General features: G+C 41.1%; 9 protein-coding genes and 1 long non-coding RNA gene across 15 annotated transcripts; 5 read left to right on the top strand and 5 right to left on the bottom strand.

The window, feature by feature from the left end:
- Positions 1-49,681: 49,681 nt before the first annotated feature.
- Positions 49,682-68,150, bottom strand: LOC115356969 (uncharacterized). The gene is made up of 4 exons (XR_003928058.1): positions 68,139-68,150; positions 65,898-65,901; positions 57,369-57,374; positions 49,682-49,805 (listed from the first exon to the last, which is right to left on the bottom strand). It is a non-coding gene; the product is annotated as an uncharacterized LOC115356969 (long non-coding RNA).
- A 36,440-nt stretch (positions 68,151-104,590) lies between these two features.
- Positions 104,591-115,006, bottom strand: LOC115355240 (calcium and integrin-binding family member 2-like). Its single transcript, XM_030045960.1, has 6 exons — positions 114,733-115,006; positions 114,250-114,284; positions 112,521-112,632; positions 111,195-111,342; positions 109,475-109,670; positions 104,591-105,594 (listed from the first exon to the last, which is right to left on the bottom strand). The coding sequence occupies exons 1-6, from the start codon at positions 114,856-114,858 to the stop codon at positions 105,573-105,575; spliced, it is 639 nt and encodes a 212-aa protein (XP_029901820.1). The 5' UTR covers positions 114,859-115,006; the 3' UTR covers positions 104,591-105,572.
- A 1,384-nt stretch (positions 115,007-116,390) lies between these two features.
- Positions 116,391-129,537, top strand: LOC115357087 (isocitrate dehydrogenase [NAD] subunit alpha, mitochondrial). Its single transcript, XM_030048445.1, has 11 exons — positions 116,391-116,417; positions 119,655-119,717; positions 120,337-120,420; positions 122,778-122,892; positions 123,171-123,358; positions 124,478-124,611; positions 125,420-125,522; positions 126,684-126,748; positions 127,145-127,229; positions 127,945-128,097; positions 128,778-129,537. The coding sequence occupies exons 1-11, from the start codon at positions 116,391-116,393 to the stop codon at positions 128,859-128,861; spliced, it is 1,101 nt and encodes a 366-aa protein (XP_029904305.1). The 3' UTR covers positions 128,862-129,537.
- A 3,861-nt stretch (positions 129,538-133,398) lies between these two features.
- rab8b (RAB8B, member RAS oncogene family) lies at positions 133,399-171,964 on the top strand. Of its 2 annotated transcripts, XR_003927767.1 has the most exons (9): positions 133,399-133,627; positions 145,618-145,678; positions 146,011-146,071; positions 148,655-148,732; positions 151,229-151,318; positions 151,921-152,037; positions 152,888-153,340; positions 153,547-153,549; positions 171,953-171,964. XR_003927767.1 is itself a non-coding variant. In XM_030044484.1 (7 exons), exons 1-7 carry the CDS (start codon positions 133,504-133,506, stop codon positions 152,978-152,980), a joined length of 624 nt encoding a protein of 207 aa, XP_029900344.1. In that variant the 5' UTR covers positions 133,399-133,503; the 3' UTR covers positions 152,981-158,550. The 2 variants fall into 2 exon arrangements, 1 of the variants encoding a protein (XP_029900344.1); XM_030044484.1 differs by lacking the exon at positions 171,953-171,964 and having other exon boundaries at positions 152,888-158,550.
- Positions 163,051-165,570, top strand: LOC115380623 (troponin I, slow skeletal muscle-like). Its single transcript, XM_030081743.1, has 6 exons — positions 163,051-163,064; positions 163,383-163,443; positions 163,557-163,688; positions 163,836-163,925; positions 164,838-165,014; positions 165,282-165,570. The coding sequence occupies exons 1-6, from the start codon at positions 163,051-163,053 to the stop codon at positions 165,384-165,386; spliced, it is 579 nt and encodes a 192-aa protein (XP_029937603.1). The 3' UTR covers positions 165,387-165,570.
- LOC115380615 (WD repeat-containing protein 88-like) lies at positions 166,318-177,458 on the bottom strand (the record flags this gene model as incomplete). Its single annotated transcript, XM_030081731.1, has 11 exons — positions 166,318-166,416; positions 166,978-167,076; positions 168,397-168,465; positions 169,333-169,415; positions 170,791-170,975; positions 171,586-171,715; positions 172,710-172,848; positions 173,794-173,857; positions 175,131-175,219; positions 175,813-175,923; positions 177,420-177,458. Coding segments are annotated over 11 exons (1,107 nt in total), but the record flags the coding sequence as incomplete, so codon positions are not given.
- A 1,546-nt stretch (positions 177,459-179,004) lies between these two features.
- On the bottom strand, positions 179,005-205,320 carry wdr59 (WD repeat domain 59). Of its 4 annotated transcripts, none has more exons than XM_030048189.1 (27): positions 205,225-205,320; positions 204,866-204,915; positions 202,805-202,940; positions 201,700-201,785; positions 201,520-201,600; positions 201,356-201,393; positions 201,160-201,248; positions 200,527-200,643; positions 199,406-199,483; positions 198,942-199,098; positions 198,277-198,356; positions 198,044-198,173; positions 197,144-197,274; positions 196,137-196,301; positions 194,870-194,965; positions 194,569-194,673; positions 193,349-193,470; positions 191,800-191,953; positions 190,301-190,357; positions 189,022-189,155; positions 188,179-188,260; positions 186,482-186,594; positions 185,719-185,869; positions 184,313-184,394; positions 184,016-184,136; positions 183,725-183,867; positions 179,005-182,437 (listed from the first exon to the last, which is right to left on the bottom strand). In XM_030048189.1, the coding sequence occupies exons 1-27, from the start codon at positions 205,276-205,278 to the stop codon at positions 182,202-182,204; spliced, it is 2,988 nt and encodes a 995-aa protein (XP_029904049.1). In that variant the 5' UTR covers positions 205,279-205,320; the 3' UTR covers positions 179,005-182,201. The 4 variants fall into 4 exon arrangements, with proteins under 4 accessions (XP_029904049.1, XP_029904050.1, XP_029904052.1 ...); XM_030048190.1 differs by having other exon boundaries at positions 197,144-197,271; XM_030048192.1 differs by lacking the exon at positions 190,301-190,357.
- A 758-nt stretch (positions 205,321-206,078) lies between these two features.
- On the top strand, positions 206,079-212,318 carry nob1 (NIN1 (RPN12) binding protein 1 homolog). The gene is made up of 9 exons (XM_030048209.1): positions 206,079-206,340; positions 207,415-207,547; positions 208,287-208,420; positions 208,979-209,050; positions 209,883-210,026; positions 210,316-210,582; positions 210,884-210,981; positions 211,065-211,209; positions 211,803-212,318. Exons 1-9 carry the CDS (start codon positions 206,272-206,274, stop codon positions 212,070-212,072), a joined length of 1,332 nt encoding a protein of 443 aa, XP_029904069.1. The 5' UTR covers positions 206,079-206,271; the 3' UTR covers positions 212,073-212,318.
- A 70-nt stretch (positions 212,319-212,388) lies between these two features.
- On the bottom strand, positions 212,389-217,416 carry cog8 (component of oligomeric golgi complex 8). The gene is made up of 5 exons (XM_030048208.1): positions 216,858-217,416; positions 215,227-215,434; positions 213,946-214,764; positions 213,305-213,473; positions 212,389-213,046 (listed from the first exon to the last, which is right to left on the bottom strand). Exons 1-5 carry the CDS (start codon positions 217,184-217,186, stop codon positions 212,700-212,702), a joined length of 1,872 nt encoding a protein of 623 aa, XP_029904068.1. The 5' UTR covers positions 217,187-217,416; the 3' UTR covers positions 212,389-212,699.
- Positions 217,417-219,163: 1,747 nt separating this feature from the next.
- On the top strand, positions 219,164-234,784 carry katnb1 (katanin p80 (WD repeat containing) subunit B 1). 2 transcript variants are annotated; one of them, XM_030077024.1, is made up of 20 exons: positions 219,164-219,316; positions 220,922-221,011; positions 221,111-221,241; positions 222,413-222,530; positions 222,778-222,878; positions 222,998-223,039; positions 223,697-223,780; positions 225,981-226,096; positions 226,735-226,806; positions 226,902-227,052; positions 228,923-229,110; positions 229,663-229,814; positions 230,645-230,695; positions 231,045-231,109; positions 231,250-231,513; positions 231,629-231,778; positions 232,262-232,338; positions 232,458-232,532; positions 233,484-233,600; positions 234,015-234,784. In XM_030077024.1, the coding sequence occupies exons 2-20, from the start codon at positions 220,972-220,974 to the stop codon at positions 234,148-234,150; spliced, it is 2,130 nt and encodes a 709-aa protein (XP_029932884.1). In that variant the 5' UTR covers positions 219,164-219,316; positions 220,922-220,971; the 3' UTR covers positions 234,151-234,784. The 2 variants fall into 2 exon arrangements, with proteins under 2 accessions (XP_029932884.1, XP_029932877.1); XM_030077017.1 differs by having other exon boundaries at positions 219,166-219,316; positions 220,844-221,011.
- Positions 234,785-236,103: the final 1,319 nt, after the last annotated feature.

Genomic DNA, 236,103 nt, shown 5'->3' with positions numbered 1-236,103 from the left:
TCTACTTCATCTACTTCATTCATTTTGATGCAGTACACTCCAGATGAAGTTCTGGTTCTTGCAACAGGGAAGGATTTAATAGACTAAACTTGTGAGGTGAATGTACTACTGTATGGCTAACACTACTGTATGGGTAAGAATCTGAGCTACCACTTTAACGTCAGATCTGGTTTAAAGTGGGAGCAAGTGAGGGGAGGTTGCAATGGGTGCAGTGCTGGACAGGATTATTAACTAGGAACATGGGGCACAGGCACTGGATCACCAGGGGCCCCTAGCCACCCGAAACCCCCCATTGTTCATTGTCTGTCAAAGGCATTTGACACTGTTGACCCTAACATTCCACTAAGTAAGCTATCCAGCACTGTTTGTGTGATCTGTCCATTAAGTGGTCTCAACTACCTCACAGGAAGAGCTCAACTATTGTTGCTAATGGGACATCTAACTCACTTGAAGAGGGTCCCATAAGGGTCCATTTTAGGGCCTTTACTATTGGCTTTATAAATAAAGTATGTCACATTATTTTGTCAGAGCTGGCTCAGATCTCTGACAAAACAGACGCAAGAGGGAATATTACCAAACAAGAATATTTATTACTCAGACGCGGACAATACGAATAACCAACAAACGACAATCTATATCTGTAATGAGGGAGGTCAGTGGTGTGTGTGGGTGCATGGCTGTGTGTGTATGTGTGTTGGGTGCAATCTAAGCGACAAGAGACAACACGTGAGCTGCAGGGCCAGGCCGGGAATGGGAAGAAGCGGGAGAACGGGCGGACTCCGCAGGTGCTTTTTAAAGACGCGGCCCCACCCCCTTGGAGACACACACCGGAGGCCCATTGATAATCATGCCCTGTGAAAAGAGAGGGGAGAGAGGGTGAGCAGGACAACAAACACAACCCCACCCACTTGGGGTTGTCATGGCTCTGTAATGTACATTTTCATTCAAAAAAGTGTCTTTTGTTTCATGGCCATCACTAAATTTACAGTTTATTTTTGGTGTTTTCAGATATAGCTTATTGAATTCTGATAAAAAATAAATTGCATTTTACTTTCAAGATTGCAAGGGTGCAATGCTCCAGCTGTTGGTATTTTTGCACACATAATGATGTCATCATACAACACAATACAAACATCATACAATATATGCATTTTAAAATTGCCTATATGAATAGCCAATTAAATAAAATGAAATGAATTCAAAAGTAATCTAATTGAACTTGGCTATGAATATTATGTACAATGTAATCTTTACAATAACCTAACTATGTACTACTGAATAAGTATTCCTTTATGATGTGCAAGTCAAAAGCAAGTCTCAAGGCTAAACCTTGAAGTCTCAAGACTGTGTTATAAGTCAAGCAAGATGAATCAAGTCATTGCTCAGGTCCAGCAAGTCACAAGTCAGGTCATAAAAAAAAGCAAAGATCAAGGAAAAAGCAGCAGGGGCACAGCAGAAGGCCAAGATGCAGACAGGTGACGCAGCAGCAGTACACAGATGATGATAAGCCACAAAGGAGTAGAGGTAGCCTGGATGAGAGCGAGGAGAGATCCACTTGGGAAGGGGTAGACTCTTACACAAGTCCGTTATACAAGACACTCAAACCCACTTACTCACACAGGACACCCAAACATGCAGGGGAAAAGGAAGAGGCAAACCATTAAAGAAGGAAGAGAGCAAGAGAAAATCAATAGGAAAATCACCGTATAATTTGCACCCTGTTTACACGTTAATAGGACAACTGTGAAATGGATAGGGAGCCAGTGAAAGGAGTAAATTTTGATAGCGGGATCCTGGACAATCTGGGAGCTTTTAATAGTAGATGCAGGCAGACCTGGGTACTGAAAATTTACAACAGTCAACCTGAGATGTGACTGAATTGCATTTAAATGGTTTGCTGCATTAACCATAGATAACATGGGATGAATTTCTGCAAAATTGCAGAGGTGGAAGAATGGCATTTTGCTGATATTTTTAATATTACATTAAATTCAATTTTATTTGTTTAACATCAAATCATAACAAAAGTTATCTCGAGGCGCTTACAGAAATCCCACAGATATTGGCCAAATCCATGGACCAAAATCTCCCCCAAGAGCAAGCACAGGGCGACAGTGGTGAAGAAAAAAAAACAAACAAAAAAAAACGATTTAACAGGGTCAAAAGCCTCAAGCAGAACCTGGCTCTGGGTGGGCGGCCATCTGCCTCGACCGGAGGGGTTGAGAGAGAGATATGAAAATGAAAGGAGTGACTAGAGTTAACATGGTTTTGACAGACAAGCTCTGTGGAATGCTGTAATTTCAAATTTTAAATAATATTGTTACATAGATGTCAGTTTTTCATAGGCCCAATAACCACATTTCAGTCTTGCCTGCATTACGCAGTGGGATGTTGAAGGATATCCAGACTTTAATTGCAGAAATACATGTCTCAAGGTTACATAAGGCAAGCAGTCATTGTGTTTAATAGGTAGACCTGGGTATCATCAGCAAAACAGTGAAAGCTGATGTTACAGCTATTGATAATATCACCCAGAGGAAGACTATAAATGGAGCAGCCCGGTCTCACAGCAGTTTGTGATATAGTTATGAAAATTTAATCTATAGATTTGTGTCCCTGGACACAAACTGTAAATTTTTGGCGACAGTCACCATGACTTTAAAAGTATTTCAACTATATTTGAAATATATATTGTATATTGTATAATGGACCATGTACCATGGGGTAGAATGGAGACCCACAGTTTCCATGTTGGGGCGTACATGGTGTAGTGGATGGGTCAATCCACACGACTTTCATTCAAGTTACCTGGGTTTGAATCCGGGGCAAGACCAGTGTTTGTTTTCATAACTCTCCCCTAATCTTTATGGAGGACTAAAAGGGACAGAATGAAATAAATTAATACATCTTTAAATAAATACTTAAAAGTGTCATTAATTAATTAAAATGGGAATTAAATAAATAAATGCGTGATTAAATGTGTCATTAATTCATTAAAATACCAACTCATTTAATGTAAAAACATATAGAATTATGTCACTTTTTTTTTTTTTTTTTAATTTTAATTTTTAATTTTTTAATTTTGCCCCCTATGGAAGTGGTTTTAGCCACTTCTGGTAAAGGAAACATTTGTGTTCATGGACACAAATTAAGTTTGAGTCCATGAACACAGGGCTGTGGGATGGATGTGTAGGCAGGGGCAGGCTGGAAGCAAACCAGGGGTTGAGACTGGTAGCAGGTTGGATGGCTTGATAGGATGAAGCAGGCATGGGCGAGCAGGACAGGAGCCAAACTGAGGCAACAATCTTGCAGAGTGGTGAAGCAGCAGCAGAGCTTAAGAGGAGTCTTGATTGCAGACTGGATGCAGCTGCTGCCTCACGTGAGAATCTCCAGCCTCCTCCGACACACAGGACAGGACAGGTAGAGTGAGGGAGAGAGAGGTAGCAGGGGAATGCAGAAAGGAGTGAGAGCAGCAAGGGCAAAACAGAAGGGGAGAGTGAGACACACACAAACACCCACACAAATCACAACCCTTACCACATAGAACTCCCATACAACAGAATCCAAACAAACAACTCCCACGGACACAGGACACAAAACAGGAACAAAGCAATCACAGAACAGTCTCAGACAGGGACTGAAAATAGGCAGGTGGCCTTCAGCTTAAGGCAGAGGAGGGCATGACAGTTTTCTGTCTGAGATAGGACATGACAGTGTGACCCTATGAATATCAATTAAGCTGTCAAGTTGCTCTCAAAGAATGGTGTGATCAATAGTATCAAAATCTGCATTTAAATACAGTATTAGTAAAAGTAGTGCCGTAATCCATGGTTGGCAGATAATAGATCACCTTAGTAAGAGCGGTTTTAATGGAGTGGAAACGTCTCAAATGAGACAAAAGCACTTGAAGAACATTATTGGCTGACATACAGTATGGTCTAGGACCTAGATATGTACACCCTTTTCCCTATTTAAAGAAATTTAATATAGTAGGAATAATATATATAATATAATATAATAGAAATCTACTATTCCAGAATGGAGTATCAACCAAGACATATACGCCTCAGCATGGGCGTTTCTTGGACCTCAGGACATTGGGGGCTGAGCCCATTGCCTTGTAGGGGGGTCCGGGGGTATTCTCCCCCGGAAAAAAATTGATAAACAAGCTCTATTTTTATGCTTTCTCATGCATTTTGGCACCTTTTTTTTACTTGCAAAAAAACTGCAACATGTACTTTAAAAACACCCATTTATTTTCAGAATTAACAATGAACAATATACAAATGTCTCTCCAAACTTCTGCTCTCTCTCAATCTCACTCTCCATCTCCTCCTCTCCATCTTCTGTGCTCTCTCTCTCTCTCTCTCTCTCTCTCTCTCTCTCTCTCTCAATCTTACACGCTAGCTGTAATGATCTGCTTAAATGCAATAATTAAGCGTTATAAAATGGGTGCTTCCCATGTGATTGGCTGAGCCGCGTTCCATGCTGTTGTAAAATCAGTGTAACCCACTGGCAGACCGCAGCACAAAATATCCCTGCGCCACTGTAAACGGACATGGCGTTGCCTAGCAACCAACTACTCTGCGCTCAACTTCCTCGTTAGGTTACATTTGTTTCAAGACTTTGTAAACAAAATGTCAGACTTTGTGGTGAATTTTGATTTGCTGGGTGGCCTGAGCCTGGATCAGTGTTTGGAGGAGCTGCTTGGTGTCTGTTAAAAGACGCTGAATTCACCACCAGCAACAATGTTTTCGCCGGTGTGGTAAAGAAACTCCGCCGAGAAGGACGTGACAAATCTTCCCACCACCAAGCCATAACCGAGGCAGACTGCCAGAAGATGAAGCACTTTCAGGCACGAAGCTCAAACACACCTTGGGGACTTGTCTGTAAAGTCTGGTTTGACGTGCAGCTTCATATGGGACGTAGGGCGAACGAGGGCAACCGCAAATTAAAGCCTGACTCCTTCAGCATTCGCCACAACGAAAATGACCTAAAATATGTCACCCTGTCTTTCTACGAATGCACAAAAAATCACAAAGATGCTGCCGAAAAAAAACATAGAAAGCCTGCGGGGATTCATATTTGAGCAGCCGGGTAACCCACTGTGTCCGGTGGCCTCCCTGGAGAAATAGCCTACCTGTCCCTGCTCCCTCCTGATCCACCTGCCTTTTATCTCCACCCAAAGCGGACACAGTGTGACAGCGCCGATGTATGGTAAATAAAGTATAACTTTATTAATGTTGTTATTGTTACATCCGACGTTAGGCATACGTCTGCGCAAAAACGCACCTGTCGCGAATGCCGCTTGAATAGCGCACGGTGATATTATATTCCTACTCCGTAATAAACCGCAGAGAGGAGGAAAAATTATCCGGGGCTAAAGAAAAAACATTCGGGGCTAGAGCCCCGGATGCCCAGGCCAGGCGACTACACTGCGCCTCAGTAAATTTTCCTATTGTGGTGTTTACCCCAAGTCCCTACACTAGAAACGCTCTACAAGCTTACAAAAGTTTTCAAGCCTACAACTTGTGTGCCCAGGTGGTACAGGCAACCCAAGGTAGCTATTTATCAGTTATCTGTTCAGTTCAAGTTGTTCATAGCTTTCATCATTTTGCGGACATTTTAATCGCAAATGGTATCATACATGCCGGTTGGTTTTACCTGGAGGTGTGCCTTAAAATACTGCCATAATAAACAGGCGGTATTTTATTTTTCTTATCAGTTTAGTTTTATGCTCATTTAATTATTCTATGATATTTTTTCTATAGGTGAACAAATAGAATGGTTCTTATTTTGCTTTTCACATTTGTTTTATGCCAAAAACAAAAACAAAACAAAACAAAAAAAAAAAAAATGGACAGGAGCTTTCAGGGGACCTTTGTGTGTGACAATCCACCTCCCATTACTAACCCTAATTAACTGTGTTTTCAATATGAATGCAAATGAAAATTTCACTAATTTTAAAGTCTACGTCTATGTAAAAAATAAATGAATACAATTCTAAATCTCCCGAACTCTAGCAGAACACAAAAGAAATAAAGAATGGTGCTTTGCACCTATGACATGGTGTGTCCTTTTTATTAGAGGAAATTGAAAAATAATCAAACCAAGCATGACTGTTTTAAATGGGGGTAACTGTAAAGTCAGGTTCAGTTGGGTTGGATTTCGAACTTGGCAGTACTGGTATTTGGCAGTACCAGTGGGGTCTGATTAATTCATGATTATGGGGTGGTCCCAGGCTTCAGTTTTATGCAAATCTAAACCTACCCATCAACTCTTTTCTGTTGGCTCCTTGTGATGGGAACATAAGCTTATTCTACTGTGGGAAACTTCATAATTTACCCTAGATAAGTGTCTGCTAAAAAGCATTCAGAATTATTCAGGCCGTAATGAGTCAGTCAACGGGAAGAGACATGAAAATGAAAATGGAGACAACAGTACAATGGTACAAGCCCAGAAAGGATGTCATGCAGAGTAAAATATTAAGTTCAATCTCTTGGCACATAACATGTACATTGCACTGTGTAACTCCAGCCAAACATAGTGCTGAGCACAGCTTGAGAGTGTTCATTTAAAACTGCCATCAGTTTCCCATTAGCCCACCATGCATATTTCTCTGTGAGCTGAACCCCTGTGAATTAAGAGATGTTGGGTTGAGTAAGAGGCTGTGAACTTCAACCTGTTCCAAATGTCTAAAGCTTACAATATTTCTTTATACTCTTGCCAAATGAGCAACCCCCTCAGTATAAGAGGCAAAGTGAGCAATTTTACCCATGATAGTTTATTGGTCTCTGAAGGAGAAACTGTGCTTTTTCTTGTTCAGAGGTCAGATTCAGCTACACACCACCTGGTAATAGACTTTAAGGAGTGGGGGGGTTGAATAGCTTTCAATTTCTAGGTTATCAACTTTACAGCAGAACAGCCTTCAATTTCTAGGTCATCAGCTTTACAAACAACTGATAGAAAGGAGGTCAGTAGTTAAAGTCACAGCACCTAGACAGCAGACAGAGCAAAGGTTCATGTGTCCTAAGTACCCTTGTGTTCTCTTAGAGTCATTTGATTGATGGACAGCTGAGTGAGATATAAACACATTAATCTTGATTTAACACACTGCACAATTCAGATGCAGACTAATAGCTAGTGTATCGATGAATGTCTGCTGAGCCACCATGTCTTAGTTCATGAATATGCTACTTTTCTTCAATTGCCCGTGGTGAATCTCAGCAACCCATTATCCCTCCAAGGCAGACAGAGGATATCATGCTACAGCCACATGACAGTGACACAGGCTCACTGGAATCCTGAAGGGGGCAGGCGATTAATTTTCCTCTTAATTCACTTTATCTTTAAACAGACAAAAAAGCTGACTTGGTGATCTCAAAAATTCATTGCTGTAATTAAAACATACAAAAGGAAATTTGTTAGAGTATTTGTCACAATGATTAGCTACAGTTGGCATGCATTAAAAAATATACATCATGGGACTTATTCCATGTTATTGCAGTCAGTTAGCAAGTTTTGAATCAGAATAATGTCATACCTATAGGGGAGAAATGGTTTTATGTTTGGAGGATTTTCTGCGTCAGGACCATTAACTTGTCTTTTCAGTTCCATTCCTGTAGGTTGGTATTTCATTTCTGCTATTCAGGTCAGATGTGGCATATGCTGTTGTTTGAGTTTCTTTATTGTTATTATCATCATCATCGTTGTCGTCGGCATTGTCGTTATTATTATTATTATTATTATTATTATACACATATATTCATATATTTTTTAAAAGCTTTCCTGCAACTTTTTAGTTTATTTTATATTATTTTTTTACTTTTATTTTTATTTATTTTTACTTTTTAGACGAGACTCTACACTTTTCAACAAAAAATTTTGATGGAAAAAAAGAAATGAAAAATGAAAAGAAATGGAATTTTGTGCAGAGGGTTAACAGGAATGTGTCAAAATAAAAGACCACCCACTGGCTTTTGTGTTTCAAAGAGTTAAGCCATGCCTCATTTTGCTGAGGACCCCTTAAAAGCTCCCCATGCCCCCTTGGGACATCCAGGACCTCACTTTGAAAACCATTGTACCAATTCATCAACACATTATCTGACAGAAAATCTTTCCACAGTTTAGAATTGCCGAGCTCTAAATGCGGGCGCCGTGCATAATTGTGCACAGAACTGCCCAGAATGGTTTCAAGCTTTAATGGAACTATCCAGATGAAAACAGGGCTTTAACTGTGTTTGCATTGGTACACATGTGAAGGCTGTATTGAAACCCATTTCTGCTCATGTGAAGCCAATTATCCCAAATAATTTTCTATGCAATAAGTAGGACATGAATGAGATTCTGTCAAGCAGCAAGATCTCTTAATTGCTTAAATAATGCTTACAGTTATCATAGTCACACACAAACATTTACTATTTAAAATAGAATATTTTTATGCTTAGTTGTTGCCATGACCTTTGGTGCCTGTAGGTGTACCAACATGCACTGGCCACTTATGAAAGTGTACCGTCTAAGTGCTTTACCCCAAATAAAAGTGTCCCCCAGCATGTTGCAGTTCTAAAATATCCTTATGCATTTCATCCATCTGTCAGTGGCTCCAGTATCGCCCTCTTGGTTATAATCTCTTTTTATTATGCATGCAGTTCAACTAATGACTGCTGTTATGTTTGCATCAACACAGCTGCTCCCTCTTACCTTTCTGTTAGGATTTATTTAAAAATCCACTGCACTTTGCCGTTTGTTAGTGCTGTGCACGTTCACAAACTGATTGTGCATACCTGGCTTGAATTAGCCTTACCAACTGAGCAGTGATTGCCAGTTTTAAATCTGGAATAGCTTCATTTAAAGGGTCATACTCAAGTCACACTCTGTTGGGGAGGTCTGGATTTTTTAAGCTCCCTTCATAAAATTTACACCCTTGATCAACTAGTACTGACATGTTACAAGGGTTTTGACCAGTCACAACTTTTGTAAACTTTCAACTTTGTTATCCCCTTCTTGAAATTCTTATTAGGCTACATTTTCAGACATCAGACAAAGAAAGGGTTCCCACACATACAACTTCCCACTGCTTTTTTTAATCAGCAGTGGAACAGAAAACACAGATGTTATGTTATCAGCACACTGATAACAAAATAAAACTTGCAGACTATATGGGGGGGCACGCCCATCATAGCTGCAGGCACTTTACGCTACCTAGGTCATATTTGTAGGCTGCTTACGTCACGGCGGCGCGACAAGTGCTGTCCCAATTCAGTTTTACCGCGCAGGGTCCTGCAAATGCAGCCGACAGATCCAGCCTATTTTTGACTAATTTGCAGGAAACACCTCCACGATGCTTCGCGGCCGACATCACAGCCTAGTTTCCATGGTACCTTTCGGTCCAGTTGAATTTCTGGATCAGCCATCATTGCTGGAATTATTAAGCATGTTTTAGACCGTCTTAATGTTTATATCATGACGTTTTGATAAGTTTTCATGCCTGTAATTACCACCATAGATTCGGTTTAGCTGTTATACTGTAAATTTGCACATTGCCCTCAGCTATGCACATTGTATACATCGATGCACACTGGTTTTATTGGTTTTTTGCACATTGTTTTTTGCACATTGGTACTTAGATCTTTAGATCTCGAGGGTCATCTTTTATTCTTTATTTTTGATTTACTTATTCTTTTATTTTTGATTTACTTAATCTTGTACTCTGTGGATACTGCTGAAAACTGTGAATTTCCTTCGGGATGAATAAAGTATCTATCTATCTATCTATCTATCTATCTATCTATCTATCTGTATCCCAACAACGCCTGTGAATGCAAGTTTAGTTAGATGAGTTAGATAGGCATTTTGCATGATGTTTCCATAGCAACCATCAGCGCATCAGGTACAATGTAGCCATGTGTACAATTACTTTAATTGGGGTGAGGTGTAACAATTATCTTAATTTTCTGCATCTTCACGAAGACAAAATAAAATAAAATACATAAAACAACAGAATCAATGTTGTCCATCTTGAGAGCGTTGAAGCTGCTTATCGTTTTGTTTCATGCACAGGTGTTCACTGACACACCTCTGAAACCTACTTCGGCATTTTACGCTGCATCACTCGAATGCGCTTCGGGAAGCCTCGATAATAATGACGTAGGAATCCTCCGCAGGCTACACCGTCCCAATTCACTGAACTTTTAGTTCTGGTAAACTTGATATCGGCACCTATGTCGGACGCCTCCTATGTGGGCACCGTAGGCTGCGACCTAGAAGTCATCTAGCCCTTCGATTGAGACAGACCCATAGACAAAGAACTCAAGCTTCGAAATGAAACAACAAATACATCTGTATGAATCCAGTTCTACTCGTCACATCAGCCTGTGCTTTTCATCGATGTAGACCAATCATACAGCGCAACAAAGTCAAATCTACAGCACATTTAAGCCATTATTTGTTTATACTCAGATCTGCAAACATGTCACCTACTGATTCAGATTCACTGGCATGTACAGATGTTACAACACAGGGCCGGAGTGGGACTCATTTTCAGCCCTGGAGATTCATGCCTCAGACTGGCCCACTTTAGATCACGACCTATTATTATTAAAATCAAAAAATATAATGGGTCACCACCTACTATCGTTTGAGCATAGAAAGTGGTTGTATTGGAACTAATGCTTGCTTGTTCACACACTTTGTTACAACAGCTCACCTGTTCCTTCCATACTGACAGGAGCAATCCCCCCATCACTACTGGCTGCTGGCTCTGCTTCTGACACCAAATCACATTTTAAAAATTGTCATAATTCTCAGCACAAATCTCCCCTTTTTACAAAGCCTTCTGATCAATTCAGGTCAGTTTCATTAATGTAGTGCTGAATCATCTAGCATCTTGAGACACTTTTCATACAGAGCGGGTCTACACCATACTCTTCATTATATTAATTCTAATAATATTCACTCAATGAGCAATCCTACCTGCCCACTCTGGACTTGTGGGCTCATGGGTGGTGCTTGGTGCTGGATCTTGCTTCTGACTCTGAGGGGCTACAAGACAAAGTTTCCAAGTTATGTGGCGTTGCATCATACTATTATTTAAATTATATAAGGTTATGTTATGTCACAACGCCACACAATTCATTGACTTGATAATTAATTAACTTGAACGGTGGTTTGCAGGCAAAGTTCAACATCTTGCCTTACCCGTTTCATTGTCCTCATTTGTCGTTTCAAACGAGCTCGTTTTAGTGAAAAAGTCGCCAATTTTAGCACATTTGGCCGCGTCTGTTTCCAGAGTTTTCCTCTTTTTAATTCTTGCCTTCTCCGCGCTACCCTTGCTCTTTCTACTTTCCATCTTTGAAACACCACTGACCGGGTGCACGGACGTGTTACGTCAGGGTGCGTCTGCAAAAAACAAACAAACAAACAAACAAACAAACAAACAAAAAGAGCTGCCAGTGGAGGCGGAGGCGGCCCAGGCACAGCGGTAAGCAGCATAGGTGATCAACCCACTGCCATGACTGGACTGAACACCGGCCCCAAAAAAATAAAAAAAAAGTGAACACCGGCCCTCGCGGCCCAAACATCAGACCGGCCCACCGGGAATTGTCCCGGTCCTCCCGATTAGCCACTCCGGGCTTGTTACAACATCAAGCCGCAAAGTCTTTATACAGAGATGTTGTCCTTGCAGAGGATATCCAGCATGGGTATCTTGTTCTATGCAAAAGATGTAGAGGTCCACAAACTGGACATGAATATAACATTTCATGCTGTATAGCTTATTCAATGTCATTTACAATTTACAATGTCCCTGTTCCAAGATTTTTGTTAGAAAAACAACTCACCAGTTCAAACTACAGATTCAAGAACATAAATCAGCAATTAGATGGCAAGAAATAATGGCTCCAGTGGCCAGAAATTTCAGTAAACTAAATCACAACAGGTGTTGCATTTTAATGTGTCAGTATCTTTTGAAGTGAAACTCAGCTACCTTTAAAGTGTTTGCTGTGGTCAGCCATAGTCCAGGATGTAAAAGGAAGTCCCTTCTCACAGTGGATCATGTAATTCTTTTAGATAGGTTCCATACTTGGGTTGGTCTATCTGTTACTGTTTTAAACTGGTTCAGATCCTACCTTACCTGGTGTGAGTTTTTTGTCTTCTGGGGGACCATTTTTCTCAAAAGTTCCTCATTCCAAATTCAAAAATGACTTGTGGTGTTCCTCAAGGCTCAATTTTAGATCACTTTCTTTTTGTAGAACTTGCATTGTCCTATGTTCTCTTTCCTTCCTCTCTCATTCTTTTCCTTTTCCCTCCTTGTCTTACTCTTTACCTAAATGGTCAAGGCAGATGGCCCCTAGCCATAGCCCGGTTCAACTTGAGTTTTTTTTCCCCTGTTAAAAAGTTTTTTTCTCCTCACCTCTGTCTCCAAGTGCTGACTGATTACTGACTGACCAGTATCGCAGGTTTTCACACTAAGAAACCAGATATTTACTTATTAAAAAATAATGATTAACACACAGCCCCAACACTACCACCACCACAGAATACACTAAATAACCAACCAGAAAATGACCAAATTTTTTGGCTTTCAGTAATGTAATACACTATACAACGCTATAAACATCAGTTAGAAATACAATTTCAGTCTTGTCATAAAACACCAAATACACAAGTTTTCAAAGTTTTCGAACCCAAATAATTGCGTGTGATTTTACAGTGTAATGCCAGCTGTTTTCTTTTGACAGTAGATGTCGCTGTAGCACCAGGTCAGTGCTAATTTTTTTGACAAAACCTGTGATGAAAATTATTTGTCAACAATAATTTGAAAAAAAAAAAAAAATGAAATAAAAATGTATCTATGGTGACAAGGCGAAAGTGCAACAATGGGACGAGTTGGGAAGAGATCCAACCAGAGGTCCTCTCTGTGGTGGTGCTGAGTATGTAGTTGCACACTAGTGGATAGTGCTGGTCTAACCAAGAAGTCACGTAGTTTCAAGCTGATAAGCAAACAAAAACAAAATCTGTCAAGGAAAATAAGACCAGATGCCTGTACCATAAAGCTGGATTAACATAGCCGGGCTTTCTCTTACTTATCTGGCTTCACTTAACCAGACATCCGCACTCCGGATTTTCGGTAGCATAAAGCCGGCTATCAACTCACTAATTCAACCCAGGCTTTTCCAATCTAGATCTGTGCGCGCTTACATAAAAAGGGTGGTGTTTGCTACATCTGACCAATCGCAGACATAGAAAAATCTACCCGAGCCGCATATTTTATCAGCTAAACCTAGTTATGGTTGTGTTTTTACTAAAACTTGAAATACAACTAAAGAAAAAAAAACAAACACAAACACAAAAAACACAGCCGTCCATCTACTGATTAGAGACTGAATACTGTTGCTATGCTTAGATTGTAAATTAAGATAATGCTTGATAAGAGTAAACTGTTTGACTCTCCTCAGAGTTGCAATATGTAGCAAAGAAGAAATGAGGAAATATTTACTTTGGGCTTTCATTACTGCACTGACTTGTTGTGTAAACTTAATGATAAGATAGAAAGATAATAACAGCAGCAGTAAATGAGTGTTGAGCTAGGTTGGCAGTGTGTGTATGTGAGACAGACAGATGGCAACAGAGAGACTGCTTGCTCCAAATTAAATACAATGTCATAATAACAGTTTAATAGCTGTTTCCACCAGGAATATGTAGAAAATTGAAGATTACGCATTAGATTATCACTAAACCTGTTAGTTTTCATTGAAGAAATCCACAGTAGATTTTGTCTAATTTGGTAAGATTTAGTCTAAAATCCCAGAATATCCGTCGACTAAAAAGACAGTAAAACTCAAAAAGTGAGATGACTAAAATATGATTAAAACTAAATGGTAATTTAAAAGTCTAGAGTCTAAGACTAAAACTAAATCAAAATGTGCTGTCAAATATAACGCTGCACCAGATTCTGAGGAGACCTCAAATTAACTTTCACCTCAAGCCCTTAAGTTTCTAGTGGAGTGATTGGGGGCATATTTTGAATTGTTTGTGTTAAATTCTAGTGTTGATTGGTTTATCAATATATTTTACTTGACACAAAGGAGAAGTGATATGGAGAATGGCCTAATTCATTTGCTTTTTACTTTGGAGGAAATTAAAGGAGCCATATGTAAATCAGGAAACACATTTTCAGGGAAATATCAGATATGTAATATATGCTGACACATCTTAAAAATGGGTCATTAAGGAAACTGTTGGCTCTTTTTAATATGTATGGTAAGAAGGATTGCTTCTGATGCCTTAGTAATTCCTATAAGGAAGGCCTGGAAAGAGCCATCAAATTCATCAACTATAGGCCAGTAGCACTTACTTCACATGTAAGATCATGTCAGATTCATGGAAGAGAGGATAGCTTTCTAGTGAAGTGATTGCTGGCCATTAATCTGTGCTTTTTTATCTCATGCTGTAAGCACACCACCAGGTCGATTATTCCCCTTTCGTTTCTAAACCCTCTTTGGTAATTCAATCAGCCCCCTCTTCTCTAAAAAGCAGGTTTCCATACGGGATTTGGGCAGGGACTGGGACACAAAAAGGCATGTGCTTTTAAGAGCAAAGAGATTTGACTGACTGCCTGATAAAGCGCACAGACTGAATGCAGTAGTTGACAAACCACCAGGCAAGCAGTGGTAGTGTAACAATGCTCTTTTGAATTGACAGACACTAAGCTCTTTGGGATCAGAGGCACCTGCAACGTATGCTTTTATTTTCAAGTGGCCAAGAGGAGCCACACTTGGGTCCCTTGTCAGTGTGTCTCTTCTTAGGAGAAGACAGCTTTGTATAGGTGTCACTCCTCCCACAGATCAGGACTAATGTCATGTGGTCAGGAGCCAAAAGCCCCGAACATCCTCTGACCAGGTGGCAGTCATCCTGACCCTGTGGGAGAAATGGGCCAGAAACTAATATAACCTTGTATATATAGAATATTTCTACAATTGAAATGACTTTGTATATTTTTAATACAAATTAATCTGCATGAGTGTCAGTGATACACATTGTCAACCATAATCATATACAGGGAAGTTGCAAATCCAGAGCGTACGGTAGAGAACATCCACTTGACGTCAGAGTAGGTGGAAGTCACTGGGGTTACACCCGCTGAGTGGCAATGTTAGCATTAGTTTCAGTACACAAAAAAACTCAACCTAAAATAGGATTATATACAGACTATACAGACTGATTCAGCAAGAAATCAGAGCTATCTTTTTATGGATTACTAAAAGCCAAAGAAGAGAGACACAAATGGATTGCTGCTATTTTGCAGCATCAAAAGCAGAAGACAGACAGGAAAGACATGCACACATCCACATCCAAACCAAGGCCGCTGAAGCTAAGCCTTCGTGTTACGTGGTATGTGCGCTACACGGTGAGCCACTGGGGTGCCCCTGGGCCATTGATTCTTTAGTAATCTGTGGAGATCACTGTTGATTCTGACTGCCTTTAATTTAAGGAGATAATCATACGTTTTACTCCCTGATTCACAGCCTTCCCCAGCTTTCCGGCCAGGGCAGGTGTTCCAGTGGGAAAGTGACATCAATGCATACCCACTTTATACAGGAATTTATAGACTTATATAAAACCATACTAAATGAGGTTGGAACCGATAAAACAAACTAGGAAGTGTGCTAAGCAGAGCACAGACCTGATGCATAGTAACCATTCGCCTCCATTCATTTTATTCTATATCATGAAAACCACCATGATTAAATGCATTTGAATTACAGGGTGTAGTCTCTTTACAATTTAAAAAATCTATTACAAAAGCTATTGATGAGATATGTTAATCAGATTTGTTCCATGTACTCAGTGGTTATCAAAGTTTTTAATCACATTGGACATCAATGACCTGAAGCAAAAGATCACTGATACCATTGCCGCCATTGATGAGGCTCTGCTACAGCCAGCATGGCAAGAAATCGAGTACCGTCTTGATGTGCTTCATGCAACTAATGGTGCCCATACAGAGGTGTATAAAATGAGGCAAAAAAAAAAAACTTCAGTATCTACTCCTCATTTTGTAATCATTTCCACATATTTGTCAATTCATTTGCTTTTGTAATAAATTTGTTAAATTGTAAAGAGACTTTATGGACACCCTGTATTTTAATAAGGGCTTTGAAATAATGGAAGTGTTACCTGTATGTCGTTTCATTCAGTACTATTGAAATGGTATTTTTGCATGTACACTTTCAGTATGATGCAAATGACACAAATGCTAAAATATCACATCAGGAATCCAAACTGATGCAACGATACTCTGAAGGAGCCAAGGCGCACATCTCTTTGACCACAAATTAGTTTTGGCCTATGCCATAAATGAACTATGAACCAATGGATAAAATTTAAAACATCTGATCGCAAACACAATTAAACACACATCATATGACGCATTCAGTGTCAACCACAGTCATGTAATCAAGCCATTAGGCAAGAAACACACAGCAGCAGGTTAAAAAAGCTGCTGCCTATGTTCCAGTGCAGACTTGGGTCCATATAAAATTGACATGTTTTTTTTTTTGTTGTTGTTGTTTTTGTTTGTTTGTTTGTTTTTTGTTTTGTGGGTCTTGAGTTTGAGTCCAGCTAAATATGACATTTCATCAGCGTTTTAACCCCTTATGAATGTGCTTACAGCCTGAGATCCTCAGACAGGAACCTCCAGACTATTCAGCAGGCAGGTTAAGCTGCCTTTTATGTCAGTGCTTGCTATTTTAATATGTTTGACTTTAGTTTATTAAGTTTATTATTATTACTATACTGATCAAGGGGAAAGTTCAGTTATTTACTACAATATGATGGAAGATGTGACTTATGTGAGAGATGAGCCAATACTCAAACTAATGAAAACATACAATTTTTACCTTTTGATAGGAATAAGACTTAATAGCAAAAATTACTAGTAACAAACGTAGAAGTAGTTGCTGTGGTGCGGAGAGATGCCGTTGGGCAGGACAAAGCATACAGGTATTTACAGTTCAGCCTGTCCAGACAGTGTATTTATTAGTAGTTTGCTGATGAAGCGTTGGAGCTCTGTATAAATCTAGTTGTAATTCAAAAATGGTTTATGCCATATTTTGTTCAACCCATTAAATTAAAGTTGAAAGTCTGCACTTCAATTACATCTGGATTACTCCATTTCAAATCCACTGTGGTGGTGCACAAGTGCAAAATTATGAATGTTGTGTCACCATCCAAATACTTATGGGCCTGACTGTATACATATTTAGCGGTCCACTGCTAAATATATCCAGTTTAAAGGCAACAGAGGCAACAGAAAAGTCATTGTTTGCACATGTCACTGCTCTTCAAACATAATGACTTGGGCAATAACTTGTAAGATGAAAGGGTCTTTTTGCAACATTTGTCCTTTATAAGTGACAGTGTCTCCTACAGATTAAATACATAACAGAGCAGTGGTTTTCTTTGTGTCATTTTTGTTCTCTTTTAGTTTGTATACATACACAGAAATGCATTAGCCAAACCACATTAAAACAACCACACTGAACTAGCATAAAAACTAAAAAATACATACATAAAAAATACATTCACAACAGAATTATGGTGATAAAATTTTAGGGGTTGAATGCGAAACTTGATTCCTCAAACAGGGAGCACTGACATCACTTAGCTCTTGTCTCAGTGAGGACCTCCTTGCTCTTCTTGCTCTTTCTTCCTGCCAGCACCCTCCTGCTGTCCTCTGTGTCCATGTGCATGTGACACTGCATGGAGCGGGATGTAAGACAAACTGCTTTAGCATGTCCACTTCGACTAGTGAGCTTTCTGCTGTAAGTGACCCGGTGGTTGCCAGCTCTGAAACTTGCTTCTGGCAGCAGAGGTAGGTCTGTTGGCATCTGTGTTGGGAGACAGAGAAAGTGTTCATTCTTCTTCATCCTCATTGGCTTCATCATAGTACATACTGCTGGACAACATAAAGTATGTATATGTATATGAGCCCTTATGGTATGTTGGAGGTTGCTATCCATGTAGATTATTAATTACTGCTAGGATATAGGACACACATGATGTAGATGCCTTTTCCAATTGACAGCTGTGGGACTGATAAGTAATTTTAGGCTTTGTTGTGTTAGGTCTACACAATGGCAATACCCCCCACTGCCAACCCATCAACAATTATAAATTTGATCTTCCACTTTAAAAATGATCTATATTTGATTTCATGGACTCTTTCCCAGACTCTGTTTATGGACTTTTTGTAGTTTAAGTTCTGAGGGCTGTACTACAAAGTGAGATTAACAGGTATGTTGAGTCTAAAGCCAGAGTTTGCTGTGTCAGCAGCATGCTTCTTTTGACCAGCTTGATCACCATGTCAACAGATGCTGCAAACATAACCTGCTCCAGACCAGGTTATGTTCAGAGTTTCTGCTTAAAATCAGTTTTTTCCCCCTTTTCTTCAGGTAATATGTCAATTAACCCTTTAAATTTTACATTGAATATCATCCACAAAATACAAGAATAATAAGCCACAGCAACTGCATGCCACTTTAAATGATATTTTTATGCTTGCTCCTTGTTTGCTGCCAAGTTTGTTTGATGCTGCCGGTACCGCATCTAATAACACACCAGCTAAAAATCAAAGTCAATTTCACTGATAATATTATATCAGTGAAATTTGTTTCACATGATAATGACAAAAATTACAGTGATTTACATCCTTCATTAGGCAATGGTGAGAGTCCTAAATAATTGAGATGTAGACAGCATAATGTGGAGCATAATGTGCTTTGTGTGTGCCATCTATGCAAGTGTGCATTAGACAGAAGGAGGTGGAGGGTGTAGGAGTACAAAGACATCAGGTGATGACATCTCCTGTTAATAGTTCTGTGTTGATGTGTCACCATAGATCCACTGTAGGGCCTACGCCAGTGTATTTTTAATCCCCTGTAGGAGAATATGTGCACACACTGAGCCAATCGCTGAATCACTGTACGGCAGCGTCAAGATTTTATCAATTCTGTGATAACGAAGAATAGATAAACAGAGAAGCAATATTGTTCACATAACGGAGAGTTCACTGTAAGACAAGTTGTTCAAAGCAATGTTTTGGTATTTCTCACCATGAGTTGGAAACATCTGCGCATATTTTCAAACCTCCTCACCTCTACCTCTGAAGAAAGACAAGATCCGGCATCATGTTGTCCTCACTACGTGGAAATCAGCACGCAAAGCATGGAAGCACAAAGTAGTTTTGCACATCAGTGACAGACCTTGCAGTCTTGTGTTGCCCTTAGCTTAAACTTTTTGAAGGCAAAAGCTGTGGTGTTGTAGCCAACTCCAGTGGTTTACACAAGAAACAAAAAGCATCAACTGTCAGCTGCATTCAAATATTTTCTCTTTAATGCATTTTAGGGAATTTTAAAGCATCGACATTACACAGGACTAAGTCATTTTAACTGATAATGTTGGTACATTTTAATCATGGTCTTAGCAAAAGGCACCTATAAATTGGCTGGCCAACTTATGTTGCTTGCTATTTTGCCAGCAATTGCCGTTAGTTAAATAAACATTCTCTTATTTATGACACGACCAGTGCTGGCAAGTGGACACAATGCACACTCAAAGGCAGGCTGAGATCAAATTTCTTTACCGGTGGAGTAGTGTGCAGGTGTACAGGAAATGATGAGCTGAGCAGGCACAGAGGTGGTAGATTTCCAGGCTGACTGACAGAAGATTGGGGAATTACACAAGCAGGGAAGGCAGGTTGAAGCTAGGAACTAAAATACAGTGGCGTGCACAGGATTTTTGAAGGGCAGGGGCAAAAATGAAAATCTGGTGCCTTTTGAAAGCAAAATCAAGCTAGATAGAATAACAGTGGTGCTCCGACCTATAGGTCTAGGGCTATGTGAAAATACAGGTGCAAAAAAAACTCATGAATTACAACTCTACTGTGACCAAATACACAGCAGCAGCGGCATTTTCAACCACGATGGCACTTTAGCGTGGCATTTTCAAGCAAGATGGCACTAGGGGTACAGCATTTTTAACCAAGAGGGCACTTTAGCGCGGCATTTTCAACCAAGAGGGCACTAGGGGTACAGGGTTTTCAACCCATAGGGCACTTTAGCGCAGCTTTTTCAACCAAGAGGGCACTAGGGGTACAGCGTTTTAAAGCAAGAGGACACTTTAGCGCAGCATTTTCAACTAGGAGGGCATTTTAGCATGGCGTTTTCAACCAAAAAAAAAGGGCACTTTAACGCATGATTTTCAACCAGGAGGGCTGAAAAGTTTGAGTTTGTTTTTGCCCACCACTGTTGGCAATCAGTGAATAATGATGTTCAGTGATGTGAGGCTACTCACCCTACAAATGAAAGGATATGTTCAGACCGCCAGTAGAAATTTTATTTTTCCTGTTTTTGCTGTTGTTACTGGCATAAAAAAATCAGATCTGTGGCACATTTGAGGAAAAAAATCACATCCAAGCCACTTTTTACTGGCTGTCTGAACATAGTTTAAGTGAGGACAAACCAACAAACCATTTGATGAGGCAACAGGAATGTAGCAAGTTGAGTATTGTTCAACCTGCAAGCCCTAATCTGTTTTTTGGCATATCCAGACAGTATCCAGAGTTTGGACAGCCAAAAACTACATGATATGCGATTTTTGAAAATTGGATCCAGGCCACATTTGGAGGTGGTTGGAAATGCGATTCCTATCATATTTTGACAGATGTGTCTCAGTCCGGACATTCTGGCCACTCACATTGGATTTCAAGTTTTCAAAAACACCGATGAGATGAAAGTGCCACTCTGGACTACGTGAGCTTGAGACTGCAAGCCAGTGCAGACATGATCAGATGCTTAACTAGATGAGGGCTTCCCAGCAGTCCTTGGACAACATAATGAAAATGACCTAGAGAAGAATTTGTTTCACTTTTGATGGCTGTGTAGTTCATGTTGCTGTAAGTTGCATGTAAGCTGGTGGTTTACAGTAAAGGAGAAAGAGAATAAAAGCCTGTATGCTCAGGGAATAAGCTGTTTTTTTGTGATACCTGTACGCAGTTTTTTTTAATCGCTTTTTAGCAGTCAGTCAGCCTGAGACCACATTTATGCTTTGTTTGTCAATGAAATATTGTTATGTTTATTAAATAAAATATTCTCATATTATAATAATAGTGGAACTCAAAGTATGATTCTATTATTGAAAATAGTATATGTTGACAATACAATCATATTAACAGTTCATAATCCCGTCTGCATTACCTTTGAAGTTTTATTTGTAAATGACAAGCCTGTTCCTCTCCTGTCAGGGCTCGACTGACATGTTTTGATGTCAACAAAGAGGTAGGCATGGCCATTGCCCCTGCAGGAGAGGACAGTTGCTGAGAGTCATCGCCTCTGATGACGGGCCTTTGGATCTTGATGTTGCAGCCAACAGTTGTACCTATGATGCCGTTAACGCCACAGACAAAAGCTGCAGTAGATGCTTTCTTCTGATAAAAATTGGGTGTGCCAAGCACCTTCAGGATGGCTTAGTAAGCTGTAGATGGAGATACATACAAAGTTATGTCAGCCATATATAAAAAAACATCATCAGCTTCTTACGGAGAAGAATATATGTTGACCTCCAACATGAAGGCCCTGGTTTAGCCCCTGCTTCTCCAAAGTAATGACCAGTGAGTCACACTGAGTCTGTGTCATGCCATGATGGTGACGGAATGTGTGCTCATCCATTTCATGTAGCACTACACATTCCTTGTCAATCTTCAGAATAGGGTTCTTAGACAGTGTCAGCGGGAGAGAAATGAATGTCCTGTAAGAACACAGAAAATGTGAGACTGAAGTTGCATGTCACATTCGGAAGATGACTTCCAACCTCACTGGTTGGTTTTACCTACTTATAGGAATAGTATATCAAGGGAAGGACATAGGGATACACAGAAGTGCACAGTGGTACTGTCGGATCTGTGTGTGTGTGTGTGTGTGTGTGTGTGTGTGTGTGTGTGTGTGTGTGTGTAAGAGAGAGACAGAGAGAGAGATAAAGAGATAGAGAGACCGAGATGGCTATTCAGTCTGACCTTGCCATTAAAACAAGTCCTACAACTTTAAGCTATTAGCTGTGGCTCACACTACTGAGCACACTCAGCTTACACACTGTTGACCTGTTGTACATTATTTGAGTGAGCAAAGATGAGCCATTTCTCTTGGCACTCTGCTAATTGATTTAAGTCCCTCATAGATGCTTTTAGAGCTCAGAGACTTGATAACAAACAAATCAACAAATGATCAGTTTGCTGCAAATGTCCATGTTTTCCTAAGCAGGTGCACTGGGACACATTTAGATTGGAAGCTGAAAATAGCTACTTGGAACAATCTTCTTCCTGCAATGGATTGCAGGAATAGAAGCCAAGGAAGGCAGAGATAATGAAGACTGCTTAATGTTTGGGGTTGTCCCCAAACTAGAGAACTAACCACCTGCAAGCTAGGGAACTAATTGTGATTAGTTCCAGGACAGCAGGAGGATTGTGATGGACACTTCGCAGAGATTTAACCTCTCTTTCACCTTGAACTGGGTCTTGATGTGCCATAGGGAAAAATACATTTTTGTGCATCAAAGCAAACTCATCTCCGAGTACAGCATCAGCAATGGGATTTCTGTTCACCTAAATAAATAGACACTTTCTCTGGAAGGCAATTTTTGAATTCCTCCAGTAACATGAACTTGCGTGAATTGTCAAAAGTTTTAAGCTTACTGGTCTGGCACCATTTATCAAAAAGCACAGCTTTCTCCATCACAAAGTCTACATATGTCTGGGTGGAAGTCTTTAATATTTCCTAACTTTTTGTAGATGTCAGGTACTGATTCATAAGCACAGAGGACAGTGGTGTTCACAATATCATAATCTTAACTGTCCTCAGGGATGATCATACCTCCTGGCAGATACAGGTACGGTATCTTTCTGTCTGATCTAAATGACTGCCGCCCTGTGGCATTCACCCCCATCCTGATGAAGTGCTTTTGAGAAACTGGTTCTCCAGCACATCAAGAACAACATCCCTGCCAGTCTGGACCCTCAGCAGTTTGCATTCAGAACCAACAGATCCACAGAGGATGCCATCTCCACTGCTCTCCACTCAGTGTGCTGTTTGTTGATTTCAGCTCAGCTTTCAACACAATCTCCCCCATGAAGCTGATTGGAAAACTGAACACTCTGGGCATCAGTACCACCCTCTGCAACAGGATACTGGACTTCCTCACAAACAGACCCCAGTCAGTTCGGATTGGCAGTCTCTCCTCCTCCACTCTAGTGCTCAACACCGGAGCACCCCAGGGCTGTGTGCTCAGCCCCCTCCTGTTCACGCTGTAGACCCATGACTGCAACCCCCGACATGGAGAGAACTCTATTGTGAAGTCCGCAGATGAAACCACCATCGTTGGCCAGATCTCCAACAATGATGAGTTTTCATATCGGGAGGAAATCAACCATCTTGCAGAATGGTGCACAGAAAACAACTTACTGCTCAATGTCAGCAAAACCAAAGAGCTGATAGTTGATTTTAGAAAAAAGGAGGCAAAGACACAACCCTGTCTACATCAATGGAGCTGAGGTGGAGCAAGTGAGCAGTTTCAAGTTCCTGGGAATCAACATAACAGAGAACCTGACATGGACTACACATATCTCTGCCCTGGTTAAAAAAGCTCAGAAAAGGCTGCTTTCTTAAGGAAACTCAAGAAAGCAAAATTCCCATGCCAAGTTCGTGTCAGCTTCTACAAAAGGAGCGATTGAAAGCATCCTGACTGGAAACATCACAAACTGGCATGGGATGTGCACAGCCCAGGATAGGAAGACTCTGCAACGAGTGATTAAAACTGCCTAAAACATCATTGGCACCCATCTACCAAGCATCAGTGATATCAGGGAGGTGAGGTGCCTGCGCAGAGCCAAAAGGATCCTAAAAGACAACACCCACCCCAGCCACAGCCTGTTCACCCTGCTGCCGTCAGGAAAAAGATACAGAAGTATTCGCAGCCGTACCACCAGACTACAGAGCAGCTTCTTTCCTCAGGCTGTGAGACTACTAAATGCACCATCTGCACTCCTCCATGTTTAATAATCAATTAATCAATCAAGAGGGAACCACATTTTAATTTCATTATACAACCTGTTGTATAATGACCAATAAACATCCTTATATCCTTGTATCCTTGTATTCTGTAGGAAACACTGATCACCATAACCTTGGTCCCCAGTTTTGCACCCACAATAACCGAGTGAAGTTAGTGAAAAACATGAATTGAACTCAACATGTGTAGGGGCTGGTGCTCTGTAATCCTTTCCACAACCTCTTGTGCAGGGCTGGCCCTGATACAGGACCCCTGGTTAGTCTTAGTCTTTGGTCGTATACATCCATGGCTGAATCAGCTGTTGACTTCCCCAAAGGACCCTTTGCTGCTTCATAGAGAATTCTCACTGCAAAAGACAGCGAGACCTGTTGCAAAAAAGACTACACCAAATTTCCCCAAAACAAACAGGTGTCTGTAAATGCCTTGCTTGCCTACTTTCACCATGCTGATGGGCACTAGCTACACCTCCTATGTAAAAAATAAACTTTAAAATGTGGTTTAAAGACAGGTATACCACAATTTTCTATTAACATTATCAATTCTTCATTGGTGCTGTACTTCAAATTATGAAGTCAGAGTCACCTTGTGTGTTTCATAAGCATTTTTCTTCAATATAAGTCAGTACTAAGTGTATATATAATGTATGTAGCATTACACAAGCTGTCACACAGAATTTGCCTGGATTTTTTAGCATAATGTCCCATTTTGGAACACCTTCTGCAAATCAACTACACCATTTAACATGTTTATCACGGTAAGTATTCCATGTCATCTTCTGTCCTGAAAAGGACTGAAAAGGCAGGGACTTCAAAATAGGGTTGAACCTATTTTGCATGATCATATTGGTGCCTGGCCACATTCTCCTTTTATGAGTGAAACCACTTCCAGTCCCCAGCCAGTCTCCAGGATTTCTTCATCCATAGTGTTCACAGGTAAATTCAGAAAGGGAACTAAGGTTTCAGTGCACCATCCATGAGCATCCCTATAGTTTGTATTACAGTTTGCAGATGCTACAGCAGCTGACCACTCTACCACACTCCTTTCTTCCTGCTTGGAGGGAGGTCATTACTGTGGCCTCTTTGCCAACATCTTCACAGGACATCTCAAGCTCCACAGTCAAACTCTTCCACCCCTCCACAGCCAGCCTCGCTTTGCCATCACACCACTCTCCCTCACCTCCACCCTAATCCTTCTCTCCCACTAGCTCATCCAGCCTTCCAGCCTTCCTCATCCCAAGCAAACTATCCTTTTGCATGCTTCTTTACCATGCTTGGCAACATTCATTTGCGCAGTTACTCGAATTTTTTTTTAAAGGTTAAAAACCAACGTCAAACTAACAGAAATAACAGAAATACTAACCCTAACCCCAACCTAACCCACAAACAGCAAAGTTACGCAGGAATAAACTGAGAAGGTACAATTCACAACTAAACTTAGACCACTGGCAATAAATTTTAACAAAAAACTCAACTCGACAAACAAACAATCCTCACTTTATCTACAGTCATACTTTTGTTGGTGTAGCTTCCAAAGAGTGCAGCTATCCTGTTCATGATGTTCTTGTGTGGTCCCATGACCACTTGTCCCTCAGTGGACAACATCCAAGCCCCAGGCTTCATCATATCAGCTGAAATAAACAAGAGTCATGTGCTTTTGTAAAGAAGTGGAATCCTAAATGAGCAAGAGAAGACTGCAAAAGCATTCAGTGTGTCACACAGCAGGAGACGACCCAGAAGCAGACATAGAGACTAATACTTGGTATGCACTTGGCAGTTTTGTCTCGTGTCAGCATGGGGGAACTAGTTAGCTAATAATATTGACTAGTTGTGCAGATTAAGCATGATGTTTTCTTTTTTTTTTTTTTTTTTTTCTTATTTTTTTTCTTTTGGTATGTATGGTGTTTGTATGTATGCAATTTTGAAATGGGCTCAAGCCATGCTGGTGCGCAACCAATGGGACCCACCTCCAGAGGTAGGGCCATGATCCATCTCAGAATGAGGATGAGGTTTTGGCATTAATTTGACCCGATTTCACCATAAGCCCTGACCTCCTAATAAAGAAAATGTCAATTACATGTGTGTACAAGAATGAAAAATCAAACCATGCTGGCATGATACACTATATTGCCAACAGTATTCACTCAGCTCTCCAAATCATTGAATTCAGGTGTTCCAATCACTTCCATGGCCACAGGTGTACAAAATCAAGCACCTAGGCATGCAGACTACTTCTACAAACATTTGTGAAAGAATGGGTTGCTCTCAGGAGCTCAGTGTATTTCAGCATGGTACCGTGATAGGATGCCACCTGTGCAATAAGTCCAGTCGTGAAATTTCCTCGCTACTAAATATTCCACAATCAACTGTTAGTGGTACATAGATAGATAGATTTACTTAATTGATCCCAAACTAGGAAATTCCCATGTTACAGCAGCATCACAATTTCACATTTCACAGTGAAATGTGAAATATACAGATGTAATAAATATGAAATATACAGATGGTATGGCACAGAGCTAGCATGAAACCAAGAAACCAAGTGGCAGAACCCGACGCCCGGTACTGGGATTCAGGAACTGTCAGACTTGATTCGGCCCCTTATGGAATCACCACTTCCCCTCCAGTCAGTATGAAAAACAGTATGAATGTATATTAATCTAGGATATAATATATAGATAACAAATGCGATTGGGAACGACAGCAACTCAGCCACAAAGTGGTAGGCCACGTAAAATCACAGAGCAGGGTCAGCGGATGCTGAGGCGCATAGTGCGCAGAGGTCGCCAACTTTCTGCAGAGTCAATAGCTACAGACCTCCAAACTTCTTGTGATCTTCAGAGTAGCTCAAGTACAGTACGCAGAGAGCTTCATGGAAGGGTTTCCATGGCCGAGCAGGTGTATCCAAGCCTTACATCACCAAGCGCAATGCAAAGCATCGGATGCAGTGGTGTAAAGCACATCGCCACTGGAATCTAGCGCAGTGGAGACATGTTCTCTGGAGTGACGAATCACACTTTTCCATCTGGCAATCTGATGGACGAGTCTGGGTTTGGAGGTTGCCAGGAGAACGTTCCCTGCCTGACTGCACTGTGCCAAGTGTAAAGTTTGGTGGAGGGGGGATTATGGTGTGTTGTTGTTTTTTGGGAGATGGGCTTGGCCCCTTAGTTCCAGTGAAAGGAACTCTTAATGCTTCAGCATACCAAAACATTTTGGACAATTTCATGCTCCCAACTTTGTGGGAACAGTTTGGAGATGGCCCCTTCCTCTTCCAACATGACTGCATACCAGTGCACAAAGCAAGGTTCATAAAGACATGGATGAGTGAGTTTGATGTGGAAGAACTTGACTGGCCTGCACAGAGTCCTGACCTCAACGCGACAGAACACCTTTGGGATGAATTACAGCGGAGACTGCGAGCCAGGCCTTCTCGTCCAACATCAGTGTCTGACCTCACAAATGCACTTCTGGAAGAATGGTCAAAAATTCCCATAAACGCTCTCCTAAACCTTGTGGAAAGCCTTCCTAGAAGAGTTGAAGTTGTTATAGCTGAAAAGGGTGGTCCGACATCATATTAGATCCTATGGTTTGAGAATGGGATGTCACTCACGTTCATATGCATATGAAGGCAGATGAGCGAATACTTTTGGCAATATAGTGTATGTCATAACCCCTGTGCTGAAAACTACTAGCTGGCCATTAAGTTGTAGAACCATGCAGTACAAGGTCTATGGGTAGATTTTAAAACACACTTGACAGAATGACTTGCAGATTAAGACAAGAGCAGAAAATTGTAGGCAACTGTAGTTGTAGGCACCGGGGAGACAGTTTCCAGGCGGGCACAGAAGCACAGACACACCACGGCAGACACACTCCAGCCAAAGGCCAAAGACATGGATGACAGACAACTAACTTGGGACTGTGACACAGTCGCTAGCAGATTCTAACACCAGGGTCTAAGAATATGGCCATGCTGCTGTATTATTGAGGCATTCATCATTACGCTAGTTTGTTTTGATCAAGGCTATAGTTGTGAGTTTCAGTCATGGCAAAGAAATTCTTCATATTGTTCAATTGTGGAATAGAACTGCAGGCAGGGGCAAACAACAGTGTTTTCTATGCTATATGTAATGTCATGTCCAATAAGTGTTTCTCACATATGGGTGGCTTAACTAACAGAGCTTGGTCACCCAGTAAGAATTTCTCTTATCTTGATCAAATGTACAGTATATGTCTGGCAGTGTATGTACATGTGGGGACTTACCCAAGGTATTACACACACACACATGCACGCACGCACGCACTCTCTCTCACACACACACACACACACACACACACACACACACACACACACACACACATTGCTGAACACTGAAATTAAACTGTGACCCACTCAGTGATAGTCATCACTTATCATTGTTACCAATAAGTCGAAATTGAATTACATACATTAAGTGTCAGAGTGGAAATCCTCCAGAGGAAAGAAGTCTGGGCGGTAACACAGACTGTAATTACCACTGAGTGCAAAATATCCTTAAAATTACTCCAATTTACAATGTACATTGTTTGATGATGATATAGAATGATTTCACCCAAAAGTTAACTCCATATGCTGACACTGACTTATTTAGGATTTTTACACAATGTGTGATTACCAGAGAACTCCCATTTGTCCCCGGTAAGTATCACGTGATGTAACAGAAATTTTTTTATCACAGGTACTTTACTTTAAATGAAATGTTGAGATGTGTCTTGGCTTCGAACACTCCAAAGTAAGCAAACTAAGACTGCCAGCTGAGAACTGGAGTCTGTGAAAGAGAAAGGGAAACATGTATGAAAATGTGTTAGTTGTAACGAACCGTCAGCTTTTTTCATTTTTGAAGTAACCACTCAACCAACTGACAGTGAAAAATTTGCTTGTTGCTGCTAAAAATATCAATATGAATCCCAGATGTCAACAGTACATTCAATACCAATCTTTTATGGCAGCATGGATTTAACTTGGTGCATAAGAGACAGCCTCTTACTCCCATTAACTCAGAAGTGTAGGTTTAGCAGTGTATTTTATGCAGTTATTAAAGGGTATTATCAGAAAAAAAATTGTTTACGTGAATGAGTGTAACTATCTATCTGTGTATTCAGGTGTGAAAATAAATATACTGTCAGTCACAGCCTGCTTTGTTATCTTCAAAACAACTGTACCTGCAAGTGTGTCACATGCAATTTTATGAAAATGGATATTTTTACAGTTCTCAGTGATTGTTTACAAGGTACTTGTTGGTAACAAGAATTTAGCTTGTAATTTTAAATAGAGAGCTTCAGTGTTAAAGGAGTTCCATCCTCATCAGAAATATCAGAAAATGATCCCCCATATGTCTCTGTTTACTGGAAATATGTGAAGCTAAATTGGATGAAACTATAAAGTTGCAGTCAACCTTTGAATGGGCATTTAGTTTCCAATTTATGATTTATGATGGAGGTTTAAATGTCACACTTAAATGCACAAGACTGGGTCACGCACTGTAAGCGTGTTTCTGATTGCATGCAGTGCTGCAGGGAAGATTGTGGACCTTTATGATCTCAAAGCAAAAAAGATAACCAGTGCAAATGAGACTATGTAGGCAAGCTATGCAGAATATATGCATATTAACAACCACCACAGTGAAAGGCAATTTCTATTCCACCGACCATCACTGGTGCAGAAAAGTTTATTCTCCCACCCTATAGTAGTAGCTGCTGACTAATGCCACCTTGACCAATAGAAGTACCCCAACAAACAACCTATAAATAGCCTACATTTAAAAGCACACAAAAATCACTACCAGCCCTGTTTAACCCAAAGCATTCACATAACCAGAGTTGGCAAGACTTGACCAATAGTACTGTTATCCAAGTTAGCCAAATGCTGCACAATCCTGCCCGCTGCCTTTCGCTATGGAATTTTCCAACAGCTGCAAAATGGAACAAAGCTCCATCTTGTACCATGCTTGTTCTCTCTTTACATAAAGATCAAGTTTAAGTACACTTGTATCTTTTTGATTAATGTCTCACATGTGCATTTCTTTCTTTTTTTTTAAGATGCAGTACAGTACACTTCACCATGCTCCAGCACAGCAAGCAATGCCTCAAATTACCCGCCCCCTCAACAATCTCCATGACACTGACTGTACTAGTGACCATAGGTTTTTTCATCACATAATAATCAGCCTGATGAACATTGCCCCCCAAAACAAAACAAAAACGCTTGTAAGATTGACAAGTCAATTGAAACAGATCAGGAAAATTTACCGTATCAAAACCACTACCCAGCAAGCTTGCTAACCAACATGACAGTTGTGACAAAAAGTCCCAGAAGGCAGGGACCTATCCAGTTGCCTCTCTGTTACCTCCACTAAATTTATGCTTATTTTTACAATATTAGTTGTACTCTTTGTGAATAATTTTGGACAATGTTAACATATGACTGCGATATACTCACCAAGATAGGGAAATGGTCAACTGACCACTTCGTAAAGTCTCCCGCTGACTTTGCTACCTTGCTGGACAAGGTTTTCAAATGTAAGCACTGAAGTAAAGATCGAGGAAAAGTTGGAGGGGATAAACACCAGCTACGATCCCAGCCACATAGACAAGAAGGACCATCTCTACATCCTCCTTGGCATCGGAGGGGGGCACCTAGGTAGGCGTGGAGGGACTGAAGATCAGCTGCAATCCCAGCCGCATGGATCTTCTCTGCTGAGCATTCTGCTGGCCAGTGTACAGGCGCTGGACAGTGAACTGGACGACCTCCCTGCCCGCATTGGTTTCCAGCAGGATATTGGGAACTGTGGTGTCTTTTGTTTTGCCAAGACTTGGCTGTTTATAGGAATACCAGAGAGTGCGATTTGGCAACTTCAAGAACAGAAGGCTATGAGAATCACTAAAGATCTCAGCCATCCAGATAACACCCTTTTCCCTGCTGCTCATCAGTAAGAAGGTGCCAGGTACACCAGGCCAATACTGAGAGGTTCAGGAAGAGCCTCTATACTCACTCCATTAGGATCCTAAATGTGGCCACCCTCCCTTCCAATCATACACGTATATTAATTGCTATTACTATTCCTATCCCATTTAAAATCTCTAATGCATAAACTAAAGGAACTTACAGAGTATATTTCACTGTGATTGTACTTTTAATGATCAGTGGCAACAATGAAAATAAAAATTACACTGCTGTATTCCAAAAGATCAGCTATTCATTCATTCACGACTCACCCACTCACTTGTCCCTTGAACACATGATCAGTGGTCTAATTGTGTGACTTCTTTGCAAGCAGCTTAAAGTTTGGTGTGCATCCTTCTTGTTGTGCTGCTGTTATTATGTGTTTTGTCCCACCATCTATGTCCTTTGTATTTCTTAGCCACACTTATTTCTTTCACCACCTTGCTGGTAGTACAGCAGCTACTTCTGATTACAGCAGCTGTGGAGGGAAAAAAATTACATTAACAGTTCATCCAAGTGGGGTAGATCTCAGTACAAAAATGTCTTTTGTTAATGTTTTAATCATTAACTGCACAAATCATACAATTCCAGTCCTAATATATTAACTGACATTTTACTAAACAACTGGGAAATAAATAAATGACAAACAGCATTACAACAACCTTACAACAGTAAAGTATGCAAAACCTCTAAGTTGCACACATGTTGAGCTGAGAGATGTGGAATAAGTGAATGATTATTGAGTCTACAGGGTCCTCACTTTAATTAACCCTCAACAATTTTGCACAATGCACCTTTAAAAGAATGTACATTGAATCTGAATGTACATTGAATCTGAAAAGTAACTCAAACTTTTACTTAAATGAGCTGCTTTTCACTTTTACTCAGGTAATTTTTACAGCAAAACGTCTACTTCTACTGTGACAAAAACATTAGTATCAGTCCTTTTACTTGAGAAGCAATTTGTAGTACTCTTTCCACCACTGCCTAATAGTAGTTTTCCAGACTGAACTAACTTGAGTTAATGTCACACAAGAGTGTGAGGTTCTTTTTTTTCTATACCAGCAGTAAGTAGTTTCCACTGTTAAAAAATGACAAGGTGCCTTATGGAGATTAAATAATTTAATGAAGCTACTAATAGTACAAGGTAAAAATTACTAAAACAGCACCAGGAATAACATAAATAGGGGTTAAAAAAATGCTACAATTCCAGGGTACACTTGTTAACAACAAAACAGCTCAAAAGATATTACAAAAGGCTCCACAATTCAGTGTCCCGAGTCCGAGGGAGCAATATCAGTACACAAAGTCGAAAAAGAGATGGCTACTCAAGTGTTGAGGAGGGGAAGGTAAGGCAGAGCTCCTGAGTCAAGTAAGCCCTGTCTGCAGTCCGCAGATCAAGGAGTGGCTCAACATGGGTGGAGCTAAACGTTTGACTGGGTCCACTTGCTCAATAGCAACCGGAAGAGGTTGCTAACCCTAACCCTAATCCTAACCCTAAACCTAACCCTTCACCTACCCCTAACCCTAATCTTTCACCTAGCCCTAACCCTAACCAGATGACGCCTGGGTGGAGTCAAACGTTTAGCTCCGCCCACATTTAGCCCAACCCCGATCTGCGGACTGCAGTCAGGTGCAGTTGCCTGAGTCCACCTGGTCTAGGCTCCGGTGTTATGCCAAGGTACGTATCCCCGAAAAAAAATTGTGTCGTCTGTCCGGTTTTCATGGGTTTTCAATCAAAGCAACTGCTTAAATTTGCTAACCCTAACCCTAAACCTAATCCTAACCCCAACCTTAACCCTCTGCAAAAGCTTGTGGATAAAACTTGAGCACTAAAACATCGAAGTTCCGCCCTCGTTGAATGTATGCGCGCTCATGTCGGCTCCCACGGACAGGGGACACAATTCTTATCGGGGATACCTTGGCACAACACCTCTCCCGGCGCGTCCTCCGCCGCTCATCGGATGTCGTCCTGACCACCCTCTAACTCGGCCAACTTGCACGCCGTCACCGTGCAGCTTCCCTTCTCCGATGCAGTCTGGCCGTTCGTTCTCGTAGTGTGTGTTGCGCTCCTCCGTGCCCTTGCCGCCTGCCTTCCCTCGGCGTCCTCCTGTTCCATCGCACCTGTCCGTGATCCCCAATTAACCTGCTCGCACAGTCCCATGCGCCAATCATGTGTCCAGGGGTGTGTCTCTTAATCAGTCTCAGCTGTATTCACTTGATCCTCCATAAATCAAAACCAGTAAAAACAATATAAAACCATAACCCATGCAAAAACATGCAAGATAAAATCAAGATAAAATCTATAAAATGATAAAACCACACAAAATGCAAAAATGCAACTGATAAGGGTCTCTGTGTCATTAACTCAACCATCATGTTGGTTTGTCCTTTACATATTTCCAAAACTGCACATATAATCGCACATATCATTATAATAGCAGCTGCAGCAATTAATCAACTGCTTCATAATGAATAACCATATATTAATGTGCATCCTGAGCACTCATGTGGAATCTCTTTTAGGAGAGTAAAAGGTTAGTAAAGGTTAATAACTTTCCCATAACTCCTCCATGTAAAAGAGATCTCTATGACCAACATGTACAATTTTTCATGGGACTGCTTCTTTTTGAAACAGATATTACAGTTGTTACATCACATTGTGTTACTTCAGCCGGTGTTGATGGTCCCAAGAAGATTGCCCTACTTCAGTGAAAGAGCATAACATGCAGAACTGGCAGCCAACAATGAAAGCCATAATGGAACATTCAGTGTGATAGGAATAGCAAAACACAAATTTACGTCCATAAATGTTCCAAGGGATTGTATTTCTGTATGTATAAATAGTTTCTATACAAAGAATGTATAGAAACTGAAATTGTTTGACACTGCGACCCCACCATCTATTCACTTATAGATGTAAATGCCTTACAAATAACCACCACTCTGCATTTTGTTGGTGGTATTATGAATACTTGTAGTTCAAATCAGTTTTTGCATCAACATAGTTGACATTATAATGGGCAAACTAAGAACATCCACACAATAACATCACATTTTGTTGCAAGTTCAAGATCGTAGATATCTATTGGTGACCTGGATCACTGTTGGTTTTGAAATCGCACCAATGAGCATTTCTGTCCCACAGCACAGTGACTGTAGCAGTAGAAATAGTTTATTCAGTCTGTTTTGACAATAAAAAAAACTGTAATTAGCTGACCGTTAATGTTGTTCACATGTATTATGTTTGTATAATGTATCACACAATTTAGGAGCATATATGTTGTGGATTTGTGCTGTATGCAATAGCTGTGTTAACAGATTTCCTCAGTGGAGAAAAAAAAATCTAACATGTAGCATCAGGTAACAACAGGTAACAATACTATGTGCAAGTCATCATCCTTACATTTCAGTTCACAACATTCCAAACCCCAGTTGCACAGTAAAACCTCTCTCTTGTAAGAGGTAGGTTAACAGGATTCCACTGAGGCTTAGAGGGATGAAGTTCGCCTTGAATTACATCTTTAAGTTAAAGGGGCAGGATTCACACCAGCATGCAATGATCTTGTTAAGGGAGGCACTGGAATTCACAGGCAGTGGATAGAAAGCTAACTTTATACTCAAGGTCAAGCGGAGGACTGGAGCTATGAGGGAAGAGGGGGAGGTAGCCAGGGTCCCAATGTTACCCCCATCACTTTTCCCAGTGGGTGAAGTTCTGCTAGAGAAGGCAAAAGATATGGGCAATTACAAGAGAGAAGTAAAGGGCTGCTTACAGAAAGCATGGGGTATGTGTGTGTGTGTGTCACTAATGAGTCTAAAGACCCAATGACCCTGTTTCCAGTTGGTATTAGTATCCGTCCTGCACGATCTGATCACAAGCTGACACCTCTAATTACAGGTGTGAACAGCACCAATGTGTCCTCGTTGTGTCTTGAGATCCGATCACTCAGGACACATTTGGAGGTGGTTGTCCGCATCGCATTAGAAGTGTGAACACATATGTTCCAGGACGCATTGAAGGACCGCCTACTCACCTAACATCTTCCATCTTAATCTCTGGTCCAGCCCAACACCCTGACACCAGCCAGACCATCACTTTTTCAATAGAAAAAAAATCTCCTGCCTGACTCTGCCCAGCAACTGCACTGTCAGCTGATGGATCAAATGCACACTGAAGTGCAGGTCAGCTATAAAGCTGGTTAGTGAATAAAAACATAAACTGTCTACCTGCAGGGTGAGAACTACCAGGGAGCCAGGGAGAATCCAGCTCCTCTAAGTAAAACATGAGCTCCCTGAAAAAACATTTGTGAAATTTTGGAGGGTCTCTAAAATACGTATTGACAACATGCAGGGTTTTTCTCCCATATAAAATTTGGAGGCTGCCCCCTCTTAAATTTTGTGCCCTGGCATGATCAAACACATTCATTCAAGTTACTAGGAATACTACAGAAATATTACTACAGAAATATTACATTAATATTGATTTATCCACCGGTGGTCACCACAGGATTGTATCCCTGCTTTTTGCTGATGATATGGTCCTGCTGGCCTCATCAGGCTGCAACCTTCAGCATGTACTGGAGTGGTTTGCAGCCAAGAGCAAAACAGTCGGATGAAGATCAGCACCTCTAAGTCCAAAGCCATGGCTTCATGCCAGGAAAAAAGGTGGTTTGCCCTCTCTGAGTGGGGAGTGAGTTACTGCCTCAAGCAGAAGAGTTCAAGTATCTTGGTCTTGTTCATGAGGAGTAGAATCAAAGGTGGAATGGAGCAGGAGATCAATAGGTGGATCAGGGCAGCGGTAGCAGTTATGCGATACCCAACAATCGTGGTGAAGAAGGAGCTAAGCAAGAAGGCAAGGCTCTCAATTTACGGGTCAATCCTTGTTCCAACCCTCACCTATGGTCACAAGCTCTGGGTAGTGACCGAAAGAATGAGATTGCAAGTGGCGGAAATGAGTTTCCTCCACAGGGTAGCCAAGTGTGTCCTTAGGGATAGAGTGAGGAGCTCAGACAGTTTCGTTTTGTTTTGGCACCATCAGGGTTTCCTTTGTTTTCAGTATGAATCTCCTACTTCTTCTGTAGCTTTGGTCATTTTCTGTTTGTACTATGTAGGATCTTGACTGTTCATGTTTCCTTAGTATGACAGCAGGTTGCCATTTGTTACACTGTCTTATTCGTATTGTTTCTCCTTCCCTCACCTCAGGTAGTTGCCTTGTTCCATGGTCAAAGTAGATTTTCTGCCTGTTTTGTCTGTGCATCAATCTGCTCCATATTTTTACATAACCATGGCATTAGCAGGCTCTTTGACACAGGTATCTTTGTCTTCAGCCTCCTACACACAAGAAGCTGTGCAGGGGAGTAGCCTACTCCATCCAGTGGTGTGTTTCTGTATTCCAACAGGGCAATGTATGGGTCTCTGTTACTGTCCCATGCCTTTTTCAGAAGATTCTTGATAGTTGCTAATACTATCACTTAATTTTGAAATCCCTGGACAGTTGAAATAATTGTCCACACACAGAAGATATTCTGCATTATTGAAATGGAATAGGTCATTTCCAATTTTTGACCACACTCTCTCAGGAATGATGAGATATCAAGGCCTCTCATAGATTGTTGTTTTTATGTTTCTTGCACACTTCACATTTCCATACTATATCCTCAACTTGTTTTGTCATTCCCTGCCAAAGACAGGATATCTCTGGCTCGTTCTTTACTCTTTACTATTCCCATATGTGCCTCATGAATTTTCACTAGCATTTCTTCCTTCCTTCACCTTAGAGTTTTTGAGTAACAGTCCTTCAGTGTATGACAACTCCTCTCTTAAAGTCGAGTACTTTTGATATAGACTTATGATTCTGAGTCATCCTGGCACCATGACTCAGACCATCCATTCTGAAGTGCTTCTCTGATGAGTCTCAGTTCCTCATCCTGCTCAGTTGCATTTTTGAATTGCTGATGCTTCTCTTCTGAAACAAGTAACTGTTGAACTATAGCTCACATCCAACTCCTCCTCATGTCTGCCATCCATGTAGTCCTTCAGGCCGGCTCTGCTCAATGCATCTGCTATGTGCATTTCTTTACCAGACTTGTACTTCACTTGTAGGCTGTATTTTTGTAGTCTCATTAACATCTTCTGCAGCCTAGCAGGAGCTTTATGGAGTGAATTTTTGAAAAAGTCTCCAATGGTTTGTGATCAGATTCAACCTCAACATGTCTTCCAACTAATAGTGGTGAAAATTTTAACAGTCATATACAATTGTTAGCAGTTCTTTTTCAATCTGAGCATATCTTCACAGTTCACAGTCTGTTAGCAGTTTGAGGCATATGCCACAGGTTGTCCTTCTTGCAGGATCACAGCTTCCAATCCACCCGAGCTATTGTCTACTGACAGTAGGTTGGTTTCCATCCAAATATAGCAAAATTTTTGAGCCAATTTTGTCAAAATGCACAAAAGAAAATGCGAATTTATGCCTGTTTCCATTAGTTTTGTTTTGCGATTATTGAGAGGAGAGTGCGCCGTGAGATGATGCCATAAGATAGCGTCTGTGTCCACTGAACAACAACAAACACTCAGGTGACACTCAACAGCTGATCATGGACAGATTCCTGCTGAACTTGTCGGCTCTTGGGAGAAGTCTGGTTACTATTTTGGCAGCACTAACTTCGTACCGAACCATCCTAAATAAGGAATAAGAGACTAATAATAATAATAATAATAATAACTAATAATAAGACTGTAGCGTAGAAGTGTGACGTGGTATCCAGTCCAGTCATTTATTCGCAAAATGTGTGACAACTCCTCTCTTAAAGTCGAGTACTTTTGATATAGACTTATGACTCTGAGTCATCCTGGCACCATGACTCAGACCATCCATTCTGAAGTGCTTCTCTGATGAGTCTCAGTTCTCTTGGGAGAAGTCTGGTTACTATTTTGGCAGCACTAACTTCGTACCGAACCATCCTAAATAAGGAATAAGAGACTAATAATAATAATAATAATAATAATAATAATAATAACTAATAATAAGACTGTAGCGTAGAAGTGTGACGTGGTATCCAGTCCAGTCATTTATTCGCAAATCTGTTTCCACAGCAAAAAGTCGCATTTTCTTTTATCGATACGCTGAGAAATCCACCCCCTCCAAGCATAAAAACTTTTTGCGAATTTTCGGCCGTTTTTCGAATTCCTGGCGTTTCCATCCAAGTTTTTTTTTTTTTTTTTTTTTTTTTTTTTTTTCGCAATTTCTGAAAATGCGAATAGAAATAGGTGGGTGGATACCCAGCTAGTGTGACAGAGCTTTCAGCATAATAGTACTTTAACACTGGTGTGTTGGGATGAATTTAGCTAGGTACTGCACTATCCCCATAAACCTCTGTAGTGCTGATTTGTCCTCTGGTTCTGGCATTTCTACCATTGTTTGCACTTTATCCATGTTTCAATTTCAGGTTTCAATCCATCCTTGGTTTCAATCCATCCTTGCTCAGCACACGCCCTATGTAGCTGATTTCACTAAATCTGATTTTACATTTGTTTAGTTTCACGTTTATGCTTCTCAGTTGATCCAACAGCCTCCTCAACCTGTTGTCATGTGACTCTCCACACACTAGGATGTCATTGATCACATTTACCATTCCTTCCAGATGCTGGGACAGGCATCTGTGAAACACCTCTGGTGCTGATGAAATTCCAAAAGGCAGTCTCTTAAACTTCTACCTGCCTAATGGTGGTAGGTAGAAGAAAGTATCCACATCCACAACTGAGAACACCTTTGCTTTGGCATCTCTGCAAGAACTTCCTCCACTGTTTTCAGAGGATAGTGCTCTCTTTTTATTGCTTTGTGTAACTCCTGTTGATCAAGGCAGCTAATCCACAGGTGTCAAACTCATGCCATGGAGGGCCAAGAGGCTGCAGGTTTTCATTCCAACCAACAACTCCACCAGGTGATTTCACTGATTAGTCCTGCCTCTCTGTTTGGAGGTGGGGTGATCAGTGAAATCACCTGGTGGAGTTGTTGGTTGGAATGAAAACCTGCAGCCTCAAGTATACCTTCTTGGTATACTTGAATATGGTGAAGGTGTCTGTCTCTGTTTTTTCTTCCACCCCATATGTCCTCTTAACCATCCCTAGTTCAACACTAGACACACTTCCAAGTACTGCACTTGTATCTTGCTTGACAAAAAAAACCATCATACTCTTTGTCCTTGAATTGGCATTTAACAGTCATCTGCAGTTTCTTTTCCTTCACTTTCCCCCACTCATGCAATTCTCTCTTCAAAATGATATTACACCCAGCCTCTGTATCTATCAACACTGTGAGTGTCTGGTTGTTTATTTTCACCTTTTTTCCATTCATTTCTCTCTGTTTGCACATCCACTTAGTCTACCTTGGTAACATTTCTCGTTTATGTTTCTCTCATTTCATTTGTTCCTATGAACAGGTCATCATCACTTGCTGTATCATGTTCTATTCCATTTTCCATCGGTCCTTGGTCTGTCCATGGTGTGTGCACATTTTTGCATAGCAGTTAGGTAAGACACTTTCTTGGCTCATGTTTATACCCACATCTTTCACAGTCTGCCTGTTATTTTCCTTACCTTGACTGTACTTGCAGTCCCTTCTTTTTCTCATTTGTTTTTTGCTTGTGTATTTTCTAAATTGACACTTCATTTTCTTCATGAAGCTTTTTAAGATGGTTTTGGCTCACTTCCCTATCATGGCAAATGCCTCTCATAGTAGAGTTAAATCTAGCTCTTTTAGTAGTCTGCATCGGATCTGATCATTAGTTATGCCACATACAACTCTGTTTCTGATCAGTTACTCAGTTAAGTCTCCAAACTCCCAGTCTTTAGCTTTGTTTTTTCAGATCAGTTACATATGCATCTCTGCATTCCTTTGCACTCACATAAAAATCAGATGCCTCTGGTAAGTCAGTTTTTTGGGGGTTCAAAGTAGTTCCTGAACAGTTCTTTTAATACTTCAAGGTCATCAACATCATCGCCAAACTGAAAAGTGTTGAATACCTTAATCGCGTCGACTCTGGCTGCCTGGAGAAAAGTGGCACATTTTACTTTGTCCGACTTCTCCGCAATCCTACTCACAACAATTGGGCAGTGGGCAGATTCAAACTTTTGAATCTGCCCACTGGCGTTTTTTACTGCTCCATGATTCCATTTCATGGCTTCCTTATTTCTCAGACAGAGTTGTTAACTGCTGACACTATGTGTTGTGTGGTACTCAAGGAGGAGACATCTTGTAGCAAAATGAATGTCTACTTGTTGCTTTATAACAGCACAGGCAATGTTACAGCTCCACCTATTGGTAACAACACATGACAATACATGACAGAAACGTAATATGTCTATTTGCATATTGAGTGGGAACGTGAGATCCAATCACAAGTGGGCAGACATGTGGAGACACATTCTAATGCCAGGTATGAACGGACGCACTGGCAGCTGTCCACTTGTGATCACATTACACACGATGGATGTTAATACCAGGTGGGAATATCCTCAATCAGTGCAAAGGCAGGGTTTGGGGTTGTTATAGATCAGCGGTCTTGTTGGGTGGAAGAAGTGAGGCCTTGTGAGGTAATAATTCTGCTCCTTCTCTGATGGCTTTACAGAGTAGGGACTCTAGTGCATGTGTTGCACACTTGGATGTAATAAATGGACTTCCAGGCGTGCATGGAATTTTTTGACGTTTCTTTACTTTCAACACACTGGAAAACACACAGACACACGCACATCAGCAACTTTGCTGCTAGCCGCAGGCTCTCTATACACTGAATATGGCGCACTTGCACTCAACATTCACCCCGCAAGATACAAACATATTCCCCATATTCTGCACATTCACTCGTATTTTAGTCGGACAGCTACATTTCCTTAAACACATTATACACACATTATACATCTGTGTCGCTATTTTCATACACTTTTATGCCACTTTAGCTTACCTGGAAAACACACAGACACACGCACATCAGCAACTTTGCTGCTAGCCGCAGGCTCTCTATACACTGAATAGGGAGCAGCCGCCCGCACCTTCTTAAAGGACCCCTAAGGACACCTGGCTGCCCAAAGTGCCTGTGTGAGCTTTGCTCATTGTAACCGTGCATTAATCAACTAAAATACTACTTTGACATGGCAGATGACAGAATAGCAATCCCACAAAATAATAAACTCAAATAATAAAAATAATGAAAAATAATACAGGGTGATGGGGGGGTGCTCAGTCTCTCTTAACATGTCATGTGTCCCACACTCTCCCCTCCAAAATGAATGTCGTCCCGACATTATAGATTTCCCAAAGTCTGATGTCTTTAACTGGTGAGTTGTTGAGGTAGGTTATACGGGAGTCAGTCTTTAGAGATACTCTGTACAGCAACAGTCTTTGACATGACACGTATCTCCCTCTTCACGTCATGTGTCAGCAATAGACACCACTGGCCAGGTGATATCTGAAGTGCTACTCCGCTACTTATGCGGGCTATGTATCTCATACTGAAGGGTTTTGATCCTGCTTCTACCCCACAACCCATTACACAGACCCACATGTACTACTGTATGCCTCACACATATTCCAGTATCTTTCTATGTGTTAGTAGTCTGAACTCTGGTACTTTACTTTTTAACAAAGATAAATCACTGCATGAATTTTCCAGTTTAACTGTAACATTAAATACTACTATGAACTCTCTTTTAGCTTGTCACAACAATAAATTCAACATGTGACTATGAACTTGTGTCTTTAGCTTTGAACTGTAGCTATCACTTGTGTCTGTGTGTGACTGATGGCTGACCTAATATGTCATAGGTGAGTGTCTCTGGTGGATTTCTTTTTCTAAAAGGATACTTTCTCATGGGAGGTGACAGCGGCTCAGGGTCCCCCTCATCTGGTTCATCAGATGACGACTCCTGTTCAGAGTTTGGCTCGCCTGCTTCATCAGATGACGCCTCGGGCTCTGCCTCTGCCGTGTCTCTGCTCTCCACCTCTGGCTCCATCCTGCCTTCATCATCCTCCTCTGGACACTCCTCTTTGTCACCATCTTGCTCCACTTCTTTAACAGCTGCTTGTGGCTGGAATTCCTCCGCCTCCACTCTCAGCTGGCTCCTTGCCTGGTCGAATGGCTCTGCTGGTTGCGTGGCAATGGCCCTCCAGTTACTTTCATCCTCCGAACTACTCTCCAGGTCTCTCTCCTTCTGTTTTGGATGTCTTTTCTTTTTCATATCTGTAACTGGGTTTCTCTTTCTCAGTTTCTTTTTCTCCTGCTTGTCTTCTTCAATAGGCAAGAAGTCGCATGGCAGTAGCAGGTTTCTGTGCAGAACTCGGGTCCTTCCTGGGCCTGTCTCAGGTTGTACTTCATAAACAGGGCTGTCCTGGTGCTTCCTCTTGGTCACCACATGGACTTGCTCCTCCCAGTAAGATCTGAGCTTTCCTGGTCCTCCTTTGTCTCTGAAGTTCCGCACCAATACTCTGCACCCTGGCTGTAGTTCTGCTCCGTATGTTTTCCGGTCATACTGTTTCTTGGCTCTATTTTGCCCCTTTTGTACGGTCTCTGATGCCAGCCTGTATGCCTCCTGCATCCTCTTTCTCCACTTGCTTGCATAGTCCTTCTGAGATGCGCTCTGGTCACATGGAGTCAGCCCAAACATTATGTCGACAGGGAGCCGGGGGTTTCTACCATAGAGAAGGTAATATGGGGCATAACCTGTCGCCTCACTGCGCGTACAGTTATATGCGTGTACAACCTTGGCCAACGAGCTCTTCCAATCTGATTTCGCTTCTGCAGTCAGGTTTCTAAGCATGGAAAGGAGTGTTCGATTGAACCTCTCTGCTTGACCATTTCCAGCTGCATGGTAGGGTGTTGTGCGTGAGCCTCGGATTCCACTGTATTCTTCCAGCTTTGAAAACAGCCTGTTTTCAAACTCTTTGCCCTGATCGTGATGCAACTTGGCTGGAAATCCAAACTTGAGCACAAAGTCTCCAAAGATCTTTTCAGCGGCAGTTTTTGCTGACTTGTTGGTACATGCGTAGGCCTGGGCGAAGCGCGTGAAGTGGTCTATCACAACCAAGATGTACTCATATCCTCCTTTACAGCTTTCCAGATGCAGGAAATCTATTGAGACCATCTCAAAGGGGTATGTGGTCACTATATTAACCAGTGGTGCTCTAGTCGGCTTGTTTGGACGCTTCCGTTTCAGGCAGCTACACACCTTGGTCACATAATGGTCGACATTTCTCTGCATATGAGGCCAATAGAATCGATCACGGATCAAGCTGAGTGTCCGCTCCACTCCGAGGTGCCCCATTTCCTCATGCAGCTCCCGGTAGATCAGCTGGTGGAATGTTTTAGGTAGCACCAACTGAGCTCGAGCCACTGACTTTCTATACAGGATACCATCCTCGTTGACAAACAGCTTGTTTCTCTCCCTTACAAGAACAGAGATGTCATCACGCCGGTCTCTTCCTCCCAGACGAGGCCACTGTCCTGTCATGACGTACTCTCTCACCTTGCCAATGACTGGATCATCAACTTGTGCTTTCTTAAGGGTCTCCATGGAGATTTCTGCCACTGGGGGTGCTACTCGTTCCTGCGCTACATCAGTACATGCTGCAGTGATAGTGGCTGGACACATCCAGGGCTCATGTTCGAGGGACTCAAGTTGGAGTGCCTGTGTGACAGTTGTTATCACTTCTGGCTCCATTCCATCTGAGCATGTGCGCATGTACTGCTCCATATCAAGCGGCATTCGTGACAAGCCATCTGCATCTCCATTCACTTTCCCGGGCCGATACTTGATTGAGAACTTAAAGTCTGCAAGCTCAGCAATCCACCGGTGTGTTGTGGCATTCAGCTTCGCTGTAGTCAAGACGTAAGTCAGAGGGTTATTGTCGGTGTACACCGTGAATGAAGGTGCATAGTACAAGTACTCACGAAACCTTTCACAGATTGCCCACTTCATTGCTAAAAACTCTAACTTGCCAGAATGGAGGTGGTAATTCTTTTCGGGAGCAGTTAGTGTTCTCGACCCATAACCGATGACAACCAGCTTGCCTTGTTGTCTCTGGTACAGAACTGCACCCAGCCCCTCCTGAGAGGCATCACAGTGCAACACAAACGGCTTCTCAAAGTCAGGGTAACCTAGGAGTGGTGGACGCAGCAGGTACTCTAGAAGCTGGCAGAGCACTTCCTGGTGTTGTCCTGTCCAGGTGATCGGCTGGCTAGAGGATAGCTGATCTGACCTTTTGTGTTTCCCCTTGCTCTTCCTTGCACTTGATACTTGGGCCTTGCTCCCTGGCGTTTTCTCAGTGGTTAACAGACTGTACAGTGGCTTGGCAGTGCGTGAGAAGTTTGGAATGTATGGGCGGTAGTATGACAGGAACCCTAACATTTTCCTCAAGTCTCCCACAGTCTCAGGTTTGCGGTCTTTGAGTGCTTGTACTGGTGCTATCTCAGCAGGATCCATGCAGTAGCCGTCTTTGGATACAATCTTCCCCAGGAATTTCACCTTGTCTTTAAACACTTCACATTTTTTTGCTGTCAGTTTTACTCCATGTGCTTGATAGCGACGTAACACCTCTCTCATATCACGTAGATGATCCTCAAACGTCCTGCTGTGGACAAGATTGTCATCCAGATAAGGCTGAGATGTCTCATCTCGCAACCCTGCAAGGCACTCCTCCATACTGCGCTGAAATTCTGCTGGAGCCGAGGACAGGCCGAAAGGGATCCGCACCCACTCATATAAACCCCAAGGTGTTATGAAGGCTGTGAGTGGTCTGCTACTCTCCTCCAGGAAACCCTGGTGATACGCCTTGCCCTGGTCCAGTACAGAAAACCACACACTTCCACTCAGGCTGTTCAGCATATCCTGCACTCGGGGGATGGGGTGGCGGTCCGGAATGGATTTTTGATTCAGTTCACGATAATCCACACATAGACGCAAACTCCCATCCTTCTTGCGCACGCAGACTATTGGTGATGAGTATGGGGACCGGGATTTCTGAATCCATCCTCTGTTCAGCAGGTCCTCCAAATACTCCTTCACCTCCTTGTGGAGCGGCTTGGGTACTGAGGTGTAGGTGCGTCTCACTGGAGTTGTGTCACTTAGCCTGATTTTCAACTGTAAAGATGGAATGCATCCCACATCATTCTCATCTTTTGAAAATGCTGTACATTCTTCTCTGAGCATCTGCCTCACCTTTTGCTGCTGGTCTGGAGTCAGGTGATCAACTGACACTGGAGGGTCCCATGAATCATGTGTGCACGTGTCCAACTGTCTGTGTTCCTCTTTGTGCTTTTCAGGGGTGCTGGCTATATCGGCTGTGGGTTCACCCTCAGTGGATGTTTTGGTGGTGTTTTCACTAATACTAGCTGGTCTTACATCCACTGGATAAATAGCCTTCACTTGCTGGAGCTGTCCCAGCACTGTGCGAGGGGTGAGAGTAATGTCATGGTTGCTATCATTAGTGACCGGAATAGTCACCCGAGACCAGTTTCCCTTCTGCAGGCATATGGCGGTTTCCTGAATATTCAATCCCTCTGGCCATTTTGGAACGTCCTCCGGTTCAAAAAGGACTTCCTGTTTTGTGGAAAGGGGACCTGTCCTCACACTGCACTTAACCTCCTTGGTCTGCCCTGCAGGGATTATTGTCTTTAATCTTCCCACTTTTACCACACCCTCTTTGTCATTCTGGTCACAGCTCTGCACTATGTGAATCAGCACATTTGCTTTTTTACAGTCAATAGAGAAAGCGTCTCTTACCACAGCAGGTGTAACTTCTGGGTGCTGTTCCATTCCATTCATCACCAGATGCTCAATCACATTGTAGCCAATAATTGGTGGCTCTGCTACACCGGGCTCATTGGAGACCAGCACTGGTACTGTTAGCTCTGGCTGTGGGCTTCTTTTTGATCCAAGCTTGAACTTCAGCTCGACCCAGCCAGCAAAAGGTATTACTGTCTGGTTTGCTGCTTGGCCAACAAGTGTCTCATCCTCACTCAGGAGTTCATCCAAGCTCCGTAACCGGATGTGTGGGAAACAAGACTTTCTCCAGCTTTCATTAATAATTGTGACCTGTGAACCTGTATCCCACAATGCTTGTGTTGCTACTCCCTCAAAAAAACAATCCACCATGCACTTCTTACCGATGAGGGCTTTCAGCTTGGCTTGGCGACGTAAAGAGAGATGACTGGCATAGGTAACACCCACAATCTGTTCAGCCTTCTCACTTTTCTCTAACTCCGCCTCCAGCTGCCTGATTCTCTCACACAGAAGCTCATGCACCTTGTCATCTGGTTCAGCTTGGCTTGAGGCTGATGATTTTGGGGGTGCAACAGCCTGAATTGTCACCTTCATGCCCTCAGGTTTCCCAGCCAGCTTCCTTTGTCCTCTGCAGCCCCTTGAGAAGTGCCCAGACAGTCCACATTTAAAACAATGTTCACACTGGTCACCTGTTCCCTGCTCCTGGCACACTTTGCATCCTCTCTTAACACTCGTTCTCACCTGGTGGGTGGGGCCTGGAGAGTTAGCAATGCTTTTCCTTATCTCAGCCATTTCTTCTCTCAACAACCTGACTGTTTCATAAAGGTCGGAGTCTCTTGAACTGGTGACAGCAGGTGTTTTGCGATTCTTAGGCTTCACAACGTCAGCTGACTGTTCTTGAACACCCACCCTGGCTTCGGCTGTACACTGATTCTGCTGACTGGTCTGCATTTCTGTCTGCATTTCATTTACTTTAGGGATTCTGCTGCTTGCATTTTTTCTTTGTTTGGATTGTCTTTCTGATTCAACACTAGCTGCTTCATTCATTCTGTCGATGAGTACTTCATCTGTCACTCTCTGATCATCAAGGTAAGGCTTTAGCTGAAACTTAATATGATCACTTAACAGCCCAGTACCCACTGACCTCAAGAATTTCTTCTGGATGAGCTCGGGACTGTACTGCTCATCGGATCCCACTTCTCTTGAAGCAAGCAACAGCCTCTCTTTTAACTCAATTGCTCTGAAGAGGAAGTTTTGAGGGGACTCACGACTGTCTTGTGTTATGTTTACTAGTTTGTGTTTATGTTTGTTAGATTAAATACTTCCCTGTTGTATTGCCTGTAATTTTTAACTACACACTGTTGATTTATGCCTCCTCCGCACTCCAAGGACTACCTATTGTACTGCCCGTACTTTTAAACTACGCACTGTTATTTACGCCTTTTATTTTTCTTACTTTGTTTCTTATCCTGACTGTTTTATTTGGGTTTATTGTTAAATCAGCAGCAAATGTCAGAGATTCCAGGGCTGAGGACTGAGTCCGGGCTGAAATCTCTAATAGGAGAGGTTTCAGAGTCTAAGGAATTAAGAGGTTGGGCTGTCGGCATCCCTGCGGGGGGTGACCGGGAAGTCTGAGTCAGCTACTGCTGTGACTCGACACTGGGGAGCAGGCTGTGAATTCAGATCTAGAAGGGAGACGTCCTGTGATGGATCTTTAGAGTTCATCACGATCTGAATAAGACCAGAGTGTGGAACCTGTGTCCGGCGGGACTGTAAGACTCTGAGTGAAGGACTCAAGAGCAAATAGTGTGATGTATTATTAAGGGCGACGTCCCTTACAAAAAAAAAAAAAAAAAAAAAAAAAACAGACCCGACCAACCAAATTCCTGATGGTTCAGAGCCAGGGACAAGAGATACTAGCTGAAATCTCTGACAGAGCTGGTTTTGAATTTAAACTCAAATTTTGTCTAGTCTGGTGGCAAGGAGTCGCGGGCGTGATATGGGCTATCACGGCCTGGACCCTTGGCCCATTGCCTTTTGGTGGCAAGGAGCCGCAGGGGTGATAAGGCCTATCACGCCCTGGGCCCTTGGCCGTCTAGCTCAGGCAGTGTACTGAGCCTGTTGTTATTTTATGTTATTTTATATTTTATGTTACTGTATTTTATTATTGCTATCATTCTAAATTTTATTTCCCTTTTTATTGACTGTTTTTATTGTTTTAATTTGTGTCTTGTTGCTTTTAATGTTTCTGTAAAGCACTTTGAATTACCTTGTGTTGAATTGTGCTATATAAATAAACTTGCCTTGCCTTGCCTTACAGGTCTGTAGAGCTGTCCTCTTTGAAATGCCCCTTTAATATGGTCTTTAACTGGGAAAGGGTCAGGTCACTTTTTATCTCCAGCATATCACGAATACTCAAACCTGGACTGATTGACTTGATCACAGCTTCCACCACTTCAGCCTCACTGTGTCCTTTATTTAGGCCTCTCTCAATCTGATGCATCAAGTTTGTATAGGAGAGTCTGTCTTTTTGTCCCTTCTCCCCAATTTGACCACAGATCTTGAATTCTCTCCTTATTGTTACTTCCGGGAGTCAATTCACTGCTGTAGGCATTACATTCTGTGGGGCTGAGGCCTGGCTTAACGATGCATTGTTCACTTTTTCACTCAGCCGCCTCACTTCATCCTGCAGAGCTTGGCTATTTAGCTGGAGCTGTGAATATTTTTCTGCTAAGCTACTTTCTTCAGCTGTGTTTTCGCTGGTTGGTGCTGTGCTTTCTGTATTTACTTCATTGTCCTTATTTTCTGTAATTTGCTCAACTCGTTTCAATACTGTCATCAGATGATGCATTGCAACATCCTGTTCCTCATCATTAATCACACTGTCCATAGATTCTGTGATTTTTCTGATTAACGCTCGCCTTGTGATGACATTTCCACTCGGGATTTTAGCTTCAGCACATAACACTTTGAGCTGGTCCAGTTGCAACAGCCATAGTCTCTCGGACACAGTCTCTGCCAACTCCTCCAGATCCATTGTGTTTGATGCGCCCGCGCCTCCGATGCTGCGCGCACTCGCTGTCAATCAAAGGTAATCCCGATTTACGTCTTTCTCACACTGACCGCGACGTTAATCATCCCAGCGGTGCCTCCAATTTTTGTTGCACACTTGGATGTAATAAATGGACTTCCAGGTGTGCATGGAATTTTTTGACGTTTCTTTACTTTCAACACACTGGAAAACACACAGACACACGCACATCAGCAACTTTGCTGCTAGCCGCAGGCTCTCTATACACTGAATATGGCGCACTTGCACTCAACATTCACCCCGCAAGATACAAACATATTCCCCATATTCTGCACATTCACTCGTATTTTAGTCGGACAGCTACATTTCCTTAAACACATTATACACACATTACACATCTGTGTCGCTATTTTCATACACTTTTATGCCACTTTAGCTTACCTGGAAAACACACAGACACACGCACATCAGCAACTTTGCTGCTAGCCGCAGGCTCTCTATACACTGAATAGGGAGCAGCCGCCCGCACCTTCTTAAAGGACCCCTAAGGACACCTGGCTGCCCAAAGTGCCTGTGTGAGCTTTGCTCATTGTAACCGTGCATTAATCAACTAAAATACTACTTTGACATGGCAGATGACAGAATAGCAATCCCACAAAATAATAAACTCAAATAATAAAAATAATGAAAAATAATACAGGGTGATGGGGGGGTGCTCAGTCTCTCTTAACATGTCATGTGTCCCACACATGCCTAGATCTGTTGTGTGAAATTTTCTAAAGGACCATACCAGTAATTTTGAATGTTTGATCCATTTAATACAATTGACCCACATTTTACTCTGCAGCAAACCATGTTGCAAATTATGCAGAGGTACTAAGGATTTCACAACATATAATCAAAACCACTCGATGAATGGATCCAGTGGCTGGATAAAAGTAGGAAAAATGATATTGGTGTTCTAAAATCCCACTGCTCGCTTTGGGAAAAGATTAGCAGAAACGTCAAGTATGTACATTTTATACATATTGCACTTAACATGCAAAATCACTGGTCTTTTAACTGAATACTGCCTAAAAATACAAAATGCATATGCTTTTGAAAGAGAAACTTTTGTAATGTCTGTGTATTGACTCATCCTTGAATTACTGCCTCTGCTGGGCCCTGACCTTTCAAAACACAATTGGTAAATCAGAAGGAGGAAACATGGGACTTTAGCAGCATTGTGAATGAGAAGGCTTTCCAGGGTTTTGGGTCGAACAGGTATTAGTTTCTGACTTAACTGTTGAGTAATCTGAAAAAGGTCAAATAATTTTACAAGATTATTCCAATAATTCTGTCCTGCATTTACCATTGACAACTAGCAACTCCAGTATACCCAGTTGTTTTGGCTGTAGTTACGTCATGACCATGAGTTTTCCATTCTGCATGAAGCATGAACTATCCTGGGGTGAGAGTAAGAAAGGGAACATGGAAACCCTATGTTCCAGTTATGATCACAGGAAATGTGAGGTTGCTGGTGAACAAGACAGATGACTTGTCTTCCTTAGTCAGGAAAGATATCGGTAATGCAGCCTAATTTGCTTCACTGAGACAATAGTCTGAACACCTGCAATTGCAAAGGAGATCCAGCTGGCGTGGGCTGACTGAGGGAAAGAAAGTGCCAAGATAAAGGGTGGTCTTGCTGTGTTTGTCAACTCTTGACTGTGTTATACTGTGAGATAACACTGATGTCTCTCATCTGGATATTGAATTAGTGGTTGAAGTCTTGAGACCATACAACCTATTGCAGGTGTTTTCACAGGCCATTGGAAGTGTGGAGTTGAGGGAGGGAGATTATTGGAAATGCTGTCTGGGAAAAGAAAATATTTAACTCTACTACTTGGCAGAGATTTCCTTTGCAATGCAAAATACAGAGTGGATTCCATTTGTCTATTCCTCTTAGTTGCAGCTGCCTCAGTCATCCCCCACCCGTGATTTACTCCACAGGCACTGACTAACTAGATACTTCATCAAAGGAAGATTCAACACATAAAACACATTAACACTATTTTACAATATGCCTGTTTCATTTTGCAGTCCTGGTGCTCTTTTGTTCTTTTCCAGTTTAATTATACAAACTATGAGACTACAGAGCTAGCCCAATACATGCCTTTCTGGCCACCAGCTGGTGGAGGGTCTCAAGAAATTGTGTTTTTGCTTTCTGAAAATAGAATTCCTATCAAAGACTTAAGCCCAACACACACCGGCGGTGCAGCGTCGCAGTGCGTCAGGTGACGCGCGTCACGTGACGCACCCAACACAAACTGGAAGCGTCGTGCTTTAGAACGTCAATAACCTTCCTCATGTGATAACTCCCCTGCTGACCTACTGTGCCAGTTGTGGATGTCTATAATTAAGGATATATAAGGAGCCAACTCCCAGTTTTCATTGTATCACCTTGAGTTCAACACGTTTTATCTTTAAAAAAATTATATGACCAAGATAATTCGTTACATTTCATTTATTTATTATACATGAAAATAATTAAACATTTTAGTTATATGTAAAGCTGCCATGACTCATTTAAAAACTGATTTACAGCAAAGTGAAGATAGTAACATTTTAAAATCATGTGTTGACACCCAGTAACGTTACTGACATTGGATTTCTCACCTGAAGAGCCAATCTCCAGAGCTATAGCTCGCTATAGCTTGAAAATACAGGAAAGTGCCACAGAAGCAGAGAAGAAGAGCAGCTACAGAAGCTGGGATGGACATCCAGAAGGGAGAAAATACGCTTTTTCAGGTGCGTTGACGCTGGAAATAGGACAGTGGCGTGAAAGGTAGCGGCACGTCAACCGCCGCTGGTGTGTGGACATACATAGAAAATAATAGGGGCGGCTGTTTGACGCACGTCGTACGCTGCCGGTGTGTGTTGGGCTTTAGATGATGCATTTTTTGCATTCGCTGGATGCTAACTGTAATCAGTATATATGGTTACATCTACCTAAGCTTGCAAAGTTATGAGGGTTGAAATTTCTGTCCTTGGTAGCAGCTAGCTCATCAATGAAAATAAAATGGATAAACCACAAGAGGATCTCAGAGGGAGGTATTATTCATTCAATCTCTTCATTTGAAGTGCTTCACAGAGATAACAACAGCCAAATAACAGTAAAACAATACTAGGCCAATACTAAAATACAATAAAATATATTAATGAAAACACCTTATGGGGGGGCATAATAGTGTGAATCACTTGTACAAGGCTGAGTCCTGACTGCAGCCTCCTGGGTTCATATCTGAGCCTAGGCCCTTTATTGCATGTCATCCCCCCTCTCTCCCCTGCCTTTCCCATCTCTCTCTACTGTGACTGTCAAATCAAGCAGAAATGCCAAAAAAGGCCTTACAGTAAATGTATGTTTTAAACATGTGCCCAGGGGCCTCACTGGACCATGATCTTAGCCAGATCAAGGCTATGATAGGCTATGTGCAGTTTCATAAGGAGTTAACTGTTCAGACAAGTAACTTGGACCATGTGTGTTAAGAGCTAAAATGAGCAATAAAATCTTAAAATCAACCCTAAAACAGCATGATTGTACAGTCTTTTTAATATGTTGCTCAAAGTTGAGGCTTGGGTCAAACAAGACTCCCAGGTTGCTCAACACTGGTTTAGTATTCGATACATAAGTTTTATTGGATGAATAGCTAACTATGTATACATCTGTATGTTCCGAACACATATCTGTACATATTGTACCTCCACTAAAATATGACATGTCAAAGATGTATTTATGCATATGTTCCTGAGTTTTTATTCCTGGCAATGTGAAGTGTGACGTACACATCCACTCTGGATGCACATTCTGCACACCTAACGATATGTAGCAGTGACTTAGGCCTGGAAAGCCTTGAGTAGCAAAATGAACCAGGGCCAATCTGCTGTTTGGACAGGATTATATTCAGCTATTTCTTAACTGGTGTGTACACCAGAGAAAGTAAATTATGTCAAAGAGCACTGACAGGTCCAGGTAGTTAATGTTCCAGTGACTAAAATAGGATTAGTTCTGACCCAATTGCTCCCCAACTGCCAAAATCTCTAATCTTGTGTGACAAGTTGCCAAAACTTTGTTCAATAAACAAGCTACTCGTGAGTCCATTTGAGTGTTGTTTACAAGACTTGGTATGTTGTAATTTGGCAGTGTGAACCTAAGTGTGAATCTAAAAGGACCACATGCAAAAATTTAAAAAAGCAAAAACTAGTCCATGTCCCTCTGCTGCCTCCTGACATTGCACGGCCTGCCTTGATGACTTCATCCATCTCAGTGCTCGCTTCAATATATATGCTGTGTACACCCTCAGTCAGCTGGCTGCATTCCCCTCATCATGTCTCTGAAGACAGTCATCCATTCATCCACAGCTGTATTGACTAAGAAAGGGTGAACCTGACAAAAAAACAATATGTAATCAAATTACACAGGCAGATGTATTTGTAAATACAACCTCACAATATGAACTGAATTGCCTATTTTGACTCTCATCTTACACTCATGAGTTTAGAGATTAAAATACCCATCATATTGTAACACTTTACTTAGGAAAGTAACTTTTAATGCCAGCAGAACCACTTGTTTGAGTCAAGATAAATCAACTGATAGGCCTACCTCTGCATAGAAAGGACTTCAGATTCTAGCAGTTTTATGATAATTTCTACACCCAAAGATTGCCACCCCTTTAGCATTTAACTTGACTACAGCTGTAGCAAACCAAACTCAAAAGCACCCTGGACCCTGGCACCCACCACCCATCCTAACCCTGTCTCCATCTGGGCACATGTTTGATCACATGGCTTGCAGTGACAATGTGTTCACCATCCATAAGGAAACACCAAGGGTGTTTTCAGAGTTACGCACTTTGAAGACTGTTTTTGAAAAGCTTTGTATTTTTTGGGCAGAAAACATCATCTTAGTGTTGCTAGAAGGCTAAAACCGAAGGGAAAAAAAGATGCTTTTTCAAATTTAGCAGGCGTAGTGTGGACATGGCTTAAGAGAGAGTGGTTCAGCCATTTATCTTCTCTTGGCTAATCTGCTGTAATGCTCTCATCCTCAAGAACAAAAGTCGGAGTCTCCAGAAGCACCAGCATGTAAAGAAAAGTTAGTCTGGGAACCAGACAAATCTGCGAGCTTGTGTTTTATTTGCTCTGGCAGATGCGCCTGGCCTCCCTCCTGTTCAGACAGATTTCCAGCCAACCTGACCTGGGTCAGGACAGTAACAACCCAGGGCTGCCCCTCCCTAAATGCAGAACACATGCTGTGCATGGGGCTTCATGTTGTGCTGGGAGCATCATGCGAAAATGTGGAGCATATATGCGCGCAGCAGTGTCCTCGGTGTGAGCGGTTCTCAAGGCCCCCAAGCCTTCGCTTACAAGGCCTGCACCTGCTAAGTCAAGTCAGTTGAAGTCTGTCATCTACCACGCACATCACTGTGATGACTGACAGTCAACATCTGACCAATCACTGCTCAGGGCCGGGCAGCAGTGCAGGTGAAGAGATGGAAGGAGACAATTTGTATCCGGCACAAGCAAGAGGGAAAAAAACAAAAAGAAGCTTGTGCTTCACTGGAAGATAGGCATGTTGATTAAGTAAAAATGTAAAGCTTTTAACTATTAATTGATGAATAAATTTTTTGTTTCAGATACTGTTTGTTCTTATTAATAAAGATTGTTACATTAAACAGGTCCATCCAGTTGTGTCCAGATCGAGGCCTATTGGTCTGCGGCCGTTGGTGCTGCCCTTGGAAACTGAAAATGAACGTTCCAGACTTACTCGCATCTGTGAACTGGTCTGGTGATGCCAGGCTAGAGAAAAGTGCTGTCAGTGTCTAAATGAGAGCTGCACACAGCAACACAGCTCCCCTCCTGGCTTTGCTGCACTGGCCCCTCATCTCTGTCACTTACATGCACTCAAGAAATCACATTAGTGTGAGCATGCAGGTCATGGCAGGAAATGAGCTAATGTGTTTACATGTGTTACCTTACACTGATTACTTAAAAGCCCGTTATACATGCACTCCCCTAATAATCAGTTTGCCCCCAGCCCCTGACATGCTGTGCTGACTACAGCAGTGCTTCACCTGATCCACAGCCAACAGAGAGCAGCTGTCAGCTGGCCTCCCGTGGGCATTGTCCTGACACGGCGATCGATGTGTTTTTCATTTGCTTGTATTTTCATCATGGTTCATTTTTATTTGATAGTTAGCTAGCATGTGCTAATTACTCATAATTATTATGGTGATGTGCTGTCAGGCCTATCACGCCCTGGGCCCTTGGCCGTATAGCTCAGGCAGTGTACTGAGCCTGTTGTTATTTTATCTTACTGTATTTTATTATCGCTATCATTCTCAATTTCTATTTCCCTTTTTTATTGACTGTTTTTATTGTTTTAAATTGGGTCTTGTTGCTTTTAATGTCTCTGTAAAGCACTTTGAATTACCTTGTGTTGAATTGTGTGTAGATCCGTGTGTAGATCCATTGGCTCACTTTTGTTTACAAAGACCTCCGATTGTTGGTATCGTTTAAGATGTTTAAGTTCCCAAGACCTTTGACTGAGGAGGATGCTGTCACTGTATTTCATTTTTGTTACTTATTTTGTGGAACCATGTCATATTTGTTGTTTTTTTTATCAGAACCTGCTGCTCTGCTGCTTTCTTGGTCAGGCCACACTTGGAAATGGGAATTTGAATCTCAGTGTGTTTTTTTTTACCTGGTTAAATAAAGGAAAAATAAAATAAACGTGCCCATTAAATGCCAGACAACACATACATCAATGAAAATTACATCGGTAGGGAAACAATGAATCATGGTTACATGACTGACTATTCACTCAACAACTTGCTTATGGCCAACTTTTCCGTGCCGACAAGCTTGTTGACCTTTCACACAGTGGCTGAGTCTCCCTGGCTGTTTGGCTCTCGAGGAAATTAATGGAACTGTGATGAATGCATAGTAAGCCTGAATTCAAAGCTCACTGCCAGTGCCTAAGTTTGCAAAGACTTCTGCCTGAATCTTGGCAGATTGCACTGCAGCAGTCTGACAAAAGGTTCTTCCAGACGCTATCACACACTCTGTCTTGCTTGGCTTTGGTTGTCTTTTGTTTCACAACATGTAACACTCCCAGACAACACACTAAAGATAATACACTAAAGCCTTTTGAGGAGGACAATGCAGCACCAAGCTTAGAGGAAACAGGAAATAGGAATAAGCACCCCACTGGCACACTAAGTCATCACGCTTTGCTGTGCCGATGAATTTAATTGTTTTGATTGCTTTGTTTAGCTTAATTTAGTTTATGTTGAGAGACATACCAAGCATTGGTCATGCACAGTTGCTCCTGTTTCTGCTTTGTTAATGTGTTCACCATTCATTTATATGTGAAAATCCTGGATTAGCCATTCAAAAAAAAAAAAAAAAAAAAAAATGCTGTTTATGTTGTTCATGGCTTGGCCCTAAGGGCTAATTGTTAAATTAACCGTGAAGGACTTGGCATTGTTTATGTTCCTGTTTACTGTACAAATGCCGTGTTTTGACGGCATCCAAACTGGATACAGTGCCATGCAAGAGGTCCTAGTATCACGCTATTCCCTAATGAGGTTTTCAGAGCAGGCTAAGCTGCAGCTCCTCTCTCAGCATTTTGATGCATAAGTAGCACAGGCTTCACATGTTGGTCAGTGACCTACCAATCAGCAACAATGACAGCATTCTTCTATTTAGCTGTTGGAGAGGAGTGGGAAGTTGACTTTGCATTGTGACTCAGTGCTGATTTGTGCAACCAAACCACACTGTTTGTACTCACATGCTGCTCCATATTATCTCTGAGCGCATGCTGCTCCACATCATTACTGAGGCTCTTTACAGCCTGGGGCTCCTGAATCACCACAGTGTTTCACCCATGATGGATGAGTTACACCATATTCTTTTACAATTTAATTTCTAAATTTACTTTTCAGCTGGACCACAATTTTAAGAGATTCATCCAGGGAAGTGAGTCCCATTACTACAGCAAAGTGATGGGAATTCTGTTTTTTTTTTTTTTTTTAGTGACTCAGATAATTTAGCTTAGCTCACCAATAAAAGCTGGCTCCCCCTGCTAACAAATCGCTCTTTGTTCAGTAGCATTTCAGGTTTAAATCTGCAAAAGTTATTGATATTTGTTGTTTCTATGATTGGTGTTTCTGCACATCTATCACTAAATTACTTAATTCATTACTTAATATTACTAAGGGTATAAAAAAAAAACTGCTCGGCACTATGGTGCGGCATGGGACAATTTTTTTTTTTTTATCTTGGAAAACATGCACAAAATGTGCAAGTTGGAGCAGGAGAATAGAATGACTCATGGGAATTTGTCAGAAACAATAATAATAATTAAATAATTACTACTCAAATTGGTTCCACCGACTTTAGTGGTTGGCAAGTAAATTTGGTGGAAGGACACCTTTTTCTAGGCTATTTAGTGGTGTTAAAGAACAAAATTCCAAACATGGTTCCAAAAATAAAAATAAAAAAAAATCTTTGTCTGACTATTAGAAACTCCTGGAGCTAATAAATACACAAGAGACAGAGGTTTTTATATATTCTAATGTGTTACAACACACATAAACATCCATGGATTGTAATATTATGAATAATAAAACATATCATATCGTATAGCAGACAAATTCTCTTTTACATGTAGCCCAGCCTACCAATGATACTCAGGCAAGTTGATCCAATAATCTAAACCATAATCTTGATCCAAATTATCTACTGTTGCACAGTTAACCTGGCCAAGTTCATTCTTTTGTCACTTGAGGTTTGTCACGTTTGGTTCACAACTATAGAGACAGCCGTTTTTGATTTAATTTGATTTGATTTATTTTTCCATACCACAAGGCATCACATGGCAAAAAGCTTTTTCAACACAAGGTGCTCTCCACATTCACACAGATGTGAGGGGGGTGTGGGCGGGACCGGGGCAAAAAAAAAAAAAAAAAAAAAAAATTAATGTATATGGGAGCAGGACAAAATATAACATATATTTTTGTCGGAGTGGGATTTAAAAATCTGTCCCAAGCAGAGTTCTGCTCTGCAGGGCACTACAAGAAGTCAACAAGATGCTTTATCAGCAACACATTGGCGAAATTGGTAGTTAAAGGGCCAGATATGGCAAGGATATACCCATCCCAGGTGTAAAACCTATTTTGTGCCATTATTTGTAATGTGTTAAAGAAGTGTATACACCAGTTAAGTCTGTCTTGACTGTTTATTTTGTGAAAAAAGGTTACAAAGATGCCTTTTACTGTCCATAAACTACAGAACTCAGGTTGTGTCAGTAATGACAAAATTAAGTATTGTCATTATCAATCCTAAAACAGTGGAAATATGTTTGGAATATGCTTTATAAAGTAATGTATCAAGTGAAAAAAATAACACTGATACTTTATGTCCCCTGCAGGTTAAGTGCCTTGGCAGGAAGACCAAAGTAATCCCTCAGCAGGTTTCTTTCCCCTTTTGCACCATAAGTAGGGTTGCGTGCTCTTCCATGTTCCGGTGGCTGTAGGATTCCCACTCCATGTCTCCTCCAGGTTTCAGTGTTGCCCCAGTTGGCAAATGCTGGTGGAGTGTATGCCTCAGACCTGCGCTCCTTGAAAAAAGTTGTGGACGCAGTGGGATGCCATGGTGATCTTTACTACTTTCTCTGGCTGAAGGCAGATGGACACTGAACACTCTCAGTCTGTTGGCAAGGATGTCAAAAGCGTTCTCTACCACTCTCTGTGCCCTTGAGAGATGGACCCTCTGATCTGCCTGTGTGGATACAGCTTTATTAGGTCATTCCTTAGAGGATATGCCTAATGTCCCACTAACATATATGACATTACCACACTACCACCTGTGGCTGGTGGCTGCCGTGAAAAAAAGGACAGTGTGTCTGACTCAGCCAACAAACTGTAAGAGAGTGTTTACTTTGAGAGCTACTTGCTTGCCTAAGTTTACAACGGTGCAGATCAAGCAGCATATTTTTGTCTGAGCCTTAGAGCATAGTAACCGAGCCCCACATGAACCTGACAGCCATTCTTTTTTGTGTCCAAACCCGACCCGAGCCCCAGATTTTGCTATCCATAAATGTTACCATCGCTAGGTGACATTTACCTCCTGAAATAGCCTATGTGTTGCCTTCAGCATTGTCATGTTAACTTCATCACTGTATAGGAAGGTGCCCAGAACAGACAGGAAGTCCATCATTTTTCACGAAAATAACACTGACATGACTGAACCTGACCCAAACCCGAACATAATTTACATATTTGTCCAAACCTGGCCCAAGCCATCAGGTCCCATTGAGTATCCACACTCAGTGTACAACAGTCAATGTGAAGTAGCTATATCAGGCTCAAAGCTTAATCTCTCTCTAAAAGGGGTCAAAACTGAGCAAGTGAAAGAAACAAAACTGCTTGGTGTCACATTCAAGAGTCACCTGTCATGGTCTATTCATATTGATAATGTAGCTAAGAAAGCTATATTAACAAAGCTATAGTAACATTATCATCAGCAGCCCTCTATGGGAGGGACTGTTGATGATTAGAGGATGGGCTTAACATCAGCCTCTGCTGTCCAGGTTATCCCGGCACATGTGTTATCCCATCTTGACTACTGTCCCACTGTCTAGACTAGTGCAGCTAAGAAGGATTTAGGGAAACTACATGTAGCCCAAAATAGAGCGGCACACCTTGCCCTTCAATGTGAAAGTAGCACAAACATTTTATATGTGCTTAAGTGCCTATCCTGGCTGATGGTAGAAAAGAGATCAACAGCTAGTGTTTCTATATATTTTAGGTGAATAAAAACTGTGAATGTTTGTGAAACTGATTTTACAACCATTTATCTAATAAATACCAGTAACAGACATAATTACACTACACAGTATGTCATTTTACAGTATACAAACTCTGATGTTTTGAGATTTTACTCTATATTTGTCTATTCTTGTTTTTTTCCTGGTATGACTATATGGATTCTTATTTTTGTTGTTTAAGACACTGACGCTTTTCTTTTTAATGTAACTGTATATATTGACCCCAGGACGAGTGGCTGTTACCACTGTAACTGCTCATGGGGATCTTAATAAACTAGACTAAATGAAACTAAACCTGTTCCATTGGTCAACACTCATTGTGCCTCTCCACCTGGATTCAGCCTCTGTGACCAACTTGGCTCACAGCAGCTACTACCTGCATTCTCCAGCTCTCTCTGTTAACTACATTGCTCCTTTCAGGAAAGCTTGTTTTAAATTCATCCTCTTGCCTCTGTGTCTGTTTTTGGATTCCATCCTGCTGTGTGACACTTGCTTTCCACCAAACCACAAGGGTGAGTCTATAAATACTTTTTGGTCTGTCTGAAATAACATATGACAAGACTGACAGTAATAGTCTGTGTGTAACAATACAACAGTAACAGTGCTGTGCATTAGATAATAACATATGTTCAGGTTGTGCTTAGAGTATGTAGATTAGATTCACAGCTATTTTCATTTCATCGCTTTTATAAGTACATCAGTCATGTTAACACATGTATTTTCCAACCACAGGCAAAATATGGATTATTGTGACAGCTACATCCAGCGTGGGAACCAGAGAGCTGCAGAGACCATGGCACAAACCTCTGGATGATGCCTGCTGCGTCGGCCCAGCAGGCAGCCCCAGATGTACAACTATACTAAAACACTGAGGGACCTGGGAGAGGTCAACAAACTGGCTGGCCAACAAACTCGAAGTTTATTTAGTTAAATGTAATAAATGTTTGATTTTTAACATCTGAATTATTGGATTTATTTCATTACCACTGATCATTGTGAGGATTATCACAAATCAGCATAAAGTAGTGGTGGGAATCATCATTCATTTCAATTCAATTCAAGATTCAGTTCATTTCACACAGAGCCACTGTGATCCAAGGCTGAGCATGATGAGAACAAAACAGAAATTTTAGGTTAATTCTGTGTCGTCACCTATAATGTCTAGTTACTTTAGGTCCACATTAGAAATTACACATTTTGGTGTGATTTTGCCACTCGGTGCTACGATAAGTTGTTTCTCGCTTGACAGTGCTGTTATGCCATGAGGTTTGGCGCTGGTCAGCCTATCTCATTCAGAGAGACAGTTTTGGATGATGAACTGAATAGATTCAGCCTACAAGGTAACATTCAGTCAGTGAACAAGTGACTTTGTGCGCTGACTGTCGTGAGTTGATTAATCTTTCCCTTTCATGAGAACAAGAGCTTCACTGGGACTGTACTGTCCCTATATGAATGAAGTAGTTACAGACTGGAAAACACAATTATGAGGGGAGGTGACACAAAAGTGAAAATTTGTTTTGAAGGATATACAACAACACAGGTTTGTTAATGCATTAATGCATTGCTCAAATGTTATGTTTCACTGACGCTGGTCTCATAGAGATACATGAAATGGATACCGACTTCCTTCACAATGCTTCACAGAGCCACTAGAAGCAATACAAGTTAAGGAGAAAGGATTTGACTGATCACCAATGCAAATTTCTTCAGGCTGACAAAGAACCTGTAACACCTCAACGCTTTTGCTGCACACAAAAACCCACAGGGAAGATGCTTACATCTCAAGAGGATGAAGCCCAAAAAAGGAGAGAGGACTGCTCTCCATGTATGAGTAGTGGAAAATCCAAGCTTGTGAAGAAAGACATCAGCTGAAATCAGACTTTTCTGAGAGCCAGCTGGGACTTCTCATTGACTCTATCCATAAAGTTAAGGATGATGTTTTGAAAATCCATCTTGAAATTCACAATCGCATCACATCATCAACTGAGGCGATGGGTGGATGCCTGTGAAACAGCCACAGAGGATATTGTTAATATAGCCAATGAAAGAACAGCAGGGATCAAGGAGTTTAATGCTGAACAAAAAAATGATTGTCTTCATGAGTTGTGATGGTGCACATTCCATTTATGGATTCATTGCCTCAAAGAGAACTTCTTGGAAGGTCAACAACATGAATTGGAGCAGTTAAAGGCAGAAAGGAAAGTAAAGGCAGCGAGAGCCAGACCGCCGAATGGGAAGCATCACAGACTGCTCATCACAGTAGCACTGAGAGTGACACAGAACAAGGTAACCCATGTCCAGCTGCATCTAATCAACTCATGACAGAACATCTCCTCACATGGATGTTTCTACTCTCGCTCAAGCCTTTTAAAACAGCATGACCCTGAATAGACTGCCTGTTCCAGAACCATTTGAGTTTAATTAATGGTGACTTTGCATACCGTATTGACAAAAGGGCATCCCCTCATGTGAACAACACTTATCTGAACAAGTACATGGGAGGCCCAGCATGCAGAGCTCTAAATGGTACCGTTAACAGGAATGATGACAAAGCTTATAGAGATGCCTGGTCCAAGCTAAATGAACATTATGATCAGCCATTTTTTGTTTAGAAATTTTCAAACTATTCAAAAACTCAACCAGTTGATGTTGTGAGACTGAAAGGACCATCTGACTTCTTGCATCCTTATAGAAACACAAGTGCCTCATATCAAAGGTCTTCAGACATTAAATGAGACAGAAAATAAACATTATTTCAACAAGTTAAACAATCGAAATTAGTAACAAGCCATGGCACGAAATAAAAAAAAAAAAAAAACACCTAGGATAAGAGCTGATAAAACTGACCACATCATCCTCAGGAAGGTAGGACAGTTGTGCATCTAATTCAGAAAACTCAGCAACCCACCACACTGCTTACCATCAGTCTGCACCTCAAAGCATCATCAGGCAAGAATCTCAGGCAAACCACTGAAGTAGATACCTCACTAGGGATGGCAGTCTCTGGAGTGTTTTCCTGAGCTCTTCTGGAATAAAAAGGGCTTGGGCACGTTAATGCGACAAAGACACATTTTGTTTTTAGTAATGTGTCTTAGTAAACAAACCTGTCTATAGAAAGCTAATGTTTAAGTTGTGTTTCCTTTGGTGAAATCTCCAAAGTGGTGTTGTCGGGAATTGAATTGTCATGTCCTTACCACACTGCCAAATTAGTTTTACCAAGAAAGGAAATGTTCACAAAAAGTTTGATCAGGCTTTAAAAAAAAGAACATTTACTACAATGAAACAATGAAAATTCAGTGGGCAAGCCTGGGATGTTGGAATTCAACGTATCTGCCCATTGCCTCAAACTAACCCCCCCTCCCCAACCCCAACCCCCTGACCTCTGCTGCACTTCAGTGTCCAACTACTGCCTGTTTCTAGTTTGTGGTGATGAAATGCATTTCTCACTTTTTCCTCACAGTGAGCACATTTTTGCTTTTTAAAACATTGTGCTCATTTCATGAAATTTCAGGGGACCAGCCTTGTTGGTAGGTTACTGTTTGTTACTGCAGACATTTTGCAAAAACTTAACAGTCTAGCATTTCTAGAAGTATATCAGCTTGGAGCTTTTTATTTTATTAACTAATATTTGACAGCAGCTTTGCAAGCTGACAGTGTATCCCTAGTTGAACAACAGGTGTTTGGTCCCGGCCAGGGCTCTGTGCTGGGATCTTGGCGAGGAGAAGAGTGGTAATCCCTCCCTCTGCAGTCTGCACATGGACAAAGGCCGGATTTGTTCAGCTCTGCCCTGTGCTCATCCCAGACACAGCCGTGAGGGGGCTGTGGAGGAACGGGGGGGGTCTCTTCTCTCAGTACACGATGTTCTTCGAATGTGTGTCAGATACTTTGCTACAGTGTAAATAATGGAAAGCTGCCAATACCGCTCACACCTACTACCAACAGGAAAAAACACTGAAACACGTGTATTTAACTCTGCTCTGGCTGTGTAGTACTATACCTATTTATATTCTGGAACCCAAAGGCACTCTATAGACCTTTATATGTTTTTATGTATTTTTTCCTTCTATCGCTGGATTCCATAGCTTCCCATGAACGGAAACAGTCAGGTTCCAACAGCAAACCATGCACATGCTATATATGCTATATATGCTATTTCTCTTGTTTCTATATTCTATAGTGTTTAGTTATACTTTCTCTTAAAAATGTTCTAAACCTAACCTTACACATTCACAGTTAACCACTTTAACCTTTCTTTGTTTACCCCTTTCTCTCTAAAATCCAACATCAAACTGTAACATGGTGACATAAATCCCTCGTCAAATTCATACAAACCTCAGTGCACTCATACAATGAGGTTTGTACTAAGTACTAATACTTTAATACTAATACTTTAACCATGACCGCTTTCTTTTTTTCCCTCTACCACACCATTCCACCTTCACTACATCAACACCCCACCACCACCACCACACACACACACACACACACACACACACAAACAAACTGAAGAGGGAGAGAGAACACACACAGTGACAGAAACTTGGCATGGCCGACCCAGGAAGCGATTGTGAACTGAGTGTTCTCCAGCTCTACAGATTTGGCTAATGCAGCAGAATCCTCTCCCTCACCTACCACATGCTTTCTGACAGTCAGCACAGAAATAAAGGGGAACTATCACAGAGGCCTGTTGTCCATACACATCCTGACATGACAGCAATTAAACACATCAGTCGTTTAACAGCTGCGAATTGAGATACAAACTTGTAATTTATATTTTAGGGCCTAACATATGGATTTATTTAAACATTGTATTTGAGATAAATTTACAAACATTATGATGGCTGCAAGTTGTGCTTCTATCTGTTGCACATTTACACTGTTGTAGATGTTGTCTCTAATGTTAAATGTACTTAAAAATGTATACATTTTACTCCAAATGTAGCTTTCAGCAGTAATTACTAAGTTAATGTCAGCATAACGATGTTAAGTCTTCAAAACCTAAAAATTCAAAAACTATAGGTGTATCTATACTATATTTGCAGTAGGTGATATATTTTTTAACAGGGGGGATGGCCCAATGGGAGCACCCTCACTCCCACAAAACCAATCAACACACACACCCATGTACACTCTGTAAAAGGACACTGCTGCACGACCTCTTAACCTTAACTGTTAAAAAATGGCTAACCATAATTTAGCCATAACTGTTAAAAAATAGTTTGGTATTCAAAGGCACTTTTGCTCCAAGCATTGTTAATTTCTGGCAAGGCTTCTGTGGTGCTGCTGCCGCACTCTCTCTCCCCCCCATCTGCTGTTGTACTCCTCTACACAAGAGAGAGAAAGAGAGACCAGCATCCACCCGAACCCACTGCTGTATGATTACTTTATATTAGGACTGTGGGATTATTTCATAGGCCTCACCTAATTCTTGATATTTTAATTGTGATTATAATTTGGATTTAATAGAACTGCTATTATGCCAGTTATATATTTTGTGTATGCCTATTCTTTCACAGGATTTGGACATTAAGCATTTTAATCATGTTTATTTTTCAGTATAAATTTTACCTCGAGCTATGTAAGTATAGCAGTTGTGCATGGTGCGGTCAGTGAAGGATAATTTCCTCAGTCACATGACCTGTCAACTCCCAGGTTACACCAAACATTATAGTAAAACGATATCTGTGGTCATGTTGCCCCTAAAATATTTTGTTATAGTGTATTTTCAGCAGCACAGATGCTACTGAAAGATCATAGCAATATTAAAGGAATCTTACAGGAATACTACAGGCAGCAGTGTGTCTCTATGATCCTCTTGCTCCTCCACAGCTACATGTTTCCACTTGTGACTTTGATCATGAAGGTGACACTACTCTAAAGAATATATAGGCTACAATATCATGTAGGACTGAGTATTTACAGTATATTGTTTAGAGTATATTATTAGATCCAGTACAAAACTGACAGAAGGGCAGGCCTGAGAGAAAAAGGCACTATTACAAATCTGTCTGCCACTTCAGCACCATGGACAGTGCAGTGGATTTATCAACACTCAGCACAGTTAGGCTGCTGATATTTCAGGGCTGTGGTTGGAGCCAGAGATTCTAATGCCCCTTTTCCACTAGTACCTACTCAGCTCGACTCGGCTCGACTTTACTCGGCTTTTCCATTAGGTCGTAGTACCTGCTAGCAGGTCCCATTTTAGCACCTACTCAGCCGGGGTTCCAAGCGAGCTGAGTCGAGCTGAGTCGAGCTGAAAATGTGACGTAAACGCTGTTCAGGCCACTGATTGGACAGGGAGTGACGAGAGCGACTCCTGCACGAAAACAAAACCCGACATTTAAAAAAAAAAAAAAACAACAACAACAGCAACAGCAGCCATGCGCATTGATCGTCAGTGAAGTTGTCAAAGTCGGAAAATGGCAAGCAAACCGCTACCGCGGTCAAATAAAGACGTGGAGACTTTTCTGAGCTTGGTGGCGGCCCAAAGAATCCAGAGGGAGCTGGACGGTGCGCCCCCTTGCTATGACGACTCCACCCACGGCGAGGTGCTACTCAATTGTAATGGAAAACCACCTAAACCGCGTCGAGGTTCATCCATCTCAGGCCTTAAAATACAGGAGAATACCTGTTGGCAGGTATGCTCCTGCACTTTCTTTATGTGCTACAATGAGGGATGGAGAGGGGGATGTCAAGTTAACAAGAGGAATGCATTTTGGTTATTTTGCTCACAAGGAGGATGGCATCCCCCCTCGTGCCTCTTCAATTCTACTGTGTATGTAGGTATGTATGTATGTATGTGTTAAATAAGGAGGTTTTAGTCTGTACAGACATTAAGTTACTCTAGTACCTTATAGGCACCCATCTTTTGGGGGGAATTTCACAAATGAAATTGCTAAAGTAAATTGTTTGTTTTTGTATTGTATTTTGTATTTTGTATTGCCTGTTCATCATCAGCATCAGAGTGCTTTTAACACATTCATGTGTAATCCACTAGTTGTTAATAGTATTTAACACACTTCTATTGTTGTCTTTCCATTCATTTTTATCACAAATAAATAAAATTAAACCAAACTAACTGAACACTTGCAATGCCTCTATTGAGTCTTTGTATTTAATCTCTTGTGATTACATGAAATTCAAAGTAGAGGTCTTAATGTGCAGGGATTGTAGAATCTCCCTGGGTTAGTCATGACGTCAGTCATTGTTGCCTCACTTGGACCAGACTTGATGCCATGTATTGAGTAACACCAAGATTAAATTCAATGACATTTGGTCTAGAAAATTTTAATTTATCAGGGAAGGTTTTTGTACTTAATGTGAGAAGCTGTCATTATATAAGTCATTGAGCCATCATATGCATTATTTAGGAAGGACTGTAACCCTAAATAACTCTTTGAGGTCTTTAGCATCTTTCTTGTTTAAAATGTTCCGTATGATTCAATTGAAAGTCAAACTAAGGCATTCCGGAGTTTTCCCCCATGATTAACAACCTTTTAAAACAACGTTACAATTGCTTTTATTTTAAGATGTAAAAATTCTATAAGCTGTGATTAAATACAGAGTTACATAAGACAGAAGCTGAAAATGAACTGTTTTCCAGCTTCAAGTTTTAGTGCATCGAATGCATAAGCACCACATTCAGAAACACTCCAAAGTAACAGTTTCTGAGTCAACATGTGGTTCATACTGTAGGGCAAAATTAAACCCCAGCTGAATGTTCTGCCACAGTGTGGTAGCCCCCTGAGATGAGAACATCCACTTAATGTAAGACATGTGATTTTAAAAGTCTTAGAACTACAGACACATGAGGTGTCCCCAGTGTTTGGTTTGGTGTGTGTGTATGTGTGTGTGTGTGTGTGTGTGTGTGTGTGTGTGTGTGGGAGGAGGGGTCACGAGGGCAGAGCTGGATGAGGAGGCCTCCAATGAACCCCACAGCTCCCAATCAGCTAAATCTGCTCCCTGCTGATTAGTTGGGTCAGGGTCAGGAGGACACAGTGTTCTGTACACACAATGAGAAGGAGCTGACTGAAATCACCCACCCACACACCCACCCACACACACACACACACACACACACACACACACACACACACACACACACACACACACACACACTGTAATCCTGAGCCATCCCTGGCAGCCCAAACCAAAGATTTTTGCCACATTCACAGAGCATTGAGTAATTAGTAAGAGAAAAGCAGTGCATTACTGGCTTAAGGCAGCAGTGGTTGTGGGTGGGATTCCTGTAAGAGGAAGGCTCCAATGATATTTTTTCACATTTCGGCAATGTTTTTGTTTTATTTATTTATTTTTTTTTTTTTTTTACAGAAACTACAAAAGATTCATTAGGAACACCAGTCAAGCATTTACATTTGAAGTTTTAGACATTTGGCCAATCCTCTTATTTAGCCTGTCTTATTATTGCAACATTACAACCAACCATTGGTAAGCAGTACAGCACCTATCCAGTATTTTTAGTTTTGAAGAAATTAACCTATAGAAATATAAAATACAGCATCAAGGTGCAAAAAACAAAACAAAAATGTTCCATGTTAACTCGATAGCATCACTAACACTATATAAAAATGATCATTTAAACGTGAAAATGAAAATGAAACTCCACAAATGCAACAGTAATTTTCCACATATGTATGTATCATTTGAGTAAAATTTAAAACTATGTCGCATTAATGGTATTTATGGGATTGTTTATAATTCATGATGATATACTTTGTCTATAATGTGCTGTTACATAATATTGAGTGCTATTATATGAGTGTGTTGATTCTGTGTTTTTTCATTTTAATATAACTGCTTGATGGCATAAAATGACTTTTTCCATGGGGATAATAAAGCCGCCACCACCACCATAATCATGATCATCATCATTATCATCATAACATAGTTCTGGCAGATTTTGGTCTACTCATACACTCCTGATCAAAATTTTAAGACCTGTTGAGAAGAGTGCACTCTGTAGAGTGCAGATATGTGCCGGCTGTATTCCCCCTTCCCCCTGGAAGCCATGGACTATAGGCTACCCTATATGCTGAGCAAAACTTTGAGAGACAGAGCAGCCGATTGTATTGTCAAATGATTTTCAAATGGCAAATGAAATAATTATATGATTCAAATATAATTAAGTACAGAAAAGAAAATATACTGTAAAACTCCAAAAGCCTCTAAAGTTCAGCTGTTTCTCATTCTCTCTGTATCTGTTTCACTGTATCACACACATTGTACACTATATGGGCAAAAGTATTGGGGCACACTTCTTAATCACTGAATTCAGGTGTTTCATTCAGTCCCTTTGCCATAAGTGTATAAACTCTAGCAGCTAACCATGCAGTCTGCCTTTACAAACATTTGTGAAAGACGGCTTGTTCTAAAGAGCTCACTGAAGTCCAGCGTGGTGCTATAATAGTAATGTAATAGGAAGCCACCGCTGCAACAAGTCAGCTGGTGAAGTTTCTTCCCTCCTAGATATTCCACCATCAGCTGGAAGTGGGATTATGGCAAAGTGGAAGCGTTTAGGAACCATAGCAACTGCGTAAAAGTGGTCAACACTCTGCTGACTCAATAACTGTAGAGCTCCAAACCTCCTCTGGCATTAACATCAGCACAAAAACTGTGTGCTGGGAGCTTCATGGCATGGGTTTCCATGGCAGAGCAGCCACATGCAAGCCTTACATCACCAAGCCAAGCGTCGGATGGAGCCACTGGTGGCGGCGTGCTTTACACCGACTCTGGAGCCCACCTGGAGCAGTGGAAACATGTTCTATGGAGCAACCAATCACACTTCTCTATCTGGTGGCCTGATGGACGAGTCTGGGTTTGGTGAGTGCCAGGAGAATGTTCCCTGCCTGACTGCATTGTGCCGACTGTAAAGTTTGCTGGAGGACGGATAACGCTATGGGCTGGTTTTTCTGGGGTTGGCCTCAGCCCCTTAGTTCCAGTGAAGGGAAATCTTCATCTTACCAAGAAATTTTGGACAATTCTCTGCTTCCAACTTTATGGGAACAGTTTGGGGAAGGCCCTTTTCTGTTCCAGCATGACCATAGCTGGAACAGAAGCAGCTCCATAAAGGCATGGCTGGCTGAGTTTGGTGTGGAAAAACTTGACTGGCCTGCACAGAGTCCTGACCTCAACCCCATCCAACACCTTTGGGATGAACTAGAATGGTGATTGCGTCAGTGTCTGACCTCACAAATGCTCTTCTGTATGAACAGGCAAAATTTCCCACAGACACACGCCAAAATCTTGCAGAAAGCCTTCCCAGAAGAGTGGAAGCTGTTCTAGCTGCAAAGGGACCAACTCCATATTAATGCCTATAGATTTAGAATGAGAGGTCATAAAAGCTCCTGTAGGTGTAACGTGGAGGTGATCCAATACTTTTGCCCATATAGTGTACCAGTGGTTGGGAACCTATGGCTAGTCAGCCATCTCTTGCCAGAAGTTATATGGCTTTCAACAGAAACCATGTTTCAAAAAGAGATTGGATTAAAATAGCAACATTCAAAATTACTACTAAGGTATCTGTTTCTCTCTCTGTCTGTCTTTCTCTCTCTCTCTCTCTCTCTCTCTCTCTCTCTCGCACACACACACACACACACACACACGCACGCACGCACGCACGCACACGCACACGCACACGCACACACACACACACACACACACACACACACACACACACACACACACACACCCTGCGTGGCACCCAATACGAGGTTTATCAGCCTCGTACTGGGTGACCAGATGTCCCGGTTTGTCTGGGATTGTCCCGGTTTCAAGCTGGTGGTCCTGGGTCTCTGAAAAATCTCAGCCTTCACCAAATTATCCCAGTTTTTCACTCCAGGTTGAAGCAATCTGACCTCTATTTTTGACCCTACAACTCTCAGAAACTGGTGACGTCATGTTCAACACATATTTTGCTAGCAGGTCCTCATAGAAACATCTTGCTTTACAAATACTTTGTAAAGCAAGATAGACATGTTATACATCAGAAATGTTCAGTGTTTTCTGCTGATTCTAATGATACCAGGGACAAAACAGAGGCAAAGAGAATGTGTCAGTCAGCCATTTCGCCAGAAGCCTGTGCTTCTGCACACTCACAAGTACCTTGTGTTTTAATTTAAAAGGTATCTGACAATCAATACATGTGTTATATTACACCAATGCAATCATTGTGTTTGTGTTCTGTATTTACTAGTCTTAAGATACATTTATATTTTTGGATAAATATATATTAAGAATTTTTTTGTCAGCTGAGTAGCTGTCCATGGTGTTGAAAGGTGCTGAAATAACTGTACCCCATCCTGATAAAAACACCCATGATATGTGCATAAGCGCATTCATGTGCACGTGCATAAATGTGAAGTGAGGATTAAGGGTCCAAGTTTCAGGCTTTGAAAATATGGTCACCCTAGCCCAGTAGTAGGGGAGACCGGGGTTGGTTGTCACATGGGTTGGTTGTCACACTGCTTATTACAGCCACACTTGAGGGCGCTGTGACATGCTGTTGATATGAAAGAGTTGGCCTGACTTCTTGTTCATTTGCACTGGTCATTTTGTGTAGCACACAGAAAACATTCAGGTCAGGAGATATTTTGTAATTTTTATGGGTCAGCGTAATTTTTCAAGTTGGTGTTGTTTTTGTATTAAAAGCTTGTAGGTTATTAGTCATTTAAAAATCAAACACTTACTAAAAAGTCAAAGGTAGTTGCTTTGATTTGAGTCAACTTTTAGCTAGCAAGCTTAAGCTATGTGGTAGCTAGCTTAAAACGTTTGTCAAGATGCCAGTTGGGGATGGTTGTCTCACTGCTCAGGGGGTTGGTTGTCACATGTTCAGATCATCAGTATATGATATTGATGTGGTAGTCCATTTTGTTCATGAATGTTTGCTGCACATAAAACATCGATTTACTCATGGTTGTTCAAGTTACTTTATTAAAAAAAAATGTTGGGCATGTAGGCTCAGTTAAGGCCATCATTTCTTGTGCTTTTTTTGTTTTTGTTTTTGTTTTGTTTTTTTTACTTCTTGTGGTACTTTTAATGGAGTTGAATGAGCTCAGAAGGATAGCTAGCATGGCAAACATTACAGTTCATAACGTCTCATGTGATTTTGATTTTACACACACATACACAATAGATTCAATAAAGGTTAGTTTTTTCAGCTCTGTAAATTGTTTCATTTTACTTCTCATTTCAGAGGATCATTCAAACAAACAGTCACCTGGTTCCAACTTGTGTTTTAAATACAAGGGGTACTGATGAGCACTATTATACAGGCAGGATTTTTTTAAACTTATTTGGTGATTCTATCTTTAAAAAAAAAAAAAAAACATTAAATCTTTTTTTTTTTTTTTTTTTTTGAATCACATTTTTTTCACTGAAACCCCATTGATAGCTACAGTATATGGACAACCAATCCCATACCTTGTGACGTGATGGGGATGGTTGTCACAATGTGTCACAGTGTCTTTGATGGTTAATTACTTCTTATTACAATAACTTGTAAAAATGAAAGGGATACCCCATAAAAGCCAAGATCTTAGGCTTTCATTTAATGTAGGAATGGCTATTGAAAGATGTTTTGATGATGAGCATTTCACAGAAGTGTAAAAAGTGTGACAACCAACCCCAGTCTCCCCTATGCGAGATTAGCCGTGGATAGACGGACACATATTTAAAAAACATTATGTCCACCAGACGACGACTTCATTTTGCACTACCTCAGTTAATGAACTGAAAAACCTATTACAACCACCCATGAGCCCCCACTCAAATTCTATTAACAGATCAGATCAGAATCACCATGAAAATAACTGTCAGATCTCTGTCTCCTTCTGTTTGGAGTTCAATGATGAAAATACAGAATCTGCAATTAAAGGAGAAAAAATGAAGAAATGAAAAGCTAAATGTGTGCCAAGAAAGTATTTCCCTCACCAGCTGTTCTGTTAAAACCAGGCAGGATAGATCCACAAACTCAAATAGATTCCAAATATCTTTGTCGGGTTTTTCAGAGATGCTGAACCTGGTGCATCTGACATCATTGCGGATAACATGGGCATCTTGTCCATGCAAACATTTGGAACATTTAAAATGACTTAAATTGTATCTTGCCTTTGCTAACATTCAGATGATAAGATTTAAGGACCCTTCTCAACCTTGTTGATATGCCTTATACACATGCTGTGTTTACATGTGACTTGTTGGCTGTAGGAGTGAGCTGTGTGCTTAAATGGACAGGTGTACCTAATGATATGACCAGTGAGTGTAGAACGTGTTGGCTGGTGGTCTTGTTTTCCACAGTGTGTTTATCCATTCTTAACAGCAGTGAGGTTTAGGTCAACCTGTCTTTTGGACTGCCCCTGTTAAATCCTGCTAAAGCTGTCTACCCTCTTGGTACACTCCATCTCCATTTGGATTGCTGTTGTAATTCGCTACGAACGTAAATCTTCTTAACGGCTTGCTCATTACCTCCTCATCAAGAACATTACGTTTGGAAGAGTAACCACAACAAGTAGTATTTCCACCCCCATCCAAAACAACATATCAGAACAACAAGTTGTTCTCCACACCTCTGTATGAACCGTAATGCAGGTTTTTATGTAACTCCTCAAGTTGTCCTTGGCTTTTAATCCAGTCTAATTTTGTTTTCATAGCAGCTTATTCAAATCGGTTTTCTAGAAGTAAACAGAAACATCATGAACACCAACTAATTTATTTTGTATTTACTTACTGTATCTCTAATAACCATAGTAAAACATATTGGGTTTACAAAACAGTTTCAAATTGATTGTGAAATGAGAAAAGTATGAAATGCAGATTGTCCTGTGGTTACAAATAATGCAAAGATCACATCCCCCTATCATGAAAACATTATGCAATGATAGAAGGAATTTCGCAAACCAATTTCACATATCATTAAAAATGTTAGGCACCTTACAGAGAGGTTTAACGTAATGTTAAACAGATGGTTTTACTTAAAGTGTATAGTAACCCTGTGGCTTTGTAACCTCAGGACACATTTAATTTTTGTGACATTACAATACATGTCACAAAGTTGGGTAAAAAAATCATAGCTTATTAGTTGGTGAGAGCTAGGGTCACAGCATTGTCATAATAACCATAATGCCTTGCAATACACACCTCTGGCAATTCCAACCATCTCTGCCCTCTGCCCTGCTTAAGGCCAACCAATGAATGGGAATTCGTTTTCCTAAAAAGTACAAGACACCGCATCACCCACAAACACTTCCTGGAATTTGCCCAACTCAATTCCAACTCCATAGATTCTGTGCTTTTCACCTGAGCTTTGATTGTTAAAAACTATTTGGGTGACCTACATTATTAGGATCAAGATGATTAATGGGTCAAATATTGTTTTAGGGTTAACTGTCACTAAAAAGCTGCAGTAAATGATTTATGACCATTAGAGGGTGTCGTGAGTAGGGGTGTAAATCACCAGTTTCATCACAATATGATATGATATCAATTCTTTGGAGAACGACACAATATTTGCTGATATCACAAAGTTTGCCGCGATAGATTCAATTCGATTTAGGGGCCTGCGATTGATATGAGACGATATAATGTGCCGATTTAACAAAATCAGTTACATTTATATCAACACACAAAAAGCAACTAAAATATGTTTTAACAATTTTATTTCTGAGCTCTTCCAGACATCAGACATTTGAATCACAAAAACAGTCTACTCTTTTTTTTTTTTTTTTTTAATAAAAACTAAAATAAAAAATAGAGTGAATAAAGAGCTACATTATAAATGCAAATGCTTTTCCAGTTAACTTAAAGTACCATTAATTACCTTCCAATTAGGAACATAAATCATGAAAACAGTTTGAAAATATGAATGCAGTACAGTCTTCCTGCATCATAGATATCCACTACACTTTGGGATATACTGTAACGATTCTGAACTGAACAGAGACTCAGATGCAGAGAAACAAACAGTTAGTAAAGATATACACTTTACTTTTCCAGTCCAGGGTCATACACAGGAATGCAAAGTCCAAAACCAGAAAAGTAGACACGAAGAAATAAACGCTGGAAAGCATGAACTCACAGGGAAGACAATGACAATCTGGCAGAGGACACAATGACACACAGGGAATAAATAGGGCAAGACTAATTACAACAGGACACAGGTGTGTGGGAAAAACAAGCGGGAAACCAAAAGGAAGTAACTACACAACATACACAAGGGCAATACTACAAAATAAAACAGGAAGTGCCAACAGACACATAACCCAAACAAGACAGAACATTACAGTATCCCCACCCCCCCCCCACCACCCCACCCTCAAGGGATGGCTCCAGACGTCCCCGGCACGTCAGGGTGACGCTGATGAAAGTCATTAATTAAAGTCTTGTCCACAGTGTTCCTAGAAGGAACCCAGGACCTCTCCTCGGGTCCATAACCCTCCCAGTCCACGAGGTGCTGAAGTCCACGGCCCCTGCGGCGGACTGCCAGCAGGCGCCCCACAGTATGCACCAGCCCCCCGTCAATGACCCGGGGGGGGCGGAGGGGGTCTGGAGGAGGCAACCAATGGACTGGTCTTGACAGGTTTGATCTTAGAAACATGGAATGTGGGATGAACTCTCATGGTCTTAGGAAGCTTGTGCTGGACTGCTACTGGGTTAACCACCTTGGAGATGTGGAATGGGCCAACGAATCTTGGCCCCAACTTGTGTGACTCCAGGCGGAGAGGAAGGTCTTGGGTGGACAGCCAAACTCTCTGGCCCACCCTGTAGTGAGGAGCTTGAGATCGGTGCTGGTCAGCCATGCGCTTGTAGTGGCTGGAGGTGCGGAGGAGAGCTGCTCAGGCTCTTCTCCAAGTGAGATGGCAGCGGCATACAAGAGCGCGAGCACATTGCACCACAACCTCATCCTCCTGCTCAGGAAACAAGGATGCTGATAACCATATACACACTGCAATGGAGAAAATCCTGTGGCTGAGACAGGGAGAGAGTTATGGGCATACTCAATCCACATTAAATTTTTACTCCAAAGAGAAGGATTTTGGAATACCACACAGCGGAGTCCCGTTTCCAGCTCCTGGTTGTAACGTTCTGTCTGTCCATTGGACTGTGGGTGAAAACCAGAGGAGAGGCTTGCAGTAGCACCCATGAGCCTACAGAACTCCTTCCAAAAACGGGATGCAAACTGGGGGCCTCGGTCAGACACTACATCCTGAGGAAGTCCATGTAATCGAAAAATATGAGACAACATGCCCTCTGTTGTCTCTTTGGCAGAGGGGAGTTTAAGCAGAGAGACAAAATGAGCCATTTTAGAAAATCTGTCAACAATAGTGAGTATGACTGTGTTACCATCAGAGGGAGGCAGTCTGGTAATAAAGTCTATGGAGATGTGTGACCAGGGTCGCCGAGGAATGGGTAAAGGGTGGAGCAAACCAGGAGGCTGCTGGTGGGAGGTCTTATTCTGGGCGCAGACGGGGCATGCAGCAATAAATTCCTGGACATCCTCCTTCAGCGTGGGTCACCAGAAACGCTGCTGTAGGAGGCTGATGGAGCGGGCAACCCCCGGGTGACAACTGAGGTTGGAGGAATGTCCCCACTGCAGGACCTGTGGACAGAGAGTGGGCAGGACAAAGAGACGATTTGCCAGGCAGCCTTCAGGGATCTCCACCCCCTCCAGGGCCCGTCTGACATCATCAGCAATGCCCCAAGTCACTGCTCCAATGACACAGGGAGGTGGCAGAATCGTAGCCGGGGTCCCGGGGGTGTCTTCTCGCTCAAACTGGCGGGACAGGGCATCAGGCTTGACGTTTCTGGAGCCAGGGCGATAAGACAGGGTGAAATCAAAACGGTTAAAGAAAAGTGCCCACCTGGCTTGACGAGAGTTGAGTCTTTTAGCAGTGCTTATGTATTCCAGGTTCTTATGGTCAGTCCACACCAAAAATGGCTGCTCAGCCTCCTCCAACCAGTGCCTCCATTACTCTAAGGCCAACTTGACAGCCAGCAGCTCCCGGTTGCCCACATCATAGTTCCTCTCAGCAGGAGAAAGTGTTCTGGAAAAGAAAGCACATCCGTAAGGGAGCGCTGAGAGAGGACCGCCTCCACCCACATGTCAGAAGCGTCGACCTCGACGATAAACTGCAGCTTAGGGTCAGGCAAGGTGATGATCGGTGCAAAGGTGAACCGTCGCTTGAGAGACTGGAAAGCCTCCTTCGCCAGAGGACTCCACAAAAACCTGGTTCCTGGGGACATGAGTACATGGAGAGGGGCTGCAACAGAGCTATAGTTCCTGATAAAACGTCTATAGAAATTGGCAAAGCCCAAAAATCTCTGAAGCTGCTTCCTGTCCGTGGGAACAGGCCAATCCATAACTGCACTAACCTTTTCTGGATCCATCTGGATGCTGCCGGGTGCCACAATGAACCCCAGGAAGGAAACAGACTGCTGGTGAAAATCACACTTTTCAGCCTTCACAAACAACTGATTCTCAAGCAGCCGCTGAAGAACCTACTGGACATGGTGCACATGCTCCTGCTCAGATTTAGAAAAAATCAGAATGTCATCCAGGTAGACAAAAACAAACTTGTTCAGCATGTCCCTCAGAACATCATTAACCAGGGCCTGAAAAACTGCCGGGGCATTGGTGAGACCAAATGACATGACCAAATATTCATAGTGGCCACTGGGGGTGTTAAAGGCAGTTTTCCATTCATCCCGATCCCGTATGCGAAAAAGATGATAAGCATTTCTCAAGCCAAGTTTTGTGAAAATGGATGCCCCTTGTAGCAGTTCAAAAGTAAAGGAAATGAGTGGGAGAGCCCGGCGATGGACTGGCGACCTGTCCAGGGTGTTTCCTTGCCTTCGCCCTATGAGCGCTGGGATTGGCTCCAGCACTATTTGTTCATTGCCTCCATCTCGGGTGTAGATGGGGAGTAGAGATGGCCTTTAGGAGGTGAGGCCCCTGGGAGAGTCTCAGAGTGCTTACCTGACATGATGAGTCACAAGGGTGGAGTGCAGTGGGTGATGTGGCAAAGCAGGTGGCCATTCAGGGCATTGGCCTCCCGGGGAACAGGGAGAGGTTATGTGACCAGTTGCAGTTGCTTAGCTAGTCCCCGGTCCATGAAACTTTCGTCAGCTCCAGAATCCACGAACACAGCCAACTCCAGAGAAGTCTCAGATGAAGTCAGGCGAGCGTGGATTAAAAGTCTAGAGGGATTTGATGAAGTGGAGGTTCGGTTCACCAATAGCCCTCTTCTTATTGATGAGCCTGATCTTTAAAAGGACACGAAGCCAGGAAATGACCCATCCGCCCGCAGTAGATGCACCTCCCCTCCTTAAGGCGGCACTGTCGTTCCTCTGTCCCAGCTGCATGGGTTCCTCCCGTCCACCGGTACTGTTTTCCGAGGAAGCTGGAGAAGACAAGCGAGCAGGGGGATGTCACAAGGTTGTACTAGTTTTGGTAAAAATCCCCGGGCCACACCACACAGACACAAAAGGCAAAGATGGACTTGGTTTACAATAATTTATTAAATAGATAATGCAATTTAAAAAGTTGAATAAAAATAAAACACAGCTGCTAGCTTAAAACAACAATAAAACATTGGCTTAAATAACCAACTCAGCCTCTAACAGTGTGAGCAATACTCAGTCTTTCGTGGCAATGTCCCGCGTCAGTCCTCCGGTCGGCTGCCGCAGTCTAACCGTGAACGTAGCGTAGCTCCGTCCGGGGAACCAGGCAGTCCCGTAGCCGCGAGCGTGGCGTGGCTCCATCCGGGCAGTCGGCAGTCTAGCAGTTCTGAATTCACATGCGTGGCGTGGCTCCGTCGGGCGGCCGCAGTCCCGCAGTCCGCAATCACATGCGTGGCGTGGCTCTGTCGGGCGGCCGCAGTTCCGCAGTCCGCAATCACATGCGTGGCGTGGCTCCGTCGGCGGTTCACAGTCACTGTGCTCACCCTCCTGGCCAGAGCGGGCCGCTAAGAACACAACGGAAAAAAACAATCACCGGCAGGCTCTCCCCTTACCAGAGCTGCGCTCTCACAAACTCACAACCTGCAACAGATGCACCTTCGGTTGCAGCCAAGGGGAGAGTCCTGGTCCGTCCGGGAAAGACTGCCACCGTCCTCCCTCACGTTTGGATGCCGCACGCGTCTCCCGGCACACCTGCACGCTGCTTGGGTTGATTCGGCCCCCTTGCTGAAGCCCCGCACCTGTCTTAAAATGAAGCAGACTAGCTGTGGGCCAATAGGGTGCAAACAATTAGGGCAGAGGGGAGGTGTAGTGGGGGAAAGGTGACGTGTGCAGTTTGTCCATACAAGTCTCTAGAACTTAATAAATAGAAATAAATAGAAACAATCCACAGCAACCCAAATCCAAATCCATGCAAATAAACACAACACGCAATAACCAAAATAATTCACAGCATCTGAAAACACAACACACAAAAAAACACAACACACAATAACCCATAATAAGTAATAGCACATTATGGACACTTCCCACTGTCCTTGTCACCCCGTGACACCTACCCACTGCCCTTTTGGGTTGTCGTCCCGACAGCCAATTCTACTCACTGCCTATACCTGAAGGGGGTCCTCCCTCTTGTCTCCCTAGTAGACCTTCTCACAATGGGCTCGTTGCTTGCTGCCTAACCGCTGGCGCTAACGCTGGGGCTACAGGCACAAGGCAGAGAGGTGCATCAGAAAGTCTCTCTGTAGCATCAGGCTCCCTGGATGTCTGGGCCGCAACTGGTTGATGGGGTGGCAGAGGCTCGAATGGGCATGGTCGAATGTTGTTGCGATGAATTGTCCTTTCAGGTCCCTCTTTCCCCTCCGGACGAATTTTATAAACTGGCTGGTGGGGTCTCATTTGGCAGACAATCACATAGGGAGTTGATTGCCAGCGTGGAGCAAGCTTTCCTTGGTTATGCCTGCGAAAATTTCGCAAGAGAACCCTTTCTCCTGGGAGCAGGGGGACATGTTTAACTTTTGAGTCATACCTGGCTTTATCCTGTTGTTGCCGTTGCCGTGTCTGTGCCGCGACATGCTGGTAGGCTCTCAGCAGTGTCTGGTGGTGTGATTGTACCCAGCCTTCCAGGCTATGCCGGGTTCTGTTGTGGGGAGCTCCAGTGGCCATCTCGACAGGCAGCCTAGCATGGCGGCCATGCAAAACAAAGTGAGGGGTTAATCCAGTACAACTATGCTCAGTATTGTTGTAGGCTTGCAATAAAGCAGGCAACTTGGCTGGCCACTGTTGCTGGTCCGTCTCATCCAGGGACCTAAGGAGAGAGAGAAGGGTTTGGTTAAAACGCTCACATGCTCCATTACCCTGGGGATGGTAGGATGTTGTGCGAATTTTGCTGCAACCATACAGCTGGCAGAGTTCAGCCATGACTGCTGACTCGAATGCAGCTCCTCTGTCAGACAATATCCTTTCAGGACAGCCCCAGGTCTGGATAAGATTGTGCCACAGAGCCTTAGCTGTGGTTACTGCTGTCTGGTCCCGGGTGGGCACTGCCCAGCTGTACCGAGAAAACAAGTCAGTCATCACCAATATGTACTGATAATGGTCGCCTGCCCTCCCCAGTGACAAATAGTCCATGGCAACAGTTTCTAGGGGGTATGAGCTTTCAATAGGGAGGAGTGGGGCTCTTACCTCCGGCCGGCCTTTCCTTTGGATACACTGGGGGCAGTCAGATGACCAATTTCTGACATCCTGTCCCAGTCTTGGCCAGAAGAATGCTCTTCTCAAGGCAGCCTCTGCCCGTGCGGCACTCATGTGCCCCATGGCTTGGTGATACTGCTTCCAAACAGTATGTGTCCATGTTGCTGGGAGCACAATCTGCCGTAAGAGGTTCCCAGTGTGACGGTCTTTCACCTCCCTCTGCAGAACTCCTGCCTCCATCCGAAGGCGACCCCAATCTCTCAAGAGTCGCCTTGACACCGGCAATGCTTGCTCCCTTTCTTCAGCACTTGGTGGCTTACCCCTCTGAAGCCACTCGCTCACCTCCCGCAATGCAGAATCCTCCTGTTGTCTGTCAACCCATTCGCTGGGTGAGGACTGTGCCACCTGGGGACTCCCTGCAGCAACTTGATGGGCCTCTACCTCCCGCTGTGGGAATCTGGACAGTACATCTGCATTTTTGTTAGCAACACCAGGTCTGTATTTGATATCAAAATCAAAATTTGCCAACTGTGCCACCCACCTTTGCTCCACAGCACCGAGAGTTGCTGTATGGAGGTGAACCAGGGGATTGTTGTCGGTGAAGGCTGTGAATTTGGCTCCCCAGAGGTAATCCTTGAACTTCTCTGTAACTGCCCATTTAAGAGCAAGCAGCTCAAGTTTGAAGGAGCTATAGTTCTGGTCATTCCGCTCTGTTGGCAGCAAACTCCTGCTGGCATAGGCGACAACCCGTTCTCTCCCCTCTTGCACTTGTGACAAGACCGCTCCCAAGCCATCTAGGCTTGCATCAGTGTAGAGGTGGAAGGGCTTGGAGAAGTCAGCATAAGCTAGGATGGGGGCACTGACAAGGGCCTGTTTCAGCTTATCAAAAGCAGTCTGGCAGTCGGCTGTCCACTGTATTGGTCGGTCTTTCTGAGTTGCTGTGCCTGCTAAGAGTGCATTCAAGGGGGCTGCTACGCGGGAGAACCCAGGGATGAACCGCCTGTAGTACCCAGTAAACCCCAGGAATGACCTGACTTCCCGGACTGTGGCTGGGGGTTTCCATTGCTGCACGGCTCTTGTCTTCTCGGGGTCGGTAGCCACTCCTTCCTTGCTGACCACATGGCCAAGGTAGTTCACCTTGGATTGGAAGAGCCTGCATTTGTGGGGCTGCAACTTAAGGCCATGCCTCCAGAGTCTCTCAAACACCTCTTCCAGATGTTGGATGTGGCTGTGAAAGTCAGGTGAAAAGATGATGATATCATCCAGATAGATGAGCAAAGTGTCATTCACCAGGCTCCCCAGACACCGTTGCATCAACCTCTGGAAGGTTGCCGGAGCGTTACACAACCCAAAAGGCATCCGGTGAAATTCATACAGACCTAGCGGTGTTGTGAAGGCTGTCTTTTGGCGGTCTTTGGGGTCAACCTCCACCTGCCAATATCCACTGGCCAGATCTAGCGTGGAGAACCATCTGGACTGTTTAAGGCAGGTAAGGGACTCCTCAATCCTAGGGAGTGGAAAAGCATCTTTGTGAGTCAAGGCATTCAACTTTCGGTAATCAACACAAAACCTCCAAGTATTGTCCTTCTTTTTCACCAGGACAATGGGGGCTGCCCATGGGCTTGAACTCTCACTAACCACTCCGCTATCAAGCATACCTTGGAGAAGCTTCCTCAACTCTGAAAAGAGTGCAGGTGGAATTGGCCTATACCTCTCCCGACATCAGGTGTTTGATGCGCCAGCTCATCGAGGTCGTATCATTAGGGAACGGCTGCTGGAGACTGGGGTACCTCAAATGGAGTGGCCTGCACTTTCTCAGACCTGAATCCCATAGAAAACCTATGGGATCAGCTGAGTCGCCGTGTAGAGGCTCGGAGCTCTGTACCCCAAAACCTCAATGTCCTGAGGGCCGCCCTTCAAGAAGAGTGGGATGCCATGCCTCAGCAGACAATAAGTCGACTTGTGAACAGCATGAGACGTTGTTGTCAAGCTGTAATTGATGCTCAAGGGCACATGACAAGTTATTGACACAGACATTTTTTGTTGTGGTATACCCACCACTGTTGTTGGCTTTTGTTTCAAGAAATTGTTTGAGATGAGGAAATCACCAGTGCATGCTTCTACTTAAATGCCCTACTTTCATGATATAATATCACTGTAGCGTGAACTTTTTACATTTTCCGTAAATTTCACCCGAAAGCCAAATATCCCTAACTTTTTGTGAGTAGTGTATATATATATGCTTATATAGGTATGTATGTGTGTATGTATATATGTATTCATTCATTCATTGATCTTCTAAACCTCACTAGGGTCGCGGGGGGTGCTGGAGCCAATCCCAGCGCTCATAGGGCGAAGGCAAGGAAACACCCTGGACAGGTCGCCAGTCCATCGCAGGGCAGACAGACAAACACTGACATCCACACACACACACACACACACTCACATCTAGGGGCAATTTAGCTTCTCCAATTCACCTAACCTGCATGTCTTTGGACGGTGGTGTATTGAAACTGTAAATGTTGACCAAATAAACTACCACTACTACTACTAAAAAAAACTTGAAAATGTAGTGAAACAACAGACTTCCAGCTGCAAGGCAAGCTGCTTTGTATGAACATTTACTCATGTGATTGATCTGAAGTTGGATATATTTATCTTCAGAATGTGTGATTTCAGAGAAGCTTTTAATGAAGTTTATAGAAGCAAGGGGTTGAAAACGGCAGAGGACGAGCTTATAGATGTAGACATTTGGAAAGCTAAAACCAGTAATAAATAACTGGCTGGCTATACAACTGTATGGCGGAAAGAGACCTACAATGACAACTCTCACATTGCAAGGGTTTACCATAAAAAAATGCACTTGATATTGTTTAACATGGCTTTAAATAAGAAGAAGGTTTTCTGAAAATTAAAACTACAATCCAAGTATAAATACTGAGTTGGGAATTGCATTAAGGTCATCGTAGTTGTAACGTTTGTAATGATGTATGTAACGCTTCTTGTTCCCCCCCAACCACTACATCATTACTACTTCCATGGCTGGGTTTCAGTGTTTCTGTTACTGCCTGATTCTGCCATAAAAACCACATAAGAACTGGAGGGCCTGTTCATCTCTATGGCCAAACAATTTTTTGAATAAATCCAATATGGTTCCAGGTCATTTCATGGACACTCTGCTGGAAACAAGTATCGACCAAAATATAGAGTTATAACAAGACTAGGAGCTTTGCGTAAGCCATGTCGTTCAGAATTTCATATAAATAGTTATGATGAATTTGCCTGTACCTGAGATCATGTACCCACAGAAACCTTCCGATAACTCCCAGCCATTAGCTCCACCCATTTAGGCCCTTTTTACTTCAGGTTTGTGTCCTTGTCATTTATGTGATGATGTTTGGTGGACCACCCTGCGTTCTTTAACTCATCCTCACCTGCATTACATTAAACAATGGGAGCCTGGGAGCTTGTAGGAGTTAAATGCCCCTTGTCCATCATAAAAAAACACATTTTTCTTCACTTTTGGTTTTCCACTGGTGGCTGATAACTAACACTTGCTCGGTAGAACATGCTGTGTGTGTGCGTGTGTGTGTGCGTGCACGCTTTGTGTGTTCACAGTTTGTGCTGATGACACCATCTAGTGGTCAAAATGGCATACTGCGTCTTTTTCAACAAGGTAGAGCCAGCCAGTCACTGTATTACATCGCCAGATCTAGAACTGGGGCTCTTACACAGCATGGCTTAAAAAATGAAAAAGAAAAAAGAAAGAAAGAAATGTTGACAATTATTGTGAAAGCTCAAAAACAGCTCTGGCTTCTCAGACCATTTTCTCCGGAATGTGGGGGCATGGTAAGATCATACTTGATTGACATCTACCTGTCCCATTCTCTGGGTCAGATCACTCAAATGTTCTCTTGTTGCCAGTAACAAGATCGACAAGATGGCCCAAGAGGGCAGAATCGACACAGTTCAGCCATATCTTTATGAGCCTACAGACACTGAGGTTTTGGTTACTGAGCCAGTGTCATGTGATGCTGAACAGGAGGAACCAAGTGCGGGGGACAGAGGCACTGTTGGCTGAGGTGAAGTTTGAGGTTGGCTGAGGTGAAGTTTGTTTACTGGAACAGAAGGCAAACAGGCATTCAGAGCACAGACCATGGCAAACACAATGATCGGACAAAGAACTGGACTGAAAGAGAGACTAACTGAACTAACTGAGAGACAAGACATGGGTGACAAGACTAGAGAACATGAGGGGGGCTGATTGGCTAGGAAACAGGACTGGGCAGGACTAATGAGACTAAACTCAGGACAGGTGTGGAGAAGCAAACGTGCAGGTCAGGGCGAGTGAAACACGGGGGACACACAGAAGAGGCAAAATACTAGAAACACAGACACATGACAGAAAATGTACAAGGCAAAACCAAAGTCCACCACAGCCACCACACCAGAGTCCAAGACGGAGATTTTTATATTTAATTCAGTGTGTCATCAGGATTAGAAAGTTACTCACTCACAGCTGCAACCTGTTGTCTAATTACTCTAAGTAACTCCACACCTGGGTGGAGGCAAACCAGTCCAGTCAGGGGAAAGTCAGAGCTGCAAGGTTTGGGCTACGTTTACACGTACACGGGTATTTTTAAAAACTGAGACATTTCCCTTCGTTTGTGCCCTTCGTTTACACGCAAACGACGAATTCGCCTCTGAAAACGATTCTTTCTAAAAACTCCGGCCAAAGTGGAGATTTAGGAAAACTCTTGTTTCGCGTTTGCATGTAAACTGAGAAAAACGGAGAAATACAGAGTTTCAGGCAGCCGACGTCACGTTATGCGCCAAAAGTGCGCGCAATGTTTACATTTGGCTATGGTGATCATAGACATGATAAACGTATATTATGTCTATGATGGTGATGATCATGGATGCATTCACAGTAGCAGTCGCATTTCTGTCCATATGTTTGCATTTTCAAACAGGCCTACAGCAGCTTTTTTATATAGAGGAGCAGAGATGAATGAGGGCTCGGAGGTCAGTCTCCTCCCTCCAACACAAAGAGCCAGTCCGCAGCACCGCCAGCATCGCTTGGGTCCGACCTGGGCAGACTACTGTCGGGTTTGGCTTCTGATTGGCTTGAATGGCTTTCTCCTTCTTCCTACACCACCGCCCATAGGCTTGGGGTAGTTATGATGGTGCTGACGGCGTATTTATGCGGGTTGATGTAAACGGAAACTTTTTTGAAAACGATGCCGTGTGCACGATGTTATTTTGGAAAACGGAGGGAGGGAAATATTCGTTTCTCAAAATACCCGACTACGTGTAAACGTAGCCTTAGACATGCATCACTATAGCCATATAATATTTTTAGGAGCAGGAAAGAAACAGCATGGTGTGACAAGGAAAGGAAGGGTCTCAGATGATGTCTTAAAAGGGCTGTGGATATAAGCCTTAGGCAACCAGAGAGATCAAGATTGCTACTAAACAAGAAAATTAGGATCTGATCAAACTCACACATAAAGAACTAAAACATGTTATTCGACAGGGGAAGCAGATGTACAAAAATAATGTTGAGGGCAAAAAACAACAGTGTGACACCAGAGCTTGAAGCAAATCACAGGCCATGGTCCTACAGTAGCTAGGTTACAGGAAGGGACCTTCTGTGCTGATGAAGCTAACCACTTCTTTGCAAGGTTTGAGGGACTGGATTTCTCTGCGGAGCTTGAATCAGTCTACTCCACCCTTTCCATAGTGCCCAGGCCACACTGACCACCTGAGCAGTGTGTGTGCGCTACTGAACCTCTTCATTTCAGCGCCTAGCGCTCTCTCATAAAACATCCTCTCATAAAACATCCTCAGCAGCTGTTGAAGGACCTCAGCCTCCTCAGAAAGCAGAGATGGCTCTGGCCCTTCTTGTAAAGGGCTTCAGTGTTCTTTGCCCCGTCCAGTTTATTGTCTATTTACACCCCCAGGTACTAGTAGTCCTCCACAATGTCCACACTGGTGACTTGGCCCTCCTCAGATCCACAAGCGCCTCCTTACTCTTTGCCACGTTGAGCTGCAGATGGCTCTGTTCACACCATGTGACAAAGTCTCCTGTACTCAGCCTCATCACTGTGCCTTATTCCATCATTACGACCTCGTTGTTGCCATGTTTGTTGTTGTCTGAAACTTTTTACTTTATTGCTTAGCATCCATGCTAACATAAAGGGTGAACAACAGTATGTGGGCAGTGACAGTTACAGCATTTGAAAGGGATGTATTTATTTTCATACGTAAAGGGAGTGCAAATGGGCCTTTAAGAGGTTGGTATGTTGGCAGATGGCTCAATCAGCACAACTTGCACTCGGGTTGCCCGGGTTCAAACCCAGTCCAAGGTGAGACCTGTGTGTTTGTTTGTTATTTACAACATTAGCTGGCTAATGTTAGGTTGTTCATTTCCTGTGTTCATTCCCCATGGCAATGTTAGCTTGCTAATGTCAACCATGACCATTTCCCTAACCTTATCCAAGTAGTTTTGGTGCCCAAACCTAGCTCTGTTAACTTGCTTGCTGGTGGTGGCAGGTGGCAGACATTGTTTTCATGGTACCAGCACATAATTTTAACATGTGGTGGTGTCACTTAGTTTGTCCTAGCTGGCTTTGCATTGGCATTGTTTTTGTGGCTCTAGCATGTAATTTTAACCCATTTCATGTTTGAAGGATAAATTCCCGCACACTGGCCAACTTCCAGAATAAAGAGTTGCGACGTTTCGGTCATAGGCCTTTTTCAAGCAAATGTTTGTGCCAACAAAAGAAGCCATCGTAAATAGGAGTGGCTGTGGGACTCCAACCAATCACTTTTTGCACACGTCTGATATAAACATTTACATACTCAATATCAATATACAATCACGGGAGTATCAGTACACATAGAGAGAGTAGGATACAGTCAAGCAAAAAACACACAAAACATTTTTTATATATAAAGTTGTGACTGAATACATTAGGTAATGACTAATGGAGCTTAGCGTAAGTTCAATCAAGAAGACCATCTTTTGCCTGCTTTCATCAATAATTCTATTCCTCTGTTATTATGCCATTCACTCTTCTCTCACATGCGCACTCATAATTTCCCGGCTGTCACTGTGGGGCTGTCAACTGAGCTCAATCAGCTGTTCTCGTCAGCTGTTCTCATCTTCCAATAGCCTAGCGCCTCACCTTCCTCGTTAGCCTATCAGCTTACCGCGGCTTTTTTTAAATACGCCTCTCTCTGTGCCTCTAGATTCATGCTGCTGTCGTGTGCCCCTCCACCTCCCCATCGCCTCCTGGTCTTCACAGATTCATCAGTTCAGCTCATCTTCAGCCCCATCAGTCACCACCCCACCACCACCACCAGTGTCTGGACTCCATGGGGGGATTTATTTAGATGCCGCTCAGGGCTGTCGCCCTTCGATTAAATCTCCCTGTAGAGTCTAAGCGCCAAAGTCTTGTCATTTAATAATTGCTCATCCGTTATAATAAACCACTTCCATTCTTGATTCGTCTATGTGTCTCTTGATTGAAATGATTGCAGTCAGAAAAATTACAACAGATGCAATACATAGTTAAAATATAGACAAAAAAGAAGCAAAAAAGAGGAACTTATAATAAGAATGCACAAATCCTCTAATAATGCCACTTACCTGCCGCCGTGTAAACTGGCAATACAAAATTCTTGTGAAAACGATGACGACACGGCCCAACGAGACTATGACGTTTTCAGCCATGCGTGAACAGGAAAACAACAACAACGCAGCACTGCCAAAGCGTTTGTACGCAGGCGCGCGGTGCTACTCTGTGGTGTTATATTGCAAAGTTACACCACCACCCACTGGCCTGGCATGCACACTACAGCGTTTTCAGTTGTTTTTGCGGATCCGTGTGTACGAGGATCGTTCCCACAGCGTTATTGTATAAACATGGAAGTTTTCTGTTTTCATCAGAACTGTTGTCGTGTAAACAGGGCCTCAGTTAACAAGTCTCGCTTTTGTCTAACGTTAAAGCTCCTGCTGTCCTCTGTCAGTCATATTATGCAGCTACATCCATAATATCAAGGATTGTTTTCAGACTCCATCCCTTCACACACTGATTGTCAAGGTAACCCAGACAGGTAGACACACACAGATACAACGCAGAGACTCACATGCACACAGGCACATCAGTATTACTCATAATCCACCCCTTATGGATATCCTGAAGAAGCATAACTATGATATTCCTGTAATATTCCCCAGATAGTCTTAAAAGGAATCTAGTTGTAGTTTTTCAAACAATGATCTGCAAGGTACCCAGTCTTTGGAAAATCATCTCATCTGTGACTAAAAACTCAGTGACTTAGGACACATTGGCTTCAGGTTTCAAGAGTGTCAGACTTTAGTCTTTTTAAAATGTTGTAGTGTATGGTAGGCAGATATTGCTCTCATGGGATGTCCAGTAGCAGGATATCCCTATTGTAAATTTCTCACCACAGCAATAACATGGTGTTCACAGTGTAACCTCCAGACACAAATGAAAGCTTTCAAGCAGAAGAAACTCTTAACTTCCTAAGAAGAGAGCATCAATTTTCCTGAGCTGACACAGTAACCGCTGTGTTAGTGAAATTTTATAGATAATACTCTGACGTCCCATTCCTGTGAAGGCAGCATGGAGTTGTCATATAAACTATTCACCTGCAGAACGCTGACAGAAACACTCAGTTGTTGCTAGGGAAACGATACACTCTCTCATATAGTCTCATTGGTGTGCATTGGTAGTTTTTCAAATGTTGCAGACCTCATTCATTTGCAAGTAAGGTGCAAGTTTCAACTCATCTTGTCATGAATCTTTGGTGTAAATTTGCCTTAAGAGAGAAAGAGAGATCCCTTTATTGTCACTGTACAGCAATATAATGTTCAGAGCAGGCTTGTAGATGCCTAATCAAGAAAACGGGAGCAATAAGCATATAAATCTAGATAGATAATATAACAAACAAAAACTACACAGAATAGAAGAATTAAGTGTCCTGTACTGGGATCAAGTGGAGCCAGTAGTGCAGTATGGTTAGAGAATGATTGCACATAGCAGATTATTGCACTTGAGGGAAAAGGGGGGTGGTTCAGAGTAAAATAAACAACAGTCACAGTGTTGCGAATAACTGCAATATTGCACTTGGGCATACAGGGCTCTGTAGGGCTGGTCCGACGGCGGAGAGGTGAAGACGCTGTGGTCGGGGGTGGGTCGGGTCTCTGCAGATGTTCTTGGCTTTGCGACTGCAGCGGGCTCTGCAGATCTCCATGAGCCAGTGATCCTCTGAGCCGTTTTGATGAAGCACTGGAGGGATTTCCAGTACCATGCTGTGATACAAAATGTAATGATGGACGCACCTGTAGACACTGACCAGCTGCTGCTGTGGACGTTTTGCTTTTTTCAGGCTCCTCAGGAAGTGAAGTCCCCGAAGACCTCTCTTGGCCGCTGCTGTCGTCTTGATGGACCATGACAAGTCATGGCTGACGTGAACTGATGTGATGTGGACTCCAAGGAATCTGAAGCTGATGATTTTCATACGGCGCGCTGACAGCCACACATCACCATGCAGCTGCGCGGTCAGCATGACGAAGCAAGTAATTAAAGAAGACGGCTGCACTGCAGTCAGTGACCTTTTCAACTCCAAGTCAAGCTGGTCAGCTCGCTGGCAGCAATGGAATATCAAACGACAGAATTAGAGGCTGCAGAGAGCAATCCGTGGCCACACTTAGATCCAACAGTTGACAGTTGAGGAATAGTTTGAACACCAAATGAAAATGATGTTGAATTGCTTCTTTGTGAATCACAGCTCTTTATTTTATTACATGGTGTGAAAGTAAAACAAACTAGTACTCACTACTGAAGTAGTTTTTTTGTTTGTTTGTTTACTGAACACTCTTATTTTTACTTGAGTATTTTTTTTTTACTCATATTCAAGTACTTTTTTTTTTTTTTTTTATAAATAACTCCTCTTAGTCAAGAACTCTTAGTCAAGAACAGTAATTGTGTACTCTACCCATCTTTTTTCCTAGAAAGGCTCTTGTCCAAAGCTCATGAACAAACTCACAAATTTTTGTGAGTTTGATTTTTGTTTGTATTTTTTTTTTGTTTGTTTGTTTGCTTGTTTGTGTGTGTGTGTGTGTGTGTGTGTGTGTGTGTGTGTGTGTGTGTGTTCCAGTTGCCAGTCATTTCAAAACCCATTGACCAGCAAACACAACTTATGAACCAAGCAAATTGGGCCACTGCCAATTGGCCTCCAAGCCCAAGGGACCTTGCGCTGTAGCGTTTGTTTGTTTGTTTGTTTGTTTGTTTGTTTGTTTGTTTTGTGTATTAATGTTGTTGTTGTTCTGTTAATATGCATTTGAAATAACAATAGCAGGAAGGTGGCAGGTCCCCATTGATAAAACAGAATCAGATCTGCATGAACAGCTCACTACAATTCACCATTATATGACAGCACATTAGCCAATCAGCATACCAATAGTGTAACAGTTGTATAGGAATTCTTAAACACAGTCTTAATGGCTCTCATTTTCCCAGAGATGGTATAACCAATCAAGCAATTCCTACTTATTATACATCACGAACTCCTGCATTAGGCTAATAAAGACTACTGCTAGCTCAGGATAGTGATTTTACCAATGGTTAGCCTGTGACATGAGAAAATGGAACATACAGTTACAGTAGGGTAGATTAGCCAGCAACAACAAGCAAAAGAGAAAAAGAATTGCATTCAGATAATTACTTTTACATGAGTTTTTACATGAATTAACTTGAACTTTCGGCGTTGAATGAATTTTGTTGCTTTTATTGTGTCTTGTGTTATAATGAATCTGCCACACAAAATGACGGTAATTATTAATGACAACAACCACATGCAGACACTGTAGTACCGCGCAAATACTGGGGAGTTGCTTTCAGTAGTAGCAACAGAGTGATGTGAGGAAAGCAAGACTCTTGCAAATGTATTAAGGAATACGACTGATTAAGTCCAGACTCCAGCTGAGTATTCACTTTAATGTTTACAAAACAGTTTATCTTCATATTATAGGTTATAAATCAAAGAGTAACTAAACATCAGAAACACTTTTGTAACCAATCAGATGATTTGTATAGTAATTTAACCAGAGACAGGAGGAGACCCTGTCCCTAACAATGCTCAGTTGTCACCACTATGAGGCTTCAGTAGGTTACCTCTGCACCATCCACAGCAATGTTTAACGTTGCCACTAGGAGGCTTTACTATCTCATTTCTAAAACAAAAAAACAAAAACAAAAAAACCCATCAGCCAGCAATTTAGCAAGTCGGTAAATCGGTGAGTGACATACCAGTTTCTTCCCTCCTTGCAGGGGTCCAGCAATAATGTCTGCAGTAGATCCTTGTCCCAAATGAGACAGTTCTTTGCAAAAGCACGGATTTCTTAATTTCCTGCTCAAGTCACAGTTTGTGCTGCCATCCTGAGGTTGGCCGTGGTAGCTACCTCAAGGCCTGCTGACTGCCCACCCGCTGTTTCCCCCCTGGATCAAATGTGTTTTTCAATCTGTGAATGAGGTATGTCCCAGCTGAAACAGAGGGATTAGGTACTCTGTAACTCCAAATGACCTTTGAAAAAAACTTTAAAACTTATGGATTGATTTTGGCAAAGTTCTATGCAGAGCTCATTTTCTATATCCAGCGCGGCCAAAATTTTGTCTTCAACTGGGATCAGTTGGATTCCTGTTGCTGCTTTGTAACATATTCTTTTCTTAGTGCTAGCATCTGTAGACCTGTGGTAATACAGAGGGATCATAGCAGGGCAGCCAGAGAACACGGCATCTGCTTTCAATTACCTCTGTCTGTGTGTGAGAGTGTGTGTGCATGCACATGCTTGCGTGTAGATTTAGGTTAAGGGGCAGCATTGTAGATTATGAATGAGTGTACAGTCAAGTGTGACTTGATGTGCAATCAAGTGTGACTTCTGGAACATTGTGCTTTTTGAAAACAGCACATGCTCCTTGTGAGTGACACTGTGTACACACACCTCTGCAGATTTCTGGCAGCGAGTAACTGCATGTGTGTACGAGTGTTGGAGAGTCTGAACTTGTGCTATGTATGAAAGTATGCACATGGAGCACTGGGAGTTAACAGTTCAAGTCAGTTCCTGCCAGTGGGTGGGAAAATGAATCCAACTTGTCACATGATGAATGTGTTATGGTGATGAGAGTGTAGTAGTTTTGTACATGTCTTTATCTATCTACCAGAGCCATATGTATTTTGCCTAATGTCGCATGGCTTGTGACCACAGGACCACAGCGACATTTCACCAGAGGGACAGTTAAGTTTGTATGTCAGTTCCTGACTGTGATGTCATCGACATCAAATGAGTTATACACCTTAACAGAAAAACCCACACTAAAACAATATAACTATTAAAGAAACTGCTGCTGGAGATGTATTGTGTTGTTAGGTGGTGACCACCAAACAGTAAGCTTGAGTCACTATGAGTACATTTCCAGCGAAGCTCAAATGAAGTATGATAACAGAAAATGCGTCCAAAAGATGTTTCGAAATACAGTCACCCAGAATCAAAGATCCACTTCTTTCTAAAGATGCCATTGAACAGAAGCTACAGAGCAATAGAAGAGGCAGAGATAACATTTTCTTCACAGAAAGTGGCCTCTAAAATACAGAGGCAACGAGATAAGTTGCATCTTCAATAAGAAGCAGGATGTAGTTGGTTAGTTAGCTATATTTATATGGCCATAATTGTAAATATGCAACTAGTGCAGAGAGGGAGGTAAACAGCATAGTTATCAATTGTACAGGGGTCACTGTTCCACCCCTAAACTCGCAGCTATCGCCTCAGCTCCTGTGCTGTAGATTCGAATGCTACATTCCACGGTGGCACTCAGCATGCAAAGTAAAGCACTAACACTGCCAGGGTTACGGGTGAGGCTCTCACCAGTGCCACCCACACTGAAATGATGTGCAGTCATGGCACTACAAGGCAGTTTGGAAAAAAGCCTCCCCCTCTTGTAGAGATGGGGGACAGGCATCTTGTTTTTCTTATGACCGAAAAAATCTACCTGCATGAGGAGAAAGATATGCCTGTTTTCACCTGCTGTCCTCACCTGCTCTGTCATCCGTGGCAGGAGATAAATGGAGATTTTGAGCTGGGATGATGGCAGCTTAAAATAGAACACATTTTTCCAATCTCTTATCTTGCGCTGATTTCTAAGGCTGTAGTGGGTTGCAAAACAGCTGCTGACCAGCAGTTAGCAACAACTGTTGATGTGTTTGTTAGCAGAAAACACACAGTCTGTTACGCCCCCAGTTTCCATTACTTTATTGCAATGACTATTAAACAAACAAAAAAAAGGTTTCAGGCTCATGTGGGCCTGTGTACTTTGGCACTTTGTGTCTTATGGCTATATTGGTTTAAATCAGGTGGGGAACCTCGGGCCTCAGTTAACACGTTCCTCTGTCCAACTGTATGCCTGTCAGGGTCAAGGTCAGGGTAAACACACACGTTCGAGTCATCACTCACATGCATCATGGTGACTGTCTAGAAAAGAAAAGTAAATGCGGAATGTTTCACTTTCCAAGAGACAAATGATTTTTGTTGAATTAAAAGGCAAGCCAGTGTACCTTGTTTGTGAGAATGCACTTACAGTGATAAAACAAGCCAATCTCAAGCACCATTACAACTCGACACATGTTAAACTGGATGAGTTGCAAGGATAAATGTGATTGGATAAAGTTAACGCTCTTTGGCAGAGGTTGGGTGCCCAACAAGCAACTTTACAAGACTGCACCCTGACAGGCAATGTTATTAAAGCAAGTTTTGTGGTGAGTCAGCTATTAACTAAGAAGCTGAAACCCCATTCAGAAGGAGAATATGTGAAGGAGTGCATCATTACTTCGAGCAACATACCACTGTGACCAGAACTCAAGACTGCTCAACACTGAAGACTGACTGAGTCAAACCTGGAAAACCAGCTGTGAATAGCATCATCATCACTACCATGTGACATCAGACACCTCACCAAGAGGAAGCAGTTCCAGGCATCACATTAAGGGTCGTGTGAAGTTTGTAAGCATATTAATCTAACAAATAATTTTCTTGTCCCTCTTTAAATAGACTTCGAAATGAGTAGCTATGGCTTTATTGGTTACTTCTATGACTTGTTTTTGTTGATTTGACTTTTCCTGTTTTGTTGCCACAGGAGCTGGCATGCTGCAGCTATTTGGTATTCACTTTGACTATGAATGACAAACATCATATGATGACCCCAAAAGACAAAAAATGCACTTAGTAAAGGGACTATCTAATGTAAGCTAGTACAGGCAGGGCAGGGCTTGTCAGACCCCCTCCACAGAAATGCATAGTTGTCACCACTTGTCATTTGTTGTCACCACTATTTCACTAAAAATGTACATTTGTGTTTTATAGCATTGACTTTAGGCTATATAGCTGTCTTTCAGCTCAGTAGACCTATTTCTTTACCCACACTCTTCAAGTTATGGCTTTTTTTGTATTCAGACTTGATCAAAAATGGATTGTGCATCTTTCTGAATTGAAACATACTTGCTCTGATAAATAGTATTGTAAATGGTAATACTAATAATAAAAAGCCCACAAATGTGTGAAATAAATGACTTTCTGTGAGGATACGATTGATCACTACGCCATTTGCTGTCCTGAGGGAGAACTGACTTCTTCACTTCTTGGAATTTTAGTTTACTATACACATTTTAATGTTAATGTAAATATAATGTAAAACAAACAAACAAAAAAAAATCACAATATGCTTTCAATATGATGCAAATTACACAAAAGCCAAAATAGCGAATCGAACTTTACACAGCTCTATACAGCAGAAGCACACAGCTGTCTGACTGCAAGTCAGTCCTGTGATTGCGCTCAGCTTCAACCACAGTCCTGCACCCATGATGCACTAGCAATTAGATTACGCACTGTGCAGCAGCAACTTACAGAAACAAAACGGGAAAAAAATGTGTCTTTCCAACCAACCATGGCCCAGCCATGCACACTTGAGATTTTACACACTGAACTGCGGGAACTTCAGCCAAGTAAGCCATTACGCAACAAACACAAGGCATCAGCTTAAAAAAAACTTGCTCTTACCTTATGTTCCAGTTGAGAGAGTAAACTTATTACCATAAATCCTTTTATAATCTTTAGCTGTTTTCAGTCCAAATTTCAGTCCTTTCATTTTTATCACTATCACTTAAGTTTATTGCTGTTTAAGTCAATTTATCCTTGTCTTTAAGTGATTTGTCTTTTTTTTTTTTTTGTTTTGCCTGTGAAGCACTTTGTAACCCTTTGTCATCCAGTGTGGCTCTGGAGGTAGAATATTATTCCAGTTATTATTCCAATTATTCCAATTGTTTATTCCCCATACTACAATAAATAAAGTTTTAAAACACTTATTTTTCCATAGAAATGGGTTTTATTTACATATCCATGAGCAACAGTGAGTAAGGTAGTGAGACACTGAAAATGAGTCAACAGGACCAGAGAACCTGTCGACACTTCTCACAGGGGGTAAGTACGTAGGGTGCACGCAGGCACATCAGCTGGTCTTCAGGATGTGAAGATGATCTGCAGCAGTGGTTACGCTGCAGACGGAGAGAGAAAAAAAAGATGATTAGTGGCAGCATTTCAAAGCCCTCATGTAAAAACAAACTCGGTAACTCCCACTAATTCAGATAGCAGTGGAATAACCCAGGACTGCAGCCAATAATGCCATCAATCAAAACCAGCCTTTGTTTGTGCAATTTACATTTTATTTTACATTTACACTACATCCCTCTGGGATTTTTTCATCAATCATAATTTTGATTTAGTATAAATTTAAGACTCCTAAATCAGCTAACAAGAACTAACACAGTGCAGTCATCCTTAAATCCCCTTAGCATTAGTAAATCATAGAAACTTCATTATATGATAAACAGAGCTGCATGTCTAACCCCAGGCTGGCCTGAGTTTACATTTGCTTCATTTTACTCAGCAGACATTGACAAAGAGCTGTAGCAACTTCACAGAGGTTGGAATTGCACTGTGGTCTTTTATGCCCAATACAAAATGTTCAAGAAAACTAGGAGTTTTAAATAGTTCTTTGTTTTGGGTATTGCGGTTCAAATACAAAACAGATTACCATTAAGGCGCTCATGGCGTAGGGCAGGTCCAGGCTGCTGTCCTCACTTAGGACTTGTAGCTCCTCAGGATAGAGTGTTATCCTTGTTGCTTTGAGTGGATTTCCCTCCTCCCTGTTCTGCAGTCTAATGGTTGAGTTTGGCACTTTTGGCTCCTATTCAGCATCATAAAGATAATGTCACTTTAGTCAGAATTCAATTGATGATGACTGATGATTGGCTTGATCAAACCGATCTAGCCAGACAGTCCAGAAATTTGCATGTGGCACTTGGATTGAATTCAGCACCAAGTGACAAAGTACAAGTTCTTGGCAACACAGCAAAACCATTTCAGTGGTAATAATATAAATGGCAACCAGTTACAGATAACTCAATCAAAGCTAATGCATATATAACTATATACAAGGAAATTATGTGTAAAGTCATTCATGGGGATGATGTTTATTGGCTCATAAAACACTTATGCGGATAAATCACTTTTAAGTCACAGACAAAAACATAATAAAAGTTATGAAATTAGGTGGCAGGTACCCAGTCATTTCTACATATCCGATCTTTCTCATTGGTAGCATATCTGATACAAATAATGCAGGACTTAATTATTTTAAATAGCTTTTTTTGTGTGGCGTGTTTGATAAAATACACAATGAGGCTTCATGAAAAACGTATTAATACCTTGTCTCTGAGTCACACAGGGAGTCACAGATGGCGCTCTCATCTCATTTGGCAGCCATCGAATTTAACCGTGTTACCATTCAGCAGTCACTGTGTTCATGAAATAGTTCTTTCATCTCCCACTCACTATTTTTGGAAACCTAACAGCTGGAAACTTTTTCAGGATATCTTCAAACTGGTTATCTGCCATGAAGGTTCCTCTGTATGCATGAGTCCAGCTCAGTACCTTTCAAACTTTTTATGACTATGTGTACTTCTGTATATATATAGCCCTGAATGCTCATTTCATCCTCTGTATCCACTGTATCTTTATCAATCTGTGACAATAGTACATTTAACAACAACTACCTATGTTAACTGTAACTGTATAGAACATGCACATACAGTTGGCCTGTATATTTGTAGAAGCTGACTTGGGTGATCTGCCTGATCTGGAGAGTGGCATATCCTTCCATCTTCCATCCTTTCAATAAAAATTTTTGCTCTCATTTGTTTGAGGGGTCACCTCTCCATTTTTTTTTTTTTTTTTTTTTTTTTTTTAGAAGCGTACATAAAGCATCCTACCACAAAAAGAGGAGAATTTATCACATTACTAATGATTTCAGGTAGGAGGATGCTGTCAAAATATGTTACCATTTCAAGCCATCATTTTCTAGACACACAAGCACACATGGTCTTTGTAATGCAGCAATTACATGCCAGTGTTTGTTTTATTTGTTCAGGTGCTGTACAGACATGAGTACTTAAGACATTTTTGAATGACAAGGAAGTCAGTATGTGTAGATATGCCTACACAGGGGTAAACATCTCTCAGCATCAGTTCCCTCCTTGTAGCTCCCCACTGGCATATGATGATAAACTGGTTATCATTCTCATCTGCAAATCAACACTGTGAGCATGAAGGTGTTCCTCAAAATGTCATTGATCTTGAAAGTTTAAAATATGTAGGACTTTAACAAAAAGTGGGATCTCCTCTCCATGGACAACACCAAGAATGAAGAAATCTCCAGCCTTGTATGAGGTTCTGTCAATGACAATCCCATTACTCTTCCAAAGAGATTCATCTGGGATATTCTCAGAAGCGATGACATTTTTCAGTTCTTGCAGGTTGGATCGAGTTACCTCTGAACATGCATTAACCTCCATCCCTATGCCTATAGGGTATTTCACACTGCTCTTAGACCTAAAAAAGCACTAAGAAAGCTTTCACACTCAATCCTGGAACATTCATGGATTGACATCTGGTCACACTCATCCTCGTTAACATGTACACTCACAAACACACAGATCAGTCTACCTCATAATGAACTGCTTAGCCTTGATGTTGAACTGAGACGCAAAATGTCCATGACATCTCATATTTTGGAAAATTGTCTAAATTAAATTAATTCAGTCTTTTTCTTAACATGACTGTAATGAAAGAGAGAATGTGTTGAGTCACTTAAATTTTCATTCATTCAATTATTTTTCAGTTTATCCAGGTTACCCACTTAATATGATCCTCAAAAAATGTAGTACATGACACAAATACTAAACATGGACAGCAATTAACCAATCTGACTAACAGACAAAAAAAGACAAGAAAACAACACAAATACAGATCATCATCCTCCATATTATAACTACAATAACAATGAAATGTTCGTGAACATGTGGACTTTGAGGATCACTTGGATCCCACAGTTGCAAAACCTGTGGATATGATTTCAGCATAGTCGTCTCCAGTGAGATCTAGAACAGGGCTCCACAAAGAGAAAAAACCCATTTGTGTCTCCTTGGAGAATGTGTGTGAGCCTTTCCAGTGGAAGAACTTGCAGAACATTATACAGCCAACTTGAAACAGATGGTTTGACATTGTCTAGCCTTCACTGTAAGATTAATAACTGTACATGGAACCACAGAAGACTAAGGATTCTCTTACATCTCTTGAATTCAAGTGAGGCAGCATGTAGGACTAAGATGTAGTGCAGGGAATTAAGCTCAACAGGACAGTGCATTGTGGATAAGACTTGGTTGCCTAGCCCAAACTACATACAGCAGTCACTGTTATATTTGCTCCTACTATATAGGGTAGTTTGCAATTGATGTATAATCTTAAACTGCGTTTCCTGGGATTTGTAATTGCTACACATTCTGTTACTATTTAACATGACTGTTTTCCATTGGTGGTCCTGTTTCCATGATTGCCTGCTGGTAAGAGTGCCGATACTTCCTAAAGAAGGAAGTTTATGGGAAATGTAGCTAATTTTTTTTCCTCTTCAGCACACAGATGTGGTGAATGAGTGCTTCAGTCTGCTCTGTTCCATGGCCCTCCTTAAGCTGGGGCTCAAAGTTTAAAACACTTTGAATCTGAAAAAAGTATATCTGTGGTAGCCTGTACTCTTCCTGAGGGTGGTTAAATGATTTCATAGAAGTGACTTTATAAAGATAATTTATCACCTGGATTCCAAATGTTCCACTCTTTAAAGCCAGAATCAATGCAAGAATAAACTTGGGATTAGCAACAACTGGTGCATAAAAACATCATGTTCTGGTATGCCTCCTTTATATTGTTCTTTTTACTGAGAATGTTACCTACAGTAAAATTGTCCCTAATACATAGTAACTAACCATAATCTAACTATACTGAATTGGCTCTTGAGCCATCCATTCTGATAGATTTTACAGTTGTGCTGACTACTGATAAACGTTTTGAAGTATAAGACCTCCATTGATCACTGGCCGATGGAGTTTCTCCAATCTCAATTTAACGATGTCTATTTTTCCAAATAAACTTAGACTTGATCCTATGTAGATTAAAAAAAAAAAAAAAATACTTTGGATGCATTAGGTATCATTTGCTCAGGATACAAAATTCCAGGGAGTATATCTATTTTAATAATGGCTATCCATCCCAGCCAGGAAATTAGAAGTGACAAACCTCTAAGTAAATGTAATTTAACCAATTTATCCACTTGAATTTTATTCAGAATGCACTGAGCAAATGAAAATTCACTTCATCTTCAGGATATTAATCTATAAATCAAATTTACATTAAAATATAAATGAAAAAGCCCTTGCCTGACTGATACAAACTCACCATTGACCATATAAAAGAACTAGTGTTGTTGTTTTCAACTTAGTGGGCCAGCCAGTGGTTAAATGTTTGGTAGAGGTACGGTAATTGCAGGGATAGGCTGTTTCACAATGTTTAGGATGACACCTTGTGGCTTCTTTCAGGTACTACATAGAAAACTCATACAGCTTGTGTAGATGTATTGCCTCACATACCTGCTGGAACTATAAAGATATGTGTGTGTGTGTGTGTGTGTGTGTGTGTGTGTGTGTGTGTGTGTGTGTGTGTGTGTGTGTAAGTGTGTGTGTATACATATAGACATAGATAGATAGATAGATAGATAGATAGATAGATAGATACATAGATAGATATTCAAAACTCATATCAATAAGAAATTATTTGGCCTTTTGTGTATTTGTATAACAAGAAACAAAAAACAACAACAACAATTTAGTAATTATTTAGTTAATATGTTAGTTAATATGTATTATTATCTGGGATACTAGGATACTATCACATCCTTATTAGGATTTTTGGGTAATCCCACTTGTGAGGTCTGTACCTCACGCTCTGGAAGGCCCCTTGTGGACTTAATGAACTGTAGAATTGCACAGCCTTTGCAGCCTTGGACTTCACCCGAACGCGCCTGTCAACTCTGCAAGTCTGCAATTGCGGGCAAGTTCCAACATTTGGATCCAGTCACAGTCTTTTCCTCTCATCGTGCTAGTGGTGGTAATTATCTTTCATTTCGGTCACTTCACCAAAATGATTCGTTCACTCATTTGTTCACTAATTTGTTCAGTGGTCCTGTATGAGTGCTATGTCCTTCCTGAACACCAAGCCATTCCACTGTCACCCAATTAAACACGAAGACAATACAACCTGAAGCTCAGCATAATAAGGGAAAAAACAGAAACGCTGACTAGACTAATTCTGTGCTGTCAGCTATAATTAAGGTCTGCATCATAAAATTACTTTTGTTGCTGTGACTTTGGCACTTGCCGCTGTGAAAAGTTGTTTTTCAATCCACAGCATTGTTATGCCATGAGGTTTGGGGAGGATAAGTTTTGTTCATGAACAGTTCATTCAAAGAGTTAATTTGATTCACAAAAACAGTGGAATCAGCCGAATGAACATCTGACTAATGCCTCCTTAGTCACTTGGGGGACGCTCCCTTTGGTCCCATTTAAGAAACCTCCTGTATACTTCTGTGAATAAATCAGTGAAGGAGGTTAATTCAAACCAGAGCTGACTCAATACTCAAAGGAATCAATAGCCTATTGAGTCCTTTTGTTGGGTCTGTATCCACACAATGATCTTCTGGGTGTTAAATTTGACAGAAGAGTTGGCTCTGGTCTGGTCTCTCATGGAGCAACACTGCTGTAACCCCAGTCTCTGTCTTCTCTAGTCTGCACTCCAATACTTCTGAACAAAAGTGGTTGTTGTTACTGGCACTCTTAAAATTTGGTCTCGGTTCACGATTCATTTCAAAATTTGAACAAGCCTTACCCACTGCTCCCGTCCCTGCCGCTGCTCTTTTCCCTCCTTCATTTGTAGATTCAGCGTTTCAAATATGGAGTGAAGTGTGTAAAATACCTCTTTAAAGATGGCATCTTGATTTCATTTAATAGTTATAGTCAGCGTTATGTAGCTTTATTACAACACATTTCTCCTCAGCCTGTGGCAATCTAAAGGATAGCTGGTTAGACAAATGCTTAAACACAGAACTATTAAATGGGTATAGTGTGTAGTGTCAAATAAAGAGACACAGGAGGAGGAATTGGAAATAAGAATGTCCGATGGACTATCAGTCAGTAATAAAATTAATGCCCTCATCATCTGCAGTTTAAAGTTCCCCACAGGCTTCTCTTGTCCAAGAGCCAATTGGCCAGACTATATCCTGGGCTGGACCCAAAATGTCCTAGGTGGCATAAATATGCAGTATCAGTATCAAGCCTAAATCTTTGGCCTTCTAAATTGTTTCTGGTGGATCTTAAGGAAGGTGGGTTGCAGGTATTGTGAGTTGACAGCAGTGATGATGCAGCAAAGGGGCAATGGGCTACGGTAGTGGGAATACAATGTCATGACCACACTTGGCTGACCAGTATAATAAGAATCAATGATCTGATGGTCTTCTAGTGCTGCAGCTGTATCCCCCTCTCAGCATGAGCTCTGCAGCAGCCCGTGTGCTGGATCAGAAACCAGAGACCAACAGAGGCTTGCAGAGGGAGAAAAGAGGCAATTCACAGCAGCAACACAATCAGAGTGATTTCCAGTCCGTGCCTGCACAATGGGTGCTCATAAGCATGTGTCAAAGCACATGGCATTTCAGAGTTTGATTGTAGAAAATGTTTCAGCGATCTAATACATAAATGGCAAACATCAGGTTTCAATGTCATTCTCTCAGAATCAAAGGGCAATGACTTCTTTCCAGAGCTGTCATTTTGAACAGGGTGAAATCTATTGTAATATGGGTAGAGAGACAATTTTTTCCATCCCTAAATAGAAAGCATTCACAGGACATACTGGAGGGCAACATTTGCTTTTTGCAACTGAAAGCTGTCTCTTGTGATTACCATCACCTGCCATTATTACTCTACTTACACAAAAAACCAACAGGCAAAATGGAGCAAGTTCACATCTTTTTCTAGGGTGGTAAAAGGCATACTGGGAATTGTAAAAAATCACTATTTGAAGTAGAAGTAGATGAAGCAGGTTGAGGAAAAGTAGGTACAAAAAAAATAATAATTGCAAAATACACTTTTTCACAAATAAGTCCTGGTATGCAGGGGATATTACAGATGAAGGAGATCTAAAAGTACAGGAGTATCCAAAGAGTTTTCCTTTGAAGGTGGTCCAAGTTGAAAATCGCTTACCATCCATATTTAAACCACAGTAATATTTCAATTTGATGCTTACAGGAAATCTAGGCATTGTACGGCTACATCATGCCTCTCTGCTTTTTATATACAGGAGAGGTTTCTGCAGAGGGAGCTTTAGCAGTGTGTTGTTCTCAACCATAACTTTAATGCTCACAAAGCATCAAGTGCTCAAGTAATTCATACCAGATGTACTTAGAGTGTGTAGCAGTTGTATGACTCCTCATGGCACTAACACTAACAGCACATCCCAGAAATAAGGCACTTTTTATAATTCATGATTCAAAATGTGGTACATCTAAACACACGAGCATTACATAGGTCCTTCAAAAGTAATTCAGACAAAGCAAAGACAAAGAAATGAATAAAATGAGAACAAACATTCTCTTACTCAGAGACAGCTAATGGTACATGAGATGAATGGAGTAAATGTTAAGTTTTTTCACGCAACTTACTAGCATTTCTTTGGTCATGTTGGAAATAGAAATGTTTGGTAATGATGGAAAAAAGAGGAGGTCTGTCTCAGTGAAGCTGGTTTGCTAACCAAGAAACTGGCAGCTCTTTCCATTTCTTTTATCATGAGTTAGATCCTGTACACCTGAGGTAAGACCTATACTGACATCTGTTAGTTAAAATGGGAACCAATGTGAACGTGTATCAGAATGAAACAGCAGGGCAAATCTGCCGATGAAATGTAATTTTTTCTTTCCCCATGATTGATTGGTTGCAAAAAGAACTGCGGGCGAGAATAGCCAGCTAACTAGCTAGGAAGCTAACAAAACTGCCCAGTAAGGCCGCCACCGATACATAGAAGACTAATTAACTAACCTTTAACCTTCAACATATTCAGTAACACAAATTTCCTTGTTCAAGTTCCATGTCGGCAGCAGAAGTCTTTCAATTGTGGTATATACTCTGAAAGCCCACCAAAACTGTCAGAACAACAGGTTGGAACCAAACCACAGAGTGATGGAACATAAAACTCTGCTCTGATTGGTTGTTACATGAAAATTGTTGCAAAAAATTCAAACAGTTTCAACGTGGTGCAGTTAAATTTCATGCAACTTATCAGTTAATTGCATGGACTGATCCGCAGTGCCACTGCCCTGAAAATGAGTTGCAGACAACCAAGTTGCATGAAAAAGCTTCACGCTTGACGTCAGCCTCATGCTATTGTGATGGATTTGATTAAGTTTCAGTCTGGACTTTAACATACAATGAGGTAATGTTGCAGGACAAAGCTATTACCCCAAGCTGAAAAATGTAAGGAGAACCAATTAGTTTGGTAAGAATCTTCATGGGACATTGAACAACAGAACAATTGTTTATTTCAAACCAAGCCAAATGCTCTATTATTCATAAAATATTGTTCTTAATGAGTGGAAACCATTACATGAAGTTTTAGAAGCAGGAAACAGTATCAAAGTGTAACACGGTGAAGATGTGAGAGCCCTTCCATAAACTGAACAACAGTTAACTATGATTGTCTTAATTCACTAGCACTTTTCTCAATACCAATGATAAAATAATAATAATAAAAAAAATAACGACAGCTAGAAGCAATTTACATTGCACCCATGCACCTCACAAAGAAAGATTGCATAGTTCTTAACTGTTTTGCCCTTTGTACTAAAACTGTACTAAAACTCGCTTCGAAATATTGTCAACAGGTCTACTTTCCTTTTCTACAAAGCACTTCAAACAGAGATGTCTGTTCCATTACATTGTGTCCTTCCCAGGATCCGTCTAATTTCTGCTCTGACAGACATGTCAGAGGAACAGAAAATCTGCAAAGACGTTCCAGCTCCGCCAGAGAAGACATCACATATGGTGCAGATAAGCTCTCTTGGTATCAAAAATAGCCCGTCTTGGTTTATCACTTCCATCCCTTACACTCCTGGACAGAGTTCCTAACTGTCTGTCCCCAAATGGTTAGACTTGAGTATAGAGAAAAGGATCATGCAGCAATGTCTTTCTCTTGCGAAATGTCTTAGTTGTTTCTATGTCTTACTGAGAAGATGTAAATTGGCCAGAAACGCCTGTCCTTCCATGATAATCAGACCACATAGTACAGACACGACTGCTGCATCCAGAGCACATGGCCAATTCAATCAGCTCCCAGGCTCTGCTGTAGGGATGCCACTAAGGATACAGCCTGCCTGCAGAGACCTCTCCACTTGTGTTGGAAAGGACAGGTACTGTGTTGAAGTGAGATATGTGTCGGAGGCTCTGTCTGATTCTGCTCTGTCTAAATTCAGACCGCCGAGCCAACAGATCTGGAAAATGACCACCAGCTGCACCATGGAACTGGACAGAGCGTGACATCTTTCCCTTTGAGGACCTCAGCTGCTTGGTGACTTCTCAGATTCGTATATGGAAGTTGCTGGAGGCAGGAGACATGGTGAGAAAAAACATGGATTACATAATTATTAAAGTATTACCAATAACACATTCCTTCCCATTAACTACTGCCAAGGTGCCCTTGAGCAAGGTAATACTGCCAATATGTAATGTAAACACAAAATCATTTGAACAAACACAATGCATACAGTAGGTGACCTAGATACAACTTCTCTCAGACGTGAACACTGCCCTGTTTCACAGCTACAGTCACACATACATTTCAAAACTTGGAGCTGCCCAGTACAACCATGGGCGTTGATTGATCATGGATTTGTGGGGCTTTCTCATGCGCTAATGAAACCTTGTCCTTAATTTACCAAGATGCCAAAGTGAAGGTTTGTGCTGGTGAACTCAAAGAAAAGTGGCACCTCTTAACTGTCAGGTTAGGATCTTGGTTACATCGTATCTTTGTTGTGTGTGGACATACCTTTGGCCCCAATCTGGATATTGAAGGCAACATCCTTAATGTACAGCATAAAATTCCACAGCCAGCCTTTTACACATGCTGGGGGTCCATGTGTAAAAGGTGAGTGTTTTGCCTGTTCTGGAAACTGGAGGCAAACAAATTTTGAATTTTTTTTTCCTCAACAGCTATTTCAGGGTATATGCAGGAATCTTGAAGTTAATTTTAATACCTTTTTAAGACTTTTTCAAGACCTTCTCAATATTTTTTAATACCTCATGGCCACTTCAAGCTGTAACCATTTACATCAGTGATATTTTTAACTTAACAGTTTTACTTTGTGATAAAGACTACAGACCACTATGATACAACAAAATTCAGTTAGTTAATTCCCATTGACACAATGCTTATCTTCTTCTTGCATAATGTACAATGATTCCCTGACATTCCCCTCGACTGGCTGCAACCAGTCTTTGAAGTCCGTTATTTCCAACCACGACGCTGAAAATTTGCACTTTCCCATTGTACCGTTGATGCATTCACCAGCCTTCTCTTCCATTTTCGCGGGGCTTCATGTAACATTTCGGTGCTTTTGTAATATGCACTGGGAGCGCCAGAGCGTACTTTGTGCTTCTGAATTTCCACCCGCCCGCTCGCTCTGGCGCTCTCAGAGACAATTTCCGAACGGACCCACAATAGCCTAGTTTTTTATGTATCTGTTCACCTTTGTTTTTGAATAAAAATGAATAAATTCACACACTTTTACGATGTTTTTGGGACTCAAAGTCTTGGACAGCTAATTCAGAAAAAATACTTTCAAAATTTAAGACTTTATAAAGTCGTGATAAGACTTTTTGATACTTTTTAAGGGTCTTAATTTTCCCAAAATTGATTTATCACCTTTTAATACTTTTCAAGACCCCGCGGATACCCTGTATTTATCCACAGTGACTGAAGAGCTTAGAGCCGATGTGTTCCTACCAGTACTGGCTGCATTCTCAAGCAGTTTCCCTCTCTACTGGCACCATCAGAGCGGACCAACAGCAAGTGATTTGTGGATTGTCTAAAATCCATGTCTACAATCCACAGAACTGTCAATTCTAAGGCTAAAAATGTGACAACACAAGAACAAAAGCATGTGCAAACACGCTTATAGTAGTATTTCTTTTTCAATGCAGCTGTCTCTGGTTCTAAAAGTGCTGCTGCTTTTCAGATAAACGCCAGGCAGCTCTCCCAGCCGCAGATATTAATGGCAGTGCATTCAATTGAAGTCAGCTGTGGCTATGCTCATCAACAGTATCAGTCTTAGTAAATCACCTGCTAAATTGAGAAACTGTGGAGATGCAAAATTTTGCACCGCAGGTACTAAATTATGACATGCTTGATAAATCAACCCCATAGTCTGCTACTGTCCTTCTTGTCTGAAATTGCGCATTAACCATCTCTCAGAGCTAGAATTGTGCTAAAAGAATTCAGTGGTGCTGAATGGAAGGAAAGCTTTAGGACGTTGCCCAGGATGTTTGTTACCTTATGCCATATGGAGACAGTGCTGAGTCGCGACGCAGCAAACATGTGTGCACCATTGCCACTGAAAATGTGCGTGGCAATTGCGCTTTACAAACTGAGTAGCAAAAGAGAGCACAGAGTTGTCACTAATTATTTACTGTCAATTAGTTTGTCCACCTGTTCTGCAAAGGCATGATCTGCTCCATCATCAATGATTTGACGAAGGTGGAAGCAACAATGAAGGAAGCATTTGTTATTGTCCAAAGATTTGAGAAACCCCGTTACATTCATCAAACTATTGACTGCATCGACGGTACATATATCTCCATCTTGCCACCCACTGAGGGATTCCATTTTTTTTTTTTTTTTTTTTTTTTTTGTTAAGATTATTATTTTTTGTCATTTCTGCTTTATTTGATAGAGACAGTAGAGAGAGACAGGAAAGGCAGGGGAGAGAGAGGGGATGCAGCAAAGGGCTTGGACTTGGATTCAAACCCAGGTTGCTGTGGTAAGGACTCAGCCTTGACACGAGGTACGCGCTCTACCAAGTCAGCAACTGGGACACAGCAGATTTCAGGGATTTTATGAACAGAAAAGGTTGGGCCTCTTTTTCTTCAAGGGCTCCTTGGTGGCACATATTGGTAAGATTTACTATGTTTCATAAATGCTTTATACAAGTGTCTGCAGCCTTGCAGAGTTTCTCTATTTCTCAGGCCATGTAGAGTACACAGACCTGTCATACTAAGTAATTATCATGAAATAGGATATACATTAGGAGGGTTATAATATTGCATTCTATCAACCAATATGCCTAATTACTATAGGAATACATGGGAGTGTGGGATACAGTATAGCCATTTACCTTACCCTGTGCCACACATCTAATGTTACCACATCTGTTACAGATTTTGGGACATCAACTGCAAGATGCCAGGGAGTGCACATGATGCAAATGTACTGAGGCCTTCAATTCTGTTTGAGAAGGCTCACCAAGTCCCAAAGGTATGTGTCAAGCCCACTCTCAAAAAGCCCTGCACACAAGAAATGGAAAACAGAACCAGCTGCAAGCATTTCCCTCAAAAGCAATACTAGTTAATCTTTGTTGAAGTACACTGTGGTAAACTGTATCAAATGCTTTGAATAAATCAATTAACATTCCAGCAAAATGTTTCTTGGAAGCTAAACCAGTAAGAGTAACAGCAGAAATTGTATTGTGATTTGCTCCAAACCAGACGAAAATGGGCTTGGAATAGATCTGAATGCTTGATTCTGCCAAGAGTGCTGCTGCTCATTGAGCTCTCCATCCTGCCTGTAGTGCGGAGGCAAAGCCCACCCCGAGAGGCGGAACTGGTGCGTTCCAGCTGCTCCAAGGCAGCTACAGCGCTGTGGTCAGCATCGGTAATAGTCCAGGGTATGCTGGGGCTAGAGACAGGGATCTGATTACTGACACACCGCATGTAAGCTGGGGTTTTTGAGTAATCGCAGTAACACAACACAATACACCAATAAAATAGTAACACAAACATATAAATCTGATTTTCTGCTTTCTTGTGTGCATGTAATTGTAGTCATTGTCTGTCTTCTTCCACGCAACTACTGCAGCCTGACAGGATTTGATCTTTAACCTAACGAGTTGAAGTTATGATTAAGGCTGAGGTTATGGTTAAAGGTGAGGGGGTGTCCCGGTAACTCCAGACTCACTGGACTAATGTGGTTGCCATGTAGCCTTGACCTCCTGACTTTGAATCTGGTCATTGTCTTTTTCGTTCCAGGCTTTCTTCACTATAAAAACAAATGCCAAAAATTATCCTAAAAAATAAGAGATGAAAGCTAAGGTTAAATTTTGCTTCACTGTCAGCTGAAATTGATTTAATAATGTCAGAATCTAATAAATTAAATCATAGAAATAAATAAAATCTGTTCTTATCAGCCTGTAGCATTGCCACCATACCTCAAAAAGTCAGGAGCTTTGGAGATCATATTCTCAAAGTCTGCAAAGGAGAGTTTATTGTCTCCGTCAAGGTCAGCCTCCTCTACTGCCTTGTCGCACACCAGGGCAACCTCCTCTGGAGTTAGCTCCCCTTTGGTCAGCTTGTTTAAAGTCTTCTCCAAGTCCTCCTTACAGATGAAGTTGTCCCTGTTGAAGTCTGAAGAAGAATGACACCTCATGAGCACACTACAAAAACTTTCCAAATGTGGCTGACACGTGTATGCATGCACAAACAAAAGTAAGGTTAAACTGTTTTCATTTACACAAAGTATCATTTGGGACAGTGAGGTGGTGTAGTGAGCAAGGAGACAACCCTTCAGCTGGAGGACAGTGTCAAGTTGAAGTGTCCTTGAGCAAGACAATGAGGTACATATTCATCAAAATTTTGTGCAGGGAGAAGTGGTCCATATCGACACTCGTTCCACCTCCCTTCCTTCTAAAATGCCCACACTTATTTCTTTCCCAGAGCTGTCACTGTATCACCATGCTGCAGTGCTCCATAACCACCGTAGGCTCAATATGAGACCAGAGAGCCACTGCATGGTGATACAGTGACAGCTTTAGAACAGAAAGTAGTTTGGCCATTTTTGAAGCAGGGGGGCTTCAAAGAGCGTCAACAGCGACTCACTGACAAATGTGTGGTGTTGTGCATCTTTCAAAACACGGCTACATCATTCATTTTGAAGAACATGGACAGCAGGACAGCAGGACATGACAAGTCAACCTGCCCTTCGTAGCCTAACCTACCCTGCACCTCTAGGCTAATGCCCATTACAAAGTCTATGCAAGGCTCATTCACACAAACACAGAGGGCAATGCATTCTTACATAGCAAAATGTGCGGCTGAAACTTCTGCTGAAACATCTGTTGAAATGTAACACATTTCAGATAGGACACTGAAAAACTTCTGGTGAAGAACAACTACCAGTGAAGAAAGCATAATTTTTTTGGTTTGTTTTTGTTGACATTTTAAATACCCCTCTCTCTCTCTCTATCCCCTCTGTCTTTGCTTCTCCCATGTGAGTAAAATATATATTTAACTTGAGACAGGACCTAAAGGAGTTGATCTACATACATGTACTATGTAAGCACAATAGCTTGCATGTGTCAAAAATTTACATTTGCACATGTGGGCCTCGCGTAAACTATATAACGAGTCTTCTACAATCATAGCATATGAGAAAAAACTTCTAAGAACACCTCACTTGGCAGAAAAATTAAAGAAACCATGGGTTGGTGAAGCCGAAGAGGGATCTGCTGCTACCAGAACATCTGAACCTTTAGTAAATACCAGGGACAAATAGTCAAATGGACATTAACATGCACAATGACAATAACAGAAAAATCAGACAAAGCAAGAAAAAAAAGATCAGGTGTAGAACTGAGGATTTGATTGGTGCAAATGTTCACGGGAACAACGGCAGCACACATGACTGCAAGCTAGGGAAGCTTTCACGTCTACGCTGTGTCACAGATGGGGCTATAGGGCCACAAAAGCCAGGAAAGTACCCATGTCTGCCCGACAACTGATCCACCCACGCTAAGCTGAGCCCACACACTGAGTGAACACTGAGAATATAATGTTTATATGGTTTTGAATGAAACTTCACTGGGAATCGCTTAGTGCTCCTTTAAAGTCCCGGTAGAGTATCTCATGGCACATATCAAACTTCCCTATTACCATATATCTTGAAGGCATATACTGTCTTGAGCTCTCTCGGGGACGTTTCAGAGAGTGCAGAGAACATGTCAACAAAGTCGCTGAATGTCAGGTTCCCCCGGCCATCCTCTGAGAATGTCTCCACTATTCGGTCTCTGAATGGGTTTTCCTGCAGGGATTAAGAAAAAAGAGAGAAATTAGGTTACCTTTTTTACAGAATAAATATAGTAACATCTGCTGCCACATGCTTTGAACTGGATGAATTGAGACCAAATGCCATGAAAACTCCACACAGAGGACAGTGGTACGGAAACAAAAGAAATCATGAATAAGGGAAAAAAATAAACTATATGTGAGAACTATAAAAGCTCATAACCCTAAGATGAGAGAATATGCCCTTAAAGGGACATTCACCACTTTTGAAAAATTTGAGGCTAACAACAGTATTTGGAGCATCCAGCCAGTATCCAACACTCAGTAACAAGAGAGGAAGATAGCACCACTACTGTTCTACAGAACAGCTCGGGGGAAATATCAAAGATAGTAGATGATTACTTTTCTGTATGTGTACACACATCAACACACTCAAATACATGCACACACACATGCACGCACGCACGCATGCACGTGCGCGCGCGCACACACACACACAACTATTCTTGTGGGGGCATTGTATTGGCTTAGATTCATTCTCTACAGACTTTCCTTAATCTTAGCCATAACCAACTTATGCCTAACCCTAACCCTTATGCAAACCTTAACTTAACCTTAACCGATAAGTCAGATTTAACTATTTTCCTTTGTGAGGACCAGCTAAAATGTCCTCACAACCTGAATTGTCCTCACAAAAACAGTGATTTCCCTTAATAATTGGTCCTCACAAGTATAGCAAAACACCCCACAAACACACGAATGAACAACACTAATGTGTTGTTTTTATTAGTTTTAGGAAACACTGTTTATTATACTTAAGTGGTATAGCAATGGATGACTTAGATTTTTACTTGAGAAGTTTTCAAATGAGATATCTTTACTTTTACTTTAGCATGATTATTTTTTATACCAATACCAGTTGACATATGAATTCCTATATATTTTAGATTACATTTTCTATTTTAGGCAGTTAGCAAATGCTCTTTTCTAGAGTAACTTACTGTACTGTACAGTGTATTCTGCAGCAGAATAAGTTTACATTTATTACATTTCTACCAACTTTACAAGTAAAAAAAACACATAAGAACAATTTGACCTAAGAACAATTATTCATAAACCAGAAGTGGTAAGTAAGGAAATATGAGTGGAGGAGGAACCACAACCATTCCCATCTGTTGCTGCACAGTACAGAACCTTTAGTTCTGGCATGGTGATGATTAGTGCTAGGGGCAGTTTGATGTCCGGGTCGTTGGTATAGTCCAGTGGTACTAAATGTGGGGCCAACTCACGGTATCGACCATGTAACCTGCAACAAACACCAGACAAACTGTTAGGTAAGATGCTTATGGAGGGAGTCATATATCATTAGACATGATTAGAGAAGATAATCATTGTTTCACTTCAGCAGAGTGAGTTTGCACAAAAGACACAGGAAGTAACATACAGTCTTTTCACTTGGTGAATAGGCCGATTTGTGACTGGCTAATTACAGAAAAAAAGCCAAAATGCAAAAGAAAATCAAAGATTGCTTCGAAATGAACATTTTGTATGTGTGTGATACACACAATATGTACAATATCAATAGGGGATTTTTCTGTGTTTTTAGTACAAAATACAGATGAGGCGCCCCAGAGGCTCACTGGGTAAAAGTTGTACCACACACCACTGAGTCTGTCCATGCTGCAGCGGCGTGGGTTTGATTCCAGCCCCGGCCCTTTGCTGCATGTCTTTCCTGTCTCTGGCCTGTCATTCCTGTCTCTCTGCACTGTGTTTGTCTAATAAAGCAGAAATGCCCGAAAATGATCTTTAAAGAAATACAAATGTAAGGTTACTTCTAAGTGACAGGCATTGAACACAAATACCGCCGCCAATGTCATATAGAATGGAGATGTTAAAGTCCTTACAGAGTGAGGACAGTTATGTTTAGGACTGTTAGCTGGGGTCCAGCTCAGTGGCAGGAGGCTAACAGTTAGCATTTGGAGCATCCAGCCAGTATCCAGTAACAATGAGAGGAAGATAGAAACACTACTGTCCTGCTGTCCTGGGAGGGCGTACACCAGTGCAAAAACAGGACCCTATGTTAGCCTGAATGTTAACAGGTCAGTATAATCAGTATAATAAACACACAAGAAGAGTGCAGTGAGACGCATCATTCCCTGAAGTTTTGTGAAAATCTGATAAGGAGTGTGGCCAGTCAGAACAGTCTGAAAAAAAATAAATAAAATAAAATAAAAATACTGGAATACAGAAGTGACACCAGTGTGACAAACTAACTTTTTTTTTGTCACAATGTCTGATAGACACTCAAATTTTAACAGCCACTCATGGCTCCTCACTGCTTGTGCAAGGCCTTTAAATGTATAACTTTCATAATTGCTTTATTGTAATTAAAAAAAACAAAAACAAAAAAAAAACACTTTTGCTTTAGCTAATTTTCTGATGTTTTCTCCAAAATTTATGGTTATTTTATTGCATTTTTGTTCTGATTTTTTCTAACATTCTGGTAATTTCCTGCTAATTTCTTTATTTCTTAACCTTTTCCCCATGTTTTTGAATGAAACTGAGTGATTTTGTTTGCCTTTCATTGGATTATTTGCTTCAAGTTTTTGTCAGTTTTTGTTGTTTGCTGTTTTTCTAGCTTCAACAGCCTTTTCACAGCACAGAACTGTCGACTATTTCATTTAACTTGTTGCTAATTCTAAAAAAAAAAAAAAAAATTTGCAAATACTTGACCACATTTGACAGGTAGCAGGTGCCAATTTGCCACCCTGAGCTCTGAAAAGCGTCTTTCCCCAGAGGTTTGTCAAAATCTGACGAGTGGTGCCCAGGATATTGTGTGCTCTGTGATTTGGCCCCTCCACAGCGCAGCATGGCTGTCTGTCCCTCCACCTGATGATGGAGTACATGCTTGCCGATAACTCACCGTAGAATTTCCTTCCGGGTGAAGAAGGTGCAGTCCTGCAAAGACAAGAGGAGCAGTGTGGGATCAGGCTGAAAGTGGAGTGAGGGACAGCTTAGTCATAGGGGCATTACAGCTGTTAGCTGATACACAGGGGAGGATATGCTTTCAGCCCATCAGTCAGCTGGACAGCAGCATCCTACAGGAGATGCTGAGGCTGGACCGCAGCCAACCAGCAACAGGAGAGAGACACAGGCAGGCGATTCATACACCCAATCTATTCTATTCTATGCTATGTCGCTTAAGGATGGACCAGCAGATGATCTGCAAGGGAAAAATCTTAATGATCATCACTGATGGAGATTAACTAATTAACACTATCCATATCTAAACCATCTATTGGCTAATTGGCAAATCATTAGTTCCAACTGGGTTAGTTGGAAATGCAAAGTAAAATGCTTCAGCTTTTTAAGGGCATTTTTAAGAGGAAATGCTGCAGAGTCTCACCTGGTATGACTCGAACTGCCCCTCAGTAAAGGTTGTTTGCTTGTTGCCCATCCTGGTCAAGAGATTTTCCCACCACAGTGATGCATTAGAATGGAAGTTTCTCCTGTGTCTTCCTGCTCCATTCATTCAGGGCATCTTCCCGTCCGCCTGACCGACAACACCTGATCTGGAAGCAGCTGAGGCAGCCGCACCTGGCCATTCTCCCAGAGGGTAGTAAGCCTCGCAGCCTCGGAACAGTTTTTTTTTCTTTCAATGCAGGAAAAGGTCGTTCTGTGCGCATCCACAGCGACGCGATGCGGGTGCTATCTGATGCCTTCAGGTGCTGCTCGTAAACTCCCGCACCGATTGTGAGTGTGACTTGTTGCTGCATTCAGATGCCTGTGATTTGACGTCTGCTGCGACCATACGAGACCCACCCAGTAACATCAGTATTTTGGCACCTATTGTTTGAACAGCTTAATACCTATTTTATAATTTTGCTTTTGATCATGTCTGTTGAATGTATGTTTTATTCTGTGTACTACCCAAAATAATATATTTTTTAAGAAATGTTGATTTTGGCCTACAAGTGGTTTTAGCGTTTGACAGGTTTCCACCAAACCTGGCAACCTTGTTCATCGTCACGAAAATGTCATGGATATATTATGCTTCCTGTAGGCGACGTCATCCCAAAGCTGCACTAATAAAGTAAGATGACGCATTACAAGCTCGACACTTCCTGCCTCATAAGCAGATAATTGTTTTTAAAGTGAAATAAATGTAGAGCCAAAATTAACAACTAAAGTAGGTAGCCTACCTGACATGTGTTTTTACAGAATTACATCTTCTGTTATTTCTAGCTGCCATAAACCTAGTGATGAATTCCATGATGAGTTCCATTTCTAACATGAGATGCTTTGTCTGTCATTGTGCTGGACTTGGATTGCTGACATTGGTGGATTCTGCAATGTGTATGCTTGTGTTAACACATATATTTATCATACCAGGTGGGCCAATTTGGAGCCCACAAAAAAAAAAAAAAAAAAAAACGATGAGAAAGATAACATTTTAACGTTTCAACCAAAAATTCAAATTTGAAAATGAAGGGATTTTGATTATATGTGGTGAAATTATTAGTACACCTGTATGATGCAAAATGTCTTTTTGACGTGTAAGATTTGGCTAAATTGAAGTAAAACTCAAAATCACTGGTATGGACATTTAAAGTCTTGGGAAGCTACAGATAGCATGTGAGCTACAGGAGGGACAGGAAAGGTAGGGGAGATCTTGAGAGGGGGTAACATGCAGCAAGGGGGCCAGGCTGCATTTGAAGTCCGGCTGCTGCAATACCAGGTGAGCCACAGAGATGGGCACACCTGTGTTGTAGTTTTAACCAGTTGTAACAATCTGCATGATAAAATTGTTCCTGCTTAATTCCGAACCTGAATTTTGAAATAGCACTGTATTTCCTGAATGAATATTTTTCAACTAAAATGAGTTCAAACAAGATATACAGCGATGAAGGTGCAGTCTTGCGCTCTAACTCCCGCTGTTGTAGGCGGAATGTGAGAGGGAGGCAGAGGCAGCCTTTTCAGAGTGATCCATCTTATAAGTAGACGATCTTTGTGCCGTCTTACACTCAGCGGCAGATCAGTGCAGGACTAAATTACCATACCAGTATGGCCGGCAACGCGTGGAGGTCAATGGTAAGAAAATGCTGTATGACAAACTCAGTAAGGCGTCTGACACTCATTTTGACTCAAGCTGTCGTGTTTCCAGACTGAGCTGACATGTTGGGGCCACTTGGCCGCTCCTTGTAGTTTTTTGAACAGGTCTTTAGCACGCGTCGTTACGTCCTTCAGCGTGACTAGTGACAGTGCAGTGGGTTTCCGCTGTCAGAGAGGGAGCAGGAGGACATTCTGCTTGTCTCTAGGTTGGCTTTCCAGCTCTCACCCTAACCTCCAACTATTAACCAAACAGTTTTCCGCAGCACCGCTGAATTATGCTTCAAACCGGGGGGGCTGTGGTGCTCAGCTCTGATTGGCTGAGACGCATTCGTGTAGCGGCTCGCGGATACATCTCGCTCACTGTTACTAATTAACAATTAACCCTGGGATAATAATGCCTCCGTTAGCACCGGGCTAACTGTATGATCACACCCGCAACGTAGAACGTGGGGATTCCCCTCCCAGCCCAGAGCAGGGTCTTCCTGAATTCTGGGGAAATCCCCCCAAAAAGTTAGGGCCTAGGTCTGTACTAAGAACCCAGCTCAGAACAACAGCAACAGAACATTCGTTGTCCAAGTGTGCTAAGACTGTAACCCTGGGCTTTGATTTTCAAGTGTGAATCCTTAACCCGGGGCTAACTGTGATGCCTGGGCTAATAAGGGATTCCCTGCACAAGGCTATAAATGAAATGTAAAGATATGTTTCTTACCCAAGGCTAGAAGAGATGCAGGCTCTGTCAACATTTGTAAATCACAACTGAAAACTAATTTGTTCAACATTACTTAACTGTCACACTTCCTTTGTTTTAGTCTTTTGTTTTAAATTGATTGTTCTTATTTTAGTTTAATTTATTTCTTTTTTTTTTTTCACTGTATTGTGAAGTACTTTGAGCTTCACCACCTTATGCAAGGTGTTATATAAATAATGTATCATAATTATTATTGTCATAAGCGCTAGTGTGAATCAAGGCTAACCAAAGCCCCGGGCTACATTTTTCACAGGGCTCAGGTTTACCCTGAGGCTAAGGAATGCAAGTGTGAAGCTCTTCCTGCTGAGCTTAAATATATTGAACATGATTTGAGAACTTCTAACTTTAAAGTGTCCACAGCCAGGTTGTATTTAGTTTTAAATTTGAACTAATGGAGTATTAAGTTTACAGTGCTTGCTGTTGCCCTCCTCAGTGTAATTTGGTAAGGAAGAACAGAAGAAGAAGACATATTGGCAGGGGTGCCGTATATGGGGGAAAAGTTGGGACAATTCCAAGGGCCCTTGCTTGACAGGGGCCCCAAAAAACAATTGTCCAAGATCATCTGTGGCAGCCATCTTCGGTGTCATCATTGTCCAGGCAGGCATTTTATAATGCATGTCAATAACTATACTTACATACCTAAACTTAAAAAGAGGAAAAGTGTATTCCCCTAGTTAATATATTTCCCCAGACTCCCCATGGCTCCACATCCTCTGCACATCTTCCACATCCTTTGAGGTATGTTCACATCAGAATCAAAATATCACAATATCCAGATTGCAGGAGCTGCGGTTTTCTGATAAAGGTGAAACGTGTGACAAAACATCGTTTTTATAAAAAGCACTGGTGCCACAGGGACCAGGCACTGGCCTTAGAAATTGTATTTTCCAGATGTAAGAAAGCATGACTGTTTGGTACAGATCCCAGCAAATCACATTACTGCCATTTTAATAGTTTCTCTGTGAAAATTGAAATTATGATACAAAAATGGCCAATTCTGCTAAAATTGTGAATCATATCATAATTGCAATATCTGCAAAATTAATTGCTATATGATGCCCCCTCCCCCATCATTCAGCTCTTGCTCATGTTTTATTTGATCAAACTTTTAGTTCAGAAAATGTCAGGATGTTAAGTGTATGGCTGCCCACATCAGTATCCAACCCAGTAAGGAGTGAAATTCTGCCATGTTCCATCAGGATGTCGTCCATTTTAAAGCAACAGGATGAAAGTGTGGCTGCAACATTATGCTGCAGAGTGTTCAGCCCCACTAGTGATAGTGTGGGGCCCCAAGGAAGGCAATGTTGGTCCGTCTGTTCACCATTTAAGCCTGGGACACACAGAGCTGTCTTGAGGGAAAAATGCTGATGCTAAAATTTGTCCTTGAACTCACCGCAGAGACAACAGCTGATGATTGGCATGCACACGTGTTCTATGAGTTCTATGTAGATAAGCACATAGGTGTGAGTAAGACAATCTCTTGGTTTGTGTCCACGAAATGAATGGAATAAAACTGCCATTCATTCCTATGGTAACATTTCAAGATGTTTTGGTTTATATGTGACATGTTAGGCCAGGCGCACACCATGCGATATCACAGCTGATTTAGGCATCCTAGACAAATGATCAAGACTGCAGTGAAAACAGCATGTTGTTTGGGTAATATGAGAAGGGCAGCACATCATGTCCCAATCTCCTGATGCAGTATGGGACCATCTGGGATGTGTGGATCATTTTTCAAACATGTTTTGACTCTTTGTTGTTGCTCTTGTAGTGGGAGAGTGTACAATGAGCCAATTTGTCACAATGGTGGATTACATTGCAGCATGTCATCACTCTGTTCACTGCAAAGTGAGAGACAAGCAGAGAGATATAATATGCAATTTGCTATGATTAACATTTCCCAAACCTTAGTTTTCCATCTGCACATAGGCATGTGCAAACACAAACGCAGCCAGCTGATGCATAATTCTTGTGGTTGTCTTTATTTGGCGCTTCTATGCAAACATGGAATGACCCAGTTGGCTCTCTGTTTTGCAGTTTTGTCATGTATAAACTTGCTTTGTTTCATCATCCTTAATGTGTGAGTGCTGTTCTGATACAAGAAGGGATTTGGTAGCTTGGTAGTTTGGCAAGTGTTAGATGGCCTGCAACATTTGGTCATGTAATGTCTGATCACCCACATTAAAACATTGATGTGTGTGATAAGACATTACATAATGTGTTAACATATATGGAAACACCTTAACTTGTGTGGTAACACACTAAGCATGATATAGCCATTATAACTAATTATTATTCCTAGTAAAGTCCATGCAAAGATTGTTACCATAGAAACAGATCTGTGCAGCCCTTTTTTTTGTCCAATAACTATTCATCACAATACTGTGTGATGGAGGAGGGAAGTGGGGAGAGAGTCTGGAATGCTTATATATTTACTTCACTAACCTTCGTCTCACTTCTTCCAGCTGTCCCAGGTGGTGGGTTCAGTGAGGAGACAGAGTCTGTGTTCAAGATCCTTTTCTACGGGGGTGAGTGTCTCTCATTGTCCTGACTCAACTAAAGCATTTACAAATACAAATTCTATACTAAATCATTACATTGAGTCTATACAAATATCACAACAAAATGCAAGTACCTACAGGAAATTTATAGAGACAACACAAGAAATAAGAAATACAGTAACCTGTAACAACAGAGTTGCTTTTAAACTCACCAGTGTATATTGTAGACACTTTTTGTTAGGTTCCCATCAGTACACTCATGTTAGCACCAAACAGGCCCTCAGATGATAGGGAACCCCTGATAATCCCCATGCTTCAAGAGGACAGCCATTCCACTGAAAGAAAATGGATATTCAGTGTGGAAAATGTTTCCAGTATACATCTTCATGTACAACTACTTTTATTTTACATTTTTTATACATGTTGAATCTGTGAACATATATATTCACACACTTAGTAGTATATATGAAATGCTTTTTTGCAGTATGGCTGTCACTATGGAAGTCCTGTCCTTCTTAGCTCTATATGTTCCTGTAGGTTTTAGGCCCACTGTTACTACGACCTTACATGCCAGTGTGTCAAAGCTAAAGCTATACAGTCCCGTAACAGTGTGAGTGGATGTGAAACTGCATGCTTGGTTCTACAGTTGCAGACTGTTACACTGATTCCTGGAGATGGAATTGGTCCGGAGATCTCTTCTGCTGTTATGAAGATCTTTGAGGCTGCGAAAGTAAGTTTGCCACATCTAAAAGTTGAGAGTTAATTTTCCAAAACTGTAGCAAAAGGCAGGCTTGTGTGCACATCTAGCCCAAGTTGGGGTGCAGGACAAAATCATTTTGTAACTAGAAGAGTGCACTCAGTGGAGGGCAGATCATTGTGAGGTGCATCACACCTTCTCCAGTTCCCAGACTCAGGCAAAAAAAATAGGTGAGTAGCCAGCACTCATTTGTGCTATAAAACGGGCTTGTCAAAGGTTTTAATCACTGCAAACACGAGAAGTCCTTGATCATACAGTCATAACTGTGCACAAAAAACACAACCTAACCCATGATCCCCTCCAGGCTACTGCCTAGCAGAGATTATAAGTTAAGTAAGTAAAGTATACTTTTATTATGACAAAGGAAAAATGTCCACATTGTAATTTATTCTTGTAAGGAATAATATCAAGTTAATCAACAACACAGGGGCATAGTGCTGGGCGATATGACCAAAAATTCATATCACGGTATAAATTGCATCCCTCACGGTAACGGTATATATCGCGGTATAAATGTTGCAGTGTAAAACTTATCATGGAAGTGTTTCTAAATGGGTTTTTTAGACCCTTTGCAAGGCTAAATTGTTTTAAAAACAATAACAACAAAAAAAGCAAAGATATAATGTAATTTTTTGAGCATTTATTGTGAAAAAGAACAAGAGAGGTACGGATTTAGAAGTCCAAAAATTCTCACAAAAATTAAGTGAATATTGTTAACAGTTCTCTTGTGCAAAAAGTGTCACAGAACATTTGGTTTAATATTTAAAATTAGCTGCAAACATAAACACTGAACTTTGGTTCCTCTAGTCCAAAGTGCAAATTTTTGGACTAGAGGACTTTGGGGGGTTACGACGGATCTTTTGTAGCACAGAGGAGATATGTTGCTCAAACACTCGGTATGTAGTAATATTAGTTGTAGAACATAATAAATTATCTTGAAGGAGTAGATGTTTACCAGTAAGCTTGACTTCAATAATTTAACAATATGTTAAATAATTTAACAATATGTTAAATTATTATTTGTTTTAAAAATGTAAATTACTTATCAAACAGACCTAACAATTCAACTACCAATGAATGAGCAGTAGTATGCCTGTGATAACACAGATTGAATATGAAAAATAAGCCGAAGTGATACCTCTTCTCTAAATAGACAATCTATGTCAGTGCGCTGCTGTTGCTTGGAAAGTTTCTTTGCCTTTTGGCTCGTGCCGTGCGGGTGCAGTTGTTATTATGTCAAAAAAAAACAACAAAAAAACTCATCGGATCTGCACGATTCAAACAAGTCACCCAAATGGCCACGAAAAAAGCGAGTTGCACTTTTCAGCGCGCTGTTTGCATCCCTGTTAAACCTGAACCACGACCATATCACGGATGTGGCACCGTTTTTTTGGGGTTTTTTTTGTTTTTGACCAGCTCCTCCTTCTCCGCCGTCACTGTGCTTGCGGCCATTTTCACACAGTGGCAGATGCGATGACGTCATCGACGATACCATGGTAGAGCACAAATCTCTACCATGGCTCAATTTATATCGTTTCTACTGTCATACCGTGTATACCGTACAGCACTACAGCGGCATAATAGGCCTAAAATATTTGAGAAATAGTACATAAGGTGTACTCACTTACACATTTCCTCTACTAGTAGAGGAAAGTATGGAGGAAAATATCACAATGGACACTGGGGGAAGCCAAGGGGCATCATGGGCATAGGTCTGACCTTGTTGCACTCCAGTTTTCAGCTCAGGAAAAAAAAAAAAAAAAAACGAAACATGGATACCTACAAGTTTTAATTTTTTCAATGTAAAACCTTGGTCCCCGACTCCCCACAAAACAGCCACTTTGTATATTATTATGTTAATGATATTTGGCAGCATTAGCTATCTAATTAGAGCAGCATGTTACAAAATTTATGTTCAACGATTCACCACACACTTGTTTTGACAGATTTAAGGTTGTGATGTTCAAAAAATGTATTTTGAGGATCACAACATGTTAAAGTTAATGTTATGTAGTGTCTACAATGCAAGCTGCCATGTTGAGATGATATCAGGTATCTGCATCTCGGAAAATTTGGGTCTAGGAAGCCTTACTTGATTTTGTAACATGGAGTTTCAAGTTGAAGGACTGCTCCACTCTTCTTTTACTACTACAAAGTGAGAGTTTCTGATCTTGGGCTATCTCTGGAAAACTTGATGAAATGAGGACTGCTCTTCAAGAAATTGTTGGAGCATTTTGGCCCATTAAATGTCTTAGAGTACTGGTCCTGGCTTGACACTAATTACATGGTTATTTCTTTTTTGTTTAACTATTATTGTTGTTTAACCCCAGGCTCCAATCCAGTGGGAAGAGAGGAATGTAACGGCGATAAAGGGACCAGGTGGCAGGTGGATGATCCCACCTGATGCTAAAGAGTCCATGGACAAGAGCAAGATTGGACTGAAAGGTATGGTATGCTCCAGTAGCTGCCTGTCTGGTTACAGCAGAGATGTTTCCCATTGTCCATCATTAGCTGAAACCTCATTTCTTCAAGAAGAGCCTTGTATCACTGTCTCCTTAACGTTTTACATAACACCCACAGTTTTAAGCCTCGGATACACCCCACACCTTTTCAAATCCATTTTGTTTCCCTCGGAATTTGGTTTCCCTTGGAAACAAAATGGAAATGAGAATTTCTCTCTTTTTCTGTGTCCTTCTCTCTACATCTCATCATCTGTCCTCCAGGTCCCCTGAAGACACCGATTGCTGCAGGCCACCCTTCCATGAACCTGCTGCTGAGAAAGACCTTTGATCTTTACGCCAATGTGCGCCCCTGTGTCTCCATCGAGGGCTACAAGACTCCCTACACCGACGTTAACCTGGTCACCATCCGCGAGAACACTGAGGGCGAGTACAGCGGCATCGAACACGTGGTAGGTGCTCAGTAGGGGGTGTGTATGGTACATGTGCTGTGACACAGGGAAAAGGATAAAGAACTACTGCTATCAAAAGATTTTTATCTCTGTTGGTTGGTTAATCGGTCAACAGTTGTGTCTAAAGGCTCATATCTCCTCATCTATTCGGTACATTCCCTTGAATTTTGGTGACAACATTCATGTTGGCTAGATGATGAAATCTGTCACTTTTGCTGACCCCATGACCTTCCATCTAGTGCCGCCAGCAGATATATATTTCAGTGGATTATCTCAAAATCAAATTGGTTGCTTTCCATGAAATTTCATGACACCATTCAAATTGCCTGTAGGATGAAATTCATCCATTTTTCTGACCCTGTGACCTTTGGTCATTTTTGACATTTTGACCTGCCACCAACAGGTCAAAATGTTGTAACAGTGGTAGTGGTGCTAGTGATGGTGGTAACAACTGAAATCTTGTGACAACAATCATGTTAGCTACAAGATGAAACCTGACCATTTGAGTGACTACGATGAGTGTTCACGATCTTTAAATGTATTTATCGCCATGACATTTTGTAGCAACATTCATGAGGCCTATCACATAAGAAAGTGGTGGTCTCATTTCTAAACCGCTGCTAGGGAGGAAAGCCTGTAGACTTGTATGTCAATAACTGAGTTACCGACTTACCGACTGACTTTTTTCAGAATTAACACAGTGGAGCCCCCTAATGGTGACAGCACCTGTGGAAACTACACAAGCTTTACGCCGATCATAAAAATATCATAAGGCCTTCGGCAACAAAAATATCCGTGGACTGAATTCATGATGTGAGTGCAACTTTAAGCTGGCAGTGGAAGCCTTGCCTGTGCTTCAAGTTGTCAGCACTGTGATGTCCATGTGATGCCACCTCCTGAACAATCCCTTTGTAGGTGGTCTTATCCGAGGATGATTTTTCACTCACATCCTTAACATCTCAACTTGTTCTCCTAGCTTGCTTATGGTTTTTCCTTTCTATTCCCCGAGTGTTTCACCCACCTGTTCAGCAGCCCATTATCTCTGTCCCTTAAATGATCTGATGTCATTTATTTAGAAGTAGGATGACCATTCATTGTTATACTCCATTGTTGTTCTAGATTGTTGATGGTGTGGTGCAGAGTATCAAACTGATCACCGAGAATGCCAGCAGGCGCATTGCTGAGTATGCCTTTGAATATGCCAGGAACAACCAGCGAGCCAGTGTGACGGCTGTGCACAAAGCTAACATCATGTGAGTACAAGTTTGGGGTTTCTCTGATTTAACTCTTTCCCTAGCTTTCAGTTTTATTTCTCTCCTTTGCACCTTTCTCTTATATGATCGTTCTGTCTTCAAACCCCAAGCTATGTATGCTTATTATTCCACCAAATCTTGGCAGGTAACTCCACCTGCAGTTTTGGTATTAGCCTTATACACCAAACACAAAAAACAGGCAGCCTAATTGCGAGAAGCGTGATATTACTTTTCTAAGCATTCCCACTTAACGAATTTTTGCAATTTCAGTTTCTACTTGATTTTTGGTCCATTACAAATGAATTGTGAAACTTTTGTGAGGCTCTATGTCGCGTACACATACATACACACAAAAAATATTAAATGTGTGTCTTGTGAAGCAGAAGTGTTGTGTCAAATTTCGGAGCGATCTGACTTAACGATTTGCAGTTGCAGTGTGATTTTTTTTTTTTTTTTTTTTTTTATGATGCAATGCACCCTACTGGTGGAATGTTTGGAGGAGGCAGCTAGAAAGCAGCTCCCCTCCCACTGACACATTATCTGTCTCAGTGGCCACGAGCACTGCTGCCAATACATCCCAGCAATCACCCCAAACAACAATGCAAGTGCCTAGCAACCACTCCAAAAACCCTAGCAACCCCCTGGCAAACCACCCCAAATACCATAACAACAGCTTAGCATTACATTAGAAACCATCAGGAACACCATAGCAACTGCGTAGTAACACCCTAGCAACCACCCACAACACCTCAGTTACTTTACTGACCCTTACTGTCTTGCTCTCTGTGTTTTGTTCTGTTCTGTCCAGGCGCATGTCAGACGGTTTGTTTCTGAGGAAATGCCGTGAGGTGGCAGAGAACTTCAAGGACATTAAGTTCACTGAGATGTACCTGGACACTGTGTGTCTCAATGTAAGTCTCAATGACAGGTTGTTACTGATTGGAGTTTGCTTCTCTTGCAATTTGTCCTAGGTTGACCCCAATTTTGGCCTAAAATTACTGGACTGAGATGGATGTGATGTTTTTAAGGCAACATGTTTTTGAGGAATTATTTACTGGAGGGGACTGTCAGGACTCCTTTTAATTCAAGGTTACTATATATATAGTAACCTTTTAATTCACTGTTTAAATGTCTGTTCTGGGATTTATTCCTTATATTCCTTATTAGCACATATCAAATCAGATAATGTGTGATATGCATGTGTAAACAGAATAATTCAAAGAACTTGTAAGTGACTTTTTTTCTTGTCTTTGTGTGTGTAATCAACTTGTGAATTTTTATAGTGATATCTGAAAGTAAAATTTGGAACCCCTTTCCCCTGTGTGTTAAAAACAGTGTTTTTTGGTAATATGTGGTCATAAATAGGTGATTTTCAAAACTTTCCACCAATGGGATTTCTTGGGACTTTTTTTCCCCTCACTCAGGACAAACTGAGGATACAAAACCAGTTGAGTTTGCTTCTCTTGCAATTTGTCCTAGGTTTTTTCATAAAATAACTGGACTATTAGAGTCTCATTACAGATAGTCGATATAGGGAGATAGAATGAAATAATAATGTTTTGTTTTTTTCTTGTGGTCATGTAACCGGTCAGCAACACATAGCTTCAATGCTAGTGGAAATCTGCTGAAACTGCCATAATTTTACAACCATGTATTTCACATCAGCTTATAATTATATCTTTATTATAAATATTGGGGCTGTGTAACAATGGCAGTAATAGTCCAGTTACTGGCCGGGTTTTGAGTTTTACTTTTAATTTTTATTCAATTACAGATTATTGAACACATACTCCAAATGTCATCGTATTACTATTACTTATTACTCATTATTTAAAGTCAGTTACTTAATATGAATACTTTAGATTACTTTTAGAATGCTATTTTTTCACAAATGTTAGGGTAGCACATTTTGCCGCTGATAGTTGAAAATGATGCACAATGGGGCAAGTATTTCTTTAATCTGTCTAATAAAGGTGAAAGAAAAAAATGACTCAGACCCCTCAGCTTGACTTGCTGATAACCTTTTTAGAAGCTGCAGCAGTTTGTCACCTCATGATGCTCTGAACTTTCAGATGGTGCAGGATCCCACCCAGTTTGATGTGCTAGTCATGCCCAACTTGTATGGCGATATTCTAAGGTCAGTGTGTGTCAGTGTGTCTGCATATATATGTGTGTATGTAACTACATATATGCATGTAGTTATATAGTGAAGATTTTTTATTTATTTATTTATTTTTTTTTAAGATTCATCAAAAATCTTTTCTAGCTTTGTAGATTTCATCCCAGTTCTTAATTTTTTGATGTGTTCTCTTGAAACTCTCAGGGCTGACTCTTGTCAGTCAAGAACAAGAGTTTCTTTCTGTCGTATATTTTTTCCCAATCATTTTGTGAGCAAAAGTACAAATCAAGTATTTTAGTAGAAATTGTCATTTTGTCAGCTGATGGATATCTGATGAACTGTATATGTGTGTGTGTGTGTGTGTGTGTGTGTGTGTGTGTGTGTGTGTGTGTGTGGTGTGTGTGTGTATTGCAGTGATCTGTGTGCAGGCCTGATTGGAGGACTTGGTGTCACTCCCAGTGGAAACATTGGAGCCAATGGTGTCGCCATATTTGAATCGGTTTGTGTTTTTTAAATTTGATTAAATAATTTCATTTATTTGTTTTTGGTTGTGTGGAGTCTGCATATGGTGCATTACAAGCTTTCTAAATGTTAATTTCATTTTGAGATCCTTTCAAAATATAAGCCATATCAATTTATATTTTGAAAGGCATTATTTTGCCCCCTCAACAAAATTCACTGTATTTGTTGTTATTGTTATTATTATTATTACTACTACTATGAAATTTCATTGCTTTTTAATTATTTTTTTTTACATTTTTTTTTTTTTTAATTTTGTGGTAATTTTGTTATAATGTCAGTTTAAATATATGTTTAAAATCATTATAAGTATATATTTCTGGTAATTTTCTTTATTAACGCTTTGAAACCTCAACAAATTTTCTTGATTTCCTTCAAAAGGATTATATATTTAAAATTAAATTACAAGACAATTAAATAAAATTACCACAGGAGTTGGAGACAATTTTCACCTCTCTTTCAGTTTATTCTAGAGTGAAATGAGAGTGTTTGGTAGATGTTGCTAGTTCTAAAACTATATGGTCAGTGAAAAAACAACAAAACATGGTTATGACTAATGACCACGGGTGATTAGAAAAATACAAAATCATTTTGCCGCCTGTTTCTGGGGACTAACATTAAAGGGATAAAAAGCTCAGCCTGTTTTGTGTGTCTGTGTGTGTGTGTGTGTGTGTGTGTGTGTGTGTGTCCCACAGGTGCACGGCACAGCCCCAGACATTGCTGGCCTGGACCTGGCAAACCCCACTGCCCTGCTGCTGAGCGCTGTCATGATGCTGCGCCACATGGGTCTCCATGGTTACGGCAAGAAGATAGAGACAGCTTGTTTTGACACCATCCGAGACAAGAAGGTGTGTTGCTCTGATGCTCAGTATGTTCAGGCTGCACAGAGTTTTTCACGTCTGGACCCAAAAAACTAGAAACACAGAACCAGAGGACCCACATTTGCTCAGATCTAGACTGATACAGGAAGATTAGAGTTATGCATTTTATGTTGAATTGTATCAGCTCAGTAATTGGAAGATGGATTTAATATTTGTACCCTGAATATACTGGTAAAGTCAGTTATAAAAACTCTCATCAGCTGTCAAAGTATTCAGTGATGGGAGATATGAGACAATATATTCTGCCTGTTTATGACAGAGGACAGAAAACACCTTATCTCCCCCAGGTACCTCTGTTTTCACCACAGTAGTTGGACCATGCCAGTGATTTGAAATGTTTGGCCCATTCACTTTAATTGACCTACATTTTTGCATTGCAACAAACCATTTTGCAATCACTTGAGAGATACTAAAGACTTGGCAATATATAATAATGTTGCCAGATTTAAATTTAATCAAGTACAGTTATAAACAGTATGGACTATTAGTAATCATATGCCCACAAGTGCCTTGTAGTTACAGTAGTGCTTTTCATGTGTTGCCTCACCGTTTATGTTTGTGTTTGATGGTAAGTTGAAAAAACAAAACAAAAAAAAAAAACAGACACTTCACCATACTGATAAATGAGCCTGCTGTTGTTTTGCCAGGTGCTCACCAAGGACCTTGGAGGGAACTCCAAGTGTTCCGAGTTTACAGCTGAGATCTGCCGCCGGGTTCAGGATCTGGACTGAAACTGCTGGCGCTGCTGTAGAAGTCCAGCTCCATAATGCATGCCTGCTGAAGAACTGCAGTACTTCAGCTCCTCGATGAAGATGAAGCATTGAACTGTTTGGGAGGGAAAAAAAATCAAGCTTTGTTCTGTGACATTCCAGGGAAACGGTCTGTCGACTGTTTTGCTTTGAAGAGCTTTGTGTTGCAGTATTCTGATTTTGGTTCTGCTGTATAACATTCAAGAAAGAATTGTCTGCTGTGTTAAGAGGACGGATGGATGCTAACTGCATGATGGTGGGGGGGCTTCTACTGTGGATACCAGCACAGTTAATCCAGCAGTACATGTCATATGTGTGGGATTGCATCTTGTGGGCGATGATGGTAATCTCTCCACACGTTTAACAAGCAGAATGTCATAGTAAATGTTCGCACAATTTTCAACAAGGATGGAATGAACCCATTTCATTGTCATTGGCAGAGTGGTGTTGACTAAACAAAATACCTCTTAAGTACAATAACACTCTGAATGTGTTGTCTGACAGTTTGGGTATTTGGTATTTTTTAATGATAAATCAGTATAACTGCTTTAATGTCCTTTAATGTATTTATTTCTGTTTCCTGCCCATGGATGCTATTATGTCTCATGCAGCTCACTTCATTTTCAAAGATACATATATAAAGGAAACTAGATCATGATTTTTCCTCTGTGTCTGTTCTGTTTCAGAAGAGTCAGGAGTTGAGTAACTGTTGTCCCCCATGATAAAACTGGGGGAGAGTGTATGGATCAGCCCCGGTCAGTCCATCACAATCAATATTGCTGCCATCACCGATTGGATTTTGATCAAACTTGGACTGATATGTGTTATATCATCAATATTACACTGATTCATGTGAGGGGGCACTGCAATGTGTAATTGTACGTCAAGCACAATATCTCAAATGGCCCTTCATCTCTTATCCATGTTGCAAACTTGATGTTAGATCCACTCATTGCCCCACTCCAGCTCTGCAGCACCTGTGGAGAACAGTGTTTACTCATTCAGTTGTCACCACCTGTCACACCTTCTGAGTTTTTAAACCAACAGGACCTGATTTACAGTTTTGGAAAGGAGAACATGTTCAGACTGGCAGTCTGACTTCAGCTGAAGTTCCAGGCCTGGTTGCATAAAGCTTTCTTTAGCAGTTTGCTTAAGAAAAAAATGTGTGGCACAAATTTAACTTAAGTAATGGACTAAAGAAATACTTGTTACTCAACAAGGCCTCATCTCAAATGCACCTCTAGGCACTAAGCAATTCCTTAAAGTCTATTTTATGTTGCATAAATGTACTTAGCAATGAAAATAGGAGAAAACTTAGAATACTCCTGCCCTCAGCTTTTTCCTCAAGGAAGTGTATCAAAACTACTACATGTACTAAATCTGCACTAGGTAACGCTAGCCTACTCTGGACACCAGCAAGTATAGCAGGCAAAAACTCAGACAGGCAGCAGCCACCTGGAGGCCGTAGCTGAGCATCCACAGGCTGTGTTTTCTCCTTGGATTTTCTGTAAATGAAATATGAGTTTCTCTTATCTGTTCAGCCACGTGACTGTATGGCTGTTAATGCTGACTACTCAGAAACCCACAATGCATCACTTCCTGTACACCAGGCAAGTACACAATCAGAGATGGAGACGGCCAGAACAAACATTTATGCACTAGGCTATATTCTAAAATGTCACAGATTGTACTTCTTTTTTAAATTTTCCCTCTCATTCAAATTTGCAGTGTTTTCCTCTCAGTGAATGCACAGTGAGCACATTGTGACAACATAATAATATTTTCCTTACTTGTTGCTGCACAGTGTAGAGTGCACATTACAGTACAGGGCCCAGTGGTGACCCCTGACCCCCAGAACACGCTCACCCTGCGCCGCCTACTGGGATAATCCGGGCATGCACGTCGTCATATTCCATAAATTTTACATCCCAGGGCGGATTTTGTTGGTCCAACCTGGCAACCCGTCAGAGAGGACGCGCCCCGTCCCCTCCACCCTGGAGCTGACGTCACGGACCCACGCCTCCCTACGTCAAGTCGCTGGAGTCAGGCAATGAATGACAGGAAATCAAATATGTAGACCTTCAAAATTAAAGCTCCAGCTCTCGAGTTCAAGTCGCCAGAAGCCAATCTTGTGAAATGTGTATTTGATTGTTTAAAATTCAGAGTCAAATGCAACGTAGCCGCAGCAGGATTTATTATGTTATATTTTAAAAGTTAGATTATTGGCAGCGCAGTCTTCTGTATATGATGCTTGCAGGACGTTGTGTGGTTTATTGATCAAATGAGGCAGTTGATTTATTTATTATTTTTGGCCATTAAATATATGCAGGTTACCATTTTGTACAGGTCTTTGTGGACATTATGAAGAAACTTGTTTTGGTTACTATTTATTCCACTTTATAGCACAATTGCACCCTCAGACTGTAATCCCCAAGTGCATTTTATTGTGTCTCACATTTACAATAAAATTAGAAAGAAGTGGATTGATTCATCATTTCAGGAATCTGGGGAGTTTGAATTCTCTGTTCTTTTAAATGTTATTTTGATATACTGTGATAACCAGAGTGCCTCAACTGTGGTGCCTCATCTCCACCCTGCCCAACTGTAAAATATACTATCATATGAAATATAAAGACAATTGTAGGCCATAGACAACACACTTCAGTAGCCCTATACCCATCTTAATAACTTAAGTCTAAACAGCTGTAAACTACAAACAAATTTTTAAATGATGTTTTAGGGTGAACTTGCACTTTAATTATAGAAAATTTCACTCAGCTACCTTCATCACCCAATGAAGTCGTTGAGGCTGCACCATCCAGTCTTTTATTTGTGGAATATATTTGTAATTTTTTAAGGTGCAATGAATTTTAAAGGATCATACAGGGGCGTCGTACTGGGGGGAAAAGTGGGACTGATTACCCAGGGCCACAACGGGGGATGGGGCCCTCGAAAGGCCTGAAATAAAAAGGTTTGCCTATTGGCCGGCTATACAAGGGCCCTATAAGATTTCTTTTCATGGGGCCCAAAATCCCTGGTGGAACCCCTGGATTATACCAGTGATTTTGTTTGGCCCATTCACTACAGTTTACCCATATTTTACATGATAAAAAAAACATTTTGCAACTCATGCAGGGATAGATTTAACAATATAGACCAGGGGTGTCAAACTCATGCCATGGAGGGCCAAGAGGCTGCAGGTTTTCATTCCAACCAACAACTCCACCAGGTGATTTCACTGATCACCCTACCTCCAAACAGAGAGGCGGGACTAATCAGTGAAATCACCTGGTGGAGTTGTTGGTTGGAATGAAAACCTGCAGCCTCTTGGCCCTCCATGGCACGAGTTTGACACCCCTGATATAGACCTATAATAGCAGACAGGGTAGCTCACCAGTAGAAAGACGGAGACAGTTTTCCTTTTGTGAACTCTGTAGAGTCCAGATTTATTCCCTGCGCTGCAGCATGGACAGCCCTGGAGGCCGGCGCCAATCCAGTGACTGAGCTTCTCTTCTAGGTGTTCTGAATTTGCTGATTATCACTCGTCTCTCCCTCTCAGTTTTCATATCTGTCGAGACCCAGAGCCCCATTTACATTACTGGTGGCCAGTGGACACCTCCATCCTAAATGCAGGCAACAACATGGACAGATGAATATGAACTTAGTCCCCTATTTCCCCTTCCTCACAGTCCATGGCCAGTGTTAAAATCTAATCAAAATCATGCAATTTTCAAATTTGAATTTTTAGTTGAAACATCCATCATATGTAAACCGTAGATCTGATTACTGGCTGTGGAAAGCAAACATTTCCCCCAGGGACTATTTTCTGGCGGAGGGAGAGTTTCACTCCACCCAATTTCAAATCATCAAAACACAACAGTGTTGCTGCTTTTAGGAAAATGAATGTGGATGACTTTATTACGGTGATGGGACACTGGTGTGAAGAAAGTTTGAAGTCTCTGAAAGTTCATTTTCACATTGCAGTGGAATGAATGGAAACCAATGGCTGGAGAAAAGGGAGGAAAAATACCACTGCTTGCTTTGGGAAAAGATGAGCAGAGACTTGGCTTTATGTTTCCTTAACCCTTTATAGGGCAAGTGACTATTTTTTGGTAATTTCAAAAATTTTACATATCAGGCCCATCCCCTGTCTCAGTTAGTTCAATAATCATTTGGTCTTCACCCAGCCAATCAGCAAAGATCGCTCTACATCCCAGGCCACATGATTGTGGCATTTGACCAATCTCAATGGCTTTGATTTTCTATTACAAAATGAAAATTTTAGAAATTTTTTTTTTATAGAAGTAATAAAATCCTGTCATGTTCTCTAATAACAGTCTAGGGTTGTTTTTTTTTTTTTTAATTTCAAAGTATTTCAACGAGTGCCCTATAGAGGGTTAATGACGGTTAATATTGAATTGATATGATGAGTCTGACTGTCACGAAGCCTTGTATTTTGAAAAGCGCCGCCCAGAAGCCGCGCGTGGTTTCCGTGTCGCTTGACGCCGCGGTGCTTCCTGCTCGTCCTGCCCCAACAGAGCCACTTCATCTGGAGGCTTTCAGAGCAGCTGGGGAGGTTGGAGGTTCCGTTCAGTATCCGGGAATAACGGACCGAAGGCAGGAAATGGCCAAAACATACGACTATCTGTTCAAACTGCTGCTTATCGGTGACAGCGGCGTCGGCAAAACGTGCCTGCTGTTTCGGTTCAGCGAAGATGCCTTCAACACAACCTTCATATCCACGATAGGTGAGTTTCCGGCGGGGCTCGGCTGCTCGGAGCGCCGCTGGAGGCTCCGGCAGGCTGCGGACCGCGACGCCAGAGGTGTGGCGGGCGGGAGAAGCCCTGTGCTATGAAATTATGACAGTTGACAGTCAAGTGTGTGTGTGTGTGTGTGTGTGCGCGTGTGCGTGTGCGTGTGTGCCGCGTGCGTGTGCGCGTGTTGAGGCACGGGTCCAGCAGTCCCATCACACACACACAGACAGATTTAATGTGTGTTCTTTTGTTCTTGAGACGGGCCTGTAAAGTGCTGGGGAAGTGTTGACATGCAGCATGCTACTGTAGTTCCTGTTAAAAGCTCAAACATACACACATCAGTCAGTCAGGGCCTGGGTTTTTATTATACTTCTGCATTTTTTAATTCGTTTATGTTTTTATTGGGTTCTTCTGTTTTCAGTTCAGTTCAGTGTCAGTTCGTGTCTAGAGCGGGTTTGCTCCTTTCAGTTTAGTTTATGTTGTTTAAAGATGTTTCGTGTCAGTGTGTATTAGTTTCAGTATCACTTTTAGTTTTTTTATTACAACATACGACTCAAACTTAACTTCTCTATCTATCTATCTATCTATCTATCTATCTATCTATCTCTCTATCTACCCAAGAAGTACAAATTAGAATGTAGGCATAAGTAATTAAGTGTATAATCCAATCCAATCCAATCCAAATTTATTTATAAAGCACACTTAAAACAACCAGGTTGACCAAAGTGCTGTACATAGGGATAAAAGACATCAGAACATAGAAGAAACATAAAATCTTAAAAGAAAACGTAGATACATAAAAATGTAAAAACATAAAAAGTGTAAAAACATAAAAACATAAAACAAAACATAAAAATATAACAACCATAAAATACAAGATTCTACAGCTCTCAGACTGGGTTAAAAGCCAAGGAGTAAAAGTAAGTTTTGAGCAGTGATTTAAAAACCGGCAGGCTGGGGGCCTGCCTTACATAGAGAGGCAACTTGTTCCACAACCTAGGGGCCGCAACGGAGAAGACTCGGTCCCCCCTGTTCTTGAGCCTTGTCTTAGGGACCTCAAGAAGCATCAAATTGGCTGACCTTAATGACCTAGAGGGAGCATGTGGCTTTAAAAGATCGACAATCGTATAAGTAAGCATGAGTGACCAAAATTAAGTAAAAGTAATAAAAGTGAGATAATATGTAATTAAGTGAAGGTACAAGTGAGTATAAGTGAGCATGAATAAGTAACACAAAGTGTAAATCAGTAGAAAGACTCCACCTTAACAAGAGATACATGCTCTTATCCCCACTTAGACATTTTCTAAGTGTAGGTGCCAGTGTGCAGGAGTTTCCCCTTCAGCCCAGAGTGCATCATCTCGGGAGGTTTCAGAGCCGCAGTTGAGAGCCGCAGTTGAGAGGTTGCGGGGGGGAAATGGAGCCGCTGTCTGAGGCTGCGGGGTTTTGAAGTTAGAATGTAATAAGTTAGGTGTTTTCTGTCGCTGCTGGTGGGTGGAAACCGAAGATCTGTCCCATTTTCAGGAAGGAAAGATCATTTTCTGTGACTCAGTTCATATTACACTTTTGTTTTCCGATGATGCCCACTTGAAATGGTGACAAATTATAAGATGAAGTTGGGGGAAAATATTGGGGAAATGAAACATTTTTAAAAAATGAGTTGTACTTCTATATAAAAAATAGATGAACAGATAGATTCTGTTTGAAAAATGAAAAAGTGCTCCAGAATACTGCTGATTGTAGAGCCACACTGGACAGGTAAAAGGTCAAAAAGGACAAAACTGGTATCTCAGAATGAACAAGAAATCCAATAGGAGGGGATTCTGTCCACTGTTCCACACACACACACACACACACACACACACACACACATACACATACTCAGGTTAGTCTCTCCAGACTGTGCCTGTTTGCACACCCACAAACGCTGTGTCTTCTCTGCACCTCAGAGCAAATAGGCAGTGTGTGTGTGTGTTTTTGTGTGTGTGTGTGTGTGTGTGTGTGTGTGTGTGTGTGTGTGTGGCGCAGCGCTTCAGTCTTCCTGACGGAAACAGGAAACACAACTGTCTTTCTCTGTGCAGGCTGATACAACTCTCACAGAATTACTGCTTTATAGGCCCAGCGCATGCACACATGTGCACACACACACACACACACACACACACACACACACACACACACACACACACACACACACAGTGCAGATCTATGTTTGTGAAGCTGAGGCTGTTTGCTGCTATAACTCACTGTCAGTGAGTCTGTGCTAATGACAGTAAATCTAAAAGACTGATGTTACAGAGGGCCTCAAAGTGTAAAGTGAGGCACTAACACTGACAGGGTTGTTGGTTCACTTCCCTGTGATCATCCATGCAACATGCTGTATGTAAATTGAACACAGAAAGACTTTTATAAAAGCCTCCACCAGATGTTCAAATGATCACAGTTCACAGTTCACTTCATTTAAGGGATAGTATTGCTGGAGTTTGCTGTTGAAATCTCAGACAGGAAAACCTGTTTTCCTTGGCTGACTGGGACACAGTGACGGTGTAGGCACCTAATCAGACTTTAGCTCTCCACATAAAGTGAATCTCATTGATGATGCTGATGGATTGATGGATAGAGTATTAAACAATACAAATGAATGGAGCCTCGTTGAACGTTAGTTTTCTGTGTGTGGCACTGGGCTTTAAAGGTACCGCTGTGGAAAATACTGTATGTTATTGCACAAACTGGCATTACTAGAATATAGGGCTGGGCGGTGTACTAAATTTTTACCATATACTGGTGATCATTTTCGTGACAGTACAAAATTTCAGTAACCTTTCTGGAGCATGGGCCTGTTGCCATGGTTCCTTCTACTCATGTGAAACGCTCGCTTGTGAACCAGAGGGCAAGACGAGAGCAGAGAGATGATATATGACTACCGTAAAACTTCAATTAAAAGCTCACTTCCATTTAGATCCGCAGTCCCTATTATTGGCCGTATGTTCTGACAAAGACTGGTCCCTAACAGAAGCTGGGTTCCACCAAACTTTGAAACTTTCTCTGGGCGGCAGCTCCTGCTCACTTCTCTGGGACACAGCCAGTCTACCAGCTGAGGTACCGCTATGATTTTGAGCTTCTAATCCTTAATATGATGTAATTATTTCAAACGGCTTGATGGGGTCGGGCTCTGTGCTGCAGTGGATGGCAGTCGGGGCCATGTGCTTCCACAGTGTGTCTCTGTGTGTGGTGGTTTAGAAGAGGAAGGAGAGAAAGAGACTTGGGAGGATCTGGAAGATGTTTCTTGTCCATCCCTCACACAAAAAATATCATTGGTGAATTGAAATCTGATTTTTTCCCCCAAATATTTCCTTTTTATTACTTCTTAAATTCATTTTTTTATTTATTGAAGTTCAAGATATTAAATGTTTTGTGTATAGTACAATTTTCAGTAAAGCATTTATCATTACTGTGGTCTTAAATTTTGAATATTTTTAAAAACTAAGGATTGTGTACATATTTTGGTTGCATTTCAGTGTAAAATTTTAGAGTTTTAGGAATTTATTTTTGCTCTTTATGAAAAAAAGAGTGATGGACTGTAATTGACTGCAGGTTGTTACAGATGGTGGACGTGTTGTGAAATTAACTAATCAACTATGACAAATGGCTGTTTTTGTGTGTGTGTGCATGTGTGAGTGTGATATCTATGGAAATCTGATTCCTGTGTAGAAAACCACACACACTGTAATCAACCATGAGCATGACCCAAGAGCATGAAGACTGGTTTTCTTAACAATCCATGCAGCCAATTACTGATTTGTTCTTCTACACCACGGTAAGCAACATGCGTAAATTACATAATGTTTGTAGGATATCATGTAGGCTATGTACAATATTTGACTTTGGAATGAATGGTGTTCCATGTTATCTTATGTCTGAATTAGTTTTGGGCCTGCTGAGGAGACATCCATGGTACAGGACGGACTTTACAGACAGTCAAATAATATTCTCAGTTAACCGAAATAAACCGATTAATGAGGCCCGGTGGTTGACCAAGAAAATTTTCCATTTTCGCCATCCCTACCAGTATTTAGAGTACAATTATATAAAACAAATATGAAACAATTTTGTACTTAATAGCCTACATCACCAAAGCAGCCCATTGCTCTGTTGTGTTTATAGCCGTCCTAGCTACAATGGCAATGATCAGTGCCATGGTAACTGATGACAGATTCGGTCAGCCCTACAAACATTAGCATACCATTAGCCTCCAGCTGTAACTGAAAATGACATGTTATCATGTAGTTATAAGATGTAGCGTTTAGTTTTGATGACATGAGAAAACTGAGCAACGTAGCAAAGTATTTTAATGTGTCAGAGTACACTAACCTTTCAAGTTTACTACTGCTTTGTGAGGCTGTGGGACTTGTGCAGTGCTGGCTGGACTTGGGAGATGAGAAGCCTGATCCTTGAAGATGACGCTTGGGTCTAGCCTCCCATCCAACACCAGCGTCACCAGTGTCACGTGGAAGTTGGTGGTGCGCGGCTCAAACATGTTGCACGTCACTCGCTCTTTTAAACATTTGCTCCGCAATTGGATCATCACAGGTTTGCCTGAGAAAGAAGGGGGCGAAGATTATATAAACAGTGTTGGACCTTTATTTCTTTCTCTCCCTCTGTTGTGTAGAGACACACAAACACATGCTTGTACACACATGAAGATAATTTACACTGCTGAACATCAGAGTCAAGCTTGTGTTTATGATTTACATGAGGACCAAGTTTCAATTTGGCCTGCCTCACGCTGCCGTTTCACTTTCATTTGCACCACATGTATGTGACGACCTTATTCTCGATGGGACTTTGGCACATTTGACTGTATTTCATCACTTCAAGAACTCTTTACTCTGACATTATGGCCTTTGGCTCTTGCCATTTCTCTATTTGGATGGAAACTGGGATTAGTGGGCCAAACATTTCTCAATACATCTGTATTGATGAAGCTTTCCTCAAGATCCTCTTAAAGGACCACCACAGTGATTTTGAATGTTTGGCCCCTTTACCACATTTTCCCCAGATTTTACATTGAAACAAACCATTTTGCACATCATGCAGGGGTACTGAAGATTTCACTAGATATAATGGGTAGGTGTTTTAACAAAAAATGATTTTTGTTAAAACACCCACCTTATAATATTCAGCTTCTGTGGCTGACTCTGTCGTCGCCGTTTACAAACCACAGAGCTAATAATTCAGTGAACGTTGCCCTATTTCTGGCACAGGGACCATCTCACTGCTGCTTTTAGGAAAACTAATGTGGACAACAAGGGATGAATGATATTGGAGTTTTTGCGGACATCCGATGTGTTTATTTTCCAATACCGAAGCTTTTGGCAGGTGTGAAAAAATGCTGCAACATAAGAATGCTTTCAAAAATAGAAGTGTTATAGTAGTAGTAAATAGTTTATTTTTTATCAATTAACAAAATGCAAAGTAAATGAACAGAGGAGAAATCTAAATCAAATCAGTATTTGGTGTGATCACCCTTTGCCTTCAAAACAGCATCAACAGCAGAGAACATCAAGTCTCTTCCATTTTATTATGCCCGCTCTTATTGTGAAGGCCCACTGGCAGATGCAGACATGAAATACAATGTTTTTTAAAATGTACTCATTTCACAGGGCAAAATAAGCGATTAAGAATAAATGATTTCAACCTATGTTATGTAAAACACGCCATATTTATTTTTAGATAACATTTTCTTTCAAACTAAACTAAATGGGCTTGATGATGCTCAACCAGGACAGATTTGACCTATTTCACATATCAGTATGTCATATCAGCAAGAATCTTCATTTCAGGCTTAATTCATTTCTAAAGCCAACATCGGCCAGTACCAAAGTCATTCTGATGTTATCATGCATCCCTATGGATGACATTGTTATGGTGATGGCATTATGAATATGGGCATTCTAAAACCCAACTACTTGCTTTGAGAAAAGGGGAAAGAAACCCGAAATATACTGGCACTGGTGTGGTCCTTTAAGGTCCTCAGTATACGTTTGCTTAATACAGTATCCACAAAACAAAACTGCTTTTCAGAATAACTATATTTTTTACTACAAAAATACAACTTTATCAGTATCTTGGTAAAGACACTGCACTGATTGTGTATAAAGCCACAAGCAGGCCTAGTACAAAGTTAAAAACATTGTGGATGCATGCAGATGAGAGTTCAGAAATTAGAAAAAAAAAACTTGGTGGGATTTTTCCGGCAACAGTGGGAACTAGAAATTATAATGGAAGATCTGTAGGCCATTCCCTTGCAGTATTGAAATATCGGAACTATCAAATGTAATTACACAGCAACAGATAACTCACTGGACCGCCTCCCTTCATCAGACTACCTACACTGAGCTACACCCCCCCACCCCGCCACCCCCCACCTGCAGCCCTACACACAAAGAGCACTAATATTGCTGAACAACCATTATGCTATCCTCATTAAGTCCCATTTCTTATATGTGCAAATATACAGATGTTGCTATGACAAAAACGATACACCAGTACTACTGTGGCATGGAAAACCAAAGTGTGTGTGTGTGAGTGTGTGTGTTTGGGAGGGGGCATCCTGTGGAGCCGCACTTGACAGCTGTAGATGCTGGAGGGCAGCAGAGCCTTTGCATGCTGCAGCCAGCGGGTCAGAGACAAACGGAGTGAGAGCGTTCCCGTACCATATTGCCTAAATGCTGCAACCGAGCCAAACATCGTCTAAATAGGCCCTCATTATATGCACTGCGGTGAAATAAGTTTACTCTTGTGTCATGCTGTGGTCTTATGTAGGCTACTTTCTGTTTTGGCTGAAATTGTTTTTGGCCTTTCAGGCTACATTTTATGGATATAAATTGAAAAGTTGCCTTTTCTTGGTACAGTATTGTACAGTAAGGTAAAAACAGCAAAAGGAAGTAGTGTATGGCATGAATTTGTGTGGTGGTGAATCCACAAATGACTTGGACGTGGATTTTAGGCGCAGGCCCTCTCTCTTCAGTGAATTTAACTCAGGACTGGTTGATCGAGACGTGTCTGAGTGGTTTAAATATCCCCAAAACACAGGTTCAGACCCGACCCCTGGCTCAACTCAGACATTAGCCTCATCAGGTCAATTTCAAACTGTCTAGTCACTTGAACAAGATTTTGTCCACACAAGTAATCAGTCTGCCCACTTCAAATCGCCTTTTCAGGCCACTCTGTTGCCATGTCAGCTCCTATTTTCAAGATTTCATTCCATACGGTTTCCAAACATTTGTTGTTTCACTCCCTTTTAGACTACATTTACACTGGGGGCACATGAAGTGGATCTGAAATGGATCTTGCTGGCAGCATGTGTGACCGCGTTTACAGTCATTAAGCACATTAGTCCTTACACAAAAAAAAAAAAAAAAAGGTCGTAAATGAGTAACACTGCTCTATTAAGTGATAAACTGTTGGTGGGTTCTCGGAGAATTACAACTGTGCAGCCATTTTCCTCTCGGTTCCACATGACTGACACCAGCAGTTTACAATTTAGTTTACTAGATTCAACATTTGGTTCTCCATTCAGCGGGAGTCACGGTTTGGCTGCTGGGAACTGACTGTGGTTTAATATTACATGAGCTCCCGCAATCCTTCAGTGCTCTGGTCGGACAGAGGCCGCTCTGTCACCATGCCGCCCGAGTCTCGTGAGTGTCAGCTGATCAACTGTTCTCTGCTGCTTGTGTCTGTGTGTGATTTGAACAATCAGAGGAGGGAAGTGGCTTGGTGGTTGGGTGGTGGTATGAACAGCATGTTAATCATATGGAGTTGCCATTGTGTGTCTGTGTACGTGCGTGTGTGTGTTTAGGAGAGAGGGTTTGTATGTATTGCACATTTGTGTGTATGTGCTTGCATATACAGGAAAATGAATAACATATCCAAATGTAAGTTTATATGAAATCCAATGGTCATATTGAGATCAGTTCAGATTAAAAACTTAATAAACATAATTTATTATTTCATTGTGGACCATATTCCATTTGCTCAATATGGATGACTTTCTTTGACTCTGTGGAGAATAGAAACTATTAGAGTTTTTAAGCGTTCTGAGTTGTAGAAAGTCTGTGTGTGTAACTTCCTGCCTGCTTGCATGCCTGGGTGTTGGATGGATGGATAGAGGAAGGGTCAACGACCCGTTCTGCTGCACATTTCCGTAACAACCAGCACCAACCTAGTTTCACTTCCTGGTGAGACAGAGAGAGCACGGCAGCAAAGGGGTGAGAGCAGTAGGACAGAGTGCAAGAGAGAGCAAAGAAAATTAAAAAGAAGGGGATGGATTATTAGAGACAAAGAGAGGCAGCAAAGGAAGGAAGAGGAGAGACTCCTCTGGAAAAGGAAAGATAAAGAGAGGTAATTTTGTAATTCCATATTCTTTATTGACCATCCCTGCTACTGGGAATTAAGAGATCCAGTCCGACTTTTCTGGTCTGGTCGTGGAATTTATACTAGTGACCTTTTGGTTACAAGCCTCTCTTGCCTCAGTGCTACCAGCAGCTCTACCTTGGTTCGCCTCTGTGTGGAAAAGACGGGAAAAAAGAGGAAACAGGGTTAGGTCATATTAGTACATTCTTGAAAAGTTTTTCTCCTGTGGAGAGAGGATGGAAAGTTGATCACACTTTTTTTTTTTTTTAATATCTTTCACTTCCTTATTTTTACCATACAGAGGAATATCCCCAGTTCCTCTGGTTAGCAAATCTGGAATTGGTGCAGATATTTCTTGTGTGTTTGATGTTAAATGTATGACTCAACAGAAAGTTTTCCAAACTGGAATAAAACCAATATCTCGTGTAATTTAAGTATTTGCAAATTTTAATTAGATGAGCAAACCAATGTAGGCAGTAGGCTGCCTTTCAAGTCAAGGTCAAGGTCAAATTTATTTGTAGAGTGCTTTAAAACAAACAGGTTTGTGACCGATTTGAGCTGCTGGTCCAAAGCTTTATATTAGCGAGCATCCTTTTTGCTGAACTGGCCTTGAGCAAGACACCGAACCCCTACCATTATACTAGTAATGATCAATAGCAGAAGGAGAAATATTGCAAACCCAGCTATTGAATCAGGTCTTTAAACCTGACACAATATGAGGGAGGACACTGGCTGGGTTCAAATGTATGGAGTGACCTGGCTTTCCACGAGCCTGTCATATCCTGTGATTGAGTCTCCTTGTCTTTATGAATCTGCCACTTAACATATAATATTACACCTTCCTCTTTGGACTATGATGCCATTTGTAAACTATGCCTTGTATTTTGTAAGGTAATTATGCTTTTCATCACAATTATTCTTAATAATTATGTACTGAGTACATGCAGAAGACAAACAACAGAGTAGAAAGTAGAAAGGTGTTTCCATGTACTCAGCAATTCAACAAGCAGAGGCCTCACAAAACCAGGTGCCGTGATGGCAGTAGCCCAGTTTCCTGTGAGTATTATAAAAATGCTGTGAAGACATCAGTTCCTCTGCTGCTTTGCTCTCTGTCACTAGGCAGTAGCAAAGCCCAGTTGGACACATCATTGTGGTGAAATGCCAGCACTTGTTCCTCAGGTTCAGACTGGTACCTGACTGGCTTCGTTTGCAGCAAACTGCTTTTAGTGTGTACCACTGGCATGTCATCTGCCTTTTTAAATACAGTCAGCTGAGTTCAACAGCAGCTCTCCCACTGGTCAAGGAATTTCTGAAATATGGAGTTTGGAGAGTTGTGACTATTCAGGGAAATAAATTCTCTGGGAAAGTCAGAAATAAGAGGATTTTTTTTTTTTCGAATGGATCACACACTCATTGCATTAACAGGTGGTTTTCAGCCGAGCCGTTGTGGAAATTATTTTTTTTTTTCAGCTGTTCACATGCTAGAAAAACAGCATTGTCAAACCAGGAATGATTTATGGAAAGTTATGGAAAGTCATGAAATTTCTCCGTTGACACAGAGTAGACAGATCTGATGCCATCAAATTTATACCATTACCAAAAATCAATATGTCTACTGCATATAGTTATTGTCGTTTGATAACCAGTGTGCCTTGTTTCCCAGGCCCAGACTGCTAAATGATGAGCTGGCCAGCCTTGTCTCCAGTTAACTCGCCATAATGTCAGTGCATGGGAGGCAGGCCTGTTGAGCTCAATGCTCCTCTGTATTTGGGTGGCTGCCTCTGAATATTACTGCACAAAAAAGACCCCAGTTGACCCATTTGAATTATTCTTTAGATGGCTTTGGGATTGAGGTTACATTGTTCAGCTGCCTCTCTCTTCCTGTCAGTTTTAATTCAGTTCAGCCGGCTTTGTGATGAATGTTACATTCAGAGCCATGAGAAACTGCGTCTCTCACTCTTTCTCTCTTTTGCTTTCTCTCTTGCTCTCTCTCTCTGTTCAGCTAAGTTCAAGTGGTATTACTAGAATGGCATTTGGCGGATTTCCAAAATGAATTTTAACAACAGCATTAACAAGAGCAATAAGATTATAATACTGGCAAAAGAAACTCTAAAAGTATTGACAGCAACGGAAATACATTACAGTCTGAACAAGTGTAATCTCTGTCTCTCATCGCTTGACATGATTGGGTTGATGCTCTGTATGTGGCAGGTCCTGCATCATCCACCCAAGCACTTCTTGCCGCTTCTGTTGGATCAGTTCATGGTGGTAGCAGGCTCATGAACTTCAGCCTCGTCCACCCGCTCCTCCTGGACAATCCCAAGGCATTCCAAGGCCAGCTGGGATACGAAGTCCTCCTGCCACGTTCTGGGTCTACTCCTGGATCTGTACAGTCAGATGTGCCTGGAACCCCTCCTTCTGTCTTAATTACATACCCAAACCACCTCCACTGTGGGAATTGGTCACCCTAGTATCATCATTATTGGTATTATTAATAGTATTCCTGTGTCTTTGCCCAGTGCAAAAGACATCTTGAATGGTCTACAAATTTGGTGAGGATGGGAACAAATGCATCCTTCCATGCACTTTGTGTGTTTAAGAGGTAGCTGAGTGCAGAGTCACAACCCGTGGAAGTTGAAGTGCTTGTTTGCGTCACGTTACTTGGGAGATTTTTGCAAGAAACGACTGCCTGCCAAAATTCCACAGCGCTCTCGACATTGGACAGTCAGCTACAGCAGAAGCTGAAGTTAGCTCGTGTTGCTGTTAGCTCATTACACTGAGCAGTGAGCGGCTGAAACAGGAAAGTTTGGAAAGGCGGCGGTGTTCTCTCCAGCACGGATTTAAAACCCACAGGTCGGGGCTGGCCACAAACACCCGGGTGTTTTTTTTTGCCCCCGCATCATCGTTTCACTTAACTTTAGATGATGTGCGTCCCTGTGTCTCTGCTGTGCTTTCTGCTGTTTGCAGATTGTGAGCTGCCTGTCATCATGTTGTATCACAGTTCCTAATTACATTCACCATGACTTTTATTAATTACTGTTACCAGATTGGATCAGTTGTTTATGGTTTATGGTGCCTGATCCAGCAGTTCTGGTCAACATTGGATGAATTGCAATACTTTGAACACTTGCACAATAATATGCTACTCCATGTCTCATACAGGGAGACATGGAGTAGCATATTATTGTTAGTTGGAGGGAATGTCTGTTTATGTGGGTGTGTCTTGCATACACATTAAGTTCTGTGTTTTGAACTTGGCAAGCTGGTGTGTAACAGATGTGTGAGTGTGTGTGTGTTTCTGTGTGCGCGTGTTATATGTGATCTCTTGGCCTGTGAGCAGCAGCGAAAATTGTTTGCATGCATAAAATTCCCTTTAATGTATTTGTCTTCCATCATAACATAGCAGCAGCCAGGAAGTCTTGCTGCCTCACTCTTATTGTGCCTTCATTTACAAAATTCAAGTAAGAAATAGCTCCTTACCCCGGTACAAACTGTTTATGCCAAGTGATAGCAGGTCAGTTTATTTTACATGTGTGTTCTAATGCCAGTGTTGTCTGTCTGCTCTGTTTCAGGAATTGACTTCAAAATTAGGACAATAGAGTTGGACGGCAAGAAAATAAAGCTTCAGATATGGTAAGTTTGAACACTTACTCTTTGTTGTTAATGTGGCCAAACGCTGTGGCTGCCCGCACTGTGCTTTGGACAGTAAGATCCTCACTGGGTACATCAAAACCTGTTGATTTGTGTGTTTTAGTTCTCTCTGAACACAATGTGAACAAGCAGGATGTATGTTAAAGCCAGTTGGAAGGGCTGTGTATGGAACACTAATGTGTGTTTAAAAACTGGATTGCTGATGACGTAATAATAAAAACGTGAAGACACTGTGATACTGTATTGGTTTGCCTGACACCAGGATGGCTGAGTGTCCAGTAGGTGCCACTGTTCATGTCTGTGTCTTCCTCCAGGGACACGGCAGGCCAGGAGAGGTTCAGGACCATCACAACAGCCTATTACAGAGGGGCCATGGTAAGACCCTTTCCTTCCCTTCTTACGAATGGGACAAGGACGAGAACAGTAATTTTCCTGAGTTGACACAGTAAACACTGTGTTGTTGAAATTTTATACTCTTGATGTCCTGATTCCATGAAGCATGCAGCATGCAGCTACAGTATCCAGCTACAAACAACCTGAAAAGCAGGCAGGTAGAAACACTGAAGTAAAGAGAGTTCCTGCTATCTAATGGAAATGATACACCATCCTGTCGAGTTGCATTGGTGTAAACCACAGGTTTCAGGATGTTGCTGTCCACACACATTGACAGTCTTTTACAAATAGTTGCGATTTTCAACTCATCTCAATGAAATCGTCATGGGAATATTTTTATCATTTGCTGCAAACAAAATTTCCCCTTGGGATAGTAAAGACTGACTTTACTGTTATTGTTACTTGCCTGTTGCTGAGGTATGGATCACACAGTGACTACTGCTCCTCTTTGCAGTTTGGGGTTATCAAGAAGCTAAAAAAAAAACACCCAAAGATGCTGTGTGGTGGGGTGTACTAAACCACAGAGAGAGGGTGGTACTGGGGATATACATAATGTCCCATATGCTTTTAGGGAATTAAAGAGGGCACTGGCAAAATCTGGAAACACAGCTCCAGAAAAGGATGAAATATGTTATGTAATGCTAAAGCATTTAATTAACGCTATTGTATAATCATGTGTGGGAGGAAGGAAGAATGCCACTAAGTTTGAAGGAAGCGTGAAGGAAGGAAGGAAGGAAGGAAGGAAGGAAGGAAAGTGGTTGTACCTATTAGGAGACCAAGTTAAGATGCAAGAAGGCCAACAAAGTATAGACCTGTTGCCTCAACATCACATATTTGCAAATTAATAGAAAGGATGGTAAACAAAAGTGTAATGCAGTGCTTGGAGGAAAGGAATTATCAAAGTGGCTTTAGGTGAGGAAGGGCTACTGTTGATCCAGTGATATGTTTAGAAGCTGAAGTCTGAAAAGCACAGGTTAATAAAGAGGTTGCACTCTTTGATGTAGACAGCATATGACATTCTTCTGGTCAAGTTACATGTAATTGGAATTGGAGGAAAGATATTTAACTCCACCATAGATTTTATGAACTATTCAGGTGCATATCAGTGAGATAAGTCCTATGTTATTATTGGTTATGATGTATGACATATTAGTAAATGTGTCTGTCAAAAAAACAAAGACAATGTACTTTACACCAAAAATAATTAGGGAAAATGTGCATTTACAATTGTATGGAAGTAATTTGGAGAAAGCGCAAAGGTTTCAGTTTTTGACCCTAAATTAACATGCAGAGAAAACATAAAGACCCTGGGGGGAAAATTAAAAAAAAAGAGAGAAAGAGAGAGAGAGAGAGAGAGAGAGAGAGAGAGAAATGTGATGAGTTGTCTGGTTGGGTTGGCGTGGGGAGCAGATACTTCATCTATGAAATATATTTATATTGCTGTAATTAGATCAAGGCTGGATTAAGGGAGTGTTATACATGGATCTGCATCAAAGTGTGTACTGCCTGACTTGGACGTGCTGCAGATACAAGCTCTTCCAGTACGTACACGGGCTGCTAGAACATCAGGAGTACATGCATTACAAGTTGAGACAGAATGCCACTGAGGTTACGCCGTAAGCAACTGCAGGCTAATTATTGGCTGAGTTTGAGGTCACCCAACAAAAAAGGTAATGCAGACATGCTGGGAGCGAGGAAGGGCACAGAAGGCAGGCTTTGGATGGGCTAGACACTTGGTGGCAAGAGACATGGGAGTGTATGATAAGCACTACTGTCCTGCAGTGTTGTGCCCTGCTGTGCCAGTATTGTTATTAGAAAGCCCTGATATAGATATAAACTTACACCAAGTTAGGCTAAGGAATAAAAATACAGATTTAATAAATGAGTATTACTGTTGGACATAAATATAAGGAATATATACTAATTTTTACGGATGGGTCAAAGGACCAAATAACAGATGCAAATGCAGCAGCTGTGATAGTCCAGAAATATAATGTTGGGATATACAAACAAAGCTCAAATTACCTGAATGGGTATACAGTTGAATTGTATATTATTTTAATGGCTTTGCAGTGGATGGAACGGTTACAGACCACCAAAGTCCTCGTGTGTAGGGACTCAATAGAAAAGTAATTCTGTCTAATTTATTTTAAAATTCAGCTGAAGAATGTATGTGTACATGGGGCGCACTGAAGCTAAAATTAGATCATCAAATATAACTTCACACAAATGTATTTTTTATTTTATATAGAGTATTTATAAGGGACCATGTACTGTATGTAGCATAAACATTGCAATTGAGGCTTATTCTACTATTGAAGCATAAAAGTGTCAGCTAAATGCTCTAAATATAAAATATAAATATAAATGTGAATCTCTGCCAACTTAATGAAGCAGTATATGAGCTCTACATGAGCTTAGCATTCAGCCATAGCTCCAAACAAACAGCTGCATGCATTTCTCTGCAGGGGTCAGAAGTTGAATGCCACTAGGCCGGGCGCTTCCGGCTAATGTCACCCTGCCTGTCACTTCCTCTGGCATCACTTCCTGTCTTTTGTGTTCCAGGGCATCATGCTGGTGTACGACATCACCAATGAGAAATCCTTCGACAACATAAAGAACTGGATACGCAACATCGAGGAGGTGTGCAAAGGTTTCACAACACAACACAATGCAGCATCAACACAGAGAAACACAACACATCTAAAGCTCCTGCTGCCGTAGCAACAATGCAGGTCATTGTTTGCATGGGTGACCCTGTTGGGAATCACACCCACAACCCAATCCCAAGGAGCACATAAAGAAGGAAAGGACAGTATGTAATAGCAACAGTGTTCCAAATTTGCACTGGGGCAAGACGTTGTGCCACTAATAATGAAGTCAGTGAGACGGGCATGGACTGTGACAGGACAGAGACTCAGCTTTATAACAAAACACACTTTCACACTTGACATAATGCACACTGGTGGTTTTTGACCAGTGTGCACTTTAGTTGTTCTTGCTGGTCTCAAAACATCAGGAGCCTGTCCAGCAGCTGCATGAAGCCCAAAGTGTCAAGCCCAGCCAAAACCATGCTAATGTTAGCCACATGCTAGTTTAAAATGTACAAAACCATGTGTCAAATATGAGCTAGTTAGCTATAGAGAAATTACTTGTAATTCTGACACCTGGCTGGGTCACTAAACCTGTTTAATAAGTCATAAACAGAGAGGTGGCAAACCTACTCTGAACATTAACAGCTGCACCAAAATTTTCCACACTCAACACGAATTTGACTCACACACTACTCAGTGTCCCTTGCCCCATCAGGCAGGGTTTATGTCGTGCTCTAACCTGACACAGGAACAGGAGCATGAAAGGAAACTTTTCTTGTGCTGATTTTATGCATAAGTTGGTGTTCTGAATACTACTGCAGTTTTCCTTAAATTTGATAGGCTGTGGGTTATGGCTTTCAAAACATGCTCCTAAATCAATTTCCTTGGCACACCTCTTGAATTGCAGCGGGAACACCACAGTCATGTGCATCACAAAAAACAATAACATCCACAACCTGAAACTTATGTTATTTAAATTATACCTGTTTTTAAAGAATTTGTATTTTTGTTTGTGAATTTTCGTCAAAGTGATGCAATATAATTAATACTTTTTTAATAACTGCATTTTTCCATTTGATGTTGATACAGTGTTTCTCTGCCACATACTTTTCTGATGAAGAGAGGTGGTTTCATAAGTTAATTGCAGGGTCTGACAAAAATTGCATGTGATACTGCTGCCATCTGGTGGCAAAAGGTTTCTTTGCACAGGTGTAAAAAAAACACCCACAAAGCTGGAAAGCTTCAAAATGTGAAATGATTTTCTTGGAACCAAAAAGTGGCAGTGATTGATTTATGGAGCTTGATGATTGATTGACTACTGTTTTGTTTTGTTTGTTTGTTTGTTTGTTTGTTTTTTTAACAAATATATTTTTTATTCATTTATAAGGGTTCCCTTTGAGTTGGTTTGATTTCAGGTTACCTTGGAACATTTTCCCTCCTTTTTTTATTTCAGTTTTTAGTTTTTTGATGTGGTATGGATTGACAATTGAAAAGTGGTTCTAAGTGGTTACTGTTCTTCTGCAGCAGTTATATGTTGTGGATAGATGTAAGTGCTGCTTAGAAAAAAAATGAGTTTGTTGCATGCTGAGACAAACATTTCTTGTGGGACCTTTTTTCTCTACTAACATCATTATGCTGTGTGCATGTGTTGTGTAGTTTATATTCATGTAACTCTTTTTACCAAATGAGAGAGAATTGCCTTCATTTTATATCATATGAAAGGTTACACTCTTGTCCGGAGGGACTTCATGTATAGGCCTACATCATTTTGGTCAAAGTAGTTCTGGTTCTTGAACCAGTTTTTTCAAGACTACTGGAAGCAAGGTGCTAACTAGCAAACTGGCCTGCGTTTGCACTAGTTAAAAGTTGAACCATTACGACTGAGGGGTCACCAGGGGTGATTCCAGCATTGCAGTGGCTGAGTTCAGCCCCCTGTCTGCTGGTTTGCTCTATGAACCAGCATGCTGTCCAGGATTTCCCCATAATTCACCATCTAGTGCCACTCTTCAGTAGGTCTTTTGTTGAAAATGGCTGGGCAACAGCCGAGATATGATTTTATATAATTTGAGATACAATTTGCTTTTTCTTGTACTCCCTTCCACCTTTTCAGAAATTCAGTAAATACTTGAAGGTAATACTTTTGTTTATTTAGCAGACCTATGCACTATGTTCCACCATGTCCAAGTTCAACCGTTTTTTGGTCCAGGCTAGGAGCCAATCTTTTTGGGCTCTGTGCTAATTTATGTTGAACTATTCAGAGCCAATCAAAACTAACTTAAACCACAAACCGTAATGGAACCAGTTCTGTTGGTTGAAAAGGCCCAATAGAGGCCTATATAGAAGCTCAATTCTTAGATTACCAACAAGCACCCAACAGCAAGGAGGTCAAAATCAGAGGTCCTAATGCCCCAACAGTACATGGAACTATTATTCCTTATGATCCTAGGATTATAAGGTAATGATTCAACTGCAAAATGCCAGAGAAACACATAAGAGCTTCCTAAACAACATCAACATTCCCATTCACCTATTTGTGTTTTCCCAGCATGCATCCTCGGACGTGGAGAGAATGATCCTTGGCAACAAGTGTGACATGAACGACAAGCGACAAGTGTCCAGGGAGAGAGGAGAAAAGGTCTGTTGACTTTATATGCTGATGACACAAAGCTGTCTCCTAATGAGCTCAGCCGTGTTGACAGTCTGGTTCAGTGTGTTTAGCACATCAGCTCCATGTCACAAAACCTTCTGCCGCTGAACAAGAACAAGAACAAGGTTTTTTAAGAATGAGAATGTGTGCTCTAAGATAGGAATTTTGAAGTTTAATATCAAACCCAATGCAAGAAACGTTGGTGTGGCTTTCAACCCTGAAGCACACATCAGAAATGAAACAAAGCTACTTTTTCACCTAAAGAATATTTTCAGAGGTCAGCCATTTCTCTCTCGAGCAGATTCTGAAAAACTCATGCACAGGTAGCCTTATGTGAGACTATACACAATGCTGCAGCGCATATGTTTAACAAGACAATAAAGATGAGCATGCGTTACACCCATGTTTAACTCTCTTGACTGGTCGCTCTGCAAGATCCCCCCCGCCCCTGCAACACTGGCCTTTTATTGATTCCCCAGTTTTTAAGTGTATTTGGTCCTTGAGACATTACTCTTCAGCGTAGGTCTGTCACAGTGGTTCCTTTTATTCTTAGTTCATTTCATTTTGCAACTTGTCTTTTCTCCGTACAGTTGGCAATAGATTATGGGATTAAGTTCCTGGAGACCAGTGCAAAATCCAGCCTTAATGTGGAAGAGGCCTTTTTCACACTTGGAAGAGACATCATGACAAGACTCAACAGAAAAATGGTGAGTTTCTTCATTAAAAATTAAACACGTCCTGTGTGTTCATAGCACCAGTAACTCCAATTTGCCTGTCGGCAGCGAATCACATGTAAGCTTCGGTGTGTATGTCCTGACAGCTGCAGTGCCACTAACACAGCATTTGTCAGATTGCATGACAAACTTATTTGTTTCATTATAATATGTAAAATCTGACATGTATATGTATGCATTACATTTTTGTTACTGTGTTTGCTTTCCTTCTTGATGTTTCTACGATATTCAAGACAAATTTTCTGGCAGAGCAAGTTCTCTGTACGCCATATAGAAAATTAGGGGTAATGAATAATTTATGACTTAAATTGGTCACTGACAGGAGGAATTGAAATATGTAACATCTCTCTGTCACAGCTTATCATGGCTTGTAACTTCCCCAGCCAGTAAAGTCAGAATTTCTTAATGTAGAGGAATAATGTAGCTAATTAGATTAGAGGTAGTTCTCAGTAATACATCTCATATATGTATTTTATCTTAGTTTGTCTATTGCTTTCATGTTCTGTATTTTATCTTATTTTATGTCATGTTTTTATTTGTTGTTTATTTGCTGATGTTTTCTGAGTGGTTTTGCAAAACAGAAGACTATTCTATTCTGCTCTGTTCTATTCTATTGTATTTATTCGCTGATTAGTCCATTCTAGAAGAGTTAAACCTCTAATGTGTTTTGTCTAACATGCTTGTATCTGGGAGTAAAGTCTTTTTGTAATATTTTGTCACAAAGAAAAGTTGCCTTGGTACCTCTTGTGCTTCTTTAAGATTTCGTTGCCTTGTCATATGAGCTGTGGGAGTGAAGGGGTCTGTGTGTTTGTGTTTGCTCCAGAATGACAACAGTGCCTCAGGAGGTGGTGGACCAGTCAAAATCACAGAGAGCCGGTCCAAGAAGAGCAGTTTCTTCAGGTGTACGCTGTTGTAGGCGGAGCCTCGCCTCTGCCGTCTCCCTTTGCACCTCCTCTTCTTCATCTTCTCTGGTCTGCCTGGCTTTTGCGCAGCAAAACTTCCCACAGCATGGAAGAACTCTGCACACCTTTGTTTCTGCTGCAGAGACGCTGCTGTGAATGCCATCAGAGGAATGAGTCTTAACTCCCATTTCAAAGGAAGAATACATATACAGAGAACCATAAAAAAAGGAATGAAAAGAAGGAATGACCCCCAAATGTCAACTCGTTTCGCAGTCTCTCATCATCTTTCCAGATCAGCTATGACTGGCAGCGGACACTCCATTTTTTAAAGTTTTTTTTATTTTTTATTTTTTCAGCTGAAATGCTTAAAAAAAGTCCGTGTGCTTTTTCATACAGCTAAAACTGCCTCTTAACTTTCTGACTTTTCTCTCTTTTGTTTTCTCACAGCCATCAATTCAGCATCATTTTCTGATCCTGGCAGATGCAGCGTTCTAATTAATATTGCAATAATGCTTGTTGGAAAGGAAATGGAAGTCTCCATGCTAAAGACTTTAAATGCCCTGGGTAAGCGTGGCAGAAGAGCGTAGCTTGAGGACTGAACCATTTGATGGGACAGAAACCCAAAAGGGGAAAAATGTCACAGTTTTATTTTCTACCAAAGCCTACTGAATCACTGGGCTTGTCCCACTTGATGAGGTCAAGTATATCTTTCAGTAACTTGTATTTTGTGTTTTGTGTTTGTGTATTTTCTATAACCTTTCTATAATCGCTGAAATTTCACAATAGCTCTGAAGATTTAGAAATTGGAACTCAATTCACAAGTTCAAAAATTATAAATAAGTACGGTTTGAAAAAAAAAAAAAAAAAAAGGTAAAACACATTTCTGAATATTATTCAAGCCCTTGCTTCCAAAAACTAAATCTTCGAGGATCAAATTGTCTGATGTTGACAAAGTTTATGTAAATCTTAAGAATATCGTAATGAAATATGTTACATAGTAGTTTATGTATACATCAGCCTGCTTAGATTGATCCTTGTGGAAACACCCAGAAGCACCGGGAAGGGTTGGGAATCTGTGCTCTCTAACGTCTCCTGACAGCACAGTGCGGGACAGAGGAAGACGGCTTGATTGCACTCTTTGAAAGTGAATTCATGACCTCTTCAGATTTTGGACTCTGTGTTTCTGCAGTCTTTATTTGGAGTTCTTTTTTTTTCTTTTTCTTGTGGTCAGAATGCAGGTTGGAAAATATGAATGTTTATTTAGATTTGACCTTGCTAGAAAATGGGAAACATTTCTTGTTGTTTCACTGCACTGTGTTTTGCTGCCATCGGACGACAGACCTTGCACCTTCTCACGCCACAGTTGGTGTGTCATGCGTGTGCTGACGAAGTTTAAAGGTCCCATGTTAATCAGGTTCCATGATTTAGTTTTCAAATCTACTCAGGCTCAGGATCAGAAGAGTTTAAAGATGAATTAGCTAAGCTGAATGAATGGGAAGATTAAGTCCTCACAATACTGGACCCTGACTGGCCGAGCACAGCAGCCCCTTTATTTCAAATGAGGTAAACCTGCTGAGTGGAGGCTTTCTATTTCAAACACTGCAGTCTGGCCTGATTTAAGTCTAAAACTGACCAGGGGGAAAAAAAAAAAAAAACTAACTTTAATCCCTCAAATCAAACATTTAACAATGTTTAAATCAGAAATGCATTTAAAAAGGGGAACAGGTAAATTCCTGTAATATGGGACCTTCAATATCTCTACAGCTCACCATGATGTGTAATCATCAACCAGAAAACGAGTCTTAATATTCTGTACCAAACGCAAACAAATCAATGTCCTTTCTACTCCATTCAAGTTCTGTGATCTTACCGCTTGCATGTCCTGTTGTCTTAGCAGTTGGCAAACCAGTTGGCTCGTGCTTCACCTGGTTTTTGGCGCATGTGCATTTCAACAGTGGCTATCACTCCCGGGTGAAGGAGCAGGCTCAGATAGGGACATTCAGAGTTCTTGGCCGCGCCATTTAGGCAGTCTGGCAGAATGTGACTTTTTGAACATATTAGGTTTTCATACCGACAGCAGCAGTTTGAACAGGAGCTATAAAACACTGTAGAACTTACGTTTTTTCTAAAATGTGCAATACTATATGACAAGTCAAAGTCTTCCCTGGCTAACAGCGACTTTGTTGGACACCTAATTGGAGTAAAACCACTGTCCAAAGCCTACAACCTCTTAACATTCGTCACTTTGGGAGTCTAGTATTTCTTTTCCAGATGTGTCTTCTTAAAAGTAGAATGTTTCTTTTGTGTTTGACTCCAAACATTCTTGCATTCCATTCAGTGAAAAGGCCTTGCCTTGGTTACAGGAGTCAACAGTATTTCCTGAAACAACAACCACAAAAAAAAAAAAAAAACTTTGGTAGCAGATACACTCTTAAAAATGATGTCATTTTCTGCACAGCAAGGGCACCGTGCAAATTCATACATTCTCTCAATGGAAATCTTGGGAGAGCAAATAGATAGCAAAGAGAGGACTACACCAATGTTTTGAGAGTCTGGCAAGAGTGTATGACACTGGAGCCAAAATCATTTATGGGTCGCTGGCAGAGTGTGGATTTTGTCTGAAGCTGACCCAAGATGAGAGCACAGTAACCGAGCCCGACACCAGCCTGACAGGCATTCTTCTTTTCGTGTCTGAACCCGACCCAAGCCCAAGATTTTGCTTGTCCTTCATCGCTAGGTTACTTTTACCGATATGTTGCCTTCAGTGTCGTCTTGTAAACTCCAGCACTATAGAGGAAGTTGCCCAGAACAGACAGTAGGTCCATGATTTTTCAACACCAACATGACCGAACCCGAATATAATTTCTAAATTTTTGTCCAAACCTTGCCTGACCCACACTGACGGGCTCGGGTCAGGTATCCACTCTAGTCTCTAGTTCAATGATTTTCAACTTTGGGGTCTAGGGACCTCCAGGGGTCCTTGAAGGGCGTTCCTCAGAAAAATGGGGAATATTTTAATTGAATTTCAATTTTTATTTCATTGTCTAGAAGTTAGTCCAGTGAGAGAATGTATGTATAACAATAGATGAGGTGACAAATGGGGAAAAAGCCGGTGTAGTCCTTTTACAGAGTTGTCCTCTGCTTCTGGCTGCATTGGGTCTACCAACTTATTTGTGGTAGGAACTAAAAAATAACAGATGTTTTGATCAGAATCATGACTAAAAAAATGATCCTCATCTATTTCATATGAGATTATCTATCCAAAAATATGAGCCTTACTGGGCTAGTCATGCTGTAGTGTTGGTGTGTGTAGGTAAGGACGACATACATCTGTGTTATTTTCCGATAAAACCTGTGATAACCTGTGTTACTATATGCTGCCAGTGTGTTGACAAGTCACTCTAGATGTGTTGCTGCAAACCCCACCGATGTGCTGAAAACAGCCCGTCATTGTTAGGAGTGTATTTACAAAGTGCTTAACAGATGAACGACCTCTGTTGTCTCTTTCTGTGTGTAAATGCAGACTTTGGTATAGTTAATTATGGTATTCTATTTTTATATTTTATCCTTGAAAATATCTGACTGGCATGTTGCCCTGACATGCTTGTAAAACCATAGGAAAACCACTCGATGCATGCTTGTTTTTGCTTTTCAGCAGCAAAGATTTGTTTATTACTTTTTTTTTATTATTTTATTTCATAGAGGAAATCTATACAGCCGCTGTTTGTGAATTCTTCTGTTACTCAGACATTTTTTATTGTTAAACAACTGTGTTGTGTTTACACCCTACTGCAGCAGTATTAATCCCTCCTTCAGCTGCACTTCATGGTCTGTGTTTGTGTGCATTTGTGTGTCCATGTGTGCGAAAGAGAGAGAGAGAGAGAGAGAGAGATTGCCTGTGCGCTGTATGTTCATAAATGTGTGCTCTGACAAAAGGTGCTTTTAACAAACACATCCTTCATGCAAAGTAGCAATCATCTGTCAATCACGGTTTCAGTGAAAGATCAAACTTGTCATTAGTTTTAGGTCGTAGAACTTGACTACAATCTGAGGAGGAGCGATAATCAGGCTGCAGGCATTTTCCACAAATATACTGCTCCAGTCATTTTCACTGAACCTCTTTAAAAGCCATCCAGTGTTGTACTCAGGGTTCCTACACAGGTCTGGGATGTTTGGAGATGTATGGAATAATGTTGTGTCATCCATATGATCCGAATCACTCTGTGGTCTCTGTGGTGTTACAGGTTGTGTGTGTGTGTGTGTGTGTGTGTCTATAGTTTTACATGGCAAGAAACGAAGGTGTCGGGGAAGTGAAAAATGAAAGCTGTGTAGGAACCCTGTGTTGTTTCTCTGCAGTGCTCCACTGCTCAATCTACATGAAACTGAAACTATTACATGAATGTAAAAAAAGAAAGAGAGAGAGAAATGAAATACATTTAGAAAACTCTGTATATGTTGAGGGCACAGTTGAAAACTCACTTTTACACGTTTGTGTTTAACTGATAACTTTTTATTGCTCATATTATACTGTAATAGTATTGTCCATTTGTTTCTGTTGAGTTTCTGAATTTTGCTGAGTAGGCTTTATGAACTTTGGGTATGAATGAAGCCTGCAGTAATGTCGTTAAAGGGAGAGTTCACCTCTTTTGAAAAATGTGATATTATTTCACCCCCCAGTTGTTCTGTAGGACAGTGGTGTTTCTATCTCCCTCTCATTGTTACTGAGTGCTGGATACTGGCTGGATGCTCCAAATGCTAACTGTTAGCCTCCTGCCATTGAGCTGGACTTCCCCCCAGCTAACATTCTGAAAAATAACCGCCTTAATCCACTGAAAGAGGGTTTAACATCACTTTACAGATGTCGCTTTCTCATCGAACCATAATCCAGCTCTTAATTAGAGGAAGATAGGACCAAGTGAAATATCACATTTTTCAAAAAGAGTCACGTTTTCCTTTAATTGTTAATATTTACAAAGCACTTGATGTTGTGCTATGCAAGTATTAGCTATTGCTATTGTAAGCTGACTGGTCGAGCCATTCAACAATGATATGAACTCTGTTTTACCTTATTTATTAATTTTGATCTAAATGAAAAGGTTTGAAGAAAATTTCTAAAACTTGGTTGCTTTTTCCCCCGCACTTAAAAAAAAAAAAATCAGATCGCAAGATGTAACTGCTAAGATTGCTTTTTTTTTTTTTGCAGTGTGAACCTTCATATGGGTTATAACGTGTTATTTCTGGTCCACTGTGTTTGCAACTATGAATTGAAACGTTTGGCTTGTCTCATTGAAGAATGAATTGTCATACTGTCATGCAGTAATGATGATAATAGTCATTTGTTACAGCCAGGACCATCAAATCACACATGTGCGCTACAAGGTGCGTACACTTCTTAACAAAAACCATTTCCAGTGGCTTTGTAATAAGGAAACCACCCCTTTAACATCCTCCTCTCAGATGTGAAACCATATTATCGGCTTTCAAATCATGTTCCATTCTCTGCTCAGTGTACTCTGCGTCATATTGAGCGTTATTGCAGTGTCACCTGATTGTACAATAATTAAAGAAGTTGTTTTTTATTCTATCCACAAGGCTGCTCTCATTTTCTTCTCATTTCCTCTTTTGTATTTGCAGTGAGGCTAAAAGATCAAAGGTGGACTATGCAAAATAGCCAAAGGTCTGGTGACCCAGAGACTAATGCAGTGAACCGGATCTTCTTTCCCATTCAGACTGTTATATTTTGAATTTCAGCAGTCAGTGTGAACAAAATGAAGCTGCTATGTCCTTGAGTCATGTTTGTGACTTCTTCATATTTTAGTGAGAACTATGTTTTTGAGTTTTAAAATATTTTTCTTTTGTGGCATTTCTTTTTTGTTCAATACTGATAGTAGCGTGACTGGTGTGGAGACTTACTGTTGATATGCGGTACGTGCTCTAACCGAGTGAGCCAGCAGGACTCCCCAGACATGGGAGAGTTGTTTGGTGAACACAATACACATGACAAACAGAGAAACAGGAAATGTGCTTTACAGCAGAGCTCCAGGTCAACCTGAATGTCAGAATACTGACTTACATTGAGCTCAAAAACATACACAGTAAATTAAATTTCACTCATTTATTAGCCCCTAAAAAACTCTAAAAAAAAAATAATCTCTGTTCATCAGTAGCACATATTTCAATTTTTTTCTGTGAAAAAACATCGCTTTGCATCTTAAATGTAGCTCTAAATGTTGCAATCGTTAAAAATGCACAGACCTATGAATATGCAAATAGTCAGAATGCAGAAGTCCTGCAGCGCTAAAGAAAATGGTACCATATTTCATAATCTAACCACGGAAAAAATGATGCTCTTCACTGAATCTCTTAGTTACACTAATGCTGGTCATGTGAAGCAGCCATTTTGTGTCAGTCTGGGGTCCGTCTGAATCTCAGATCATATGGAAGTGCACGGTCACCACCACCCTCAGTAGAGGAGCATGAAAACGCCTCTAGTGACAAACTTTTTTTTTTTTTTACATGACATAAACATGAAAGAAAAACACATTTTGACTGGAGTGAGACTTTAAATGTGTTATCAAAACTTCCGTGGCACTTCAATTCACGTTAACGTGGCATCTTTGTTCGTTCAACCTTTATTTTACCTCCAAAACCCACTGAGGGGGTATTGTCATTTACAATGGTGTGAAATGTGAGGAAAAAAAACAAAAATGTGTGACAGCTGAAAGTTAAAATAAAGAGTGCTACACATGCTATGGAGGAAAATATAAAATAGAATAAATCAATACAAAGGTAATAAACAGATGGTTACAATACAGTTAAAAACAATGACAGTCAATTAAAACAAAGTCTGAAATAAGGCCGAGTTCACTGGGTCAGTCTATTTTTATGGCCAGAGAAATATTTTGTGCCCTCTGTGCTGTATAGAACAGAGCTGAGCCTGCCTGCAGTGAATGGAAATGATCCATCTCTCCGGAGACAACTTTTCCATTCACGCCAAATGGAGAACTCTAAATAAAACAAAAATGTGTTCCACTTATTGGTGTCTTGTTGGCAAGTGTTGCCATGTGCACGCCCAAGGTCAGGCTGGACCTCCACAGTGATGTCACTACTGTACAGGCCAGAGGGAGCTGAATCTCTAACACAAACACAAGCCAGACGCGAGTGATTTCAATGAGCGATTTAGGGGATTTATTGTCCTTGTGAAAGTGAATGAAACACACTGGTCCTTGTTCACGCAGACAGACACAGGCGCATAAACTCAAATGCACACGCTCGGCTCGGACGTACGTAAGTTGGGACTTAATATCAAAGAGTGGCAGCATCATATGGCGCTGCAGTTTGGCTATGTTTAGTCGGCAGGCCTTAGCCGTCTTATAGCGGACACTGGATTCCTGCCTTCAAGCCATGGCTTAGCATTGTCTGCAGCTATTATCCTAATCAGACCAAGGGGGCCCTGCAGCCTCCAGAGGGTGGGGGGGTGTGGTGGTGTGGTGGGGCAGAGCACATGTCCAGCACCACGCTCACTCACTGGCCAAAGACAATGTAAGAAAACCATGGACAGTAACAGGTCCTGTCTCTCAGCTGTGGTATGAGTTAGAGCACTGGCCAAGTGGACGTGAAGTTTTGACCCGTGTGGAAAAGAGGTGTCATTTCACTTTCCACACACACATGGCTGCTGTCTGTCAGGTCAGTGGTTTTCATAGTGGGGTCCTGGGACCTCCAGGGGTCCTTGAGGGGCTTCCAGAGGGTCCCCAGCAAAATGAGGAATCACTAATTTTTCACTATAGTTCATTAGAGGCCATCCCACTGTAATCTCACCATGATTTGTCAGTATTCAGGTATGGCACAGAAACAGTTAAAAAAAATACTTGAAAATTAGCAACACATACAGCTATATATACATATTGGAGATGTAACAGTTCAATGAATCCACAGTTTGGTTTGTGTTGTGGTTTTTGGGTCATGCTTTCATTTTGGTTTTGGTTTTTTGTGGGAAAAAAAAATACCATTTCCAATGTTCTCTGTATTTTGTCTCATTTTGTCTCAAATATTCTTTCAAGGGCAAAGTCTACTTCGACTATTAAAAAAAAAAAAAAAAAAAAAATCAGTATATTCATTCATTCATTCTTTAGAAAAAAGACAAAGTGTGTGGGTGAATAGGTTTCATACAGTGGATGTTTGTAACACTGCAGTGTTCATCTCCTGCAGTATTCAGATGCCTCTCAGAAGCATTTAATACTTAACCCAAACCAAAGTATCTCATTATATAAGGATACCAACAGTGCAAAATCATTTGAAATGGGGGTCTGTGGTTTACTCAAAGTTTTCCAGCCAGGGCTGGTGCAGGGTAAGATCCTGCAGCAGCCACTTTCCTCGTGTCAAGTAGAAAAACAAATCATCAGCTGACTGTTGAAGTATTGAAGTGAAAGTTGAGGCTGTTGTTTAGCCGATTGCTCATGAAGAAGCAGAGGCCGTGCCAGCACAACTGGACAACATCAAATAACATCAAAATCACTGTGATACTCAGACCACTCCCTCTTTTGGCATGGGTGTGTGTGTGTGTGTGTGTGTGTGTCTATTTAAGTCTCCCTGAGATAGATAGGAGGGACAAAGGCAGCTTGAGATAAATACTGTGGTGTGCTGTTCTCTCCATCACTCGGTCCACAGCATCAGTAGAGAAAGGTAAGGCCTTGGTGTTAACCCAGTGGATTGTGTTTGATTGCTGTTTGGATAAAAGCTGTTTCTCTGCTGTGTTCTTTCAGTCGGTCATAAAGCTTGTGGTTTTATCTGGGAATAGGGACTCACTCTGAATCTCTTAGAATAGCACTGAAACTACATCTTGAGATCGTTTCACCCTCGCCTCATACAGATTCTTTCACTAAACATCTTTATTTCACTGAGAAGCGATTGATAAGTCAGCAAAACAGCCAAACATCAAATCACTGTTAAAATACTTGGCTGTAGATCTCTGGATCAATTCGACAAAAACCTTATCAATAACACTACAACTATTCTTTCAGTTTATGCACACTTAGACAACACTTTATGATAATGTTTCTTAACAAATGACTTACAAGGTATTATTAAATACTCAGATTATCATTCCTAAACTTATAGATGTTTGTAAAGTAGCTACAAATATATTTATAGATGAATGTTAACTATTTACACAAAGGTAACCACATATAAATGATTATTGCATTTACTGAAATATTTGTACATATATTAGTTACATATATGATCTAACATATACCTCTAACACTAACCCTGATTTAGCTGTAAATAGTTACATATATTTATAACCCTATTTATAGCTCATTTATATATGATTTATGAAAATCTTAGGAATACATTTTTAAGAAAAGTGTTATCCACAAATTTAAGTGAAATACACAATCTGATCAGAAGCATTCAATTAATGTAACAGTGTAAATAGTGTTTTGTTTTGTTTTTTTCTCCAATTATTCCTGTCACTGGTAAATGTACTTAATGGCTAAACTAGTAATTCCCCTTAAAAAATAAGGAAGCAGATGAACATAGTTCCAGGAATCGGGGCCCTATTGGGGCTCTATTTGTGTCTCTTTTTTATCCAATGGAAAACAGGGAGAAATCTGGAATTGTTATCTATCAGGAATAGCTGCTATGTTGGGGTCCTTGCATGCCTCTCCCTGTCTGCCATCACTTATTTTGGGGGTATGTGCTGCTATCAACACTGAGAGGTGACAGGGTGATTTTGCCTGGCAGGCCCCTCTAGGAGTAACGTGTAACAATACTTGATAAAACAAACAATACAGAGCAACAACGGCCACATGAAAACAGTCACATTTACTAGCACATGGACAAATCATGGTAATACCAGACAACTAAGACTAGATTAGGTTTTTTACTGCATGCACATACCTGTACATATGCTGCATATTTCCATTCTTGGAACAATGTATGTTAGACTGTGTGTTTTTGAGATTTAAATAGAAGCCATAATTCGGACCCATTGGGATGCAAGATTCAAGTGGCCCCCAGTGTCAAGCACTTCAGAGGCAAAACGATTTATTTTTGTCTTCCAGGGGGAATCGAAATAGCCAAGATGCCTGAGCATGCGTAAGTGGATTGAGTTTCTGTTTTTGTTTCCAGGTCCACATCTGAGTATCCGTCTCATACAACAAATGGCATTTAACAATAGGAACACAGATTATGAAAGATGACGTATGGAAATGGCTGAGATTAAGTAAATACTTGCCCATTAACAGCTTGGACTTACTGTTAATGGTAAACAATTGTCCCTTTTGTGTCCTTTTTCATAATTTCTGATGACTGTCCAATCACTCAACAGACCAGAGGTAAGCTACCCTGAGGCACTCTACACAAAGAAACACACTGTAATGTTATAATGCTGCACTAACATACTGTATGAATAAGCTGTTACATCTTTTTGCAGAGGAAATCAAAGATCTCTGCCTCTCGCAAGCTGATGCTAAAGGTGAGAGCTTCCTCCAGCAGACGGTAGATCCAGGACCACGTCAACCTGAACTACATCATTATGGAATTCACTGAATCAACTTATTACATTTGCTTGTGTGTGTGGTGTTGCAGAGCTTGATGGTTGCCAAGGCTAAGGAGGAGCTAGAGCAGGAGTTGGAAGAAAAAGAGGAGGAGAAGGCAAGGTACCTGGAAGAGAAAGCTCCCCCGATACAGACCAGTGGCATGTCTTTGGCAGAACTCCAGGTATCCTTTTACACTTCTTTTATTCATACTGAGTGAGCAAATACTTGGAAACTACTGTTCTGCTAATGATATTACATGTTGATGTTGGCTCCCCTCATGAAATGGGTGCAGAATGTAGAGATACACCTGCTCTTATTTCCCATGCAGACATTATGCCAGGAGTTACATGCCAAAATAGACGTGGTGGATGAGGAGCGGTACGACATTGAAGCCAAAGTCTTGCACAACACCAGAGAGGTAACAGAGACAACACTAGAGGGGAAGATAAATAATGAATAGGGCTGATAAAATGACTTCCATGTCAGCCAACAGCCAAAAGATATCACATAAAAAATATCTATCTAACTTTCTACAGTGCAGGAACGGTGACAGCAGGTCACACAACACCAACACAGTTTAGATTTGAACACTGCTTAGGCCACTCAACCTAAAACTGGGTGACTGCACACAAAATAACAAAATATATTCAAGGACTTTACACAGCCCATCATTAAAGGACCATAAAACAATACAATACTACAATATATCCACATTTTACATCGCAAAAATACATTTTGAAAATTATGGGAGGCTACTGAAGACTTCAGAACATCACAATCACAGTTAAAATCCCTGAATTTACATTTTTGGTTCAAACACCCACCTTATAGTGTTCTGCTTCTATGGTTCACAAAGTTGTCTATGTTCATAAACCTCAGAACTGAATCAAAAACGATACTCGCTGATATAAATACTCATTGCAAACAAGAAAAACCTCCAAAAAACCCAACGACTGTGGGGGAAACATCTTGGGAAAGACCACACAGAGAAGAAAGGCCTCTTCAGTCCCAGCTATAAGTGCAACAGGGGCCAAGTGGACAAATACCAGCACAAATCAATTTAAATAAATGTATTGAGTCTGATCAAAGAAGTTCTGTGGTTTATGAATGGCAACAGCTTTGTTAGCAGAAGGAGCAGCACATTATAAGGTGGGTGTTTGAACCAAAAATTAAAATTTGAAAATTGAGGGATTTTGATTATATGTTGTGAAATCTTAGGTACCGCTGCATGAATTGCAAAATGGCTTGTTGCAATGTAAAATGTAGGGAAATCATAGTAAATGGGCCAAACAAAGTCACTGGTATGGTCTTTTAAAATCTCTCTCCACAGATCAAAGATCTAAACATCAAGGTGCTGGACCTGCGGGGAAAGTTTAAGAGACCCAGCCTGAGGAGGGTGAGGGTGTCTGCTGATGCCATCCTGCGCTCCCTCCTGGGTTCCAAACACAAGGTCTCTTTGGACCTGCGGGCTAACCTCAAATCAGTCAAGAAGGAGGACACGGAGAAGGTGGGCTTGTTTTCAAAAATACAGACAGAGAGGAAGAGATGATGATCGATTACTTGTTGAAACTTGAGTTGAAATTTTTCAACTCGAGCAAATATCTTTCTGGCTGTATTATCGCCAGTCCGAAAATTCACCTTGCGTTTGGTCTGTACACGTCTGTGGAAGGTCTTTCTTTGTGGACTTGCACTCCAGCACTTTGACGAAGGCTCACAAGACAGTTAACAGAGGCAAAGAACTAAAAACTTTTGTGTGACTCTTTGTTTGCTATAGGAGAAGACGGTGGAGGTGAGTGACTGGAGGAAGAACGTGGAGGCCATGTCCGGCATGGAGGGACGAAAGAAGATGTTTGATGCTGCAAAGGGCCCCAACCAGTAAAGGGATGGTAGCAACAGTTGGCTTTTGTTTTACATCAAACACCACAGCATGTCATCTACTGCCTAAAGAATACAGGGAGAGCCCAGGTGCATAAATGCCTCAGCTTTGCTTAACAAGGTCACCAAAAGAATTTCCCAGCGCTTGTATATTGTTTTCCACTCTGCATTTAGTTTTTGTCATTTTAGTGTTGGATCTCTTTATTGTGTGCATTCATTTTTCATTGTTACTGAAATAAATACAGCATATACTGTATGGTTCCTTTTTTTTCTTATATGTCTGCTGTTGTTCATGCTCTCGGATTATGATAACAGTAGTGAGTAGAGTAGTTGTAAGAGTAGTGTTACGGTACTACAAATAAATATATAGCTGGTGTATATATAGCCAATATGTAGCACAGTTACTGCAAAATTTTTGTGCGTGCTTACTCATAAGGATGAGTACAGATGTATTCAGCTATAGATGCCAGAATTTACAGCTTGTATTGCAGTTTGCTCTAATTATTTTTCAGAGTGTTAGCTGGGGGGACGACCACCTCAGTGGCAGGAGGCTAACAGTTAGCATTTGGAGCATCCAGCCAGTATCGAGCACTCAGTAACAATGAGAGGAAGATAGAAACGCTACTGTCCTACAGAACAACTTGAGGTGGAGGGAAATAATGTCACATTTTTCAAAATGGATGAACAATCCCTTTTAGCAGATCTCTGCTATAATTCGGAAAGTCAAAACTGTGATGGCTCAGAAGACAGGAAGCAAACACCACAGTTGTCTTTCAACACCAGTCCTGTATAGCAAAGTCTGTTACCTGAAAGTTAGGAAAGGCAAGCCACATCAGTAATGAATGACACAGATGCCCAGCATTGCATTCTGCAGCTCAGACATAACATTTGGCGGTTCCAAATTACAGGGATGTGAGAGGAGGAGGCTGTGATTGCTATCTGGTCGGTGATTTCAGTCGACACCAAACACACTTGGTCAGCAGCTCTGCAGTCTCCGGCCTGGGCAGGGACAATGGGTTTCCACACTCTTCACACTGAAACCAGACAGAGGCAGGATGGAGACAAGCTTTGTTTCATACCTGCATGGTTTATATCTGTAGGAAAATCAGAATATAAACCAAATGGTCCATATCCTATGCACTTCTTGCAGGGTTTGTTCTACGGATGGTGCAATAAACTCCCGCTCCCAGATGACAAACACAAGCAACCAACCGTAAGGAGGTCAAGGGTCAGATTCACCAATGTCGCCAAAACTGTACCAAATGAGCAGGGCAAGTTCAGTCAGTAAACTCCCCAGCTACCATCACCTGACTGGTTCTGACTGGTTCCTATACGTGAGCTGATTGGTTCCCGACTGACACGTTCGTGTTAACCAATCATCATCATCTCACTCCCTAAATTTGAAGCCTTTTAAATGACACATCAGCTTACCTTGACAGGTCACTTGTCTATCTGCCCTGCCACTGCTTCTCATGCATTAGAGCACAGCTTTAATCCAGCTCCTATTTGATTCACATATAGTTAACCATAGGTAAGCAGGTTATTCGGGCTTAAAGGGATTTTTTTGTGACTACGATGGAATTCAACACTCCAACCTTGACAATGTGAATTCCCATTCCCCAGCTTCTCCTCTTCTCAAGCACCTCAGGGATTTCCTCCAAGTTCTCTGTGTTCCATAACCTGGCAGTGCCATCCTATAGGAGGGGGGTGTGAATAAGAAAACGTTTGATCTCTTCATATTTATCACCAGCAACATCTACTGTGCATACAGAGATATAGGGACATTCAAAATTATGCCTCTAAATCTGTGCAACATTCCCAGAGAAGTGTTGAGATGTTGGGACTTGTTCTCATAAACAGAGTTCAAATAATACTCATATTTAGATTTAGATTATTTTGCACCAATATTCAGTCTTATATTAATATGAACATTGAGTGGTACATTTTTTTTTTAATTATAAATATTCAGTATTTCTCCCAGAACATAATTATGGTGGTCAAAAGGGTAATTCACTAAGATAATATTCATACCATCAATGGGTGACTAAAAATTTCCACTATTACTGGTAAAAATGACAAAACTAATAACACAAAGGTATGCACACTGGTGTGGAAGTCATTCAAACAATCACATTAAAATCAGTGATGGTTTGGATTCTTACCCATGTAGTGGTGTTTGCTCCTCCATGCGAATATAATACATCCACCAAGTTTAGTCCATTAAATCCTTAAAAGCTTCACTCAGCGTGTTCTGATGCAAAATGAATGAGGTAGATACAGATCGGTGATACAAAGCTGAAAACTGTTTTGAAAGATGCACAACAAGACTCGTTTGTTGTGGTTTCACTTTGAGCACTCTTGCAACCCAGCTGGTTTCCAAAATAGTGGAATGATTTTGTGCTGCGGCACTGTGTCACCCTGAAGGGACGGAGTTGATGGATCAAACTTGGTGGATGTATTACAACAACAAATACCAATCGATGGGTAATCACTTTAATGTAATTCCATAGACAAAGAGTGTTGTAAAGGTGAGCACAACTAGACATCCGACAGATGACAGCAGTCTAATTCTTAATGTAAAAATTTGTTTTGCTAGAAGTGAATCCTATGAGTTGTATGACATGTCCACTGTTAGATACCACAACACAGGGCAGTGCCAGACTAGGAGATTTTGGTGATTGTGTCTATATAAAGTCTACTGCTCTGATTGCTACAAATGACAGTCAATGTGAGGTGATGATGTTACTTCAGCCTCCGGTGACCACCTGTATAGCCAGTACTAAATCTATGTTTAATGATAACAAGCTAACCGGTAAAATCAACTGAGCCAAGGATACAATCCATAGGTTATGTCACTTGATGCACTGACTTTTTCTCTTTTAAAAAATGCTACATAAGTTCACATCCCTAATCAGTGTTATCTGGGTTGGATAACACTGGATCACTGGGAATTGTGCTTGTAACTTTTCTCTAATATAGACAGTAGGAGGAGTCTGGACTGAGTACATTGGTACCTTGGAGGCAGAGGCAACCCGCTTCTTGTCAGCGCTGATTGACACATCAGTCACCCAATCAAGGTGGCCCTACAATAAAGTCAAAGAGACAAACTATAAGCCAAGCAGCCAAAATCAGACAATACGGTGCCTTTTGTTTGCAAATGTTATTTCCATTTTGAGAAAAAAATGTAGATCTTAACAAAATGTGTGCAGCAAAGATCTTGCAGATGTTTCCATCATTAAAATACGACAGAATCAAGGCACCAACTAGAGCAGAGGTACAGCCAGTTGAGTCTAAGGTCCTTTCTCCCATCAACACTCAATTTTTCATAGTGTGCAGTGAGGATAAACCTCTCTTCTACACTGCAGCCAAAGCAAAACAGCAAGCTTCTACAGCTGAGGGGTCCATGTATAAAATGGTTCATCACTACAAAGCCTCCTGTGCTGCCCTCTGAAACGTGACTGTGTGAGCTCAGTAAAGCACAAACAGTGGTCATTTAGATGTTTATCCTCTCTGTCTAAGTTGTTCTTTCATAACATTAAGGTATCATCAGGAGAGAATGTGTTTGCAATAGATTCAAATGGAATTGAAGTGGATATTCAATTCAGTGCAGCAATTAAAGCAATGATGTTTTGCTGTAGTTGAACAAACACATAAAAAGAAGGAAATTAACCTGCCAGATTTTTTGTTATTTTTATTTTGTTTTGTTTTTTAAATCCTTTAAGTGCCTTCTGAGGCACAGAGTTGTCTTTTCTTTTAGAAAAATGTCTTTGGAGTGTGTGTAAGTCATTGGTGTGTGGAGACCACTCTGTTACATGAATAATATTTTTCATGGCTAGCTCGTACATCTTTCAAATCAATATCTCAGTTGGAACCCAACTCTTCCTAAGGTGAGTTCTGCTATCCAGCATGTGGCACTGACAGAGCAGACGAGCCCAGCAGGCTGTGGTCACCTTCAGGCTGTAAGCGTCACAGAGGGCGGACATATCCCAGACTGTTACAGTCCTGTCGTAGGAGCTGGACACCAAGAGATTTGCTGAGGAAACACAACAGCATACATTTCAGTGAAGATGAAGGAGTACTGAACAGTTAATTTCATCAGTTAATTGGTAAAGTATCCATGGCTCAGGAGGTAGGTAACTGGAAGGTTCTTGACCCCCAGCTCCTCCAGAGAGGCTGTCAAAGTGTCCTTGAGCAAGACACTGAGCCTCTAACTGCTCCTGATGGGCAGCTTGGCACCTTGCATGGCAGTCTCTGCCATCTGTGTGTGTGTGTGTGTGTGTGTGTGTGTGTGTGTGTGTGTGTTAATGTGAGGCAAATACTGTCAAGCACTGTGAGTGGTTGGTAGTGGTCGGTGCATTTACTCCTCCCTGGATGTGTTACTGAGCTCAGTATAAGTCTATCCTCTGACTCTCAGGTTTACCAGGAGCTCTGCTGTAGAGCACAGATCTTTCATTTTGCTCCTCCCCATTCATGTGTATTGCATTAACAAACCTACTTTCAAAAACATAGTTCTAACTAAAATATGGTACTAATAATAAGTTACAAATAAAACTCAGTGTCACATGAGAAAGCCGTGGACTAATGGCTGAATTGTTAAAATATGAACTGTTTGAATGAGAAAATAGATGCAGATTCACTGGCTCATTCCAGGTTTTCCATATCACCACTTTCTCATTCAAACAGGTTTATTATAAAAATTCAGCAATCAGCATAAAACAGAGTTGCTGCTTGCTTATGTGGTACTCCTTGAGTCATATTTGTCACTTGTTCGTATTTGAGTTTGAACTATCAGAGACCTGTTGTCCGACACAATACACATGAATGGGTTACACTGGGGTCAACAGTTTTTATGGTGCATTCTGATCATTTTTCAGGAAGCTGAACTTACAGTACACTGGAATCATTTTGGGATTGGAACAGCCTGGAAAATGTCTTAGTCTCTCGGCAATTCACCACCCACTGAACTAGGGAGTGGTTTGAGACAAAGTCATAGATTCTGAGCAGTTGCACAGAAATGTAGTTGTGCTTTTGTTTTTGTTTTTTTGTTTTTTTTAATCTGTTTCTGAAACAATGCTGTGTTTTACATTTCAGGACCACCATACCATCACTAACCACCAACCTGTGGTTAGTGATGGTACAAGTAGGATATGAAATTCAAAGATAAAAATGACTATTGTGTGGCTTTTCCATGGAAAAAACAAGTAAAAAATGTAAACTCTTCCAAATTATAGCAATAATTTGCTATCCTAGTTTCCCACTAAGGCATGAACTGTGTATACTAACAGCACCATAACTGTATACAGTTTTATGCCTCTGGTGTGATATTGCCACAGGACTTGTGCATGAGGCATTGGTGGGAACTGAATCCCCAACCTTGGCAGTGTGAGTGATTTGCTATTGAATCTCACCATCAGTGGAGAAGGCACAGGAGCTGACACTTCCTTCATGGCCTTTCTCGAGCCTAATGCCCCCCTGGGAGCGAAACGTCCCTGTCTGCAGATCCCAGAGCTGTAGGGTTTTATCCCATGATGCTGTGCATAGGAAGTGTCCATTGTTGGTGAAGCAGCAGTTGGAGATGACATTGCTATGGTTACTGCGATTAAGACAAGAAAATAACAAACACAAAGCCAAAAGGACAATAAACATTAATTTAGTAGCGGTTTAGAGGTGGATTTAAGGGGCTAATCCTTACTTCTATAGCACTTTTCTAAACACTATTTTGAGATGCTTTACAAAGCAGCAGCAAATACCAAAAACTGAACAGAACATTTTCCTCCCTTTTATCCAGCCATTGGCTTCCATTCATTCCATGACGATATGAAAATGAACTTTCAGAGACTTCAAACTGCGTCAAAGTTGTCCAAATTAGTTTTCCTAAAAGCAACAGCTTTTCAAGACCTGTTGTGTTTTGATGACTTGAACTCGGGTAGAATGAATCAGCTGTGTGGTTTAAGGTGGGAGTTTAAACTAAAAATTCAAATTTGTAGGTTGAGGGATTTTGATTATATGTGGTGAAATCTTCAGTACCCCCACATGATTTGCAAAATGGTTTGATTCAATGTAAAATGTGAGTAAATTCTTATAAATGGGCAAAACATTTGCAATCACTGGAATGGTCTTTTAAACGTTATGTTGTCAGTCATTTAGTCAGTGGACATGATGTTGTGGGTGCAGATACGTCTGTTCAGCTGTATGTTCTTCACCTGTTGATGGAAAGGGTTGTTTTTTTGGCCACCAGGTCCCACAGTTTGATGGTCCTGTCTGCAGACACTGTGGCTATACGCTGGCTCTGAGGATCAAACCTGCACCGCGTGATAGTGGACCCGTGATGATCTGTGACGGAAAACAAACATATCACCTCTAACACCCATATAAGAAAATAGTAATAATGACAGCCTGACTGCCAACTGCACAATATCACTCAGTAGTGAGGGCTGGTGGCAGCCTACAGGTTTTAACTGTAAGGTCCCCAGATCCACCTGGAAAAAAAAAACACCCTCACCTACATATCAAAGTGACCTTGACAGAGAAACTGGCTCTATACTGTCATGTCCCTACATGTCAGTATAGACACAGACATTTCCACACTTCTTGTCCAATTTCCAAGCTTTTTCAAGACCTGGCAAGGATCATTTTGCTTTAATATCAAAAAAGGGATGGCAAACCTGTTTAAAAACATGGAATTTTTGTTTTATTTTATTGTATCTTATATGTCTGCGTTACCGTTGCCTTTTTTTCTCTCTTTTTGTTTACTTTCTTATTACTGTCTATGTATTGGTCACTGTCTCGTTGTCTCATATTTGATGTAATTTAATTGGAAAATTACCATAAATAAAGTGTTAAAAAAAAAACAAAAAAAAAAAAAACAGAATTTTGTATTTAGTATTACCATTTCATGAGCCCTGTGAAAGAAAGAAGATGCAGCTGAAGGCTACCAATCAAACAGGAGCAGGAGGAATAAAAACTGCAATCACATTGTAATTGGAATTCCCTCCTCTGTGAAATCCCTTCCAGGCAAAAGTGATTGTTTGACTAAGGAGAAATCAACTCCTAGGCCTCTGTCTGCACAGACCGGACTTACGGTTCTGGCAGTTTCAGAATGGTTTTCACATCCAATGATGACAATAAGAAACATTTTAATTACAAATTAAAGTTTTCTATCCACTTAAATACAGATGGAATACTGAGTTAATAATGACACACAGACAGACACACACACACACACACACACACACACACACACACACACACACACACACACACACACACACACAAGTCAGAGGTCAGTGTGTGGTTTGGTATCAGGAGTGTTGAGGGTTGAGTTTACTGGTGAGGCGATGGAGTGTCTGGCCGCTTGCTGCATCACTGATGTAGACGCCATTCTGCAGATCTTCAGCACAAACTACCAAACGGCCGTCAGATGACGCGCTACAGGAGGTCAGCAGGCCACTCAGTTTGGATGTCCACTACACACACACACACACACACACACACACACAAATAACATATTAACTACATACAAATGTATAAATTACGTACACATAAACATATAAACTACACACAATTACTACCACTGCATGAGAAATGTGAAATTATCATAAATGTAATATAACTTTAATCTAAAACTAAAATACATGTAGTCAAATGTTTTAGAAGCAATGAATAAATTAGGATTAAAAACATTTTAGCACTACAACCAGAGCTTGACACATAACAAACAAACTTGTAAAGTGATGTTAAACCTTCTTTGTCCTTTGAGTGAATTAAAGCAGTCATTTCTCAGACTGTTAGCTGGGGGGAAGTCAACCTCACTGGCAGGAGGCTAACAGTTAGCATGTGGAGCATCCAACCAGTATCCAGCACTCAGTAACAATGAGAGGAAGATAGCACCACTACTGTACTATGTAACAGCTAGGGGGGGAAGTGAAATAATATCACATTCTTCAAAATGGGTGAATAACCCCTTTACTGTACAGTATTTACAAGGATACAAGGAAGTTTATTTGTCATTATACAACAGGTTGTATAGTGAAATTAAAATGTGGTTCCCTCTTGACTGATTAATTGATTGATTGTGTAGATTGTGTAGCAGTATTATTAGTATTATTATTGTATTAGCAAATAAAAGCTTCATAATTAATGACATAGTATCTCAAAAAGAACTGCATTTTATGTTTTTGGTCGAGGCATGGTTAAAAACTGATGGTACACCTATACTGATAGAAATTTTCTCCAACTTACAGCTGGTATCAATACTAAGCAAAATGGTAAGGGAATTGCCATAGCCACTTTGTTGTCATTGTTGTTAAGTGCTAGTGCAGAGGTTGCCAGTTTGAATTCCACAACCAAGCAGGGGGATCTGTGACACTCAGCACTCCCGCTGGTGGTGAGGAGGTTAGACAGGGAGTTACCAAGGTCTGTCCTGTCTCCATGTCCCAGGCAACCATCTTCTTATCCCAGGAGACTGTAACCATCCTGAGAGAGAGAGAACCCAATTTAGCACTAACTCCTATTTCTACTCCCTTGTTCTGTCAAGCAAATTTTAAGTGACCTTTTGAAGTGTCAACAAAAAAGTCAGTCAATAAATACTGTAATAGCTGTGTTTCCATCAGGTTTCTGTCTTCACATAATTTAATAATTCAGAAGTATTTCAGTCATCCATTTGGCATGCATCTTTATGTGTATAAAGATGCATACCAAAAAAAAAAAAAAAAAAAAAAGTGTATTCATATGCTATGTGTATGTACACGGATATGGATTATGTATATATTGTGGGTGTGCATTAACTGAATAATTGTGAAAAGGGTTGGGAGTACATAAGTTATACTTCTTCTCACTCCTTTTCGAATATGCACTTTTTTATGTTTATCTTAAACTCTTTACTGTTCTGTTATTTCATATTCGAAATAAATGCTCAGTCAATCAAGTCATTATTTAGACCATAATTTGCTGATTTAAAAAACTGGCCATAAAAAGTGGTGCCTACATTGCATTACAAAAGACAATATCATCATCATCATCATCATCATCATCATCATCATCAACCTTTATTTAGCTAGGCAAGTTAATTAAGAGCAGACTCTTATTTGAAGCATTTTATGTGTGCGCTGTTACTAAATTATTGTAAGCAGAGCATGTTGTAATAAGCACTGTGCAAACATTTTAGGGGATTGCAAGTTTTGCAATTGCAAGTTTATCTCTGTTTCTTATGGTTTTATACTCTGCATGTACTAAATTACTGTATGCACTTCAAATAAGTGTTAGCAAACTAGTTATATGTGTCACCACAGCAGCAATAAGTGCTGCAAGGGCTTTCCTCATAGACACACAGAGTGTAGCTGCATGGTAATCCTCACAGAAAATAACATACAGTAGTGTAGTGTGTGTGTCCAGTCCAGGCCCCCTAGCAGTGCTATTTTCCTCTCATTGTTACTGAGTGCTGGATACTGGCTGGATGCTCCAAATGCTGATGCTCCAAATAAAAACAATAAAAATCGTTTATAATGTTCAAAAGTAAGCCATTAAACAAGATGGTCTGAAAAATGCTCCAATGTAAGTCTGAAAAATCCGACCCCTTTACCACAATTGACTGTTACCTGACATCCCCCAAACACAACAACCTTTTCTCTTGAGTTGAAATGACATCTCAGCTGTTTGCTCCATGCCACTGAACTTACGTGTACATGACACAGACGTTTTGAACCGGGAAGGTTTTTTTGTTTTGTTTTTGTTTTAGTTTTCAACTCACTTGTTGCTGTTGGGAATCACAGCACATTCACTGATGGCGGCAGCATGACCTCCTTCAAATATCCTGAGTGGAACGCAGCGCTCGATGTCCTGAGGAGGTCAAATGGCAACATGACGCCTTCCAGCTCTTTGATAGCATGGCAGTTCGTAAAATTACAATGAGTACATTGATAAAAGATGAGCTCACAGCAGTGATATGGTGGAAAAAATAAAGATGGGTGTGATCATTCCAATTCAAACAACTACCAATCTGAACATAAAGCATTATAGTCAGTAAACTAGTATCTCACTAGTACTTCAAATTGTGATGGCCAAGCCTATTTCATCAGTCAAGTCTGACAATATCATCAATGAACCTTTTGGTTTAGGCGATGAGTTGACTGCACAGATTTGTTAAAATATGTTGAATGGTGTAGAGCTCAGATCGGGGCGCATATTTTTGTCCAAACCCAACCCGAGCCTGAGAGCACAGTAACCGAGCCCGACTTGAACCCAATAGGCATTGTTTTTTTGTGTCTAAACCTTGTCCTCCATCACTAAGTGACATTAACCGCCTGAAATAGCCTGTGTGTTGCCTTCAGTGTCGTCATGTAGCACTATGGGGAGATGTCTGTCTAAACTCCAGGCCTAATGCAGCAGGGACTTCTTGGTTAAAAAAACAAACAAAAAACACAGCAGCTCACCCAGAGAATGGAGGTGGAGTCAGCCGAGCTGCTGAGGACGTGGCTGTCCTGGAAGCAGAAGTGCACAGAGGTGAGGCCGCTGCTGTGAGCCCTCAGCACCTTCACTGGGACCTGCAGAGACCACACACCACAACCACAGAGCCACAACGTACTGTAATCTGCAGCCACACCATATGAACTAGTGACAGGACTATTCTAATTTGTGTTTTCACAGTAGTTAACCATCTGGCTGCTTACTCTGTTGGTGCTAGTTGCTCTGTGTGACAGCATCACCTCAGAGCGTGAATTGTAATTGTAAACTGATTTGCCTATAAATAAGTAAAATGTTTGAATAAAAAGCAGTTGTTCCCTAATATTAAAAAAAAAACATAGTATATCTTCACACAGACATGCTAATTTGCATAGTATAGCATAGTGCATTCAAATCAATTCATGAATTTCTATCTATTTATCTGTATTCTTTTGAGAAACTTGTATATGCACTTGTAAATGTACATGTACTTCATTTTACATATTCATAAATTCGATTTTTTTTTTTTTTTTTTTTTCAAATCATGGGTAACAAACACAAATCTCTACACTGTATATTTATGTGTATTATATGCTTAAGCATGCTGTATTTCTTCTAATGCATATATGAGACTGGTTGATCTCATGACAGAAAATATAGTGTCCTTTCTCTGTATTCACTGCGCCAGAATCTGCACATATCTAATAAGCAAAACTGTTTTTAAAAAAGAGGTTCAAGAAAGATGTAATGGCTCAGAACACCAGCCCGTCTCCAAATGGGACTCGTTCTGCTTCATAATGTCTGACAAAATGTCCATTAATGAAGAACATGGTCATTTTATTTTCTCAGTCACTGTATATGACAGAGTATGAGTACTTTATCATTGCTGTAATTATTGTTAATGAAAGGTTTATTGCTGCTGACAGATTGTTTTTATGTTGTTGTTTTTTTAAACAGTCCCAAAATGTGGTGTATTCTGAGATAAAAACTCAGCATTAACAAGATTACATTCATAAATTTACAATAAAAAAAAACAAAAACAAAAACAAAAAACTCGGAAAATCTCTGAAATTTAAGTGGTAAATTACGAGAAAAAAAAATTAATTATAAAGCAGAATTTGATGAGGTCATCAACTGCAGGTGTGATACATGTCAAGCCATGTGCTTCCTTGTCCAAAAAAAAAAAAAAAAAAAAAAAAAAAAAATCATTCCTAGTTTTTTCTTTCTTGCGATTTGTGACTTTATCAACTCAGAAATTTCGGATTTTTTTTTTTTTTTTTTTTTTTTTAACTTTACGATTTTAATCTTGGAAATTCTGAGTTTTTCCCTCGGCTCCATATTTCCCCCCCCCATAATGACCCTTATGCGTCGTACATTCCTGTGTTTACTCTAAGTAACTTTTACATAGGCTAACTTTCTGTTCGGTTTAACTTGTTATTTACTCCAGTTCTTTACTTGTTAAATTTCTGCTAAATACCTGCTATTCTCGGTGTGAATGTCATTGTTCCCGGTTAAGACAGGCGTGCATGTATTTCTGGACTTTCCAGGGGTTTTGATGGTTAGCGTGTCCTGCCTGGTGAACTACTGGCTCTTGTACCTGAGCCTGGTGCTCCCACGCTCCTGTCTCCTCCTCTCCCTCCGGCTTCTCCTCCTCCCGGCCCTCCTCCTCTCCTCCACTCTCTGCGGGTTCCTCCAGTGACAGAGGGTCGATATTTTTCAGAGCCATTTCTCTAAACTTGTACACACAGGGACCGAGGCAGCAAAGCCTCGGCTCGCTCAACTCTGCTGTTAGCACGCGATGCCTGCAGTTGCCATAACTACAGTCCGGGTGATGCTGCGTTCAAGTGCCCTGGGAAATACCTCAGGGATAGTTCACGTACAGTCATATTTTCTACTCCGTACAATTCAAATAGGAAATACTGGTACCACGGGAAAAAACTGTCCATCTGTGGAAAAACAGTCCAAAAATCACTCTCAAAAGCACTTTGACTGTATGCAGTAAAAAAAAAAAGAAAAAAAAAAGAGCATTTTAAAATGCATTATGAAATACTACTGGATTTCGTAATAACTTCCCAGAATGTTAAAACTCTTTCCTTCATTTTGCAATAACACCCGCTTTTTGGAGTGACTTGCCCAATTTTGAAATAAAAACCTCGAATGCAAAACATTATAATTTTACCCACATATTGTAATAAAATCTGGGCTGCGGTCTGTCTACTGAGTGCAGGAGAGGATGACTGTATTTAACACGATTAATACATGATAAGCCCTTCAAAAGTGAAGGGGGTTGTTTGTAATACATTGTATTATCATGCACTATAACTGTATTATAATACATTGGACTGTATTATTAGCAATCGCCAACTACATGCGCCCTGCAGGATAAGGCTTTGATCCCAGCTGGTAGCTTTCAAACACAGGGATAATAAGTATCTGGTGAGCAGTGTGTATAGTGTGTGTGCATCAGTGTCATCCACCATCTGATATTCAACAGCTGCAGAAAAACAGTGTGGTTGCCATAACTACAGTCCTGATGATGCTGACATAACATTTGTTCTTCTTTGCACTTTTTTTAGTCTGTTGTTGTTTTTATAGGTCAGTTCATTTAGCGGGAGTAATATAAGCCACATGTCCCCTAACATTCAGCAGACCTTTTTCACAGCGGTCCTTTTGAAATAGCAGGTAAACCCAGGTGTTACTAATAACATGAGTGAATATTGTGTTCCTCTCAGCCGGAGTCCTGCCAGTCCTCATGCTGCCTCACTGGAAACACTCTGCTGCACTGAAATGGAGCAGAGCCTTCATTAACGTCATCAGTGACACCTGTGTTAATACTGATATTTCATATCAAAATGGCTCTTATGAAAAAGGCCATAAGACATCCTGCCTTCAAGACCTGCTTGTCCTAAAAGAATTTCTTTAGTCTGTTTTTTGGGGGGGAGAGATTTCGTGTCCCATGGTGCTCTTTCAGGGCCATTTCCATCATGACAAGAAAAAAAATGACACACTTTCCAAAGTTTTTTTTTTTTTTTTCCCCCACAGGAAAATAAATCTAATTTCAAATTTCAACACTAAAACTTCAAGATGTTAAAAATAGGAGAAAACACTGGATACTGGCAGTGCAAATACACTGCAGAAACATGATTTCCTCTTCTAATAGAGTAAAGGAGAAGGAAACGTCCTGGCACTTCTAACCTCTATACTTTTACAGAAGTTCACAAGTTCATTGAAAATTCAGTCTTTGACATCATTTAATATTATTATTATTATTGTTTTACCAGTGGCACAGTTGTAGACTATTCATACAGTAACTATTTTCTACATATCACAAATTCAGAGAGAGAAGTTCTCCCTACTGATTTCAAATGATTATAGTACAGTGTTTTCACATTCAAAAACATAGCCCTGTAATTGCTTTAGCACTTGTCTCCAGCACTACATCGTGTAAGGCTATTGGACATATCGAGTGTCTCTTGTGTGAAAGATGAATCAAAGCCTATAGAGAAAGCTGAGCAACGGCCCTACGCTGCTGAGACACAGAAAAAAGCGTGCAATACAGTTGTTTGGCCATCGGGGGCAGTGCTGAACACTTGCTAAACAGTTGAGAATAAATGTCAGCCAGTGGGGCTAAACGCTACAAAATGATCACTAAATTTGATTCCACATATTTACCAGTACCTGGCGTATTGGTCATTGTTACACGGCCCAATATTTATAACAAAGGCATAACTATAACATGACGTGACAATTGTAATTATAGTTTAGAATACTGATTTTCTATTAAAGTCCCATTGACTGCTATTCATTTGATTCTGTTTAGCCCGGGTTTAACACTCCATGTTGTCCCCTGGAGGTGGACACAGATATTCTTGCAGGTGAGAGAACTGTACTTCAGCGTCTCCTACTCTCCGTTACTTCAAGTAAAATTAAAGCTACATTGTTCAACTTCTCTGACATGAAAATCGCATAGCATTATAGATTTGTATGTTCAGGTCTAAATTGCTTGGTCCCGGACAATAGCTTTTTAAAGGCTAATTCTGGTATTTTTCAACCTGGGCCCTGTTTCTACTCCTTTGGGACCCAAATGACTGATAATGATGATACTAACAACCTGTCAGAGCCTTGCAGTGGCAAAAACAAGCACTGTCAGTAGACGTAATTTGATGGGCATTCTTGCTCTATGAGATTACACTGCAGCCCATTTTGCGGGGGCTGTCTAAAGCGATCTAGCACAATACTTGACCAAGTCTAAAACTTTCATATCTCTATCAGTCATTTAGACCTCAAAAAGGCCAGAAAAATATGATCAAGGTTGATGTCAAGATGTTTTGAGTGTTCACCATTTGTGGTGGGTGGCTTATGGGTGTGGCGAGCCACACGTCAGGAAATCACAGCAACGACAACAATGGAGGAGAGCAGAAGAACACTGAGGCTAAATAAATAAATTAAAGAAAAATTAAAAGAAAAACAGCTTTACTTGTGTTATTGCAGATGAGCTTCAACTGCTTCAAGGTCTTTAGTGACTTCATATAGGCCTCAGGCTAAACGACACTTCATCAAGATGACTGACAGGGGTCAGTGTGCGGAGGGAGGAGGTCGGGGTTAAGTGCCTCAAGAGGGAAAGTTACATATCGCAGCTCTGACAATTCAGAACTGAAACACACAGCTTCTCACATTGCACACTGAGGCCAGGATCAGACAGAAGGCTTTTCTTTTCCTCATGTCCAGATGTGGGCCATGCTAGTGACACCAAAAGTAAGAGGTCAAAGAGAGTTACTTCATTCTGGTTAGTAAGCATGTATCTATCTGGTATTAGCTACAGACAGGTGACGATGGAAAAAGCAACATGAGGTGTCTTAGTAAAATGTTGAACAGCTTCACTGCTCCTTGGCAAAGACTCTTCAAATCTCTGGAACTTTTCTGGAAGGATGGAGCTCTATTCTTCCCAAAAAAGATGTTCCCTCATTTGGCGCTGTCTAGCACAGCACTCCAGAATCTCCCAAAGGTGTTCAGCTGGATTGAGATGTGGCTGTGAAGACCACAGTACATGATTTCTATCATTTTCATCCTCATCAAATCATTCAGTGAGCGCTATGCCCTGTGGATGACGGGAATTATCATCATGGAAGAGACCGCTCCCATCAGGATAGAAATGTTTCTTCATAGGACAAAGGTGATCACTCAAAATAACTTTGTATTGATTTGAGGTGAACCTTGTCTCCCTACAGCATAACAGAGCCAGTGAACCCCCTCACTGTAGGGGTCCAGCATTCAGGCCTGTCGTGTTGTCTTGATGGACCTCACACATGCACTCGCCAACCTGTCTATGGTGAAGGATGACTCATCACTTTTTTCGCACCTCTGTAGATCAATGCCACTCAACTCGCAAATGTGCATTTGTGGCTTTAAGCACGCAGCCCTCTGTGTAAACAAGATCTTCTGGAAGAACAGAGCTCCATCCCTCCAGTGGAGCTCCAGAGATTTGGAGAATCTGTGCCAAGGAGCAGTGACGCTGCTCTGGTGGCTCATGGTGGTCCAGCACCTTTTGAAGACACTTGATGTTATTTTTCCCTGAGTTTGTCACCCATCTGTAGGTAACCTCAACCAACAAAGAGAATAACACTGAAAATAAAAAAAAAATGATAAGACAATAAGGAGCCCATTCTGAAACAGAGGATATAGCTGAAGTTTCACTTTCTCACTGGGAAACTGTGGGAGGCTGGTGACTTCCCACAATTTAGGTCTTTGATGCTGATGTGTGGTGCAACCAAAACTGAATCATGTTCAGCTTGGTGCTTAATGCGGATCATGGCGTTAGATTGGAGCACTTCAAGTCCATCCCCAAGGAAATGTTTGCTTTACATCTTTGTTAGCTGCAGAAGCACAACATTATAAGGTAGGTGTTTCAACCAAAAATTCAAAAAAAAAAAAAAAAAAAAAAATTGATAAAGGATTTTGATTATATGTTGTGAAATCTTTAGTTCTGTTGCATGATTTGGAGAATGATTTGTTGCAATGTAAAATGAAGAGGAATTGTAGTTAAAGGGACAAACATTCAAAATTACTGGTATGGTCCTTTAAAATGAGGAAGACAGACCGAGGCCAGAGGAGCTCTGAGGTTTATGAGTGGCTGCTAAGGCATATAATTTCTGTAGTGTGACTCTCCACTGATATGCTGAATAGAGTTGTAGAACTGAATTGCAGTAAATGAGCCAAACATTGAAAATCACTGGTATGGCTCTTTACTGACCACACTTCCATCCTCTTTGGACCATGTTAGTTTTCACAGATCAGTAATCTTTCAGAATTTCTGTTTGGTGTGTGTGTATGACAGAGAGGGAGGTCCATGTGTCTCCTATGTCCACGCAGCCCCAAAGATTCAGAAGGTGCTCTGCAGAAGACACTGGCAACCGCAACCGGCGGGACATTCGTCCTGGCAGCGGAACCAGTCCATCATGTGGCTGGTGTGTCCTCCGTGGCCACAACTGAGGCAGAAGTTGGAGGAGCCACGCACGGCCACGTGGCAGATGGCACACTGGAAAGTCAGCCGCTTACACACAGCACACTGGGTGCCCCGGGCCTGACTATGGCAGTGGCAGCAGTACAGTCCAAACTCTGGAAAGAAGACAGAATGCACATTGATGAAGGGGGATATAGAAGCATATAGTGGACTAGGGCTGTCACTTTTTATTGTAAGTTGCAATACTTGTTTGAACATGATGAAAAACAGGGATGCAAACAGCAAGACCTCAAAAAAGAGAGAACTTTCCGAACCTCTGGGGTGGGGGGATCTTTTGTAGCACAGAAGAGATATGATGCTCAAACACTCGGTATGTAGTGTTAGTGTATGTTTATGAGTTGTATAAGATAATAAATTATCTTGAAGGAGTAGATGTTTACCAGTAAGCTTGACTCCAATAATTTAACAATATGTTAAATTATTATTTGTTTTAAAAATGTAAATTACTTATCAAACAGACCTAACAATTCAACTACCAATGAATGAGCAGGAGTATGTCTGTGATAACACAGATTGAAAAATAATTATGTCAAATTCTGCGTTAAAAATAGATTCCATTTTATTTGGCTAATTCCGCGATTCCGAAAAAAAAAAACAAACAAAAAAAAAACTCATTGGATCTGCACGATTCACACAAGTCACCGAAATGGCCACGAAAAAAACGAGTTGCACGTTTCGGCACGCTGTTTGCATCCCTGGAAAAATGAAATGTTCAAACTGTATTTATCTATTTGGATTCAAAATGGGAGCACAGGATGAGGCCACTCTAAATGGCTGCTTACAACACCAAAGCACATGAAAAGCACATTTAGAAGCATTGTGCAGTCTACACTATGGGTGACAAAATTATTACCAACTCTGTGAAAAAGCAGCTGCCATAAAGTATCATGACACTCTCTTGGTTCAAAACCTGAAGTAAGGAGACACTGCAAACTGCAACAGCTTTGCCTACTTGCCTATATGGAGCGATTTGGAGCACATCCTGTCATTTAAGAAGCAAGTTTAGTCTGACAAGCATCTAAAATACAGCTTATGATGTGCTGTTGACTTGACCACTTGTTCTCTTATCAGTTCTCTGTTCAGTTACTAATTTCTGCCTCTGTTCATTTTGCTGGCAAAATCTTAAGTGAGAACTGTACCACTCTTCCACTAGAGCTTTCGTGTCTGTCAGACCGCCTCCAGCTGCATTTACTTCGGTTGAAGACAGCGTCAGTAGTTGCTGCTCCCTGGAGGGGTGCCTTCACCCACCATAATAAACAGTCTCAAATTTTAATTAATATATGAATACTGTTAACCATACAGTGGTGTAAGTCTTAGAAAATGACATGTCAAATGCCTTTTTGATTTTCATTCAATATGATCAGGTAATGTCTGTAGCATACCTATGCCCTTGTGAGGTTCAGGAGGGCAGGAGGCAAACTTGAGCACATCAGCCCTTTTCTCTCGCAGGCCCCAACGATGAAGGATCTCGCCGTAACACTTCTTAAAGTCATCAAACTGTAAAATGTTGGCTGGGTCCAGAAGTCTGATAGTAGCAGGAGAAAAAAAAAAAAAAAAACAAGAACACCCGAGTCTATGTAACCTGAGGCAGCAACTCATTGTTGTTAATGACGCACAGCCATTCAGTGTCTTTGTAGTGTGGAACTGTGTGATAGCAGACAAAAGCACGCCACCTCTTGTTCATGTCATGCTGCTCCCGCTCTCGTTCCCGTGGATCTGTGTAAACCTGGTTACCATAGCGATAGTCATCAGGAGAGGATTCACCCCACGGGGGGGCATGCTCTGAATCGCGGCCTAAGGAGAAAACATGACATGAAATAATAAATAAATAAACAAAGTCATGCTAAGTACTATTAGAAGAAATGGCAAACAATCAGCCAAGAGCCACTGCACTTAACATAATACCCTTAACATAATATACAAGTTACTAAAGTTGGATTTGGGTTTGAGGAGAAGCTGCGCTGTCTCACCGATGTTCCAGGTGGTTGTGGTGATGGAGTCCGAGGTGCTGGAGCAGGAGCCTGAGGTGACGGAGCTGGACGTGTAACTGGGCTGAGATAACAACAGAGTCCATGATAGAGTGTATCACATCCTGAAGCTGACCACTGACATCTGAAGACTTAATTAGAGCTTTTAAAGTGATCACAACCAGAACAAAGACTCATGAACACACATTTAAACAAAATCACCTCATTATTTAAGATACATGGGGCAAGATTTTTTTTTAGTATAGCTTGAGCTGGCTTGTTAGCTGAAATCAGTACGTGGGGTTGTAGCAGAGCCTGAGCTCTTGAAACCCACGTCCAGGGGATCTAGGACCTTCATATTTATTAAGTCAACAATGAGAAAACTGACATTTCAATGACGGGTAAAGTGACGTGAATATCAATATTCACGAAGGTCTTCTTCACTTATTTTACACAAAACAAATACAATACAAACAAAACCTCCACCAAATTCACAGCTGGATGTTACATTCCTGTTTCCTTTCAGTTGAATTCAATTCAATACAACTTTACTGTCTGCATGTGCAAGTCTGCCATTAAAAATACAAGATGGAAAGAAAACACATTTGAGTCATAATAAAAAAACAACCCAATAAAATCATAATCATAATCATAATCAAATGCTGAAGACCAAGGGATAGGGAATGCTGCACTTGGTCATATATAAAGAGAAAATAATTGCAGTAAAAGGAAATATAAAACACACCATCAGGTGCTCTTCAAGGATGAGGGAGAACAATACAACACAATAAAAAATGACTGTTAAACCCTCTTGTGAATGAAGTCCATCAAAGATGGACAGTCCAATAATTCAAGGCACTCTGATTGTGAACAGCAGACAAGGGAGGAACAACAGTCATGTGGAGTAAGACACATCTTGCTGAAGCCCCAATACTATGTCCAGCTTACCTCTAACTCCTCTGAACAAATCAGGTGTGAACTTGAAACTTGTTGACACTGCTATGGATAATGAATGGATTACTTATACTTAGGTTGAGGAATAGGTTAATACACTGTAGTTTTCCATACTCACATGGGGAATGCAGTCAAAATGCGCTGGTTGTTGTCCCATACTAATAAAGGATTTTCACTCTTTGTCACAATCAAGAATGCTGTGAATTATTAGACTGTCCTTCAGAGATGGATTTCATTCACAAGTGGGTTTAATAGTCATTCTTTACTGTCTTATAATCACATGGATAAAAAACTAAAATAAAATACAAATTAAAATAAGCTCACTGTATGATCAAAAAGCTTACACTAAGCATATCTGCTATATGCTCAGTGTAAGCTTTTTTTTTCGTAAAGGAAGGAAATCATTAACTAAACGTTTCCTGAGTAAAACAGAGTAAATACTTGCCAGGACTTACATAGCGGTAGTGGTGAGGGGGTAACATGGAGGACCGAGGGGGATGGTGTCCATAGAGGGAGAAGCAGTCTGGAGGAGGACCCTGCACTTTGAAAACACTACATAACATGGCCAGAGTCTGGACGTCACTCATCTGACTGTAGTGGTCCAAACTGGGGGTCGCCAGAAAACACAAAAACAGACAGATTCAGTTTGGGCTGTTAATGCCTCATAAAATCTCACTGGATATTTTGTTAATGTCATCATTTTTTTTGGTTTTGTTCATTAAATAGTAACTGACTGACTTCCAATCTTCAGCAAATGTGTCATGTATGTGACTCTAATGTGAACTTTTGGAAGCTTCTAGGTCTGCGGTCTTGTGGTCAGCTGGTCAATATGCTCTTGTCCGGCTCAAATTTTCATTGGTTGGAAATATGCAGATTCAAGCATCCAAGTTTTAAGCACCAGCTTAAACTACAGAATGTACCGGAATGATTATGCGAAAAACCAAAGGATTGTCCCCTTGGAGAAAAAGATTTGGATGCTGAATTCCACATTTGGGCTAAAGTTTGTTGTCAATGTTATGTCAGACTTCTGAGGCCTGTGCCTATGTCATTAAGCTTGTTTTGTTTCTCCTTTTTATACTCTTTCAGATCCTCTCATTGCACTTTGAAGATACTGGATATGTCAACTAAAGTCTGAGAGAACTCAGTCCAGAGTGTGAAACTGGGATTCAGCCTGAGTTTTACTCCACTCATAACGTTAATGAATGGGCTGCTACTCACAGAGTCTCCAGCAGGTGGCGACCAAAGGGGTGTCTGGCCCAGGGAGTGTCATTATCTGGATCAGGATCTGGACTCAGGTCCAAGCTGGTTGCTGCAGATGCCAGGGCCCACACCTAAACACACAGACACACACAGTATTTAAAATCTTCAGATGACACAGCCATACTTGCACTACTATAGGACAAGAACTCAATCACTCAATGTCTTTGTTTAAAAAAAAAACAAAGGCAAAAACTGGCTACATTAAAAAATAATCCAAAATGTTTGCAGTTTTATGAAAGTAAGCATCACCCAGTCAGTTTTTAAAGACCTATGAAAACTAGGGATGCACGATATATCGGCATTAATATCGGTATCGGCCGATGTTCGTCATTTTTTAACATATCGGCATCGGTCAGATGAGTAAAACTGGACCGATATTAACAACCGATGTTTATATCCGTCTAATTGCTGTTTGTGTATGTGTGTCGGGAGAGGGAGGGTGAGAGGGAGAGAAAGGGGGAGAGGGATTTGGTCATGCGGTATTTGTTTGGGCACGTGTCAGTGACATAAACAGCCCAGGATTGTGGGGTGTTAAAATGAAGAGGAGAAAAAAAATGTCGGCGGTGTGGTCATTTTTCACGGTGTCGAAAGAAGATACTCGAAAAGCAGTATGCAACACCTGCAAAGTCGAGGTAATGCGAGGAGGATGCCGCGTCAAGTCATTCAACACTACAAATTTATTATCTCATCTGAAAAACCGCCATCCAGAAGTTCACAGCCAATGGCAGAAAGCTAATGCTGCTAACGTTAGCCAGCAGGCAAAAGCGAAAACAGCAGCAGCCGCCGCCGCAGCTGGGAGCCCAATACAACAAGTACTCGACCAAACCAAGATATTTGCCAAGGACAATTCAAAAGCCAGGTCAATAACTTATCGATCACAGAATTGTGGACAGAATTGCCAAATAAAACAATCTATTTTTAACGCAGAATTTGACATAATAATAACTGCACCGGCACCGCACGAGCCGAAAAGCAAAGAAACTTTCCAGCTACAGCAGCGCACTGGCATAGATTGTGTAACAAAGCGAAGAGGTGCCACTCTGCTCTAATTTCACTGGCTAACAGCAGCACACTGGCTTAGCTTGTCTATTCAGAGAAGAGGTATCACTTCGGCTTATTTTTCATATTCAATCTGTGTTATCACATGCATACTACTGCTCATTCATTGGTAGTTGAATTGTTAGGTCTGTTTGATAAGTAATTTACATTTTTAAAACAAATAATAATTTAACATATTGTTAAATTATTGGAGTCACGCTTACTAGTAAACATCCACTCAAAAAAAAAAAAAAAAAAAAAAAAAAAACATATCGATATCGGTAAATATCGGATATCGGCCATAACAGCAATATTAATATCGGATATCGGTATCGGCCAAAATTTCCATATCGGTGCATCCCTAATGAAAACCTATTTAATAGACTTTAATAGACATTTCCAGGCCTAAAATACAGATTATTGAATTTAAGAGTTTTTTTTTTTTTTTTTTTGACTTTTTAAGGACTAATGGGAACCCTGTTCTGTGCCTGTGAACGGCCAAGAAACGTCAAAAAAGTAGGTAGATTGTGAACGTCGCTCATGATACAGTAAAGACGGCAAATCAGCTGTGACTAACAAACTCTTGGTAAAGTATGCTGACAAAAAAAGAACTGTACCTTTGCCACATCCCTCCGGCCAACTGCCAGAGCTGCTGCTGCATTCTTCTGACACGTGTCTTGGATGTCATTCACATTCAAACTGAAGTGGAAGATAAACAACATAACTTCACAGGCACAAAATATGGAGGGACAAACAGTTAAAAACTATGTGCTGTTTGAGCAACAGGGCTGCATTCCATTAACAAAAATCAATGCAATTTTTAATTTAATATTACACACGTTGTGAGAGCTTTTTCTAAGTTTTGTTTTTAGCAGTCCTATTTTGTGATTGCAGTTTTACTATAATAATTACAGGAATTTTTCGACCTTCCAAATTAGCAGAGATTCTGCACAATATCAGAGCATAGTGCTAAGGTCATCTGGCAGACATTTCACTCTCTTTAAAGGGGCGATGTGTGCATGTATGTATATACATTTTTTCCCTGTTCCTTTGCAGAAAATGAACATTATATGCCTGCAATGGTGGAGTGGGTTGTGAGATTCCTGGTTTTAAAACTGGTTTTCTGACCTGTTCTTTGCTTTCGAACAAAAATTCAACATCAGATTTTCTTCTGCTCATTGATAGAGAACAGTGCTAGGAGTGAACCACCAACAAAAAAAAGGCAAAATATATTGGTTTTTGGATTGTTCAGGTATTTGGCATGATATATTACCTCTTGCCACACACTTCTGCTGGAGGTAAACTCTAATTAGCCAGCAAACTGCTCTCTCTCTTTCACTTTCCTGTTTGTGTGCAGGTGGCTGTAAGGTGTGCCTAAACTACTTAGTGCTACTTTAAAACTTCCAATCAAAATGACTGCTTTTGACTGATAATCTAGTCATGGTGATGAAGCCACTCACATGTAGCTCTCTCCCAGCGCCTTGTGGACAGGCAGCAGACATGAAATCTCTTGGATGATGACTTTGCCGGCTAGCTTGATGGGCCGGTTGCCGTAGTCCGTCCCCTCGCGCTTGGTCTTAAACCTTCGGGATTTCTGATGGACAGGCAGGAGGGTAAAGACAGCAGAGCCAAAGGAGTGAAGCGCCACTTGATTAAAAGTGGTCTAAATGACAAATTAACTTGGTGTTCACACTGCGAGCAACTTGGTTAATGTGTTCCTCCTTTCAGACTTAATGGTGGATGGGGTCAGATGCTCTGGTTGCATCTATGAAGTGACCTGTAGCAAATCATGCAGTATCACAGGTAATTTCTATATTTTTATGACTGTGTGATTGCCTGTCTTGATGCCAAGCGATGGGTCATAATATCCCTTGATTTTACCGGCGCCTGGTAGTAACGTGACATGACATAAAGTGTGTTCTCATGTCAGTATAGCATGTATCACAGCGCTGTGACATGGGCTACATAACTGCAGCTAACCCACCACTTGCTGGTAATTTGCAGAAAATACTAACATGATTTTAAAGCAGAGCATCAACCCCAACAATGGACGCACCAATTTTCCAGGCATTTTATTTGAGACAGTCTTTCAAATAAAAGCTGTAGGTAAGTGAAACTTGCCAAGAGGAGTTATTGTTCCTGAAACAAAATCACATTAGTCGGGAGACAGGGAAGCATGTGCATCTGATGGCAAAAAGCTCAGCCATGGTGGCAAGCTTGTTGGTCGCTCAATGCTGCTGGAATTATGACTTCTGGTGACGTGTTGAACGTTCTGCTCACAGTGTGAACAATGGGTTGGTTTACTTTGTATGAAACTGATGCATTGCCCAAACAACCAAATTATATCAAACAAAACAACTTATGATGAAAAAAATGACCAACAGAAATTAATTTGAACACATTTTTGCATTAGAGATCATACAGACTTATCTGTTATGCTTGTTACATGCACAAAACTTGTATGTTAAAAGCTTAACCCACCATTTACAGACAGGGAAAATGTATGTATTTGACCAGTCAGACAGCGGTGTTAGTGTGGAAGTTACTATGGCGCAATTACAGAGACATGCAAGACGGAGAAAACAGCAAAATCCCACGTGTGTCACTGAAATGCCCACATTCCACAATGTGGACACAGGAGGGATGACAGATGGAAAAGACAGATGGAAAGATGTAGAATAGGCAAAGGTAAGCGGAATAGAGGGGCAGATGAAGGGAAGGAAGGAGAGAGCTCAATACCGGGCAGTCATGAATGGTCTGTACAGACCAGCGGCGGGAGGCAGAGATTGGGAGCTTCTGATTGGAGGAGAATGGGAAGGAGAGTGGACCACAGCAGCATGGGCACAAAAGATTGCCCAACCACAAAAACAACACAGAGAAAACAAACAAAAAAGCTCATCAGGCAGACAGCCAGGGAAACAAGGCTGGGGAATATGCACAGATAACATGAATGACAGAACACATCAGCGCTGTATAAGCTGGCAAATACTGCCGTTTCGTTATATAGCAGATATCAGTCAGTGTTGTCCACCTCTGTGTGATGAGGGTTCCTCCTCAGCTACTGCAAACAGTCTGCAAACATATTTATTTGTTCATTCATTTACTCATTTTATTAATTCATTTTAGTTTTGAAGAATTATTTCAGTAAATTAATTCTCCATTTAAAGGCAGTAGTGTAGCTCACAGAACTGTAACCACAGCAATAAGACTCAGTCTGACTGTATTCAGCCTCTAAACTGGAATCAAAAGTTTGCCCCTCTGAATAGATTAAGATTGTAAAGGTCTTCCATGTTTCTAACCTCGGCTGTTTATTAACAAACAACCAAATGGACGGAGTGATATTATCAGATATGAACCAACAACAGTAATAGTAATTATAATACTGAGACTAATACCAAAAATGATTGCCACAAGAGGTAATTGATAGGGGTCAAAGCACAATAAGCAGTCTTCAACCAAATGTGAACTTCAGAAGAATTTGAATGTATGCTGTTTGATTGATTGATAGGAACAATACTTCAGTCTCAGCCTTGATTTTCATGTGGGACAGGGGAAAAAAGCAAAGGAGGATAGGATTCAAACCATTATCCCTTGGGTAGAAAGACAAGCACATTATCTTTACACTCAATTGTAGGGTCCATTTTCAAGACTGTCCAACTCATGTTGTACGCCTACGGAACAATACTTTGTTCAACTTTATTGCCTTAACCTATTAAACAATTTACACGTTTTAACAGACATCATCTAGGTAGTATAGGTATCATTTGTATTTAGTTAGACTTAAAGAAAGACTGGCTGAAGATAATTTAGACAAAACACAAAACAGCAGAAAATCTACCCAGGTGGACACAGGTGTGGCTTACATGGACAGATGCGTCTTGACCCAGGGCATCCGGGATAAAAAAAAAAAAAAAAAAAAATCATGCTACTAAGACTTAAGAGTTCAGAAGTTACAGGGACAGGAAATTCATGTGCTTACTAAGTTCCTCCTACATGGAAGCCTGAAGCATCGTAGCTCAACTATAGCTAAAAACAAGCCTAGTTAAGGTAGCTGGTAGCTGGCAATGAAATAATATCGCTGTGAAAGTATTCATTGGCCAATCAGAAGTGAGTATGCGACAAAACCATGTAATATGTAAGCCTGACACCATGCATGATTTTCTGCCCTACATTCACACTATGCAACGTGATGTGGTGACTTTCTCCACTGCTGAGGTACAGTGGTGTGTGTTTCTCACCCGTTCTTTGTAGTAAAAAGAAGAGATGGAGACGGTGTCTTTGTCGGAGCGAGTCGGGCTGCCGCTGTACAGCCTCAGCGTGCTCTGAGACTCTGTGCGCATCTTCATAGGTGTCAGTACGCCACTGTGGTAGGCAGACAGGGCTGACAGCGACCTGAAGCACACACACACACACACACACACACACACACACACACACACACACACACACACACACACACACACACACACACACAAACACAAACAAATGCAAAAACAAAATCAGTATTTAAGAAAAAATGTTTAGGTTGACAAAAAGGTGAAGACAATAAAGCTCAAACTCCAGGATGTCTCGATTAACTAACATTACATATTCTCTAGGGGTGTAACTGAACGTAGCTGATCCACGATCTGCACTTCTGATTTGATTTTAAAGTATTAATTCCCTAAATCCCAAACAGAGCACTCCACCAGTCTTGAATGATTCATAATGCTAAAGAGGCGGCTCTGTGATGCCATGTGTTGTCAGCAAAAAAAGACCACCAGTCAATCTTTTAGATTTACACAAAAGCAGAATGTACATCTGCAATATTTTAATAGTACTTTATTCCTACATAAAACCATAAGCTCCGTCTTGTGGCTAGGGTGCATGACATGACCTTAGGTTCCTTGATTTAAATGTTTTAAAGAATAAAGGGAGAGCGACATTTTTTGTTGTTGTTGTTGTTTTTTTTATTTACTCATTCAAAAAAAAGATCTGATCAGTGGCTCAAAGAAAAGATACAACCCAAGCCCTGGGTTTTATGATCCATTGCGCCTCCTAACAGATTTTGTAGATATATACGCACATCACATACTTAAGATGCTGGGCTCAGTGGAACATATCGAAAAATATGAAAAAAAGCCCACACACTCACATTTTGCTCCAAAAATGTTTTACTTAAACAGCGTTTCGAGCGTGTCCGCTCTTCATCAGGTCATTTTGGACATGTCATCATTTTGGAAATGACCTGATGAAGAGCGGACACGCTCGAAACGTTGTTTAAGTAAAACATTTTCTGGAGCAAAATGTGTGTGCGGGCTTTTTTCATCTTTTTTGATACCTCCTAACAGATTCACATGAAGTATATTTTTTAAATGGTGGAGCACGGGAATACATAATGTTTGTCCAATGGATGGATGGATGGACAGACCAGAAGCGGTAAGATCCCTGGAATTCCCGATCAGATTGGTTGGTTTTTGATGGTTGAGCTGAAACTGTAGAATTGTAGAATAGATTCAAGCAAATGTCTTGAACAGGGCAGGAAAAACTTAGATCAGACTCTTTGGTGAGTTATCGCACAGCTATTGGAAACTGGATGTTCCACTCTCCAAGTTTGACAGTATCTACATGTGGAATCTGGATTATGAGTCCAACTAAAGTACAACACTATATCAAGGTGTTTACCTGCGCTCATATACGGCAGCACAGTGACAGCTAGTATCACTGTCTTCAACCTCAAACAACGCCCAGATATTATTTCACTCATCACTTGTGTTTCCCCTCCCTTCATTAACCACAGCATTTCACCTGGGTGTGGGCTCGGTGGGAGGGGCAGAGCGGTGCATGGTGATGGGCCGGGTGAAATAGACCAGACAGCCGGCGCCACAGAAACGAGCTCCTGACGTCCGAGGGAAGGGGATGTTTGCATCCTGGGAAGAAAATTGCCAAAAACATAATCTGATGTCTTAAGGGGAACAGAATGTATTTCAACACCCTCAGAGAATGGACATAAAGTTGTAATTTCGATAAAATGTGGGAATATGGGCATATAAATATAGTCAGCTTACCAACTAGTTACTGAACAATGTTTATGGTTATGAACTTGCCCCACATTCTGAACTCAACATGTCTTGTGGCATTGCATTCAGGCCTATTAGGATTACTGTTAAACTGCTACTGTTAAATTACTGTTAAACTGTGTTAAACTGTTATCTCTGCCTTTTCTCCAGTCTATTGTATGTTGGCGCAAAACGATAACTTCAGAAAGGAGCCCTTGCTGTTTGATTGTGAGGGACTGACACCAAAACCTGATGTCTGACACTGATGTTGCAGCTGCTGAAACATCTGGACATAACATCATCAGGGTTCCCAATCTTTTAAGGAAATCTTTTCCAAAGATTTTTCAAGGATATATTCAATAACTTATGTAAATGCCAGAAAAGTCATCTTAAAATTTCAAATGTTCAAATTGTTTACATGTAATAGAGTTATGTTAACAACATACAAATGTGTTGACAACATCCAAACAATGCGCTGCACAAACGCTGTGTTGATAAAAGTGTCAGTCCGCATGTTTATGGCCTGTTTGGGCTTCCATACATGTGACACAGCACAATGCCAACACACAACAGTTGGATATGACCAGGCTGTGCAGGGTGTCAGTGGCTAAAAAGGTGTAACATGAGCTGAGCAAAACATCTAATATGTCATCTAAGCCAAACTTTATAATTTTCAAGGATATCACTCATATTTCCAGGACATTTTAACAATTTGGGAATTTTCCAGGTGTTTGTCATAATGGAAAAACTAGCCAACAAATTTCAAGGCTTCCCAGATTTTCCAGGATGCGTGGGAACCCTGATCATGTAGTCCGAGTATCATGTACATGAATGAAAAGAATACACCAAACATTTTGTTGTTTGGTGTATTTGGTGTGGGCTAAGAAATGCAAGGTACATCACCATTAGTTTAAGTGCTATCGTGTTTTAGGATGGTGTTTCCCTGTATAACATGTGAATATGTTTCACCTGGTAAGAGCCGTAAGTGTTGGTGACTCTGGGGAAAGCTGGCAGGGCCGGTGTGACGGGGTTGGACAGGACATACGGGCTGGGGGCCGGGCCGTCCTCCTGAGTCTGAAGGTAAGGAGGAAACAAGAGACACTAGCTGTCATGAGAAGGATGCAGTAAAAGATAAAACTTTGTCGATACATATGAGAAAATTAGGTTGCTGCAATGTAAACTTGGAAAGTAAACTGAGTGAGCAAATATATTAATTTAAAACAGATATACATAATGTATGTGTGTGTGTATGTGTGCATGTCATTCCCACCATGTCTGACTCCAGACAGGAGACCAGCTGCCGAACGCACGGCTCCAAACAGTTCTGGTTCCTCTTCACCTTCTGGAGTGATGTATCTGTCAGGATCTACCAAGAGGAAACACACAGTCAGGTCTCTTCAGCAATAATTCATCCTGTCATCATCATCATCATCATCATCATCATCATCATCACAATTTATGTACTTGCCTTGGTAGCCTTTTTGACCTGAGCAAGGCAGTGAGAAGCTTTTTTGTCCAATATGAACACATTAACCCTCTGATACATAACGTGGCTCAAATGTGAGTGTTCCTTCACATATCTTTGCAACTAATTAATCTTAATATTCAGTATTCCATGAATTTGTCAATTAGCTTGTTTTTGATGATCAACAATCCTTCTCATTTTTTCTTTTGGAAAGAAACCCTTTTTGTGAATGAACATACAACTGGGGTCAAAAATGACCCATATTCATTTCCTGTGTTATCTGATGCATCGCTGAATCTTTGCTGTATCTTTGAAACAAATTTTACCACTGCTGTTGGTGCTTCTATCACTACTATCATAAGTACTACTACCACTTCAACCAATTAGCAATGCCCAGAATGATCTAATGCACCACAACAACAACCACCTAACAGACACTAGCAACCACCTAAAAACACCCTGGCAGCCAGCACACACACCCTAAAGACCTCCAGTCCTTGTTGGTCACACTTCATACTGAATGCTAAAAACAACATGCTGAAGAGCTTGTCATGTCATATATGAAGAGGCGCATGAGGGACATGCACAAGCTCCAAACTAAGAACTCCAAAAAATGGACTGCACAAAATTATTGACACCTTTTCAAAATTGTAAAAAAATAATTGGATTTCAAGTAACAGTTGCTGGCGATATAGAAATCACACTTGCAACCAGTTAAAATGGAGAAAAGTGGACTCAACCTTGGTGTCTGTGTGCGCCACACTGAGCATGGAGAAAAGAAAGACGAGCAAAGAACTGTCCGGGAATTTGAGAACAAAAATTGTGGGAGAGTTTTCTGGGAGAAAGAGACAGTCCCCTCTGGGATACATCTTTACCTTTAAACAGGGAATTCATTCACAATAAACATGACTGAAGAAATAAATTAAAAAAAAGAAAATGTGAAAATAAAATGTGATGTCATGTTTTCAGGTCTGTTCTTCTAGCGCTGTGCCCCCATCATATAGGAGGCAGACGACACTGAAGAGATGATATGTGATTTGAAGGGTTTCTGTGTATTTCTCAGCAGAGTTACCTTTTGTATCTTGGTCTTCATGGCAGAAGGGATGGTGGTGGGGGAGACGAACTGAAAGGAAGGGGCAGCGTTGTTGGGGTAGTGGGTGGGGAACTTGACCACCAAGCGGACCTGATGACTCCCAAAGTGGGCCGACACCACGCAGCTCCGATTCACTGCATCCATCTAGATCACACACACACACACACACACACACTAGACACTTAACACTAGAAAGCCTGAAACTGTGAAAGTGTCCTCCTGCAGGAGTAGATACCAGCCTTGGTGTGGGGTGAGGTGATTCGGAAGAAGTAAAGGTGTTTTTTTACAATAATAAACTGTAGACCATGATATCTGCTGAAGTATGTGAGATCACATGCTAAATAAATCACCTGAGGACCCTTACAGTGCACTGCATGGTAAAATATATAGTTCAAATAATACTCCCTAAAATACGTAATATTTCACTGCATTTATGTATACACATAGTTTGGACAACAGAATGGGTTATCTCTATGTTATTAAATTATTGTTTTATCGTAATATGACCCCATATAAAAACTATATATGATCGTTTTAAATGATGATCCAGTCCCGCCTTAATGCTCAGCTGTTTGAAGAGCTCTCCTGTATTGAGAATGCTTTTGCCATCAGATAAAAAATATAACCCTGACAAAAACACACCTTTCATTGACTTTTTCTTATTTTTGCTCTGTGAAAAAAAGTAAAGTAGAAAAACAATGTGGATATCTGTGTTTCATCGAGGCTGAATGCAGTCATAATGCTGCATGAATTCATCAGGAAGGGACATGCCTTTTTATGTGAAGCCACACCCCCACTCTACCAATTCCATTAGTGGAGGTTAATAAAAAAATCTATTCTTTTTGAGATCTTAGCTGATGAAGACTGATACACAGCTGGTATGAAAACTCCAAACTGCAACTGCAAAATGTTTTTACTACAAGTCAGTTTGGACAGAAGGCAGTTAAAGTGACTTATGTTAAATGACATACTGTCTTTTGTCTCACCTCTACATTTACATTCCTGATCTGCAGGTTGACCAGGGAGAACTCCTGCTGCAGGGTCTGGGGCAGGCCGGGCCCCAGGGCCTCCTGCCGGCCGCTGGAGCTCAGAGCAGACTGAACACCGTCGTGGTCTGCTGGACCACGGGGAGACACATCAATACCACATGTTAGAAACACATGAAGAACAAAACAAGAGGTGTTTGGATCAAAACCTAAAACTAGGTGTGGAAAAAAAGATTTTAGTTAAGTGAAATGAAACCCAACTGGAAAAATACTGTGTACTTACAAAAACAAAAAGTAAAAATATAAAGAAAATGTCTTCAGTTTTAGCCCTTATCCATTTGTAACTTCTTACTAATTTCAATTTCAAATTTCTTGCAAATTTGCTAACTTTTTTCCCTGTTAATGAAAGAAAAGTGAAGTGCTCTGATTTCAAAGGATGTTCGCTAATTGCACTTTTTCCCATGTTTTTGAAAGAAATCAAGGGACTTTGCTCAGGTTTTAAAGGGGGAACATGTGACCACTGGCCAAAGCAGAGCTTTTACTAGATGCATTAGTGCTAATCACAACAAGACAGTGATGGTTGGCTGATATTAAAATGTCAGCCTTTTAGCAAGCTGACAAGGTGCCATTATTTAAACAAAATGAAATGTATGAATCCAACGTATCAGTGATGGGACAATGAGTTCCAAGTCAAAAACAATAGAAAATGAACCATGTCTGCTCAGTTCTGCTGAGGAGGACAAGCTGTATGTTAAGAAACACAATCAGCTGTCAGAGTCACTGCTAACGAAGAGATGAGGACCTCCAGTATGGCTGCCAGAGGTATGCTTTACGTCATCTGAAAGCCCTCTGTAAGTACCATGTGGCATGTATAGAGCCAGTGCGGCCAGCTGCTCTCACCCTGCAGGTCTTCTGTTGGGATGCTGGTGTTGTGTTGATGCTCAGGCTCCTGGGAGGACAGAGTCTTCTCCGCCTCCATGGTCAGAGTCATCCCCTCCATCAGCTCCTCCACGATGTCATTAGCACACAGCTAAACAACACACACATCAGTGTGAGAACACATTCCATGAAAAATGAATTCATTTAATTCAATTCATTTCTATGTTTGAGGATGTGCCTAATCTGGACTTAACCTTCTGCAGCTGTGAATCCACCCGCCATATCCTCAGTGTCTGGTCTCTGGACCACGTAACCAGCTGGTAATCCTTGGAGCCTGCGAGATCAGCAGACAGGAAAAAAAAACAGTCAGAACTAAACAGCACGCAGCTATCTATGAGCCGTCCTGTGCTGTGGCCTATTCCCAAATCTCATTGTTTTTCAACCCTTTTCCAGATTTTTTTTCCCTGAGCCATCATATTCATCTTCAGTGACAGAGTAAAATCTTTCCACTGTGTTCTGCTTCTGATCAGAATGAAAGCGAGTTGGCAGCAGAAAGTGCTGGCACCACGCAGCCAGCAGCAGAAGAAAATGACAGCCGACACAAACCACTGCATCGACAAATAAATAAATAAATAAATAAATAAAACCAATATCATTAAAAAAGTAAGAAAGAAAAGAAAAACAGGAGGGTGAAGATGGACTAGTCGGGAATAAAGTCCTCTGAGGGGACTGTTACAGGTTCCAGCAATGAGAAAAATGATAAAGCAAATCTTGTCAATTTTTAATTGAGTGTTTGTTCACCAACAGCTGATGGCAATTTCTCCAGCACTCAGTAGCAACGACAGGAAGATAGCACCACTATTGTACTATATAACAGCTGGGGGCAGGGGTGAAATAATATCATCTGGAGCGGGGTGACCTTCTTTGAGCGGTCGCCACTGGAACTCCAGCACCACGTCATCGTGTCCAACGAAGGCGTGGACGGGACTGTTGAGATCTAAGGTGCTCCACAGCAGCAGGCTGTTCTCTCTCCGCAGCTGGGGGACCATCACTGTCACCAGGCCGTTGGAAAAGGGCTGAGCGCACAGAGGCACAAGTAAACACAGGCACAAACACACACACATGCTAATTTACATGCTGCAGAGTGTGTATGGTCTTCTGTGGACTACCTGATGTGAATATGATGTCATGTAGACCGCTACAAATTCTCAAATACCCGTTTCTTCAGTTTTGACATTTCTCCCTCATTGTAATATTCTGCATACTGTTTCTGGGTGGGACCACATTGTTTTTTAACAACTTACTAAAACAATGGGAGTTCATTTCATTGGGACTTTAAGTAAATAGCTGTAACTCTGATAACAGTAGTAGATGAAGACTCACTGTGTATCTGGCCTTCCACACCGGCACCTGACAGGACAGGATGTTGAGGCATTTCCTGGGTTGTCTGTAATCCCAAAACTACAAAAACAGATTAAAAACAGAATGCTGGGAATGTCAAAGGCAGGATCGTGAGTGAAAAGATTTTGAATATTGTGATATGGCATAAGTGTTTATTTTTCCGTGTTTTAAAGGGTGCATTACAGAAGAGGGATGCAATTAAAACTTATTATTTTGTTTTAGCTGTTCTTTTATTTGCTTCTAACTTCTTGGTCATCATATATGCCTGACTAATGATTGTTTATCAAAATCTGCTATGCATAAATAACATCTTATAGAAGAACCAATAGTCATCGCTACAGTATAGTCAGAATATCACTGTTGAGGTATTAGGTTTAAGATATTGCGGTAATTGATTGTCTTTATTGTCCAGCACTAGTGGCAATTTTATACTTACTACTCCAGGTAGTTACAAGGTTTTTTTGAATACTCAGTTCTGTTTGCTAAAGAGAAACATTCTGGTGGCTGTTATTTCTCTTTCAGTTCTCAAAACATTACTGAGTCGTCACAGCAGAGAATCACTGATTTTTGAGATTTCTGGTTGTAGTTATCTGTGGCTAGCATCTTTGGTGTGGTAGCTATAGAAATGTCCACGGCTACACTGCAGCAGAACTGTAACCATAGAAACATTCATAGCTCTATGCATGGCCACACTATAGCAGAACAGGGACCATAACAGTGTAACCAAATCAGTCATTGCTGTTCAACCTCAAATCAATACTTTCAATGAATTCAAAGTAATTTTATACAAATCTTCCCTTTCTAACTTCAGTCACTGGATACACTGTCTACAGTAAGAAATAGCTTTTTTGGTGCCAGTTAATTTGATCAGAAATTTTTTAAAAAAAGGGGTCAACACATTTAGTGCGCAGAGTGATATGATTAGACTTGAAAGGAGTCTGCAAAATAACACGCGTCAGAATGCCTTCACTGTCAAGTCAGAACTGACTGATCAAGAATTCTGTAAAGTATTTTGCAAGAGTGAGCAGCTTGTCATCCTGTAACCCTGACTTAGGGACCCTCTAGTCATAGTGCAGCCCTGCAGCGAGGGGAGGCGCTCTCACCCTGACTGAGTTGTCCTGGCTGGACGTGGCAAAGATGAATTCGTTATCCGGATGCCAGTCCAGACCGTGGATCTTAGACAGGTGAGCTGCTACATATTCCATCGCTGTGTTCGGTTTCTAGTGACACCAAACAGAAAAAGAACATAGAAAAACATCAAACCAAAAGCACAAGACGCTTGCACATGACAAGTTTCAGAAAATTAATATTTATTTATTGTTTAACTAAAGATGAGCATTAAGTAACACCACAAAAGCCATATATTCAATTTCTGAAATACTGGACAAAATCTGTCTTAATTACTATAACAGGCTACTGATGATAAGGACAAATAGTGTTCACACTCAGTTTTCATTTTTTTTTTTTTTTTTGACCAATTTTTTATTAAGAGATTTTCCACAGGGGGCAGTAGATGTTACAGTACATGGCGGATAAGATAAGTTACCCTTGGTATGTGTCCCCTGTTGCAGTCCCCCCCTCCCCTCAACCTACTCCATCCCCATCCCTAACCCGGGAAAAGAAAAAAAAAAAAAAGCAACAGGACTCAGTTTTCATTTTAATTTTTACTTAAATCAGTGATTGGAATGAACACAATTTCCCATTCCCTCTGACTAATAACCAAGTAAACCACTCACCCTTTTATCCCAGATTCGAACATCCCCATCATGACTGGAAGCAAGGACATACTGGTTCCTTCTGTTCCATTTGACCTGAGAAGCTCCAGCTGGGAAAAAAAACAAACAGAGCGACAAGTGATGCAGACGGCTGGATGAAGAGGATGTGAGTCCAAAACACAGTGAGCGTGAGATTCAGCATCGCCTGCATACTCACCGACAGCAGACAGGGCCACTGTGGGTTTCCGTGTGTCTCTGTGAAAGACAGACAAACAGATTAAAGCTCCCTCAATAAAAAGACACAGCACAGAATATTTGTGGCCCTGCTACATAATGTCATCTGCCTTCTTGTCAAGCTCTCTCAGCACACTGCGCTCTCACCTGGTATCCCAGATGTAGATGTAGGTGTCCACTGAACTCGTGACGAGGTACTCGGGCTCAAACCAGGACCAGTCCAAGTCACTGAAGTCAACAGAGCTTGTGTGAATTCAAACTATTCTGATATCTATTACAGCTATAGTTCTGGTTTTAGGAACATTTGACATGTCATGGGAGTGTTACCTGATGACTCGCGTGTGTCCCTGCAGTGACGTATGGACCTCTCCACAGCCATCTTTCCATAAATAAAGGTCAACACGCTGGTTGCTCTGCAAACACACAAGACTCAGCAAGGTTCATTAAGCAGAGGTGTTGATTTTCCTTCAAATTAAGAACAACACTTGAGGAATATCTAAGATGTGACACCAAAAGCGTCACCAAAAGGACCACACCGGTGATTATGAACATCTGAGTCATTTACTACAGTTTGCCCACATTTTATATTGCAACACACCATTCTGAAAATCATGTAGGTGTAATAAAGATTGCACTACATATAATCACAATCGCCTGATTTTCAAATTTGAATTGTTGGTTGAAACACCTACCATATAATGCTCTGCTTCTGCCGCTAACAAAGTCGCCACCATTCATAAACCACAGAACTGATAATAAATTGGCTGTGTAAACCAAAATTTTCCCTGGGGACTATTTTCTGGCACTCTGTACAATTTCAAGTCATCAAAACACACCAGTGCTGCTGCTTTTATGAAAACTAATGTGAAGGACTTTATTACGGTGATGAATACTGGTGTGAAGAAAGTTTGAAGTCTTTGAAACTTTTCATATCATAGATGAATGAATGCAGACCAATGGCCGGATGGAAAGTAGGAAAACTATATCAGAGTTGTTAAATACAACTGCTTGCTTTGGGAAAAGATTAGCAGAAACATGAAGTTAATATATTTTGTAGTTATTGGGCTAAACATGTAAAAAAAAAAAAAAAAAAAAAATCACTGGTATGGTCCTTTTTGAAATTCCAAAATTCAATTGTCTCAAAGTGACAGTTTGGATTCTTACCCATATAAAGGTATTTGTTGCTTTTGCAACAAGCACACTGCACCCACCTTGGAGCAGTATACTCGCAGTGAAACTCGGGTTCTCATGACAGGGACACATTTAATGGACCAAACTTGGTGGATGTAATTCACTCGCATAGAACAACAAATACAACCATATGGGTAACGATCCAAATTTTAAGGTGGATTTTTCTGTAGCACTCGGTAGAGTAGTCCAAGACATTTTCAAATAAGACTTTTTACTTTTTATGTATGTAATGGAGACTCACGGAAGCAGCAAAGATGTGGGACTCTGATTTATGTGGATTCCACTGTACAGTCCCCACATCCCATTTGCTCTGGCGTCCGATTTTGCGAGGGGCCTCAGAAGGGGCTTCCAAATTCACCATGTATAGAAAGCGCCGTCTGAAACAAGAACACAAAACAGCTGCTCTGTACTTTCATTTATCATTCATTTTAATTATTTAAAATTGCATACAAAAACATCGATGTTTATGTATATAAAATCAAGATAAGATGCTACAGACAAAATAAAAGGAAAAAATACCAACACCAAACAGAAAAGAAAAACAGAAGTGAGAGGAGCCACAGCTTACTAAAATATTTTCCCCATTTGGAATGTTACTTTTGATGGCATAGTGTTCATAATGTAGTATTCATCACAGAATGACAGGAGCCCGCTGCACAAATAAACCATGCTACAGGAGTCACATTATGGCCATTGCTTCCAAACATTTACACTTCATTTCTGAGCAATCACATTTTTCTATCAGTTCGGTATGACAAATGACTCTAACTATGTCATGAGCCTCATTGATCATTACTATGGCGAAGACACAAGCCAAATCTGTGAAATATAGTCAAATATATTTAATGTAGTTTTTGCACCACATATATCCCTCTCCAAAGAGCACCTCGCACTAAACAATGAGTCCATGAAGCGCTCCTTTAAAAACATTTTTTCTTCATATTTAATGTAGTATTATATTATATTCCAGATCAGTGGTGGCAATCAGGAACAAACACTGCAGCATATCTGCTGAAATGATCCAGCATGTGTGCATGAAGTCACTTCGAAGCTCTGAAGTTCAACTGCATCAAGCAGCAACAGAATCTGAATTAGTTAGAACTCGTAGTTACTTATCTCCTGATGTTTTTTGTGTGAATTACTTCAATATAGGTGATATTTGTTGATGACACAGTTGATTTGCTTGGCTGTCTCAACATGCCTGTAAGGTATGACTGTTTCCTTTGGTTTGAATAAGGTTAAGTTAAAGGGGTGGGGGAAAAATCAATTTGATTAAGTATGGTGATTCTTTTTTTTTTTTTTTTTTTTTTTTTTTAAATAATTTTTTAATCTTTTACATTTTGGCGAGAGAAAGTCTGCCATTTTCAGTGGGGTCTCTTGACCTCTGACCTCCAGATGTGCGAATGAAACTGGGTTCTCCGGGCAGCCACGGCTCTCCCCTTTGCAGACATGCCCACCTTCTGCTAATCCCATGCAGTTTGGGCCACAAACCATGCAGTCCAAATGTGTTCTTGTGGCCTGTTTGTAAAATGGTGTGTTTGTGCAGACTGGGGCCTAAACAGTCTTGGAGTCGTGTTGTTACAATTGGCCGTATAGTTCAATGTTTCTTGCATTATCCAATGTATTACATAGTTCAGGGCAGCTTGGCTGCTAAGCAGAGGACAGACACAGCAGGTCTGTTCTTGGGCTTTCAACAAAAGAATCGGGAGCTAACAGTATCAGTTGGCTTTGACTGGAAAGCTGAGACTCTTGTGGATTCAATGAGCCACATTTGATTCATGTGTGATGATGTTAGTGTCCATAATAGCCATTTCATTGTAGTGAGACCATTTTTTGAAACTTGACATCACTGTATAAAATGACCTGTAGTGACCTTTGGATAATGACAGCCTCATGAAACTTTACATTCAATTTTTAATTCAATTCAATTTTATTTATTTGTATAGCCCAGAATCACAAATTACAAATGTGTCCCAAAGGGCTTTACAGAAAAATACAACATCCTCTGTCCTTAGACCCTCATCCACAAACTAGAGGAGAATTCAAGAAAAATCACAATAAATCATAATATTGGATTGCAATACATATCGAATCGACACCCAAGTATTGTAATACTATCAAATCGGGAGATAAGCGTATTGTCCCAGTCCTTCTAAGTTAACTCAACATGTTCCAAGATATTTAAAACGTTTCTGAGATTTTGATCTGATATTCTGAGAAGTATGCAAAAGAGTGGAACTAAATCTTCCTCACAACAAACTAATCCAGCTGACTCAGTTATCCACATGCTGGGTTCACTCACCCAGACAGCACGGCATGGTAACCCCAGCAGTCCACAGACATGGCGGTGGCCTGGAAGCACAAAGCAGGTAAAGGTGCAGTTCCAAAAAAGCGACAGCAATACAATATGCGTGTTGAAATACTGGGTCGGTGTGTTGTGCTGCAATTAAAACGTGATGAATTTCCACATAATTAATTTGAAACTGAGGAGGTTAAATGTATGCTAACTACTAGACTAATGCACAACTTTGAAGTTGTGGGTTTTGCGGTTCTACCGGACACTCTTACCACTTTCTGCTGGGTTTACACTACTTAATGCAGCTTTCACCGTTTGCCGTGTGTCGTACATTAATTTTAAAGCTCGGTGATACTCTTAAATACCTGTGCATCACGAAATTCAACCACAACAGTCTCGCTGCTCCAGCGGGCCGCCATCTTTCTCCCACAAACGTCAACAAAATGTCACGTGATCTAAGCAAACCCCTGACCAGGGTTGCCAGGTCTGTGAGACAAAAGCAGCCAAACAGCAACTCAAAACCAGCCCAAAACCCGCCCAACCTGGTATAAAAAGGGCCCAAAAATCAGCCCAATATCAAAACTCAAAATATGCCCATAAAAATCCATATATGTTGCTTTTAAAGTCCAACAACATTGCTATAATTGCAAAATGCACTATAATATCTATAAAATAACACCATAAACATTAAAGGCAATTTCCCGAAACAGTTCTTTCACCTATTTAATTCACAGTATATCAGAACTTAAAATATAATATGGGATACCTTACTTCAGCTGACAGGCACTGGGCACGAGTGGTGCTGACGATGTGATTGGTCATGTGCTGAGTGGCCTCACACAGCATTGGCATATTATTTGTCTGTGGAGCATGTGACATATGTGGATAGTTTATATGCTGATCTGGCCCGGAGTCAGTTTGACAGGATTTGGGTATAAACATTGGTCATTCAAAATATGAATCTTTATTCATGTCTGCGCAAGCCCAACCCGGACAAAATTTGTTACCTGTGGCAACGCTTAAAAAGTAGCCCAATTTGGCGGAAAAAACGCGGACTTGGCAACCCTGCCCCTGGCAAACGTGGTAGATTAAAACTTGACCGCGGGTCTGTCGTGACTCTTGTGCCGCACCGTGAACGTCTCTGCGTTCATTTGCTGTCATGTTTCATAACTCTAACACATTAGGATACGCTTAAAGACGTCGCACCTAATGTTAGACCAGAGGTGGAGAGAGTAAAAATCTGGATAAACGTCTTTAACTGCAGCACCCCCAAAAACCTCCTCATTTTTCAGGCGTGGAGAAAGCGAAAGCGGAAGTAGTCACGAGTCAGCCTCTTGCTTCGCTTTGGTACTCTCTGCAGCAGGTTGTTATGCTGACTGTGATTGGTTGATCGAGTTGGTCCTCGATCCAAGATGGCTACTACCGTGGTGGAGCATGTTGTGGCTGATGCAGGGGCATTTTTGAAGAAAGCACCTCTTCAGGTGAGATTTTGTCCACGTTTGAACTGCTGCCAGCATAGTATAATCTCAGTAATCCCGAAATGTGGCTGTACTTGATAGTGGAGCCAGTAATCCCTCTGTGTTGACAGGCGTCAGCAGGGGCCACGCCAGGCGGCTGTGCTCACTCCGAGCAGAGTAAAAGTCATGTGCGAAGGCAAAATCTTTGTCATTTTACTTTTGTCTTCGTTTAGTTTACCTTTTCTCCAACCGTGGGTGCTTGTGACAAACTCGTTGATTTGCAAACTTTCTGCTGTCACATGTAGTTTGAAATGAATTTCTGTTCAAAGCTAATAAAAATACCCTGAATACAAACAGAGGCTGTCACTGTGGAGACAGTTAAACTGCACGCTTTTTAAAGAACCTCTTGTCTTTTTTTTTTTTTTTTTTTTTTTTTTTTTTTTGTGTGTGTGTGTGTGTCTGTGTGTGTTATCACCAGACTGCTTTTTAATGTATATGGCAAATGTAATACATAGTTGTACATAAGCATCAGTGCTTATGTGCAAGTGCATCAAGCTGTGAGCCGAGGCTATATCACATAAGACACACACGCACACGCACACACACACATTCACAGTCATCCAGGTTTTTCTGCTTTTGCATTTACTAATCCACTGATGACACACACACGCACACACACACACACATTCACAGTCATCCAGGTTTTTCTGCTTTTGCATTTACTAATCCACTGATGACACTGAAGTAGTGTGTTCTCTACATCTATGATGATATCTTTGAATAAGTCTTAATAAGGCTGAGGGTATTGCATCAAGGACAACAGCAAATTCTTTCATCGGGACTGTGAAGCCCTTTTGACAGCATGCTGAAATAAAGCAAAAGCAGAAAATCAGACCAAACGAAGGTAAAGTGTCATCTTTACTGTGATAGATTATCTCACTCTGTGGAAGTTGTGTAAGAATGAATGGCAACAAACAGCTTCCTCTGAGGGAAATAGAGCCTCGATGTCTCCAGCTATGCTGACGGTGTGCAGACACCAGAGAAGCAACCTGGACTGACTTTAAAAACTATCCCAATCATTTGTGTTGATCTGAATAGGACATTGGAAAGAATATCTACACGTTGAAAGATGTGGTTGATGAGATCCGGGACAAGCCCACCAGGAGGAGTCTGGCCTTCCTGCCGTACCAGCTCATCTTTAAAGAGCCTCACCCTGAACACATCAGACAAGGTAAACGACACACTGCCACGACGGCGTTTGCTTCATCGTCAACAGGTCATCCGATACCTCTTTTCGATCAAAACAGTTCTCGTTATTGAATCGCGCTGTTCGGGATTCTAGGAACCAAGGTGCTAACTAACAAACTGACCCACATTTGCATCAGTTTGGAGTGGAACCATCACGACAGAGTTTGTGGAGTCATGTTGACAGAGGTGTGAGCAGGTCGCTGGCCTCTGACTCCAGCACTGCAGTGGCTGAGTTCAGCCCCAGTCTGCTGGTTTGCTGCTCTAAGACCCAGCATGTTGTCCAGGACTTCATAATACTCTTCCATATTAGCCTGTCTAGCACCACATTTCACAAAGTCCTTTTTGGAGTCTCTGTACTCATTTAATGTTTAAACTTGTTGATAATTTGGTCATTGGTTCCAGGTCTCTAGCAATTTTGAGATACAGTGTACTTTTCTAGTACTCTCTTCCATCTCTTCCTGAAATCCAGGAGATATCCAAATTGAAAGCAGTGGTTTTGTGTCTTTGGCAGACTGGTGTACTATGATTTGTCTAATCTCCATCTTTCCTCACAGAATAATACATGCCCACATTCGGTTCCACCTGGGAACAAACTTTTTTGATTCCAAGCCAATTTGTTTTTGGTCAACATGCTCAGAACGCTCCAAAATTAGGTTCATGAACCAGTTCCCTGTTGGTGGAAAAGGCTGTTAAGTTCTTGCCTGTTTCTCTTCTGTGTTCAGTGACAGAGTTCTCCAAGAAGACCGGAGACTACCCCAGCCTGTCAGCCACAGACATCAAAGTCCTGGCTCTGACCTACCAGCTGGAGCTGGAACACGTCGGAGCCAGTCACCTGAAAAAAGAGCCAGACGTCAAGGTACCCAGTGAATGATAGACATGACTGTCGAGCTGAAGGGGTTTGCTGATTCGTTGATCAGCTGACAGAAAATTCCATTTAAACTTTGGATTGTTATAGTAATTTACAAATAAAAAAAAGCCATGCACTTCACAAAGATAGTTAAGATGCTACACTTTTTCTCTGTAATTGTCAATATAAAATGAAAACGTTTTTGATTGGCTGCTGGTCAGACTAAGGAAGCAATTTTGAAGAAATCACTCTGGGCTTGGTTAACCTCCCATGAGTATTCGTAATTGTTTTCACACTTTAAAAGACTAAATTATAAATCAGTTAATCAAAAATCATTAGATGAATCAGTTAAAATAATTACTCGCTGTCACAGATAACCATAAACTGCACTGACACACTGTGGCTCAGCTTTCATTGTAGAACAAAATCTGCTTAGATCCTCAGCAAACAAGCACTTAGATACCGAATCCTCTGCCCCTTATCTCTTAGAGTCTTAATTTAATCAGCTGAAAATGTTTTTATCACATTATTCACTTTGATCTTTGTTTGTTTGTTTTTGTATTTCAGGTTGAAATTCGTGGCACACAGCGCCATCCAGAGGCTCCCGTTAATGTTGCAGGATTCCACTTTCCCTCCAAGGTAATACCAGTGGCTCGTACTTATCCATGACATCTTGGAAACAGCTTGCTTAACACTTTGAAACCTGAGTTAATTCACTTCATTTTTTTACCCCAAAAACATGAGGAAAAGGTGATTAGCATATAAACTAAAAATGACTGAAACACAAGTGAAAAATTAGAGAAAAAAAAACAACAAAAAAAACATCATTGATGCTGGTATGTTGCGTTTAATGCCTTTGAAAGACTCTCAGTAACATGAAGCTGTACTCTGGTTCCAACCATTTGAAGCCTGAGCAAATTCACTTGATTTCTTTCAAAAATGTGGGGAAAAAGACGTTGAGCAAATTAGCAAGACATACATAAAAGGTTACAAGAAAATTAGAAAAATATTCTGGAAAATTATCAAAAAATATATTTTTAAGATGTATCACAAGAAAACTACTTATAATTATTATAGTACATATTTAAAATTAAATTACAAGGAAATTACCATCAAATTCACCCAGAATTTTTTGTAAAATAAATAAATAAATGAATAATATAAAATGCAAATAAGAGTACAGCAGCACCTTAAAATGTCCAAACTGTTCCTTCTAACCCAAGTTAAAAAGAAAAAAAAAATAGACAAAATAAAACAAATTAATTCATAAAATTGCTTAAAAAAATGTAAAAAATTGAGAAATTAAGTGAATATTTTTAAAGGGTTAAATAAAACTTTTCAAAGTAAAAGCCTGCCCACAGGCTCCAGGGATTGAAGGGGTTCAGAATAAAATCAAATGTGGTGTTGCTAGGGCAGCTCACAGCCTTTTCAGGACATTGTTCAGTTGCTGTTGTCATTGCTGGGCCTGCAGAAGCCAGCGGAGAGCTCAGCAAGCGGCCGGCAGACACCAGCTCAGACACACACCTCCAGCCCGGCGGAAAATGCAGAGTTTAACAGCTTCCAGTTCTGGAGGACGCCGCTGCCTTCCATTGAGGCTGATCTGCTGGACTTGCTAGTGAGTCATCAAAGCTCTGAAACGACACTTGACTTTTGTTTTGAGCTGGGCAATAATTTAATATTACCATTTACTGTTTTTTTTTTGTTTTTTTTTTGGTAGAGCCGAGGAATGTAATTTGAAAACGTCATTGTTTTGTTTGACATCACACTTAACCATACATCATTTAGATTGTGTAACATTAGAGTTTGCAGCTTAAGCCATATTCTTGACACTAGGGGGAAAAACCTATGTGAAATTGATTTCATCCATATTGCCAAACCCTAATAAGAAGTCTGTTTGCTTCTAGAACGTGGATGGCATCACTGTGTCAGACAGCAGATCAGAGGTGGAGATGCTTCCGCTGACCGAGGAGCACAGAGAGTCTGAGGACCAAGCAGGAGAGGAGACTGACGAGGAGGAGGAAGAGGAGGTAGAGGAGGAGGAGGATGATGAGGATGATGGTGGTGGCTGGATCACTCCCAGCAACATCCAGCAGGTTAAGATGGAATCTGGTGACGGAGCAGCTCCAGCGGATGTCAAAGTGGGATGTCTGACAACTGACTTTGCTATGCAGGTAAGAGACAGCCTCACCACCTCCTGTGTCACTGAAGTCACATAGAAACATCTCCATGGTGACTTGCCACCGTAATTCAACAGATCACTGGTTCAACCGTGATGTGGGCCGGGAAATACAATAACATGTGGACAGGCTGTTCAGAGGTGTTAGGAAATCACATGTATATTGTCTTGGGCCAAAAGATCAGCTGATTCTGAGGGGGGGTCAGGTGGGAGGCACTTGTTGAATTCCCGTGGATTGACCCAACATGGAGTCTGAAGCTAACAACCTTGACTAAAGACAGATGTTCTCTTTGCAGAACGTTCTCATTCAGATCGGACTCCACGTTCTCTCTGTCAGTGGTATGCTAATAAAACAAACAAGAAACTACATTCTGCGATGCCACGCCTGTTTTAAGTAAGTACAATCACGTCAACTTAAGCAGGGATTTACTGTGAAAATGTTGATTGGTATTAGTGCTAAATTTCTTTTCATTTCAGGACCACAACCAACATGAACAAGGTTTTCTGCTCTCACTGTGGCAACAAGACACTGAAAAAGATCGCCGTGACCATTACAGAGGATGGCAGCATGCAGATGCACTTTTCCAGGAACCCCAAAGTGCTCAACCCAAAGGGACTGAGAGTAAGAGGAAAACAGAGACAATATAAAATAATACACCGGTCTTCATGAGCGTTTAAATTGTGTGTGTATAGCAACTAGGGCTGAACAATCCATGAAAATATAATTGAAATCGCAGTATGGCCAAGAGCAATATTCAAATTACAGGAGCTGTGAGTTTTGATGAAGTACATTGTTGTAAATAAAGTGTTGTGGTGCTACAGAGATGCCCTGGCCTATAGGTTGTAATTTCCAGATGTAAGAAAACCAGCCTTCTATTAAAATTATTATGCAAAAATGATCATTCCTACTAAAATCTTTTATCAAATCTCAATATCTGCAGATTATCACAATGTTTTTTTTACCATATCGTTCAGCCCAAGTAGCAACTGTAAGCCATTGTGCTGTTTTCCATTAATTGTTAAGTGTATTCCATACTGGAACCCGTACTGCCAAGAAATCATCACCAGTCAAATTCAGAAAAATCCAGTATGAATTATGATGCCTAGGAGCTGAGTGAAAAATATCACATTTGTCAAATTTGACAGTTCTTTAATGAGCAAATGAAGACAGTCAAAGCCTCATGTAAAACCAGACCACTCTGCTCTCCCTTGTAGTTCTCCTTGCCCATGCCTCAAGGAGGGAAACATGGCAACAACCCCCACCTGGTCGAGGACCAGCGCTTCCCCCAGCAGAGGCTGTCCCACAAAGCCCGCCAGAAGACAAACGTGTTTGATCCCGACTACGTGGCCGGAGCCTCGCCCTTCAGCGACAACGACATCTACAGCCGCGCCGCCAACCTGCAGATCAGGGACAGCCAGTGCGGCGGCGGCAGGCGGAGAGCCAACCCCAACGCAGCCCGCAAGAAGTTTGTCAAGAAGAAGTGAAGATTTGATTTGTTTCTGTTCAAACCCCAGAATGAGGCAGGCAGACTGACTCTACATGCAACAGCCTCCTCACTAAAGACAATTCTGATACACAGATTGTAAGAGTTTAACTACAAACCCAGTTTTTTTTTTTCTGTACAGTGTAATGTTAAACTTATTACACGCCCTGCTAATGGGTTGACTCGGCTTGTCAGCATACTTAAACTATATTAATACCCAAATAAATTTTTAACATGTTGTTCTCCACCTGTGTTGCAGTTACAAAAAAATACTGATGAAGTGATGACTACAAACAACTGGCAAATTTTTATTATTGTTTTACATTAAATATAAGATTTAAATGTACATGTCACATTTCATTTTTTTTTTTTTACAATATGATTTTCAAATAATACCTAAACCACATGTAGAAGAGAATATTAAACCAGTGCCTCCCTGTATGGACCATATACACTTGCAGTGACTATTGCAATTACAACCAAAATTCCAACTAACCACCGCCATAGGTATAACTGATTTTTTTTTTTTTTTTTAACATTTCCTAATGTAAACAGCCTGATAAGCAGAGTACAATCCTTGCTGTCATAAATCCTAACAGTCAGTAAGGCCACCAAAAAAGCACCGGCATTACTCCATTACTTCATCGTTCGGTATTGTTGTTTGGTCTTGTAGGCCAGATTTGGGCTCGTTCAGCAGAACGTCCACCTCGGGGACAGGCTCAGGATGTTTGGGCTCTTCAGTGAGGTTAGGTTCTGTTACTGGTTCGTTAGTCTGTGGCTCAGGCATCGGCCCGAGGATGTCAGTGATGACAGGCTCGGCTGTGGTTAAGCTGCTGAGCTCGGCACTGAGATCAACCACTGGCGCCACGGTCTCAGTCTCTTTCTTAGGAAGCACAAACTCCAAAGGCTCAAGAACTGCATTGACATCAATGCAACCCAAGCTGCCATACTTGTGGACTTGTGTTGGAGGAACACCTACAAGATACAGAAACAGAAGGATATTGACATGTTCAAGTTCAAATTTATCGAGAGTCCAATATTACTCAAAGGGCTCTACATGCCCACATGCTTACAACAAACAGGATGACACCCCCTGACTCCTCATAGTGGGCAAGAAATTTGCCTGACTGGACACGACCAAATCAAACATCTTTTACCAACAGCTGCCCCTCACATTTTTAATTTCATGTACACTTTATGACTTTTTAGGGCAACTTTATTTTTCACACTTACCAAGAATGAGAGCCAGCTGGGTTGGAGGGAACAAGACCTGCAAACACCGATTAAGAAACGGCACCAGATCTTCTGCGAAAGCACAGCAGAACTGGACAAAGAGTTCCTTCTCTCGGCTGCTGAAGGCGGACTCCTCCGCCCGGTGGAAAACCAGGATCAGCTTAGTGACCTAGGCAAAAAAAAAGACAAAACGCAACACTGTTATTAGCAGTATAGTACACACCAATCCAGTAACACTGGGGTGCATGGGTTTCCTGCATTGAGAATATTTGGAACAGTATAGGTAGGTGTGGAACTAGTGAGACTGTCTAATCACCAATTACTGCTTTTTGGCTTGCAAAAAACTTCATCCTGACTAATTAATAGTGTCAAAACACCAAAATATGCACACATCCCGACACATGGGGCTTTCTTCCAATTTAGATTGCTGCTTTGCAGAGAACACTTCCCAGTCCCAGTACCCATTTCCTTAGGACTTGTTGTTTATGGCATATTCTACTTTGTGTTCCTTTATTTGCTAAAAGTGTTATTTTAGGAGCTGTCTTGCCATGCAACTTTCACCACCATGTAGGTGATGAAATATCTTTTCACCACCTTTGCTTGTAGGCATATACCAGTGGCTCTGTTTGGGTCATCCTTACCATCATGAGGGCATCTTCCAGGTATTTGGTGACCTCCTGGGTCAGTCCAATGGGGCAACACAGTCGGAGGTCATTGAAGGCAGTCAGAATGTTATTGAGGAAGCAAGCCAGGGGCTGGAAGTCGAGAAGAGACATTGGAGGCTGCAAAGTGCCGGGCTGAGTGCTGGGTGCCACAGCCGGGATGGTTCCTCCCAGCACCGAGGGCAGAGAGATGAGTGTGTACAAGTTCATGTCCTCCTGGAACTTGTCCACTGCTTCCTGAACAGCTTTGTGGAAAGTGTCTGCTGCCACCCTCTGGAACATGGGTGCTAGCTGCCCGCGAAAGTCTGCCCCCACTCTGCTGAAAGACAGCCCGAAGTACATACACTGTCCAAGCAGGGAGTCAAGGCGCCCCCCGACCCCACGCTGCAGATCTCTTTCCAAAGTCTCCAAAAACTCGGCCACCTTTTGCACCACCCAGCCATGGAAGATGGCGCCTTCATTAATAGCTTGTCCTCCAGGGGGCACCAGTGGGTCCTCATCAGAGAAGATGGCCCGGTACTGGGTGATAATGTCGAAGAGGTGGATGCGACAGGCCTCAATGGTTTTTGTGATGTGGAAGTAGGGGTCATCATCAGGGATGGCAGCTAGGATGGAGTTTAGCCAGGTGCCACGTGCCTGCAGAAATTTAACCCGCAACTCCGCTTCCATGAACACGTCCATTCGGCGGAGGTAGCCAATCACACGAAGGCAAACGGGAAGCTGGGAGTTGCTGCGCAGCTGCTGCAACAGCTGGCTGAGCATGAGTTGAGTTGACTGGAGTACTTCATGGACAATGCCCTTAAATACGAAAAACAACCTGTTTTAGACACAGCAGTCAATGTATGACATCTTTCACTTGAATTAGAATCAAAATCAAAATCTTTTTTTTGACAGGTACTTTTAAAGCGAGGGTTAGCATCTTTAAAAAGGCTGTCCTACTGATCCCAAAGTTTTCACACAACTGTGTTGTTTGAGAAGCCCAGTAACATTTGTTGGCAATGCTAGTGAATGTCAAACAAAAACTCTGGTGTAAAACCTTCTGAAAGTGTGAACTCGATTTGTGACCAATACAATAGTTTAATTTTTTTAACACAACATTATCTTTTTAAATGGACCACATTTAAGATACACTGGACTGTTACCATCAACAAACCTTACAGTATAAATAATTATGCAAGATATTGACAGAGGTTACAATTTTCAACCGAGCCAAAATCAGCGCTTCCATTTGAATCTTCACTGAAAGTTGCTGAAATTTACCTGGATTACTGGGAGTGACGAGTGCTTCTTCTCCAGTCTCTTGACATAAGCTGCCAGCTCCAGAGCCTCTTCATAGTAGCCATTGCGGACGCAGGTGTCCATAAGCTGAGGGATCTCCAAAATCTCCAGGATTTCAGTGTGACGATTCAGTGTGAGACTGTTCATGCGACGACTGGCCCCGATCTCCTCTGCCTCCTTCATAAAGCCCCTGCATTTAAACAAATACAATCACTGACCTCCACTTTCACATTTCAAGTGACATGCTCCCCAACTCAGTGGGAGTTCATTACCTACAGCACTGGGTGACCAGGGAAACCAATTCAGGCTAGAAAAAAATATGTGCACATCCAACCTACCAGTGCAGGATAAAAGAAGATTTGATTCACCTTAAAATGAGGCACTGATCAACACGACACTGGTGCTAAACCCAATAATGGAGGTAAAATTGGCAAAACAAAATATTTCGAATTCCAGCAAAGGACTCCTCCTCCTCTTCTTCTTTGGATTTTTGTCCAGACATATAAATAATACTATTGCAAAGCTCAACTCTTGCTTAGCTTCACCGTTTACCACTGAAGCAGCACAGATGGCTGATGCATGCTGATAACATTTTATGTTGACTTGCATTGTAGCCAATAGGATTAATCAGGTGTGATCATCATACAGTCTGCATACATCAAACTTGATGTCCTAAACAAAATCATTAACTCCATGTTACACAGTGTGGCTTACAATAAACGTATAAGACTGCTGAAGTCTCACAGTCTGTAGGCACAGCCACGACAGGCGATATCTAGTCTTATATCGTGGTATGAATATAGTATCGACATACACTACTCACAAAAAGTTAGGGATATTCGGCTTTCGGGTGAAATTTCAGGATGAACCTAAAATGCATTCTAACCTGTACAGGTGAACTTAATGTGACCTTCTGTAAACTTTTGAATGCACATGTCCAACTGTTCAATGTTTCAGTACTTTTTGCACAAGTTGCTGTTCTCTAACAAGGAGTTTAACGGCAAAATTCACATCAGGTGTTTGATGCTCCAGCTCATCGAGGTCGTATCATTAGGGAACGGCTGCTGGAGACTGGGGTACCTCAGATGGAGTGGCCTGCACTTTCTTCAGACCTGAATCCCATAGAAAACCTATGGGATCAGCTGAGTCGCCGTGTAGAGGCTCGGAGCTCTGTACCCCAGAACCTCAATGTCCTGAGGGCCGCCCTTCAAGAAGAGTGGGATGCCATGCCTCAGCAGACAATAAGTCGACTTGTGAACAGCATGAGACGTCGTTGTCAAGCTGTAATTGATGCTCAAGGGCACATGACAAGTTATTGACACTGACATTTTTTGTTGTGGTATACCCACCACTGCTGTTGGCTTTTGTTTCAAGAAATTGTTTGAGATGAGGAAATCACCAGTGCATGCTTCTACTTAAATGCCCTACTTTCATGATATAATATCACTGTAGCGTGAACATTTTACATTTTCTGTAAATTTCACCCAAAAGCCAAAAATCCCTAACTTTTTTGTGAGTAGTGTATTACCAAACCCCGTGTACTGCCTTGTTTTAACTGTTATAATCGATGCAAGTCAATTAGTGCTTATTAAAACTAGGGTACATGTCATCACCTGCATTTTTCACCAAAGCGAGGTAGCTTGTCCAGCAGTCTGGAGACGCTGCTCTCCACGCGGCCGAAGTCCCGGTAGATGTCCTCGGTGCAGTCGGCGGTGCGGATGAACGTCTTGTAGTTGGAGAAGGCCAGCTCCCGGGTCTGCTGCAGGATCTGAGCCCGCTCCTCCGCCAGCCGCTCCGGCTCTCGGTTCAGCTTCTCCACTCCGTACGAGCTGAGCTCGGACAGGTAGGCTGCAAAGTCCGGGTTGTCCCTCCAGCTGTCCGGAAAGCTGTCTTTGAATATTGAAGCCAAAATACTCTCGTCCTCCACGTCTACAGCTGCCATGTTGGCGAGCTCTCGAGTCAGTCCACCAGCAGAAACTTAGTCAGTTACCCGGGACGCACATCAAAGTCATACAGTTTATTTCTAACGTAGCAACTGATTGGATATATATATATATTTTTTTTTTTAATTCTAGTCTTATGCAGAATTAACAGCAGCACCAACTAGGTATGTACTATGGGTATGTATACAAATCACACAGGGCTCTCTTCCGCTTCCGGTCTGCTTATTCGGGTGGATCTCAAAGAGGACAAAAAGCAAGAGGAGTGACTGAGCTGCGGCCGACGCTGCACCTCATATGCCAAGCTGATGTCAGGCAGCTATTCAATCCGTAGACATAACGCTGTTACTTTATGTAGCTGGCCTGGCACACAGACATAACGCAGCCGCTTCACTCATCATTTATTAAACAAGTTTTCCAATACAACATGTAGGCAAATACAGAGAGACAAAGGGCTGAGATACACAAGGCACATAATATTGATATGTCAATAACACATAATTAGACAAGACAAGAAAAAAAGAGTGGGGAGCAGGATTAAGAACAAAACTCATGTGCTATATTAGCTCATAGAATGTTGTTCGTATGATGATGATGATGATAATGTTGATGATGATGATTTTCCAGCGTTATAGCTATTGAGTTTTTAAAGTAAAAAAAAAAAAGATGGTAATAGTTCTCTGTCAAAGACTAAAAATAAAAGAAATGCATTTGTATATGCATTTGAATATGAAAAGGTATATTCAAAGTAAGATCAGATGTATTTGGTTTTCCCGATGACAGTGCACAGCATGTTATATAACATTGTCAGCTATTGAATTAATATACAGAAACCCAAGAATTGTTAAACTTTCTGATGCTCCGGACCCTCAAGTAGACTTTCATTAAGGCCATTTTAAGCGTTTTGTTGCAAGAACACTGATATGAAACGATAGTTTAGTTTGTGTTAAATATTAATTTGTTTACATGTCATAGTTAGTAGTAGTAGTTCTTTATTCCGAGTAAGCAAAACAAATAAACAAACAAAAAAGAAAAGAAAAGTAATCACACAATAATGAACAAACATAACATAAATAAGCATAAAAATGAAACAACACATAATGATTTAATTTTACCTATCCGGAAGGGAGTGGGAAGAAGTAAAACTTATCCAGTCCCACCCCTCGTCCATAAGTCAATTACATATTAATACATATTAGGCTTCCTTATCCACCTGAAGCATACCTTAATTCATTATTTGGACTAGTTCTGCTATTATATCCTAATTACCAATCATATTTATCTTTATATGCAAATAACTTGTTATAAACCATGGCCAGAAATTATATCAATTATTTACTGTCACAATAATCTAATCATAATAATCCTAATATTTTTCATCCTTATCATGGAGTTATACATAATCAGTTATTTATACACATATTTACACATTCATACATATATATACATATACATACACATATACATTCATATACACATATAGTTCACTGAAAACATAGCATGTAGTGTTTGCCAACTTGAATTAGAGTTAGATTAAACCATTCTTCACCCTCCACCCAGCAGCCTGACAAGACAGCCTCCCTGCGTTCCAATACTCATACTACCATACTATTTAGTAGGGGAAAAAAGAATTAGCATGCATATTTCATACTAAACTACATACTTTGTAAGGGCAGCTGCAGTACATACTAAAAGTAAAAAGTATAAGTATGCGATTTGGAACGCAGAGCCTGTCCCCGCGTTCCAAATCGCATACTTATACTTTTTACTTTTAGTATGTACTGCAGCTGCCCTTACAAAGTATGTAGTTTAGTATGTATTGGGACATACTAATTATTTTTTTTCCCTACTATATAGTATGGTAGTATGAGTATTGGAACGCAGGGCCTGTGTGTGTCCGGTCCTGACCCGCTGACAGCTCCGCTCCGTCCTCCTCTGAACCCCCGGCCAAAGTTCCTGATGAGCGCCTGACGTCAGCGGAAGTGTCCCATCTGTCGCGCTGTTGCTAAGCTGCAGACAGACAGACAGGAGCGGCAGGACATGACTGTCAACAAGTCGGTGGCAGCTCCTGTGACAACCGGTGTGCTGTAACCCCTGCATCTCACATGAACAACGCTGAACGACAAGAGCAGGTAAAGGAGCTCGTTAAGTGACCAGAGTTGCGTTTTTGCTCAACTTACACCCTAATAAAGCGTCGACAAGTAACATTACCGTCAACTAGCTGGTGCTAAAGTTGCTAGCTGTTGTACAGTTAGCGATAACTAACATGAGTCAGTTCGCCACTCTTGTCTAACTAGTTACTATGAACAAATATAACAGCTAGTTGTTTTAACTGCCTGCCTTTAACATAGCTAACTTAACCAGCTGCTCGGCTCTTAGCAAGCTTATACGGCATGGCCCTAATCTCTCATGAGGTTACTAGCTAACTAATGTTAACATCAGGTACGGTAGAAACGCAGCATGTTACGGTTCGCTTGAATAACATGAACGGCTGCGTGTTTGTGCGTTTTTAAGTCAACTAACTATGCTGACTAACCTGGCTAGTTAGCTATTTTTCAGCCGTGCCTAATGTTAACATTAGTTAGCTAGTAGCGTTGTAAGCTAAGACAGTTAACGCAGCCGTTCATGTTATTCAAGCAGACGTTTGTGGAGCCGTTAATGTTAAAACGAGTTAGCCTTATAGTCCAGTCATTTTATGAAAAAACCTAGGACAAATTGCAAGAGAAGCGACCTCAACTGATTTTGTATCCTCAGTTTGTCCTGAGTGAGGGAAAAAAGTCCCAAAGAATCCCATTGGTGGAAAGTTTTGAAAACCACCTATTTATGACCACATATTACCAAAAAACACTGTTTTTAACACACAGGGGAAAGGGGTTCAAAATTTTACTTTCAGATATCACTATAAAAATTCACAAGTTGATTACACACACAAAGACAAGAAAAAAAGTCAATTACAAGTTCTTTGAATTATTCTGTTTACACATGCATATCACACATTATCTGATTTGATATGGGCTAATAAGGAATATAAGGAATAAATGCCAGAAGAGACATTTAAACAGTGAATTAAAAGGTTACTATATATATAGTAACCTTTTAATTTACTGTTACATAGTAACCTTTTAATTCAAGGTTACTATATATATAGCATCCGTTTAATTCACTGTTTAAATTTCTCTTCTATCATTTCTTCCTTATATTCCAATTAGCACATATCAAATCAGATAATGTGTGATATGCATGTGTAAACAGAATAATTCAAAGAACTTGTAATTTACTTTTTTTCTTGTCTTTGTGTGTGTAATCAACCTGTGAATTTTTATAGTGATATCTGAAAGTAAAATTTTGAACCCTTTCACCTGTGTGTTAAAAACAGTGTTTTTTGGTAATATGTGGTCATAAATAGGTGATTTTCAAAACTTTCCACCAATGGGATTCCTTGGGACTTTTTTTCCCTAATGCAGGACAAACTGAGGATACAAAATCAGTTGAGTTTGCTTCTCTTGCAATTTGTCCTAGGTTGACCCCAATTTTGGCCTAAAATTACTGGACTATTACTCCTGTAGGTTGCTAGCTAGTTAGCTCTATCAGGTAATGTTGTGAGACCACTTTCAACTCCTCCAGCTAGCAGCTAAGTCCGCTGTCTTTCTCCCCGGCAGGTGGAGAGTCGTCTGTGGGGTGTGGGCATGAGGTGCTGATGGTGAAAACAGTGAAGTGTAATGCTCATACTTCCATAGGGGTCAAGTTCAAACCGTGAAAACACAGCGAGTCTCCAGGTGCTTCCATTATGGCTGCGGCCAGCACCACCAAGACATCATGGCGATTGCGTGAGTATTTGCTTTTCACAGGCACCTGTTCACCATCCTGTTATGCAGGGCTGAAAACCCCAATTAAAATTAAATTGACATTAATGTGATGTTTTGCAGAGGAATTTGTGGCTCATTCCAGCAATGTGTCCTGTGTGGCTCTGGGGAAGACCTCCGGCCGATTGCTGGCCACTGGAGGGGAGGACTGCAAAGTCAACATCTGGGCTGTGAGCAAACCAAACTGTATTATGGTAAGACCTCGCCACACTCACACACTGAGCTGAAGTTGGTTTTTAGTCAGTCAGTTTGATCCATCATGAAAAACATGACTTTGCTGCATTTTTGTGTTTGGTTTGTTTACACTACCTAATTACAGCTGAATCAGGCTTTGCTACTAAAAGTAACGTGTCACAAGTAGGGCTGCGCAATATGGACAAAATTTCGGTCCTCGATATTTATGCTAAATATCTTGATTGAGATACAATGTTCTATATTGCTATGGGGTTATGCTTATTTGACATTGTAAGTGTACCAGCAATGGGAAATAAAGCATTCTTTAAAAACAGCATAATAATACCAAATGGACATTGAAAATGCAGTTACTTCCCCAAGTACGATGTTGATCAGAACAGACCAGTCACTTTCTTAGGCTGCATTAAAATAAATAAAAATAATAAAATCAAACATTTAATCAAAACAGACCAATCACTGTTGAAGGCTAACCCTAACCCTAAATTTGATATTGTCAATATTGTTGCCTTTTGAGATAGTAATATTACACATGTTCATATCTAGATAAGGATATATCATTCAGCCCTAAATTGCACCTTCTTTGCCATTTTTCTAACCTATCATTATTCCAGGTTAGAGATTTTGGCAGGAGTCAAGTTTGTGTTGTCAAAACAAAACTGATTCCAATCCCTGTAACTTTCACTAAACATGATGGACTTGTCTACTGTCTTTGCTGTAATTTAATACATTCAGGAGTAATTTCCCGTCATCTTAACTCTAAGTTTACCCTCACTTTATTTTGTTACAGTAGGCATTTCAAGCATGAGAAATAGCTGTCTGTTAGATGCCAGCATTTGTTTTCTATTGTCAATAATTCCTTGCATTGTAGCATTGCTTCCTGTACTTCCTGTACTCACAAATCCCTCCATAAGCTTCAACTGGTCCAGAACTCTGCAGCCCATATCATCTCTAGAACCCCCTCCTTTCACCACATCACCCCCATCCTCCAACAGCTTCACTGGCTCCCGGTCAAATTCAGAATCAACTTCAAAATCCCTCTGTATACTTTTAAGGCCATCCACAACCATTTCCATTTTCAGGCATCTCAAAGTCATTATTTTATGCCACCTAAGATCAAATGGCATTGTTCTGACCTGGCCAAATCCCACTTTGCTTCTGCATCTCTTTCAGAGTTTGACAGGTCACAATAATCCAGTGGAGTGTTTACACTTCAGTAGTTCAGAGGAACAGGTAGTTGCTGGATCACAGTCTGGATCACTGCGCATCTGGGACTTGGAGGCTGCCAAAAGTGAGACTTTATTCTTCTTATTATTGAATTTATTGTGTGTGTAAAGACAAAGAGAGAAAAAGAAGATTTTTCTGATTTATTAGAAGCTGAAAAACTCTGATTTACCTTTTTTAATGCATGTTGTTGATGACACAGTTACACAGTTCACCCTACATGCTCATGCAGCTAACATAGACTTAATGTGGGAAATACTACATGAAATGATACAGTCCAAACAGGATTTTCATCTTGTCTTTATTGTCTTCAGTCTTACGAACTCTGATGGGACACAAGGCCAACATCACCAGCCTGGGCTTTCATCCATATGGAGAGTTCTTGGCCTCAGGCTCCATGGACACAAACATCAAGGTGTGTTTATGAGATGGTGTGTTTTGGAGTCACCATTCCATCCAATTCCAAAGTCTAATTGTGTACTTAAAGTTTTTCTTACTTTTTTTCTCCACTTAACCTTGGTTCTTTTTTTTCAGTTCTGGGATGTGCGGAGAAAAGGATGTGTGTACAGGTATAAGGTAAGAGTCCCCAGCTGTTAGTGTTGTAGGACAGTAGTGGTGCTGTCTTCCTCTCATCATTACTGAATGCTGGATACTAGTGGATGCCCCAAATACCTACCATCTTTCTGGATGTAGGTGGAAGAGAAATAAACATTTAGTGTCTGGTTGTATTGCCTGTGGTTATAGGCCAGCTGCTAATTCGTTAATTTGGCCACTAGCTGAGTATGTGTGGGTGTGTGATCAAAGACTAAGCCTGAAATACTCACAAACACAAACTGCCCAACTGTCTGTCTCTTTTTCTGTCCAACTAACAGTGGGATGGAAAATGGAGAAAAGAAGGAAATACCAACCTAAAGTCTTTACCCTAGGGAACTGGTGATTCTGACTTAAACTGTCCCTAGTCAAGTCAGTTTTTACGAGTCACTCCACTTTTGTATTGAAAGTTATTGAAGAAGAGTCAATAGATGACCTATTTGTCTCCTTTTGTTGATATCAAATGAAAGGAGAATTTGTTCCTCAGTGTTCAATATAATTATTACAAAAAGAAAAGTTGTGCTCAATTTGCAAAAAGTGCTCCAGACTAGAACCACAGAAGAGATTGTGCTGCCTCTTTACTTTCACCTAGGTCTCTAACAGCTTTCAGGGATGACATTTTCTTCATGTTTGTGTTTGCAGGGCCACACACAAGCAGTGAGGTGTTTGGCTTTCAGTCCAGATGGCAAGTGGTTGGCATCAGCAAGTGACGACAGCACCATTAAGGTACTCACCGGTCAGATTAATGGAGAACATCCTCAACTCATTCATCTGTTCTTACAGCTGGCCAGTCTGAAACTCAAACCAGCGTTTTCATTTCTCAACAGTACTGCTTGACTACTTGACCCATATAAAGATGGCGAAGAATACCCTCAAATAAAACTATTTGCTTTGTATTATCTAAGTCAGAAGAGCCTAGCCATTCATGTTAAACTGAAGAGGACTTTCTCTTTGCTTACTACTACTACTTACTACTTACTACCTACTTTGTGACTATGCTCTGTCTGTGATTGTGTTGTGTGTCATATATGATATTGCAGGCACCACTTGTTCAATTTTGACAAAACTTGGAGCGAATGATAAATCACCTCACTGCATTTCCAAATTTCAAGCATTATATTTATTTATTATATTTTATTTATTTTTTTATTTATTTATTAGTTTTATTATATTTATTGGCCAAAGAGTGGTGCTAAAATTACAGGTTAAAAATAAACATTTGAACAAGTCATAACATTTGAGTTGAATTTGGCACACACACATCCATCCGCTCTTGCTCTGTAGATTTTTGTGTAGGACCAGAAATGTACATCATACTGGATTTTCACCTGAGTTCTTGAAAAATATTATTTTTCCACTCAGTCCTTTTCATTTTGGTGACCTATCAACACCAACCTCGTTCCCTGGCTTTCCTCTCTAGACAGGAGTAGAAAGCCTGGAAGAAAGTCCTCAATTATTGTGGAAAGTGAGAGGACTACAGTAAGACCCACCCACTCTCAAGCTGTTCATCTGAACTTGAACTGGAAAATGCAACTTGTTTATCATTCAAAATGATTTACACAAGTTTCTTCAGTAGCATGATTGAATATGGCCCCTGAGAGCTCCATATTTTGCCAACTGTTTGCGTTTTCCCTTCACTCCTTTCCTGATAACATATTCTGCAGAGTAGGTGGAAGTCATCATCTCTTCATCATCTCTAAGTAGAAGCATAAATAGAAACCCCCAAATCATCTCTATTTAGCCAAAAAGAAGTCCAAGGAAATAGGAGAGCTTCATCAGGACTAGTGTTGCAAAGGGGTGGAAAGTTTCCGGTAAATTTCCCGGAAAGTTTCCGAAGATTCCCATGGGAATTTTCTCTCTGGAATATTGGAAATTTTCAGAAGATTTTTGCTGTCACTTTTTTTTCAATTTTTCCGAAAATTCCCGGGAAAATTTGGCTCAGGAATTTTGGGAATTTTCGTTTTTTTTTCTTGTCATCGTTTTTTTTTTTTGTTTTCGTTTTTGTTGTTGTTAACTTAAGGTGAATGGGGCAAAAATAAACAATAATCAGTAAAATGAATGTCAACATCAATATCACCATTTTGGAAATGGAAACCCTAATCTCCTGAACTCAGGACTCACCTCTAACCCAAAGGCCACAATGCCAGCATGCTGTAAAATCATCATCCCCATACCCAAGTGTGTAAAATAAAACTTAAATATAAACAGTCAACTTTGCATTTTGGTGGAAACAAATATGTTGCATGATTCAATGCAAATTCAACTGTGCACCATGACTCACATATGCAAATAATTTCGAGCACATTTGATCTTCATCAATCAGTAGCCTATACTCCACTAGGCTGCAGCTCTTCCACTGAGACAGACGATCATCACATCAGCATCAGCATTCAATTTCCTGCATTTCTATGCATTTTAATGGGTAGTTTGAACCACTTCATATGCACACCTTAACAACAGTACTGCACACAGTCCTATGCCTGAATTAACACAGTTTGACTCAGCTAGGGAAAATTCTCGAAAATTCCCTGGAAATTCATTATAATGCAACATGTTTGCATGCATATCTGCTTATAACAAACCAAAATGTTTATTATGTATATATGTATATGACCGGGTGAATGCAGTGAATATAAATTCCCAAAAATTCCCCCCAAATTCCCGTTTATTCCCGTTAATTCCCATTAATTTCCAAAAATTCCCATGGAAATTTTCCAACTTTGAAAATTCCGGGAATTTTGCAACACTAATCAGGACTAATCAACACCAAACTTGGTACATAGCCTAAGGTTACTGAGATGTTCTAGAAGATGTTACTCTTTGTTTTCCCCCAGGAATACTGCCAAAGTGATGAAGTTGATGTATTTGACCAAGAATCTTGTTATGCTTTCTTTTCTGATAGCTCTCTTTTCTCTGTCTCTGTTAGCTGTGGGACCTGACAGTGGGGAAGATGATCACAGAATTCACTGCACACACTGCAGCTGTCAACATTGTCCAGTTCCACCCTACTGAATACTTGCTGGCATCAGGCAGCTCAGACAGGTATGACACAGTCCAGCATGAAGAGCAGGACCATGAAATTCTAGCCTTGTTTCCTGAAAGGCTCCTAAGACCAAAATCATCATAGAATCCGTCTTAAAAAGCTTTTTAAGCTTACCAGGCATTTCCCCAAAACACCTTAAGACACTTTTGAAAATGGCCATAGAGCTGTTATTACTCCTGATCACTTGCAGATGGCTAAGCGTGTCTTAATAAACTGAATCATGTCAAAGAATCGTTACAAATTCAAGAGCGTGCATAGAATTGCTCTTAGAAATGCTCTTATCCAAGATCAGTTGTTATTTGGAAATGGGGCCCTTTGCTATCTGGCAGACTATCAAGTGTGATACTTTAGACACCACTTGGCTGACTTTCATTAACCTTGGATGGATGATGGATGCTTGAATTGTGTTTGAGCATTTAAAAAAAACATTAACTGATGTCCTAATGGGGACACTGTAATTTAAGACCAGAAATTTAACTTGGAAATATACCACTGCTCTACCATGAGTATCATTTTTATTCAACTTGAAGAGATAATATCTTTTGTTACTGAGCTGCATGTCTGCTTATTTTGGGGGGACAGCATTATTATTATTATTTTTTTTAACCTCATGTATTGCTGTTTTTGTACGCTACAGGACAATCAAGCTGTGGGATCTAGAGAAGTTCAAGCTGATTGGCTCACCAGAGGGAGAAGCCACTGCAGTCAGGTTTGTTCACACTGCTGTTCTTTTCCACTGACAAAGACAGCAGGATGATCACATTGCTGCTAAAATGCTAACCCTAACCCTGCTTTTTGTTGCAGATGTGTGCTGTTCAGCCCAGATGGTGGCTGTCTGTACAGTGGGGCAACAGAGTCACTGCGGGTCTACGGGTGGGAGCCGGACCGCTGCTTCGACGTGGTGCCAGTGGCATGGGGCAAGGTGGCAGACATGGCTGTCTGTAACCAGCAGCTGGTACGTAGAGACACCCACACTGCCAGAACTAATACTGTTGCAAAACAGGGGTCTGCTCATTTTAACCTGAAATGAATTTGCTAGCTAACATCACAATTATGTATGTACTTAGTTTTTAGCTTATCATGACCTGACAACATGTACTACTTATTAGAGCTATCAACATAAGCAAGAAATTGAATTTAAATATTGAATTTGTCATGGCAGCCATTTTGACATGAAGTAGCAGGGTAGACGCAGGTTGTGAGGTGCGGATATCAGGAGGAGTCGGTTTTTGCAAGTAAAAAAATATATTTTTTATTTTCTATTAGTTATCAACTTTAAAATCAGGGGAAAGGGGAGGTGGAACAAAGCTATCGTCTATCGAGGGTGGCTTTCTCGCGGTGGCGTCATCCAGGTGCTGCGCATCAGGCCCTAATGAGCCCTGACCCGCCGACGCTCACAGCTGCGGTTTCTCCGCGGATCATCCGTAGCGCTGTCCATAGTTCTGAAAATGACAGCAGGTTAACTGGACAATCAAACTGCAACACAGGTGTTACTAATGAAATTAATTAAGGTCTGTTCCACATAGAGCTAACAGAGCCAGGGTCCTACTGTTGTTCTTGCTGAGTCACTGGAAGCCTCTGGTATGCTTCAATGGAACAGAACCTTCATTAATGTCATCAGTAACACCTGTGTTTACCTGCTATTGCATGTCAAAGTGGCTTCCATGAAAAAGGTCTGTTTTATTTTCCAACACTTTCTGTGACCCTGTAAGTGAATATGCTGATTAAAGCTCCCAGGTGAAGTTGCCTGTTAACAGTCAGATTCATGTTTTCATTGTCCGACGGCTGGTTTGCTTTTACTTGCCTGATGTGACCTGAGTATCAACCAACATTAACCCCAATTATTAGTCTGACAATGGATTGAGTCAGCATCACTTTCTTGCAAAACAACTGATCTGTAAGCAGCGTTCAAGGGCAGCTTCATCCTATAATGCCTGAACTTCTTGGTTGTTAATTACTGGATTAACCTACAAGCCATTTTTCTTGAGGAGCCTTGAATGTATTGTGCTTGTGGAGTAGAGCACTACATCAGTCAGTTGCTATAACGTAGAACTACAGCCTAGTAGAAAAAAAAAACTCCACCACACTGTTTGTCTTGCTGATTGAAATAACAATATCTGATCTGTCTGCCTTTCTGTACATAATATATGTGTATGTACTGAGTAGGGTTGCAAAGGGACAGAAAATTTCTGGGGAAAACTTCCATGGGATGTTCAGCTGGGGAATTTTGGAAGTTTTGTTTTGTCATAAGCTGACGTGTGCAAACTAATGACATTTTTGACTTTGACTTATTTTGAGTAGATTTTTTTTCTCAGTCCTTCAAGATTGATGGTGGATAAATGAATAGATATAGGCTCAATGAATAGATGAACACTCCTCAGTCAGCCTGCTAAATCAAACTATAGCCTACATTCTTGTATCATAACTGTATTTGTATGAAAACTGGTTTTGCAGAAGGCAGAAGAACCAGCATCACAGTTGAGCTGGCTAGCACCATGATAGATAAATAGCTACTGTATAAACACATTTTGACTTATTTTGTCCAGTTAAACTTTAATACCATGATAATAATAATAATAATAATAATGATAATAATAATAATAACAATAAGCAGCTCTATATTGAAGCAACCGTATTTGAGTGTCACTGCTCAGAATTATCAGTGATGGGAAAGGATGGAAACATTGAATCCAAGTTAACTGGCAAGCTTGAACCACCTTGGGTTAATACCTGTGTAATATGTTCTTCCTAATCTTCTCTCTTCTTATCTCTTCTCTTCCTTGGATGTTGCCCTCTCACCTTTCATTTCTTGCACTCTCTCTTAGATTGGTGTGTCGTGCCAGCAGACCAACGTGTCCTCCTATGTGGTTGATCTGACGAGGGTGAAGAAGACCGGAGGCTCTGAAATCCAGGGAGTTATCCGGGATGACCAACCGCTCACAGAGCCCTCTCCCAAAGGATCCATGCTGTGGAGAAACTACGAGCGACCCATGACTACCTGCAGCAGTCAGAGGTACAGCAGCTGTCTTCTGTACGGCGTCAAAGTTGTTTAAAGTGTATTAAGTTAAAGCAGTTTTTGACCAGAACCAAACCAGCTAATTATTTCTTATTTATTAGACCTTTATTTAACCAGATAGGCTTGTTTAGATAAAGAATCTCTTTTACAAAAGCGACCTGGTCAAGAGGCAGCTGAATTACACAGTTACAATCATTCAGACAAAATCATGCAGACGTAGCTAGCAAAGTTGTTAGTTTAGCTAGCAGTTGCATTAGCCTCGTGGTGACACTGGTTAATTGGGAACAGATCAGCAACACACTGGTTCCCACTGCCTTCATCTTCTCCATGGAGAATATAGTAATGTCAGCAAGCATAACTTTGAGCATATTAAAGGAAGAGATTCCAGGAGGTGTTTTTTGTGATAATAGATTGAATTAGCTTTATCACTGTGCATCTGTTTATTGCAGCAGTCCATACAGAATAATTTCCGTATAGTGTTGCAAATATTCTTTTAATGTAAGAAGAAGGTTATTGGAATTGTGTTGTTGTTGTTGTTTTGTGCCACAGGGTGAAGCAGAGCTCAGAGGCTCACCGGCGGAGCCCTGAAGGCGAGAGGCGGAGCCCCAGCAGTGAGGACGAGAAGGACGAGAGGGAGTCCACTGCCGAGATCCGCAACGCCGAAGACTACAAAGAGATCTTCCAGCCAAAGAATGCTATCTGTAGGACAACCTCTCATATAACATCTGCTTGACTTCAAATAATGTTGTAATAGTCTACAACATCTCAAAACCTTTTTTAGTGCTGGTCATTATTTACTGAGGCAGGGCAAAGAAGTCTCCTAGGCTTTGACTAACCTTTTTGCAGTTTGCCTTAATACATAAGCATTAGTAGATTTCCCCCTGTAAAAGCATAAACGCCTTGGTGGAGAGTGGGTGGGTCAATTTCAAAATGGTTAAATAAACCAGTAGTGAGTGTTGTCCAGTGCTGAAATCCATTGGCACAAAACAACTCAAATCTACCACTGACCTTCACCATACAGATATTTCGGTATCAAAACTCGTGTTTTGGGCAGTCCCAGAATATATGTGTGGGATATATATTTTTTTTATTAATGCAATGGAGCATTTTTTTTTCACACCACATCAACTGTCATTATATTTCTGCTTTGCAGAGTTTCAAATGTTTGTTGGTTTCCTCAACCAACACCTCCAGCTCTACTGCAGCCCTGTTTTCTTTGCTATTCTTTCATTTGCGATGCCATTGTGTTTCCAAAAGGTAGCACATATGTCCAAAACTGCACTTAAAATAGGATCAGTCTTGTTCAAATAAGTTAATTGCACATGGGTTTGACTGCGCCACAGATCTAGTGCTATCCCTGCAGGCACAAGCAGTCCCTTGACACGTAGTAAATATGACCCCTAGTGTCATATGTAGGTAGTTGATTTTATTATTTTCTTTTCAGTTAATTTCACTTAACACCAAGTTTTTGTCTTAGTTTCATTTTACAACAGTAACCTCTGACTGACTCCTTCCTCCCTCTCCCTCCCAGCTCGAACCCCACCCAAGATGTGTGAGCCCTTCCCTGCACCCCTGGAGGACGGTGAGTGAACCAGAGCCCGAGTCCCAAAACTGCATGGCTTTAATCATTCACTATGTTTATGCACACAGGAAACCAGAATATTGTGGTGTCTGCCCATAATTAGGTTTCGCCTGAAGAAATTTAACTGCCTTAACCTGATTCTTCTTAATCCCTTACCCTGCTTATGGAAACCAGCTTTCTGTTTACATGGCATTTGAAACATCTGATAATTCTCTGTACATGGCAAATAAGCTGCTGACTAAAAGTGCACATAAACTCAGTGAGTGGTTCATGACATGGGTCCACTTTTCCAGTGATCTGTTGTGAAATGAGGAGTAGTCATTTCTCTCTCCTCTCTCCTCTTCCTCAGAGAGTTTTGTGGTGAGAGCCAGTCAGGTTAAAGATTTCGTGACTCCTGCTCCTGACAAGCTGCAGGTTGGTGGACGCTCTTTGGAAAGTGATTCTCTTTAAATCTCTGGTTGTGCACCTGTAAAAAAAAAGTCCTGATGAACTGTGTGTGTGTGTGTGTGTGTGTGTGTGTGTGTGTGTGTGTGTGTGTCTTTGTCTCACTGCAGCCGGGCCTCTTGAAGAATCCACCACTGGCTTCATCAACTCCTGTCCAGAGGGTGGAGCCCACAGTGGTTTCTTCTGCACCCCGCCCCACGGTCCCAGCACCCGTTTCAGCTGTCCGACCGGCCGTCTCCAACCCCCCCGCCCCACCCGCCACCCAGCGACCAGCCCAGGCGTCCGTCGCCACCGCAAAGGCCAAATCACAGCCCACTGTCATCCTCGCCACCAGAAATGAGCCAATAGGACTCAATGTAGCTGATTTCCTGCCTGTGAGAATATAAACATGCAGTCACATATGCACACACACACACACACACACACACACACACACACACACACACACACACACAGTAATGAGGTCTCTCTGGCGGCTTTGTTCTGCAGTCTGCACCCAACAACCGCTCCAGTGCCCTGGGTGACGAGGAGGCTCTGTCCCAGATCAAGAAGGGCCACGACACCATGTGTGTGATGCTGAGCAGCCGACACAAGAACCTGGAGACGGTCCGAGCCGGGTGGGGCAGCGGAGATGTCAAGGCAAGACACACACTCTGCAGTTCACACTTCACATAGAGCTAGAATTAGCCCAACTTCACTGAATGTTCATTCAAATGTTTTTCACTGGCTTTTGGCAACATAGAGCTCTTGCAAGAGCCCTTTCACCAACAAATCGACTTGGAGTAAACAGCAGGAAGTGTCAACACTGACTGACATTTCTCTAGGTGGCTAAGGTTGCTGAGTTAAATTGATTTGAATTAGTTCTCTAAACTGGCTAAAGCTGCTGCTATGTTGACAGAAAACTATGTCAGAGCAGGTGGACACATCAGTCGCTAGTGATTGGTCAGTGATATTCAAATCCCTCTTCCTGCAGAAGACATGAGGGCAACTTCAGACTGAATAGAAACAAAAGGGAATGGTCATCCAGTCTGAAAATGAGGCTGTCAACATTTCAAACTGCTTTAGAAGTTGTTTCTCTGCTCAGTTTCTTACTTGGTGATGATTTCCTTGCTCTTTCTCTAGAACTCTCTGGACACTGCTGTGTCCATGAATGACTTGTCAATTGTGGTGGACATTCTCAACATTGTCAACCTGAAACCGTGAGTGGGCCACACGCACACACACACATACACTTAAACACACCCCATGTGACCAAATAAAAGTGGTGTTATCCAACCACTGCACATGCCATTTGACCTTGTTGTTTTTTCTGTCTCAGGTCACTATGGAAACTAGACTTGTGTACGTCAATCCTTCCTCAGATAGAAGAACTGCTGCAGAGCAAATACGAAAGGTCAGTGACCTGTGACCTCATCTGTGCTGGACAGTGTGTGACGTCTGAGGTGTCGTTTAAACTGAAAGTTTAGCTACCAACGAGTTTATTTAGCTGTACTATCTGTGCACATTTAGAGAATTACAAATACATAAATAACATGAAAAATGCATGCGAGTATGTAGCACTGAAACAACCATCACAGAACATGCATGTTGTATTTTTATTAAAAGGGATAGTTCAGCCATTTGGAAAAAAATAAACCCCTTAATGTACTCGTATTGTTAAATAAACAAAATTTGAGTTTAATAATATGTAGCAGAATTTTTACAACCCAAAATGGCAAAAAAAAAAAAAAAAAAAAAGTTTTAAGAACGATTTTCTTGTGCAGTCAAAGGTCTGTAATGGTCCTCAGTCACTACAGTGGCTGGCAGGTGCCTGAAAGCTATGTGAAACATGTGACAGAGGAAAAGCAGAAACTAGCCAAGATGCAACAACATAGCTATTTTAATGAAAAAAAACAAAAAAACATAGCAAACTGAAACAGTGTACTTCCATTTCTGTGGTGGCTGCTGCTTCTCTGGGGAGGAGTAATACAGGAATTTACCGGATCTTTCTGGATGTTGATAACACTTATAAGCAGCAATTTGAGCTAAACTATCATCCATGTGGATGACAGTTGAATTGATGTTAAACATTTTTTCTTTGAGTGGATTGAGGCAGCTGTTAGCTGGGGGGAAGTCCAGCTCAATGGCAGGAGGCTAACAGTTAGCATGTGGAGCATCCAGCCAGTATCCAGCACTCAGTAACAATGAGAGGAAGAGAGCACCACTACTGTACTACAGAACAATAATAAATAGATTAAATATTTCAAAATGGGTGAACTATCCCTTTAAAAAGACAGGTGACGTGGCCCAGCAGCCCAGCCCTGTGCTCAGTCTGCTCCTGATGGCTGTGCTTGTGTGTTCTCAGCTATGTGCAGACAGGCTGTACGTCTCTGAAGCTGATCCTGAAGCGCTTTTTGCCGCTCATCTCAGACACGCTCACAGCGCCCCCTTCTGTTGGTGTTGACATCACACGAGAGGAGCGGTGAGAATCTGTCCACTTCTTAGTTCTGAGGCACATAGTTTGAACTTCTGTTATTTCTTACAAATGCATTTGGAGTAGTGTTTTATTCATTCATTTGGTTTAAGTAATTGATTACATTTACTTGTGTTACTGTACTGAGTTGCCTTTTGTGTAGTTCTCTCTCTAAAAATACATTTTAAAAGGGCAACTTTTTACTTGAGTAGATTTTTACAGAAGTACTTAGTAGATTTTTAAACAAGTACTTTTACACAAGTAGCAATACTTTTAGTTGAGTAGCAAGTTCAAGAACTCTGTCCACTACTGACATTCAGATATGCTTAACAGAATTATTTCACACTGTCATCATTTCTAATTTTTTGACATTGCCCAAGTAATGTGTTCATCAGAAAATGGACTAATCGTGTGTTATTCCAGACACCAAAAGTGCAAGACGTGCTACAAGCAGCTGAAGAACCTGAGCAACGTAGTGAAGAACAAGGCCGACCAAGTGGGTCGACACGGCAGTGCCTTCAAAGAGCTCCAGCTGCTCATGGCCCCGCTCGACTACTGACGGCGACGCCGGCCGGCTCCCACACTGCCATCCAGGTGGTGGCCCGACGAGCTCCAGCTCCTCTGCTGTGTGTTCCTCTTCCCTCAGCGACCAGTGGGGCCGCCCCAGGGAGAGTCCACTCGTCGTCCATCCACACCGAGCCAGAGGGACCTGATTTCTTCCACTGAGACTCAGTCGGATGTGTGTGAATATGTCAGTAGGATATTTTTCCTCCAAGGCCTTACACATGCTGGGTTGTGAAGCACGTTGCTGATGTACTTTAGAACTCTGTGTGTGAGCAGTCACGTGCCTTGGATGTGGACAGTCGGGTGGGCTTAATGATTTGCTGTTTTCCCTGAAATCACACACTTTGTCTCTAAAGCCCAACAGGTGGAAGGCCTGAGTAGAAAGGTTTTCCTCCTTAAACACTTAGTCCGCACGTTGTGATTGCACAGAGACACTGAGGATCTAGCTAACGAGTGTTGCTAGATGACAGACACACTGGTGGATTTTTCTGATGGTATTTAAATGTTTCCAGTCCTTTTCTACTCTCTCTACTTGACACAGACTTAGATGCACTCTTTTAAATGTACTATTGACACTACAGAACAGTTTTTTTAACAAATAAAAATGTGAGCTCTTGACCGTTAACATGGCCAGATTGTGATGAAATTTGATCCGTCTTTCCACCAGCACTTGTCCTTGCTATACAAAGTGGAAGAATGAGAAGACAAGTGTGAACATAACAGGATGAACCAGGGTCAAATGTGTGGAGCAGAGCAGAGTGGGTGGTGTGGAGGAGACGAGTCCATTACTGAGAAAGATCAGTGTTTCTTCAGCTCTGGTGATGCTGACCGTCTTTTGTTTTCCCTCCAAATGTCACAGTATATACACATGGGTGGGGAGTAAGTGCTCCACGTAAATCCTGGATGTTTGTAGTGTTTTTTTTTTTTTTTAAATTAAATATATATTACATGCTGCTTGTCAGCAGCTGCCAATTCTCATAGTTTGACTTCTCTGAAGCCTCAATCATGGATTAAGCATCATTTACAAAATGTTACTACTTCACATTTCTGTTAATCTTTTGCCAAAATGAGCAGCTGTATTTTAAAGATCTTTTTGGCCCTCCTGTTTTATTTGATAATGACAGTAGAGACAGTGAACACACAGCGGAGAGGCTTTTCTTACCTTTTATCCAGCCATTCATTCTACCACAATATCAAAAGGAAGTTTCAGAAACTTCAATTTTTCTTCACACTGGTATTTCATCACCGTAATATAGTCGTCCTCATTGGTTTTCCGAAGTGAAACGGTCCCTTCACTAGAGAAAAATGGTCAAGGGGAAGTGTTTGCTTTAGCGGAACATTATAAGGTGGGTGTTTCAACCAAAAATTCATATTTAAAAAACAAGGGATTTTGATTATACACTACTCACAAAAAGTTAGGGATATTTGGCTTTTGGGTGAAATTTATGGAAAATGTAAAAAGTTCACGCTACAGTGATATTATATCATGAAAGTAGGGCATTTAAGTAGAAGCATACACTGGTGATTTCCTCATCTCAAACAATTTCTTGAAACAAAAGCCAACAACAGTGGTGGATATACCACAACAAAAAATGTCAGTGTCAATAACTTGTCTTGTGCCCTTGAGCATCAATTACAGCTTAACAACGACGTCTCATGCTGTTCACAAGTCGACTTATTGTCTGCTGAGGCATGGCATCCCACTCTTCTTGAAGGGCGGCCCTCAGGACATTGAGGTTCTGGGGTACAGAGCTCCGAGCCTCTACACGGCCACTCAGCTGATCCCATAGGTTTTCTATGGGATTCAGGTCTGAGAAAGTGCAGGCCACTCCATCTGAGGTACCCCAGTCTCCAGCAGCCGTTCCCTAATGATACGACCTCGATGAGCTGGAGCATCAAACACCTGATGTGAATTTTGCCGTTAAACTCCTTGTTAGAGAACAGCAAC

The sequence above is a fragment of the Myripristis murdjan genome, chromosome 3, assembly GCF_902150065.1.
Source record: "Myripristis murdjan chromosome 3, fMyrMur1.1, whole genome shotgun sequence".
Taxonomy (NCBI): Eukaryota; Metazoa; Chordata; class Actinopteri; order Holocentriformes; family Holocentridae; genus Myripristis; species Myripristis murdjan.
Note: the sequence above shows the minus strand (reverse complement) of the source record. Positions and strands in the feature narration are given on the sequence as shown.

Bases quoted from the DNA above. Each gene is read 5' to 3' on its own strand.
- katnb1 (XM_030077024.1), top strand. From the start codon at position 220,972: ATGGCTGCGGCCAGCACCACCAAGACATCATGGCGATTGC. The intron at 229,111-229,662 runs GTACAGCAGCTG...TTTGTGCCACAG, and splicing joins ACTACCTGCAGCAGTCAGAG to GGTGAAGCAGAGCTCAGAGG. The intron at 232,339-232,457 runs GTGAGTGGGCCA...TTTCTGTCTCAG, and splicing joins AACATTGTCAACCTGAAACC to GTCACTATGGAAACTAGACT.
- cog8 (XM_030048208.1), bottom strand. From the start codon at position 217,186: ATGGCAGCTGTAGACGTGGAGGACGAGAGTATTTTGGCTTCAATATTC. The intron at 213,474-213,945 runs GTAAGGATGACC...TTTTTTGCCTAG, and splicing joins TGGAAGATGCCCTCATGATG to GTCACTAAGCTGATCCTGGT. The intron at 213,047-213,304 runs GTAAGTGTGAAA...TGTATCTTGTAG, and splicing joins CCAGCTGGCTCTCATTCTTG to GTGTTCCTCCAACACAAGTC.
- rab8b (XM_030044484.1), top strand. From the start codon at position 133,504: ATGGCCAAAACATACGACTATCTGTTCAAACTGCTGCTTATCGGTGAC. The intron at 145,679-146,010 runs GTAAGTTTGAAC...GTCTTCCTCCAG, and splicing joins AAAATAAAGCTTCAGATATG to GGACACGGCAGGCCAGGAGA. The intron at 148,733-151,228 runs GTGTGCAAAGGT...GTGTTTTCCCAG, and splicing joins GGATACGCAACATCGAGGAG to CATGCATCCTCGGACGTGGA.
- LOC115357087 (XM_030048445.1), top strand. From the start codon at position 116,391: ATGGCCGGCAACGCGTGGAGGTCAATG. The intron at 123,359-124,477 runs GTAGGTGCTCAG...TTGTTGTTCTAG, and splicing joins ACAGCGGCATCGAACACGTG to ATTGTTGATGGTGTGGTGCA. The intron at 127,230-127,944 runs GTTTGTGTTTTT...TGTGTCCCACAG, and splicing joins GTGTCGCCATATTTGAATCG to GTGCACGGCACAGCCCCAGA.
- LOC115355240 (XM_030045960.1), bottom strand. From the start codon at position 114,858: ATGAATGGAGCAGGAAGACACAGGAGAAACTTCCATTCTAATGCATCA. The intron at 114,285-114,732 runs GTGAGACTCTGC...TTGTCTTTGCAG, and splicing joins GGCAGTTCGAGTCATACCAG to GACTGCACCTTCTTCACCCG. The intron at 105,595-109,474 runs GTATGGTGGCAA...TCCTGCCTCCAG, and splicing joins AAAGCTCCTGACTTTTTGAG to CAACTTCCATATACGAATCT.
- nob1 (XM_030048209.1), top strand. From the start codon at position 206,272: ATGGCTACTACCGTGGTGGAGCATGTTGTGGCTGATGCAGGGGCATTT. The intron at 207,548-208,286 runs GTAAACGACACA...TTCTGTGTTCAG, and splicing joins CCCTGAACACATCAGACAAG to TGACAGAGTTCTCCAAGAAG. The intron at 208,421-208,978 runs GTACCCAGTGAA...TTTGTATTTCAG, and splicing joins AAAAAGAGCCAGACGTCAAG to GTTGAAATTCGTGGCACACA.
- LOC115380623 (XM_030081743.1), top strand. The intron at 163,926-164,837 runs GTAACAGAGACA...CTCTCTCCACAG, and splicing joins TCTTGCACAACACCAGAGAG to ATCAAAGATCTAAACATCAA. The intron at 165,015-165,281 runs GTGGGCTTGTTT...TGTTTGCTATAG, and splicing joins AGAAGGAGGACACGGAGAAG to GAGAAGACGGTGGAGGTGAG.
- wdr59 (XM_030048189.1), bottom strand. From the start codon at position 205,278: ATGGCGGCCCGCTGGAGCAGCGAGACTGTTGTGGTTGAATTTCGTGAT. The intron at 201,394-201,519 runs GTGAGAGCGCAG...TGTCTTTCACAG, and splicing joins ATCTACATCTGGGATACCAG to AGACACACGGAAACCCACAG. The intron at 185,870-186,481 runs GTGAGTAGCAGC...GGCGACCCCCAG, and splicing joins CGCCACCTGCTGGAGACTCT to TTTGGACCACTACAGTCAGA.